Genomic DNA, 288,358 nt, shown 5'->3' with positions numbered 1-288,358 from the left:
TCGAAGGCGCATACAGTATAAGCCTGTACCAGATGTTCATTTTTCTCTTCCCCCAACTGTTTTTAATTCTTGGTGAGTGTTTGATGGAGGGGGCAGCTTGGAGATCGTTTAAACATTTGCCAGAGTGCCATTAACATCCCGTGACTGGAGGTGGAAAATGTCCTGCTTTGTTTTCTGAAAACTATACTGTGTTTTTTCCTGCTTATACCACAGAGTAGACCAGGGATAGATTACATCGGCATGGGCTTTGTAAAGTCATTTCATTTTTTCGGCAAACTCTCAGTATCATATTTAGAGTACAGTCAGATTTGAACTCTGCTGTGTCACATTCCATCCTGCAGCCTGGATTGGACAATTGTTTGTTCTGTACTTTTTTCCTTTACCAGAAACTGTTTTATACCTTTACTCTGGCTGTATTATAGAGGCTACTACTGTTCTTGAGCTGCCAAGGGTTCCAAGGTGAATTGAGTGTCCCATTATTGGTACCAGGGCAGGCTAAATTGTTCACAGGACAAGAGTATTAAAATCCCCCTCCCCGAGGCTCGGGAATGCTATTTGTTTTTTAGCCCCCAGTATGAGTTGGCCAGAGGTGCCCCCCTCCTGTATAAGTAGCCAGGTGTCCTTTTAGTATGAGCCCATCTTCATTTTTATTGGCCAGATATCCCCCCAGTATAGGTAGCTAGACATAGGTGCCCCCAGTATAGGTAGCCAGACATAAGTACCATGACTATTCTCCCCTCTAGCACAGCTTTGGTAGCAGCCAGCGCTCTGACAACTCACCTCCTCCGGGCTCCGGTCTTCATACAGTAGAGCTCTATGTACTGCCGTCTTCGCTTTGTGAAGTAGTTTCATTTTTTTGGCAAATTCTCAGCATCATATTTAGAGTACAGTCAGATTTGAACTCTGCTGTGTCACCTTCCATCCTGCAGCCTGCATTGGTCAATTGTTTGTGCTGTACTTTTTTGTAAGACAAAATAACCTCTACCGGTACATTTTTGGGAGGAAACTAGGGTGCCCAGAAGAAAAGCACACACACCTTGTGCAGGTAGTGTTTGGGCCAGGAAATCTGGGACTTGAGTTATATGGGGAGTTTGCTATCCACTAAGCCACTTCATACATACATAAGTGTGACATAAATTATACAGTCAATTATTTAATGAAACATGCAACAATAAAAAGAAACAACGGGGACCTGTACTTACAAGTTTACAATGTAGGAAGATAGGGGAGGAAACCATAAATAAAGCAATGAGTAAACCGTGGATTTACAATTTCATTTCATCTCTTTATCTTGGCAGAAATTGTTTTCTCCTTCCTTATTATTCATTGCTTACTTTTTTATTTCATTGCTTCCTGTCTTCTTTGTAGAGACTGGTTTTAGTTGCTTTACCTTCTCCCCAACTTCTGTTTTTTGTTGTCTTTATTTTCTTCTCATCTTCATTATTTTGTGAATTTTTCTGTCATGTTATCAGGAGAAATGACCATGTGTTTGTTTTTCTTCCACCCATAGCCTTTAATTTCTTCTCTTCTCTCTTTTAGTGTTACATATCCTCTTTTTCTCATCAGAGTTAAGGTGCCTATACATGTTAGATTGCCACCCAATGTGGCAAAAGGATCAATCCCTCTGTCATCTGAATCTGATTAGAGGGTGATTGCATCCCCCATACACTGCACACAGACTTTCAATAAATCTCACCATAAAATCTATAGAAAAAGTATTAGAGCGCAGCGTTTTTCAGTCAATTGTAATTGCAATCCATATTTGCAGCCAGCCGATCAAAATTACGTTCAACGCAGCTTGTTGCGTCATAGATTTCTGCCAGATTTGACCAGAGTAATCAAATCTGCCAGTGAAAGTCGTTGCATGTATGGCCTGCTTAAAGAACAAGCGACACCCATGCTAACCTAGAAATAAAAAACACATATATAAGTAGATAAATACTACCTCTACTTACATAACAGATGTATTGTGCTATCCACTTTATGATTCCTGTGAATTTTATAAAGGAAAAGTAGAAAATCCTATTCTAGGCAGTGGCCATCTTGCCAAGCTAATGCTGACATGATATCCTCCCTGACTCTTGTTTCCCCCCACCCTTCTCTTGCTCATTGTGTATTCATTAGCTGCCCTCCTCCCAGAGTCTTTTTTTTATTTACACATCCAATCACTGAGTCACCTCAGCCTTGCTTGTAAAAACAAGTGATCAGCTAGGCAGGGAAATAAATGGAAGAGGAGGAATATATTATAGATACAAAATAACTCCCAGCATTCAAAAGAACTCCCAGTATTCAAAAAAAAAAAAAAACAGCATTCAACTTTTTGGCACTGTTTGGCACTAGGGCCAGTGCTCCTAAAGTATGTAATAACTCCAAACCATAACAGCAGAAAAAAGTTTTGAATGCAGGATTAGCATCTTTATCACTTAATACACTCAGACCAGTTGCTGTTGAAATTTGATTTTTATGGTGACAATATTTCTATAATTACTTCAAACTTTGTACATTTTCTTTTCTCTTCTCATAATTCACTACTTACATTTTTTATTGAGTTATTTAGTATTAATATCGTGCTTCACAGAGTCACTACCAGTCCCTCAGCTCAGAGAGGCCCATAATCTAATCTCTATCATAGTCATATGTCCATCATTGTCTAATGGTGCCCACCCCATACACTGTTCGATTTCCTGTGACAGATGATCACTGGGATCGAATCTGCCAAAGATCAATTCCCCGATATGTCCATCTGGACAAAATTGATTGAAATCATAAATCGTACAGGGCATTAAATTTTGATCAAAAGGCGGCATGGATGCAGTGGTATGTATAGCCCGGGCCTAGAGTCGGTGACGCGTTCCCCAGTTCTCCCCTTAGCTAATGGTGATGTGGTCTCCTTCCTGTGTCCTCCCGTAATCTCCCTGATGCTGCCCATTCCCAGTGACAATCATCATTTTCTGTGTTTCATCTGATAACCTGGACAAGAAGCATCCATTAAAAGTTCATTTGAAGTCAATGAAGAGAAATGTTGTTTTCAGTCCTCCTCATTAATTTGATTTTAGTGTTCAGTCCATGTGTGGTCACCTTTACATTATGAACTCCTGGTCTCCATGGTACCCTTTGTCTAGCTGTGATGTCTCTTAGTACAACCCACTCTCTGACCTTTATGGGTATGATGTAGAAAATCTGGGGAATAGGTTAGTGAGTATATCGGTTACCGCAGACAACCAGAATGCAGCTATAATCTTAGAAAATTAAAACAGATGCTTTTTGTTTACAACGGGCAGCGTGGATATTTTCCTATCCTTAAGTAAATTTATATGGGACTTGAAATGTAATAGAGTAATGGAAAGCTTTGCTCAAAACCTGTTCTGATCCAGAGAGAAGTGACTGCCCTTACCGGCTTTTCATGACAAAGCCAGAGCTCCAGTCCCACCCTCAACGGAATGCTGCCTGTTCTGCCAAACAGTCTTGTATGGAAATTATGTCTTGCCATGTAATGGAGAAGATGAAAACCCCATTCATTAGACCTCACATCCTAATGAGATGCTGCCTGTATCCTTTTATTTGCATTCTTACATGATAAAAAGAGCTTATATTCTAATGACTACAACACAGCAACTCCTGGCATATATGGACTTTCACGGCCCGGTCACTTTGGCACAGGGGGAGACGAATGACGGCTGACCCTGCTGCTGCTCATATTCCCGGTGCGTTAATTACTATACCCCCTCCAAGTCGTAGAACCTTGGAGGGAGAAGTAATTTGGATCTGGCTAACACTTGAATTACACTGCTGCACGACCCTAGACCTAATAACATTATGTCTATGGCAGCACCCAGGTGAGGCGCAGCGTGGGTTAGAGTGTCCCCCAAAATGACCTGCCTCGCAACACCTGGTCTGTAGACTTATGGTTAATATAGGTGGAAAGATGAACGTTGATGAAATGATCCAGTAGGACTTATCTAGCAGGATAAATACATTTGTTTGCTTCTTGTGGTTTGAGCATTTACACAGGACTGGTTCTCTCATGAAACAAGGTGAAACATTTGCATCAGGCTCAGAAATTACAGGCTCAGAAATTACATGTTTGAACTGTGTTTACAGTAACAGCATGCAGTCAGAGTAGGAGGAAAAGCAAGAGGAGAGCGAGGTAAAAAGGTCATCATTGGGGAAAAGCAGCTTGTTGTGCTGTGTGAGGAGTCTGACAGTGAGTTAGGAGGGGGAGACAGGAGAGCAGCAGTGTTTCACTTGAATTGCACAGCAGAAGGGAGGAGATGGCACTGCTATTCTGAATGAGGAAGAATGGAGTGGCCGAGGGTGAGTAGTTTGTCACAGATTCACAGCCAGCCAGTGTGCTATTATGTTGAGCTGCAGCATGACATTAAATGAACTAGAGTAAATTGTCGGGTGCTGTGTGATCATTGCAAATGATTACACGTTTGCCTGAGCTTTTCTCAGGCAGCAAAAAGTCTAGAACCGGCCCTGCATTTACATTACCAATATTTTACAGTGTTCTCCCCTGAAATGTTTCCCAGCCGGGTGCCATGAAAAAGTAGCTGGGCGGGGAGTGACAGGGTAATACAGGGTCGGCACAACTGATTACAGCCGGGTACTCACCAAAATTAGTCAGGTGGAGCACTCGGCTAAAAGAGCCTGGGGAGAACTCTGTTTTAATTTACACTTACCCCACACCCATCCTTCTCGCCTTCCTTCAAGTGCCTTAGAATAACCTCCCCCTTAATTACCCATAGTTCTCAATACCTATTCTCATTCTTAAATATATGGACAATGCACAGCAATGGTGTTTTTCTTTTTGCAGAAATCTTAATGCTTTTACTACTAGTACTCATAGATGTATTGTAAGTGATAGTTGAGGGAGCTTTAACTTAGTTTTAAGAGAAACTTTAGCAAAAAGGGGAAAAAAAGAAATGAATACATTGCAAAGTGAGAAGTTAAAAATAGAAAAGAAATCAAGAAATGATTGCTATTCACCATGTAATTTGTTCATATTGTTTGATTCACAATCAGCCTGCACATAATCATCTTTACTACTGTCAGACATAAAAAAACCAGACAGCACCAACTGCCATTATCTATAACCACACCTCTTAATAATGGAATAGGCTAAAAAGTTGTTGTTTTTTATAGATATAAATACGGACAGAGGGAAATACTGGCTGACAGGCAGTGGGAAACGGTCGTTATTTCCCACAATGCAACAAGGCTCCCACATCACACTGTGGGAGGGGTTTCACCACAGTATCTGCCATACAGACATACCCCTTCCCACCATGATCTATTCGAGAAACGGTAAAGATTTTTCATGGGAAAAGGAGTATCAGCCACTGGTTGGGATGAAATTCAATCATTCTTGGTAGCAATTCCTCTTTAGGTTCAGGTTAGGGTTAATACAAGTGTGTGGAGCTAAAGAGCATCAAAACTTTTGTGGAGAATTAGACAATTCTTTCCAACTATATGAAAGGCAAGCATTTCTCTAAACTTCACTGCAGCTAGTTTGTTTCTGGCTGTTATTCTCTGTGATTGTGGTCAAATAATGACCTCACTTAACACAGGGTTGCTTAACAGTCTTTTCCCATCCAAAGATTCCATGAGATGTGTGAGCTGCCTAGCCATAGAAATGGAATGCTCTCTGCAAACAAACCAAAGGATTTTTTCCTATCACAAAGGAAAATGTGGAGTAAGATCACCATTTATCTGGAGGAATGCAATACAGTTTCAAGCGGCTGAAACAGCTCAGGTCTCTTCATCAGGCATGATGTCAGCATTTGTCACTAAGGGAAGCTAATTGATGGCATAAGATGTTTCCTAAATGTGCTTTTTCCTGTTTGTGCCTTTCACTAATGCGGTACAACACTCTAATCAAACAGTCAAAAAAAATGAAAACTTAGGAGTGCTCTATTCACCAAATGATGTAATGCTGCTACAGTGACAGAGAAGCATGATATCAATCATTCCTCATGTCTAGGAGATCATAGCCTGGCTGCAGACTATGTGGAAAGGTAGATTTCAGTCAAAATCAGTTATAAAATGGCTTGTCCCCTGATGATTCACATGGGACGAAACGCGTTGGAGGAGCCAGAGGCAGATGCAGCCAGCTTGAGGATGGACTGTCTGTTCTGTTTTACAAGCTCCTATTTTATCTAGTATTTATTTAACCACTTCACCTCCAAGGGTTTTTTTTACTTAAAAAAACAGAACAATTTTCACCTGTCAGGTGAATTTTTTTCAGTTTTGCGTCCATCACTTATTACAAGCCCATAATTTAAAAAGTAACAGGAATATACCTTCTTGACATACATATTAAAAAAGTTCAGTCCCCGAGGTAACTATTTTTTTTTTTTTTAAATGGATATTTTTTTTTTTTTACAAAATAATTAGTAATTTTACTATTGGGCCACAAGATCTCTTCAAGCATAACTTCCCTATGTGTAGTATTACTACGCAAACAGGATGTAATTCGTGGACATGTAAGTATCATTTTTTGTGAATGACGGCGCCATCTCATTGATTGCCGCGGTCATTCACTTGAGGATATAGATCAATGAATGGGAACTGTGTTTCCATTCATTGATCTCCCCATCTAGCGATCGACAACGGTAATGAGCGCAGGGTGTGTGGGTGGGGAGAGCAGGAAGGGACGTAGTAGCTACATCCCTGCAAGGAGATATGGGGACATGCAGGGATGTACTCGTCCCGGGGGAGGGGAAGTGGTTAATACAGTTTTTTAAAAAACATTTTAATAAAGATTTATGCAGTGATTATCAGTGCTTTTATTGAGCTATAATGCATTTGTGCAAAGGAAATCTTAGTGAATTTGGAAGAAAAAAAAGTGTAAAATACCAAATGCGATATTTTACCAACCTAAATTATTATACCAAATTTTACTAACTGGCCTTATTGAATTAAGGCCAAAGCATATAGCTGATTTTATTCTGCTGTTATTAGATGCATGACTAAAAGAAAACAGGAATTGAGGGAACACATCATCCAGTTATAAATGCCCTGAGGAAATGAATTGGAAATGAATTAGAAAAGGGGGTTAGTTATCATATCTGTGTGGTAACAGTTGCAGCATAGCATGCTTTCTATGTACTATATGCTTCATTGTATGCATCACATCACAGGCATACCTGATGCATCCCCACTGTGAATGTAGCCTAACAACTGTCAAAAAATCCAGCAGCACTGATTGCAGAAGACGCTGCTTAAGGCTCGTACACACGTCTGCCTGAAGCCAACGACGGGTCCGTCGGCACCTCCCGCTGGGTGGGTTTTCAGCAGACAGTACAGCGTGTGTACAGTCTGACGGTGGACTGATAAGGCTGTTATCAGTCTGCCTGAGGACTAGGGTTGCTGATGTGGTCTGTACAGATGTTAGACTGTCACCTGAAACAGTTGTGAAAGATTATTTTGAGAAACAATTTTTGTATGTCCCTATAAAGGATCTTTCTAAGTATTAATGGTATGCTGCAGCTAACATACCAATAGGGTGTCCAGCAGTCTCATCGCATGTGTAATGTATACCTCCCAACTTTTTATACCTCCCAACTTTTTGAGATTAGAAAGAGGGGCACTTAAAGGGAAACCTAAACTGAGAGGGGAATGGCTGTTTCCTTTTCAACAATACCAGTTGCCTGGCAGCCCTACTGATCTTTTTGGCTGAATCACACCTCTGAAACAAGCATGCAGCTAATCCAGTCGGACTTCAGTCAGAGCATGTGATCTGCATGCTTGTTGAGGGGCTGTGACTAAAAGTATTAGAGACACAGGATCAGCAGGAGAGCCAGGCAACTGGTATTATTTTGAAAAAGGAAAAATCCATATCCTTCTCAGTTTAGGTTCCCTTTAAGCCACACCGCTAATCACGCCCCGTCATACTCCTAGTCATGCGTACCATAAAGATTTAATAAGAAAAATATGTAGTTTGATCATTTAAACCACACTGGTCCTTTTTATTCTGGTTCATTTTCCTTCATACAGGCCAGGATTTACCTCACAGGAGCCTGTAGGCACACATGTCCAGGCACCTTAGATTTCGCCATCTTTGAACCTACAACCATCCACCAAACCACACCTCAAGTGTTTTGGCTGTAACAGCTGTCACTTTCCCCTTACTTCCCTTGCCTGTCACAGGTAGCTACAGGTGTCCCTTAGTATTAGGTAGCCAGAAGTAACCTTAATATTAAGTGCCCCCAAGCATTAGGTAGCTACCAGAAACTTAGTATTACTGTATTTTTCGGACCATAAGACACTCCTAGGTTTGGAGGACAAAAACTTGGTGCCTCCATGGTGCAGGGGCATCTTGTGGAGTGTCTCCCCCCAGTTACAGTAATCCCCTTTACAGTACTCCCCCCTGGCAAGTTACATTAATCCCCAAGCTTTAGACACTACGTGCTGCATAACTGCACAGTTCCTTATTCCATTCGCTTCCTGGCAGGACATGCGACTTCAGACACCACGTGCTGCATGACCGGCAGCTCCTCTCCGGACACCACATGAGGCAAGGACAGTCCAGAAAGGACCAGCACTACAGACCGGTCCGTCCTAATGATAATCAGCCAGGAAGTCACTGTGTCCTGGTAAGCTTGCGTGCAGAGCACTCCGCTGCCACACACTATTATGCGCCCAGCTCCTCTCTCCCTTTGCCCTTCTTTCAGCTGTTCTCCGGTCACCATACACGCTGTTCCGGACACCACACATGGCTCTGGACACCACCCGCTGCTTCACCTCCCAGCTCCTCTCGTCTCTCTGTCCGCCCAACTCTTGGCATTTCAAAAGTAGATAGCAGGCCGAAAGTGGACCTTGTAAAGTTGTCACGGAGTGCAGGAGAGACAGTGGCACTGGGCCGAATAAGTTGTATTCGGACCATAAGACGCACTGACTTTTTCCCTCCACTTTTTGGGGAGCAAAAGTGCGTCTTATGGTCCATAAAATACGGTAAGTAGCTAGAAGTGCTCTTGACTGAAGGGAGATCTAGTCAGTACAATGATGAGACCAGGGTGATTAACCTCTCATTTATGCTCTCATCAGAGCTCTGCATAGGGAAGGAGGGAGAGAGGCACTCAGAGAGGGAAGTGAGCCGCCTTTCCATCATCAGGCGCGTGTAGGCACGTGTCTACAGTGCCTTATGGCAATTTCGGCCCTGCCTTCATATTAACATTTGAAAATAAGAAAATCAATGTAAAGGATGGGAATAAAGTTTAGAGTGAATTAAACATACTTTTTAGTAGGAAAAATACCTATATGTACATGGATCTGTATATCAGTCCTGAAAGAGGGACACGAGGAAGAAAGAGAGACAGTGGGATTTGGTTCCCAAAGAGGGACTTTCCCTTCAAAAAAGGGACAGTTGGGAGCTATGTAAATACATTTGGCAACCCTCTGTGTAAAAAATAAAAATGTGTCTGACCATATAAAACCAAAAAGTTGTGAAAAAATAAACCCAACACAGTAATAAGTGAAGCTGGACATGCTGGGAGCTCTCTGTGCTTGCTGAGGGCTGTGCTGCATTACATGGTTCAGATTTCTTCTCAGAAAGCGTGATGCGTATGTTTGTGTCTCTGCTTTGCTGTGTGTCGCTCTCTCCAGCACAGTATAACCTGTCCATATGCGTGTTACAGCTTCTCAGCCTTTCCCCCGTTGCCTTTGATTAGAGCACAGTAGTAAAACAAGGCCCCCTCGGGTGCAGCTCCCCTTCCGACAGTTTGATTAATAAGCTTAAAACACAAATTGAAATGAAAAGAGAAATGAACTCCAGGTGCCTGGACACCTTGTGCTATGTGCAGGGAGCCAGCCAGGCCAGCCATACAATGCCATTCATTCCCACACCTGAGGGATTGAAGTGAGCAAGCGTAATTGCTGTAACTCTTATTAATGTTCTGACATAATTCCTATTAATTCCACAGGGCTAGTAAATGCATTAGGACTTGTCAACATATTATTTGACACGGTTTATGATCTGTAGAATTATGCTCCTCAGGATTGGGCAGCCCTGAAGAAAGGCCCTGCTCTTTACCTCAGAGAAAGGTCTTTTCAGGCTGGCCAAGGGCTTTTTCTCAAGGTGCTGATGTCTGACTTATATTCAATGGCTAACAGTGTCTTCTGTGTTAACAGCTGAGGCATAGCTATGTCAAGGGAAAATAATATATGGTGTTTCCAGAGAAAAGAGATTATTATAGTAAAGTGTACCTGAAATCAGAGTTTATCCTTCTATTCGTCATTTGTATGTCAGAGATCTCTGAAAGATTGCTGAGAGAAAATCAGCTGCGAGTTAAGTCTGCCCATACATCACTCGATTTCAGCATTGATATCTGGCTGATCATAATGATCGAATCTGGCAGAGATTGATGCCACAACATGTCCACGCACTCAATTATTTCAGTTGATTTCCATCCAAAATCAGTCAAAAGGATTGATTTGCAATGATGGAAAGTCTCGGTCGCAAGGGCACGTTCCAGTGCATGGCGGTAACAGCATTCGATTTCTCAACAACCGACGGACCTCAGGCCCATGGTGAGTGTTGCACACTCACCTGTCATGCCGGCACAACCCCTCACCTCCCCTAGTGTCTGGCACCTTTTTGAATTGCCACCACGAATGCCTGTACCACGTGACACCACAGCATGGGCTGATGTCACTGGTGGAAACGGTGGTGCAAGAAAATTTTCCAATAGATTTTTTTATTAAATCTATTGGAAATCATCCGAACACAGCCTGCTGTGCCCTCCTCCCAATGTAATGGGTCTCCCACGGCCCCTTCCCCCTCCCAGGTCTGTGGTGACAAAAATGGTAAATAACTGCAAAATATTTGTATAAAAAATTCTAAGGATTTTTAGTGTTTATTGCTTGAGTGTCCTATGTCAACAGAACAAATACAAGAACAGAAAGAATACTCCAAGTTACCATATTTGTACCTGCCTACTAGGAAAGTCCTACAATGGAACAATCTTTGTCTGATACTCTCATTCTAGATGCTACAAGACTTAGCCAAAGCAGTTCATCATAGCATTACATCATTTATCTACTGGGTGTCCCTAATACTGCGTTTATAAGAAGTCTCTAGGACAAAAGAAGAAAAAAATAGAAATGAAAAATGAAGAAGACTTGGGGTGAGGGTCTCAGGATCTCTTAGGAGTGGGTTAGGTTTGAAGTCAGGCAAAGACAGGATTGAGTACGGGTTAGACACTATTTAAAGGTTGACATTAAGGCTAGGTATAAGGAAGGGCATAGTTAAAGTTACACATCAATCTGGGAATGGTTTATGAAGGCTAGGCACCAGGTTAGGCTTTCGGTATATTTGGTATTAGTGGTAGGGAAGGGAGTTTGGTTAAACTTAGGCATGAAGAGGGGGGGGGGGGGGGGGTCTTGAGGGCCTTCTAAAGCCAGGAATAATCATTATTCTATACTGTCAGCATTCCAAGCTCAAATGACCAAGCACTACCTTGCCATACATGGACCATTTTCTGCCTAAACTCTTATCGTGCATATAATTTGGCCAATCCTTGTTTAGTTATTGTAAGCAATGCTTGAATTTGGACCACAGTTTGCTTGCTTAACTACCAAAATATATGGCTGTATTAGATGAAGAGGCCAAATACAGAGTTGACACAGTGGGCAAATAAAGAGGGATAAAGATAGTCTGTTCTTGAGTTTCTGTTAGTTGTCACTTTGCCAATAGCACTATTTTCACGTGTAATTGAAAATTTACGATAGAATATCTTGGTGTAAGCCAGCCTTTCTCAATCTTTCTACCCTGGAGGAACCCTGCAAACAATGTTTTGATCTCGAGGAATCCCTGCATTTATTTTGCAGGAGGCATGGTTTTTAAAAGTATGTGTGGCTGTTGATTTCACTACCCCCATTACACTGCCACTCATTATACTGTCTCCTGAGCCCTCAATTTAGTGCTTCTTATTACAGTACCACCTATTATAGTGTGCTTTATTATACTTCCCCTACGATGGGGGAAATGCCAAGGAGTCCTCAAGGAACCCTGGGGTTCCAGGGAACCCTGGTTGAGGAAGCCTGGTGTAAGCAATGTTTGTATGTAAGACTGGTGAATCTTGTATGCCACAAAAGGAATTCATCTCCATACTGTGTGTTCTCCCACCCTCTGCAGGTAGTGAATATGACGAAGAAGAGGTGGACTATGAAGACTCGGACAGCGATGAGTCCTGGACCACAGAGAGTGCCATTAGCTCTGAAGCAATCCTTAGCTCCATGTGTATGAATGGAGGGGATGAAAAGCCATTTGCCTGTCCAGTTCCTGGATGTAAAAAGAGATATAAGGTAATTTTTTTCTTAAAAACCAACTAGAACCAACATTGAAAAATAAAATTTTAAAGCAGTCTTGTTAATTAGTGTATATTATGAATATTACTGTTGGAAATTAACTCTTCAAATTTAAAAACTCAGAAAACTCACAAAAGAAAAGTACTGTTGTGGTATAAAGCAGTGACAATCCATGATCGCAATAGTTATTATCAGAAAGGGGGATATGGGAGTTATTGCAGTTATTGCCATGCAAATGCTCTGTAATGTTGTTCCAGTGTTAAGAGACACTGGTCCATATACCATTGACTTTTAAAATTGAGTTTCCTCCTAGGAAATAATTTTCATCTTCTCTTTAAAGGGGACCTAAACTGAGAGGGATATGGATGTTTCTTTTTTAAACAATACCAGTTGACTGGCAGTCCTGCTGATCTCTTTGGCTGCAGTAGTGACTGAATCAGACCTGAAATAAGCATGCAGCTAATCCAGTCTGACTTCAGTCAGAGCACCTGATCTGCATGCTTGTTCAGGGGCTGTGGCTGAAAGCATTAGAGACACAGGATCAGCAGGAGAATCAGGCAACTGGTATTATTTTAACCACTTAAGCCCTTAACCACTTAAAACAATATTTTATTTGGAAATAAAAGAGCATTTTTTCCGTTTTGCATCCATCACTATTTACAAGCTTATAAAAAAAAAATAGAAATATTTTCTGGTTGAACTCGATGGACGTATGTCTTTTTTCAACCAAAATAACTATGTAACTATGTAACTAATTTCATCTTTACATAGATATTTAAAAAGTTTAGACCCTTAGGTAAATATTTGTGTTTTTTTGCTTTTTTTATTGTATTTTTTTTTTAATTATTAAACATTTTATGTGGGTATTTTTGGGAGGGTGGGATGTAAATAGTATTTGATTTAAGTAAATATATGTGTATTTTAATTTTTTTCTTACTTTTAGATGTAGTTTTACTTTTTGGCCACAAGATGGCAACCTTGAGTTTGTTTCCATGACGTCACTCTAAGCGTACAATGTACGCTTAGAGGGACATAGAAGACAGAAAAGGCAAAGCTTCCGAGAGAAGCTGTCGCTTTTTCTGCGGGGAGAGGTATCAGTGATCGGGCACCATGGCCGATTCATTGATTCCTGGGCTAACGAATCCGCGGCCGGGAGCGCACGTACACGCGCGCGGCCGGCGGCGGGAGCGCACATGTCCTCCTTGACGTAGAACTACGTCAAGGAGGACAAAGTGGTTAAAATAAAATCCATATCCTTCTCAGTTTAGGTTCCCTTTAAACTAACTTTCCAACATTTAACAATTGAACTTGAAAAAGTACACAAAAGTTGGTGAAAAGTCAGGTAAAAAGGTAAATTGTATATCGTCACTGAGTTCTGCCTCATATCTGCCCCCCTTCCTCCCCCCCCCCCCCCCCCCAAAAAAAAATATATAGATTGCCTATGGAGACAAGGGTTGCCTGGTCATCCCGTTTGAAGGGGGTATGACATATCATACCATACACTATAACTGATAGTACTACCCTGAGAGCCACTATAATTGGGGTCACTGTAGATGTGGACACTATTATGGTAGGCACTGTGTGGGGATAAGAGAAGCAGTGTAAGATGGGGGTCATGGTAAGAGTGAGCAGTATAACTGGGGTGCACTGTAACAAGAGCACTATAACAAGGTTACTATAATCGGGGAACTATAATTGGAAAAAGCGCTAAAATGGAGTGCCCTATGACAGATTATTATTATTGATGACAGATGTATGGAGCATTAACAGGGCACACTATAGTTAAAGGGGGCCGGGCACTAATGAGGGCACTGTAATGACATGGCTTGTATTATAGTGTACATGTTTTACTATAGCAGGTTGTACAACACTGTATATTCATTTTTCCCCTCACACTGTTGCTGTACATATACTGTGTCTATCACATCTGCTGTTGCTATGCTTTTGTATCAGTGTTCTCACTAGGTTTTCCCCAATGAAAGCCTGCTTCATCTCCGCTTGGAACCTGGAAGGTGACTTTCCGCTTACCGCCACTCATACATTTCTACAGAGGAGAGGGAGAGAAGAGTCAGACCCCCTCACCGCAGCTGAATTCCAACATGCTGCTGCTCCCCCCTCCATCACTGCGCCCCGGGCGGTAATCTGGCCTGACCGCCCCTTCTACTGCCTTCCAAAAATTAGCAAACTGCACTTCCCTCAGCCACACATTTGACAGTACATTATACACAAATGCATGGCACCTCAAAATGCATGCAGCAGTACGTTGTGAGAAAGCCTTGCTGTACAATGAATCACGGTGCCAATAAGACACAAAGCAGGTCATTTCGGTGCTCAGCATGGAAGCTGGGCGCCGCCATAGCACTAGTGCTATGCTACGCTCCCCTTGCATGCTAAGACGCTCATTAAATCATACGGATGGCTGTATTGCACTTTTTTCACATCATTCAGCAGACAGTCTGCAAGGGAGTGGCAACCATTCAACTGTTGTACTGTGCCGCTGGAAAGTAGTTTTTAACCACGTGTGCCAAGCGCTTGACCTTTGGTGGGGCTACTGAGCAGCAGAAAACCGCCACATGTAACATCCTGTGGGAAGCTGCCCCTTGCTCAGATGTACATTTAGAGGACACGCCCAATCCTACTGCTTATGCTAGGGCTGTCACAAGTGCCTGGCATATCCACGGGAACACTTTGATAGTTGGTGGATTCTTTGCCATCAGCTGCTTAATGTGGAAGAGCCCTAAATCAGGGCTCTGCCTCTGACACAGGAGTCCAGGATTCAAATCTCAGCTCTTCCTGTTCAGTAAGCCAGCACCTATTCAGTGAGGAAACCTTGGGCAAGACTCCCTAACACTGCTACCGCCTATATAGCGCATCCTAGTGGTGGCAGCTCAGGTGCTTTGAGTTCGTCAGGAGAAAAGTGCAATATAAATGTTCTGTGTTTTGTCTTGTCTAAATCGGGTTACCAGTGGATCTAGGGCACATAGCAAGTTACAAGCTTCATCTGACAGCTGTCTTCAGTAGTGTCTAGATCATTTCTTACAGGGCCTTAGAATCTGTTACATTTATAAACGTCACTGTGTATGATGTGCAGTCAAGTATTTCATTAATTTGTAGAAACAAAATGGAGGAGCTGTTTGCTGTAATAATATTTTTCAGATATTTGGCAAAGTTAAATGGGTGGAAGCTACCAGACTTTAATAGGGGTGTGAGCAGGAACCAGTGTGTGGACATTTAGTTGGACAGTTCTTTCATCATAGGGAGATAATAATCTTCATCTGCACTACTGTGTTTCTGTGACTGACTGGTTCGCTGGTTAGGCAGACTGGTTCGCCAGAGTGGACGTGGAACAAAGCAGCCCTCTTAAAGGAAACCAGAGATGACCGCTTTGGCAAAAAAAAACCATATCCCCCAATAGATTTTACTAAATAAATACTATACCTGGTATTTTCGCCGCTCTTGTGTGCCGTTTTTTGTGTTTTGTTTTACTAAAACTCCACGCAAAACACACTTCATCAGAAAAGCATATTATTTAGTGGGCTGTGTGCAAAATAAAATCACCATTTTTAAAAACCTCTTATGACTAACAAATATAGAAAAAAATAACGTTTTTCAATATAACCTTACATTAGCAGCTCCTCCCATCTCATCACAGCTCTCTGTGATGCTGAAAATATACAGAACAGGAAAGCAGTGCTAGAAGGGGGCAGGCTTGGGCTTGAAAAGACATACTCAGCTATAATGGAGACAGACTCCGCTATAATGATTCCTGAGCAAAGCCAGACTGACTGCTCAGTCAGGGATTTTATCAGGGCTGATAACAAGCAGGCTGAGCAGTGAAGAATGAAACAGAGCAGGGTAGGTGTTTTCTCTAATGTTCCCACTCATATATATGGTAAATTGCATGAGGGTGCTTCATCTCTGGTTCACTTTAACTGTTTTTTTACCCTACGTTTTGTTAAAGGGAAGGTTCAGGGACAGTTGATAAAAAATAAAAATCCGAATCTACTTACCTGGGGCTTCCTCCAGCCCGTGGCAGGCAGGAGGTGCCCTCGGCGCTGCTCCGCAGGCTCCCGGTGGTCTCCGGTGGCCGACCCGACCTGGCCAGGCCGGCGGCCAGGTCGGGCCTCTTCTGCGCTCCATTGTGCGTTCCACGCCGGCGCGCTGACGTCATCAGACGTCCTCCGGGCTGTACTGCGCAGGCTCAGTAGTTCTGAGCCTGCGCAGTATAGCCCGGAGGACGTCCGATGACGTCAGCGCGCCGGCGTGGAACGCACAATGGAGCGCAGAAGAGGCCCGACCTGGCCGCCGGCCTGGCCAGGTATGGTCGGCCACCGGAGACCACCGGGAGCCTGCGGAGCGGCGCCGAGGGCACCTCCTGCCTGCCACGGGCTGGAGGAAGCCCCAGGTAAGTGGATTTGGATTTTTATTTTTTACCAACTGTCCCTGAACCTTCCCTTTAAAGGACCACTATCGTGAAACAATGCAAAATTTAAGTACATTGAAGTAGATTCCTTCCAGAGTAAAATGAGCCATAAATTACTTTACTCCTATGATGCTGTCACTTACAGTAGGTAGTAGAAATCTGACAGAATTGACAAATTTTGGGTTTGTCCATCTCCTCATGGGGGATTCTCAGCATAGCCTTTATTTTTTATTCAGACACTCCCTGAAAAAGATTTATACAAAGATGCTGGCCAGCCTCCCTGTTCGCTGCACAGTTTTTTGGCAGTTAGTGAATGCCAGTTGCTCCGTCCAAGTGCTTTTGAAAATAACGAAAACCCTGAGAATCCCTCAGGAGGAGATAGGCAAGTCCAAAACTTGTCGGTTTTGTCAGATTTCTATTACCTACTGTAGGTGACAACAACATAGGTGAAAAGTAATTTATGTCTCATTTTACTCTGGAAGAAATGTACTTCGTATTTGTATATGTTACATGCATTTAAAATGTTATGATTTTCGCGACAGTGGTCCTTTACGCTTGCAGCTGTTATCGGAGTACTCCAACCAGAAGATTATCAGACGCAAAGGGAGTGACACCTTCCTCTCAATATATGAGGGACATTTAGAAAGTAACACCTTTTCCATGCAAGGTATTCTTATTTAACTTGCATCTGTCAGGGTAACCTTCTTTACTTGTCACGTGACTGCAGAACGCTAGTAACTGTTTGTTCAGCAGCATGACCATGAACCCCAATGCCTCTGACTAAGAGGTGAGGAGTATGATACAACTACAACAAGGGGATTGTAAACCTTGTAAAAAGACATGACAAATGCTTAAATAAAGGAGGTGATGTGGAGAAATAATCAAGAGATAAAATTTAATTAATTAAATATTTCCTTAATTGATTAATTGAAAACATTCTCTACTTTTTGGATGGTCCTTATAAAAAGCCTTTCTTCCAGCTTATGCTACCATTACATGGTATATCTGTAGGCAACAGAGGTGGAAAAAACCCTGCTTTGCACCTTCAATAACATGGCTTTTAATTTTGTAGAACAAGGAGTGAGCTAATAAAAAGAAACAGAGCAATCAAATAGTTTATTTCACCCTTTATGCCATTTTATTATGGTCCACTTTTTAGAAAGCAAACTGCTTAAGAAAAGTTTAACAACTCTCATTTAACTCTGCACTATTTTATGTAGAATCTATTAGCAATGAATGGGAGGAATCACTTATTGAAGTACAGCAGGTAATTCTCTTCCTGTAATACGCCGCTTTCAAGTTGGCATAGATCAATGAAGTTCAGTTGGGAAAGACTTGGCGCTGTATGGAGTTACTTTGTTCTTTTTTTTTGGCAACTTTGTGATGGCTGTTTTGCCACTTTCTGCACTTATTCTTTTGTTCTAGTCAGCAACAGTATCATTATAATGAAGATTTTGATTCAAAAAAGACTATTACTAAAAACTGTACAATTTAAAAGACATATGTACATACAATTATACATTTGTCCCGACTCCCAACTGATTTTTCCCTAACCACTTCACCCCATAGCGGTTTTTACCCTAACGGACAAGAGCAATTTTCACCTGTCAGTGCTTTGCATCTTTATTCGCCAATAACTTTATTACTATTTATCGCAACAAAATGATCTATACGTTGTTTATTGCCACCAATTAGGCTTTCTGGGGGTAGCACATTTTGCTAAGAATTTTTTTTATTGTAAATGCATTTTAACCTCCTTGCCGGTTATCCCGAGTAACCTGCGCAGGAGGATTTTTCAGGCCCCGCTGGGCCGATTTGCATAATTTTTTTTATTGCAAGCAGCTAGCACTTTGCTAGCTGCGTGCATATTACGATCGCCGCCGATTTGCCGCTACCCGCCGCGCCGCAACCCCCCCACGCCCCTTGCGCAGCCTGTCCAATCAGTGCCAGGCAGCGCTGAGGGGTGGATCGGGATTCCCTCTGATGTCCCGACGTCGGTGACGTCATCCCGCCCCGTCGCCATGGCGACTGTGGAAGCCCAGCAGGAAATCCCGTTCTGAACGGGATTTCCTGCTTACTCTGATCGCCGAAGGCAATAGGAGTGGGTGGGGGGATGCCACTGCTCAGCGGCTATCATGTAGCGAGCCCTGTGCTCGCTACATGATTTAAAAAAAAAAAAGGAATTGGACCGGCAAGGGGGTTAATGGGAAAAATAAAAAAATGGAAAAAAAAAACATTATTTCTTATATAGTTTTGAAATAAAACATTCTCCTGCGGATAAAACACACGAATTGTATTTTTGGCTGAATGTGTAATGGTTAAGGGCTCTGCCTCTGACACAGGAGACCAGGGTTTGAATCTCGGCTCTGCCTGTTCAGTAAGCCAGCACTAATTCAGTAGGAGACCTTTGGCAAGTCTCCCTTACACTGCTACTGCCAATAGAGCGCGCCCTAGTGGCTGCTGCTCTGCTCTGGCACTTTGAGTCCGCAAGGAGAAAAGCGCAATATAAATGTTATTTGTCTTGTCTTGTCTTATTTGCCCATTTGTCTCAATTATTAGACCGTTTAACCACTTAAGCCCACAGGGTTGTTTATTTGTTGCATCTGAGCAGCTTTCACCTCCCATTCATTCGCCAATAACTTTATCACAATTAATTGATCTATATCTTGTTTTTTCCGCCACCAATTAGGCTTTCTTTGGGTGATACATTTTGCTAAGAATTAATTTATTCTAAATCCATTTTAACAGGAAAATTAAGAAAGAAATAGAAAAAAAAATCATTATTTCTCAGTTTTTGGCCATTATAGTTTGAAATTAATACATGCTACCGTAATTAAAACTCATGTATTTTATTTGCCCATTTGTCCCGCTTATTACACCATTTAAATTATGTCCCTATCACAATGGCGCCGATATTTTATTTGGAAATAAAGGTGTGTTTTTTTCAATTTGCGTCCATCACTATTTACAATCCCATAATTTAAAAAAAATTATATTAATATACTCCTTTGACATGCTGATTTAAAAAGATCAGACCCTTAGGTAACTATTTATATTGTTGTTTTTTTATTGTAATTTTTTTTTTTTATAAAAAAAATTATTTAGGTAATTTGTGGTGTGGGAGGTAAACAGCTAATTTTAAATGTAAAATAATGCATTTGTTTAATAAAAAATAGATGTGGGTGTAGTTTTACTATTTGGCCACAAGATGGCCACAGTCAAAAAGTCCTGGAAGCGTACGATCACGCTTCCAGGACACATTAGGAGGACGGGAAATTTTTTGTGACTCAGAAAAACAGCAGCCTCTGATAAGAGGCTGTCAGTTTTTCTGCAGGGTGCTTCAATCAATGAATGGGATCTATAATCCCATTCATTGATCCCTGGGCTAACAGCAGGTCGCGGGCGCGGCCCGCGGGAGTGCGCGCAGCCTATCTGGACGTGAATGGGTTTGTCCAGATAGGCTTAAGTGGTTAAATGATGTCCCTATGACAATGAATGGCGACAATATATTATTGGGAAATATACAGTAGGTGTAATTTTTCTGTCTTTTTTTTTTGTCCGATCCATAATTACAAGCCCCATATGTAGTAAAGTAATAGTAATATACCCTCATAAAATAAAAGCTAAGTCCCTAAGGCAACTATTTACGGTGGTGGGGGAGGTGCGCACACATGCACTGCGGCTGTGGGAGTGAGCGACGCATGAAAACGTCCTGGAGCCGTTAAAAGGTTTCAATAGGACGTTTTAATGCGTCAGCTTGTCCGTAAGTGGTTAATATGTGTCTCTTACTGACAGCTCTGAACATCTTAAAGAGAATCTGTATTGTTAAAATCGCTCAAAAGTAAACATACCAGTGCGTTAGGGGACATCTCCTATTACCCTCTGTCACAATCTCGCCGCATTAAAAGTGGTTAAGAACAGTTTTTAAAAGTTTGTTTGTAAACAAACAAAATGGCCACCAAAACAGGAAGTAGGTTGATGTACAGTATGTCCACACATAGAAAATACATCCATACACAAGCAGGCTGTATACAGCCTTCCTTTTGAATCTCAAGAGATCATTTGTGTGTTTCTTTCCCCCATGCACTAAAGTTTCAGGCTGCTCTTTTCTTCCTGCAAACAGCTTTGCCCTTGTTTGTAATTCCTCAGTATGTGAAAGCCCAGCCAGCTCAGAGGACGATTTATCCAGCTTGTAAAAGATAAGAGAGAGAAGAGAGAAGCTGCTCTTAATCTAAATAACACACAGGCAGTGTGCATAAAGGGGAGTTCATAGCAGAACCACAACACTGAAGAACTTGGCAGCCTTCCAGACACAGGCCGACAAGTCTGACAGGGGAAAGATACATTGATTTATTACAGAGACTGTGTTAGTAGAAAGTGCTGCAGTTAGCCAGAACACATTAGAATAGCTTTTGGAACTTGTAGGATGATAAAAAACAGGATGCAATTTTTGTTACGGAGTCTCTTTAAGCTGGCCATACACTATGCGATTTTACCCGTCAAAATACGGCAGATTCGATCACTGTGGTCGTATCTGCTTGAGGCCTCTTGCACACTACATGTGATTCCGATTTTTGATTCCAGTTAAAGTGGACCCAAATTAAAAATACAAGGTTTCAGAAATGAAATCTATTTTCTAAATTATAATAATAAATAGCAGCCTTTTTTCAGCTGCATGATGACAAATATAAAATATTTTACATTTATTGGAGTAACCCATACCTTCCTTTCAAATTGCCAGGATTTTTCCGGCAAACTGGTGGAGTAGATGGTGTCCAGCATAGGAGGCATTGCTAATGGCTGCCCCCAGTATAATCCTAGTTATCAAAAGAGAAGGGTGAAAAGCAGTCACTGAAATACTCATAGGCTTGAAGGAGAGTTTATTTATATTTGTATGTGTCAGAGCGGTGCAACTAAATATTTTGAATTAAAAAAATGTTTGGTTTGGGTCCGCTTTAAAAAACATAGCAGTGTGCAGTACTTTTTTTAACCGGATTTAAAAATCGGATCCATAATCAATTGTGCAGGACAGTAAATTTAGCTTGGATTGTGTTTTACCATATTTGCTGTATTTACTTATTTATGATTTACTTATTTATTGATTTTGGCACTAAAACACAATTTAAAAATAAAAAAATATATACTGTATGTTATTGTTTTTAATAAATAATAGAAACATGGATTATTACAACAAAAACATTTTTTAGGACCACCTGCTGTTGTATCTTGCCATGTTTTGTAAGCAGAAAAGAGTCTTGATTTTCTGTTCCATTAAAGAAGTACTGCATCCACTGTAGTATTACAAAAGATGACTTATTCACTATTGTTCTCTATGGTACTATTGTATCTTTACTACACTGCAGTAAAGCAAGACTTCCCAGTCAGGCCAAGTGGAGCTCTAAGCTAATCTCAAATTTAAATCGTTTTCTGGTGCTATACTTAAATGTTCAAGTAAAAAAATGAAATAGTCTTGAATAAAAGAGAAAGATGACTCTGGCACGCTCCACGCTTCCTTATTTTACCACGATACACAGGTACAAAGAAACAAAGTCTGTCTCCATCCTCTATAATAAAACACTAATGTCTCTGCATCCCATGTCCCTGTGTGTGTCCCATTTGAGCTCTGCGCATGTGCAGGGATGCAGAAACACTAGAGTGACGCGCGGCAAGGGATGACGAGCAAAGGGGTGGGCGGGCGCACGGCGGAAATGTGCGTGCGCAGCGGGCGCATGTGCAGTGACAGGGTCACTAGTTACCTATAATATAATTGCTGGTGAACACACCGGTTTTCCTCATCCTTACAGACTGTGTGCCTCCTCCATCTGTGCTATTGCTTTGTTTAGAGGCCCTCTCACAATACACAGTACAGTGTTGCTTTATGCACATTCTCATTCTGCTCTGCTCCCTTCCACGCACACCTTAATCTTTTACTTTGACAATATAATTGCTGGTGTTTTTAGCTGCTTTCCTAATTGCCTTTGTGCCGGCTTTATGCCTTGAGGTACATGCACGTTTAATATTGCACATTGAAAGGGAGGGAGACTGTAAATAAAGCGTATTAAAGCAGCAATTAAGTGCGGTGTCCCTGTCGCTGCGCCTGCAGAGGGGGTGCCTGGGGCTGTTGCTGCTGTGACTGGCCCTCTTTCTTCTGTAGCCTCTTGACTCTCTCAGTAACACTTGTGTCTCACATGATGTTTATTCCTGTCCGTTTAAACCTCTAATAGTGTGAACATATTTATGGCACAGCCAGATACAATAAATTAGTGTTAGCCTGGTCCTCCATGGCACACCCAGGTACTCTACTGTATACAGCGCTTGTTTTTAATTACAACACAATTAGTGTGTCCAGAGCTCCTGGCTGATGATCGCTGACAGGATTTATTTTTTCTTTTGCTCCTGGCCTGTGATTGGTCTTTACACGGCAGACACTGACAATGTCACTGAGGGCCATCAGACAGTCGCATCCTTTTTTCACAAGAATACAGTTTGTTTATGAGGAAAGTGCTGGCAATGGGAGGGAGTATTGTAAACCGGACAATGTCTTCAGTCCGGAAGCTAACAAGCCATTGTGACTGTGAGGAGGGTGCATTTTCCCAGGGGGCATCTCTCTAGTGCAGCAAGTGTTTCTTCAGAAGAGAAAAGCTGGAGGTAGAGGCCTGTAATTTGCTACATCCTGTCTGGTCTCTGTTTGACTGCCAGCCCTCTTTTTATTGCCCAAATAAGCGTACCATTCCTGCCTGCTTTTCCTATCACCGCACCTTCATCTCCAGTGCACAAGGACTGTCTCAAGGGTATCTTGCACACCATTAAATTAGAAGGGGGTGGAATTAATGAAGCACAAGAAAGCTGACAAACATGGAGAAGGCAGGAAATAAAAAGTAATGATACCGAGAGTTGAGTAAATACACGGTGTGCTTCTAATCCCTCTCCAAGGCTTACATGGTAGATATCTTGTCAAGCACCAGATAAAATATTTTATTTCAGAGCGTGGCACTCTTCCTTCCCCGGTATTACGCCTTCTCAGCATTTGTCCTTATTTACTTCCTGTATTGCGATAGTGCTGGCATACAGTCCGGGATGATTTACTAAAGGAGGTGTTCAGTGAACTGCAGTGAAGTTTCATTGTGTCTGCTTCACATCTATAACAACAAGTTTACAGAATTGCAGGGCTGCACAAATCCCTCAGGAAATCTTTATGTAGCATCTTCTGCAGCGCTTTTACGCTGGCCACATATGATGCAATAAAAATGTGCACTTTCCCCTTTTTTAGCGTTAAAAATGATCAGTTGTATAGAAAAAAATCTAATGTTTTTAATTTTTTTCAAAGAAATGTGATCACTTTTTTGTAATTCAGGAGGTTATAAGCAGAAATGTGGAACAAAAAAGTGCAGTCGTTTGGTGAGAACTGAACCCAAAACCACAGTCCTGCAAGTTTCCATCTCTAAAAGCTTTTTCTGTGGCTGTGTCAGATGAGTATACTGCAAGGCCCTGTTATCCAGAACTCAGGCAACTGGAAGTATCAACTAACTGATGGATAACGGGGACTGATTTTTTTGGGGGGGTTCGGGCGAGTTTGGAGGCATTCAAATACTTACCGAGCCTCCAGCGACATCTTGACTCCCCGCAGATCCTAGCAGCCTACCTTTTCTTTTACTTTGCAATATGTAGAGAAAGGCACTCAACAGGCTTCAAACTTGCGTTTGCTTATTTAATGAGCAACTGAACAAACTACATGTTACAAATGCGCTGACCCTTCCTAAGCTGCTCCCTTTTTTACTGCCTGAGAAGGCGGGCTATAGACCCATGAAATGTGGTGCAACATTGTCGGAGCGAACAACAAATTTTGTTTTTGGCTAATACTGACATTGTGAGTCTTCAATGGGGCGGTAAGTCCACCACTGCCTCCCTTTTTAAACTATTTTAAATACCATATATACTCAAATACAAGTCAACCTCGTGTATAAATCGACTCCAATATTCAGCCCTCTTAAGGTGGATTTTTTATTGACTCAAGTATAAGTCTACCCAGCAAAGTTAATAGCTGCACTTGGGGATCAGGATTGGGGAGTATGGGGACGAGGAGAGATTAATGACTGCACTGCATTCAGTATTGCAGCCATTAACCCCTCCTGACCCTTAAGTGTAGCCAATACCTCCTCCGGGCTCCCAAGTGCAGCAATTATCCACCCCCCTTCCTGCAGCCCAGTATTTCCCCCCTGCCCCTTTCCTTGTTAATTGTGGCCAGGACTTTAAGACCTGTGTTGTCTTGGCATATCCTTTATCAAGAAAGTGTCACTTAGCACTAGGTAAATTGCCACAAATGAGAATGTCACTATTAGTACACACATTACTCAGTGTTGCCCGTGACGCTTGTATAAGTCGACCCCTATACTTTTATGAAGTGAATCAGACCTAAATTTCTAGACTTATACTCAAGTATATACAGTATATTTTATCCTGCATTGGTGCCTCTGAATTGCTAGTACTCATCCACTGCTAAGTGTAGAGAGTCCAGCGGCACTTATGATCCTGTGCTGGGTTTGTAATGCTTCCTTTTTACAGATTCTTGTACATTGTCCAACCATCTCACTCTAGGCCTCCTACCTCAGGGTCTCACTCCAGCTTTTCTTCTCACAAACGCGTTCTTGGGACGTCCATCTGCTCCCACCCGTACATGATGGCCAAACCAGCTCAGGTGTGCCCACTACAGGGACCACCTTCAATTCACATTGTACATATGAGTTACTACCACTCTTTTCTTGATTTACTGACAGCACTTCTTCTATACAGCATCTTCATAAGTCTGGTCCTCCTACAGTGTTTTGTTTCTTAAAGCCCAAAACTTGGAGACACAAGTAAAAAAAAAGATACAAAGGTATCTTAGGGCTTGTGATCACTTTTTAACTTGAGTCACTAAAAATGATTGGTCATCTTTTTAGGTGCCTTTTTCAAGTGTGTACAGGAGTCCTTGACACCCACTGACTGCTTTGAAAACCATGCCCAATCACTGTTATTACCTGCCACTGTCACTGGCAGTAGACTCCCATTTGTCCTGCCCTCTCCGTAGACACTGTACTGAGCTTACATGCGAGCTGTGGGCTTGTACAGAAAAATGCCTTCTGAAACAATTATTATTTTAGTGACAGTTATTGAAAGTGTGTTCCTAGCTTACTGGCTGAAGACTTTTGCAGTAAGCACTGAGCAATCAACTGTATTTTTATGAAGCGTGACTGGTTGCTGCTGGATTCTTCCCACACATTATTTTTGCTTCTTAAACCTGTTCCTAGAACATAAATTATTACAAGTTGTTATTTGTAGTCATTTAGTTTCAGGTGTTTTGTATTGCAGTCTTTTTTTCCCCAGGGGGGATGGGGGGGATCTTGAGGGGGGGGGGGGTGTAAGAAGTTTTATACTGGGGTATCATGAGCCCCACATCCCAATCTGTCATGTTTGTACCTCTTATTAAGCAGACATGTCTGAATTCATAATTTGTCATCTGCAGCTCCGCTTGGCCAGGCTGTAAGCCCCTTTTACAAGATTGGCACCGTTTTTGGCCTCATACCTTCATACCATGGCTTGCTCCACCAAGACACACAACAAAATGTTGACATTAGCGGAGTGGAAAAAGAAGTAGCGAGTCTCCGTTAATTATAGCAACAGAATTTATTTCCATCTTACTCACACAAATCCGGCTCCAACTTTACTTTGCTTACCCCCTGCCTGCAGCTTGTATACCGAACACGTTTTATGAGGACTCAGCAAAGTCTTGTCCTCAGTCATAATTCATTTTCACTCCTTCTCTGCAGGCGTGGCATCTACTGGCAACTCAGCCACACAAAGACTCTCTCTTATATATGCACTCGCCGGCCTTAACAAATACAATCTGCTTATTAATTTAAAAACGAGTATTTATAGCAGGAAGGAACCCATTTAGTGATAAAACCCACACAAACATGTATCTATCATCTATCTACCTACCCAGAGCCAGAGAATGCAAGTCATGGGGCCTCCCAGCAAAACTTTGAAGGAATCCCCTATTATTGATATCTCATTATTATTTGTATTTAGTATTTATATAGCGCCAACATCTTCCACAGCGCTGCACAGAGTATATAGTCTTGTCACTTAACTATGCCTCAGAGGGGCTCACAATCTAATCCCTGCCACAGTCCTATATCTATGTATGTATGTATCAAAGTCTGGGTCCAATTTAGGGGGAAGCCAATTCACTTATTTATATGCTTTTTTTTAGCTTTAATGCCACTGGGAATTTGAGCGGCAGCAGGGTGAGCGTCATACGGCTCATCCTACGCCCAGCTCACCGGCGGCATAACTATACGTATGCTTCTGCCACAGCTACCACCCATGGCTTCACCCACTGCAACCATAAGATGAATGGATGAGTAGTCAAGAGGGTTTAGCTTTTTGTTTGATTTCAGCTGACCATACACATATTGATTTTTCTGCCCAATTCGGTCACCATGTTTGAATCTAGCAAACATCTTTTTCCACCAGCATAACCAACTGATTCACTTTTGATTGATTTTGAACCATTTATCAATGGAAAGTGTGATTTGTTGTTCACTGTATGAGGCACTGGACAGGGCAGTGGGGATCGATCACTATCAGATCAAATTGCAATAAAAAATAAATTAATCGCCTGCTTTTTTATCCTTAGCTTTAATGGTGTCATTAAACGTAATGTCAAATCTATTAAAAAATGTCTAAAGTAAAAAAACGAAACAAAAAAAATAAATAAATAATAATCTGAACATTTGTATAGCACTTTTCTCCTATCGAACGCAAAGCGCTCAAGAGCTGCAGCCACTGGGACGTGCTCAAGAGGCCACCCTGCAGTGCTAGGAAGTCTTGCCCTGAACTCCTTACTGAATAGGTACTGACCCTAGCCAGGATTTCGAACCCTGGTCTCCCATGTCAAAGGTGGTGCCCTTAACCAGTACACTATCCAGCCACTGCCATGTAGGATCATGGCCAGTATGCCAACTCAATGGACCCCCAACCCACCAAACCTGGCACCCATTCTCACCTTAACCCTCCGCTATAAGTGTCTAACATTCCCCCAGTAGGTGTCCAAAACTATCCTCAAGACCCTGGCACCCAAACAACTGATAGTTGTAGCTGATCGTTTAAAACCATTCATTACTATGTAATAATGCGCTCAAATCACCGCTTGGTCACCCGATTACCATAATAAGATTGTGGTACCCGATTGACCTGATCCCGTTCTACAGTAGTTTATATGTTTGTGACCATGCAGCAGACAACCATGTGGTCATAAACCCAGGTAAAATACTGTGTATGAGGAAGACTTGGCAGAAGCTGAAGCTAGGTGGACATCTTCAGGACAGTTAGGGCTGGGCCGAGGCAGAGTCAAGAGAGGCTCCAGCCTCAGGGTGCAGTGTAGGAGGGGATGCACAACTCACACAGATATCATTCCCCTATTGTGTTCGAAGCAAAGAGAAATAAGAAAAGGAGATACATGGCAGTGACTGCAAACCAGATAACTAGACTATAAGGTCTTGGGGGCCCTGGGGCACCTCTTAGACTAATAGCTATCAGTATGTGACAGCTGGGGTGGGAGGGATGGAGGGGCCCATTTGGTGCCTCAGCCTTGGTTGCTGGAGGTCCTTGTCCCGCCTCTGAGGACAGCGTGAATCTTTGATGTCCAGGGCAGGGCCGAGGCAGATGCGAGAGAGGCTCCAGCCTCAGGGCGCAAGTGTAGGAGGGGGCGCACAACTCACTCAGCTCTCATTCCCCTATTGTGTTTGAAGCAGAGAGAAATACTGTAAGAAGAGGGGATACACGGCAGTAACTATAAGCCAGATAACTAGAGATTAAGGTGTTGGGGGCCCTGGGGCACCGACTTAGACTAATAGTAAAAAGTATGTGACGGCTGGGGTGGGAGGGATGGAGGGGCGCATTTGGTGCCTCACCCTTGGGTGCTGGAGGACCTTGTCCCCACTCTGTTGATGTCACATGGATCTCTATGATGTCACGAACATCAGCAGGAAGCTGCTTTACAGACTCCTGTGTATTTCTGCAGCATAGCCATCTTCTGTGCAGAAGCCACCGGCGATAAGAGTGCCATATATTTGTCTTCAGTGATCGGTGCAGCTGCACAGGCTTAACGAGCGTGTGGTATTTATGATCTGCAGAGTTTACTGCTGATCGTGTCACATTAACAGAACATTTTGTTCTTTTTATATAAGTGGAAGATGATTTTTATTTGTTTGTTTCATGTTTGAAGAACGCCCTTTGTTCACACATGGTGTGTTATGCAGAGAATTCATAGAAGCGTTTCCTCAATGTGTGCTCGAAAGTCCAGGGAGAAGTGTCTCTATATTAACCCCGTGCTCAATACTTTAAATATGTAGATAGTGGCTGCAAAGATCTTGCGCTGCATGATGCTTCAGAGAAAAGATATGCGATGTACATGAATACATATTTGAAGTTATGCCTTCATTTTTATAACGCCCACACCGCAACCATAGCAACAGGACGCTGTCTAGTTCTGAAAGGACCCCTGCCCTCAAACTAGCGTTCACTTCATACTGAGCCACTGCAGCAAAGGAAAACTGCCTCATTCAACTGATTCTCCAACCTACTTGGCAATACACTCACTGAACTGGTGCTAATAAATTCCACTCCAAAGCAAAACCCCACTAGCGGAGATAGTCACATGATATTGGAGAGCATCAAAATCAGATCAACTTTGTCTGTGCTGGCAAATGCAAGCTATCCCCATCACTTCATTATAGTGACAGTAACGGCTGTTTCACATGAGCTGCTGGCTTGACGTTCACTAGGGATAGCCAATGAGATGCAAATAATTCGAGTTGATGCAGCATTATGCAAATTTTGCAGCTTTAAAATGAACCAATCAAATCCTGCTGAGGTAAAATTCCATTGGTCCATTGTCAAACTGCATATATTTTTGCATACAAAATGTGCATAATCCTGCATCATCTCAAAATTATTTGCATTTTATTGACCATCTCTATTCACTTCCACTTTGTCTCTTGCAACCACAAACTGCTCCTACTTAAAAACAATGGGAGACCATCAGTTAGAACTGCAATGTAAACACTGGGGCTAAACATTCAGATCAATTTGTATATGTGTTTCTTGGGGCTGTCTAAATAAAAAATGTTTTATATATATATATATATATATATATATATATATATATATATATATATATATATATATATATATATATATATATATATATATATATATATATATATATACACACAGTATATGCCCTAGTAGCTGCAGTTCAAGCGCTTTGAGTCCGCCAGGAGAGAAATGCAATATAAAATCTGCCACCTCCAGCCCCCTAGACCCTGTGCCATCCAAATGCCTCCGTCCTCACTTCCCTGTTCTGGCTCCTGTCCTCACCACTCTGTTTAACCTCTCCCTCTCTACGGGTACCTTCCCCTCTGACTTCAAACAGGCCACTGTACTTCCCCTACTTAAAAAACCCTCACTAGACCCCTCACTTCCATCCAGCTACCGTCCTATCTCCTTACTCCCTTTTGCATCTAAACTCCTAGAGCGTTTAGTCCACCAACGCATGACCCATTACCTTGACTCCTACTCCCTATTTGATCCCCTACAATCAGGATTTCGGCCAGGTCACTCCACCGAGACTGCCCTCACCAAGGTCGTCAATGACCTCACGCTTGCCAAGGCCGAAGGAAAATACACTATCCTTCTCCTCCTAGACCTCTCATCTGCATTCGACACTGTTGATCACTCCCTGCTACTCCAGTCACTGCAATCTGTGGGTATCCAAGACCGTGCCCTAGCATGGTTTTCCTCCTACCTCTCAAATCGCTCCTTCAAGACCTCCTTCAATGGTTCCTCCTCAACCTCCTTCCCACTTTCAGTTGGGGTCCCCCAAGGCTCTGTTCTTGGTCCCCTGCTGTTTTCCATTTACACCGCCTCCATAGGAAAACTCATCTCCTCTCTGGGTTTCAACTATCACCTATATGCAGATGACACCCAGATTTACCTCCATACCACTGACCTCTCCACCACCACCATGGAGAAGGTATCCTCTGGTCTCTCAGCTATTTCATCGTGGATGTCTGCCAGGTTCCTAAAATTAAACCTGGATAAGACTGAGCTCCTAATCTTCCCGCCCCGTGCTGCTTCACCCCCCACTGACCTCTATGTCACTGTCAATGGCACAATCATTCATCCAACCACACAAGCCCGCTGCCTGGGTGTCACCCTAGACTCGGCCCTCTCCTTCACCTCCCACATCCAAACCGTAGCTAGAGCCTGCTATTTCCACTTACGCAACATCTCCAAGATCCGGCCTTTCCTGACCCCAGACACTACCAAACTCCTTGTCCATGCCCTCATCATCTCCCGCCTGGACTACTGCAACTCCCTCTTGTCAGGCCTTCCTCAAAACCGCATCGCCCCCCTAAAATCCATCATGAACGCAGCAGCCAGACTCATCTACTCCTCCCACCGCTCTGTCTCCACAACTCCCCTACGCAAATCCCTTCATTGGCTTCCAATTCACTTCAGAATCAACTTCAAGATCCTATGTTTGGCATACAAATCCTTACACAAGTCCTGCCCAACCTACATCTCTGACCTGGTCAGCAGATATACACCTGGCCGCCCACTTCGCTCCTCCAACGACCTCCTCTTAACCACCCCACGCATCTCGCACTCCCATGCCAGACTGCAGGACTTCACTAGAGCTGCCCCTATCCTGTGGAACTCTCTCCCGCTGCCCATCAGGCTTGCTCCCACCTTCAACACCTTCAAAAAAGCACTCAAAACTCACTTCTTCAAGGAGGCCTACATCAACTCGACACTACCCTAATCCTTTCTGCCAATAACTTCTTGATGCACCCCCTCCTTTTGTGTCACCAGCCCCTCCCTCTAGATTGTAAGCCTTTGGCAGGGCCCTCTTCCCTTGTGTATCATACTTGACTGTGTGCACTTTACCCAGAATTTGGAACTGGTAATTTTTTACCACTACCATTCCAGTTTATGATCTGGCATTGTACTATTATCTGCATTGTGTTGTGTATCTTATTGCTATTACCTGTATTGTTGTATCTATGGTCCGTTACCTGTATTGTTCTGTCAACCCTGTTATCATTGTCTGTAAGCCTATTTATTGTACAGCGCTGCGTAATATGTTGGCGCTATATAAATCTAATAAATAATAATAATAATAATAATAATAAATACTCAGGTAAATAAAAGGTGCAGCTGTGGAGGATTTAATGATATAACTGATGAAGAAATACATAAGCTTCTATGGACAGCATTTCTTCCAGCCTCCTTTGATTGCTGTGTGCTCTCATGATATTCAGGCTATGCAGAACAACCAGAGTTTTCCTTATGAGCCTTGTGCACTTAATTCAGTAAAGCTGCTGTGACTAGCAAATACTGTAAATCACCATTGGTTGGTGTACTTACAAAACATGGGATTTATGTCACCTCCCAGCTCACATATTACACAGTATAATCTTTCCAAATATGAGTTCAACAAAATGCTTGTTTTACATAGCAAATGCATAGCCAATGGGCTGCTAATTTTCATACTGAGAAGAAACATTAAAGGCTGCTGGTAATCCATTCTTTTTTCCCTAAGATCGGGGTAAACACACAACAGCTAGTGATGGTAATGTCTAGGAGAACTCATGGAGAAGCATGTGATCAGTTTGGTCAGGTGATAGATATGTAAGTCTCTGATTTGCCAGTCATGATCATGTGTTAAAGCAGGATGCGATCACAGCAAATCAGAGCTTTGCAAATCTATCAGATGATCAAAATGATCACATGCTTCTCTATGAGTTCTCCTAGACTCGACCATCACAAATTACGAGCCGTCCACCAGCCGACAATAATCAACCTTCTCAATGGAAGACCCACACTAAAGAAGGCAGAGAAATCAAACACAACACACACAAACTTAATAAAAGAATAACTAGTGGGAATTGCATGTTTTTACAGATGACATCATGTTTATTTTCATTTTTTTTTACAATCTTCATTTTTGTTCCCGTTGTACTCTTCTGCATAAATTAACAGAATAGCATATTTTGCAAATGTCCAAGCATTATTTGTGTTTCTGCCGTGGAAAGCCCTTGTTTGTGTATGCCTAGTTATTCTTAGTTATAGAAGGTAATGGTCTGTTTATGAATGTATAATCCATACTGCTTTTCCTCGGAACTTGTTAATCAGTAACAAGAACAGCTTCTTTCATATAGGTGAAATGGCAGAGCGATGATGCTTTATCCGCAGCAGCGATGGTCTAACCAGCTACATTTTGTCTTCTTCTCTCCCGCAGAATGTAAATGGTATTAAGTACCATGCCAAGAACGGCCACCGAACACAAATACGAGTCCGGAAACCCTTCAAATGCCGTTGCGGCAAGAGTTACAAGACAGCTCAGGGCCTCCGTCATCACACAATCAATTTCCATCCTCCCGTCTCTGCGGACATCATCAGGAAAATGCAGCAATAAAAGCTGGAGACATCTGTGCCAAGAAACCCTCACCAGCAGATGAGAATTTAATAATAGCCAACTTCCCATTCCATTTCTCTATTTTGGGGGGTTATTTTCAGTTCTGTTGTCTTTGGGGAGAAGGGGAAGCTCAGAGGTTGTACGGAACCTCAGTGCATACTTTAATGGACGGATTCCAGTTGCTTGGAATGGTCTGATAAAGTGTGTGGACCCCAATGCACAGTGGATTTAGCATTCTGCTTCATGAGCAGTGTTGTGTCTGTACAGAGAAAGCCAGTGCCGTCACTATCATGCCATACTGACATGCCACTAGTGGTTGATGTTTGGACAGTCTAAATGGTTGTTGACCATTTTCTATGGAAGATAGGTACTTTATATAGAGAAAAGACACATGTTTTTTCATACCTTGCCAACATTAATGATCAGACCCTTTCTGTTCCTGTAATAAGGTGCTACAAGAGTAATAGGAGGACACATTGTACAGGGGAGACGCATGGTCCTCTCTCCCCTTGCTAAAATCATCATAGTCAATCATAAAGTGCTGATCAGTGTTATGTGAAGGGCAGGACGGATCCTGTCAGTGAAACATACAGGCAGTGATGGGCATGTCTAGGAGAACTCATGGAGAAGCATGTGATTTCTTTGATTAGCTGATAGATTTGCAAAGATTTGGTTTGCTGTGATCACATCCTGCTTTAGCACATGATCATGACTAGCAAATCAGAGACTTATATATCTATCATCTGACTAAACTGATCACATGCTGCTCCATGAGTGCTCCTAGACATGACCATAACTACATACAGGCCTTGTGTAGACAAGGGAGTCAGGAGAGCATAGGAACTGAAGGAATATTGGTCTAGTTTTACAAACAAGGGAGGGATTAGCGTTCTGTCATTTGTAATCAATGACTGTTTATCTTTGATACTAGGGCTTTATTAAATACATAATATTGTGCAGAGAGCAATAAGATGCTGTAATCAAGAGCAACCAAACAGCTGCTTTAAAAAGTTTAGGCTAGTAACCAATTCAGGGCCGGTCCTTCCATGAAGTCACGCTGCAGCTTTGTCACAGGGGGGTGACATCACACAAGGGTACAATATTGCCTCACCAACTTGCCGCCTGGAGGTGCAGACTCTGGCTCAGGAATACAGAATTTGCCTCTCTACTGATTCTCAAGTCCTTTTTAGGAAAGAAAAAAATGTCCACAATTGGTCATGGATTAGTCTAGCATTGCAAGCAAATTCTAGAACCAAGGACATGCATAACAGTACAGAGGATAGCAACATTCGTTCATAGTTACCAAACAGATCTGTCTGGATGTGCTGACGTTCATAAACCAAATACAGTGACAGAGTATCTGGTTATTGCCATAGAGTATTCACAGTGTGTGGTAATCTGTAACAGCCAATCAGAAATCTGTTCATTGTAATCAGAACAGTAATATATGAATTCTGATTGGTTGATATGAATCATTTCGTTTGTATACTGCTCCTTGCCTTCTTTAATGGCACATTCTTCCCTAATGTGTTGACATTTGCACTTTGAGAATTATCTTTGTACGTACATGAAGTATATTTTCTGCAGGTAACTGTAGAATTATCTAGGCATTAGTGTAATTAGACAAAGGAAATATAAGCTATCGCTGGACACTGTTTCTTTTTTAAAGTTATCAGCTTATGCTCAAAATGACATAACTATAGATCTAACCATGGTAAAGCATTATAGATGTTGCTGCTCTTCAGGTTTAGGGCCCTTTCACACAACTCAGTTGCATTGCGATAAAACCGCAATATGACCAAAAGTCGCACCACGAATTACCATTGCGGTGGGACTCTATAGTAAGGCATACAGTACAATTAAAGTATGCTTCACTGACACTGTAAACACATGGCATGCCGTGCGTTACTGCGTTCGGACCCCCACACCGCGCTAGATGTAGAACGCCCTATAGTAATATCATTGTAATGCGTTGCAACGCAGTGATGTTGGTTGTGACGCAACGCAATGGAGTTAGCGTGAAAGGGCCCTTATTTATGGCAATTCTGAGGCAGGAGGCTGGATAAGACCAGACTCCAGTCATGTGCTCCCCCCCCCCCCCCCCAACCGTCAAACACACACACACACACACACATACACTCGGCTAAAGAACAAGTATTGCACACAGAAAGATAGTGTATTTCCAAATACACGGTGGTGTTGTTGTGGATTGCACGCTCGCCGTGCAGCTGGCTCCCTGGTTCAAATTTTAGCCAGGCACTATGTGCAAGGAAGTGTGTATGTTTTCCCTGTGTCTGTGTGGGTTTCCTCTGGGCACTCTGATTTCCTCCTTCATCCCAAAACATACAGATACGTTTATTAGCTGCCCCCTAAAATTGGCCTTAGACTATGATGGATGCATGACTAAGGTATGGATGTTGGCCCTTTATAAATACTATGTAATAGTAATAATTATAAGAAAATACCCACTGTTCTGAGCAGAAAGGTGCCCAGCCTGTCTGATGGAGGTGGACATCCATACATCGTCTCTGGGGAGGCTACTGCTTCACTATGGAAGCAGAATCTGGTCAAAGCATGGCATACCCTGCCTGATGGGACATTTTACCCCAATTAATTCTCTACAATTTTCATAATTAGTACTAAAATGAGTAGAAGAAGAAAAGTGAACAAACAAAATTACAAAAGATGGCCCAGCCTATGTTGCCTTATCCCAACTCTGGACCTGTAGGTGGCTCTGGAAAACCTTTGCTCATATTTATTGATGTTGGGATGAGCATCCAGTATATTCAAACATCCGAGCAGGTCCAGGGTCCATTTTTCCTCTTTTTACCCTTAAAATAGCAGGGCAATCCAGAGTGACCTTATGCCAGATTTGACTTGGTGGCCGTGATAATGGTAGGGTTGCAGTGTATACAGGTTTCCCAATCTCTTTCCAGCACTGGTTTGGCAACACACCATATAAAGAACGCTGGGCCCAGTTTATAAAGATTCTGATCATCTCCTCACCAGACAAGTTGCACTATTTCTGCTGAAATAACGCTATCGTTAAGATCACCATATTTATTAAAATGTCAATCCGCAAAATTGATCGTCAATTCTATAAGACATCACCACGGATCTGTGATTAACACTTTTCTGTCACAATAACTGGATAACTGTGGCGAGCAAAAAAAAAGTGTAGAGCAAAAAAATGATTTGTATTTGTTCTATACTTCCTTAAAATTGGTTCTGGAGATGGAGTTCTGCTTTAAACCAGTAACAGAACCTATTTGAAGGAATGTAGCAGTGAATGGGACATAAAGGCTACCATCTTTATTCCCTTGAATTATTACTGAGCAGTGCAGATCAGACATTGTGATGGCTGAATATAGGAATGAGGCTTGGTTCCCACATAAATCTGTACATTTCTGGTCCAGTCCTGTCAGTTGTGCATGAGTTTTCTATCAGTTTTACCTGACAGGATTGGAACTGTACACCTTGTATGTGTGAACACAGCCACAGAAAACTGATACAAAACTGACAGGACTGGACTGGAAATGTACAGCTTTTATGTGTGAACCCAGCCATAGAAAACTCACACAAAATTGATGCCAACTGTCAAATACTGTCAGGACAGGCCTGGGCACCTTTCATGTGTGAACCCAGCCTGAGAGACTACTGAAGGTCCGCACCACAGCTAAACAACTGCAATTTAAAATGTAGAAGGGAATAAAGTGGCAGGCTCTGTCTATTCTTGTCACTTGGTTTCCTTTAAAGAACAGAGCAATTAGCCAACAAACCCTAATGTTCTAAAGCAGGGGTCTCAAACTCGTGGGCCATTTGCGGCCCTTGATACAATATTTTGTGGCCCTCGCTGGCAAAAGCTTCCTTATAGTTCGCTTCAGTGCTCCCAAGTAATCCGCTGCATCCCCGCCGCTAAACGAGGGCTGCAGAGCCCCCAAATCGCCCGGGGGGCAATCCGCCGGCATTTCCTGGAAGGGGCAGAGCTTTCAGCTTCAGCTCTGCCCCTCCTGACGTCAATCGCCGCACGGATCGCCGCCTCTCCCCGCCCCTCTCTGTGAAGGAAGAGTGAGAGGGGCGGGCAGAGGCAGCGATGCACCACGATTGTGAAATTCCTTATGCGGCCCAGCCTCATCCTGACTTGGCCTCCTGCGGCCCCCAGGTAAATTGAGTTTGAGACCCCTGTTCTAAAGCATAGAAACCAATCAAATTAGGGATTGTAGACTCCCACAGGAGCATTGATGTTTAATATAGGAAAGCACACAAATATCAGAAATCCACTATCCTGAAAGAATTGCCATGTTTCCTGACTAACGGCACTCATCTTGCTTTATTGAAGTAACTCATTATCAGAGGAACATGCAGGCTGCCATTGTTGTCCCCTGAAAATGTTTGTAGATCATGTAAATCTATTGGAAAAGGTACAGTGATCAATCGATATCTAATTAAAGGAATGGATTGCTGGGTTCAGCCAGCTCCACATCATGTTAAGATTGAATTAAATTTTATTCATCTTATTTAAGCAAACGTAGCCATTTACATAACTCTTACCTAAATATTGTTGATAAAACATATGATATTCTTTCCTTTCTGCTTGAGTCCTGGGGATTCTAGTGCTGGATATCTATGAAAATGCCTAGGCACTGGGAAAGCAAGGGAGGCTATTTCCCTGGTAGGGGCACAAACAATAATAAAAACAGGAAGTGAAGGTAAAAATAACCTATTGTACCACAGAAAGGAATACAATTCTGACATTCTAATAATGCCTAACTCTGATCAAAACTTAAAGGGACACTGGCGCGAAAATAAACTTATGAGATAATTAATTGTATGTGTAGTACGGATAATCAATAGAACATTAATAGCAAAGAAAACAGTCTCATATTTTTATTTCCAGTTATGAAACAGTTTTTTAATAACATTGCATCATTCTATCATTTGCGGTTTACAAACAACACTTTGTATTTAAACTATAAAACAGAGCAGAGCAAACGGCCCTTTGAACTTTCCTGCAGTAAAACCTTAAACAATCAAAAAACAGTGAGAGACAGGTTGAGATAAGTGCTTCAGAAAACAGGACTCTCTTGCAGAGCTCAGAGAAGCTCTTTTGCATAGATAACTAAACTTTCTTCACTCTTTCTGTACTGGAAAACAAGATGAGACTCTCCTTTGCTGCTGATGTTCTATTTCTGAGCTGTACTACTTATACAATTCATTATATCATACGTTTATTTTCGCTTCAGATTTGCTTGATAAAAAAAAAAAAATACAACGCATACAGTTCTTGATTACACTGAATCTAATGTAAGCCTACACATGTTAAGATCTATACCCATTCCTATCTAGACTTAATAGATAATGAAATGAGATTGCTACATGTGGCCAGATTTAGGGGCCACTGACAGTGTATGTTTTCTACACGTCTGGGTGGGAGCACAGGTGTATTAATGGAACATTATTTCACTAGTGACTCTGTAATGAGGAGTGGAAAATTTGCGGTCACCGGTTTCTGAAGGTTGGCTATGGGAACACTGTCCAGCAGTAACTGTGCTACCATTATTATAAGGACAGGCATACTAGAGATCACCGATAAGAGGAAGTATGTTAAATGTGACTTCCTGAACAGAAAAAGAAAAAATAGTTTTAACCCCTTGAGTTCTACTTGATTATGGACTTTGTTTTCTCTTTATGGCCACCTGTGGGTGACGTCTGGTATTGCAGCACTACCAAATAATTGTACTAGAGTCTCATTGTGTTGGCATTATCAAACTTCAGTTCTCATAATGTATAAAGCAGAGGGATAAGCATGCGTTTCTGGTGAGTTATCTGAATAAGAGAAGGGGGGTCCATTTCGTTATCCCCGTAACTGAATCACGGAAAGATCTTTTAGCCTGAAATCTCCAAATCAAGCATTCCAGATAGAACTCTGAACCTGAAAAGCTCAAGATAAATTGGGTCTTATTGTGGCTGATTCTTTGTTTTAGCACATTGGTCCTGCCACGTCTTCTTATGACAGGTGCCTAATGTGCATTAAATACCAAATTCTCACCACATGCAGACTCGTTAACCTGCCTTACTTGTTGGGGCCATGGCACAAAGGCAATATGGCGTTCAGCAATGCTCGTCACCAGTGGGCAATGGCCTGGATGCGTTTATATTACGGTGGTGGGCCACAACACGCCTTAGTAGCTGGAACAGACAATACCATCACGGCTATGGAAACAGCTATATTACTATAGCTATTAGCAGTTGACATCTCCCGCCATTGTAATAGGAATGCCTATAGGCGATTACTCACTGGTGATTGTGCCATAAGCCCGGAAATTCACCATGTGTCATGGCCCTTAGCTCAGTATATTTGGTATTAGTTGCATAGGTAATGGAAATATAAATAAGAATGTTTAACATATTATAAGAAAAAATATTTTCATACTTAGATAACATACATAGAAAGGTTGTGCTTGTTATTGTTTTCCTATTATCTTGCTTATCCTATTTTTGTTACCATTTAAAAGTGCTCAAAATTTTTGTATGCAACTTGCAAACAAAGGTCAAATATTGTGTTGAGATTGTGACACTGTGTCCCACGGGGGCCACAGGAAGAGGGAAATGTCATTTGTGGCCAACTCACTTTAGTGAACGAGGTTGCCAATACGATGTCCTAATTGTTTATGAAGTTGAGAGTGTTACTATTGGGTGTAAAGTTTACTCCACGCCAGGGAAGCTATCTTTACTTCTAACTGGGTGGACAAGACACACATAAAATAATATTATGGTATTTACAGCTCCATGTAATTGGATTTAGCATACGAAGCTGACAAACAGCTGCTGAAAAACGTGCTCCCTTTAGTAAAGGATTGCTTTATCACTGAAGAAGCATGAATTATGGTTATATTATTTCAAGCAGCATTGCAAGTTTGAACAACAATGGAATTAATGTAGATTTTTTGGGGGAATGTTGGTCCCTAATGGCCAGACTTGTATGGAAGCAAGAGTGTTGTCCAGTAGTAATAACCAAGATTTGAGGGTGTCTAGTCCATACATTTCATGATAGAATATTCTACGGAATATTCTTCCATCTCTGATAGAGAAGAATTTAGCAGCTGCATTCAGACGGCCTGCTTGGACACAAAATTCCTCTTGCTCATCTTACTTCCATAACGCCAAGAAAATTGCTCCACCGTCTCTCTGTTGTACGAAAGAGGGCTAGGATTGCCACCTAATAAATCCAAGTCATGTTCGTAGATTCGGCTATATTCCCTTAATACTGGATACACACCATGAGTTTCCGCGTCGAATGCGTCCGTCGATACGCGTCAATTATTTCCGAGCATTTCCTAACGAATTTCGATGATTTTTAGGTCGATTGCCATGTAAAGTATGGCAAATCAACCTAACGATCCATCGAAGCTTGAATCGGACATGTCGGAAATAATCGAATCGACGCGTATCGACGGCCGCATCGAACGCGGAAACGCATGGTGTGTATCCAGCATAACTCAGATAAGCCATGCTGATAAGACTCAATGCTCACTGGAAGTCCAAACCCTTTGTTATTGGTTTTGGATAGAGTAAAGAGGGACCTGTTGTGGCCTTCTTGGGTTGTGTGACTGATGCATACCTTACACTTCCTGCTCTAGTGACCATATGAGACAGGAGGTGCGAGGAAATAAATCACTGTCTCAGGCTCTTCCTCATTGTACAAAAGACATTATTCTGCACTATCCACAACTGAAAGTTATAGCCAGAGTTGGGCATCAATGTTTGCACTGTTCGTAATCCTAAGCTATTGGGAGTCATGTGCTGGTCACATGATTATATTATGTAAGAGAGAGGAAGCTTTATGTTAGAAAGCTACACACCTCCAGGCTGTAGGCAGCATGACATCTCATGTGCATTTATGTCACAAAGAAGCAGCTGGATCTGCATTCAGGCTTACAAAACATCATTGATGGTATTATTGGATGGTGAAAGCCATTAAGTAGTGCTGATACATGACCTGTACCAGTTTTTTACGGTGTGTCTTCAGTGCTGTATAAATGTTGTAGGAATAACATTTACTTAATATTGTAGACCCGTGGTAACTTGCTGCTGCTGAGTACATCTGTAGCGTGCTGTTGTTGCTCCATTTTCCAGGCTCTACCCAGAATTCCTGCACTGCCCTCCCCCAGTATGCTTTGTTTTTGAGTCGCATTTACTTTCGGTTTAGTTCAGCATCACGAATGCCGGATTTTCTATCCAGCATTTACTGCAAACCGGTAAATAAAATGAGGACTAGAGTTCCAGTCAACCACTGTACAATGTTTACAGCATAGTGTAGTAGATGTCCCTCACCCTCAGCTTGACAATCTCTCACACACACTCACCCAGTTTAAGCCCTTCCCAGAGCCTTCAGTTTCCATTCTTCTCAGGAACATTGAAGTATTGATCCAGACCTTAGGCCACACCCACAAGTATCCTTTGTTGTTACAAACATGCAGTGCTGCCTCTAGTATTAGTATTATTATTATTTTAGTAAATTTTGGAAGGTCTCCATTTTGACATGGAGGCATATAAAGCACTTTGTAGTTCTCAATTGCCAACAAAGCTCATGCTTTCTGCAATGCCAATAATTTGAGGTTATCTGACCCCTAAATTTGACACATTGAAAGGAGACTCTGACATTGGGTGGGATTTGAAGAGATTCTCCTTTTGATGTTTATACTGGACTATTTGTAAACATTTATTTTTACTTTTCTTTCCTTTTTGACTGCCTTGTACTGTTCATTTCATTCCAGACGGAGTTATTGGTTTAGCAGCCTTACAGGTCACCTCAGTGAGCCAGCCAAGATGCATATTGTGAGCCAAGTGTGTGTGCTGCATGTGCTGGAGGTAAACTCACTTCACCTGACTTCCATTAACGTGTCTGGATCATGCCTTGCTTGTGTAATGAGAGGCCTACAGTAATCTTTACAAATGACAGAGATTAACTGCTACAGATTCTGATAGGGTAATTCTGAATAGACACGCCTCTACAGACATTACTGAACAGCCACTTAAGGAAGATGGGGGGGGGGCGGAGTGTGTGTGAAGGTCCTCCACCTTATGTCTATGGTTTCTTGCTAAGGCCAGGGAGGTTTCATGCTATTCTCTATGCAATGCTCCTTGTGTGGCTATGCAATGCAGGTGAGTGTGCATCTTACAGACACGTGTTGTAACACTGGCCCCATTTCACTATAGTGGACAGCACTGCGCTGTGCATGGTAGCGCATGCAGCAGTGCAATGTCATAAAGCACTACTGCACAGTGCCTAAGTGCACCCGTCTGATGTCCCTGTGTGTCACACACAGATGCTTTGCTGCAATCAGCTCAGCAATGTGACAATGTATGCGCCTGAGGCAGACACAAGAAGCTTGTGTATACCCGTTATTTCCTATTCTGTGCAGGGATCAAATAAAGCATGTAACTTATACAAGCCACTAAAGATGAAGCAACAAAATAAACAGAGTTTAGGGTTTTGGGGTTTGTTTTTTTGTTTTTTTTGGGGAGGGGGTCCAAAACTGGCCATAGGCCACATTCACACTGGAGCTTTTTGTCAGCACTTTGCTGATTACCAGCGTTAGACAAAACGACATGCCAATGAATTTCAATGAAACTATTCACACTGCAGCACTGCGATTTATATAAACCGCAAACACGCTGCATGTAGCATTTTTAGAGCAATCGCAATGAGATTATCGTTTCTAGACCAAAAGCACAGTAGTCGTACAATCGCTAAAAAAAAATAGCATCACAAATGGCAAATGCTGGGCGATTGCGTTTTGCTATTGCAAGTGTGAACTGGCCCCGTAAACTTGCCATGTAATTGCAATATGCATTTGTTTTGATGAAGGAAATGTGATCCATTTGCAATGCAGAGGTTGGTACATGCCTATGCAAATTGTGTGGGCAGTGCTGTCACAAGCAGCAACATGCATATAGTGGACTCGCCCAAAGCTGAAACTGGATCATGCAACAGACCCACCTATCGCTGCTGTAAGTTACATTTTTTTAACATGTCATGACCTACAGCAACCAGTCATATGTGCGGAACTACTTAGCCTAATGCATTATTTATATGAGGCAGGGAACACACTTGTCTTTCAGTTTTCTGCGCGCGTTTTTCTGCACACCAAGTGTTTCTATGCAGGAAAACGCGCACGTTTTTTCACAGCAACTGATGTAATTGATAGAGAAAACTGACAAAATGTGCAGAATCATCATGCAGAATATCAGTCAGAGTTCTCAGTTTTTCTGTGCAGAAAACGCGCACGAAAACAGTCAAGTGCGTTCCCTGCCTGACACTTACTTCACCTAAGCCACTGATCTGAAAACTTGGCTTTCCAGCTGTTAAGGAACTACAAGTCCCACAATGCATTGCAGGAGTCTGACAGCCACAGTCATGATTCATAAAGGCAAGTGCATTTTGGGACTCGTAGTTTCTATCAGCTAGAGAGCCAAGTTTGCAGATCACTGATTAGCTAAGAACTATATGAGTTGTCTGTTCAGTTATGACTGACAGCAACTGATTCAGTGTGAAGACTTTGAAAAATATAACAAATTGTCCAGTGGTTCCCCTACCCAGTACTACTAACATCACTTGCCAGTGACTCTTTTTATGTAAAACGTAAGCCCAATATTTAACACATCACCTGCTGTAAACATCATTTCACAATAGGCAAAAATAACAGACCGTCGCTGGTATTTGCAAATACTATGTTGTGTCAGTAAAATAAAATAGAATACAAATTTCCTCTGGTGATGGTATAAATAAAAATCTCTAATTTAATGGGCTGGCATTTAATTCACTAGGAACCAAAGTTGTGAAAATGTACAGGCTTGTGTTAAATCCCTGCAAGTTTCAAAGACTAGGCAAGAAAAGCTTTCGGGGGGGGGGGGGTTTGGCTAATGTTAGTCAATGGGCTGATGCACACCAGAGCAGCTCGTTTTGCCCCCCAAACGCAAACTCGGGGGCTGCAGCATTTTTGAGATTTCTAAAGAGTTTCTGCCTCAATGTAAAGTATAGGAAAGTTGAAAAATGCTAGATCAAACCGGTTTTCCAAGCGTTTTTGTTACAGAAGCTGTTCAGTTACAGCTTTACTGTAACAAAATATAAAATCTGCTACACAAAAACGCTAGGCAGGTTTAGAAAATCTAAGCATGCCTAGAATCACTCTCAAAAACCGCTTCAAAAACCGCTAGCGTTTACAGATCCGCTGTTTTTTGGTGTGTTCTGGCCCTCACTCAGTTTAGGCCATTGTTCCTCAGGTCTCAAACCACTCTGTGCTCCATTTCACTGTGCTGGCTGATCCAGACATGGCGATGAAAGGACAAGCATTATACAGCAAACCCTTTTTGGCTATTTGTTATCTGCCTCATGGTTGGCAGCCCTGCAAGGAAACAAAAACTCATATATCTTTTCTGGCAATGTACTTTATATTCCGGGCAGGATGTTTGCTCCATAGCTAAACAGTTGTAAAATAATATCATTGTTGCATGTAAATTCTTTTCAGCTATAAAACTGAAATTCCAGTTTCTATTTACCTACTCAGTGTGACAGTATTATTAAACAGGTAAGGATGGGACTATTTTGTTACATTGTGTATAGTGAATGTATTGTACTGTGTCTGTGAAAAGTGTGTTTAAATTATATTTTCCTATGTTTTGTCGGGGAAAGAGTACGTGTGAAGGTGACAGGGGGCTTTACATTTTCAAACAGAAGGCAAATTAAGGAATCAAGAACTCCTGTCAAAGCTGCTTATAAATGTAAATCAAAGTAAAGAATAAACTGCCTCTGACTGAGAACAAGTACAAGAGCCTCATTATTTTTTCCTTGTAGTTTTAAAGGTGATAAGAGTGGCATACAGACTCATAAAAGCACGCTGAGAGGGAAACTGTACACACAATATGCACCTAATAATCACTCAGGAAATAAAATTCTGTCTCTGGGAACTTTCATTGGATTGGGTACTGAATAAGAATTTATTGTCCATTTAAATGTACCTGAGGTGATGTGACATGATCAGATAGATAAAAGTGTATGTACACTACAAAACATTAATAACCAGGCTGTTTTACTTGTTTATTTTCCTGCCTGAAAGAGTTCATTTCTAGGCATAGAAGTGACGGGAACATAGTAAGCATTGCTGATAAGAAAATTACAGCGATAAAAGTTTTCCTGGCAGAATACAACTTCTGAGGTCAGGGAGAGATAAAATACATGAACTATTGACCTTTTTCTAACTCTGGGACACTTAATAGGCTGCCACTAATTAGAGATAGTAAAACATTCAACCTACTTTGTAAATGTTTAAGGCTGGTTTCACACCAGGATGTTGCGTTAGAGGTGAAGTTAAGGTCGCATAACGTGCCCCTAACGCAACGCCTGGTGGTGTTGGAGCAGGACGCTACCAAGAGCCGCGTTACATGCAGCTCTTGGTGCGCCTGCTCTGTCGGAGGCACTGCGGAGACCACGTGAGCGGAGCTCTCTGCATCACGTGGTCCCGCCAGCCAATCAGCGGCCGCTCCAAGAAGAAAACACTGCAAGTGCAGTGAATATTAAAGTAGCCATGTGCCTGGCTACGTAGCGGCCTCTCCCCGCCTCCTCTCCGCCTCCAGAATAAAAAAACCCCACCCGTACTGAGCATGTGCAAGCAGTCTAACGCGGCTCTGCCGCTTAGAAAGTACTGCATGCAGTACGTTGTCTGGTGGCGCAGCGTTACTATGTAACGCAACGTGGGCACTGTGAACAGCCCATTGATTTTTCATTGCTGTGCACTGGGCTGCGTTACAGGCTGCTCTAACGTGCGCCTGTAACGTCCCACTGTGAAACCAGCCTAAATATAAAAGAAAACCATGGGATACTTAACCCTTTCTGGACCAGCACCCTCTGCCCCCTTAAGGACCAGAGGGTGCTGGTCCCGTAAATCGCCGCTTCCCGATGAATCGCCGCAATGATCCGCCGCTCTGTCCTCGCCGCAGGCTGCTCTCTCTGCCGTCGCTATGACGGCAGAGCGCTGTGCGCCGGTCTGGATCCGCTTTCATTGGCTCCTGACCCTGTCACTCCATGTAAGCCAATGAGAGCGGCTTACATGAATGACAGGGCCAGGAGCCAATGAAAACGGCTCCTGCCCGGCTCACAGTGCTCTGCTGTCATAGAGGCGGCAGGGCAGCAACGAGCGGCGGGGGCAGAGCGGGCCGAGCGGCGGAGACGGGCAGGGGCGCGTGGTCAATGGGACGTAGAGTTTACGTCCGGTCAGGACCGCAGCGCCCCCTGCCCGACGTAGATTCGCACTCGCTCAGTCCGCAGGTAGTTAAAGAGAGACTTAAGTGTTTTTTTTCTCTTTTTATTAATCAGTAATCTTCAGCATTAAGATACAAACTGATTCGCCGCATCCCCGCAGCAGAACGAGGTATTTATCACCTTGAAATACCGGGGCAAAATTCCACAACTTTTGAAGTTGCAGATTTTGCTGCCCAGTAGAGGCAGAGCTGTGCATAGTAGCTCTGCCTCTTATTCAGTCAATCTCCGCCTCTCCCCGCCCCTCTCAGTGAAAGAAGACAGAAGGACGGGGGGAGGCAGAGATCGGTGGAGATTGACTAGATAAGAGGCAGAGCTACTATGCACAGCTCTGCCTCTACCAGGAAGCAAAATTCTGCAATTGCAGAATTTTGCCCCGGCATTTCAGGGGGATAAATACCTCGTTCTGCCGTGGGGATGTGGTGAATCAGCTTGTATCTTAATGCTGAAGATGACTGACTAATAAAAGAGGGGGAAAAAAACACTTCAGACTCTCTTAAAGGATACCCGAGGTGACATGTGACAAGCACACAAATAACTATGCTGTGTTCTTTTTTTTTTTTTTTTCTCTGCTTGAAAGAGTTAATCAGGTATGTAAGTGGCAGTTCCTGTCTGAGTCAGGACTGGGTCAGACTACAGTGTGAGCCTCACTGATTAGAAATTAAAACTATAAAACACTTTCCTACCAGAAAATGGCTTCGGAGAGCAGGAAAGAGACATAAAGGGTCATGGATTTTAGCACTGGCATACGTTAATGAATGTGTCATTGAGAAATAACAATAAAACAGTAAAAAGTAGATTTAAATATAAAATAAAACTGTGGGATATCTTAAACAATTGTTCTATTCTCCTCCTAAAAATTACTTTTTATGTAGTTTATTTTCACCTCGGGTGTCCTTTAAAGTAATTTTTAGGAGGAGGATGATAAATATAATTGTTTATCTCATCAGTTTATTTTCACTTTGGGTTCACTTTATTTATAAAGTGCCAACATATTACGCAGCACTTTAAAATGTCTTGGCTGCAGAAGTTTTTGAATATTCACTGAAGTATTTCTGCGGTCAGTTTGCTGACAAGTCTCTGGTAGGCAATTTTATTTGCAGAAATGCATGGGAGGGCTTTTCTACTCCTTGCAGCTTCTCACTGTAATGAGTCGTTTTAAAGGATAAAAAAAATAATTTAAAATATTTGTAAATTAGATATTTTTAACCAATGAAAAAGTCCATGAATTTCCTCTGTAAGCTTCTGTCACACTCTGATGTTACACATCCTGTTAAAAGCAGGTTCACAATGGAGGGGAAAAACTGCATTTCACATTATGCGTGCGGTATGACACATACCGTTTATACAAAGTATGCTTCACTGCAACTGTTAATGTGCACAATATGTTGTAAAGCACTCTCATGTTATTCCAACTGATTCTGTTGCACCGCACTGCTAACACAGCATACATGATATTTTAAAGTTGTGCTCCATACCTGAACAAAAGAAAAAATTGTTGTCTTGAAAGATAGGGCACCAAGGTTTGGGTTCCGCAGCTTATTGGAAATGTATAGATTTGTTTAGCTGTATGTTCAGAACTTTTAAAGTTGCCGTACGTTTAGCAATGGCCACCCGATGAGAGAGGGATTCTATTACTGCCACAATCTGCAAAATACATTTTTTTCAATAGATTTCATGCTGAAATCTATAAAATATCTTCGGACCACCACTCCCCCTTTGTTCTTCCTGTGGCTTTACAGCCAGTGACAGGTCTCCCTTGCCAGTTAACCTCCTGGGCGATAATCCCGAGCTGAGCTCAGGGTAATCCGCCGCGATTCCCACACTTTTTTCTTTGTTACACGCAGCTAGCACTCTGCTAGCTGCGTGTACAAGCCGATTCACCGCCGCTCTGCGCGATTCGCCGCTACCCGCCACTCAGATGGTTGATAATTTCGATTGATTTCTGCCAGGAATCCATTAAAATTATGATCGAGTGGCCATGTTGGGGCATCGATCCCCAGCAGATTTGATCATGGTAATCAAATCTCTTGGGGAAAAATACATTTGTGTATGGGCACCTTTAAACGATTAGAAGATAATTTTTCGTAGGTATGAGTCACTTGCAGCCAGATGGAGTTGAAAATGTCAATTTTGTCAGATCAGGGAAATGACTAGAATCACCAACGTTTTTCACTTAACTGGAATCTTCTTCATCTAATTCAGGGTCACAAATATTGACATACCTGTGAAATATTTCCATATGTACAGCAACCAATCACTCTGAGTAATCTGCTAGTCACTTATTCCCTTCATGTCACTTAAAGAGAATCTGAACCGAGTGAAATATTTAAAGAGACACTTAAGCCAGAAAAAAAAATGAGTTTGACTCACCTGGGGCTTCTACCAGCCCCCTGCAGCAGTCCTGTGCCCTCGCAGCCACTCACTAATCCTCTGGTCCCCCCGCTGCCAGCTAGTTTCGTTTTTGCCGACAGGCCCGTCAGGACTGGCCACGCATAGCTTTTTCCGCATTCCCGGCTGTAATTGGCGCTATTGCGGGCCGCAATGCGTACAAAAATACGTGTTGCCGCATTACGCACGCATAGATATGCGGCAATGCGTATTTTTGTACGCGTTGCGGCCCGCAATAGCGCTAATTACAGTCGGGAATGCGGAAAAAGCTACGCGTGGCCAGTCCTGACGGGCCTGTCGGCAAAAATGAAACTAGCTGGCAGCAGGGGACCAGAGGATTAGTTAGTGGCTGCGAGGGCAAAGGACTGCTGCAGGGGGCTGGTAGAAGCCCCAGGTGAGTCAAACTCTTTTTTCTGGCTTAAGGTTCACTTTAACCACTTGAGGACCCACCCTTTACCCCCCCTTAAGGACCAGCGCTGTGCTGAGTGATCTGTGCTGGGTGGGCTCTGCAGCCCCCAGCACAGATCATGTAGCAGGCAGAGAGATCAGATCACCCCCCTTTTTTCCCCACTAGGGGGATGATGTGCTGGGGGGGTCCGATCTCTCATGCCTGCATGTGGCTGGCGGGGGGGGGGCAGCTCAAAGCCCCCCTCCGCGGCGAAATTCCCCCCTCCCTCTCCTACCTGCTCCCCCCCCCCCCCCGGAGATCAGGGCTGCACAGGACGCTATCCGTCCTGTGCAGCCAGTGACAGGACGTCCCCTGTCACATGGAGGCGATCCCCGGCCGCTGATTGGCCGGGGATCGCCGATCTGCCTTACGGCGTGCAGCAGCGCCGTACAATGTAAACAAAGCGGATTATTTCCGCTTGTGTTTACATTTAGCCTGCGAGCCGCCATCGGCGGCCCGCAGGCTATTCACGGAGCCCCCCGCCGTGAATTGACAGGAAGCAGCCGCTCGCCCGAGCGGCTGCTTCCTGATTAATCAGCCTGCAGCTGGCGACGCAATACTGCGTCGCTGGTCCTGCAGCTGCCACTTTGCCGACGCGCGGTATGAGTGCGCGGTCGGCAAGTGGTTAAAGTAAACATATGACATATCTGCAAATTACATACTAACTGTGATGCCTTCAATATGTCATAGGAGGAGTGCTATGTGAAAACTGCTCTGGTCTTGAAGGGGAAAAAGAAACCTGTGGATGGAAGTGGTTAATCCCAGTCTTTGATTACACTTACACTCCACCCAACCCACCTTTATTTTCTTTGGCATTCTGCCTCTTATCCCGATGCTTTACGACAGTAAAGTAGTGACCACTGCAGAAGCGTGCCAACTCCCTCAATAAGACATCTATTTCACTAACTAGTCAGCAGCCCTTGCTATTGTTCTCCTATGACCCATGGCCCACAGTTGTCCAGCTTGACTTTATTGCTGCCATTCTGCACTAGTCAACAGACCTGAACAACACATGAAATTCTGGTATGTATGCAAATCAACAAAAGTAAACTGTAAAGGATTGGACAATGCAACTGAAGAAGCTGTGATGTCATTTTTATAATTTATTTGTCAGAAATGAATAGGTTTTATACAATACCAAGGTAAATGTGTTATATGTATATAAATTACTATAATTACACAATGAGATTTTTGAAAAGTTTCTGAAAGCAGTATTTTATAAGGTAAGTTATTTCCTATGGTAAACCTGCCACCATGTCCTGACCTGGCATTTATTAGCCTCACATTTGAATCAGAGTGGAGTCACTGCTGGCATCCAGGACCAGCAATGCCTTCCAGCCGCAGCTTACCTGGACCCTATAGTCATTCTCTCGCATCACCACCTGTAAGTAAATCTCTCTTATCAAGCTGCTGTAGGATATTCAGAAATTACAGTAATAAGTGGAGGCTGAGAATTTAAAAGAGGGGACAGTGTCCAGGCCACACACCATACAATTTTTTAAATATCTGTTCAATTTAAGAATTGCAATCAATTTTTATGACTGATTTCAACATTTCAAAGAATATGACCAATGTACCACACACCTATGTTCAATTTTTCTCCTTAATTATGATAAAAATGATTGGAAACTCAGAGAAAATTGCTAGGGTGTGTATATTAATAAATTAACAATCCAACACACGCCATACAATATTTAGTAGAAACTGAAAAGAAATATCTGGCATTCCGAGTCGATTTAAAAATCGAAAAAAAAAAAAAAAACACAGGAAATCCGATCGGATTTTTCAGTCGAATGAAAACAAAAAAAAAAAAGCTTTCGATTTTTTTCGAGAGATACGATTGTTTTTCTCGAATTACTGTAAAATTGGATCATTTTATTGTATCGTGTGTGGCCACCTTCAGAGTATCAGAAGTCGAGGTTCTTCCGCACTCCCCTCAGTGGGCTTCTCACTGCTGCCCAGGTATCCTAGAACTGCATTGAATTGTGTGATAAACATCTGATCCTGGTGCCTCCAGAACACTCAGAAAAAAACAAGTACATGAACCTCTTGATGTCCGCTTTTAACTCTTTACGTCAGTTTAAGTAAATCTTTATATTCTTTTAGTTTTTACACCTACACAAATGAGTATTTGTGAGTTTTTTAGTGCATGGTGGTGTTAGGATGTGCTCCACCAATCAGATTTCAGCAAATGAGTAATGTAATAGCCACTGAAGTGAGACTGTAACAGTGGAGGCAGCCATTAATAGGATGTCACTCACAGTTTGCATTTCTCGGCACAGAACACAGTATGAGCTCTTTGCACAAAGAATGCTTCAGATTTATAACCTGATTTTTTTTGCTCATTGTTTACAATCCCAGAGTTGTTTAAACCGGCTTCCAGACCGACGTAGTTTGAATCTACGTCATGCTGGTGGCTGTGCAGCTCTGACAAGACAGTTTCCAACTATTCATTGCTGCGCACTCACTCTGTCCTCGCCATTGTTCCGTTGCTGCACCTGCTCGCTCTGCTGTCTCAGTGACAGCAGAGCTTTCTGCACCTTGGTTAGGGGCCAATTTCATTTGCTCCTGACACTGCGATTACAGTAAGCTTATAGGTAAGTACACACGAGATAAAAGTCTTTGGACAATAAAAGATCACAGACCAATTTTACCCCCCTTCCATTTAGTATGAGAGCATATCTACATAGTCTATTATATTATGCTGAACTCCCCATCAGCTAAAAGTCTTTGCAAGATGCTCTACACATGCAAAAGGTCTGTATCTGCAAAAGATCAGTTCCTGCAAAATGCATTTATAATCTATGATATATGCAGATCTCATACACACCTTGTTAACAGACATTAATCTGCAGATCAGACAAGCATCTGAAGATCCTTCCTGGTGGATCTCATCTGCAGATGAATGTCCATTAAACAAGGTGTGTATGAGATCTGCAGATATTAGACTATGAATGCATTTTGCAGGAACTGATCTTTTGAAGATACTGATCTGTTGCATGTGTACAGCATCTTTGTGTAGAGCATCTTGCAAAGATTTTTATCTGATGGGGAGTTCAGCTCAATAGAATAGACTGTGTAGGTATGGCTCTCATACTACATGGAAATGGGAAACATTGGTCTGTGATCTTTCATTTTCCAAAGACTTTTATCTTAAGTATGTACTTGGCCCATCATAATACTTACAGGGCAGAGTAGGGAAAGGATGGCTCTGTTGCTTATGGGGCAAGAGCCATCCGGTCCCAAAGAATGATCTAAAAGTGGATCTCAAACCAAACTTTTTTTTTTTTTTACTTTTGGATGTATGAGATTGGTATAAAAATGTACACATTTCTAATTTATGTTGTGGTTAATGTTCTAAGCACCAAAGTTGCATTACACCATGTTACACATTTCCCCCCTGATGGTGAATGTATAGTTTCCCTTTTTGAGCACCGTCCATAATGCCACCAAGGCTACGCATTGGGATCGCTGCACACCAAGGGCTTGATTCACAAAGCGGTGCTAACTGTTAGCACGCCTGTAAAAAAACCCTTAGCACGTCTAAACGAGCTTTTCGTGCGCAAAACTTTACGTGTGCAAAACTTTATGCGCGTAAAAATTTACGCGCGCACTGTACAGGGCGCTCCGCGCGAAGTGCTTTGCGCGCGGTACTTAGCGCACGATCTGAGTGAGAAAACAGGTGCTGACCTACTTAGCACCCTGGTTAGCGCGCCTAAAGACTTTAGACGTGCTAAGTAGGTTAGCACTGCATAGTGAATCAAGCCCCAATTCTGCTACAGTTGCTTATGAGGCATTATTGTCTGAAAATCTGGGAATCCAACTCATGAGAGGTGAGGCATATGATGTCACTGACACTGCTGGACAAACACTGCTTCACTATAGCCCTGCCAACTGAGTAGAAAAGAGTTGCACATCACCCACAACCACTGAATGCCTATGAACATTAGCAACATCAGCCTCCTCCCTACTCAGAAACATCAGTCTGAGGTAATGGCCTTCTGCCAGTTATAGGGCAGAGATGGGCACCTATACACTGCTTGACACTTTGATGCTGCTCTATGGGTAAACAGCCTTCATTAACCATCCTTTATTAACACAGTCCTTCTCCAACTCTTACAGGACTGAAATATCAGGTTTAGTCTAAACACTTCTGTTCAATCCTTATAGTAAGAAATGGGTTAAATTAATGACAGTCTGACTCTAACCCTGCTGGGAAACTTTCCTTTCGACTTGCAGACTAGGGGCTTGGTGTTATCTTGAGAAGAAGTTGAGGAATTTATTTCCAACATGGCCATTGTACAAAAATAACTTTTACTGGTGTCCAAGGTGGGGAACCTAAAAAGGTCTATAGCATTTTTTACTTCTCTCTCTATGCCTATGTTTAGGATACTTCCCCTTCCTTTCTGTCCAGATTATTGGCAGTGAGGAAATATCTTTCCACTGCAGAGACACATGCATCTGCCACCACCTCTAAAATATATATAAAAGAAAAAAGAAAAAAAAAAGGTTGGCTTAAGATCCACTCTATGGCTTCTTACATTTTATGCCTAGCCAGTAACCTTACTAAAGGCCTTTTTGTTGTTGGTTTTTTACCTCTGGTTGATGAATGTAACTTTTTAAAACTGCATTTTAAATGGCCGCCTTCATGTGTGCAATTTGAGGGTCCATACACTTGTTTAATGGTTAAAAGTAAAAACATGAAAGGAGATTTGGTAACGGGCCATTTCTCCAACTACTGAAACACAAAATAAGATTGTAAAAGACATGCAGTAATCTACCATGGCGGGAATAAAGGGAACCCCCCATCTAATCCCTTCCTACTGAATACGATGCTGAAAAGAAACAGCTAAAATGTCCAATGTTGGATTCTTCTAAACACACAATGTACAGAGCAATCTCAGCCGGACACATCAGAGATGAAACCCGTTACAAGAAATGAACAAGACTCCGGCACTTTTTACAGAGCTAATTACATTGCAGTGCAGTGCGTACAGTGCAATATGGAGTTGTTGCTTTAAGCGATTTCTTCTAGATTTTATTCTAGATTTTAGAGTGATTTCTCACCACACTACGCTTCACACACTCAGCAGGACAGACTCATTCCGTAAAATTCAGGACACTGCCATCAAAATGCGTCTGGACGTGGCGTTCAAACACTAGCTGGTCGCAGTCTGGCGCGAACTGCTCGTTGCACATTGGGCACACTCTCCAGTGACTCTCCACATGCTCCTCAAATTGTCTCTGCTGGTAGTTGGGCGGGAACACCATGGGGCACAGTGGACACTTCTTCTGCATAGTGTTTCTGAAAGAAAGGGAATCGGAGCACAACATAAACAAAAAATACACAACAATGGGATAAAGAACCTGTAAATCCTTCAATCCTGAGACCGAAAGTATACTTAGGCCATTATAATAGACCATTATAATAAGTTAGACGCAAGAAGCATTTGGGATTTCTCACTGATCATTTTTCCCTACAGAGTTACTTAAAGTGTTATGAAACCTAGCATTTCTTCTTTGCTCTAAAAGATTATTTACAGCATATTATATACTACCACCATTTTTTTACTAGAACAGCATTCAACTAGTTAAACACAGGACTTACAAGCTCCCTGCAGGGAAAGCTGGACGCATCCGAACTGGAGAAATCATTATCTTGTGTTTATGTAATTGTATCAAGTGAGGAATGTAAACATTCTCTGGCAATTCAGACACTCCAGAACACAGACAGGTACTCAGAAAGCATTTCTGGGAACATTACAATATGAATACACCAGTTATGAATAAAATGCAATGTCAGCTCTCAGAGCAAAACAAATGTACTTTGGGAACTTGTAATTTCTAAATAAATAATAATACTGATGCACAAAAGCAAATATGATAATTGTATGCGATATAAAACATAGGAAAACATGTTTTTATTGATTATTATGTCAGAATTTTATACAGCTTTAATTAAAATCAGGCATTGAAAATAGTACATCCCTCTTCCAAACATCTGTACACGTGATAAAAGGAGAGGAAGTAGAATTCAAGATACATAAACCTTTGTCTTCACCTAGTTGTGACATGACGACTGGCTCCGGCTTGTGCTACATAGGCCTCAATTCACGGAGCATTATCAAACGTTTATCAAACACTTTATCAAACGTTTGATTATTTACCTCATGGGTAAAATCTAATTTTAAATTCACTAAGGTGTTATATATTTGTTGAATGTTTTATTGGTAAAACATTCGATAAATATATAACACCTTAGTGAATTCAAAATGAGATTTTACCCATGAGGTAAATAATCAAACATTTGATAAAGTGTTTGATAAACGTTTGATAATGCTCTGTGAATTGAGGCCATAGTTATCTGGGTTGAAAAAAAGACACGTCCATCGAGCTCAACCAGAGAACAAGCACAACACCAGCCTGCTCCCTCACATATCCCTGTTGATCCAGAGGAAGGCAAAAAACCCTTACAAGGCATGGTCCAATTAGCCCCAAAAGGGAAAAAATTCCTTCCCGACTCCAGATGGCAATCAGATAAAATCCCTGGATCAACATCATTAGGCATTACCTAGTAATTGTAGCCATGGATGTCTTTCAACGCAAGGAAAGCATCTAAGCCCCCTTTAAATGCAGGTAAATTACCAGGTACATACCAGAAAAATTGTGTGGTACTTTGCATAGATAAATAACGGGGCCTGCCGAGTACTGACACAACGTCTCAGAGAGCTAAGTGAAAAGAGGTGTGGCTCATCGAGCACACTGAAAAAGGGGTGGGATCTGGAAGGCTAGACTACTGAGCAATGCCAATGGGAGCCCTACAGTCTGTTTGGAGGTGGCGTGGCCAGCACCTGACTGGCAGGTGAACACTAGTTTAGATCAGTATTAACTCTTAAGCACATACACCAGCATGAAATTTAAATACTATGAAGAAATGCACATAACCATATGCAAATTGCAGCCGGACCTTTGAAAAGGTGAAGCAAGCTGTTTATCAGTAGATAACTTGTATACCAGCAGTTAGTGGCTGGGGAACAAGACTGTATCCTGGAGCTGTGTGATCTGAATCTGTCCATGTGTACAGTTTGTGCGTGACACGAGTACCATCCAGGGATGCGTGACAGGATGGATGCATGAACATCAGAGAACATGTCGAAGAAGGAGTAGATTGAACAGGCGCACAACACAGCACACAGACCAGCAGATTTGCCAAACGGCTCATTGAGACCCGTTTGAAGCAGCAAGTGACAGCCTGCCATCAAAGGTTGCACCTGTGTGCCATCAACGGTTGCACCTTTGTGCAACCAAACCATTTGCAACACCTAAGTACAGCTGTTGAAAAATGGTCGCTGATAGCATTTACGGGACAAGCCATCTGCTGGTCTTTATCCTCTGAAATTGGGTGTTGCATGACCAGATATGTACGAAAACCGCAATCATTTGCATTTGACTCTCTTACCGATACTGTGATTTGCATATGGCTACATGCATTTCTCAGTATGGGTGTTGGTCGATCACAGTGATAGAAAGAACATCCCAGAATGCCAGCAGTGGCCTGTCAGAACAATGCCTTAAGCATATCTTCTCTCCAAATAAGGAAAAAAATATTACTCTAGCCAAAACTTTCTTTTTGCTTCTGGAAATTGCAGACAAAGATATGAATCGGTCAGGTTTTTACTACAGTTTGTGCCTTCACTGGAGAGATTTGCTTCACTCTGCATCCTAAATGAGCAAGAGAATGAAATAAAAACTTGACTAAAGAGTTAATACTCCACAGTACTACAAAAAATATTTTTTAAGGTATTGTATGGTTTGTTACCTTGGATCAAAGCAGAACCCAGACTGTGCTTCTGTATATAAGCTTGGAAGCTCCTGGTCTGGCTGGAAGGTCAGGTCATCATCATCATCATCCTGAGAAGAGATTGAGGAATAAAAAAAATATATTGTTCAGTATGGCAAACATCACTCTTGCCATAAACTTTTAATCCTCTTCCAAATCACTCCCCCCTGCAACAAGTCCACAAATTAAACCAATGGATCAAACCATTTCACAGCCTGAGGCAAATTTGTCTGGAAGGAGTCAATAATGTTGGTTGGATCGGCAGCAGTTACAATGGCACCAGGGTACGCCTGATCTCTGGTAAGTACAGACACACTATGTACACTTTTTCCACCCATCTGTACCTTGTGCACCAATCCTACGCTGACACAATTTAGATTTCATAAATAAAGACTACAGACAGTCTGCACTTTCTACACAGCAAGCTGCTTTCCTTAATGTACCTCATTCTATATGATGTACTATACATGTTCTGGATAATTCTATCAATGCACACGATAGTAAATCACCTCACTTCTTAATGGTATAAGTGGAATAAGAAACTGATGAGATGTTATGTTTGTTAAACTGAGTAGAAGATAACATTAAGGATTGTGCATTGATCTGAGTGTAGGCTCCCGTGATCAGTAAAAGGATGAGTGTGGGTTAGTTTGGTGGTATTACAGAACTGTATAAATGGAAAGAAATAAATGTTAGTATTAAGAGTCCTGCACACTTGCTATGTCATCAGCTCACTGGACCCTTGTGTACTTACAAGCATACCTACAAGTATAACAAATGCAAAACCCCTATTGATAATTATTGTCTCCTTGGAACAGGCTTCGCTTACAATGCATCCGATATGAGTAACCCCCGTCAGTAATTTGTCCTCAGTGCAAGTTTCGGTGACCTGCTTTGTCTCTGGAACCTTGTACACTGCACATACTGACACACATTCTAATCCATCCCTCGTATTCTCTCTGATCACATAAAGCACATGCACAATTTCACCTACTTCAGGGCCTGTCAGCCACATTGCAGTGAGTTGTTTAGTGAGCGGCTCATATCCAGCGATTCCACAAAGGACTATGGGAAAGGACTACATTAGATCTGAATCTCTGAAGATGGCTTAACATAGATCAAGCATTGACAGGACACACTGTAACCAAGAGCAGGGACCTGTGTGAATTTGTATGAAGAAGGCTAAATAATTTTCTATCGCCTCAGCTTGTAAATAAGGTGCATTTGTAAGGGGCCGTCACATCTCCACACCTCCCTGTAGCAGCTGATTGAGGTTCCCAGCAGTGAGTGATATGTACAAGAAGCTGTAAGCAGCCAAGCAGATCACTCATGCTTTCCAACATTCAGCTGCATCATTTAAATGGTCCTGTCAGGACAAGACTGGAGAACATTACCAGCCATCAGCCGTATCTGTATCAGCAGCACTACCTTCAAGGCACTGGTGAATATCATATGCCTGTGTCAGGGAACACATCCTGGAGAGTCCAGTGCCATGGCAAGGATATCAGGGCACAAGACTATGTAGATTCATTTCAAAGTCACTATACCTCCCCTTACACAATACAGCAAGTGTGTGTTGTCACTGCTACTATCATCTGTTTACTCAGAACACTGTACAAGGAAATAATAGTGCAAATTACAAAGTCACTTAAAGGAACACGTTCGATTAACATGTTTTGAGATTGAGGGATTGAGAGAGTTCCTGAAGTCCTGGTAAATAATGATGATATATTTAATTTGCATATCTCTTTTGCTTACTGTAACAAATTCCTTTCACTCTGAACTGAAGGCAATCTTGCTCTAATCTGACGGCTGAGTGAACCATGATGGGAGTGGGAATTCCCTTACAGTGCATCTGTTAACCCTGTGTGTATGAGAGAAAGTCCTGTGTCTCTGACTGAAGTGTCTGAAGAGAGCAGGGGAAATGTAACTTGTTATAAACTGTCTGACACGACAGCTTTTCATACTTTTTTTTTGCTTTCAGAGTAGTCTATGCAAAAAAAAAAAACACTTGCTATGCATTAAACCAGACACCCCTTTTGAGAGTGATTTGTCCCAAAAGAGCTAAATCCTACACAAAATGAATTATAGCTTTTGCCTCTGATATTCAACATGAAAAGTTGGAAAATGTTTACACAGCTACTTAGACATTATTTGTACATTGTATTTTTAGAACACTTGGTTTGCTTCCTTTAAGCTTTGACACATGAGGTGAAGGTGACACTGCACAAATAAGCAAACAATCTAATGCTAGGTACACACCATACAATTTTCTGTTAGATTCTTCTGTTAGATTTACCTACAACATGGAAAAAAGCTATCTGGCAGGTAAATCTAAGAGAAAATCTAACAGAAAATTGTATGGTGTGTACCTAGCATAAGAGTCAGTGCACATGTACAGTTACTTGTGATGATCAGAACGCTATCATTAGGGTGACACTGTGAGGAACAATGACTGTACAGGCATGTTGCTTGGCTATAACCGAGTAGTGTGTATTGCTCAATGGCGGAAGACGTAGGGGCAACGCTTGATACTGTGGTTTCTGGCGGTGGAGTAAAATGGGAAAACATTGTGCTTGTTTGTCAATTCCAGCACACTGGATCTCTAAACTGCCGTTCAGGAAGATGGCACCTTAATTGGCAGCCATGGCCACAGGATTCTGGATTTTTTTTTGTTTTTCTTCCCTTTTTCCTATCAATTCACCTTGTTTTCCCCTCTGAAGGTGTGCAGTGTGGTCCGGTGTAGCCTGGGACACTGGTTCGGGTCATGGGGAGTCCGGGACCTGGAGTTTTTTCTGCCTTGACGCTGCCTGGGTCTGTTGTCTGTGCAGATACAGGCCTTGTGGAGTCCACCACTGATACTCAGGAGATCAAGGCTCCACTGAGGAAGACATCGTGCTGATTGGGACACCTTTGGCTTCCTGGATGCCGGCACCATCCATCCATCCATTGGCTGTTGCTGCTCCACCGCAGCAGGGACACCTCTGGTTTAGCCCCTCTATGATGCCAGCCACTAAACCGGAAGTAAGGGCCACTGTAGCCAGATTGCTTCTGTGACAGCCAGTTTTTCTTGACCAGCCATGCTGAATGCTGCTCAAGAGTGGGGACCCACCACAGAAATGAACACTACTGCACCTTTTGAACTGGAACACCTTGGCCAGCACTGTCAGATGCCAGCAATTGGGATCCTCAGCAGTGTCAGCCATCACCACGGGTTTCTATGAAAAAATGGGCCACAACTGCTGAATCTTCGCCTCCCTTTGCTTCCCCCCCATCCCCCTCCCGATGTCTCCTTAGGGATAATAGATGATGCAACATGCAACTGTAGTATGGCAGCCTCCGCTCTTGGCTTTCAGACATTATTCCCCCCATCCTTCCAGAACTTGTATGAGCCAAAACCAATTCCAGGTACAACCCCATTTGTACTGGGCGAAATAAATGATTCTGATTCTAAGCATTGTCACAGGTAACATGTACACATACCAGATTTTCTGAGAAAGTAGACTAGCAGCAGCACATGGCTCTAAACCTCTCAACAGTGCCTCTGCCACAGAATATGGGCAGCTTCTTTTTATAATTTCTGTCTGTGATTGCAATGTGAAATAGAAGTCAGGCAAATAAAGTGATGTAAGAAGGTTAGACAAGTCTAAGTTTACAAGGCCGTTTTTAAGAGCATTGAATGACAGAGTTTTAACCTTCTTGCCGGTTATCCCGAGCTCAGCTCGGGGTAACCTGCGCAGAAGGATTTCTCCAGCCCTGTTGGGCCGATTTTCAAAAAAAAAAATTTCTGCACGCAGCTAGCACTTTGCTAGCTTCGTGCATTTTCCGATTGCCACCGATTCGCCGCTACCCGCCGCGCCGCCCCCCTCTAGACCCCTTGCGCAGCCTGGCCAATCAGTGCCAGGCAGCGCTGAGGGGTGGATCGGGATTCCCTCTGACGTCCATGACATCGGTGACGTCATCCCGCCCGGTCGCTCTGGGCTCGCTACATGATTTAACAAAACAAAAAAAACAAAAAAATTTTAAAAAGTGCTGCGCTGCCCCCTTGCCGCCAGAATTGGAACGGCAAGGGGGTTAATGTCATTTACAACCCAGACTGTACTGCAATCACGTGGTGAGAGGATGCTAAAGCAAGCCTTTACCTACTCTAACCACTACTTATGCAATAAAAAAAACTGCTGCAACTAAAACACATGTAGCCTCTACTCTGCTGCAGCCACTACTTTAGGTGCGTACACACGCACTACAGAAGATAACGACGGGTCTGTCGGACCCTCCCGCTGGGCGGACTTTCAGCAGGCAGTAGTGCGTGTGTACGCACTGTCGGCGGACTGATAAGGCTGATCCTGATCGATCCGCAAAGTAATTTGAGTACAATATTCTAGGAAGGGAGGAATGAACAAACAGACATTCACCACCTCATCCATTTAGAAGCAGGACCAAGCTGTCAATCAATTGACCCGACATTAAAGTTACGGGGGAGAGGTGCTGACAGCCCGGGAAGGAAATTGGTTACGCTGTATCTTGGAGAGCCTGACTGTCACTTGACTAATCCATGGAGTAGTGGTTTAGCTAGAAGAAAAAAAAATATTTAGAAGCAAACCTATATATGTGCTCCTTTGGGAGGGGAGAAAGGAATTGGATTAAAAACATTTTGATTGGACATGGGCTATTAAAAAAAAAAAAAAAAAGTTGTTGCAAGAGACAAATTTCCAGTTCTCTAGACTAGAGGGGTAAAACAGGATTCCTGGAAGTGGATTGGCTGCTGTGGGCCACGCCCCCATTTGTTTTCCTTCCAAAAGCCCACGTGGCTGACAGCAATCAATCTCAATCTTACTTTTATTCACACACTGTAAACATAACTGGAATACTAAGGATAATGTTGATTTCTTCAAATACTTTCATGTAGTGGGCCCAGTGCTGGCCAGCTGTTCTGACTCTTTGCCAGAGGAACTTACAGCTGTTCTGCACATTTGCCGCTATCAAGTCTACAGTGTTCTGCTAGCTGCAGGAATATACATTGTATATCTTCTTATAACCCCGATATCCTGAAAAATCTAATTATATAGATCATTTCAGCATTAGAAGTACATATAGTGGCTCCAGCTTACTACAAGTGTAGGTTTTATAAAAATAGCTTGAATAACTCTGAACCAACTATTTACATTCATTCTGTGTCATCTTCTATTGTTTGCAGGTGGCGTAGTTGATGTGCATCATTATAACCGGATCTTATTAAATACACCTTTTAAAATAAGTTGGGTCAAATCATAATCACAATACTAATGCAGATGCTCTAGCATTCATCCTGCTGGCCAGCAAAAAGAAGTTACATTTTTTTTAATAGAATATAAAACCAAAACAAAAAGTCTCAGGTGCATACATTCATAAAAATACAAAGAGTTCTCAAGTTACACTAGGATCATGTTCTAGAAATGTAGACTTCATTCAGTATTTCTATAGAACCAGTATTATGAAAAACTGAAAATACATATAGGATGTTCATTTGCCCCACAGTAAAATGCACAATAAATTAAATTTTTCCTATTTAGCTGTTACTTACAGAACTTAGACAGCTCTGACAGGTGCTGGACTTGTCCAACTGCTCATGGCGGGTTCTCAGAAATTGCACTATTTTCAAAAGAATCTCATGGATGAAAGTGGCACAGACCGACTGTCAGAATAACGTGCAGTGAGTAGGTATGCTGACTTGGATCTTCTGTATATATCCTGTCCCAGGGGTGCATTTGTAAAGAAAGGAAAGTTTAAGAACCCCTCTCTTTCCCAATTAAAGGGACCCCAAGGTGAAAAACATATGGAAGCTGACATATTTCCTTTTAAACAATGTAAATTTCCTGCCTGTCCTGCTGATCCTTTGCCTCTTATACTTTTAGCCATATACTCTGAATAAGCATGCAGACCAGATGTTTCTGACAAGATATGCTGTGTGCTTGTTCCAGGTGTGCGATTCATACACTACTGACTAGACAGATTAGCTGGACTGCCAGGCAACTGGTATTGTTTAAAAATACACCAATATGATTTGCTAATGACTTGGCCCTCACAGTCAGTGACTCACAAGTCGCATTACCAAAGCTTTTTGCATACATGGCAAGGTTTGAGGGAGTATCAGGACTAGAGATGGCCCGTACCTCCGATTTTCGGTTCGCGAATCGGGTTCGCGAACTTCCGCAAAAGTTCGGTTCGCGTGAACTTTCGCGAACCGCAATAGACTTCAATGGGGAGGCGAAGTTTGAAAACAAGAAACACTTATGCTGGCCACAAGGGTGATGGAAAAGATGTTTCAAGAGGTCTAACATCTGAGTTTTTGCATGGATGAGTGGGATAGACGCCAAAAGTCCCGGGGAAAAATCTGGATTGGACGCAAAGCAGCGGTTTAAGGGCAGAAATCACATTGAATGCTAAATTGCAGGCCTAAAGTGCTTTAAAACATCTTGCATGTGTATATGTTACGGCCAGAACCCAAAGTTTGGCCAGAACTAGAAGTGGCCGGCCACTTCGGGTTCTGGCCGGCCAATGTGCGAACTGGCCGCTGCGCTGCGGCCAATGTGAGAAATGCAACAATTCCTGTAAGGTTAATGTTAGGTTGTGGCCGCAGCGCAGCGGGCAAATGTATCACATCTTAGTTTATTCAATGAAATTAAGCCGGCGACAATGTGCGAACTGCCTTTTTTATCTGCCTCTCTCTCCTCCTCTGCCTCTCTCTCCTCCTCCCCCCCCCCCCCCCGCCTCTCTCGCTCTCCTATGGGCAGCCGGGCGGGGACACGCGTGTCCCTCCGGAGTCGTTTGTCGCGGCAGGGAATCCTGCCGTTCTTGCAGAGCGGGTGCTGGCAGAAGCAATGTCTGCAGCCTCCCCGCTCTGCTCTCCTGCCGCGACGAACGACTCTCCTGGACACGCGTGTCCCCCGCCCGCTGCCCATAAGAGAAGGAGAGAGAGGCGGGGGGAGGAGAGAGAGGCGGGGGGAGGAGAGAGGCAGAGAAAAAGCCGGCGGCTTCATTTCATTGAATAAACTAAGATGTGATACATTTGCCTGCTGCGCTGCAGCCACAACATAACATTAACCTTACAGGAATTGTTGCATTTCTCACATGTGCCGCAGCGCAGCGGCCAGTTTGCACATTGGCCGGCCAGAACCCGAAGTGGCCAGCCACTTCTAGTTCTGGCCAAACTTCGGGTTCTGGCCGTAACATATACATCAATCAGGGAGTGTAATTAGAGTACTGCTTCACACTGACACACCAAACTCACTGTGTAACGCACCGCAAACAGCTGTTTGTGTTGTGACGGCCGTGCTGGACTGATGCGCATCATGGCGAGATTGCTCTTCCTCACTCAGTGATATCAGGTAATGTCTGACTGCCTTATCAACTTTCGATGGTTCTTTCTCTACCATTGTTAAAGCTTACATCTATTTTTTTAAAATTACATTTTCTGCTGGCTGTTCAGTACCTGTAACTAGAATCTGTTATGGAGGGCAAGTCTGCCATTGTGAGTGACACTGACCATGGGTAATGGCCAGGGAATCCGGGTTCGATTCCGGTCCGGAGTGGGAGACTGAGAACTGGCTACCACCACCACAAATCCAAGTAAGGACCCATTTGCTGTATAAGTAATGTAACTGCCCTGACTGTGCTTTGAAGACCAGGCATCTGTGGTCAAATGGACCCTTGACCCAATGCTGTGTGCCAGAGATGACACCACTTGCCTTTAACGAGAATATGTTATGGAAGGCAAGTCTGCCATTCATTCAACTGTGTGAAACTTTCGATGGTACTTTCTCAGTAGCATGGTGACCACGGGTAATGGCCGTGGAATCCTGGTTCGATTCTGGTCCGGAGAGGGAGCCTAAGAAACGGCTACCACCACCACACATCCAAGGAAGGCAGCAGGCATGCTGTGGGCAAAGGAGCAAGAACGGCTACCACCACACATCCAAGGAAGGCAGCAGGCATGGCATGCACATCCCGAGGTAGTGACCAAAAATAACAATACAAGAGGACTTTCGAGGCCCTGCTGTATATGAGATGAATTCACCGCGGCAAGCTAATGATCATGAAGGGGAATTGGCATATGTACATGCCTTTTGTTTTGTTGTTGCAGCTGCAGTACAGCCAGAAAAATTAGGCAGGCATGTACACGCACCAGAAAAATTAGTATAGCGGCTAGCAGCGGCCTTAAAAATTCAGGAATCCACCTGGAGTCCTGGACCCTGTTGGTGGTGGCGGAGAAGGCAGTCAAGCGGCCTGCAGGCAGAGATTCTGGGTGGGGAGCGACTTAGTCTTGGGGCCGGCAGTCACACAGCGTGCAGGCAGAGTTGCTGTGTGTGGGGACTGACTTAGTCTTCGGGTAGGCCTGAGCGTGCTTTGCAGACCAGGCATCCTTGGTCAGATGGACCATTGACCCAACGCTGTGTGCCAGAGATGTCACCACTTGCCTTTCAACATCACAGTACAGTTTATGTATCGCCTTTTTTGAGAAAAAAATTGCCCGATGGTATCTTACACTACGGTGTGTGGCTTTGCTTTTGTGTGCTGCTTTTCCTCAGGTGGTCATCCCATTGCAGTTTGTGCTTTGTAATCATGTGCCTTCGTAAGGTAGTTGTCCCTATGCGGGTCTTGGTCTTTCCACTGCTCAATTTTCGGTGGCAGAGAGTACAGATGGCATTGGTCTCATCTGAGGCAGACACACACAAAAATGTCCACACCGCTGAGCTTTGAGGTGATGGCACTTTGGTGGTGGCGGCCGACTGAGTGTTAAGTGGGGTGCCAGAATCAGAGCAGGAGGAGGAAGATATGTCACGCTTCCGTGCGGAAGCTGAGAAAGATGAGGTGTTCTGTGTTAAATAGTCAACTACGTACTGACAATATTGGGGGTTGATGTCACGTTCCGCACGAAATCACGACAGCGCGACCTCGAACAGACCTGCCAGGTGGCCTGCCTCTGCCTTTTGTTTTGTCCATATTGGGGGGGATGAAGTGAAAGGTATGAACTGACTTGACTAATACAATGTGCAGTCACACAGATGCAGTTAACAGGTATGCACGGAGTGGTATATCACACTGCGTGCACTCACGTAGGTAGGTGGGTGCACTGAACACAACAGGTAGGTATATGCAGTGATGGGTATTACAAATGTGCACCTGTCTCACACACACGTGCTGTGAACAGGTAGAGTGACTGGTGGTATTAAATATCACACTGCGTGCGCTCACGTAGGTAGGTGGGTGCACTGTGAGCAACAGGTAGGTATATGCAGTGATGGGTATTATAATGTGCACCTGTCACACACACTCTGAAGAAAATCCGGAGTATGTGGTACCGGCACCAGTGTGGGTGAGAATGGGTGATGTGTGCTGGGTCATGTGTGAGGAGCGCTTCACAGGTTGTTTTTTAAGTGGTTTTATGGGTTTTTGTGGAAACTTTTTGCATTTGGAATTTGATACTGAATAAAGGTGAATTTGAATTGGTTAATCCCTGAGCGATTGCTTCAATTTTGTTGTACAAAAAAACCCGCACCTGTCACACACAAACAGGTACCGGACAGGCACAGTGACACTGCGTCCACTCACGTAGGTAGGTGGGTGCACTGAAGTGAACAACAGGTAGGTATATGCAGTGATGGGTATTACAATGTGCACCTGTCACACACACAGGTAGTCACTGAATGTGCTGGGCCTGGCAGTAGCACACACAGTAGGAATTACCAAGGCTGTCTATGCAACACAAGTGTCTGTGGGACACACACACAGACAAAAAAATAGATCACAAGAACTAGATTAGCTCTCAAAAGAGCTGTTGAGGGGTGCTTTTTTACAAATAAGAATCAGCAAGGAGCAAGCTAAGAATCTCTATCTCCACACCCCTGACATATCCACCACTACCATGGACAAGGTCTCCTCCTGCCTATCTGCCATCTCCTCCTGGATGTCCGCTAGGTTCCTAAAACTAAATCTAGACAAAACGGAATTTATGATCTTCCCACCCCGGTCATCCCTGGACCTCCCAGATGTGCAGGTCACTGTTAACCACACTACTATTCACCCTACCTCTCAAGCCCGCTGTCTGGGTGTCACCCTGGACTCCGCACTGTCCTTCACTCCCCACATCCAAAACCTCACAAAGTCCTGCAACTTCCACCTTCGTAACATCTGTAAGATTCGCCCTTTCCTGACCCCTGCCACCACCAAACTCCTCATCCATTCCCTCATAATTTCCCGCCTCGACTACTGCAATGCCCTTCTGTCTGGACTCCCTAAGACCCGAATAGCCCCACTGCAGTCCATCATGAATGCGGCTGCCAGAATGATCCACTCCTCCCATCGCTCCACCAGGGCGGCTCCCCTCCGTGAATCCCTCCACTGGCTTCCTATCCAGTCCAGAATCAGATTCAAGATATTGTGTCTGACCTACAAATCCATCCACAAAACCTGTCCAACCTACATTTCTGATCTTACTCAGAGATACACACCAAGCTGCTCACTCCGCTCCTCCAATGAACTTCGCCTGACAGTCCCCCGCATCACCCAGTCCCATGCACGCCTCCAAGACTTCTCAAGAGCCGCTCCGACACTATGGAACTCCCTACCTCCACCCATTAGGGCAGCCCCCTCCTTCAACACCTTCAAGAAGGCCCTCAAAACTCACCTTTTCACTCTTGCCTACCACCCCTCACAATTGCTCTAAACCCACAGCCGAACTCTGGTCCCCTACCTCTCGTGTCCCTACCTCTCCCTCTAGATTGTAAGCCTTTGGGCAGGGTCCTCACTCCTTTTGTGTCCTACCTGATCATGCACCTCTATTACTGTGCACCCATGCTATGCATTTGAGTGAACCTAACTTGCCTAACTCCATGCTCCCATCCAGTGACTGACTAAGCATTACCTGGTACTCATACTGTGCTGTGTGATCTGGTTTTCTTGTATTCCTGTATTGTCATATTGCTGTTTGTCACCCCTAAATATTGTCTGTAACCTAAATTAATGTCCAGCGCTGCGTAATATGTTGGCGCTTTATAAATACAACAAATAAATAAATAATACGAAGCCTACAAGAGCCTAACTAAGCTTTCCCTATAGGTCTCTGCACAGCAGTTCTCCCTTCTCTAATTAATGCAGGCACACGAGTGAGTGAAAAGCCTGACGATGCCTGCCTTTTATAGGGGGGGGGGGGGGGGGAGTGTCTCCAGGAGGGAGTGTAGCCTGATTGGCTACAATGTGCCTGCTGACTGTGATGTAGAGGGTCAAAGTTGACCCTCATGATGCACTATGGGGGCGAGCTGAATTTCCGGAAAAGTTTGCGGTTCTCCGCGATCGCGCCGGAGGTTCGCCAGCGAACCGTTCGGGCCATCTCTAATCAGGGCTAAATCTGAATTTGTCCAAATTAAAACTCCTCTGCTGTAATTACTCAGACTCCCAAGTCCACGCCCTGACCACGGCTTTTGGTTTTCAGTATCGTTTTCAATATTTCTGAAGTCTGTACCTCCAAGTGTTTCAAGCCCTACTCCATAGAGCCAAATTAATCCATGCCATGCACGGATGAGGATCAACCAATCCGAAAAAGTCTGTATGCATGTTGGATTATTATGGCTCTGTATAAATTAAGAAGCTGTCACATCATTGCATTCCAGCAGATCTGGAGGTGTGTTTAGCTTCTAAGGGCAACAATGGTTAATTTGTATATATTCAGCAGTGATGCACTGGAAGATATCTCAGAGCTCACTCCAACCTGAATGATCACAAATTCTGTTTTAAGAAATCAAACTTTTGTTCTCAAAATTTGAAACTATGGTCCCACTATTGCTAATCTACAGAATCTTCTAAAGGTATGGTATCAACACTCAATTTTCTGGCTGGAGAAAATAAATGCAATCCACATGTCCCTTCTTCCCAAGATTCTGTACCTTTTCCGAACCTTGCCAGTGAGAGTACAGAAGTCAGATCTACATGCGTTACTGATGGATATATTTAACTTTTCCTGGTATTAAAAGAGGTTGCGGACACTTCACTCTACAATATATCACTGGTCCCAGCCCCCTGTTTACCTGCTCACCGGAGTGACAGACTATCTATGGTCAGATGCTGCATGCTTGCATCCCTCTGCAGTAGTCTTGGCCGATATAAAATAATAATAATGAATAACTCTGTATTGCTTTTTCTCTTAATGTTATAAAAGGACAAAACACACAGGTCAGAAGGAACGCACAGCTAATTAAAGTGCCCCCGCTGACGGGAGGAGAGCATCTCCTGTCATGTGTAATGTCTCCGCCAGCAGCAGGAGCAGACAATATGCAAAATATGAGGTAAAGGTGGGTGACATCGGTGAGCAAACACTTTAGACCTTATAACTGGCAGAATTAAAAAAAGTTCTGACAGGCTTCCTAATTATCTTCAATCACGGACACAGGGGACATGAAGCAAGAAGGAGCAATGCTTGTTTTTCTCCATTATAGGGGCAGAGTGTCGTGGCTATTATCATAGCTGTCAAAGAACTTATTACTTTCTACAAAGGTTAATGGCAATTAAACGCAGCAAACTAGACTAAATGAGGAACAGGTCGCGTTACTGCTGTAATGCAAAGAGCACGCTATTCAACAGATAAGTACTTCTCATCAGATGCATTTTGCTGAGATCAAGAAGGCCTCAAGTCTAAATGTAGCAGTGCAGATTTAACAAAACACACTGACATTTCAATTTAATTTAGGAATTTAAAAGAGAACTTGATGTACCATGTACTGTGCGCAGCCAGAGTGCAATTACCCATTGCCTATATGTGCCACAAGAGAGACTGTCTGACAAATAGAATTGGCCGATGGGCTGAGAAGACGTGGCATTTGTTATTAGAGGTCAGCCTGTTTGAGGAATTACCCAAATCATTGCATTGTCCACATGTAGCGCTGGCCTGTCTACACTAGAGACATGATGGAAATCAGCTGAAGACTGCTCATCAATCTGACAATGTGCTCTACTGGCAGAAGTCAGCCAGAGCTATGACTTATGAGTATCTGGAATGGCAGCTAGAACAGTGGGAAGAGGCCAACATTGTCTAAGCCTTCAATTTTTCCCTATGGTTGTCAGCTGCAGTCTGTCTGCCAGGCTAGGTTCACAGTGGAGCTTTCCAGTGCGTCGTGTGACACAGAACGTCACTGCAATTCAAGGGCAGTGCAGCGTTCACAGCGCGACTGTTACGGTGGGGTCTGGCGGAGTATGCAATCCCAGTGCACTGCATGCAGTGTGTTTACTACAAGAAGCCTGCATTAAAAGTACAGTGAAGCATACTTTTCATTGGCTGTATTCTTTACTGAGCCGGATCTTTACAAGAGCCGGATCACCCGAGGGCAAACTTAGGCGGTTAAGGTTAGGCGTCAGGAAGAGGGAGGGGTGGTTAGGGTTAGGCACTGGAGGAGGGAGGGTCCTGTGTAGGTCTTGTGAGTGAGTTAGGTTTAGCTGTGGTAAAATATCAGTAACATTTACAGATATTGTATTACCACTGTTAAAAAGTAGAATATCTGTAAATGTTACTGGTATACTACTATTGACTATTCTCTGGTGCCCTTGTTTTGCTACATTCAGCTGAAAGCAAACAGAAGTAATGACCCTTTGAACTTTTCAGCCTAAACTGCTATCAGCAGTATTTTCTCAGCCAGATAAAAAAAGTGTTTCACCTTCTATTTACTTTTTAGGACATCAGGATGTTTTTGACTTGCTGTGTGACTGACTCATTTGCATTGTTTTAGAACTTGCAATTCAGGAAAATAAACAGAGACTACAGACAATTTCTTAGTAGGACTAGTACTTAAAGGATACCAGAGCCCAAATTTCTCTGCTTAAAAAACATTGTGCTGGTGGGAGGGGATCAGTGTTCACTTACTGCTCTGTCTGTTGGAATCTCCATTCCTCCGTTCTCCCCTCATTTGCCCCCGTTGTGTCTCCCAACCAGTCTGTCCAGTAAGGAAATTATCCCCTGTGAACACATTCCTCACTCCTTCCCTAGATGCGCCCCTCTTGAAAGCACCCTGGCGTGCACGTTCCACAGCCTTCAGAAGGACCTGCTGTGGAAATGTGCTGGCTGGCTGTGAGCTAAAGGGAGGTCCACGCATGCACCGAGGACCCAGACTGGACACAACTGAGCCTATTACCAGGGCTGATCGCGGCTAAATGGGCAGTGGGAGGACAGCATGGGAATCTTCTTTTTTTACAGCTCTGGTAAACTTTAAAGATGAAATTGCACCTCCAAAATATACTAAAGCAAAATTCACTGATGTATTTAACTAGGTCAAGGCCAGATGTTGAAAGTATAACAACCTCAGGTAGGAAAGTTCACAAGTTCAATGCTTTTCAGAGTTTGGCTTTAAATGCATCAAATGATCAAACATTGAATCATTACTTTTACACTATGTAACACACACACTACGTAAAGAACTTCCAGTGACATCAGAACGTTAGGGCCTTGAACCCTCACTCCAGCCTGGTGATTTATATGCAGCTGATGACACAGGGATAAGAAACATCTGTACAGAGAAGGCCAGTGTCTCCAAGCACTATACTGGGATGACTATTACCTACCCAGTTAAATTAGCTACCTCATGTTTCAACTCTGAAGCCAATTAATAAATAAAAGCCATTGTTTCTCCAGATCAAAAGGTGCAGAGTGCTCGTGCAGACAGTACAATTTATGCGGTGAACAAGTCATTACAAGTAAAGAAACACAAAGCTTCGCTGTTTTAAAAAGGTTACTCTAAAATAAGATTTGTGTGTCTTCTTTTTCAGTATCATTTTTAAAAAGTAGCAAAGGACAAAAAAACAAGACTTCTGCACTAGATGAACTAATGTATAAGTGTTTGGCTCACTTGGTTGTTATCATCAGGATCTTCCAGACCATCTGGCCGGCTGAGGTTGCGAGCAGGCTGACTGCAGACCACCTTGTCTTCAAATGCCCATGAAGGTGGTGGTCGGACTGGAGGCCCCTGGACTTCATCTGGGTTAAAAGCTCCATCTGCTCCATCTAATAAGAAAAAAAAGTGTTTGGTACATTACTGATGGATATACAACAAGAACCCAGGCGCCTGGTGCATCTTTGACCATATAATGTTACATACCCCTGTTAACTGCCTAATAAAGCCGGTTATACCTACAAAACGCATTGCAACACTATTTGGGGAGTATGTTAATACATTTATGTCATTTTGAAATTGACAGTTTTGTGTCTGCTTGAGGAGGTAAGTCCACCGCTACCTTCCAAGCAATTTTTAAGTATTTTTGTTTGTTTTATTCTTTTGGCGCCTCTGTTCACTATCTACAAAATTTGTGTCCACCCTTGGTGGCGGGGTGTTATATACCCCCTTCTTTTCTGATTTACAGAGAGCAACTTCTTAATCCTGAGTGAGGACAGATCTAATCTCTTCACCTGCATTTACAGTGGTTGCCTAGAAGGTAACCCTGGTTTGCGAGTATCTCTTTCTCACACTTTACTATACACCAATTACCAGTACATACTACACTACAGGTAGGCCCGGTTAACGAACGAGATAGGGACTGTAGGTTCGTTCTTAAAGGGATACTGTAGGGGGGTCAGGGGAAAATGAGTTGAACTTACCCAGGGCTTCTAACAGTCCCACGCAGACATCCTGTGTTGGCGCAGCCACTCACCGATGCTCCAGCCCCGCCTCAGGTTCACTTCTGGAATTTCAGACTATAAAGTCTGAAAACCACTGCGCCTGCGTTGCCGTGTCCTCGATCCCGCTGATGTCATCAAGAGCGCACGGCGCAGGCCCAGTATGGTCTGGGTCTGCGCAGTACACTCCTGGTGACATCAGCGGGAGCGAGGACACGGGCGTGCAGGCGCAGTGGTTTTCTGATTTTAAAGTCAGAAATTCCAGAAGTGAACTGGAGGCGGGGCCGGAGCATCGGTGAGTGGCTGCGCCAACACAGGATGTCTGCGGGGGACCATTAGAAGCCCCGGGTAAGTTCAGCTCATTTTCCCCCGACCCCCTACAGTATCCCTTTAACCTGAATCTGTTCTTAAGTCAGAACATTGTGTCATCTCTGTCCCCTGTACCTCCTCTGTGCCTCCAGTGCCCCCCTCTGTGTCACCTCTGCCCTTTGTACCTGTTTATACAAGAACCACTTAGGCGGCGGGTTTAAGTGGTTATTACATGGAAACGGTCGCTATTACAGTTCACGGAGACTGTCTCCGTGAACAGTGTGCAAGCCGCCGATCGCGGCTCGCACGCCTAATGTAAACACGCGGGGAAGAAATCCCTGCTGTTTACATCAATACGGCGCTGCCGTAAGGCAGATCGGCGATCCCCGGCCTCTGATTGGCCGGGGATCGCCGTCATTTGATAGGCTGAAGCCTATCCTACATTGCGCAGGATGGATATCCATCCTGCGCAGCCTAATGAGGGAGAGGGAGGTAAGGGGAAGGAGGGAGCGCGGAAAACGCTGCGAAGGGGGGCTTTGAAGAGCCACCCCCCCCCGCTCGGCCACACGGCGCGGCGGACATCAGACCCCCCAGCAGGTCATCCCCCTAGTGGGGAAAAAAAAGGGGGGGGGAGGAGTTTGATCGCCCTGCCTTGCTCACGATCTGCGCTGCGGGCTGGAGAGCCCACGCAGCGCAGATCTCAAAGAACAGCCCCGGTCCTTAAGTGGTATAAGCCATTTTTTCTTTGATATTTTTTAAAAATCGATTTTCTCAAAAACTACAAGTCTGATTTGAAAATAATTTTTTTTTTACTTGTTCCCATGGAAACATAGAATCCATGCCGTTCGTATCAGCTGGTTGTTCGTAAGTCGTTCCTACGCCTTTTAGTTTGATATTTTTGCGATCGCGGCGGCAAAAACTAAAGGCGTAGGGCGGCGGTTTATATATCGTTGGAAAGAGGAGAAAGAGAGCTTCAAAATGGTATGCATCTTTCCATAGTTTCTGCACTGCTCGGAGTCCCTTTAAAATGGATGTCAGAAATAGAGGTTATCTATTAAGATGTTAATTGCAGTAGATGTGAGTGTGAAGTAATTAAGAGGTAAGGGCATAATACCTGCTGGTGCCTCATGTCTTTTGTATTGACCATACTGCATTACTGACCAGTACGCCAAAATATGATCGGTTATTCTAGAATATGGATTGTTTGAGAAAAGCTTCCAGAGACAGTATGCAAGGTAAACTCCAGGTGCACTCACCTCTTGTTGCCTGGGATGCATATGGATTTCCAAACTGCAGTACAGGAGGTTGAATCGGGATGATGGGAACTCCTCTGTGTTCTTCACAATAAGGATTGAAGAACTGTAAACCTTGGGAGCTGCCATCTACTAGTGTCGGACCAGTAGACATCCTTTCTGACAATCTCTCCAAACGTGCTTCCAATTCCTAGGTGAGGAGGACAAACAAGGACAGCAATAGGATTCTACGTGTTAAAGCAGACCTGAACTCAGAATGTCCTCTCTACTCTAAAAGCTACACAACAGCATAATAACCTTTAAACAATAAATATTTCTTTGTTACACTTGATACAAATCCTAAAATAAACCTGCACGGTTTCTACTTCCTGATTCATGGAAGCAGACATATTGTTAACCTCCTGTGCTTTCAAATGGCCTTATCTGCCATCTCTTCCATGGCAGTCATGTGACACAGGGGGAGATCAAATTACAATTTGCGACACAACTGAAGGCAGTTCTTTATGCATTTCTTCAGTCCTGTGCACGAGTTCAGGTCCACTTTAAGAAGGAATTTTAGCCATGTTAGTCTATCTTGAAGGTAGATGGCACATAATCTATAGAAGTACAATTCCAAAACAAAACGCAATGATGTATAGAGATCAGAATTTTACAAATATCTTGGGCTCGGCCAAAAATATCTTCACAAAAGTATCAGTATCAGGTCTTCTGAAGCCTGTGATTGTTGGTGTCTCTTCCTGCTTGGAAAGCACAGGAGTCTTTTTACTCAGCTTTCTCTGTAGCTTCTGCATCTGTGAGGACCCACTTATTCCTCCATTTGCTACCCTGTGCACTCCCCATACTTACCTTCATGTCACATTACCTACCGGAAGTCAGAGAACCTAATCGGAAGTCAGAGCTCTCTGCGACTTTCAAAGTCACAGAGCTCAATGGCTATTTGCATAGATAACAACTGGAGTTGCTTAAAGAGAATCTGTACTCTAATATTCTTACACTAAAAAGCATACCATTCTATTCCTTATTTTCTCCTGTGCCCCTCTGTGCTGTTTCTGCCACTCTCTGCTGCAATCCTGGCTTGTAATTAACAGTTTTAGGCAATGTTTACAAACAAACTAACCAGCTTCTAATAGGCTCAGCTAAGCATAGTGTGTGAGTATGCAGGGGGCCTGCAGAGGGTGTGTATCGCTTCTACCAATCACAAGCAGCCCTGCACATTCCACACAATCAAAGCCTTAGCCCGACAAACAGGACAGAGGAAAGATACATTGATTTATTACAGAGACAGTGTAATTAGGAAGAGCTGCAGTAAGCCCCAGCACATTAGAACAGGCATAGGAACTCATAGGATAGAAGAACTAAGGCTGAAAAAATGGTTACAGAGTCTCTTTAACTCTTCCTGTACTGGAAACAAATATTAGACTTATGTCTCTGCTCCTAATGCTTTATTTCTTAGCTGTACTACACAACCAATTCATATCATAATTTTGTTTCCGCTTCAGTGTCTCTTTAAATACACTGTTGAAAAATCTGACTGCCTTTTTCTGGACAATGAATTCTAGAGCAATAAAGCCCATACCTGCAATAAAGATATGGTACCACTGGGGCATAGATGTATAGTAGTATACAGTCCCACAGCAGCAAAGCACTTACACCCTCTACTAGTGTGTCTCTGGCAGAAAGCAGATATGTGGTTTGCACTATTTACTTGACTTCCCACAATGGTGCCAGTGCCATTGAAGTGTTTTGACTTCCCAAATGCCTTGTTTCTATATCCATTTACTCAGTGTTGTTTAATAGCACATGCTTTCTCGGTTTCCCAACACTTCTGTCACCTTTTGTGGCAACCAATCCTCACATCTTGTAGATACTTCAAACACTTGGCCATTATCAATGGCGTTAACTATGCCAAATCACAATGATCAACTTAATGGCAGCATAGTCCCAGTATAATGCAACTACATACCCCACATACTTATCATGCACACATAGTAAATCACACAAAAGGATCCTCTTGCATAAAGAACTAGTATAATTCAACACTAATAGATTCATGATTATGTTTTACTTGTCACTGATTCTAGGGATTCAACTAGCTGTACAAAAAAAAGACAGCTCCACATAAAAGTGGCATAAAGCGCTTACCTTCACAGTATTCTCCAGTCTGCTCTTTTCATTCAGAAGCACTTCAACATGGCAGGAAAGCTCTGAGATCTCCCGATCCTTCTGCACTGACTGATTCTGCACAAAGAATGATTACATGTAAGTGACATTACCAATAGCTGCCGGTTAATAAGCCAGCTAACTGATCAGCAGCTGCTGGCTTTGATGGAATCAATTTCTTCCACTTCCCAAAATTTGCATATCAACGGGATTTTTTTTACAACATAAGAATATAAATTTAGAATTGATAACCAGTATTTCTTGTGACAAAACTAGCCTGTTTTATTCAGTGGTTCCACTACTGCTATCTGTATTATTACATGCTCTTCTACTATTAGCTCTGCGTGTCAATGTGATATACGACTAGTGAAGAGGTAAAAGCCTATATGAAGTCAGTCTGCTACATTTACTATGCAGTATCTCCAATTACACCTCCAACCTCTTCACCCGTATCTCACCGCCACCCCAGAGCTCTGTAGTCTTATCATTGTGTTCATTCCACTAGAGGTGTTCCTATAACTGCTCACACATGTGGATAATATACCGTAGTAGCATAATACATGATGGGGATTTGTAGGTCACTCCCTAGTCTGGTAAAATACCACACACTGACCAGCCTGAGGGCCTGAACAGAAAACTCAAATCCTTCAATAAGAACGACCCAATGAATAACAACTTTAATGCAACTGTTTATGCAATCTGAGAGGACATGACCTGTTTTTCAAGAGTTTTCAGGTTAATACATTATAATACAACATTGACATAAAGGTAAATTAAATACAACCTTGAAGTTGAGTGTTAAAACATATGCCAGCAGCCATATATCACGCGTAGTAAGATTTAGAACCTAGGGCTGCCTGTTCTGCAGAGAACTGTCCTATCAATGCTGTGCATGCAGAAGAAGCCCTAATATCCAACTACAGTATATCTAAGGATGAGGCATCAGTGAAGAATGAGAACATTTTCTTGTCAGCTGGATGGAAGATTTAAACCTCTTGAGGTTTGCTCTCGCACCACCAAGCCTGAAATAAAATATATGCTGCTTTTAACCAGAAAGCATGTTTGTGTGTCATGAGCAGAAAGATTTAAACCGTTCACACAGCAACCATGATTTACTACATTGCAAGCTCTCATAGTGACTGTGTGGCACTGCAAACATTCGCAACATTTAATAACTTTATTAATGCACAGCATTGATATTGCCATGTCCTCGTGTATTTAACTAACTAAACTGTTGCCTTTACAATCTACCCTGAACACTGCACCCATATTTATCTATCCTTCTCACCATTCCTTGTCTGCTGTTCCTCACTGCAAGTCTCCAAACTGGCTTCCACGTTACTTCAGAAATACATTGAAGCCGCTGTGCTTTGTCTTTGCGACAGTCCATTGCTCCTGTCCCACTTACATTTCTGATCTTATACATAAATATACCTCCAACCAACCCCTCTCCTCCAGGGACCGGCTTGGAAGGAAGAAGTATTAGTCACATGACACACAACTCAGTAAACAACTCCTGATCCTGTCCGCTTGTTTGGTGCGGAATAGCGGTCATCAGTAGTATGTAAGTGTTTTGAATTCGCTATGCTGAATTCTAACACCAAAACTACTAAAAACTTCCTTATTCAGCCTCTACCCACACACGGCTCAAGACTTCTTTAGGACTGCCCAACTCTTTGGAATTCCCCCAATAGGTTTGCTACTTTCTTTCAAACATTAAAAAAAGCAAACAACCCTCATTTACTGGCTAATGTTTCAAAGGGTAAGCTTTCAATATAGTAATATCTTCTTAAGACAGTCATCCTGTGTAAAAGCTTGTACACACGTGCAACTTTATTGAACGATCAATCCAACATGACCGACCGTACGACCACTCGATGGCACAACTTTCACCAACTGAACGACCAACTCATTTGCATACTGCGCACGCAAGCGGGACGACGGACTGCATGATATGGCAACAATCAAAACAAGTACAAGTCGTTCAAACGACTTGTACACACGCGACCAACCGCATATCAGCCCAACAGTTGTGAGGTAAACCGCATGTTATCACTCGCACATCTAGTCATTTGTCACAGCTCCACATGCCCAACCATCCAAACAGACCAAGTCTGGATGATAGTTGGGTGGAAAAGTTCATAGCAAATAAAGATTTTTTTTTTTAAGGAAATGGTGCAGAGCAAATCTACTTTTCTAACTTCATAAAGTAGCACACTGGGAACAGACCACAACACATACCTGTACTGTCCCCATGGGTGCTGTTCCCCTTAAATTATGTTCTTGTAACTTTTGAAAACTTCAGTTAGAGCCCCGAAACTGAATGCTACCCCAACACTTCAAGACACATAGATCTGCTATGGACAGCCTTACCTAACAAAGGCAAGGACTTGATTTTGAATAAATGTTTTTTTTTTTTTTTGTCAAATATAACATCTAATCTAATCAGACAGTGCATGGTGGCCTGTAGACCCCCAGGTGAATACTCTGCCCTCCCTGTGTTACCAGAATAAAAGGCTATTGTCCGCATTGTAATATGATCAGGAACATTGACTGAATACAGCATTACACTGGACAAAGCTATTATGTGCCTTTTGCGTAATTCTAAAGACTACATACTTTATCCATTTATGAGTACAGCAAACCAAACAGAACGCTGTCTCTATATCACAATTGTGAAAGAGATCCCACAGATAACAAGCAATCTCATGAACTCAGCCTGAGCTTCCAGCATGACAAGACAAAAATGCTAACACAAATAATGGCAATCATTCTTTGATCCTCATCCTTCAAGTGACAAAATGTGTACTAAGTGGTTTAATTCTGCATGAACAATTATTATCCACTCCTATGTTACAGCAGAGAAGTAAAGTGCTACCTACATTTGAACCTTCAGATTATACCATCATACCACTGATAACATGCAGGTCACCTTTTGTGCCATCCATGTGGCTGCTTGCTATCAAGTTATCTGCAAATGCTCTCCCATCAAGTCAACAAGGTCTGTTACAAATACAAATATTTTGATACAGATAGAAATGTGCAGCTTTTGTCAAAGGAACATGAACTTTGCAACACTGCATAATTTTATACTACACAGAGTTACAGAGCTAATGGCGGCAATGAGATGCAATTCTGAGATGATGCAGGATTATGCAAATTCTGTGTGTAAATTTATGAAGCATGAAAATGGACCAATTCTGCCAAGGTAGAATTCAATTGGTCCAATTTCAAGATGCATAAATGTGCATAATCCTGCATCTTAAAGGGAACCTTAACTGAACAGGGGGGGGGGATAAAGAGTTTCACTTACCTGGGGCTATTACCAGCCCCCTGCAGCAGTCCTGTGCCCTCGGAGCCGCTCTAGAATCCTCCGGTCCCCCGCTGTCACGCATGGCCGGCCACCATGCGTATTATTGGACGCATTCCCTACTGCAATTAGCGCTGATGCGGACCGCAACACATACAAAAATATGCTTTGCCGCATTCCGCACGCGTAGATATGTGGTAACGCGTATCTTTGTACACGTTGCGGTCCGCAACAGCGCTAATTGCAGTAGGGAATGCGTCCAATAAAGCATGGCGACCGGCCGACTTGCGAGTCGTCAAAAACAAAACTAAGTGACAGCGAGGATTCTAGAGCAGCTCCGAGGGCACAGGACTGCTGCAGGGGGCTGGTAATAGCCCCAGGTAATTGAAACTCTTTAACCCCCGTTCAGTTAAGGTTCCCTTTAATGACCATACCTATGTGGTGCAAGGTGCTACACCAGATAAATGATAAATGAGAGAGAGAGAGAGAGAGAGAGAGAGAGAGAGAGAGAGAGAGACACAGACTGTTCCTCTGAACAGAGCAGTGGTTTTAGAAGAAAAACAACAGGAAAAAAAGGTTTTCCATATAATATACAGTTAGTAAGCCTAGGCCTAAATGAACAGTTGTACAGTTACATTTCTTTGCGTCTAATGCTATACCTTAAATTGCTCTTCAATGACCATTAGCTGCAGCTTGATGCTTTCATTAACTTTCAGTTGCTCCTTCCACTTCAGCTCCATCTTGGCTGCATCATCAGCAAAAGCTCCACACTTCTCCTTTTCCTCCTACAAGAACAAGAAAACACACATTGTGTCAGGACTGGATCGCCGTTGCTGAGGTGAACCGGGAAGCATCTTTAGGATCCAGAGGCTTCCCCCTCCCAAAGTAAGTACCCCCCTTAGGTTACTTTAAAGAAAATCCCTGAGGGTACTTACCTCGGGATGGGGGAAGCCTCTGGATCCTAACGAGGCTTCACCCGTTGTCCTCTATTGCTTTGCCGGGACTGGGACCCTGAGGCTTCCCCCCCTCCTGAGGTAACTATCCCCCAGAGGGTTTATTTATGTTGCAGAGTCTCTTTAAAGAGGAACTTTACTGACTATAACGCAATTAATAAAATTGCTTATTTCGTACAGTAGTGAAGATCCACTGAATTTTCTCTCGTATTTTTATTTTCAATTTAAAAAGTTTTATTTTTAGTCTTGGGTGTACATGGCAGCCATATCAGTGTGACAAAATCTGGTTCATTCAGCTCCCACAAAAGAAAAATAACGACCTTTCAAAACTTACCAGCACTATCCCATGGTCATATACACTATAGTACTATAGCCATATTGTAGTCATATGCCCTTTAGCACTATAGTCATATGTCTAGGGACAATTTAAGGGGGAAGCCAATTAAGTTATCTCTATGTTTAAGGGATTAAATGGAAAACAAGAGTACCTGGAGAAGACCGCAGCAGAAAGAAAGGGAGAGAGCACGCAGTTGTGCTCATAAGTTTACATACCTTGGCAGAATTTATATTTTCTCAACCATTTTTCATACAATAGGAACAGAAAAAAATATTTTCCTCATTGTTCGTGGTTCGCTGAAGCCATGTATTGTCAAACAATTGTGTTTACTCTTTTTAAATCATACCCAAATGACACTGATGACTGCCCCGATAAGATGCACACAACTTGACACAAAGCGGTTTTAATGCTTAATAAAAGTAACTACATTCACCTGTGATCTGTTTGCTTGTAATTAGTGGTTGTGAATTACAGGTTAATGAGTTTCTGGACTCCTGACAGACCCTTGCATCTTTCATCCAGAATACTTGTACTGCCTGAAAGGAGCTCATTATCTACTGTCCCCTTTATAGTTTTGGTGTCATAGCCGTGTCAGTCTAAGTTCATTTTGGGTGAGAAGAATTAAAATACCATTATGTGTTTGGGATGTGGAAGGAAAGTTGGACATCTTCCATGCAGATAGTATCCTGGCTGGGGACTCAACGTAGGACTTAAAGGGATACTTAAGTAAAAAAAAAAAAGATTTTTACTCACCTGGGGCATCCCTCAGCCCCCTGAAGCTGTATGGTGCCCTCGCAGACTCGCTCCGATCCTCCTGTCCCCGCCGGCGGCTACTTCCGGGTTCGGTGACAGCCGCCGACAGGCTGGGAAAGCGAGTGATTCTCCGCGTTCCCAGCCGCTATATCACCCTCTATGCTGCTATAGTGTATAACATATACGCTATAGCAGCATAGAGGGTGATATAGCGGCTGGGAACGCAGTGAATCACTTGCGTTCCCAGCCTGTCGGCGGCTGTCACCGAACCCAGGAAGTAGCCGCCGGCGGGGACAGGAGGATCGGATGAGTCTGCGAGGGCACCATACAGCTTCAGGGGGCTGAGGAATGATCCAGGTGAGTAAAAAACATTTTTTTTTTTTACTTAAGTATCCCTTTAACCCTGGAGCCCCAAGGAATTGTTTATACATAAAGTTTCTCCATTCAGCAGCACGACAATACAGACACATGATCAAATGTAGGTAAGCCACAATATACATATGAAATATCACTTACTGCCAACATTTGCTTGTATTTCCGATATTTCTCGGTTTTCTCTGCAATTTCCTTGCTCATGTCTGCCACTTGTTCTTTTATCACAAATTCAGTTATGGAATCAGAGGAAACTGGGCTCACTGCAGTGAAATAAAGACACATCGTTCATGTGGGCGGCCTATGAAGACATATCTCTCTTGGTGCTACATGCCCTTTCAGAGTTCAAAACCAGCAGTGTGTATCAGCATTATTGTGTTACTTGACTATATTCGGCTGTATGGGATATAACCGTTTTGTTCCTTTTAAGAAAACCTGTATCCAAAGGAACATGAAGGACGCCACCTTTATACCGCTGTAATAGACGATGACAGTTTGGCTTCAGCAGTATCTGGAACAAAAACCTGCCAGCCAATGGAGTCGGAACGCTTGATGTGCATACTCACTTTAGATTAGCCACTTAATGTATTGGACGTAGAGGGCAGCACAAAAGCTAGGCTAGACGCAATTTTAAAAGGGAAATCTCCATGCATGTAATGTCATTAAAAATTATCTTTCCATTTAAATTTGCAGCTAACCAAGATTTTCCAAAACTGACTGGTCAAACTGCCCATCTTTGCAGTCATGGCAGCAGTACTTTTGTGCACTTTGCATGGGATTTTCCATAAACTCCCACCTAGCTGCAGGACTAATCAGCTGTGCAGGAGAGGAGCTACTGTTACTTATTTTCAACTAGTTGATTGGCATTTTTTTGATGTATTTTTTAATCGGATGCATGTGTATGTGCTGCCATCACTTAAAAAAACCTTCACCAATTTCAACAAAACTTGAGAGGATATGTTCTAGGGGTCTCAGCCCCCCCACCCCTTTCACACATGGGCATCAGTTGGACACATTGAAGTCAGAGTCCCCTGGCACAGATGATCACTTAGTGACAGTATAATGGCTGCAAACTTGGAACAGTTGATCACTGGGTGACTGGGATTAATATTCAGGAAAGTGAGTGGAGCTTACAACAGCCAACCAAAATTAACCGATTTATTTTCAAGGCAAATCGTTAAATTGCTGCCATTTTCACACTGTTAATGGCAAAGGCCTCAAACGTGCTACAGTCTGTCATTGGGTTGAGATTAAGGAGCAGTACTCAAGCATGGATCTATGTTGAAAATTAATTTCGGAGCTTAACAGTAGCTCTCCATTAGTATCAACTTACAGGGGGCCCCAAAACTTAAGCACTAGACTTAAACCGTGAAAAGAGCCTCCAATTGATCCAAAAAAATTACAAAAAAACTTTAGTGTAGACCAGTACACAGTAAACAACTCACATTTAAAATCAGTTAAAACTTGAGTGACCCCGGAGTACCCCACCCACCCTACATTCATCACCAGTCATACACCACACCAAGCACAAACTAATTAGCTGTTGCTGCAGCGTTGAAGACTTCTGGCTACATATCACTATACTATACTAGTAATAGCATAATAGATGCTAGCATGCAATAGGGATAAGTCCACCTCCGTCAGGAAGTTGGAGGGCAATATTGCCAAGAAAAAAAAATGGCATACAAAAAATTATTATTCCAGACCTGGGTGCGCCCAGATGGCAAAAGCTTTCTCACAGTGTCCGGATAATGAAAGTTCCACTACTGCTAATACATGAGTTTTGTACAGCAGGAGACATTGGCAGCGCTTCCAAACAGAGGGGCGCAGTCATTTGTTTGACTACTGCTAATACATACGATTAAATTGCATAGCTTGTGTAGGCATATCTTAGAAGCCAGCAAGCCACTTGATCAATCACATAAGTTTACTGTATGAGTTAGTGAGCCTATGGGCAAAATTTTATTGATTGATTTCAATGGGAAAATGTTAACTGCTTCCTTTCTCACATTATTGATGCCAACGGCTCCAAAGCTCACAAACTTGGTCATTGAGTGACTGTGTGTCTCAAGGTAAGAAAAAGTGGCCGGAGCCAACAACTACCAAATACGTGCCCAAGCAACACGGGTCTTCAACTAGTATGTACTATAAATGTAAACGGGAAGTAGAGATTTTTCACAATAGCAGAATTTCCCTTTATAAGAAAAGAAAAAGCCCCCATAGGTCTCATTGCAGGTTTTAAAGTGTGCCTGAAAAACGTGCCCTAAATGGTCACTCACCTCAGTAGAGGGAAGCCTCTAAATAATCCATCTTTTTAAAGCCACAGGTTTACTTTAATAAATGCATTTCTGGTTTGCTGGATCACTTATGTTCTTCAGCTCAGGAGGGACTCAGTAAATCCACATCTATTGGGAATATTCATAAATAAGCGGTGATCTTTGAACAGGCCACCACTTTCCTGTTCTCCACTTTGAGAAACCTGATCGGCACTTTTATGATGCCATATTCATAAAGGGTGATAAAGGTTTGTTCCCTGGCTATAAAAAAGGGTAACACAATAACCCTAAAGCGGTGATCACAAGCTCCAGTCACTTAAATAGAGTAACTGTCTGCTTCTCGCACTTGGTAGAAAAAGTAGCAGTATGCAAACCACTAACTTTTATATTGTGACCACATATTGCTACTTTCGGGAGTTAAAAAATAAAAATTCTCAGAGTTTATCAGGTATATGTCCAGATAACTAAATTCACAGGAAGTTTATGGGAGAGTGAGGTCACTTGTAATGCATGGAGCGCGAGACATCATAATATGTACATACAACCACACCGAAAACCTCAATACAAGACATAGTAGAAAACAATGATAATAAGGCTGCCGACTCCTCACCCCCAATCCCCCATGGCTCAATTAAAGGTAACCTTAACCGGCGGGGGAAAAAAATGCACTTACCTGGGGGCTTTCCCAAGCCTCCTGCAGCCGTCCTGTGCCCGCGCCGGTCCTTCGGTGCCCTCCGGTCTCCCTCCGCCGCTAAGTTTCGTTCTCGGGCAAAGCGTCCTCTTCTTCCGCATTCCCCGTCGTAAAGAGCCGTAAAGCGCGTCCGCATGACGCCAAACGCGTCATGCGGACGCGCTTTACGGCTCTTTACGACGGGAAAGAAGAAGAGGACGCTTTGCCCGAGGACGCTGGCAGTCGTCCGGAAACGAAACTTAGCGGCGAGAGCGAAGAGCACCCAATGACTGAGAGTTGGAAACCCTTTAAAATGTGTGATGGATTGAGTACATTTTTTAAATGTTACAATCAATCAGAAATTGCTTGCAATTCATGAATAGCATGATTGAAAAAAATAGTGGCACCCATAAAGGTCAACCTGGAGATTTTTGTGTGTGAACAGTTAAAAATGCCTGCTCAGGGTGTAACCGTAGGCTTAGTTCACATTCACAAAACAGACTTTTTTTTAGTTTGTTTTGATGGATCAGAGCCAGCATCAAACAGAAAATAGAATTAGTTCATATCTGTCCTTTACCACTGGATCCTCACTGGTAATTGGGATACGATCAGAATGCAAAGTCCCGACTTTCACAATAATCGCCTGGAGTGGATCCATTCTCCATAGACTAGTCTATAGAACGCATCCGCTCCAGACAAGCATGAATGCCACCAGTGTAGCTCTGTGCCTCTGATGCACGGTACCTGGCTGTCTTGCTTTTACACATTGTAGTGTGAGCAGAGCCCCCCCAGTACTGGTTATAAGCATGCTCAGATAGACGCTGCATTTATGGTTTGCATATTTAGCATCCGGGAGTCGTCTCAGACAGGATTTCTAATTGAAAGTGGCAGCCTTCACTGAGACTCTGGCATATTAACCTATTGCAATACTCATCCTGCTTTTCAACATACTACAAGTAAGGAGGAAGGATTGCAGAGGAAGGCTGATTATGCTCCCATGGCTTATCTATTATGTAAAAGTGATTTAGAAAGAGCCTTGCCTGGTGAAGTAACGTTTGCAGCTTCAGCACCTCCAGCCTCAGAAGTTAGAGGTAAATCTACAGTCTTCTGCTTCTCCTCTGCAGTCTTCTGTGGCAAGAAAAAAAATGTCACAAACCATTATTTTCTATAGTCTAAATAAAGGTATGCATGTATCTAAAAGGCATACATACTCCGGTTCAATTTCTCATTAATGCAATTATCTGATCAGCCAATCACATGGCAGTTGCTTCAATGCATTTAGGGGAGTGGTCCTGGTCAAGACAATCTCCTGACTCCAAACTGAATGTCAGAATGGGAAAGAAAGGAGATTTAAGCAATTTTGAGCGTGGCATGGTTGTTGGTGCCAGACGGGCCAGTCTGAGTATTTCACAATCTGCTCAGTTACTGGGATTTTCACGCACAACCATTTCTAGGTTTTACAAAGAATGGTGTGAAAAGAGAAAAACATCAAGCATGCAGCTGTCCTGTGGGCGAAAATGCCTTGTTGATGCTAGAGTCAGAGGAGAATGGGCCGACTGATTCAAGCTGATAGAAGAGCAACGTTGACTAAAATAACCACTCGTTACAACTGAGGTATGCAGCAAAGCATTTGTGAAGCCACAACACGCACAACCTTGAGGCGGATGGGCTACAACCACTAATCTCCACTAAAATAGGAAAAAGAGGCTATAATTTGCACGAGCTCACCAAAATTGGACAGTTGAAGATTGGAAAAATGTTGCTTGGTCTGATGAGTCTTGATAGAGTCAGAATTTGGCGTAAACAGAATGAGAACATGGATTCATTATGCCTTGTTACCACTGTGCAAGCTATTGGTGGTGGTGGTGTAATGGTGTGGGGGATGTTTTCTTGGCACACTTTAGGCCCCTTTGTGCCAATTGGGCATCGTTTAAATGCCACGGGATACCTGAGCATTGTTTCTGATCATGTCCATTCCTTCATGACCACCATGTACCCATCCTTTGATGGCTACTTCCAGCAGGATAATGTACCATGTTACAAAGCTCGAATCATTTCAAATTGGCTTCTTGAACATGACAATGAGTTCACTGTACAAAAATGGCCCCAACAGTCCCCAGATCTCAAGCCAATAGAACATCTTTGGGATGTGATGGAACGGGAGCTTCGTGCCCTGGATGTGCATCCCACAAATCTCCATCAACTGCAAAATACTATCCTATCAATATGGGCCAACATTTCTAAAGAATGCTTTCAGCACCTTGTTGAATCAATGCCATGTAGAATTAAGGCAGTTCTGAAGGCGAAAGGGGGTCAAACACCGTATTAGTATGGTGTTCCTAATTATCCTTTAGGTGAGTATGTAGTATATCACTCCACACCTCTTGTTACCTCCCTGTTCCCTTTAGAGCTCGCAAGTGCTTATGTGTCTTAGAATATGCCATACATTTCGACCTTCACATTCCATTTGTCACTGTAATTACTAAGTCTGCCAATTCTGTATTACGATCCAATGTCAATATTTTGTACATACCATTGACATGTACCCAATGTTAGTTTCTTACTCTGTACAGTGCCACAGAATATGTTGGCGCTTTATCAATCAATAGTAATAAATAATAGTCTAAATAGTGGAAGGCATGTCTCTACTGTTACGAATTGTCAGTCATACTGACACAGGAAAAGGTGTGACCAATTTAAAGGACAACTGAAGTGAAAAGAATATGGAGGCTGCCATATTTATTTCCTGTGAAACAATACCAGTTGCCTAGCAACCCTGCTGATCAATTTGGCTACAGTAGTGTCTGAATAACACCCGAAACAAGCATGCAGCTAATCTTTTCAGATCTGACAATGTCAGAAACATCCTATCTGCTGCATACTTGTTCAGGGTCTATGGCTAAAAGTATTAGAGGCAAAGGATCAGCAGGACAGCCAGGCAACTGGTATTGCTTAAAAGGAAATCAATATGGCTGCCTAAATATCTCTCTCGTTACAGTTGTCATTTAATTAAAAAAAAAGTGAAATTCACCAATGTTGAAGTGATCATTTTACACCAGTAGCAGAACTTGCTTTGAACTGTGTATAAGCTCATTAATCAGCTGAGAAGGTAGCTCCTGATGAGAAGCCCCTTCCTGCAGCCTACCCCTAGAAAAACTTCTGCTCTTTGTACAACATAAAGCTGCACAGCAAGGTCACCTACAGTGCCTGGTGACAAAGGTTGTGCGACAAATGTAAATATAGAGAATGCTTACAAGCTGCTCTGTGAGCTTCACTATTTGTTTCTGGAGTTTCTGGCAATCCTTAAACTTCTCTTTATAGTGATCAGCAGCCATTTGTAATCTCAGCTTTAGGTCTTCCACCTCTTTTCGAAGCTCATGCTCCACTCTGCCATTCTCTGTGTCCTAAAATCAACATACATATATAGTGTGTATTACGCAATGTTAAAATATGCCCACAGGATTATACACCTACTGTGTAAGAATAATACTAAGTACTGAAATTACAGTCACACAACAAAGATTCACAGCGCTGTGAAAGGGTGTGTGCTATAAAGTCACGGCACACACCGCTATCACTTAAAGAGACACTGAAGCAAAAAAAAAATTATGATATAATGAATTGGTTCTGTAGTACAGCTAAGAAATAAAGCATTAGGAGCAGAGACAGAAGTCTAATATTTGTTTCCAGTACAGGAAGAGTTAAGAAACTCCAGTTATCTATGCAAATAGCCATTGAGCTCTGCGACTTCTGCGACTTTGAAAGTCATGGAGAGCTCTGACTTCTAATTAGGTTATCTCAACTGTATTGTTTTTTTCTTCTGCAGAAAACAGTTCAGTACAGGTCAAAAGTTCACTGCCTGTTATGCAAAAACTTTTAGAATGCCGATTAATGTGTAAACTGTAAGTATTAGAGAATGATGCAATGTTATAAAAAAAAAAAAAAAAAAAAAATCTGTATAACTGAAAATAAAAATATGAGAATATTTTTTTTGCTACCAATGTTCTAGTAATTACCCCTACTACACAACCAATTCATGATATCATAATTATTTTTCGCTTCAGTGTCTCTTTAAATGTCAATTTAAATCACTTAAGTACCTAGTATGTGATTTTTCTCATTTCTGACAATTTTTCTGAGGACCAATAATTTTTTGAGCGACGAGCGAACGTTTCCACAATCTCGTAACGTGGGTACAGGCATGCGATTGCATAAACAAGGTTTGGTGACAAGCGGGGATAATGACCGCCATGGAAGATCCGTGACGACTCCTGCACAAAGTACCGCGATTGCTTAAACTCTTGTTCTCGCCAGTTGTGTGAAGTCACGTGTATCCGCCGGCAGTTAGGTGGAATGGAGAACGCTCGTCGCCAGGGATGTCGCTGTGACCCATCTTCCTGCGTTGTTAGGTGAGTATTTAGCTATAGACTGTCTTTAAAATCTATGGTTAGCTTGTAAGTTATATTATGGCCTCCTAACTTCCCAGTTGAGATAAATCTGAAAAGTTGAATGAACAAACAGTTCAGTTGAGGGCAGTAACTGAACACATGGGCAGGCAGTTAACCACTTCAATTAAACTCAATCAATACAGTTTCCTAGTGATTTTTGAAGCAATTATGAGATGGCTTTCCTTGTTGCAATACTTTGTGATGTTCTCCCTCATTATTAGAGAGAATAAATGCCTGGTTGAGCGCCTAATAACCACTGGAAAGTGCCTTGCGAACACCTGGCCGATCACTAGATGTGGACTTCCAGGCAATTTGTAAAACCACCTGGAAAAAACTTTCTGCACACCATGTTCATCTACACACGGAAAGCAGCACATTTTTCCACAGTAGTATAATGTAATCAATTTTAGAAAGCAGCAGCAGGCTTGTCCGTGTTATTCATGTATGTGCACAAAGCAAGAAAAAAAAATCCCAAAACATAATCTTAATGTAGTGGAAACTAACCCCTTGGTGAATGTGCCCTACAATGTGAGGTATGAGGGATAAACTCAATGATACGGATGCTCAGGGAAATGCATAGTGCTGTGTTGAATTAAAGAAAGCTGGAAAATAACTCCATGCAGTGTCCTGCTGTAGACAAAGCTAAAACTGTAGTGCTGCTTCTAACTCATTCTGAAGGCTTCATTCACAATTCACACTATCCAACCCAGATGGCTGTGCGTTTACGAAGCAACACACGGTATCTGCACTGCCCTCCATTCTTGTCCATTGCAGTGCGGATACCATTTACTGATAATTAATGTGTTAGCGTTGGATTCTGCAGCACACATGAAGTGAGAGGAATATGGAGGCTGACATATTTATATCCTTTTAAACAATACAAATTCCTGGATGTCCTGCTGATCATCTGCCTCTAATACTTTTAGCCATAGACCCTGAACAAGCTGGCAGATCAGACACTCTGACTTAAAGGGAATGTCCAAGCAAAATAAAAAAAATGAGTTTCACTTACCTGGGGCTTCTACCAGCCCCATGCAGCCATCCTGTGCCCTCGTAGTCACTCACTGCTGCTCCAGTCCCCTGCTGGCAGCTTGCCGACCTCGGAGGCCGGAGGGCCGCAATGCGTACATTTTTACGCATTCCCGCTAGTGCAGAAACATTAACACATACATTTTTGCGCATTGAACAACTAACGCGTAAAAATGTATGTGTTAATGTTCCTGCACTAGTGGGAATGCGTAAAAATGTACGCATTGCGGCCCTCCGACCTCCGAGGTCGGCATGCTGCCATCGGTGGACTGGAGCAGCAGTGAGTGACTACGAGGGCACAGGATGGCTGCATGGGGCTGGTAGAAGCCCCAGGTAAGTGAAACTCATTTTTTTATTTTGCTTGAACCTTCCCTTTAAGTCTGAGCAGATTATCCGCATGCATGTTTCAGGTGTGTGATTCAGACACTACTGCAGCCAAAGAGATCAGCAGGATGCCAGGCAACTGGTACTGTTTAAAGGTAAACAAATATGACATCCTCTTCATCCCTATCACTTCAGGTGTCACAACAAAAATGCACGGCCCTGGCTTACCCCACACAGCAATGAGAATAATGTAAAACGAGACCCTAGTCAAATAGTGCTGCATAAAACCAGTACAACTTTCCTCTACACATATGTGTAGTAATAAATGTAACATACAGTGTGTGGTGCACATAAACGCATTTTATACCTGTTCCTTCTTCATGCGGGTAGCAGCAGGTGTTGATTGTTGGGAGTCCCTTAAACTAAGCTGAGCCAGAGCATCCGCTAGCTGCTTTCTTACGCTCTCTGTCTCAAGGCGAGATGTGTGCAGGTCAGCCATGGTCTTATCACGTATATTCACTGCATCGCTGAGCTCCCTAGACATCAAGGAAACCTCCTGTCTGCTGGCCTGATGATCATCTACAACCTTACGGAGCTGCTGCCTTAACAAACCAATGTCCTCCTGTGGTGTAAAAAGTAACAATTAATCAAGTAAGTATGCAAGAAGCACTCAAAGTAACTGCTCTACCGAATTTAAACACAGCAATGGCCTTGAGTCAGAGCACAGTGCGGTAAATGTAAAATGCTTGGTAAAATCACTGCATTTGATATTTTAGACTTTTGTGTGCCAATTCATAAAAATGTTCACAGGTGCGGTAGAAGTTCGGTAATTTATCGGTTTCAATAGACAAAAACTCAGTGCGGTGAGGGCATTACAATAGTAAGAGGCATCCTGACATCTCTGTAGATGTACAGGTTTTGCTATACTGCCTCTCTAACATTTTATTTATTTGCCACAGCTTAGAATACCTTCCAGGAGACATTACACATGCCATGCTTAGGTGATTTCCCCACTAGTCCCTCTGCATCTTCAAACAGAAACCTAAGAGGTTAAACCGCAGAAGAGCTGAAGGTAAAATCTCTTTTCTTCCTTGATCTCTCTGCTCGTTGCCTGTGGGGTAGAAAAGCTGGACCTATCAAAAGCCATCATCCTGACTTGCAAGAGACAGTGGCTGTTTCAATTGGCTCTGCTCCCGTCAATCAAAAGGTTATCCCTCTCTGCTTGTGTGAGTCACGGGCTGGCTCTCATTTTGCCACACCAGAGGTGGCGGTAAAATTTCAGGCTTTTACCGCATGATCTAGTCTGTATGAATTGACATTTACGACATTTGTTGAGATGTATACCGCACAAGTCGGTAATTTACCTCACTGCTTGTTCATTTCAGCTTTTCATGTGGTAACAGCCTTTATAAATTGACATTTTCCTAAGTGCTTGGTAAAGTCAGCTGTTTTCTGCATTACCATATGCGGTAATGCTTTATGAACCTAGGCCAATGTCTGTTCCATCACATATCTCACACATCCCTAAAACAAGGTAGTCAAACCTCAGTGTAGGGTGCTGGGTGAATACAAATCGTTCCTCTGTAGCCTCATGCTCTAAATTTGCATTTGGAAGCACTGGTGAGCACAGATAGAGGAAGAAAATACTACAGAGCAAGCAACGGAAACCAACAAGCTCTCCCAGATTGTATGGCCATAATCAGTGCAAGGTCTGGATTTCCATGGTGCTATGGGTATAGGTGGGCCAAGTGTGAAAACCACAAGGTATATATAAATAGCCTCTTAGGGATGGTAAACAGGTTTGGTGAACAACTATTATTACCAGTTATTTTGGGATAGAAACCTGTTAATGTGGTTATCTGTGACCTCAAAGTTGCTCAATAAGTTTATGAAAGTATAGAACCTTTAATTTGACAAAAAAAAAACAATATATTGATGATCATAGCAGCTGTCACTGTCCACATAAAGCAACAACCCCAATATTTGTTAATTGCCACAGTAGGTTTACTTTAAGGAAATAAAGAAAAGTGTCTGATAAGTCACAACTACCATGCTAATGAATTTTATTGAGATTCTTAACCTCCCTGGCGGTATGATTATTTTCGGATTTTAGAGTCTAAAAGTGGTACAATTTTTTCACAAGACCTTAAAAGCAGGGGAAAAAAAAAAAATCACACCACAGTGAGATCCGTGGCAGCCCCAGGACTTACCTCACTGGTATCTAGCGTTCTCCAGGTGGCGCTGTAACCCTATAGTGAGATTGCCGTCTGTGGCCATGACAACAAACGGTGATCTCACCAGAGGGATCGAGAGCCTCCAAGAACCGGAAGAAGAATGGCTGCCAGTGTCTGGATCTCGGTGGAGGCAAGATGCTGCGCTGTCTCCCCATACCTCCCGGCGGCTAACCCGAGTCAGGCTTACCACTCCTGGCTTCTTTTTTCCACCCCAATTCTGATTCAGGGTTATTGCCAATGAGGTTAACATGCAATCATTTTGGACAGTACCCATTATTTTATAGTGGTCATAAAGCAAGCCAATATGTACTGGGTACTCATATGAAGTAAGAGGAGAACATCAGGAAATTGTGAATTCATGTGATTACATGGAGCTCGCACAACTTTCCATGTGGTGAAGATAAAGCATCTTGTTGCCATGTACCTTCTCAGAGCAGGTCTGGAGCAGATCCTTGCACATATTTTCCTTTTCAGACAGACAGAGCTTCACTGTGCCAAGCTCCTCTTTGTAGTGCGCAATCATGTTTTCTCTATTTGCATCTACATTTTTCAGCGTTTGTACCTCTGTCAGCAGTTTGGTGTTTTCTATTTCAGTGTTTTTCAGGTGGACCTGTGAAAACATCCACAAAGGCATCAGCTAAAATGAATTCAACCAAACAAACCTAAAGGGTAATACAACGGCCTGAAATGCATATGACATCTAGAGATGGTCAGTGAGAAGCTAATTAGAGCTTGGATGCAGCTCGAAAGTGTGTCAATAAAATAAACCTCCAGACAATTTCGACCGGTCCACTTACAAGCCACACACAATTTGTATTATATTTGTCTACAAGCCAGAAATATAAGCATCTCATAGACAGTCTCTAACAACAGTCAGCCAGCTGCATCTCCACAGGTCTATGCACTTGCCCTAGAATGTGGTTCATTACCTGGGAGACATACCACTATAATGCATTACAGGAAATTGCTGATGCTGCAGTCTATGGAGAGAGGGGAGTCACAGCAATGCCACAACCAGAATGAGCAGCTATAACATCAGATTACATGCAGCCTGTTCATCAAGAGTTTGCTCCCCCTTCCACACTCGGCAGCAAAGCAAGTCTAAAGCCTTGTACACACGGACCAACCTGCTGCCTGATTATCGTCTGACTTCAGCCTGTTGGACGATACTCAGGAATGTGTAAACACACAAACAACTAGAAAAGTGACTAATAACAGGCGGTTTGCCCGATCCAACCATCAGATCTACTCCCACGACTGTTGGGCTGATATCGTGCAGTTGGTTGCATGTGTACAAGCTGTTTGAACGAATTGTATTTGTTTTGAACGTGGCCATATTGTGCAGTCCGTCATACCGCTTGCGTGCGAAGTATGTAAGCGAGTTGGTTGATTAGACTCATGGAAGTAAAGATTGTGCGGTTTGTCAGGTCGTGCAGTTGGTCAAGCGCTTGTTGGATGTGTGTACGCGCCTCAACAGTGGAGATCTATTGTATCATTAGGACTTGTTTCTTAACAATGGAAACAGTGCTAAGGGGTACAGATTGAACGCTCCATCATGATGCATGAGCAAATGAGCTGCACAAGGCAGAAGTCATTGTTACACATTGTGAAGACCTGCACTAATCCATTGATTGGCAAAAAACATTGACAATCCCAATCACCGTCTGTTAGAAACATAGTGGACATCTTTGTATAGATCCTTTCCAGGGACAGCTTATGTAAAGAATAAAGGTAATACTAATAATCTCCCATGAAGAGATGAACCAGTTCAAAATCTGTCATATCTGTCAGCATTTTACTACCTACTGTAAGGGACAACAACACAGGATAAAAACGTAATTTCTAGTGCATTTTACTTAAGGAGAAATGTAGATTTTAACTGAATTTATATTCAATTGTACAAGTTTATGAGATAATGCTCCTTTAAATGTATACTTATTTCAACAGACTATTTTATAATATCAATGTAGAGGGCGGGGGAATGGCTAAGATGGGGGCACATCACATGGGGGTTGTGGGCATGGCTGATCATCAGAAGAGGCTCCAAAAACTGTGCTGATGCGCGAAAACAAAGGGGTGGAGTAAAGACAACTAACTCCTGGTTATGGAAACATTGCACCCACCAGCAGGGCCGGATTTGTACTTTCCAGTGCCCTAGGCCTGCTGTCACCAAGCGCAACCTCCCCCCCCCCCCCCCCCCCAAAAAAAATAAATGTGTCCAACACTCTGACTAGCGATCATTGGTTTGAATGGGCTCATTTCAGTTGTGCTGCTCTGCCCCCCATTCAACAAATAATTCCTGTAATTCGCGCTCCTGCCCGAATGTGCACAGCGGCCGATAGTGTTCTGGGCATGCATGCTTGAGAAATTACGCTGATGTATGACCGGTACTTCTCAAGAATGTGTAACACTGTACCGGCCATGGGCAGGAGCGAGAAATTACAGGGAGCGTTAGTGGCCAGAGCATGCGCTGCTTCTTTGCCCCTTGTAAGACTGGCTGCCGTCGGAGCCACAAACAGGTGGCAGGGCAGTGCAATGGAGAGAAGCCCATCCACAACAGAGAACAGGTAAGTAGCAAACATCCTGTCAAGACCCACTTTGGATGTTCTGTTGTAATTATAGTGGACCTGAACTCAGAACTTCCTCTCTGCTCTAAAAGATACACAACATAACCTTTAAATAAAAACATTTCTTTGTTACAGCTGATACAAATCCTGCAATAAATCTGCAGTGTGTCTACTTCCTGCTTTTATGGAAGCAGACATATTTTTAACATCCTGTGCTTTCAAATGAGCTTAGATGTTGTGTCAGTCAGGTGACACAGTGTAGAGATCAAATTACAACTTGTGACACAGAGGAGGGGGAATTAGACAGGCTCTCGAAATACATACATGGTACATATCTCTGTTTTCCTTCTGTCCTGTGCAAGAGTTCAGCTCCACTTTAAAGCATCTGAATGACATTTATTTACAGTATTTGCTGAAAAATGTATGCATCTCTTTTGAATGTTGAATGTACATATGGTGGTGTGCTCTAACATATTGACAGTATACGGGAACAAAGTCTGAAGAAGGCTTATTAGCAGAAAGATTACTCTTTTTCTTTTAAGCCAATAAATGGTATCATCCTGATTCAAAACTCTCTGCTTTCACTGATGGCTAAGAGGGTACAATGTTCTACTGCTACAGGAAAGTAGAAGAATACCAAACCAAACACACTAGCATAGAGGTAGTAACAGTTCAGGTGCAGTGCTGCTCGGATACACCTTTTCAAAATCCGGATTGAATTCGGATCCGGATACCTAGATATCTGCCCGGATTCGGATATCCGGGTAGAAAACCGGAAGTCGGTTTCAAATTGCCTATAAAACTTTTTTTTTGTTTTTTTTAGGGTAAATGAGGCATGTAGCAACATGGTTTTTTTTTTAATGATGTGGGGACTTAAAATCCCCCCTCAAAAAAAAAAAAATCTCTCTCTCTCTCTCAGATGGGAAATCCAAGTTTGCTCGGATAGTGCTAGTCGAATTAAAAAAAATATCCGAATTGCTATTCAAAGTTCGGATAGTGGAAAAAGTTTGGATTATCTGGGTAGCTTGGATACCCGAATATTGGATGAGCACCACTGCTCAGATGTTCTTTAAAATGACAGTTTAGCAATGAAAGGGAAGAAAACAGCATTTTTATTCCTGCAGTTCTCATAGATGGTAGGAGCTGGAGGACAGAAAATGAGTCAGGAAAGAGTTAACTAAGAAAGAGACGAGACCACTGCTAGCTAAGAAAAACAGTTAACCATTTCCGCCGCCCGGACGTGAAGCTCACGTCCGGGCGGCAGCTCTGCAGCGCTCCCGCGCTTGGGCGCGCTCCCGCCCGCGATCGCGGGCGCGCCCCCGCATCCCCGCATCCCCGCTGTGCCGCCCGGTAGCCCTGGGATCAGTGAAAGGGAACATGGTTCCCGATCACCGATCCCTTTCCCCCGCAGAAAAACCGAAGCGCTCACCTGTGAGGCTTCAGTTCTTCTGCCCGGAGAGAGTTTCGCATCGCCCTTGTACTTCCGCTTAGCAGGAAGTACAAGGACGGAAAACAAAAATTAAGGTGGCCATCTTGTGGCCAAATAGTAAAACTACAGCTACACATTTTAAACATTACAATTTACACAGATAACAACATTAAAAATTAACTGTTTATGCCCCACACCAAAATATTCCCCAAATAAAAATTTTAATGGAAAAAAAAAAAAATTACAATAAAAAAAAAAAAAAAGACATAGTTACCAAAGGGTCTGAACTTTTTAAACATGCATTTGAAGGGGGTATACTACAAACATTTTTTTAATTATAAGCTTGTAAATAGCGATGAATGCAAAACGGAAACAATGCACCTTTATTTCCAAATAAAATATTGTCGCCATACATTGTGATAGGGACAAAATTTAAATGGTATAATAACTGAGACATACGAGCAAATAAAATACATAGGCTTTAATTATGGTAGCGTGGATTATTTTAAAGCTATAAAGGCCGAAAACTGAGAAATAATGAATTTTTTCCATTTTTTTCTTATTAATCCTGTTAAAATGCATTTACGGTAAAGTGGCTCTTAGCAAAATTTACCACCCACAGAAAGCCTAATTAGTGGCGGAAAAAAAAAGATATAGATCAATAAATTGTGATAAGTAGTGATAAAGTTATTAGCGAATGAATGGGAGGTGAAAATTGCTCCGATGCATAAGGTGAAAAATCCCCGCGGGCTGAAATGGTTAAAATTAGGATTAGATAAATTAATTACCAACTGTTGTGGTCAGTGTCAAAGCTGTAAAAAAGGAAGAAACTAGCAGAGCTCACTGATGTTTGTGAATGTCTGCATTAAAAATCTGCTTTGTATCGTAAATCTCTGGTATTTCTCACATCGATCTGTATGTCCATCATACAGAGGAATGGATTATCAGCGACAGTTATGATTGATCCTGATTGTTTTAACACATCAGGAAGTGAGAGAGAGATGCAGGGATTGGGGAACTCTGGAATTCAGCTATTAGTGCAGAGCAGGGCGATGGCTGGCTGCTCTGCGGGACCAGAAGAAATTATTTACTTTGACAAATGACCTCTTCTCTTTCTCTATCCAAGTCATGCCGCCCTTCTTATCTTATTGCCCTAGGCCGTGGCCTTCCAAGCCTTCCCAGAAATCCGGCCCTGCCCACCAGCACCAATGCCATAATCCAAGATTTATTTCTGATAAAACTACATCTTAAGGTGGCCACTAACGGACAAATTTCTAGCAAAAAAATCATTTGAACTATCAGAAATTCTGATCGGATTGGTTGTAAATAATCTCCGTTGATGGGCACAATCGATTACATACGATTATAAAAAATAGTTGTCCAACTGGATTTTCGTCAAACCAAAAATTTGGATTTTCTTGTTGGTTGTGATCGATAAGAAGCAAAGATTGGTTCATTGATGGTGTAATGAACGATTTTCTTCCTATCAGAATTATCTGATCGCTTAAACGATTGTTTGCTAGAAATTGGACAGTTAGTGGCCACCTTTAGAATAATTATTAGTTCTACAGATATACACAGCTGAATTTATTAAATACAAATTGTTAGTTTAAGTTGGCTATATGTAGTAAATGACAAACGTGTAGATGCAGGTGGTGCGTGTCAAAGTCCGTCACATTTGCATGACGGGTGCAGTTGCTGTACATAGCACCTGATTACTTGGCTGACATTCTTAAGATAGTATTCCCAGAACTCCTGCTCACAATCCTAGAAACTCGCATGTTACATCATAGCCTTAATATACATGTCAGATGAGCTTCTAGTTGGTGCGTAAAGGCGTCCAGCAAATGTCAGCCATAGTCAACTGTCTTTACATAGAGAATGACAGGAGTCACATATCTGTTCTTTACCTTGTACAGCTCCTTCTCATCCTTCTCATTCTTCACTTGAAACTCCAATTGCTCTTTTTCCAATTTTAGTTTCTTCAGTTTATCTTTCAAGCTAAACATCAACAGAGACATTTAATGTTAATTCAAATCAAGCATAGGGATAATTTTATTCTTTTTACATTTAAAAATGTAATACGCTACATGCAAAACCCACAAATTATGAGGATGAATTAAGCCTTGTACACATTGGGGTAAAAAAAAAGAAAAAAAAAATCACCCGAAAAGTTATCAAACGATGGGTTAAACAAACGATCCCCGACGATCATCATGCCCTTCAGACGACTGTCATGATGGATCACTTCAGCAGGTAATTGTCCATTGTCAGCAGCGTGTACAGAGCGATGCACGATTATTAAACGATGTGACCGCAAAGTCTACAACACCTCCCCTTCATTTAACTTTTCGATTGCTGACTGTATCGTCCGTCAGTCTTTTACATGCTGTTCAAATCACATTTCGTGAATATCTTGAAAGATGAATTGTGGAATGATCATTCATTGGTCACTTCACACAATCTTTTAGTGTGTACATAGCTTTATCAAGGAAGAAGCAAAATAAAACAAAAACAACAAACTGGAACAAAAGGATGGAGCAACTAAAGTATTTGATTTATTTAAAGAGAGAGTCTGAAGCCTCCAAAAATACCTGTTTTTACTTGACTGTCCTCTTCAGCATTAATGCCATAGCTGAAATGCTGCATTCCTATGGCTAAATACTGAATTAATAACCCAGAACAAATTTTGGGGCTCCTTCCTGGAAGAGGCAGAGCTTTGCGCAGTAGCTCTGCCTCTACTCGCGTGAATCTGTGCGGATCTCTGCCTCCTCCCGCCCCTCTCAATCTTCTTTCACTAAAAGGGGCGGGGAGAGGCGGAGATCCGCAGATATTGATGCGAATGGATTCAGAGGCAACGGCGCAAAGCTCTGCCTCCCCTGGGCAGCAAAATCCACAGCCTGGAAAGTCGTGGAATTTTTACCCCAGGAATTCGGGGGTATTAATTGTGCTTTCAGCACTCTCAAATTCTCTTTAAAGGATACCCAAAGTGACATGTGACATTTTGAGATAGACATGTGCATGTACAGTGCCTAGCACACAAATAACTATGTTGTGTTGCTTTCTTTCTTTCTCTGCCTGAAAGAGTTAAATATCAGGTATGTAAGTGGCTGACTCAGTCCTGACTCAGACAGGAAGTGACTACAGTGTGACCCTCACTGATAAGATTTTACCCGTTTTATCTCTTTCTTGCTCTCAGAAGCCATTTTCTGCTAGGAAAGTGTTTTATTGTTGGAATTTCTTATCGGTGAGGGTCACACTGTAGTCACTTCCTGTCTAAATTAGAGATAAATTTGTCTCTTGGTCGGATCTGCCCATAATCGTTCTAATGTATGGCCACCTATAGTCTCACACCTCGGGTTCCTTTTAAAGGTGTAAAATAAACATTAAGGCAGGGATCACACTTGTATGATCTCCAGGCATTTTACTGCAACGCGACTTTGCATTAGAACTGACAGCCCATGTAAAACAATGGACTTGTTAATTTTCTACCTACATTTTCACATGTAGGAAAAAACACCTGACAGCCATTGCTTCTTTTCAGACCTCATGTCTGTTTTCTCTAGGCTTTTAAATTAGCTGCTGTAAAAAAACATGAATTTATTTCTGCATACAAAAGTGCATGATGTCCAAAACAAAGGTGCAAAAATACACGAGGCTGTACCTGTCTATTTCCGTTTCTTTCTCTATCGCTTTCTGGGTCAAAGTCATAAGGTCCTCCTCAAGCTGCAGAATTTTAGAAGACATTTCTTTGCATGCTTTCTTTACTTCTTCGCTCTCTGCCTTCAGGATTTCAGATGCCTGGCGAATTCCCTGTTATGGAAAGAGATCCAAACTTGTTATTTCATTTAATAAAATGTTCCTAAAGATAATCTAAGAATGTGACACTTTATGAAAGACTGTTTTCTAAGAACCCTTTATTTGTTAAGAGTACTCCATTATTGTGTATGAACTATTTCAAACATTCTTTTTATTACCTAAAATATAACATACTCATTCATGATTGTTTCCATATGATTTATTATATTTTTATCTTCAAAGAGGAACTGTAGTGAAAATAACAAAATGAATAAAACTTCTTGTATTTTTACAATATTCTTTTATAAATGATTTAGTCACTGTTTGTCCATTGAAAAAATGGAGATAAAGAGGCCTCTGAGACAAGCACCACTCACTGTATTAAAGCAAAATACTAAAACGTTATTTTATACAATCGCAACAACATGTAAATCTGACATTTATGATAATCCAATAGATTAAGATAAATTAAAATCGACATCAAAACATCCTTGCCATATACAGATATAACCCATGCACAATCTAATAATGAAGATTAGTTAGTAGACCACCAAAATAATCCGTATATCCGTATAATGTATAGATTTATAAACATATACACATCTCCACTGCGTGCTCTTAAACAGAGCCCACACATGGATGAACCCGGGTTCAGTATGTAAAGGTGCAAACAATTGTATGTATATAATATTAGTAAGTGCACCACCACCTGTATCAGAATGTCACATACATTTAGTGCAAAATCACATGACTACTATATCAAAAACTCCCATCAATAAACCATATATATGCAAACAAAATAAGTGCTAATAACTGACAACCAGTCTAGCGTCAAATAGTGATTAGGAGCAGCCCATAGTGTAAAGTGCAGATCGCATAAGAGTGTAAGGGCTCGTTCACATCTACATAACGCAGATGGCAGTGTGATCCGTACGCAGCGCATCCGATCGCACGCCGTCTGCGCTGCTGATCCCATCCATTGACAGTAATGGGATCAGCTCTGCGGTTCTGGGCAAAATGCAGGCAGCAGTACGCAAGCGCTTCCCAGCGCATCGTACTGCTGCACAGCTCAGTAATTGTGAACGGTAGAAGGGCAGTGCCCTTCTGCTGTTCCGGCGGTACGCATTGCGTCAGCGTTGCGCAGCAACGCTTAAAAGCGCCCTAGATGTGAACAAAGCGTAAGACAATACTTAGCCCAGGAGTGGTCACAGGCAGGGTGTTATGGCAAGGGGTGAATCCCACTAGTTCCGCGGGCGTCACCCCGCTTTTTCAAGGAGAGGAGGAAGACTGGTCCAATGTTAACAATATTATCAGTTGTTGAGTAGTCGTAGCAATTTTGCTTACCGTACCTCATAAACTGAGGAGTCTGAGGATTTTTGTACCAACTCCACAGCCCTGGTAAGTATTAGACTAAGGAGTCGGAGTCGAGGAGGCAAAGCAATTTTGGGTACCTGGAGTCAGAGATTTCATAAACTAAGGAGTTGGAGTCGGGTGATTTTTGTACCGACTCCACAGCCCTGGGTGAGGGTATAATAAAATGTTATCAAAGTAAAGTTAAGAATGTGTTTTTAATGCATGTTGTGTAAAATCAAGTTTTATGCATAGCGTTATAAACCATTTTTGCATTACTCCTCAGGCAGCACACTTCAACACGTCATGCCGCAAATGAGAAGAATTCTGTACACAACCGGGAAGTGGGGTGATTCAGCAGATCCCAGAACAGAGATACAGGAGTGGGGGAGGCCCAATATCTGCCACATGTGGATATAAGAGCACTTTGTAATTTTACACGTAAGATCACCGGGTTCTGGTTCAACACTTTTTTCAAGCTTAAGTCCAGTGGTGGGCCTGGGGTGAATTGTCTTTTCTTAGTTGAATAAAAGCTTTATAAATGGGTAGGACTAATGTTTTAAGCCACAATTTAACACAGAGAAGAGGTCCACCTGTTTACCAGTTAAATGCTGTATGGATAAACATAACCACATCTTTAAGGCACCACATTAACCATTTAGTGGCATCCTAACGCATTAATACGTCATGCTTTACCCTATTAACGGCAACATGACGTATTAATAAGTCGCGCGTTCCCGCCGCTGCTACCGCCGTGTGCGCGCCGCTACGGCCGCCGTTTCCGTCAGGATCCCGTGCTGAGGGATTGGGGAAGAGGACCAAACGGTCCTCTACCCAATCGCAGTGCCTGGAGTGAATGGACGTGACCGCGAACAGCGGCTACGTCCATTCACTAAAACAGGAAATGTAACAATTAAATAAAGTGTAAAAAAAAAAAAAAAGTGAACACTTACTATAACGAGTGTTCACTAGCGCCATCTTGTGGCCAAAAAGTATATGACACGTACAAAATACATACATTTACAAGTACATACACATGAGTAATAAAATTAATAAAATTCCACTTCCAACACTCCCCCTCCAAAAGAAAACACTTGTAAAAAAAAAAATCAGCTTAAAATAAATAAATAAATACTTGCCTTAGGGACTCAGCTTTTTTTAATCTATATTTTATGGGGGAAAATTAATTTTAATTTATTACATTGGGGCTTGTAGTAATGGCCAGAACAAAAAAAAAACAGAACAGAAAAATAACACCTATATTTCAAAATAATATACTGTCGCCATACATTGTGATAGGAACATAATTTAAATGGTTTAATAATCGGGACAACTGGGCAAATACAATGTGTTTGTTTTATACACAGGAGAATGTTTAATTTTAAAACTATAATGGCTGAAAACTGAGAAATAATGATTTTTTTTCTATTTTTTTGTTTTTTTCTCATTAAAATGCATTTAGAATAAAAAAATTCTTAGCAAAATGTACTACCCACAGAAAGCCTAATTGGTGGTGAAAAAAACAAGGTATAGATAATTTTCTTGTGATAAGTAGTAATAAAGTTATTAGGGAATAAAAGGGAGGAGCACTGACAAGTGAAAATTGCTCTGGTCCGTTAGAGTAAAAACCCTTGGGGGTGAACTGGTTAATGTCACATCCACTTATTTGATGTCAGTGACCTTACATCGTTAATTTAATGTTAATAATTTTACGATATGATAATAAAACTTAATGAAACCAGTCAGTACATTAAGCCCGTCTGCCTGCCCTGACATATAACATTACACCTAACTTGAAATGATTACCTTGGCTGAGCAAGTATTGAACAAAACTCTGGAAAAACTATATGGGAGGCAATGACCTCTATCAGTGTCTGCTGCTATGGCAACAACATCGGGGAGAAGAATAGAACTTTAGGCTGTGCTTTTTCCTGCCAGTCTACGCTGAAGGTGGCCACTAATGGCCCAATTTCTAGCGAAAAATCGTTAGAACGATCAGAAATTCTGATCGGATTGGTTGTTAACAATCTCAGTTGATGGGCACAATTGATTATGAACGATTATAAAATTAGTCGTCCAATTGGAAAAAACGCCATTGTGTCGTGGGTACTGGCCTTTAGAGTCCTTGCTCATAATCTACACCCTGGTGGGAAAAATTGACCCCTTCGCAAATTTGCGAATGGAAGCAGGTCTTATTACTTATACTGCGGCTACCTGTCAGAATGGCAGGGCGGCTGCACAACAGCCCTTCACATTTAGCTTGGAGTGGATCTGCTCCCATTCAGAGGCTGCACAAGCTCTGACACATAGTAATGCAGAAAGTGCAGCAGAGGATGCAGATTTTGATTTTTTTTTTTTTTTTTAAGGCCCCCACATTATTCTCAGGCGAATCTTGCAATATTTAGCATATCTTGGGGAAAAACCGTGGCAGTTACATAGGTCTTAGCTCAATGGAAAAGTGGCAGGTTACTTTACTTACTTCTTGATGTTCCAAACTTTTCGGACAAAGATTGTACACTTTTTCTGTATTCATGGAGGAAAAAATGGTCATGTACTCTCTTAGGTTATGCACATTTTAATGATATGCATGAATATTTAATTTATTTTAAATATTCAAACTCCATGAGCTCCACTGAGACACTGATTTTTTTTCTTGTGTCTCTATTTTATTCTGCTGCCATGGAATTTTTTGGGCCATCACACAATTCTTGCTTAATCAGATCATTTATGGGCAAAGCGGAAATTGCCTTGGTGCGTATGGCTAGAAACAGTCCAACAACAAGGCAATAAGTAGCAGGTAAACTTTGAAACTACACAGGAAATGTCAAAAAGAAAAAGCTATAGGACTCTCTAGAACACTGCATAATCAGCAAAGGCAGGTTCTATATTTCTACGGTGCTGGGTTCACTTACAAAGTAATGCCTATTTCCCGCATTTGAGTTCTGTAATCAATATAAATCAAAAATTACAACAATCTATCTAAAGTCAACTTAGATACTAAACTGTAGACCAGAAAGTACTACAAATGATATTCTAAAGCAGCAGAAGTGAAACTCAGGAGATAACGCACTTGGAATGAATATATTTGTTCACGGATTGCTTACTGAAAGCCATAAAAAAAACCTGCTGAATCTAGTTTCTAGTATTACACGGAGCTGGTTATACACGTTCATTGACCCTTTGCAAATTAAGGGGAGCGCTGTCAAATCTCCCTCTCATTTTGATTGTACACAAGGCTTTCATCTAGCACATCTTTCTATCAAGCACTGCTTGATAACTAAGCCTATAGACAACAAGAAGTTATATAGAAGGATGCACCACAAACTATCAAACATCTACTGTTAAAGGGACCCAAACCAAACATTTTTTTAATTAAAAATATTTAGTTGCACCACTCTGACACATACAAAGCTAAATAAACACTCCTTCAAACCTGTGATCATTTCAGTGCATGCTTTTCACCCTTCCCTTTTCATAACTTGGGTTATACTGGGGGCAGCCATTAGCAATTCCTCCATTGCCAGACACCATCTACTCCACCAGTTTGCTAGAAAAATCCCGGCAATTTGAAAGGAAGGCAGGGGTTCCTCCAATAAATGTCAAATATTTTATATTTGTCATCATGCAGCTGAAAAAAGGCTGCTATTATTACAATTTAGAAAATAGATTTTATTTCTGAAATCTTGTATTTTTAATTTGGGTCCACTTTAACTCTATAAAAAAAAAAAAAACATGAGTTTTACTTACTTAGGCATCTACCAGCCCCCTGCAGCCATCCTGTGCCCTCGCAGTCACTCAGGGCTACTCTGGTCCCCCGCCACCAGCTAGTTTTGTTTTTGCCCATTAGAAGTCGGCCGGCCGCCATGCGTACCTTTTTACGCATTCCTGCTGGTGCAGGAAGCTATTGCGGACATCAACAAGTTCATTTTACAAGTTACGAGTGTAATGCGTAAAATTTTACGCATTACCCCCGTAATGCATAAAAATGTACTTCTTGATGTCTGCAATAGCTTCCTGCACCAGCGGGAATGCGTAAAAAGGTACGCATGGCGGCCGGCCGACTCCCAGTCAGCAAAAACGAAACTAGCTGGCAGCGGGGGACCAGAGGAGCCATGAGTGACTGCGAGAGCACAGGATGGCTGCAGGGGGCTGGTAGATGCCCCAGGTAAGTAAAACTCATGTTTTTTTTAGAGTGAAGGTTCCCTTTAAATTTTAATATATTGAATTGTGAATTCTTTTTATTGAGAAGTGAACAAACGTAGAAGGTTTGAGCTTTAGAAAGAGCAATGTATTTCCTTAGCAATGTATCAATAAAGGATACAAAGTACACAGGACAACTAAAGATCTGAGGCAGTTCACTAAAGGACATTTGTAGTGAAGAGTATTTAAGTAAATATATATTCAGTCCTAATATCCTATAATGTGTAAGAGATTTAAACAACTTGAGGAACATCTTTGCATGCGACTGGATTGAGTAAACACAGCTCTTTTTATTGGACTGCACTGTACACATCCTTCGGTAAATCACCGGCACTTTCTTGCTATTTGCATTTCAACTCCCAAGAAAATGCAAACATAAAGTTGGATTGTGGAATACAATGCGAAGAAAATGCTCATAGCAGTTAAAGAAAAAAGAACCCCAAATACTATATATTAACCACTTCGCATCCAGACCTTGTTTTCAACTTATTGACCAGAGCAGTTTTGACAGTTTAGCTATGTCCCTATTTAATCAGAAATAACTTTATCCCTACTTATGACACAGAAATGAAATATTTATTGTTTTTTTCAAGACAAACTAGGCTTTCATTGTATGTCATTTTTTCCCTCAAACAATTTTGTTTTCTATGAATTTTAATGGGAAAACAAAGAAAAAAATAGAAAAAACATGTATTTCTCAGTTTTACCAATTCCAGTTTAAAAATAAAAAGCGCTACTGCAGATAAAAACCACACATTTTGTTTGGCTATTCTTACTGCTTATCACAAAACTTAGATTATGTTCCTGTCACAATTTATGGTGAAGATATTTGGTTCTGAAATAATGCTACAGAGTGTGTTTTTCACTATGAAATGAGAAAATACAAGTATTTTTAATAGTAAAAATCAATCTCATTAGCTCAGGAAACTTATTTTCCCATTCACCAATTAGTCCTGCATCAGATAGTGCCAGAAATGTGCACAGGAGCAAGCCCAATCCTGCACAGCACTGCTTCTGCTGCAAGACGTATATCTACTGACCTGTGGCTTAGATGAAGTCCCAGAGGACGTATATCTACTGACCTGTGGACGAAGTGGTTAAGCTTTTGGTTACACAAGTATGAAACATAAATCCTCATACTTGCTATTTACAGATACACTGTTAAGAAGTACCCCTTATTTGATCCTTTCCAATTAACAGTTGCACAAACAGGGTAAATCAGTAGTGGGTTTGCAGTCATTACATGATAGCTGTGCAATGAATGGCTATTAGTGTTTGCCCATCAATGCTTCTGAATATCAACACACTTGCCTAGGCTGAGCAGCATGTGTTATACTGTGGAGAGGGAAGAGAGGTGGGAGAGGCCTGCGGATGCAGTGGTATGCAATAGTGATTAGCTGACTAAAGTTCTCCCAAGAAAGGTCAATAGCATAGGACTGGGGACATAGACGTGGACCTCAGTCTGTCAGCTAAACGTAATCAACCATTAGTCCAAGTAAAAGTAACCAAATGGTGTAATACTTAAAGTGGATCCGAGATGAAAAACTAACTAGAATAAGTAACTTGTCTATATATATCTTATCTAAAATGTAGACAAGCAAATCTAGCTGCAAACAGCTTCAAGAGTATATGATTATTTCTTCCTGTGATACAATGACAGCAGCCATGTTCTGCTTGCCATATTACACAGGCAAGCTGATAGCATCTCAGTCCACTCCTCTCTGCTCTGCCTCTGAAATCTCTGACTAGTAACCTCCTCCTCCTGCCCAGACTGAGCTCCCATAAGCTCTTGCTACATTGCTCCAAGAGTGCCAAGGCACAAAATGAGCTGTGGGCGAGGCTTGTTTAGTTTATAGGGAATTAGGGTATTAAAACAAAAAAAACAAAAAAAGTATTTGGCTTGAGGAATGCCCTATAAACTATATGAAAGGAACACAACTATGCAATGAGTAAAAGTTTATCTCGGATCCACTTTAACAGAGAATATCAATATTTCTGAAATGTAGCTTACAAAAATCAATACATCAACACACACTCACACTGAGGAAGAAAGCATGCTAAATGCCACATTTCTTTAAAGCAGCAGTCATGTGACAGACTGTCAGGCAGTCTCTGGCACAGTATACCCATCCCATAAGCCATAACAGGCAATGAGAATTGAGACTTCCGTAACTCATCTCTATGGCCACCAGCCTGTATTTTTCAGAGAAGGCTAGCTTCAGAGGACAGTAGTGATCATTATTATTATTTTTATTTATAGAGCGCCAACACATTACATAGCGCTGTACAATGTGTATGACATACAACAAGGGGGAGCAATAATACATGAGCAGTCCAAGACAAGACACAGAAGATTTATATTGCGCTTTTCTCCTATAGTGATCGATTCCTTCCACAGGTTGCAGCAGAAATCTATCAAGCAACAAATGAAGCACTAATGCTGTACTGCTTGATACAGTGCAGGGTATGCCGCCATTGTTCCCTCGCTGCTCCTGTCATGCAGATTTTCCAAATCCAATCACACCTTAACCTTCCTGGAGGTAACCCTGAACGCAGCTAGCACTTTGCGTCCATGACGTCGGTGACGTCATCCCGCCCCGTCGCCATGGCGACGGGGGAAGCCCTCCAGGAAATCCCGTTCTTTGAACGGGATTTCCTGATCGCCTATCGCCAGAGGCAATCAGAGGGTCTGGAGGGATGCCGCTGAGCGGCTATCATGTAGCGAGCCCTAGGCTCGCTACATGATTTAAAAAAGAAAAAGCAAAAAAATGGCAGCGCTGCCCCCTGGCGGTTTTTAATAGACCGCCAGGAGGGTTAAATCTATGAACTGCCCAAAATCAAATGAAATTGGATATGCTGAGGACAACGGAAATCCAGAAACGTCAATCAAATCAATCATCAATCCTTCCCGTTTTGCTCAGGGTGTTCAACAATCTCAGGTACATCTCTTATTTGTGCTATAGAAAGAAAAAAAAACAAACAAAAAAAAAAAACAGCCAGCACCAGTGAAATCACAAGAAAAGTAAAACTAATATAAAAGTAATACTAATAACCTCAATTATTGCTAAACTGCCTCTGAAGAAAAGAGGGTTATCCTTGTGAAACGCATCAAGCCACTGCATACATTTTATTTTTATCCTATAAATGCTTTTATTTGCCTATTGCGCAAATAGCCTATGATTTACTAATATCCCGATCCGGCCGAGGACTCATCTGGAAAGCTTCAACAGCTTCCATACTGGATCCCCGGGTGGTGCTTCCACACAGATGGGGCGACCGAGAACAGATCAACAGTGGTGTATCCGCTAACACGCTTGTATGCTGAACTGTCAATATTGGCATTTTCAGCCATCTAATAAGGTGAGCGGCTCTCTGCATAGAGGTGAGGGTCTAGTTTATACTTCTAAACTCAAGAAGCACTTCATTATCTTTTTTGCAGTTTCCCAGCCATATTGCGGTACTCTATGGATGAACAGCTGCATACTTGTGGTTTTAACCTATTGGAACTATTTACAGTGTGCTCCAAGTAAGCTCCCCCGTGGACTAGAGGTTTGATTTTACCTCAATTAGAGGTGGTTTAGGTAAGGGTGAACCTCAGCATGCTGTGTTCCTTACAAATTGTAACTTATTAGGCGTAAGCTGATACATTATTAAAATGGGTTATGCATTTTAAATCATACAAAGCCATTTGTCGTACCTTAATAGGACAATACGATTTATATTATCTAAAGCCGTAACCTATTTTACGGATAGGTCTTCGGTCCAGGGAAAAAAAAACAAACAAACAAAAAAAGACTTTCTGGGATCCTCCTTGCCACAACTTCCATGAAGCAATAGTCCATGTCTGATAAGTGCCAGCCAATGCCTGCTGAAAGTTCCAGCCAATGCCTGCTGAAAGTGCAAGTTAATCTCTGCTAAAAGTGTCAGCCAGTGCTTGCTGAAAGGGCTTGTTAATACTAGCATTTTTTTTCAGTACATCCACATTGACTGCTCCCTAAACTATGAATAGGATTAGTGAACAGACAAGCAATGGGAGAGTTACATAGTAGTATTTCAGCAAGTCCGGGACACTCCGAAACTGATGCAGACTAAGTTTAGCAAAATTCTGCTCTGATCATTTCTATTGCAATTTTAAGAGACAAAAAAAATCGTATTCAAGATTTGTTTTCTGGTACGGTCTATTTTCCATATGCAGGACGGGAGGGGAGCAGAGGCAGAAACGGTCAATGCACTTTAAAGGGAATCTGAAGTGAAAATTAACTTATGATATATAACGAGTTGTATGTGTAATACAGCTAAAAAAAGAGAATATTAGTAGCACAGAACAGAGTCTATTATTGTTCCTAGTACAGGAAGAGTTAAGAAACTTCAGTTATCTATGCAAAAAAAGCTGCTCTGAGCTCTCAAACCCAACTGGGGTCAGAGATAGTCCGATTTTCTGAAGCACTTATACATCAAAGAAACAGTGAGACACAGCTACAGATAAGGTTTTACTGCAAGGGAGTTCAAAGGGTCATTAGCTCTGCGGTTTTGTAGTTTAAGATAGAATGATGCAATATTATATATAAAAACGCTATATAGCTGAAAATAAAAAGATGAGACTCTTTACTTTGGTACTATTGTTCTATTAGTTATCTGTACTACACATACAATTCATTACATCATAAGTTTTTTTTTTTTTTTTTTGCTTAAGTGTCACTTTAACAGACAAACACTGACAGAGATTCTGTAGTCCTCTTAGAAATAGAAACCAAAGGAAAGAATCAACAACCAACAAAAGATTCCTGCATAATTCTTTAGAACATGAAGCTTGTCCCTGGAACGAGGATAGTTGGAAATCTTGACTAATTGGTACTACATTGCTTGCAGAACCCAGACACATGATGCCCATCACACTTGGCCACATAAGGGTTAAAATAAGCAATTTCCAAGGGTTTGCCAAATGGCACTGGAAAGCATCCAATTTTTACTCCAAACTATTCAGGTACAATAAAATATAATGAGAGTCCGTGTTTACTCATTAATTGAGAAAATCATGCTCTGAGCTACAGTAATTAAGAAAAAGACTTTTACAAGTGCCTAGGGATTGGATGGAGACGCAGCAAGTCTTCATTCCAAAGTTACACTTTTTTTTTTAAACTCCTGAGTATGAAACAAGCCATCCAGCTAATTAAACAAAAAAAAATATGAAAATACTAGGTCATCTGTTGTGTGATTCTTGTTTCTAGCATGCTGGCTCTTGTAGTTCCATAAACAAGGAACGGTAAAAAAATGAATAAATCAGGTATGACAAAGTATAGGGCAGTCCATTGCTCTGGTGTCTAGTTCACTTAGCTTGGCTAAGTTTGTTTAAACCATCTAAAAGTACTTTAATAAGGCAAAGCTAAACTCTCGAGCGCAGCAAAAGTGGTAAAGCCACATGCTATCTAGCTGTAAGTGCTGTGGGCAAAATCTGATTTATTTTATGTGGCAAATGCTGTTGCATCTTTGATAGGGTCTCGTGGAACAGAGCAAAAATATAAACTATTGTGAATGTGGACACATATTAACACCAATGTATCCTTGATAAACAATGCTGTAAATGTGTTTAAAAGAATACGTATCAGGCAAAAAATTAATATTAGCTAATTATTTGAGGATTTTTTTTAGTTATTAGTATCGATATATAAAGCACCAACATATTCCGTGGTGCTGCAATTACATTTTTTAATGACTGTTACAGTTGGCATGTAAATCAATTATCCTTGCTAATCTCTGGGAATGTTCATTTCAATGTATGGACACACATTTTCAGTAACAAATCTTTATATGAACAAAAAAAAAAAAATGTTCAAATAATGTTAATAACAGTCTCTCAGTCATTGTGCTGTCAGCTGTGTACATACATACACAGCGGGGCAGAGAGAGGGTAATGAATGTATGATGCAATCACGTTTTACCTCAATCAAGACTTTTACTACGATCAGGTCTGGGCAGTACTAAGTTTAGGGGCAAAGAGGGCACCTTAGAAGGAAAGGAGTCCACTTTCTATTCTTTATAAAATAACTATTAATTTAGGACTTTTAAAATAAACTATTTATATAGGAAAAAAGAAACATGTACTTGTCTTGTAGATGCAACATGATAAAGCAGTCATTTTCTAAAAAACTAAAATCACTCTTACTGTGCTTCATACACAACATGCTGACCATGGTTACGATATAAAGAGCAGATGGGAAAAATATTGAGTCATAGCCTGTAACATTTACCGTACTCCTTTTAAAAACATCCCAAGTTCTGCCAAATAAAATTAACACATATAGGTATGGCAAACACTGCCTGGAATCCTTGACAATATTTTCGAAACAAAGAGATTAGATTTTTGAGAATATATATATATATATATATATATATATATATATATATATATATATATATTCATTCATTCATTCATTCATTCATGTTCTGCTTGACTTCACACAATGGCATCGCCAAATTAAAGGATACCACAACTGACATGTGGCATAATGAGATAGACATGAGTATGTACAGTGCCTAGCACACAAATAACTATGCTGTGTTCCTTTTTTTCTTTCTCTGCCTGAAAGAGGTAAATATCAGGTATGTAAGTGGCTGACTCAGTCCTGACTCAGACAGGAAGTGACTACAGTGTGACCTTCACTGATAAGAAATTCCAACTATAAAACACTTTCCTAGAAGAAAATGGCTTCTGAGAGCAAGAAAGAGATAAAAAAGGGGGAAATTCTTATCAGTGAGGGTCAAACTGTAGTCACTTCCTGTCTGAATCAGGACTGAGTCAGCCACTTACATACCTGATATTTACCTCTTTCAGGCAGAGAAAGAAATAAAGGAACACAGCATAGTTATTTGTGTGCTAGGCACTGTACATACTCATGTCTATCTCATTATGCCACATGTCAGTTGTGGTATCCTTTAAGCTATTTAACCAAGTTCACCAAGCTGCCAATACCCTGTATATACTATTCTCAGTCATCAAGTCTCCGTGGCATAGAATCATGAGACTTTTGGGTAGGCAGTGTGTGTGCTGGGGGGGGGGGAGAAAAGAGAACCCGGTGTAAATTTTACATGGGTCACATTTAATTTTATCTGCTAAAACCCCTCCTGTAAATTCTGTTAAATCAACAACATGCCATATCTACATAACAGCATTAAGTTGTGCGGTTTAGTTTATTGAAAGTGTAAGTAAAAATACACAAAAAACAACAACTAAATAAAAACTGCTGCTGCACTTGTAACAGAAATCATGCCTCAATGTTCGTATCAAGGATAATTAAAAAAATAAATAAAGTGGAGTAAGATACACAGTGTTTTTGGATTTTTCAATAAACCAAAAACATCACATAGCTCAAATTTTGCTTTAAAATGTACCTATATACGATATGTCAAAGAAAATGTGCAATAAAAAAGTACCAAAAAGTAGGTGGAAAAAGTACTGTCACAATTATTCTGAGTATCACCAGAGTTCATTTTATCAAGAGATGTGAAAATATCATCTAGGAGAAAACTTAGGAGAAAAAGTGAATTGGATCGGGCCCAATTTGTCCTTGCTTTTCCCCTTGGATATTTTTACAAGATACCAGGTTTAAGACTAAAGTCCAAATATTTCATGACATAATTATACAATAATTAGGCGATTAATTCTATAATTAAGAACCAACATTAAGCATGGATCATACAGAGAGTGTCAGTATGTCACATGATGCATGTCTGTATGCCTTTCAACAGTAATAGAGCACAATTCTTTGCACAACTTAGGCAATGCAGGGAGAAGGTTCATGAATTTCCATAAATGTATTCAGAACATCTATGACTCGGACAAGGATATGAAAACCGATACAGAAACCTAATATACACAACTACACGAATATACACACTTTATTTGATCTGCTAGCACAAGCACATTGTGACAATCAAAACAAGTAGTGTAATGCTGGGCATACACGGAGTCTCCTTCTCCTTATCAATCGAGCCGCTGATGGCTCGATTGATAATATCCGACAGGTCCGATGACCTGCCGGATAGATTCCCCGCTCGATCCCCGCCGGCAGACAATAGCAGGGAATCGAGCGGCTGATAAGGAGCGCCGGCAAGACGAGTGGTAATCGATCCGAGCACACGAGCGGGGACGCGGCAGGAGCTAAACGCCCGCCGATCGACCCGTGTATGCCCAGCATAAGAGGTGAGGAGTTACAGTCAAGTGCATGTAAACACAGGTATAAATATGTACTATGTTCAGTGCTAGCGTAAATTGTCTTCTATTTGTTCACATATCTAAGAGCACATTTAAAACTTTTTTTTTTTTTTTTTTTTTTTTTAAATACAGGTATTTGGGCGGCAGACATGAACACATTTTACTACTTTATAATACTTTGACAAGATGAAATGAGAACTCAATAGCAAACATGGTAGCCGAGGATAGGCAAGTAAATTGTAACAGGAAGAGGAAAAAATAAAACATACCATTGGAGCACATGTGTCGAACTCCAGGCCTGGAGGGCCAGATCCATGCCAGTGTTTAGGATGGACTGAGAAAGAGAGGAATGTGTTCTAACTGATGGACCACACCTATCCTGAATCAGACCCATCAATTCATTTGAGCTGTGTCAAAAATGTGAGGACTTCGGCCCTCGAAGGACCGGTTTGACATCCCTGCATTAGAGGAAGAGACTACAACGCCCTTATAAAGCACCACACTCGTATTTCAATATATCAAAAAAGTAGTAAATTCTAATCAGTCAGCACACAAAAAAAGAGTAAATCATTTAAAACTAACAGTTCACCGGCTAATAATATATATCAGTAATATATCAATATGGCATACATCAGTAGTATTTGCAAATTACATCAGGCGATTATCGCATCAGGTGATATATTAACTATAGGTCAAGGATCTTCGAATACTACTGGTGTATGCTATATTGATGCAGTGCTGATTTAATCCATTGATAGCCGATGAGCTGTTACAGCCAGGGCTGTGGAGTCTGTACAAAAATAATCCGACTCCTTAGTTAATGAAACCACAGACTGACTCCAGGTACCCGAAATTGCTCTGACTCTGACTCATTAGTCTAATACTTACAAAGTGTGATGATCCGCTCAGCTGGCTGCACAGGCAGACAGCTGTTTGTCCATTCCTCTAGTCTGTGGGCTGCAGGTCTCTGGAACAGAGACCTGTTTTTCCATTGCAAGTTTCTGTTCTGTTCTCTTGCTGGGGAATTTGCATACATTCAGTATGCAAATCCCCTACCTGCCTTCTTTGATGACTGGCACTATAAGAGCTTTATGTTTCCCAGAATGCTTCGCTGGTCATTTCCCTTCCATGCTCAGGTCCTGATGGACACTGCTGGAGTGTCAGCCATTGCTATCTAGTATAGTTAATTCCTGGGGGTTGCTTTAGGCTCCCCTTCTAGCCCAGTCAGGTTGTATTATCTGTATTGCCTGTTCTGTCTTGTCTTGCCTGTTTGCCATTGTCCTGTCCCTATGGTGGTTGACAGGAAATGGTTCTGATCTATGTTCTTGGAGTATAGCTGGTGCAGCGGTTGCTACCAGCTATCTCTTCTGTTCTGTCTTCTGGGATCGCGCTAGCTACTTTGTGCTAGCGCTGGGGATCCTTCTGTTCTGTCTCCTGGGATCGCGCTAGCTACTTTGTGCGAGCGCTGGGGATCCTTCTGTTCTGTCTTGTCGGTCGCGATTGCGCTGTCACCAGCGGCGGTTGATAGCGAATCGTTCTGTCTTGCTGAGATCGCACTAGCCGCTAGCGTTAGCGGCTGTGGATCTTTCTGATCTGTGTTCCTGCTTGGATCACACTTGCTCTGGCGGAAGAGCGGTGGATCCTTCCTGCCTAGTTCTTGTTTTTCGTGTGTCTGTCTTGTCCACTGCGCTTGCTACAGGCTCGGTGAGGTAACCGTTAAGCAAGCGCTCGCGTCCCCTGTCTCATGTTTGTCTGTTTATGGTTAGTTAGGCGTGCTTGTCTCTATTGTGCTTATCACGTGGAGATCGCGCATAACCGCGTGCACTGTTGCGAATGAGTGCGGTGTTCGCGGTTAGCTAGCGTTGTTATTTTCCATATCTCCTTATTGTATTTGCTGTGCCTTTGCTACCCTCGTATTCTATTCTGTTCTGCCTTGTGTCACGTCTCGCGATCGCACCTCTCGCGATCGCGTTCCTATTTCGTATCTGCTGTTGTGTGTGCGCGGTCGCGGAGTGGCGACTGGATTGGCGCACACACATACAACCTATCCCTTTTGCTCAATCTCATTCGCAATCGCCTCTCTTGCGATTGCGTTCTGCGCTTCGTACAATTCCTGTCTGGCACTTGTGGAGGTACAGAGGATTGGTTCCTCTGCACTCCCCAGCGCCATCTGCCGACAGGAATTTCCCTCTACAGGTGCGTAGCACCTTTTGCTGGGTTCCTGCAAATTATACGCTTGTGGAGGATCTCCGCCGTGTCAGCGCACGCGTTGTGCGCTGATCACGGGGAAAGTTCCACAATCGTGACAGAATGACCAGCCCAACCCAAAACCCCAGTGTAGACGGAATTTCCGATTTGTACGATTTTGTCGAATATGGCTCTTGTACCTTTAAGAGATTTAAAAAACTTGAACCTGAATCAGCAGACGAATTTTTGTCTGAGTGTACGAAACTGTTAGCGAACCCTGAATTCCAATGCACCCCAATGTCTACCTGGGCCCCCCAAATGGTCTACATTCTGTTGGGGGGCGAAATGTCAATGTGGGGTTATGATGTGTTAAATCATACCACCCTGAGTCAAAGACCCCTGGAATTCTTGGCCTTTTTAATTCACAATTGGCTGAGATTACCTCAATTACCATACCCCCTTAATGAGTTGTTGTCAGCAGCTCAATTAGCTGTTCCATCTACTCTTTCATCCACAAAGCAGCCATCCAAAGCCTCTAAGTCTAAACGTAAAAGATCTAGGAAGGCTTCCCAGCGGAAAGATCCGTTGCCCCTAGCAACCACAAATAAAGAGGTTATTTCTGTCAAGTCTGAAATGGGCAAAACCATGCAGTATGATAATGATGTTTATAATGCATCTGCTGATCAGTTTCCAGGTTTTTTGCCCCAATCCAAAGCTTATGTGGATCCTGCTATAGGTAGGATCGCACACTACATTAAAGCAGTTAAAAAATCTGTTCTTGTTCCTGAACTCCACCCCTATGGAGATTATTTGGATACTGGCCTGTTTGAACCCCCATTTGCTTCCTGGGATATTGGGGCCTTGCTGGAAGAATTCGATTTTGATTGGAAAGCCTTTTGCGATTTTTACATCGCAAAAAGCGAAGATGTCTTGAATGCTTGTCTCGATTCTATGTACCTTCTGATTGATTCCGATGAATGTGACAAGGATGATGTGGATCTGGTGATCTATGTATGGCAAACGATTTTGGATGAGTTGCACACACACCAACCAATTGATTCCAATAAAGAGACATCGTTGTCGGATGATTGTTCCTGCCTTTCTGGGGTAAAGCATGAGAGTCTTGACTTTGTGCAATCTGAAATGAATGACAGTGTGCAGTTTGAATCTGTGCGATCTGATGCCTGTTTCTCGGATGTTCCTGCAGATTGTGATCGGCATGAGTCTGCCGGTTTCCTCAAGGATGTGTGGGATCCTTTGTCATTTAGAAACAGATCTTTGAGATCTTCCGTCTGTGACCCTGCTATGGGGAAAATTTCTCGACTATGCAGCGTCAAAAGTAAAATTATTATGCCTAATAAAGTTTATCCTGTTGATGTCGCCATTTCTTCTGCAAATGAGTTTCTGTCTCACCCTGTTCACACCTGTGCAGGCCTGTTGCCTGATGACAGTTGCTCCAGTGTTTCTGTCCTAGATGCCTTGCAGTCTGCTCCGCAGATCGCGGAAGTTTGCGATATGGAAGCGTCAGTTTCGCAACCTAAAGCGATCTTGGATCCGCAAATTTTGCGCTCTGACTCCTCGGATTCGACATTGTTAGCCGAATCTAAGAATGAGACAGCGCTTCGGTTTTGCGAATCTGATGCTGAAGCTTCTTTGCCTTGTCCAGAGAAGCTTTCTCTGAACCTGCCCTGTACCATGAATGAAGGCATGATGTCCACTTGCATTGACATTTGCGAGTCTGATTCTGAAGAAAGTATTGACTCTCCACCCAGTACTCTGGATGAGTCAATATTGCCTTGTACAATATCTCCTGCCCTGCCCCTAGAGGCTCGCCTAGGTATTGCTGCTATTTTTACCTGTCTTTCTGCAGTTTTGGAATTGCAAGCTAGTTTGACTACTACGCAGAGTTCTGGGTGCAGTGAGATTAAAGTTAGGGAGTCAGTGTGTGGTCCAGTGAATATTCCTGTACGTTCCACTCATGATGATGAAATTCAGTCTCAGTTTATGGTGGAACCTTCCCTGGGACATCTGCCCTGTTCTCAAAATAAAGTTCCAGTTTTGCCCTGTAACATGGATAGTACAGAATCCTTCTTAGACAACTTGAAAAATGATGTTCCTGAGGTCTTGTTCGATGATCTAAAGGTCTCCGAGTTCCTCCCAAGGGGTGCAGAACTTGTGGGAGATGTCTCCTGCCCCCCAGGTCCGTCTGAGGTGTTGCCCACTTCAATAGGCATTGCTGCCTTGCTGACTACTTTTGCAGCTCTTGTGGAGCTTCATTCATGTGTAGTCAATGATGATATTACAGTTACAGAAAATTCTGAATTTGAATCTGAGTCTTCTTTTGAAAGACTAGTACCTGTGATCTTTACTCGTGATGATTTTCTGCCCGGTACTGGTTTTGGTCTTGTCGTGCCGGACTCTGAGGTTGGCAGTTCCCCGACATGTCCTGAGGTTTCTCCTGTACTAGTGTACCCCGATGTGCTCTGTGACCCAGAAAGCCCAAGTGTGCCTCGGTTACCAGCGTACTCAGATGCTTCCTCTGTGGAGACATGTTCTGATATAGCCTGCCTGCTTGCATGCCCAGAAGTGGTCCCTGAAAGTCCTGATCTTGATGGGTGTCCTGCTAATTTTGAGTCTGGAATGATCATAGGTTCCATAGGGGTTCTTGGTGTTTCTCCATGTGAGCCTGGTGAGCGTTCTGGCTTCTTGGGATCTCTGCGGAGCTTCAAGGCGTTCTGGGAGATTCCGGGAAAAGTTTTGCTTGGTGCCCTGAATGCGATCAGCAATGGCTTTGGTGTTGTAAGGGACACTTCGAACAGGTATTGCGGCAGGTTTGGTATTCTTGGACGCTCCTTGGAAGGTGGTGGGTATTGTCTGGAGGGTGTCGATGGCTTCTTCTCTGGTGTCCACAGTCCTGATGGGTGTTGCGCTGAGACTTGCAGTGCTGATGGGCATGTTTCGGTGGCTTCTGCTTCTGATGAGGTCGGTTTCGGATGGACTGACTCTGGAATTGGGCCTTGTCGGGCTGTCCTGACCTTTATGAGTCTTCAGTTAGAGTTTTGTGATGTTACCAGTCTTGAGGGATGTCTGGAATCCATCCCTAGAAGGGGGGGTACTGTGATGATCCGCTCAGCTGGCTGCACAGGCAGACAGCTGTTTGTCCATTCCTCTAGTCTGTGGGCTGCAGGTCTCTGGAACAGAGACCTGTTTTTCCATTGCAAGTTTCTGTTCTGTTCTCTTGCTGGGGAATTTGCATACATTCAGTATGCAAATCCCCTACCTGCCTTCTTTGATGACTGGCACTATAAGAGCTTTATGTTTCCCAGAATGCTTCGCTGGTCATTTCCCTTCCATGCTCAGGTCCTGATGGACACTGCTGGAGTGTCAGCCATTGCTATCTAGTATAGTTAATTCCTGGGGGTTGCTTTAGGCTCCCCTTCTAGCCCAGTCAGGTTGTATTATCTGTATTGCCTGTTCTGTCTTGTCTTGCCTGTTTGCCATTGTCCTGTCCCTATGGTGGTTGACAGGAAATGGTTCTGATCTATGTTCTTGGAGTATAGCTGGTGCAGCGGTTGCTACCAGCTATCTCTTCTGTTCTGTCTTCTGGGATCGCGCTAGCTACTTTGTGCTAGCGCTGGGGATCCTTCTGTTCTGTCTCCTGGGATCGCGCTAGCTACTTTGTGCGAGCGCTGGGGATCCTTCTGTTCTGTCTTGTCGGTCGCGATTGCGCTGTCACCAGCGGCGGTTGATAGCGAATCGTTCTGTCTTGCTGAGATCGCACTAGCCGCTAGCGTTAGCGGCTGTGGATCTTTCTGATCTGTGTTCCTGCTTGGATCACACTTGCTCTGGCGGAAGAGCGGTGGATCCTTCCTGCCTAGTTCTTGTTTTTCGTGTGTCTGTCTTGTCCACTGCGCTTGCTACAGGCTCGGTGAGGTAACCGTTAAGCAAGCGCTCGCGTCCCCTGTCTCATGTTTGTCTGTTTATGGTTAGTTAGGCGTGCTTGTCTCTATTGTGCTTATCACGTGGAGATCGCGCATAACCGCGTGCACTGTTGCGAATGAGTGCGGTGTTCGCGGTTAGCTAGCGTTGTTATTTTCCATATCTCCTTATTGTATTTGCTGTGCCTTTGCTACCCTCGTATTCTATTCTGTTCTGCCTTGTGTCACGTCTCGCGATCGCACCTCTCGCGATCGCGTTCCTATTTCGTATCTGCTGTTGTGTGTGCGCGGTCGCGGAGTGGCGACTGGATTGGCGCACACACATACAACCTATCCCTTTTGCTCAATCTCATTCGCAATCGCCTCTCTTGCGATTGCGTTCTGCGCTTCGTACAATTCCTGTCTGGCACTTGTGGAGGTACAGAGGATTGGTTCCTCTGCACTCCCCAGCGCCATCTGCCGACAGGAATTTCCCTCTACAGGTGCGTAGCACCTTTTGCTGGGTTCCTGCAAATTATACGCTTGTGGAGGATCTCCGCCGTGTCAGCGCACGCGTTGTGCGCTGATCACGGGGAAAGTTCCACAATCGTGACACAAAGGCTATGGATTTCATCCAATCACCCGATTCAGACTCCAGTTTGTTGGAACCACCGACGCCGGGTACCCAAAATTGCTCCTCAACCCTGGTTACAGTTTTAAATGTTTTAACCCTTGTTGTCTGCTGACTGATTATAATAAAGGACTTATTTTTTTTATATATTGATATACCAGTGCGGTGCATAAGTACACTATAAACCGCACTTGCCTTTGTAGTCCTCATTAAAACTATGTTCAGTGGAAAAGCAGAATTTTTAGCAACTTTAACAACCTGAGACGCTTAAAAATTGCTGGTCCACAGCAGGCGTTTAAAGAAACCGGGCTGCAAAGAACACGGTGGGGGATTTTGCCAAATAGCAACACCGTGCAATCTATTTAATTCTGTTAAGAGCAATTGATTAATAATGAGCAAAAAAAACTGTCCTGGTATACAAATCTCCACAGGCCCAAGAAGGCGAACAAGATGAATCGACGCCGGGAGACTTGGGCGCAGGATACAGCCGGTATATGGCTGACCCTGCTGCCACACAAGTCCCGGCCGTGTGAATTACTATTCCCCCTCCAGGCCGCCATGGATAGTGGGGAATGATGTAAATCGGCTTCCAGCTATTGCTGGAAGCCGAATTAGTGTTTTAAATGTAACTTCTGACGGTGCCGAAGTTGCACTCTGTGCGCTGCTATAGCCATAATTCCTATTATAGCCTATGGTGGCGCCGGCTGCGCCTAAATCTCCTGCGCTGGATTCTTAGTGTTCGCCAAGAAGGGAATTAAATTAAAATCTATCTACACAACTTTTATACCCTCTTTTCATTACAGCCTCAACACTAAGAAGTCCCCTTCCCACCCAAAAAAACCTTCTCCCCATATACCCATCCGGGGAACTAAAGCTTCATGTGATTCACATGGGGGCTTCTTTCGAGGCCTCTGCGTCTTGTATCTCTGCCATGGCCAGGGCTACCACATTCTCTTCTGGGAGAGGCATGATGCTCACAATTTGCATGCTCTTCTTTCACTGCAGAATGAATCTGTGGCTACTGCAACCACTGATCCCTTCCTTACAGGACATGGATTAGTAGGTAGAATGGCTGTGGCAAATGACAAAGGTAAGGCAATAAAGCATTGCAACTGTGATTCCGAGATGCAGTGCAGCGAGTTGAGGGAGAAGGCGTGGTTGATACAGCACAGTCTGAGCCTATGAGGCTCAGAGGATCAAGGTAAAAATGCTTAGTCGGTATGGCCAATACTGAGGACCCCCCATTGGTTGGAAGAATTCATAAGAAAAAGAACAAACCTCAGACTTGGGCTTTACGCTAATCAAAACATGCAGCTGCTTGGTTAATTAACCAGCTGCCAGATAAATGATCAACAGCTATTTCTAATTTAGTGGAAATGTGCATGTTGGGGAATTTGTTGCTCATCAGTACAATTCGCAATACTGACCTCAACTCCAAAAATAACAAATTTCAAGTACCGGTCTAAGAATTTAAAGTGAATGAAGACCCAATAGACCAGATTTACTAGGGCTCTCCCAGGCAAGCAGTAAGCAGTCCTTAGGCATGACTCCTTAACACTGCAGGGTGGCCTCTTGAGCGCTCCCTTGTGGCTGCCGCTCAAGTGCTTTGAGTCAGACAGGAGAAAAGCGCTATACAAATGTTCAGATTTAAAACACCGGTGGTCATATCTCATCCTGCACCACTGGCCTTGTTTTATTAAACACAGTCTTCTATTATATATGTCAATTTCAATCATAACATAGGTAACTAGGATCTAATCACCTACAGTCATGTGCACACGACAACAGTGAACATTTTTATTCCTAAGGCAGGGAACACACTTGTCTGTTTTCGTGCGCGTTTTCTGCACAGAAAAACTGAGAACTCATGTTAATCAATGGGCTAGTACACACTTAATATGTTGTTCGCGCGCAGAAAAAAAACTGACATTCTGCATCCTGATTCTGCATATTTTGTCAGTTTTCTCTCTCAACTACATCAGCTGCTGTGAAAAAACGCGCGCGTTTTCCTGAATAGAAACACACTTGGTGTGCAGAAACAGTATGCAGGAAAACACGCGCAGAAAACTGAAAGACAAGTGTGTTCCCTGCCTTAATGCTAGGATGTCCTGTATTTGAAAAAGGAAAAAAAAAGTTCTCATTACAAGATTAATCCCAGAATTACTGCTTCACCAATGTTAGCAGTCCTCAATACACAACCCAGGCAAATACGACAAAAAGTATTCAAAAAGTTGACCAAGTTAATAAATATTTTGTTTTATTTCTCTCAGTTTTCTTTGCATTTATACGCGATTAACAGTTGGTATGTCAAATATCGAAATCCTTTAGGCTACATTCACGGTAATGCGATGTGATGCTGCCTAACGACTGCTTTGTAATGCAACTTGCTGCACTGCAATGCACCACCTATGGGACATTCACAGTGTGGCAGGAGTGTTGCGGTATATCGGCATGCGGCATAACACTGCATGTAGTGTGTTACTGCAAAATGCGTTAAAAATTACAGTAAAGCCTACTTTTCATTGACTGCATACAACACAATGCGCAGATAACACACAGCCCCGCTTTCCTGTTGCATTCCTGCTGTTACAGGGAATGCAACGCCCACTGTGGACCTAGCCTAAGTACTATAGCATTTTTTGGAATTAGATAAATTCTTAGCTAGAATCCTGCTGGCCTGCACACATGTTCCTACTTAATGCAGCATTCTAGGTCTTACAAGTTGGATGTGCCTGAGGAACAGCAAAGCATGGGCGAGAGTCTGTATTATTTTATTTATGTTTATTTTTACTGTGTACTTCTTCTTGGCGTTTTTATATTGCCCCTATAAAATGCTGAAAGCACACTGAGAAATAAGTCTCTGAATACCGACGATAAAAAATATATACATTTATTTACATTTGTAGCATTTTCTCTAAATATACACTGTCCTCAATACAGCCAAATTTACATCCTGCACAGAAGATTACAATCTTTTCATTTTTCACAGATCTAAAATACATTTAGTTTGTCTGAAGTTAGGCAAAAATAAAACAAAAAAATAAAATAAAACTTAAACCTTGTTAGGGGTGAAAATATGAAGAAAATCTATCTAGGTTTGTAAAATACACTTTTACATTCAGATGCTCATAACACTGTACCACTAGAGGGCAGCGTAACATTAAAAAACTAACGTTCTCCCTTCCCCCTCCCAATAAAATATGATCTCCACTTCCAAGCACAGCTTACTGGAAATCCAAAGATCTAAATAACACTAGGAGGATTTCATGAACACAATTCATTTACTGAACAGTGGAGGGAACAGAAACAAATACTGAAGAATATCCCGACTTGAAAAACTGAATTTTTTCTTTTATTTTCAACACATAGAAGAGTCTAAATATTGCTTCAAAATAATAACTGCTTGGTAAAAAATTGTTTGAAAGCTTGACTTGTGTTAGGCCAAAAAACAAGGAGAAATATAAATCACAGGGAATTCTTTGGTCTAGATTATTTTCTTAAAGCGGTATGGTCACCATAAAAATCAAATTTCAACAGCAACTGGTCTGAGTGTATTAAGTGATAAAGATGCTAATCCTGCATTCAAAACTTGCAAAACTTTTTCTGCTGTTATGGTTTGTAGTTATCACATACTTTAGGAGCACTGGCCCTAGTGCCAAACAGTGCCAACAAGTTGAAAGGTGGGAGTTCTTTTATCTAGAATATATTCCTCCTCTTCCATTTATTTCCCTATCTAGCTGCTTATCAGAAACACCCTCTGATACTTCTTTTTACAAGCAAGGCTGAGGTGACTCAGTGATTGGATGTGTAAATAAAAAAATAGACTGCAGTTGTTAGTATACACCTCAGTGGGAGTGTCTGAAGACTCGTGGAGGAGGGCAGCTAATAAATACACAATGAGCAAGAGAAGGGAGTGGGGAAAACCAGAGTCAGAGAGGATTTGATGTCAGCATTAGCTTGGCAAGATGGTTGATCCAGATGATTTTCTGCTTTTCCTTTATAAAATTCACAGGAATCATTACGTGGATAGCACAATATATCTGTTATGTAAGTAGAAGTAGTATTTATCTACTTATATATGTTTTTTATTTCTAGGTTAGCATGGGTGTCGCTTGTTCTTTAACGCACCAAAGTCTCGAATTAGGGCGCAGGAGCCCTTACAGAAAAAGGGGCACACCATAGACGCCTATGACAAATGCTGCGATTGCCAGCATAAAGGGGAAAGTTGGGAGCTATCAGTTGCCTCCAAGTGCTGACATTTACAATTTTTGTCGCAAATCGCGGCTTCAACAAAGCCTCAATAGGCGGCTATGTAGGTAAAATTGGACGCCCGATTAGCAGCAAGAGGGAAGCATTTAGCGCAGAAAGGCTTGTGGAAAAGAAAATGTCTTGCGGATAACTGAATTGTGCATTCCATAGCGGGCGCAGAGCAATTTCTGCACTAAATGCCCCCCTCTTGCCGCTAATTCGCTGAGCGGATTGTTCAGAAACAGCCTTATCAGTACGCCGACAGTGCATACACACGCACTACTGTTGGCTGAACGTCCACCCAGCGGGAGGGTCCGGCTGACCAGTCATTGCCGCCGGTAGTGCGTGTGTACACACCTTTAGGGTTAGGCACCACCAGGGTAGGGTACTGTGTGAGGGTAGAGTTAGGTTAAGGCCACAGTAAAATATTGGTAAATATTATGGATATTCTGCTGTGGAAATTCAGTAGTAGAATATCTCTATTATCAGCAACATTCTACTACCGGCAAAACCTTTTTTCCAGGCGCCTTTTCTCCATGAATGCCCGAAGTCTACCTTTTGCTCTGTAGGTTTGTTTTAATAAGTTAACAAGATTCACCCATTTAGGATTGTGAAACACCTTTTACTCCAATAAAAGGAGGAGGCAATAAGAGTTCCTTATTCTGCCAGTGCAAATTTACCTTTGTATGCCGTTAGCTATATTCCGTGCAATAGAAAAGGAAACGCCATTATGTGAATTCCCTGTCTTATCACTGCTGACGTCAGCCTTGCCATCAATTAAATTTAAGAGAGTTAACCACTGACAGATTACCTTGTTTATGGCACGCTAACCCATCGTAAAACATAGTTAAAATTAGAATAGTGTGGAATGCTGCCAAGTCCAGGTGAGCTGGAGCATGCTCTAACCAATGGGAACGATAGATTCATAGAATTATGGATTAGCCAGGGAGCTTTTCTGTAAAAACAGCAGATTAGGTTTGTGTTAAATTGCTTCCTCTGAGCAATATAAGGTCTCTGGCACTAGAAATCATAATTAGCAGGTCTATATCCTGTAGAAAGTATGTATGAATCATTAACATCTTACCTACAGTAGCATTGTTATGCCATTAACTTTATTACTCAGCTACTGTTCTGAACACTAGTGCATAGTAATATTGAGATAAAACCTCACTGTCATTTCCATCTAAATTTATATTTGCCTATAAAAAAAACTTGTGGATATATAAATCACTTACATGGTTAAGTCCATATACTTTTTTCATTGCTTAGGCTTGATTTGATAAACAAGTACGACTGTCCATATGTATTTTAGTGATATGACAATAAATTGAAATCAGACCTGTTCTGAGGTCAGATGTTTAACGAGATGCTAATTTTCCAAAGTGATGGAAATTTTGTAGTCAATATGGGTGCAACTTGGAGTTGAGCCAATCAAATGCCACTGCTGCTGATTTGGACAAGCCCAATACCAAGCTGCCCATTAAGGGCTGTGGAGTCGGAGTCGAGGAGTTGGAGCAGTTTTTGGTACATGGAGTCGGTGATTTCATAAAACTGAGGAGTCAGAGTTGGATGATTTGTGCAGGGCTGTGGAGTCGGAGTTGAGGAGTCGGGGCAATTTTGGGCACTCTGAGTCGGTCGTGGTTTCAGAAACTGAGGAGTCGAAAGTCGGAGTCGCATGATTTTTTTACAAAATCCACAGCCCTGTTAACCACTTCACAACTGAGGGGTTTTACCCCTTCAGCATCCAAGCAATTTTCACATTTCAGCTCCTTCCATTCATTTGCCAATAACTTTATCTCTACTTATCAGAATGAAATGTGTTAAATGTGTTTTTTTTTATCACTAATTAGGCTTACTTTGGGTGGTAAATTATGCCAAGAATTATTTTATTCTAAATGTTTTTTAATGGAAAAATAAGAAAAAAATTGGAAAAAAATCCCTATTTTTCAGTTTTCGGCCATTATAATTTTTTAATAATGCATGCTACCATAATTAAAATCCACGTAATTTATGTGCCCATTTGTACCGGTTATTACACCATTGAAATGATGTCCCTATCACAATGTCTGGCGCCAATATTTTATTACGAAATAAAGATGCATTTTTTTTCAGTTTTGCATCCATCATTAATAAAAAGCCCATAATTTATAAAGTAACAGTATTATACCATCTTGACATACATATTAAAAAAGTTCAGTCCCTAAGAAAACTATTTATGCATTTTTTATAATTGTAAATTTATTTCATTGTATTTTTTTACAAAAAAAATCAATGTTGGTAATTATTGGGAAGTGTGGGAGGTAAGGGGTTAATTTAAAATGTAAAAACAGGTCTTTGCATTTAAAAAAAATACTTTTAGTTGTAGTTTTACTATTTGGCCACAAGATGGCCTCAGTCTTTTTTTTTTTTATACGTCCTGTAAGCAAAATATGTATGCTTACAGGAAGTGTACTGAAGATGGGAAACTTTTATTTATTAGAATGATTGCGCAGCTTCTCATAAAAGGCGCCGATAATTGCTACGGGGACTTAGATCAATGATTAGGAATTGCTTTCCGATTCATTGACCTCCTGGTGGGCAGATGGCAACATGAACGAGCGCACAAGTAAGCGGGAGCACGTACAGCAGTGGTAGCAACGGGAGTACGTATATTTACTCCCCTGGGCGGTTAGATGAAGTCTGCAGGGGAGTAGATATACTGTACTGGAGCTGTGAAGTGGTTAAGTATTAGACTAAGGAGTCAGAGTCGAGGAGTCGGAGTCTGAGCAATTTTGGGTACCCGGAGTCGGAGTCGTGGTTTCGGAAACTGAGGAGTCGGAGTTGGAAGATTTTTGTACCGACTCCACAGCCCTGTATTTTTGAACCAACTCCACAGCCCTGTTAAGTATTAGACTAAGGAGTCGGAATTGAGCCGTCGGAGCAATTTTGGGCACCTGGAGTTGGTGGTTTCATAAACTGATGAGCTGGATTCAGTAGATCTTGTACCAACTCCAAAGCCCAGCTCCAATTTCCGTCTTTCCAGCATTATTTTATTTTTATATAATTAGTATCTCACTGATCATCTGTAGTCTGAGCTAGGGCGATCTGCATTATCATTTAAGGAACTATGAAGGCTCACCATTTACGTACTTAATAATGTATCGATACTTAAGTATTGATACAGGAGGGGCACATTTTCCTTCTCTCTTTACAGAGTACCTTTGTGCTACCTCACATAATGAGCAGTACCGATTTATAGAGGGAGACATTTGGGGTCATATAGTAGGCTAATGTCTTACAAGCATCCTTACAGAGGTGGATGTAGTCACTAAGATTTCTGCTGGTCTCTGTAAGGCAGAAAGTCCGTACAAAAATCATCTGATTCCAAGTCCGACTCCTCCGTTTTTGAAACCACTGACTTCAACTCCAGGTACCCAGAATTGCTCCAACTCCTCGACTCCGACTCTTTAGTCTAATTCCTACCAGGGCTGTGAGGTTTGTACAAAAATCATCGGACGCCTCAGTTTATTGAAACCACCAACTCTAGGTACCCCTTAGTTTATTGAAACCACCAACTCCAGGTACCTAAAACTGCTCCGACTCCTCGATTCCACAGTCCTGAGGCAGATGTTCAATGAGATGCATAACTCTGTATCGGCTCATAATTATTTGTATCTCATTTACCATCCCTAGCAGGATGTTGCCAATTTGTACTGGAATTTACCGAAATGACTTGAAAAGTTTCCAACAACTAACCATAAGAAAAGTTGGAATTACTTAAATAAAATGCGTAAAGTATCTACTAAACTACTATGTGAGATCAGAAAGAATTTGTTTTCTTTCTATGGTAGAATGTGTCAGAATTTGCCACCACATTTGTTTCATCACCCTCTGGAGCAAAATGACTTGAGTGTTGTGAAATTCAATTTGCAGGACAGAAGTCTTCTATTAGCCCATGTGACCATGTATGTAATAGTTGCCTTATTTGTCCTGCACGACTCTTCCAATGTCATGCAATCTATAACGTTCATTGCAATGGACACCAGCAGAGAGTGGAAAGAAATGGGATGGTTACAGCAGATCCTACATCAGATCCACTGTGACTGGCCATGGCATGACTGTCATCTAGTGTGAACTCAGCCTTGGGCCTTATTCCAACTGCAAATCACACAGGAAAAACAAACTTTGTTTTGTTTCTGTGCATTTACCATGTAATTTCTACTCAAGAGGGCTTTTTATATGGTTGCGATAAATATAAAAGTAATGAGGAACAAACAGCCATAATGCTTATCATTACAACGCTAATATTGCTTTGATAACTAGCAGTGACAGCATTGCACCGATACCGTAAAGGTGTGTACCGTCAAATAACTGTCACAGTATATGGATCGGAAACTGATGCCTAAAGTGACAGTTCTGGACACAAGCCCAAACTGATGCAACCCTTAGCTACAGCTGAGCAACATGTACTGTTGCTATGGGAAGAAGTGGAGGGACAACAGCACAGTGGATGCTGGAGCGGCAACCAGCAATTGGGTTAAGGTGGGGAATACTACACTTGATCATTCCAGCCATTTAACTTTGCTACACAGTCAAAAAAGAGATAGGGCAGCTGAGCACATCCAATAAAAATACATATATTTATTAAAAAGGGGAAAAGAAGCAATTTGTTTTTTTTTTGTTTTTTTAATCTGTGCGGGATCTTTAGCAAAACAGTAACCTGAGGATTTAATTAGTAAAACTGTATACCTATAATAGTTATTACAGAGCATAAATAAAAGATACCAAGAAATTTAACAGAGATACTTGTGATAGAAGTATAAAATCATATGAGCATGGATGAAGTCACTCGGCTGGTTTAGTAGAAAGTCTGGAACCCTCTACAATCTGGCTTTAAGAAACACCACAGCTGTGAAACAGCCCTCATCCAAGTCTGCAACGATCTGCTCATGGCAAGGGACAGAGGGGAATGCTCCATCCTAATCCTGTTGGATCTCTCAGCTGCTTTTGATACAGTTGACCACGAAATCCTGCTTAACAGACTGCAGGAGTACTGTGGCATCAGTGGATCAGTCCTCCAGTGGTTCAGATCATTCCTGACTGACAGAACACAGAGAGTATCCCTAGGACCTATAATGTCTAAACCTGCACCTCTACAATTCGGAGTGCCACAAGGATCAATCCTATCCCCTCTGCTGTTTGCAATCTACATGTTGCCACTCGGTACACTTATCCAACGACATGGCCTGACGTACCACTGCTACGCCGATGACACACAGCTATACCTGTCCTTCAAACCTGGTGGAACAGACTCTACCCCAAAAATAAACTCTTGCTTAGCTGAGCTTCAGGCATGGATGAATGATAACTGGTTGAAACTGAATGCTGACAAAACTGAGGTCCTGTTTGTCCAAAGCCAGTGCTCGCCATCAAAACAGCTCTATCCTAAAGCAACACCAATCAGGATTGGGAATTCAGACATAAACAGCTCCAACCTTGTGCGCAGCCTTGGCGTACTAATCGATGGGGAATTGAGTTTCAGAAACCAAATTTCATCTGTAGTTAAATCTTCCTTCTTTCATCTGAAGAACATTGCAAAGATTAAACATCTGATTCCCCCAGAGGATCTTCAAACCCTAGTCCACGCCTTCATCACATCACGGCTGGACTACTGCAATGCCCTTTATGCTGGCCTCCCCAAAAAAGACCTGCGTCGCCTGCAATTAGTGCAGAATGCTGCTGCCAGATTGCTAACAAACCAGCCTCGCCACTGTCACATTACACCGATCCTTCGCTCACTGCACTGGCTACCAGTAGAATGGAGAATACTCTTCAAGATTGGACTGCTGACATTCAAATCCCTGCACAATCTGGGCCCTGGATACATGAAGGACTTGCTGAAGCTGCACCACACCTCTCACAACCTCAGATCAGCAAGTTCTATAAACTTGGTCACTCCCAGAGTGCACCTCAAAAAATCTGGAGACAGAGCCTTCTGTCATGCTGCCCCTACTCTTTGGAACTCCCTACCACACCCAGTAAAGACAGCACCATCCCTGGAGCTATTCAAATCCAGACTGAAAAGCCACATGTTTAGCCTTCCAGATTTATAAAATTCTTCCTCTGTACCACGATGGTCGGAGCCATGCTTATGCGCTTTGAGTCCCACGGGAGAAAAGCGCTTTACAAATGTTATTTGTTGTTGTTGTTGTTGTTGGAAGCATCTTAGGCCTAGTGCACACCAGAGTGGTTCGGTCGCCTTTTCAAATCTGATTGCGGGTGTGGAAACGCTAGGGTAATGTATTTCAATGTGGTGGTGCACACCAGAGCGGGAGGCGTTTTGCAGAAACGCATACTCCCGGGCTGCTGCAGATTTTGGATTGCGGAGGCGTTTCTGCCTCATTGTAAAGTATAGGAAAAACGCAAACCGTTCTGAAAAATGCTACATCAGAGCGGTTTGCCAGGCGTTTTTGTTACAGAAGCGGTTCAGTAACAGCTTTACTGCAACAATATATGAAATATACTACACCAACGCTTCCCAAAACCGCAAAATGCTAGGTGAAACGCTACAGAAAAATAAGAAAAAGCATTTCAAAATCTGCTAGCATTTTGCGGATCTGCTAGCGGGTTTTGGTGTGCACCAGGCCTCAGTGCTTATCTGACCACCAAATCATCATCGAATTAGTTACAGCTACTTACTGTGAGCAACAGCACTAGAACTTTTTCATCTCTGGAATCCCATGTCTAGCTAGTGTCTAAGTTGTTTTCCTTAGCCATATGTCTGCCCAAGGACAAATACACACACAATGGAATAGTAATGGGACTAAGCGTGTATAATAAGATAGAAGGATTATTTTACTGTTTGCAGCATACAGTTGCGTCTTGAAGCTGCAAAAGGCACTGTAAGTCCTTCTAAGGTCTGAGGTCCACTACAGAGCTTCCAGCAGCATTTGACACTTGGGGGCGATTGGCAAACCGCTACAGCAGTAGATCCCGCCAGCACTTGCGCTTAAAAAAAAAAAACGAGCGGTTTTTGAGCCAGTTTGCGATTTCTAGTGGACCCCAGCCCTAAGGGCCCCTTTACAGTTAAAGACGCATTGCCGGGGAAGGGAAGATTCCATACCCTTTTTCAATGCTATTGGATCTGCTATGTTTTGAAAAGGCATGCAGCTGTGAGCTGCAATGGATGTACTCCCATTACCTTGTATTGGCAACGCCTCTGGGTGGCAACTGACACGATGATGCAGTGTATTCACTTTAAACCAGCCATAACACTGTTAAGACACCAAGATAAAACCATTTCCCTTACAACTTTCCAAAGCAGACCTCTATTGGTCCCAGCTTTTATGGAAGGGCCCTTTGAAAATAACCTCCTAAGCGTTTAATTCCTTCTGGATTTCTGTGCAAAAAGTGGCTCCGTTAATTTTATGAAATCTCTGCCTGTAACTTACCAAAATGTGCCAAGCAAGGGTCTGGTATACATTGCAAATATAATAAAAGTTTCAAACACAAAATCATGTAAAAAAATGAAATTTAATTTTCCCTTTCTGCCAGGCCACAATTTTCCCACTCTTCAGTTTTTGGCAGGAAACATTTACTTTTTGCATGCTTTTTTCACATTAAAACTTGCTTTTGTGTGCAACTTTTCGCGTGTAGGTTACGAATGCAAATTTTAATGCGAAAAAAGGTATGCGCAATAAACGATAACCCTACCTTAGAACTACTGGACAAGCCTGATTCCTCCATACTGTTCTCAGCTATTTTTCCCTGGACGAGTCAGGCTCCTCCATACTGCCAGGGAGGTTAACAAAACTGGAAGCTTAGAGTCTATAACTTGGAAGTTTGGGAAATTTGGGATGCTTAGGACACCTCTGAGGTCCGTAAACTATAAAATTTCAATGTGAGGTTACTCTCCGGATGGTATTACACAGCGTGGTAAATACTCAAAGCAAGAGCGGCTTTTCCAAGACTTCTGCTATAATTTAAATTCTGCCAACAATAATTTGTCTCGATTACAAAGAAATGTGCATCGCTACATTATATCATTCTAAGGAAAATGTATTTTTCACACTAAACTACTCTGGATAGAGCAAGTCATAACAGAGCTTTCATCTACCTCAAAGGTTTATAAAAGTACAGAATATGTCCTGACCTCAAACATATGTTTGTTTAATTCATTGTATGGTTTACATTATCCCATATGCAACTTTACTGGTTATTTTGTCTATGTTTAACAAGGAAACACCTCGCTTTGCTGCTAGGCTATCACACAAACTGTTGTTTCTATTTACTTTTACAAATGTTATTCAGGTCAGCTCCACTTTAATTTATGACCTGCCGTTGAACCGCACTCATTTCACAAACCAGAATTTTCATTTTATAAGTTTCTGTTTAATTTAGAAACGTCAGTGTCAAATCTGACTGGTTCCAGCGCTGCATTCATATTTTTATTATTTGGCTTTCTACAAAGCCAGGCATGTCAGTCAGGGTTACAATGCTGATGTGTTAATTCCTGCTGGCCGTGGGACTTGCAATCCATGCTTGAAAACAAATCCCTCAGCTCAGCTTCTAAAATGCTAAAAGCCAAAACATTCAGTGTCAAAATATTCATAAAAAGGTAATATTAAAAAATTACATACATACAGTGTTATTTCACTTCTACACTATGTTCTACTTTTTATACTAACTGGTGTGAATTGTTTTACCAGCCTTTTTTTTTTTCTTGGAAAATACGGCAAGCTGAGATCAGGGAGACGGTCTGCTAAGCAGACAAGATTTGGTGTTTACCCACAGGTTTCAATGGAAAATGTACAGAAAGAGACAGTCAAAAAGTGTTATTTTTAGTTAGGGCTTTTTCACTTGGGCGGCTGAACTGCACTCTTACAGCCCTGTTTGGCCACTCCGCTGCTGGGAGCGAACATTTTCTGGTTGTTCTATAAATGCAACCAAATGACAGTATTTGGAACCACACGTCTGTCTACAGTTGATACGCTTGGTAGAACATTGCCCCATGACATGACTAGTGGGAGGCTGCCATCACTCAGGTGTATGTGTATGGGATAGATACACCACCCATGCTGGATGTTTGCAGCTGTGTCCAATAGCCTGGCAGATAAACAGGAGCTAACAGTGGGTGAATGTGCCACTATTAGATGTCCCCATGAATAAAGCTTTAAAGAGATTCTTCAATGTAAAATAAAACATTCTACCAATCTGCCTTATAGATAAAAAACTTATAATCACTCGCTGGGTCTTCTGACCATTTTGGCTGAGCTTTGAATAAGCACCTCTGGTGGCAACACCAAGCAAAGAATGAAAAACTACCATAACATCTACTGAAAGGGTTTTACCATTGGGCTTGTTCTCAGTCAGACTTCTCCAAACCTCTGCTCTACAAGACACTTGCCATTAAGTCATAAGTAAAGGAAAAATGTGCTGCCTTGGGTTATATTACATTCATTCTGACAAAGCAAAGAAAATGACTTAAAGTTAGCATGAACTGAAAATAATAGCGGACAAGAATAGCACAAAACTGACATAATGAATGTTCACTGATTGCAACCTATGGAGTACTAGTGGCTTGAACAGTGGCTTCACCTTCTACATTATTATAGCATTATTATAGCAGACCGCCAAAAGATTACCAGTTTCTTCGATGTAGCTTTATACAGGGAGTGGTAAGACCTAGTCATGTCTCTCCCCCCATGCATCCATTAACAATCACACATGTCAATCCCAGTTTACAAAATACCTGGAAAGATAAGACAGGGGGCGGGACTTGTGCTGTAACACTCTTATTTGCCAATGACCATAATGGTAAAAGATTACTTCCATAGACGGACAATGCCTCTTATGATTATGCGGTCAGGCTGACTAGGTCACATGACACCACACTAGGCAACACCTTCCTGTCATGCTTATAAGAGGAACAAGGTGAGCATCAGCATTCTGGACACAAGAACAACTGTACTAAGATTTGTAACCCTTTAAAAAAAAATTATCATAAAAAATGCCACAAACTTATCCGGACTGCAGAAATAGTTTTATAAGTCATTTCTATCATAACTATGTTTTAATTATGTTTTAATTATGTTGCAAGCACGGGATCCCTGGATTATGGACTGCCTATTACTTCCCATTTTTTGGAATACGTGTACTTTTACAGTGATTGGCAGCAGGTTTTGACATTTGCAATTGAAAATCGTTGTTATATACACAGTGGAATGAATGGCTGTAATTTAGTATTTAAGAACATGATTAGCAATCTGAAATAAGGATTGCTACAGATTCTTACAATGCATCAAACAGAAGGAATCCTTATTTCCTTACAATACAGTAGATTTACTGTAATTTTTTATCAAATGTTTAATAGGTCAGTCGGAATACAATGCTTGAAAATCTTTCTGCTGGCTGCATTCCCCCGGGGGAGGCACATCTGGAAATGGTTGTGTTGCAAGCCTGGTACCAAAATCCTGAAGCTTTCTAATCTTTTTACAACATAAAAGCCAAAGTGGCAGGAGGTTAATAGAATTAACCTGTACTCTGTAAACACACAGCTCATGCACCTTATACTATATTGCTTGTCATCATCGCATTCAAAGGGAGGCTTGGCTTCAAAGGGGACCAACACACCCTGAGAGTGAGCACAAGAAAATAGTTCAGATTTAGGGACAGGCTGCCAACTAGGAATTTAGCATTGGTTGTATGACTCAGTCACACACAACTGCTTTATCTGTCTTATAAACTCAAAAGTGCTCAAAAGACTGTACACTGTCCCAGCAAAATAACCAGCTAGTGAACCGTTTCCAGCCACACAAGGTATAACGCATGCTGCAATTCACATTCTGCAATGCATCAAAGTTCTACAAATATACAATATACACAATATAAATATATTAGCAGCAAGCTTTACCAGGAATTCCTTCAACAACACTGATAGAATGACAGTTCTCAAACGTCAGTTCTAGTAAGAATTCCTATATTTGTATAGCGCTTTTCTCCAGTTAGACTGAAAGCGCCTGTGAGGCAGCCACTAGAGCGCACTCAGTAGCAGTGTTAGGGAGACTTGCCCAAGGAACTCCTTACTGAATAGATGCTGGCTTACTGAGCAGGCAGAGCCGAGATTCGAACCCTGGTCTCCTGTGTCAGAGGCAGAGCCCTTAACCAGTACACTGTTCAGCTGGAGTAACCAGTTTTTGCTTATACAGATAACGGTCATAAGCAAACTCATAAAGAAAAGAAAAAAAAAAAACACTTCACTAACGTATACTTTAACTAGTCACTTCTCAGAATTGTAACAGAAAATACGTAGACTGGGGAAATATTACTCAGATATTTGGTCTTTAACAAGGTCCAAGGACTTTCAGTACCAATCTGATCTATTTCCAGGATACTCCAGAATAGAGCTGATCAAAGAGATGCAAATAATTCCAAGCTGATGCAGGGTTGTGCAAATTTTGTATGCAGACTAATGCAGCTTGAAAATGGACCTTGGCAGAATTCGATTGGTCAATATTTTCAAGTGAGAGAAATTAGCATCATTTTGCATCAACTTGGAACAATTTGCATCTCAATGACCATTCCTACTCCAGAGTTTCTCCAACAGTCTTTGCTACACCCTAGGTTCTCAACAAATGCTACAGGTACTTTAGGCCTCTTCTTCACAAGCAGTTGATAGGTGGTGAAAAAGCCTCTCAAACTCTCACAACTGCTTGCTGCTGCCTGGCAACTGGTTGCGCTGCCTGGTAACTGTTCACTGCTGCCTGGTAACTGCTTGCTGAGCCTTAGTGATGTCAGGTGGTATTTGAACTTGGCATAGTCAATCCTTTATACCAGGAGTGCCCATTAGGTAGATCGCAAAGGCCTTCATGGTAGATCCCGACCCCACTACATTTTCCATTCTGTATATACAAATGTGCTCCTAAAATTGTGCATAGGTAGATCATTTTGACTTGCTAATTTTTCAAAGTAGCTCACAAGTTGAAAAAGTGTGGGCACCTCTGCTTTATACTAAATTTTGAAATAAAATAAATGATAAATAAACCTGAACAAGTATTTATGTTCAATGAAAGCAGCAAGGAGTGTTTAAAAAGCATGTATACTGAATTATGGAGCATTCCTAACAAATACACCAGTTGTGCTCATATGTTTACATACCTTGGCAGACTTTGTAAAATGTGCAAGATGTGTGAGAATTGTAAAAAGTGCTCTGGTTCTTAAGGGGGCAGAACAATCTGGTACTAAGGATGTTAAACCTGTCATACACTGGCAAACTTTCTCCCGACAACATCTGATCACAGAGCAATCTCTACCGCTGCCACACACTGCACATCAATTTTTAATAATTTCAGCAGGAAACTATTAAAAATAAATTACCGCCACTGCTTTCCCCTGCAGAGTATTAGCTCAGCGGAGCAAAGGCACACTCACCTTTCCTGTAGTCACTCCTTCCTTCGTGCTTATGTCATTTCCTGGAGCCCATACCCTGTGGACCAGCTGGGTCATGGAGTATGGGCATGGAGAGATGACAGCAGAACACAGGAGGGAGCACAGCGGCTAGATAGAGTATGATTTCTCTCCGCTGCACTAATACTCTGCACTGGCACCGGGGACAGCAATATTAGCAGGAGGGAAACCTGGGGAGTCAGTCACTGGCTCTAGCGCTCCTGCTTGAATAACATCACACCCCCTGCCACGGTCCTGCCCCCTTTCGATCACCACAAATACCATCCTGTCCGATCCATTATGTTTGTCAATTTCGGCCACAAATCAATAGAAATGATGATTAGGTGGTATGCTAGGGCATCGATCCTCAGATCCTCAGAGGAATATTGCACAGTGTATGGGCACCTCAAAAGAAGCTGTAATGGCCACTGGCATACTGTAGGTGAATGGCATTGTGATAGAGATGGAACCCTTATGAATACCGTTTACCTTTTCTTTTTTTTTTTTAATCTCTGTCTGATCCTTCACTTGTGCAGAAACAATTCAAGTTTTAGGACTTCAATCATGATTATTAAAACATAAATGTCATGCAAAACAGATTGTCCTTCAGTAGGGTGACATAATAAATATGTATTATTAAACAAACACATAAAACAAATATCAAACTATAATGATGTCATTTGAAGGCTATTTACACTACGCTAATTGATAACAATCCAGGTTGCTGGACACATTCTCAAATTCACTTGTAATTAAGTAATTACTTAGGAAATTAACCACTTAAGTACCAGCGGTCTCTGCCCCCTTAAGGACCAGAGACCGCTGGTACAAGAAACGGAGGAATATCGACTAATAGCCTCACTTACCCGCCACAATCGCCACCACCGTCACATGTCGGGAAGCTGGGCCACCCACTCTGCCGTCTCTATGACGGCAGAGTTCCTGTGAGGCGGTCAGGAGCCGCTTTCATTGGCTCCTGACCCTGCCTATCAACATAAGCCAATGGGAGTGGCTTACGTTGATAGACAGGGGCAGGAGTCAATGAAATTGGCTCCTGACCTGCTCACAGGGCTCTGCTGTTAGAGCGAGTGAGCTGCAGCAGGGAGACAGCGGCGAGATCGTCGGGAGCGACGAAAGCGGCAAGAACGTGTGGCGTCGCTTGATTGAAATCTACACCCTGCCAGCCAGGTAGCCATCAAAACAGGGCGTAGATTTCAATCAAGGTCCTAAAGTAGTTAAGGAGAGAAGGTTCTCTGCTTTACTTCTAGATACAGCAGAAACTTTTCTGCATTGTTTACATAGCTTAGTATACTTTAACACTATCTGATCATTTTGGAAGGCAACAGCAATCTTATCAATTAGTAGCTACCTAAATTAACCCTAAGCAATTTGTAAAAAAGTCATATGTTTTAGCTATTATTTTTATGTTGTATTTAATGCATTAAAGTGACCCTGAGATGGTGCCACATGAATAAAATATACATAACTGGGGCTTCCTCCTTCTCCCCCCCTCCCCCCAGCCTGATCACCGTCCTCTTTTGTTGTCCCGCTCTTCCGCAATTGGCCCCGAAAAGTTCTCCAGTCCAGGGCCACCTGCGCATGCGCGGCTCGTCCGTGCGCATACTCGTCGTCGGAACGCAGGACACTCCCTGAGATGGGAGCGAGACAAGGGAGCACGCCTGGCTGGACTGCGCCGACTGTCCCTGGTGGATTTTCCAGGGCCAGTTGCGGGCAAACGGGGAGTCAGAAGAGGACAGCATGGGAGTGATCAGGCCTGAGGGCGGGGGGTGGGGGGGGGGGGGGGGGGTAGGGGTTGGGGCTGGAGGAAGCCTCAGGCATGTATATGTTATTCCTGTGGCCCTGCCTCTTGTACACTTTAAACCATAGATGAAATAGGAGTCTCATCTCACTTTAGGTTATAGTGGCAGTTCATAAAACATCAAACTGTGACTGGGGAAACAAAAATGCAATGAAAACTTTAAAAAAGAAAAAAAAACACATACACAGTTCCCCTATTAGGCAGGTGATTAAAAACCTGAGCAGAAAGTGGTAAAAGTGTGTATCTGCAGATAAACTGCTGACACGGTGAAAACTGAATTTTGGATATGCTTTTCACCATCCTACTGCTGCGTATTAGCATATTCTAAAACAACTTCCATGTTTTAAAAAAATACCAGCTAGCAGCAGACTGAAATGTAAAGGTAATTTTTAATAATGCTAAATTGTAAAATAGCTTTTGTAGCACTGAAATATACTATATCCGTTTTTCATGGCCAATTTAGCTTTCCATTCATTTGGTGACACAGCTAATGTACACTCACATCTCGATCTGAAGTCACTAGGTCAGCTCGCTCGCGCTCACGTAACAGCTCAGCCTCCAGGACCGCCACTTGTTGTCTAAGCTGGATGGTTTCTCTCTCTAGAACTGAAGTTATCTTCTGCAACTCCTCCTTCTCCTTCATTGCTTTCTCTATTTTCAGCTAAAAATAAAATAGATATTGCACAATGAATAACAATCAAAGAAAATGAGTTTCCACATTATGCATGGCAGTTCCTCAAATGCAGTAAAAAGGAAACATAGCCGTAAGTTTCTGGTTTCAGATGAACAGACTTTAGGTAGCCTTCTGGTGCTGGGATAACATTTTACATACATTTGGCATAGCAGCACATGCTCTGGAATGTGTGTACAGTTCTAGCAAACATACTTTCACTGGTCACAACTGCCTTAAGGCCCATACACACGTCGGATTTCCGCGAACGACGGGCCGTTTGAACGTCCCGTCGTTCGCCCGCTAAATCGGGCGTGTGTACAGGCTGTCGTTCGCTTGATAAGGGTGAGTTTGAGCGCTCCGCCCGGCGTTCACGGAAATCCGACGTGTGTATGGGCCTGTATTCTCTAAGCATCCATAAAGCAAATAAGTAATTTTTGCTTATAGAACATAGGCAATTGTTGCTTCATCCAACCATTGGTGATTAGATCACAGATTCTGATGCCTGTAACCAGTTTTATCCAGACCCTGCTACTAACCCTGATAAGGAGTTTAGAGTTTCCCTGTAGTTGGGTCACCACCTCCTTATCTGGCAGTAAAGCTGTATACTATATAGCCTTACCACCTCTGCAACACCAACTGCTTTCAGTAACAAGGCTCTATTGAGCCTTAGTGAGTCCCGGTGTTTGCAAGTACTGTACCTCCTGGTTCAGAAAGCTAGTCATGACCACTGCTGCCTGTATGCCATTATACTTGATGTCCAGGAATCTCATTCTTTTCTGAACATCTTACAGTTCCAAATAATATTCTGACTGCTATAGTAAGTGGAAAAAATGTTCTAGTGGCTATAAGCAGCAGATAAAAGTATAATAACGGAAAGTAAATAATTACACAGGGTCCACACTTCTTAAAATTAATTTGCCTTTGGTGAATGTGTGAAAATACGTTTGCCAAACCTCAAATGAAAATCCATTGAGAATAGCATTTCTTTTAAAATTCGTGTTTGTGCGTTCACATTTTCACATGTGTGAAAAATAAACATACTTTTTGCAGCATACATTTGTACATTGCATGGGGATTTTCATCGACTTTCATTAGCTGCTCTGAAAAAAAACGTATGCAAATATTCACCTATGAACGCAAATTTAAATGTGAAAAAAACTTTCACAATGACAAGTGTGAACCCTTCCTTAAAAGGATACCTTAGCACTAAATTAAATGCAAAAAGGACGCCTACTGTGTGTATGGGGAGCTATGCTGATCCTTACCACAACTCCGCAGTATGTCTAGGTCGGAGGTCACCGACCACGCCAACCAGGAATTTGATTGTGTTTCAAAATTTTTATTAAGTTTTACATTTTAAAAGGTACAACAACGCCGAATGCAGGTGCTTAAAGTTCACAAAAAGGACAACCGTTACCTGATGTCATTGGAAGATGACAAAGAGGTAAGCTACATTAAATAAAATACTTAAAACAATTAGGGAGAGTACATCCACAGTTTGCTGAAGGTGTGCCCCAGAGGACTATACCCAACTATCTGGGGCATGATATAGACATATCAGGGGGGGGGGGTTCCTGACTGAAAGTCAGAAGGAAAATGTGACCCAACCAGGAATTTTATTATTATCGGAGAATGGAGGGTGTCCTTTTTTTTTCAATATAAATTTAGTGCTTAGGTATCCATTAATGGACACAAGAAAAGAATAGTCAGAAATAAAATTGTGGGTTGTTTCAAGTGAATGTAGTAAAGACTAAAAAGGGTCAAGCAAGAAAAATGGAACCATAAACAGGAGTCTAGACTCTAGAGTAAATATTTGGAAATATTGACATAATCCCAATAATTGTAATTTTTTAGCATTGGTTTATTCTATTTAGTGATGGCTACTCTTGCAGATCCTTACGACTTTCCTTGTTCTAATTCTAACCAAGCATTCAGAAATCCAATTTACAATCTGGACCACTGTGCAGTGTTTGGGTCAACCATACTGAATATAATTTGAATAGTTTAGCTAGGTCTTTGTACTGAATGTAGGACTGTAAGATTTCTGCATGTGTGGCATGTCTTGTAGACAAGACATATGGATTACTTACCTCAAGTAGGCCAGCTTTGGTTGTCACTACCAACATGTCAGAATGGCCTTCATCTTCCATGGTTAACAATTCATCTACAGGAGATGATGTGCGGAATTGAAAAGGTGTGCTTGCACCTCGAATTTCTCCCTTGTGTGTCACATAGCAGAACTGGTAAAATTCACCATCATCATTTGGTAGGTAGTATCCTAAGAAAAGAGAAAAGCATGTCGGTTCCAGATCTCTAGGAAATGTGTGCTTCTCAAATGAGAAAAAAATAAAACAAAAACAAAATAAGTAAAATACAATCTGCTTTTCTGCTGCCATATTTAATCCCCTTTACAGAATGCGAGTTGCTTAACTGTCAAGCTGATCTTTTGGCTAAAACAGTACCTAAAACAAGAAAGCAGCCAATGAAATCACAGCAGAGTGAGAAACCTGACAAATCATAAATGACTAGCAGTACAGCCATGCACAAGACCAGCAGAAGAAAATCAAGAATATTACTCTTCAGGTTTTCTTCACTGTCTTTTAAATAAAAGTCGAGTTTAAAATATTAGACTACTCATAAGTAAACAATGCTCCCACCCCTAAGCTTATTTTGATGTTTTTGTAGGTGTCTAAATGGAAATCAGCCAATTCTGGCACAGCGCTCAAAAAGAAGAAAAAGAAAAAAAAAAAAAGGAGGAGGTAATAGCCGGTACCCGGATTATGCATTAAACGCCACCCAGGGTTTTGCTTGCAGCAAGGGGAGACCTCTTCCTTTCGGCTTCACCCTGGACCAAAATATGGCTGTGGCCATTTCATAAGAGCCCATGTGTGCCAAGAAAGAAGACGCTGCTAATGAGGAGTAGTTTCAGCATTTTTCACAGTAGAGAGCGACCTGCTTCAGTCCAGCTCTATGGCAGTGAAAGCCTAAGACCCCATCCCCAGCACAAATTTCCAACGGATGTGTGATGGACGTTAGCATGGGCTTAAAGTACAACCCCAAAACTGCCCACAAATTTGGGTGTGGTTTTGTGTAATAAACTACAACTGAAGTCCCACTGGATCCTCAAGAAGGTTGGATCAGTAAAGCCTTATGTAAATACATTTGTAACTACATCACAACATTTTTAATATGTTGGTGGTTCATATTTTGTATGCCTATTTGCAAAACTGATAGCATAATAATATGATGTCCAGTTCAGCCAGTAAACTATGCAGTCAGGAAAATGGCAGTGTGTTGCTTAAAATCAGTGTAGCTTGAACACAGAAGCTCCCACCAAGCCTTGAAGCCTGTACTCCAAGATCCAAGAACAATGTTCCAGTACCCTGGAGTGTGGTACAGCTCAGTGACTGAGAAGGCTCACACGGAGGAAAAAAATAAATAAACCTATTCACTCTGTGCAGAACTTATTCATTAAAACATGCTGGGAACATATGATGCAATTTCCTGTCTGATGGGTAATCTGACGGGAAGTTGTATTGCGTGTACATGTCAAAATGGCTCCCAATCGATAAAGGGATCAATTTTCCAATTATAACTTTGCAAAATCGTTCTCTTTATCGATCAGAAAAAAACCGACAGGTCTGAAATAATCGTCCAGTTCCCTTCGATTGGACCGGAAGTTGCACCAGGTTTTCCCAGTATTAAATGTTATATTGTTAAGGCTAATCTACTGTAGCAACTGTGAATTCTGATTGTTATTATGCTTGAACTTCAATTTAACTTTTAAGATCTTAAAGAAAAGCTTTAAAAAAAAACATAAAAAACTGCTGATGCGTTAACCGTACAAGATCCAAACTGATTTATTTGGCAGAGGCTGAAATTGTTCTCAATAGTAGGGTTATTACCCTTTGGCAAAAGGTTAAACTATTCCAAGAACATAGTGCTGGAGAAGGGTTCTGTGTACAGCAGCTATGCTTTGGTTTTAGGAACACAGAAGGAATTTGATGGAGCAGGGGCCTATGAAATGGCATTGGCATTTCAGAAGCAGGCTACTTTAGTTTGTATTAACACAAATATTTATCCTGGAAGTCAGTAAAGCGCCTTAGCACATTTTTTTTCCAGGGTACTTTTCAACATGTTCACATTACAAGCATTCTGCATAGTAGCTAGAAGTGGGACACTTTAGCAGGAGCTATTTAAAAAGAAAAACTGCAGTTTTTCTATCAACAGCATATCAGGTTTGGCAAAGTACGGTAATTGGGAGTCTGTGAGATTTCAGAAAACACAGATTTGAGCAATCCCTGTACACTATACAATTGTGGGCTACATGCTCTTGGCCTAGCTAGATAGAATTAGTATGTAAAATTGAGAAGAACATGTTTCATTCAGAATATTCAACTGAACTTCTCTTCACTGCTCCAGATCTATAAAGAAAACACAGTCTGGAATATGAATATAGCAGACATAGTAAAACATATAAAAGCAACAGATACTGTATGTATAGCTAAAGACGAGTTAGAGTTAAAATTTATGGTACATTGCAATCAGACAAGCATAATAAGCATATGGCTGTAACTTCAACTTTGATATTCATGTTCCACACCTGGTTGCCTAGCTATTTAATCTGTTATGGCAGAAAGGGTCCCACTAACTACTGGGTATAGTTGCCAATGTCCCACAGGCAACTATAAACAGTTATGAGTTCCCAACGCCCCACTAGCTACTGTAAATAGCTATATGGCTGCCAGGCTGAAAAACTAAATACTGTAAGTGGACGTACCTGCCAACGTCCAACTGGTTAATGTAAATAGCTATGTACTGCCAATGTCTCCTAGGCTACTATAAACAGTTATGAGCTGCCAACGTCCTGCTAGCTGCTGTAAATATGCTATATGGTTGCAAGTGCCCCATTACCTGCTACAAATATAAATAATTGCCAACATCCTATAAGTTTATTAAGTTAGTTCTGTGTTGCCAAGGTTCCACAGGTTACTATTAACAGTTACGAGTTGCCAGTGTTCCACTAGTCACTGCAGATGGCTATTGTTGCCAATGTTCCTCTGGGTACTGTAAATAACCAAGTTGCCAGGACTCCAATGTCCAAAGTCTGCTATAAACATCTATATGTGCCGATGTTCCATAGGCTAATGCTTACCATTATCCCACAGACTACTGTAAATAGCTATAAAGATGCGATTGTCCCCAGAAGTTACTGTAAAAGGCATTAGTTGACAATGGCTTTAATTCACTAAGCTTATCTCCTGTCTTTAATAACGTTTCTGAGCCGTTTCTAGTGTTGTCACCATGGTGGTTCGATAGTGTACTGGTTAAGGGCTCAGCCTCTGACACAGGAGACCAAGGTTCAAATCTTGGCTCTGCCTGTTCAGTAAGGGCTCTTTCACATTAGACAACGCATGCAGGAGCCTTTCTCCTGCACGCGTTGTCTGCCTGCGGCGTGTCGTCGGGTATCTGCGGTGCGACGCAATCAGCGGCGGTAGCTGGTGATTACACCCGACGAAAAAATTTCTGTATACATGCAGCATGAAAAATGTGGACAAACATGTTTTTGATTTAAAAAAAAACATTCAGCCTATATTTATTGGTTTGGGTAAAAGTTATAGCGTTTACAAACTATGGTGCAAAAAGTGAATTTTCCCATTTTCCAGCATCTCTGACTTTTCTGACCACCTGACATGTTTCATGAGGGGCTAGAATTTCAGGATAGTATAAATACCCCCCAAATGACCCCATTTTGGAAAGAAGACATCCCAAAGTATTCACTGAGAGGCATAGTGAGTTCATATAAGATATTATTTTTTGTCACAAGTAAGCGGAAAATTACACTTTGTGACACAAAAAAAAAAAGTTTCCATTTCTTCTAACTTGCGACAAAAAAAAATGAAATCTGCCACGGACTCACCATGCCCCTCTCTGAATACCTTGAAGTGTCTACTTTCCAAAATGGGGTCATTTGTGGGGTGTGTTTACTGTCCTGACATTTTGGGGGGTGCTAAATTGTAAGCACCCCTGTAAAGCCTAAAGGTGCTCATTGGACTTTTGGGCCCCTTAGCGCAGTTAGGCTGCAAAAAAGTGCCACACATGTGGTATTGCCGTACTCAGGAGAAGTAGTATAATGTGTTTTGGGGTGCATTTTTACACATACCCATGCTGGGTGGGAGAAATATCTCTGTAAATGACAATTGTTTGATTTTTTTTTTACACACAATTGTCCATTTACAGAGATATTTCTCCCACTCAGCATGGGTATGTGTAAAAATACACCCCAAAACACATTATACTACTTCACCTGAGTACGGCGGTACACTTTTTTGCAGCCTAGGTGCACTAAGGGGCCCAACGTCCTATTCACAGGTCCTATTCACAGGTCATTTTGAGGCATTTGTTTTCTAGACTACTCCTCACGGTTTAGGGCCCCTAAAATGCCAGGGCAGTATAGGAACCCCACAAGTGACCCCATTTTAGAAAGAAGACACACAGAGTACGGCGATACCACATGTGTGGCACTTTTTTGTACCCTAACTGCGCTAAGGGGCCCAAAGTCCAATGAGTACCTTTAGGATTTCACAGGTCATTTTTGTTTCAAGACTACTCCTCACGGTTTAGGGCCCCTAAAATGCCAGGGCAGTACAGGAACCCCACTAATGACCCCATTTTAAAAAGAAGACACCCCAAGGTATTCCGTTAGGAGTATGGTGAGTTCATAGAAGTTTTTATTTTTTTTGTCACAAGTTAGCGGAAATTGATTTTAATTGTTTTTTTTCACAAAGTGTCATTTTCCGCTAACTTGTGACAAAATAAAATCTTCTATGAACCCACCATACTCCTAACGGAATACCTTTGGGTGTCTTCTTTCTAGAATGGGGTCATTTGTGGGGTTCTTATACTGCCCTGGCATTTTAGGGGCCCTAAACCGTGAGGAGTAGTCTTGAAACCAAATGTCGCAAAATGACCTGTGAAATCCTAAAGGTACTCATTGGACTTTGGGCCCCTTAGTGCACTTGGGGTGTAAAAAAGTGCCACACATGTGGTACCGCCGTACTCAAGAGAAGTAGTATAATGTGTTTTGGGGTGTATTTTTACACATACCCATGCTGGGTGGGAGAAATAGCTCTGTAAATGACAATTGTTTGATTTTTTTACACACAATTCTCCATTTACAGAGAGATTTCTCCCACCCAACATGGGTATGTGTAAAAATACACTCCAAAACACATTATACTACTTTTCCTGAGTACGGCGGTACCACATGTGACACTTTTTTGCAGCCTAGGTGCACTAAGGGGCCCAACATCCTATTCACAGGTCATTTTGAGGCAATTGTTTTCTAGACTACTCCTCACGTTTTAGGGCCCCTAAAATGCCAGGGCAGTATAGGAACCCCACAAGTGACCCCATTTTAGAAAGAAGACACCCCAAGGTATTCCGTTAGGTGTATGGCGAGTTCATAGAAGATTTTATTTTTTGTCACAAGTTAGTGAAAAATGACACTTTGTGAAAAAAAAAAACAATAAAAATCAATTTCCGCTAACTTTTGTCTTCTTTCTAAAATGGGGTCACTTGTGGGGTTCCTATACCGCCCTGGCATTTTACAGGCCCAAAACCGTGAGTAGTCTGGAATCCAAATGTCTCAAAATGACTGTTCAGGGGTGTAAGCATCTGCAAATTTTGATGACAGGTGGTCTATGAGGGGGCGAATTTTGTGGAACCGGTCATAAGCAGGGTGGCCTTTTAGATGACAGGTTGTATTGGGCCTGATCTGATGGATAGGAGTGCTAGGGGGGGTGACAGGAGGTGATTGATGGGTGTCTCAGGGGGTGGTTAGAGGGGAAAATAGATGCAATCAATGCACTGTGGAGGTGATCGGAAGGGGGTCTGAGGGGGATCTGAGGGTTTGGCCGAGTGATCAGGAGCCCACACGGGGCAAATTAGGGCCTGATCTGATGGGTAGGTGTGCTAGGGAGTGACAGGAGGTGATTGATGGGTGTCTCAAGGTGTGATTAGAGGGGGGAATAGATGCAAGCAATGCACTGGCGAGGTGATCAGGGCTGAGGTCTGAGGGCGTTCTGAGGGTGTGGGCGGGTGATTGAGTGCCCCAGGGGCAGATAGGGGTCTAATCTGATGGGTAGCAGTGACAGGGGGTGATTGATGGGTAATTAGTGGGTGTTTAGGGTAGAGAACAGATGTAAACAATGCACTTGGGAGGTGATCGGACGTCGGATCTGCGGGCAATCTATTGGTGTGGGTGGGTGATTAGATTGCCCGTAAGGGGCAGGTTAGGGGTTGATTGATGGGTGGCAGTGATAGGGGGTGATTGATGGGTGGCAGTGACAGGGGGTGATTGATGGGTGATTGACAGGTGATCAGTGGGTTATTACAGGGAAGAACAGATGTAAATATTGCACTGGCGAATTGATAAGGGGGGGGGTCTGAGTGCAATCTGAGCGTGTAGGCAGGTGATTGGGTGCCCGCAAGGGGCAGATTAGGGTCTGATCTGATGGGTAACAGTGACAGGTGGTGATAGGGGGTGATTGATGGGTAATTAGTGGGTGTTTAGGGTAGAGAACAGATGTAAACACTGCACTTGGGAGATGATCTGACGTCGGATCTGCGGGCGATCTATTGGTGTGGGTGGGTGATCAGATTGCCCGCAAGGGGCAGGTTAGGGGGTGATTGATGGGTGGCAGTGACAGGGGGTGATTGATGGGTGATTGACAGGTGATCAGGGGGATAGATGCCTACAGTACACAGGGGGGGGGGGGGTCTGGGGAGAATCTGAGGGGTGGGGGTGATCAGGAGGGAGCAGGGGGCAGTTTAGGGCATAAAAAAAAATAGCGTTGACAGATAGTGACAGGGAGTGATTGATGGGTGATTAGGGGGGGGGGGGTGATTGGGTGCAAACAGGGGTCTGGGGGGTGGGCAGGGGGGGGGGGGGTCTGAGGGGTGCTGTGGGCGATCAGGGGGCAGGGGGCGGGGATCAGTGTGCTTGGGTGCAGACTAGGGTGGCTGCAGCCTGCCCTGGTGGTCCCTCGGACACTGGGACCACCAGGGCAGGAGGCAGCCAGTATAATACACTTTGTATACATTACAAAGTGTATTATACACTTTGTATGCGGCGATCCGGGTGCTAGTAACCCGCCGGCGCTTCCGAACGGCCGGCGGGTTACAGCGCGAGGGGGATCGGAGCCAGTCGCCGGCAGCCGATCGCGTCACGAATGACACGATCGCGCCGCCCATGCCCGTACAAGGACCACCGCCATTTGTACATGCGGCGGTCCTTGCGGGGTCCACTTCCCGGCCGCCAATTGTATATACGGCGGTCGGGAAGTGGTTAATTCACTAAAGGCTCATACACACGTCAGATTTGAAGCCGGGTCGTTTGTGAAAATCCGACGTGTGTACGAGCCTTTAGTGAATTAAAGACCACCTCCAGCCAAAAAAAGAGGTCTGTATGGCAATACATATATGTAGTCTATGCACTGTGTAGAGTTAGATGAACATATAAAGATTACATGACATTATGGTGGATAGAACAGACACACATTTATATGTGTAGCAGCACTTCCTTATTACTCCTAATGCTGAAGCTTTGTGTCCGTCCGTCCCTCCCCCAGCCTGGTTAACTCCACTGCCCCTCCCTCTCCTGCTCTCTGCCTGCCTGGATCAAATTACTTCTCTTTTCATAAACTGTAGTACAGAGAAGAGACAAGAAAACTGCAGCAGCCTGTCTTATATCTGTTTGCTATAATTCTTATTTCAGATGTCTGTCTGTCTGCCTAGATTAGATCACATGGATATGAGGGGTGGAGTTATGACATAAATCCCCCAGCATCCTTTGCACCTATGGTTTGGAAAGAAAAGGATTTCATACTGGGGGCGGGGATTTCAAGACCATATGTGGAATACGGACCCTGGGGGTGAGAAAATCACACTTTATCATGTGTGATTTTATATATCTTGGCAACTTACTTGGTTTAAAGCAAATTGTAATTTATAATTTAGGTACTCTAACACTGAAAATACCGATCGATGTGTGGTGGCGAGTTTTCTCTTGCCTTATACAGTATCAGAATAATCTTAGTAAATTGAGGCCAATGTCCCACAGGCTACTGCAAATAGCTATATGGCTGCCAATATTCCACAGGCTACAGGAAATAGCAGATAGCCATGAGTGCCAATGTCCCACAGGCTTAAGTAAATACCCATGAATGCCAATGTCCCACAGGCTACTGTAGAGTGGCAATCATGGCTATGTCCTATAGGCTACTGTAGAGTGGCAATCATGGCCATGTCCCATAGGCTGCTGTAGAGTGGCAAGCATGGCCATGTCCCATAGGTTACTGTAAAGTGGCAATCATGGCTATGCCCCACAGGCTACTGTAGAGTGGCAATCATGGCTATGTCCCACAGGCTACTGCAGAGTGGCAATCATGGCTATGTCCCACAGGCTACTGTATAGTGGCAATCATGGCTATGTCCCACAGGCTACTGTAGAGTGGCAATCATGGCTATGTCCCATAGGTTACTGTAAAGTGGCAATCATGGCCATGTCCCATAGGCTGCTGTAGAGTGGCAAGCATGGCCATGTCCCATAGGTTACTGTAAAGTGGCAATCATGGCTATGTCCCACAGGCTACTGTAGAGTGGCAATCATGGCTATGTCCCACAGGCTACTGCAGAGTGGCAATCATGGCTATGTCCCACAGGCTACTGCAGAGTGGCAATCATGGCTATGTCCCACAGGCTACTGTAGAGTGGCAATCATGGCTATGTCCCACAGGCTACTGCAGAGTGGCAATCATGGCTATTTCCCACAGGCTACTGTAGAGTGGCAATCATGGCTATTTTCCACAGGCTACTGTATAGTGGCAATCATGGCTATGTCCCACAGGCTACTGTAGAGTGGCAATCATGGCTATGTCCCACAGGCTACTGTAGAGTGCAAACTAGTCTGCAGTGTTAAAAAGAGTGCTTGCAGACCTTAAAGAGCTGTTGCAACCAGCTGATGGACAGAAAATATGACACCAACAAGAGAGCTGCCATTTGAAACAATGGACAGGATTATAAAACTCCTTCAAGCAGGTAAATCAACAAGGGCTGTGGTAAAAGATGTTGGTTGTTCCCAGCCAGCTTTGTCTAATATCTGGAGCAAGTACAAACAAAGGCATGGCTATAAAAGGGAAACACAAAGGAAGACCAAGACATCAAAGCCTCACAACAGAAAACTCAAAACAATATGCCTTGAAAACAGAACCTGCACAACAAAGATATGAAAACAAGTGGGCAGAAGCAGAACTCCATGTTTGTGACCTCACTGTAAGACATCGGCTAAAAGAAATGGGATTTAGGTACAAAAAATCCAAGCATAAACCACCATTAACATTTAAACTGGAGAAGTCAAGGTTACATAATCAAGAGAATCAAGTCATTGGCTGAAGAAGTATGGATGAAATATCTCAGAATCTGCATTGGCCAATGAGGAGATTCTAGCACCTATTTTTGGTGCCATCTGAATAAAACATAAAAAGAAGACTGCCTGAAGAAAACAAGCACATTTTTCACAGTCATTGGTGATGAAGCCGCATATCTGGTAAAGAAAGAAGTCAGCCATCCCTTTACTGTAAGTGCACACGTGTATACTAAAATTGTAGAAACTTTCCTCATTCCATTAATCCAAAGTAGGTTTGGGGATGATGGGTCATTTTTTAGGATAATGCATCTTGCTACTGAACAAACAGCGTTAAAACTTTTGTTCAGGAAAGGCATATCAACTTAATGACATGATCAGGAAACAGTCCGGATCTCAATCCAATTGAAAGTTTATGGAGGAAACAAATGATTAATGACAAGCTCCATCCTGTAAAGCTGATCTGTCAACTGATATATGAGAATTTTGGATCGGATTGATAAACAATATTGGTTTTATTCAGTGAAGTCCATGCCTCAAAGAGCTCAAGCGATAATAAAAGCCAGAGTAGGTGCAACAAAGTACTAATTGGAATTTATTTTTATTTATTTTTTTCAGCTCTTTATTCTATAATTTTACCTCTGCTTGATCTGAACAAAGATGTGCCATCAATTAAAACAATGTCATTCAATTATTTGAGGCATGTTTTACAAAGCTTTAATGCTGAGCGGTTAGATAAAATAGTTTTGTGTCAAGTGTTTTGCATTTTTTTTAACTACAAAATAAAACTGACTATACATCCTCCAAGAGAAGGGATTCCATATTTTTTTTGCCAGAGGTTTATAATCAAGTATTTGGTGAAGCTTCTCTACATGTCTGACTTTGCCCTGTCATTCGGCAATTATTCAGCATTCTGGTCTGGCAGTCATAAGAAGTCTCTAGAGAACAAGTAGGAGGTGACAAAAAAGCTGAATTCTTTGGCATTTGTGTCCAATAAAGACAGTATAAGTAACAGTGAGTGATTTGGTATATATTGAGGGCCCAAGGTGGTTGCTGCATGCCCAAGATGCTCCACACGTTGGCCATGATTCAAACGTGTTTTCACCTGAAAGTTGGTGTCTTTACACCTTAAAATGGTATTATATTCCCAAAACTAAAACCTCAGTAACTACTTTTAGTTACATAGAAGGACATTTGAAAGCAATCCCATGCATTCTCCACATATAAAAATGTATACTTTCACTGTAGAGAAGAGTACAAGATAGCTTATTTTGGTCTTATTGGCAAAGGCAGAAGACTCTGTGTTTTGTTTCTGCTCCTTCCCTCTGCTGAACGGACTCATAGCTCTGGCAAGAGCTGAGCCACTTAAAGCGGACCCAAACCAAACATTTTTTTAATTCAAAATATTTAGTTGCACTACTTGGACACATACAAAGATAAATAAACACTCCTTCAAGCCTATGAGCATTTCAGTGCATGCTTTTCACCTTTCTCTTTTCATAACTAGGGTTATACAGGTGGCAGCCATTATCAATTCCTCCTTTGCTGGACACCATCTACTCCACCAGTTTGCCGGATTCTGTCCCGGCAATATGAAAGGAAGGAAGGGGTTCCTCCAATAAATGTAAAATATTTTAGAATTTGTCATCATGCAGCTGAAAAAAGGCTGCTATTTATTATTATAATTTAGAAAATAGATTTTAATTCTGAAATCTTGTATTTTTAATTTGGGTCCACTTTAAGCAGAAAAGGCGGGGCAGAGTGAAGGCACATGTCTCGGAGAACTTCAGCCAGCAATGATTACATTTGCCGTTAGCCAGAGGTAAGCTATCTTGAATTGCTCTCTGCAGTGAAAGTATATGTTTTTATACATAGAGAATGTGTGGTTTTGCTTTCAAATGTCATTGCACTAAGAATAGTTACGTAAATCTTAGCTTTGGGAGTATAATCCCACTTTAATAAAACACCTTTTCAGCCCCTGGCAAGCCTCCATGTTTGTCATTGTGACAAAAAAAAAAAAAAAAAAAGAACCAGCACTTACACAAATGAGAGGTCTCTGAGTAGGGATGATCAATGATATGCAAATACTTCAGATTTGATGCCAATTTATATACAAATATATGCAGCTTCAAAATGAACCAATTACATTGATTGGTCCATTTTCAAATTGCGTACATTTGCATAAACTCTGAAGTATCTGCATCTCTTTGATCATCCATAGCTCTGGGACCCACACATGCTACATTGACAGTAGAGGAAGAAGAAAAAGAAAAAGCTGATGGATGTTACTCTACCCTCTCCATAAAACCAGTCCTACCAGACCTTGATTACCCCAGAAGCCCTTTGCACCCAATCTTGCAGAGGGTAATTTGAAAAGGGTGAATGCCCGGTCTTAAAGAGGAACTCCAGTGAAAATAATGTAATAAAAAAAAGTGCTTCATTTTTACAACAATTATGTATAAAGGATTTAGTCAGTGTTTGACCTTTGTAAAATCTTTTAAATCCCTGATTCACATTCTGACATTTATCACATGGTGACATTTTTACTGATGGCAGGTGATGTAGCTGCTGCATGCTTTTTTGGCAGTTGGAAACAGCTGTAAACAGCTACGTCCCACAATGCAACAAGGTTCACAGACAGGAAAGTACCATGGTCCTCAGAGTTTCCTGTGGGAGGGGTTTCACCACAATATCAGTCATACAGCGCCCCCTGATGTTCTGTTTGTGAAAAGTAATAGATTTCTTATGTAAAAGGGGTATCAGCTACTGATTGGGATAAAGTTCTATTCTTGGTCGGAGGTTCTCTTTAAGGTGCAGTAAGGTGGTGGTGTTTACCTACAAAGCATACCTGGTGGCACGGACTTGTCTTACAAGTTCTGGGGATTGGAAATCCTGAATAAAGGCGTCCTTTTAAGCCAAGGTACTTTTATGCATATGCGCATTCATACGAACTTTTACTTTGAGCTTAATGTTGCGTGGTGCACCACCTGATTGCACCTATTATATTGTCAGTGCAGTGTTGATTTAAAGGAGTACTGTACCCCCTACAAAAAAAAAAAAAAAACCTTACCTGGGGCTACTAATGGTCCCCCTCAGACATCCTGTGCCCGCGCAGCCAGTCACTGATGCTTCGGCCCCGCCTCCGGTTCACTTCTGGAATTTGCGGCTTTAAAGTCGGAAAACCATTGCGTCTGCGCGGTCGCGCCCTCCCTCCTGCTGATGCCACCAGGAGTGTATTGCGCGGGCCCAGTATGGTCTGCGTTTGTGCAGTACACTCCTGGTGACATCAGCAAGAACGAGGACACAGCCGCGCAGGCACAGCAGTTTTCCGACTTTAAAGTCGCAAATTCCGGAAGTGAACAGTAGGCAGGGACCGGAGCATCGGTGAGTGGCTGCGCGGGCACAGGACGTCTGCGGGGGACCATCAGAAGCCGTGGGTATGTTCAACTCTTTTTCCCCCGACCCCCTACAGTACTCCTTTAAGAAGTGCAATTCATTGACCCAAATGTATGCAATAAAACCAGGAAAAAAAAAATAGAATGTCATTAGCATCTCTACTTTTTAATGATTGGAAAAGCTGAAAAATCATACCCACTCACTTTTGTTATTTCAAACCATAGATGCCAGCACTTCCCTACCATCTTCTCACAACCTTTCCTTAGCAAAACTTAAGGTCTAAAGAGTGTGTGGCTCTATGCAGGCCACATACACTAAAATATAAGAAACTGCCTGGTTCTAGAACATTAGAGCTACTGTAGATGCATCATGATAGGAAAAAAAGAGAGTCTGCAAATGTTTCCAAATTACAGGTCAGCAGCATGCTGCACTTGGGAAGATCAAGGAAATACTACTGTTTTAGTGCTTGATTATGGCAGTCTGCTTTTGTAACTTGGCTCGTTCATGTCTCATATGGACATTTTATAAAGAACTTCATAAAATTCGGCTTTTTATGCATGTGAAAAAAATGGAGTGCTCAGTGTATCAGTCCAAGCTCAGTTTATGGCCTAACCGCTAGTTTACACAGGTGGAAGCACCCAGCTGTTATTGGACAACAGCTCACGACTTTGCTGGGGCGCTCAATGAACAGGTGAATTATCCAGGGAATCACAACCACTAGCTCTGGCCAAAAATACAGAAGACATGTCAAACACACATAGAAGCCATAAAAACGTCTTGAAGAGGGAAATACATGTAACTATTTGAACACAGAAGACTCTACAGTGTTTTTAGAGTCTTTTGTGCCATATGAATTCTTTATTATGGTGATGTCCTTGTGTACCAGATATGATGCTGATGAGAAAGAAGAGACTATGAAGGGCAAGCCCAGAGCTTGTTTTTTTCAGTGAAAGTATTCGCACATTTTTAATAGGAGATGATCAAAGCTTGTGCTCAAGTTGTTTAACGTGATCCTGCAGTGAGGATATGGAGGATGCCATATTTATTTCCTTTTAAACAACGCCAGTTGCCCGGCTGTGCTGCTGGCCCTCTGCTAAAAAACCTCAAACCACTGACCCAGAGCAAATATGCTGATCAGGTGCTCTGACTGAAGTTTAACCACATTAATTACATTCCTTGTTGTAGGCGTTTAGCTCAGACACTACTGAAGCCAAACATTTCAGCAGGACAACCAAGTAGTTGACTTTTGTTTAAATGAAAATAAATATGGCAGCCTCTATATCCCTCTCACCCCACAGTCACTTTAAAGTGTACCTGAGATGGCGTGTGTGGGCCAAATTATACTTACCTTCCTCCAGCCCCATGAGAAGCAGAGTTCCTCGACGTCCTCCCAGGCTGATCTGCTCTCTCAGAAATACTCCCAGTTATCGGGTATGTCATGGTCTTCAGCGCATGCGTGGTTTGGCAGTGCGGGCACCCCCATTGCACGCCCGCACCCAGGCCCGTTTTGCTTCTGCGCAGGCACAGAGTGCTCCAGGCTGTGGGAGCATGATGGGGGTGCGCGTGGCCGTGCATATGGAAAGTGCGGCTGCCTGATTACCAAGAGGTTTTCTGAGAGAACGGATAGGCCGGGGAGGACGTTGAGGGACTCCAGGCACTTCCCATTCACCACCTTCAGCTTCTCGAGGAAAGGGCACCTTAGAGTACAGAGGAGGCCCTCGGACAGTAGAGCTCATCCTATCTTACAGCTTTTTTTTATGGGCTGCCCCCTCATCACTAGTTGTCTTAAAGGACACAGTCTTCGGGGCTGGAAGTAATTTTTTTAAAGTGATCTGCAAAGGTACCAACAAATACGTCCATGTTTATACCTAGCAATTGGACTCTTGAGTAAGACTAATTGACCTGAAAAATGACAAAGGTCGAGAGGAAGCGGCTGAATGCGTAAGGCAATTTTATTTTCTTCATGATTTAAGATTGGACAAACTTGATTTAAAGCCAATGGGTACCGGATTAAAAATAAAAAAGTCAGATACTCACCTAAGGAGAGGGAAGGCTCGGTCCTAATGAGCCTTCCCTCTCCTCTCCCGGTGCCCTCGGTGCTGCGCTGGCTCCCCCGTTCGCGTCCGCCGCCGCAGGGACTTCGGAGGTCTTCGGGAGCACTCGGGCTTCCGAAGACGGGCAGCTCCATACTACGTACGCGCGAGTGCGTCATAGAGGGCGCTCACGCATGCGTAGTATGGAGCGGCCGCGTCATCGGGAGCCCGAGTGCTCCCGAAGGCTTCCGAAAGCTCCCGAAGGCATGCGGAAGTGGCAGTATTTGACCGAACTGGTCGAATACTGCCACGGGGTATCCTGCGCGGGACCGGGCACCGGGAGAGGAGGGGGAAGGCTCATTAGGACCGAGCCTTCCCTCTCCTTAGGTGAGTATCTGACTTTTTCTTTTTTAATTCGGTAAACATTCACTTTGAGGACACACATTTCTTGTTATTCTAACCTTGAAATGTCAGCACACAATCATGGGGGGAGTCTGGTGCGTAATTTTCAGGCATTGGTGACCACAAAAAGGTATAATAGTCTCGGGCAGTGCTCCAACCAACCTGAAAAACAGATATAAGATAATATTAAAGGAGGCACCACAACAACTTATAGACAAACGTAGTAACTTATTCAGGATACCCAATGTTATGTTATTTATCCTGGTTTCAGCATCAGAAACATTTTTTATATCTATATATTGCTGTATATTGGTATGTAACACTGCCTTCTCGGTGATGTTTACCATAAGCTATAATGGCACAAATCCTTCTCCCAGTGCACTTTGAGACACTAGGCCATATGCAATTCCCTTTCTCTCCTGAGTTTTCTTCTAGGAGATAATTTTTAATCTTCAATTTAAATTAACTTTTTAGCACTTTGCAATGGAAAAAGTACCAAAACGTAGGTGAAAAGGTACTATAAAAATATTTTGAGTATTTGTTTGCGTGCTGGTGGTGGGTAAAGAGTATTTTATTTACAGGTTGTAAAAATATCACCTAGGAGAAAACGCAGGAGAAAACGCAGGAGAAAAAGTTTGTGGCATATGGCCCTAGGGCCAATTTGCAATTCACTTTTTCTGTGTTTTCTCCTAGGAGAGAATTTTTCACCTTCGATTTAAAATACCTTTTTAGCACTTTGCAGTGGAAAAAAAAGTACCAAAAAAGTAGGTGAAAAAGTACTGTCAAAATAATTTTGAGTATTTGTTTGCTTACTGTTGGCTCAAAAGACATGTTATTGACAAGTTGTGAAAATATCACCTATGAGAAAACTCCAGAGTTTTCTCCTAGAAGAAATTTTCACACCTTGCCATAAAATGTATTTTAAATCACCAGCAAGGAAGAAAATACTCAAAATAATTTTGATACTTTTTCACCAACTTTTGGGTACTTTTTCAATTGTAAATGCTTAAAAGTTATGTTAAAGAGAACATAAAAATTATCTCCTAGTAGAAAACACAGGAGAAAAAGTTAAATGCATATGGGCCAAGAACCCATAAGCAATTCACTTTTTTTTTTTACTGAGTTTTCTCCTAGAAGAACATTTTTTCATCTTCTGTTTTAAGGGAAGATCCGCTCTGGAAATATAAAACAAACTGTACTTACCTGGGGCTTCTTCCAGCTCCTGGCAGTTGATCTGTGCCCCCGTAGCAGCTCCTGCGTCTCCCAGTGTACAGCGGTGAAAAAGCCGACCTCGCCGGGTCAGCTTCCAGTGCGCTCCACAGGTCATGTGGTGTATGTCACGTCATCGGGTCTTTACTGCGCAGTAGAGACCTGATGACGTCACGTACACCACGTGACCTGTGGAGCGCACTGAAAGCCGACCCGACGAGGTCGGCTTTTTAACCGCTGTACACCGGGAGATGCAGGAGCTGCTACGAGGGCACAGATCAACTGCCAGGAGCTGGAAGAAGCCCCAGGTAAGTGCAGTTTGTTTTATATTTTTAGCGCGGATCTTCCCTTTAAAATAAGTACCAAAAGTAGGTGAAAAAGTACTAGCAAAATGGTTTTGAGTATTTTCTTGCTTATTGCTGGTTCAACGACTTCAGCCCCACAGTGTCGAAAACCTTATGCATCCGAGCAACGTTAACCTCCCAGTCATTCGTCAATAACTTTATCACTACTTATCACAATGAATTGATCTATATCTTGGTTTTTTTTGCCACTAATAAGGGCTTGTTTCCACTGTTGCGACGCGATTTCGGCCGCATTCCGACGCTTGTAAAAACGCATGCGGATGCGTTTCCACATGCGTTTTTACCCGCGATTTCGCCTGCGATTTCGCATGGCAGGGTGCCATGCGAAATTAACCATGACACTGCCAGGGCTAAATAAAATTGAAAAAGGTGCGAAATCGCACGCGAAATCGCGGGTAAAAACGCATGTAACAAACGCATGCGTTTTTACTATTAAATACATTAGCGGCGATTCGCACGGATTCCCGACGCAGGCGAAATCGTTGGCTCTTTTGTGCGTTTTTTTCACGCTGAAAAAAACGCACCTCAACAACGCTACAGTGGAAACAGGCCCATCCACTTGCATTACATGTGCGGATCTGCATGCGTTGGACGCATGCAGATTCGCGATAGTGGAAACGAGCCCTTAGGCTTTCTTTGGGTGGTACATTTTGCTAAGAATTATTTTTTTCTAAATCCATTTTAGGAAGATTAAAAAAGCAATGGAAAAAAAATCATTATTTCTCAGTTTTTGCCCATTATAGTTTGAAATTAATATATGCTACCGTAATTAAAACTCATGTATTTTATTTGCCCATTTGTCTAGGTTATTACACCGTTTAAATGATGTCCCTATCACAAAGACATTTTCTCCCAGGTTTTCTCCTCAGATAATTTTTCATCATCTTTTAAAATAACTTTTTAGCATGTCGCAACTGAAAAAGTACCAAAAAGTAGGTGAAATGGTAGTGTCAAAATTATTCTGAGTTTTTGTTGGCTTGCAGATGGCTTAAAATAAATTTTATTGATGACTTATTGATAAAGGTGTGTACATTTAGGAGAAAAAGTGAATTGCATATGGGCCAAGGCTTTGCATCAGCTCACTGTTGGGAACAGGGATGGTCAAGGAGTTGATTTCGAGTTTCAAAATTTTGTATGCAAATTTGTGCAGCTTGAAAATGGACCAATCAAATTTTAACTCAGAAGGATTGATTGGTTTATTTTCAAGCTGCATAGATTTGCATAGAAAATTTGCATAATGCAGCATCAACTTAAAATTATTTGCATCTCATTGTCCATCCCTAGTTGGGAGCAATATTATTCACTTCTTGTGCAGACAGCGGCTGACTGAGGCCCAGTGCACACCAAAACCGCTAGCAGATCCGCAAAATGCTAGCGGTTTTGGGAGCTGATTTCAGAGCGATTCTAGGTATGTTTAGAGAGGTTTTGTGTAGCAGATTACACATATTGTTACAGTAAAAGCTGTTACTGAACAGCTTCTGTAACAAAAACGCCTGGCAAACCGCTCTGAAGTAGCGTTTTTCAGAGCGGTTTGCGTTTTTCCTATACTTTACATTGAGGACGAAACGCTTCCGAAAAACGCAAACGCGCAGCAGGAGGCGCGTTTGCGGCTTGGCAAAAACTTCAAACCGCCGGTGTGCACCATCCCATTGCAATACATTAGCCAAGCGTTTTTACAGGCGGATGCGGCCGGCGGATCGCTCCAAAAACCGCTCGGTGTGCACTAGGCCTGAGGGTCCTTTCACACTAGGAGTTGATAGGCAGCCTGCGGAACTCTCACAACTGCTTGCTGCTGCCTGGTAAATGCTCACTACTGCTTGGTAACTGCTCACTGCTGCCTGATAACTGCTTGGTGAGCACACAGTTCAACTGCCTATGTAAAAGGGCCCTTAATTATATTTTCAACTTGCCTTACAAGGAAGCTAATCAAATCAGATCTATGAATTACAAGTACTGAAAACTAGAAGCATACATCAAGGTGTCAAACTCGAAGCCCATAGCCATGCCAGTGTTTAGGACAAAGAAATGGAGAAACACTTTATGAATAACCCCTTTCCTGATTCTGTCCCATCAATTAATTTGAGTTGTATCAAAATGCATGAGGATCTCAGCCCCTGAGGTCTGGAGTTCGACATCCCTGCATTACACTGATACGCTTGTGATTTCAGGTTCACTCCTTCAGAGGTCTCACTGTCCTCTGCTGCTAGCTAGTATCTCAGCTGTTGCCAATTATAAGAGTCTTTACTACATATACATCCTCAGCATCCCTAGGACGTGATTCATCACTTCTGACGATGGAATAGATGTGCCATAGCAGCAAAAAGAGTGTGAAGAGATGTAGGATTGTTTACTCCTTACTACCTTCAGATTCTTAAAGAGGAACTGAAGTATCAAAACAAACCTTTTCACTTACCTGGGGCTTCTGCAAGTGCCCAGCAGCCGTCCTGTCTCGCGCCGGTCCTCCACGATCCTCTGTTCTCCCACCACCAGCTACTTTCGGTTTCGCTGCCAGGCCATTGTGCCATGCATATCCTTCTTTGCGTTCCAGTCTGCAATAGCGCTATTGCAGACAGGAATGCGTAAAAAGGATATACTTGGCAGGGCTGTGCCGGCCTCTACTTACAAGTCAAGGAACGAAACGGAGCGGTGGCAGGAGAATGGAGGATCGTGGAGGACGGCGTAGGACAGGACAGCTGCTGGGGGCTTGCTGAGGCCCCAGGTAAGTGAAAGTTTGTTTTAATGCTTACGTAAGTTCCGCTTTAACTAATGGCGCAAGCACATAAGACTTCTTCATTTTACAGGGATGGGTGCAGCAAGGAAAACGGCTTTTTCCCCTAGCACAGGGAGGAAGCAAAAGCTCTAACAAGTTATTTTTTCACCTTTCAACTGTTGCACGTGTCTCTGCCAAGTAACACACTGGGCTCAAGTTCAAGTCATTGGTAGTTGCAGAGACAGGAAGTAACAGGATTCCTTCATTGCACACTAACTGCAACAACGATAGATATTCTCTATCCAAAACTAAAGCTTTCAACCATATCTGAACTCCGGGGCCATATGCAATTAACTTTTTCTCTTAAGTTTTCTCCTAAGTGACATTTTCAAACTGGTCAATAAAATGCCTTTTAAGCCACCAGCAAGCAAGAAAACACTTAACAGTTTTGATAGCACTTTTTAACCAACTTTTTGGGTACCTTTTCAATTGCACACTGCTGAAAAGTTATTCTAAAGAAGAAGAAAAATGATCTCCTGGGAGAAAAGTCAGGAGAAAAAGTTAATGGCATACGGGCCCAGGTCCCTTACTAAATTCACTATTTCTCCTAGGAGATCATTTTTAATCCTCTGTTTAAAAATAAACTTTTTAGCACTGTGCAGTTGAAAATGTATCAATAAGTAGGTGAAGAAGTGCGGTCAAAATTATTCTCAGTATTTTGTTACTTGCTGGTGGTACAAAAGGCATATTATTGATAAGATGTGAAAATATCTTCAAGGAGAAATCTTAGGAGAAAAAGTAAAATTGAATAAGGCCCTGGATGATTTTTTTCTAACTACACATGTATTTTCATGTTCTCCTCTGACGGCTTAGCCATGTACCTTTACCTTGCCTCTGAAATCCCAGTTCTCAGGTGCTCTTGTTTCCTGTCTGTATATTTGCTGTTAGTCTACAGGTAGAAGGTGGGAAGATCTAAGGAATTTGACTTTGTAGAAAGAAAGTCAACCTATTTTTACGTTCTTCTCCTAAGCATATTTAGCTACATATATTAACCTTGTCTTTGTGAAGTACTATTCCTCAAATGTTCCCACATCTGTCTGTAGACTGGTAGGAAGCCTACTGGAAGTGGGAATATCTGAGGATTGTCATAGAGACAGTAAATGTAGTGGCTAAAGAGAAGAATTGTGGGACTTTTAAGCAAGGCTGTGGAGTTGGAGTCGAGGAGTCTAAGCAATTTTTGGGTACCTGGAGTCATAAGTTGGCGGTTTCATAAACTGAGAAGTCTGATGATTTTTGTACCGACTAAACAGCCCTGCTTTTAAGTGGACACTTGTGAATGAGTATTCGTAACCATGCATTTTTAATTCAAATAAAATGTAACATTACAGATTGATAAAATCAGACATAAAAAATATAAAAACATAGGTATCTTTTACAGCACAGCATCATACACCATCATTGTATTAGAAATATACAATTAAGCACAGATCTCTTCTCCGCACACAAAAAAAAACAAAAAACTAACAGGTAGCCAACTAGTATTGTACGTATTACGCTATAACGTAGTAGACAGTGCAGACCTTAAAGATACATATACATTTTATTTCACGAATCAATGTTCACTTTGTCTGGAAAGGGAATTGTACCATAAAGAAAAAAAGTAAAAAAAAAAAAAAAAAAAAAAAAAAAGATCCTAAACACTTGCTTGGCACAAGGATCTCATAACCCTCACCAGGAAAACTGAAGAAAAGAATACCGATGGCATCCAGCTGTACATGCAGGCAACCATAGTCTACAATGTGTACCATAGTTTATGAAACAGAATGACCATATTTAATGCTGAAAGGTGCAATTGCATGGCAGTGCTAAACAAAGGAAGTAAACCATTTAGAGGACTACCGATAATTGTGAGGAAAAAAAGTGCTTCCAGGGAGTATCTGTCATGGACCATCACCAAATTTGTCCTCCTGGCAGGAGTTGTGGATATTTGTGAGTTACGACATTATTTCAGCCATGTGCATCAGGTTAATCTATGTAAACATGTCACAAAACCAGTAAAGTTCATTACATATTAAGTAAGAAAGGGTTTTGGCAACTAAGCACTAGAAGATGTCATAACAGTCTTCTGTTTTCTGTTATAACAAATGGAAGACACAAGGAGAATGATCGCGTGATAATCCATGACAGGAAGAAAGAATCACGTTTTGTGATGATTGTTGTGGTGTAAAGGAAGAATCATGAACCAGATCAAATAAGAAACAAATGTTTTACAGCTTAAAATCATTTTCTGCAAAGCAATTGTGCTATGTTGTCAGAGGGGGAAGAAAGCATTTTATTTATTGCCCTAAACAGAGAAGAGATAAAAATGACATGGACAAGTTTTTCTCATCTTTGTAATGCCCTATGTTTATAAAATTAGCTCATCCTATGATAATTTGTAACAACTTCCAGCGTTTATAGTACTGTACAAGAAATGCCTGCTACCAGTTACTCTATTTAACTCATATACATATTGTTAAAGTGTTAGTGGACTTTTATTTAAAGTATTCCTGTGACCTGTGTAAAGGAAGAAATCTGATACTTACCTTGAGAGAGGGAAGCCTCTGGGTCCTAAATAGGCTTCCCTAATAGGCCAGAAGCAGCTAGACCATGGAACTGGCTTGGTTGATTAACATGTCAGAATATCCAAATAGAAGGAAAGAATCAAGAAAAAGCTTTATCTTCAGGGACAGTATTATGTGTTGGAAGATTTTCAGAAAAAAATACAAACTTCCATGTGTTGTGTCTAGAGATCTTCCAATATGGGGTAACACAGGATATCAATTTAGCATGAGCCCAAAAAAAGTTTTGGAATGGTAAGAAAAAGGAATAAAAAAAAAATAGGTGACCTCTTTGATATAAAGTAAGGCAAGTGGTTAAAATGTACAAAGTAAGAGCAAAGTGTGGGATACAAGAAGGCGACTTTTTGGTTTATGCACAGATAAAATTATGGGTGTCCTCAAGGATATTGGATATAAAAGTAATCACGGAATCAACGGTATTCAATCGACCGATTCATATAAATAAATAACTTTAAAGGGGCACTACAGCGAAAAACTGTAAAATTTAAAATATGTGCCAACATATTCAAATAAGAAGTACATTTTTTCCAGAGTAAAATGAGCCATAAATGACTTTTCTCCTATGTTGCTGTCACTTACAGTAGGTAGTAGAAATCTGACAGAAGTGACAGGTTTTGGACTAATTCATCTCTACATAGGGGATTCTCAGGGATATATTTATTTTCAAAAGCACTTAGTGAATGTCAGTTGCTCTGTCCAACTGCCAAAAAACTGTGTAGGGAGCAGGGAGGCTGGCCAGCATCATGGTTTAAAACGAAACTTGGTATACAGATCCTTTACTAGCTGGGATGATATGTTCTGGGGGTCTCACGGCCCCCCTGCACACGTGGGCGGAGCTACAAACAGCCAATCAGATTTCACCCATTCAAGTCAATGGAAAAAAATGTAAAAGGTTGCCATTCTCATAGTAATCAGGCCAGAGTACCCACACTTGGCACAGTTGGTCACTTGGTGACCGAGGTTACAAATCCAGGAAAAGAGGGTGGAGCATAAAACAGCCAATCAAATTTCAGCCATTCATTTTAAATGGGAAAATGTAAACTGCAGCCATTCTTAGACTGTTCATCGCAGGGTTCTCAAACTTGCCACACTTGGTCACTGGGTGAATGCGATTAAGATTCAAGAAAGTGGGTGGAGCCTACAACAGTTAATCAAAATTCACCTATTGATTTTCAAGGGGAATATTTAAACTGCTGCCATTCGTACACGATTAATGGCAGAGGCTTCAAACTTGCTACAGTCTGTCTTTGGGTGACTGGGGTCCAAATTCACTAAAGGGGCAGGGCCACAAACAGCCAATCAGATTTCCTTGGTGGATAAACTGCTTTCATTCACACATTTTGATGCCAGGAACCTTAAAGCTCACAAACTTGATCATTGAGTGACTGTGTCCAGGTTACAAAAATTAGGCGGAGCCAAAATCAAATTTGACTAGGGAAATATAAACTGTAGCCATTCTTACACCGTTAATGGCAGGGTTCTCAAACCTGGTACAGTTGGTCACTGGGTGATTAGGGTTCAAAATCAGAAAGGGGCGGAGCCACAAGCAGCCAATCAGATGTGTTTATTTTTCGATGGGAATATACAAAGTATTGATACCAAGGACCCCAAAGCTGATAAACTTGATAGAGTGACTGTATGTCAAGGTTAGAAAAAGTGTGCAGCGCCAACAACTTAACTTTTTACATGGCAGGGTTTCCAAACCTGATACAATTGGCCACTGAGTGACTGGGATTAATATTCAGAAATGTGGGTGGAGCCTAAAAACAGCCAATCCAAATTCACCTGTTGATTTTCAAGGGGGAACATTTACATTGCTACCATTCTTACACTGTTAATGGCAGAGGTCTCAAACCTGATACAGTCAGTTATTGGGTGACTGGGGTCCAAATTCACTAAAGTGGGTGGAGCCAAAAACAGCCAATCAGATTTTTTAGATTGATTTCAGCCATTCGGTTATTGGCAGGGTTCTCAAACTTGACACAGTTGGCCACTGGGTGACTGGGACTAATATTCAGTAAAGTGGTTGGAGCCTACAGCAGCCAATCAAAATTCACCTTTTGATTTTCAAGGGGAATATTTACATTGCTGCCATTCATACACTCTTAATGGCAGAGGCCTCAAATCTGGTACAGCCAGTCACTGGGAGACTAAGGTTTAAAGTCTGAAAAGGGAGTGGGCCAAAAACAGCCAATCAGATTTGTTTAATTTCAATGGTAAAATGCAACTTATTGATGCCAAAGACCCCACAGCTCATAAACTTGGTCATTGAGTGACTGTATGTCAAGGTTAGAAATAATGGGCAGAGCCAAAAACAACTAACTTTTTACATGGGAATATATACATTGCAGATATTCTTACACTGTTAATGGCAGGGTTCTCAAACTTGACACAGTTGGTCACTGGGGGACTAGGATTAATATTCGGAAAAGTAGGTGGAGCCTAAAAGAGCCAATCAAAATTCACCTATTGATTTTCAAGGGGAATATTGAAACTGCTGTCATTCTTACACTGTAAATGGCAGAGGCCTCAAACCTGCTACAGTCGGTCATCGAGTGACTGGGGTTCAAATTCACTAAAGGGGTGGAGCCACAAACAGCCAAACAGATTTGCTTTTTTTGGATAAACTGCTTCCATTCACACAATTTTTATCCCAGGAACCCAAAAGCTCACAAACTTGGTCATTGAGTAGTGACTGTGTGTCAAGGATACAAAAAGTGGGTGTAGTCAAAAACAGATTTTTCAGGGAAATTGTAAACTGCAGCCCTTCTTCACTGTTGATTGCAGGGTTCTCAAACTTTGCACAGTTGGTTACTGGGTGACTGGGATTAATATTCAGAAAAGTGGGTGGAGCCTAAAAAAGCCAATCAAAATCACCTGTTGATTTTCAAGGGGGATATTAAAATTGCTGCCATTCTTGCACTGTTAATGGCACAAGCCTCAAACCTGGTACAGTTAGTCATTGGGGTTCAAATTCAGAAAAAGGGGACCGAGCCACAAACCGTTTCATTACTTGGGAAAATACACATTGGCAGCCCTGTACAATCGCATATTGAAAGACAAAACATTTATCCGCACGGCAAATGACGCACAAATAAAATTGATCCCCAAATCTGGGAAGGACCTCCTTGATCCTTCATCCTTTAGACCCATTTCTCTGTTAAATCTAGACTTTAAATTAATGTCTAAAATCATGGCTGACAGATTGGCTTATGTTCTCCCGGATCTTATTTTAGAAAACCAGGTGGGATTTGTTAAACAACGAAGTGCAGTTACTAATGTCAGGAAAACACTGGCTGCACTTGAATATTATAGTCAGTGATAAAGGATAGCGCTCTGTAGTAAAGTCTATATTGTTGATACACGAAGAAACATCAATGGTATAGGTGGAGCATGGGACACACACTCCCCCCTATGTGGATAGACTCACCAAATGGTGCGGCCTAGAGGGCCCGACAACGCCTCAGGGGTATTGGCCACCCCTCAGCCACACTGGCAACAGCTGCTGGGCACTTGAGAACCACTCCCGATAGTAGGCCTTCAACTGTCAGTAGTCACGCCACATAAATTATCCTCCAGAGAAAGAAGAGAACACGCCTCACATAGCGTAAAAATATCGGGGTCAGCACCCACGTTTATTAAAAAATGATCAAAGGGTCAGTAAAAACAATAAGAGGGTAGCGGATGCGGCTAAAGTGTATGGAGCATAAAGCTAAGGCCCATTAGTTAGTATAATAGCGCTCAATCGCGCTGCCTACAACCAAACACCGCCGCTCAGTCCTCGGATACCGTGCGTCACCGCGTCCGGTGACGTCACACGTTGCGCCGCTCCGTAGCTCCGCCCTACGCGTTTCGTTGCTATGCAACTCATCAGGGGCTACGGAGCGCCGGTAGTCGGCGTCTTAAATAACAGTCAGTGCTGCAATGAACGCTGCGTTACAAGCAATTACTAGCCATATGTCCATACACAGTGTCACACCACCAGGTAACATATGTCATAATCAGCACATAACTTTGGACAATATACGATAAATGAAGTACAAAGATAGTAAAAATTAATAAGAATTAAAACCAAGAAGAAAATACCTTAGTATTAAACAATGATGCAATTACAGCAGTGTGTAAGGAAATTCACATGCACTGCAATGCATAAGTCTCCACTAGATGTCTCTGTTTATCCCCTTATGTTAAATACACATTCAATCAAGGGTATATCCCAACAGATACCTCAGGCAAGGATTAAAAACTGCAAGGACAGTAAACATTTTGTCGTATCCAAGTATATCGCACAAAAAGATTAAAAACCAGTGTGATCAATAAGCATGTCCACAGCAAATTCAGATACACTAAAATCAATCACGCGCCCTACCTTCATATATAGACGGGCTAGGAACCTCAAGGATTACCTAGCGCCCAGTTGTGTTGACCCGCCCAGGGTACCTACTAACCCTTGGCAGAAGGCAGGTTTTTATCCATGCAGGGATTGTAGGGCTTGTAATGAGGGGCTCACATATAGAACCACTGAGATAGTTTCAACTAATTATGGTACCACCTTTAAAATAAGGGATTTTATTACGTGTAAAACTACCTATGCAGTATATTTGCTGACATGTGAATGTGGCCTGCAGTACCTTGGTAGGACCACAAGGGCCCTCCACAAAAGATGGGGTGAACATATTTATAAAATTAACAAAAGTCATCAGAACCATAGTGTCCCCAGGCACTTCTCTGACCATCATGGCTCCTGTATACGAGGTCTCAGGGTGTGTGGGGTTCAGAAGGTCAGGACGAACTGGAGGGGCTGCAATAAGACACGTGCTGTTTCTCAACTTGAAACACAGTGGATCCATAAGACAGGTACATTGCAGCCAGCTGGTTTGAACATAGATATTGACCTTAACTGTTTTATCAATAATAGCTGAACTCTGGGGATTGATTTTAGTGTATCTGAATTTGCTGTGGACATGCTTATTGATCACACTGGTTTTTAATCTTTTTGTGCGATATACTTGGATACGACAAAATGTTTACTGTCCTTGCAGTTTTTAATCCTTGCCTGAGGTATCTGTTGGGATATACCCTTGATTGAATGTGTATTTAACATAAGGGGATAAACAGAGACATCTAGTGGAGACTTATGCATTGCAGTGCATGTGAATTTCCTTACACACTGCTGTAATTGCATCATTGTTTAATACTAAGGTATTTTCTTCTTGGTTTTAATTCTTATTAATTTTTACTATCTTTGTACTTCATTTATCGTATATTGTCCAAAGTTATGTGCTGATTATGACATATGTTACCTGGTGGTGTGACACTGTGTATGGACATATGGCTAGTAATTGCTTGTAACGCAGCGTTCATTGCAGCACTGACTGTTATTTAAGACGCCGACTACCGGCGCTCCGTAGCCCCTGATGAGTTGCATAGCAACGAAACGCGTAGGGCGGAGCTACGGAGCGGCGCAACGTGTGACGTCACCGGACGCGGTGACGCACGGTATCCGAGGACTGAGCGGCGGTGTTTGGTTGTAGGCAGCGCGATTGAGCGCTATTATACTAACTAATGGGCCTTAGCTTTATGCTCCATACACTTTAGCCGCATCCGCTACCCTCTTATTGTTTTTACTGACCCTTTGATCATTTTTTAATAAACGTGGGTGCTGACCCCGATATTTTTACGCTATGTGAGGCGTGTTCTCTTCTTTCTCTGGAGGATAATTTATGTGGCGTGACTACTGACAGTTGAAGGCCTACTATCGGGAGTGGTTCTCAAGTGCCCAGCAGCTGTTGCCAGTGTGGCTGAGGGGTGGCCAATACCCCTGAGGCGTTGTCGGGCCCTCTAGGCCGCACCATTTGGTGAGTCTATCCACATAGGGGGGAGTGTGTGTCCCATGCTCCACCTATACCATTGATGTTTCTTCGTGTATCAACAATATAGACTTTACTACAGAGCGCTATCCTTTATCACTGACTTTTTTGCTTTCTATTTCTACACAAATAGCAGGAAGCGCCCCGCTGTGATACAGTGTTTGGTTTAGTCTGTCCTTTCCTTTTGCTAACTGTTAATTCATCTACTGTGAGCGCTTGTGTATTTTCTGACTTGAATATTATAGACTGCGGGGGAAAGGTACTGGAACGGAGGCCTTCTTGGCGCTAGACGCTGAGAAGGCCTTCGATAGCATTGAATGGCCCTGGTTGTTCTCGGTCCTTCAGGCCTATGGGTTCTCCGGAAATGTTATGACCTATATTCAACTTGTGTATTCTCATCCTGTAGCTCGAATCTCTATTCCGGGGGGCCTGGTTTCCTCCTTTTCTTTGGGAAGGGGCACGAGGCAGGGGTGCCCTTTATCACCATTATTATTCAATTTAGTCTTGGAACCCCTGTTTCTGTGCCCTATCAGATATAATTGAGGGACTGCGGTTTGGGACCCAGGTCCTTCGATCTTCTTTGTTTGCAGATGATTTCCTTTCGTATATATGGCTAATCCAATTAGAGACTTACCAGTGGTCATCCAACATATTAATGAGTTTGATAAAGTCTCAGGCCTGGTTATTAATTACCATAAGAGTGAACTTTTGTTTTTGGATCAAAAGGGAGCCAAGCAAATGGGGTCTGGTTGTCCTATTAGAATAGCCCCTTCTTTCATAACCTACTTGGGGAGCAAGATTCCAAGAGAGGTCAGCCAACTCTATAATTTGAATTTCTCTCCAGTTATTGCTCATATATTTAAAGAATTGCTTGATTGGACATCTTTGCCAATCTCATTGGTAGGAAGAATTCATTTGTTCAAAATGATGAGCTTTGCACGATTATTACACCCAATACAAACCTTACCCCTCTTAATAAAACATATTGATATTAAAAGTGTAGAGACCGCATGTATTCAATTCCTATGGAGTTCCAAAAAGCCGTGCATTGCCCTGGCCAAATTAAAACATCCCCTGACGCATTTGGGTCTCAACTTCCCTGATATTCGTCTATACAATTTGGCTGCTATTTTCAGGCATATTAGAGATTGGCTTGGTAGCACCTCTTATGTAACTAATACTACACTAGATGAAAAACATATAGCACCCTTTTCTTTCCTGGGGGTTTTACACACTAGAGAAAGAGATTTACCATTTTATATCAAGCAAAATATGCTGATAAGAGATAGTCATTTGCTGGAGGGAAGTAAGGAAAAAACTGGAATTACTGGGTCATCTTTCTCCTAGAATGCCTTTTCTGGCTAATCCAGGTTTTTGCCCAGGCCTTCTTCACGGGGTGTACAGTAAATGGGCGGACCAAGGTTTAAAGCATTAACAAGATTTTCTCAATTCGACTCACACAAACACTTCTTTCTTTCAATTAGGTGAAAGATAGGTTTAAATGGCCAGATACATATCACTTTTTTTTTTTATAACCAAGTAAAGTTGTATGTCACTCATATTATAGGCAGAGAAGGGAGATTATCCTCTAATAACATATTTGAGGACCTATTAAACAACCTCCCCAAGAACAGCGCTCCTTATCATGGATCTATGCGATTATTAGGGAGTCAGCCAAGATTTTTAGAAAACATACAATCCATATGAGGAAATGGGCTGAGAAATTGTCAATCCCTATGGAAAAATTTGATGAAGTGACTCAAAATAGTTGGATGGCAGTCAGGAAAGCTATTCAGAGTGAAATCTGGAGAGAATTTTTTTTAAAACTATACATAGGGCCTATATTCCGATTAAAGGTGATGGAGATGTAAGTGGGAAAACATTGTTATGCCCCAAGTGCAAAAGTGATCTTCCGGATTTAAATCATCACCCGTGGGACTGTAGTGAGATAAAATCAGTATGGGAGAATTCATTAAGGGAAATTAACAGGGTTACTGGCTATAAACGAGACTTAGATCTTTTGTTTTGTATATTCCATTCTCCAGATCTCCAAGACAAACAAGATGCCCCTCCTATTACAAAATTTGAACATTTATTTCTCCTTGCTACTCAGAAAACAATAATGACGCACTGGATACGGCCAGATCCCCCTCCAAAATCTTTGACATTTGATCTAGTGAATCAGATAATGCAAATGGAGCAGCTAAACCTAGAAAAAGAAAAAAGAAACTAAGGCTAAAAATGCCAAATTTTTTAAAACATGGCATACCTATGTAGAAAAAACCTTTACGGATGGCCAGATTCTTCACTTGATGGGGCCTTTGAGAATACAACCTGGTATTTGATGGGTAAAGGTGTGGGCACTTTGGGAAGATTGGAGATCTGAGTATGATAAATTGGGCTGGGTTGGGGGGGGATCCTTGCTAGTTAGGGTGGGATGTGCAGAAGGTTGTTTGTTGTGTTCTTTTTCTAGGTTTTGTTTTTCTTTTCTTTTCCTTCATTTATTTCTTTTCAGTCAGCAAGAGAACCCTTGATTGTCTATTCATAAGGGATTTAACTCATTGTCAATGACTTTGTTGAGCATTTTTTTATATTTTTGGGGAAACTAAGGAATTGTGATGTGGGTTTGGGGTGGAATAAGAACCTTGATGGATTCTGCCTTTTATGCATGTGACCGTTGCTCATTGGTATTATTTCTGAAATGACAAAGAATCAATAACAAGGGTTGCTCTGCTAATCTATATGTCTATAGTTACTCTAGATATATATCTGTAAAGAGACTTGTATGCACGTGGATCATCTCTTCAATTCTTAATATGTCTGTTAAATTATTTTTGCGTGCATCAATAAAAATTATTTAAAAAAAAAAAAAAAAAAAAAAAAAAAAAGGTTCTAAAATATGGACCCACTGGTTATCCATGTTTAAAATTGACATGTAGCTGTGCTAAAATGCTCTGAGTTTTTTTTTCTGATTTCTGATGTGCAAGTACCGCATTGCTAGATTCTAATGGCTAACAGACAGATCTGACCACACGTTTTCCAGGTGGGGACACAAGCTGTAAGGATCCAAAAATAGATATCCTAACCGCTTTCCCCACTAACAAACTATAATATTGTTCAGCTTTACTGAAGCTTCACTGAGTACGATTGTGAAATGGCTATGCTGGGTTACCAGAGTAGTTATGTAGTTATCTGGTATGGCATACTTTTCTGCTGAGAAAGATCATATAGGATAAGTTTAGTTAAATAATCATTAAGAAACTTCAGAATTATTTGTAAGAAAAATCTATAGGTACAGAACTGAGGGCCTGCAGACCTGGGTTTGATTTATTCCAGGCCTGAACCCGCTTAATTAATATTGAGTACAAAAAAGACATGGGGAGCTGTGTAGTACTAATTACATGATATTTCCAGCCATGCAACTCATTTGCCTTACAGTAAAAGCTAACAGTAGCCTTTCTTCCTGTAATTTATTGTTCCCCTTGGGCCATCTCCCAGCTAAACGAACACATACCTCCTTTCTTTGGCAGCCGCTGCTAAATAACTCCATCAGTACCAGTGAAGAAAGAATCACAAACTAAGTCGCTGCTCTGGCATGGGAAATCCTGTGCAGAGAACTGCGGCTATGGCTCTCCAAACCTCTTAATGTTTAATATGGTAAATGTATTACAAACAACAAAAAATTACAAGATATCCTACACTGCACCAGGAACAATGTGTATGCTGTAGACATTTCCAATGCTGTTACATTGCCATCGTAAAAAAATAACACAAGTACCGCTGCATTCTTGTTGGTTTAGGGTTATTTTAGTTACTGCCTTCATAGACTAACAATATTCCTGAGACAAGCCTCAATGTAAACCATCCTTTGTACTCATAAGATTTAACCGAGAATAAAATCTAAGGATTGGAAGTGGTGCATTAAAACCAGTTTACAGACTGAAATGAAAGAGGTGGATAGAAAAGAAAAACAACAAAGTTAGAAAAGCAACAGTAAAAAGAAATTACTGCAGGAAAGAAAAAAAAACCATGACATTCCTGTTAAAAGAAGCTTGCAAAATTTAAATGGAATTTAATGATAACGCTTAGAAGAAGAATACCAGGATATGGCAAATAATAGAAAGCAGCTCGTTACATATTATTACTTTCAATGTAATCTGCTTTGAAGAATTGTAGAAAAACAAAAATAAACAAAAAATAAAAAAGCGCTTTCTGCAACTGTAAAGTAAGCACATTATAGATTTAGAAAAAGACTGTTCAATGTTATTCCTATTTGATTCCCGATCCGATGAAACTTTGAGGATATCCTTTAACCAATACTGTGTACATGTTTTACAAACGGCTGAATTCTATCCTAAAATTTGTTTTTTCTTAGCTTTAGATACGTTAAAAAAGAATTGTTGCAAAAAAAAAAAATAAAATAACTTTTTAATACTTTGTAAAATCTAAGAAATTGCGAGGCATTTGCAACTATTTTCTGCAGGATATAACAGTCCTTACCAGTTTAAAACAGTGTCTGGGTACTCTAAAGTGTACCTGAAGGAGAAAGCCTTGTCCCTACAGCAGGTACGTCAAACCGGTCCTACAAGGGCCGAGATCCTCACACATTTTTGATGCAGCTCAAATTAATTGATGGGTCTGAATCAGGAAAGGTGTGGTCCATCAGGTAGAACATATTCCTGTCTTCCTCTGTCCATCTTAAACACTGGCATGGATCTGGCCCTCCAGGCCTGGAGTTTGACACATATGCCCTACAGAGTACTAACCTCAGGAGGGGAAAGCCTCGGGTTCCTAAAGAGGCTTTACCTGTTGTCCTCCGCAGCGCTGGGACCCCTGAAATAGAGCTCGACAGCTCACATGCAGAGCAGGGAACCACTGACCTTTCTTGGGAAAAAGCCGGGCCCGTGCTACTGCGCAAAGCCGACTGTGCAGTACTACGTACTTCGCTTTTTCTGCTGGAGCCCAAGCAGGATGGTGCTACTGCGCAGGGATGCCACTCTTTGGGGATCCCAGCACTGGAGCAGCTTGACCTAGGAGACGGGGAAAGCCTCTTTATAATTCAGAGGCTTCCCCCGACTGAGGTAATTAAGTATCAATAACGCAGCATTGCAAACCTCGCAGGTCTGCTTTAAGTTGAAACATAACTTAATCTATACAACCTTGGGCATATATAAACACAGTTTATACAGTATACACCACCTCTATGTGCCTGCTAACTATTCCCCACCCGTTAGCCTAGAGACTGGCATCCAGGATAAGCAGTAAGTCAGGAAGGAGGGATGGCTGGCTAATGATAAGAAGGAACATGCCTTCCCAGTTGCCTATCCAAAGATACTGTAAACACAGGAGGGGGCGTGTCACAGACTGACTGGGAGTGACAAAGAAGTGGTAGGTCACTCTGGTAATGAGAATTGATAAATTATTACAGGTATTTTTTATTTTTAGTCTGAACTGTGCAAAAACTACAAGATTTTTACAAAAGTATATACATAATCTAAAATAATGTTCTATTAAATGAATACTAAAAAAAAAAAAAAAAAAAAAAACTACATGAACTGAGGATTTACGTTAGGAGTAATGGCAGATAAAGACCCTTTTTGCTGTATATCATACTTGGAATTAAGAATTAGATTTTAATCAGTGGTGCAGATTAGGGATGGACGATAAGATGGAAAGAATTCCTGAGGTGATGCAATTTTTTATGCTAATTTCTATGGAAAATGTATGCAGCTTGAAAAACGAACGAATGTGGGATTTGATTGGTCTATTTTCAAGCTGGATAAAAAAAATAGCACACAACCTCCATCACATTAGAATTGTTTCCATCTAAGCATCCCTAGTGCAGGCGTGTCAGGTCCTGCTCAGCTGACAGTTGAGAATCCTGATATCGCTTTCCTGAGTATATTCTCTGTATACCCTTATTTATAACAAATATTTAACTATTCATCACCACATTATAGATTAAAGACACAAAATAGTTTACAAATTCATTCTAACAAAATATTAGGTCCAGCCTTACCTTAAAGATGCCAACCCAGTCTTTGGGGTTTGGATGGATATTCTGGGTCAGGGTGTAGTGGCATTCCAGAGGAGCACTCGGAAGGTAGCTCTTAGCCACATTTTGAAAGATCACATGTGCAAAGTTGGATGTCTGCAGAGTGCTGTTTGGAGATGGAAGATCTTGCAAGGCGGACATTTCTAACCTGCAATTAAAGGAACTCTATCAAACCATGCGTTCTAAAATGACAAAATACAAATAATGTCTAAGTAGCTGTGTAAACATTTTCCTACTTTTCAAGTTAAATATCAGAGGCAAAAGCTTTAATTTATTGTGTGTAGATTTTAGTTACGTTTGGAATGTCTCATTTGCAGAGGTATGAATCTGTATGAATCTCTGCAGTCTGACATGCTAAGAACAGTGTAATATTGAAGCAGATTACCCGACAGGCTCACACACACACACACACACACACACACACACACACACACACACTTATGTTGCATATAAGATACATTTCCACTGCTCTCTGTGAGAGAAAAAACTTTGCCCGTCTCTGCCTGAGCTCTCTGCACACAGAGCTAATGATGCATTGTGAAAGGAATCCCCCCTCCTAGCAGACCACCGTCAGAAAACTGTGAAATGGATTAGATAACAGTAAACAGAGAGATAGGGATTCAGATATATAGAGATATATATATATATATATATATATATATATATATATATATATATATATATATATATATATATATATATATATATATATATATATATATATATATATATATATATATATATATATATACACATACATACATACATACATACATACATACATACATACATACATACATACATACATACATACATACATACATACATACATATATATATATATATATATATATATATATATATATATATATACACCAATACTTAGCAGCACTTCCCAAACATTTCCTATCTCAATTGAAAAAAAAAAAAAAAAAAAACCTCAATCAAAAGTGTCCCTTTAAAGGGATACTGTAGGGGGGTCAGGGGAAAATGAGTTGAACTTACCTGGGGTTTCTAACGGTCCCCCGCAGACATCCTGTGTTGGCGCAGCCACTCACCGATGCTCCGGCCCCGCCTCCGGTTCACTTCTGGAATTTCAGACTTTAAAGTCTGAAAACCACTGCGCCTGCGTTGCCGTGTCCTCGATCCCGCTGATGTCATCAAGAGCGCACAGCGCAGGCCCAGTATGGTCTGTGTCTGCACAGTACACTCCTGGTGACATCAGCGGGAGTGAGGACATGGCAACGCAGGCGCAGTGGTTTTCTGACTTTAAAGTCAGAAATTCCAGAAGTGAACTGGAGGCGGGGCCGGAGCATCGGTGAGTGGCTGCGCCAACACAGGATGTCTGCAGGGGACCATTAGAAGCCCCGGGTAAGTTCAGCTCATTTTCCCCCGACCCCCCTACAGTATCCCTTTAAAGGCGGGTACACACGCCTGATTCCTGCAAACGACAGGTCGTCAGACCCGCCCACGGGGTGGCTATTCTGCCGACAGTTGGACAGTGTTTACAGTTTGTTGGCAGGCTGATAAGGCTGGTTTTGACTGATCCGCGCGACGGATGGGTCAAAACCAGCCTCATCAGCCTGCCGACAGACTGTACACACTGGCAAACGGTCGGCAGAACGGCCGCCCCGCGGGCAGGTCTTACAACCCGTCGTTTGCAGGAATCAGGCGTGTGTACGCACCTTTATGCATATTGTTAAAACAGACACACAGTTCACCCAAAAAAAAAAAAAAATCAATATTGTCGGCACAAAACTTATACCATATACCAGAATACCATGCCACAACAGGTACACCTAAGTACACAGGCCCATGTGCAATTCATTTTTTTCTCCTGTGTTTTCTCCTGGGTGATATTTTCAAACTTGTCAATAAAATGTCTTTTCAACCACCAGCAAGCAAAAAAAATACTCAAAATAATTTTGATAGTACTTTATCAATTGTAAAATACTTAAAACTTCACTTAGGAGATAACTCAGGAGAAAAAAAAGTGAATGGAATATGGGCCAAAATCTTAGGAAGAATAAAAAAAGGGAGAAACCAACCACCAGGAAGGTCATACATGGAAAACGCAACTGATTTAACCCTCCTGGCGGTTCATTAATTCTGCCAAATAGGCAGAAATACATTTTTTTTAAAAATTTTCTTTTGTTTGTTTTATGTAAAGCTACCAGAGTGGTAGCTACATGAAACAACACTAGAGGGCGCATGTGTCCCTCTAGTGCGATCGCTGCCAGCATCAATAGCAAACAGGGGAAAGCGTGTATAACGCGATCCTGTTTGGCTTTTTCTGTCGCCATGGCGACGATCGGAATGACGTCAGACGCCTCCGATCCAGCCCTTAGCGCTGCCTGGAAGTCATTGGTTCAGGCAGCGCAGGGCTCTGGCGGGGGGGGCCCTCTTCCGGCGCTGCGTGCGGACGATCAAGCTGTACGCGCGGCTAGCAGAGTGCTAGCTGCACGTACAGCACTTTAAATAAGGCAAATCGCCCCACCAGGGGATGAGATATCCTCTGCAGCGGCTTACCCCGAGCTCAGCTCGGGGTTACCTCTAAGAGGGTTAAACCAACATTTTAAAATCCAAAATTAGGCCAACTTTTAGGCCCCTTTTCCACAGACAGATAAACTGTGCACTTGTCAGGCAGTTCAGCCATCCAGCTTCTGGCCACTACTGATAGTCATGTCTAGGAAAACTCATGGAGAAGCATGTTATTAGTTTGGTCAGGTGATAGTCATGCAAGTCTCTGATTTGCTAGTCATGATCCTGTGCTAAAACAGGATTTAATCACAACAAATCAGAGATTTGCAAATCTATCAGCTGATCAAACAAATCACATGCTTCTCCATGATTTCTCCTTAACAGGACCATCACTATTGGCAATAAGCACCTTCCGACTGCAACTTTATGCAGCTTAATGGCAGTCTTTGCAACAACAACGTGTGTCACATGTTAATGCGCAGTGGTGTTACCTGGTGGAAAAGAACTTGGCTTTTCATGTCTGAGCAGGGTTAGGCTTAGATGTGACTGCCCATGCAAAACGCTAGCAAGAACCCCACCACAGCAGCTGACAGGCGATTAATTCAGCCTCAGAAATGTGTTCAAAAAACAACATTTTCATTTAACTACTGTGTTTAGTACACAAATAGGAAAAGCCCAGGGTTCCTTATAAATGACAGCTCCCACCTAACCTGTAACTGTTATCAGCAGAGCTGGCTCTAAAATACAACATGTTGGCAACTGCACTGGAGACACTAAAATTCGGCATTCCATATTAATATATACACATTGTATTTGGTTTATAGCTTAAACATGTTTTTAACCCATGTTGGTAACCGATAAAATATTACTCAAAGCTTTCTATTTGGTAGTCCACCTGCACCTCTATCATGTTTTACAAAGGTGTCCCTTTGCTGTTGCAGTAAACAAATCTCTAAGGTGTTGCCTGTTAGGACCCCTTCCGATCCCCTTGGGCACCATCACTGGGACAGGCTGCACAGACGCGATTTAGAGGTGTAGCTGACAACACGTACTGTTGCTGTGTGAAAGGGTGGAGGGACATCATGCGGCGGGTAGGGGAGCGGCGTGCAGAAAGGAATGACTTACGCTTCACAGGTCGTTCATCAGGCGCCTCTCTATACACACCCGGTTATCCGCTGAGTCGGTTGTTATCGGCCACCCCAGCCAACTTAAGTCAAGTGTGTGTATGAGTCCTTGATTCTACAGACCTAATTAATAACTAGACCCTATTGTTTTTTTGTGTAGCAAATACCTAAAAACTAGAGCCTGTGGTTTTCCTAAGGCTGTGTTCCCACTTGAGCTGAGAATGGACATTTTTAGTCCGCTCTCCCCTCATTGCAAAACTGACAGTGAACGGCTCCTATTTTATGTATAGGAGCTGTGCACACTTGTCAGCCTGCAAGGGATCCATAGGATCAGTCACGTAAGCGGGCTGTACTTCTGTGTCATCTGTGATAATCCTGGGGATATAGCCAATATAGGTAATGCATCTGCCCCAGGCCAGCTCCAGACCACAGCAGACTATAGGAGAAGACAATACCCTGTCTGCTCCCGCTGGGCACACGTCATCCGGGGAAGATGGTCCTGCATTACTCGATGGCTACCTGAGTTAGCCAAAAGACAGAACCCTCTCTGATCGAAACCTGATCAAAGAGGGATCTATTACTGCCACACACTGCAAAAAGATTTTAATAGATTTCAGCATGAAATCTATTAAAAATCTGTTGGCCCGCTGCTATCCCTTTGTTCCCCAGGTCTCCCACAAGCTATAGTACTACCACAGGGCCCATGCTGAAAGCAAGCAGCAGAGTGCACTCACCACTCACCTGTCCTTCCGCCTTTATCTTCTCTGTGACCTGGCAGCATGTATGTAATGATGAGCCAAGGCATCACAGAGAAGAGGCATCAGAAAGGTGAAGACAGATTGGCACAGACTTTGAGAAAGCGCACTGGCTGGACAGGTGAATGGTGGCGAGTGTGCTCCACTGCCACTACTCTGCAGGAGCACCTTCAATTGGGGGGAGGGGTTGAAGTCTTGGGGGGCCCGTCACCAGTCAATAACATAACTCTGTGCCCCCTTTTCAAGCAAGATCGTTCTTTGTACACAATCATTTTGATCATTTTGGACCACCACACATTTCAATGCCCACAAAGCACTCCCTACATACCAGGATCTGAAGCATTTAGGCAGGGAACACACTTGACTGTTTTCGTGCACGTTTTCTGCACAGAGAACTCATGTTAATCAATGGGCTAGTTCACACCTAATATGTTGTTCACACGCAGAAAAAAAAAAATGACATTCTGCATGATTACGCTGCACATTGTGGGTACCCGGAGTCGAAGTTGGCGATTTCATAAAATCAGAGTGGAGTCGTCGGGGCCATTTTGGGTACCCGGAGTTGGAGTCAGAGTCGGTGGTTTCATCATAAACTGAGGAGTTGGAGATGGAGTTGGAGTCGGAAGATTTTTGTACCGACTCCACAGCCCTGGGAGCTACATGCCAGAACCCATATCAAATGGGGCTCCAATAACTTCTATTATTTACACAATTAGCTGAGGCATTATAACTTCTCTTCATTAGGGAAGTTAGCAGGTTTTATTTTATTTCCCCAAAGGTGCACTTTGTGTCCTGTACTGTACCTCATAATGCCTCATCAATTATATCCGGCTTTAGATTAAATATTAACAGTGTAAGGGAGGAGGCGGAGGAGAGGAAGTAGATTCAGAAGTCAAAATTCTGCCAGTTTATTACTGTCTGTATCTAGCCTAGACACAAATATAATGCAGTGTTCTCCCCAGGCTCTTTTACCCGGGTGCTTCACCTGGCTAGTTTTGGTGAGCAACCGGCTGTCATCTGCTCACCTCCTGCTATGCTATAAGCACAGTTGCTCACAGAAGCACCGGTCCTGCATTCTATTATCTCGCCCCACTGGGCTACTTTTTCATGCCACCCGACTACTATTTCAAGCCACCCAGCTGGGAAAAATTTCTGTGGAGGATACTGTAATGGATTTTAAAATTAAAGGAGAGAGCATTTCAGATACCTGCATAGTATTGAGTTCTGCATAGGTTTATTTATTTGACCGTATTAAATGAATGGCTAGAATTATTATCTATATAACTCGGACAACTTCCAAAGCACTTTACAGAGTTCATAGTCATGTTACTAACTGTCCCTCAGAAAGGCTCACAATCTAATCCATATCATATATCAACAGGTCTATTGGAGTCTGAGTGAAGCCAATTAATGTATGATTTGGGGAGATGGAAGGAAACTGGAGTGCCCAGCGGAAACCCACAGAGACACGTGGAAAACATACAAACTCCTTGCAGATAGAGTGCCCTGGCTGGTATTCGAACCCAGGAGCCAGCACTGCAAAAGCCAGAGTGCTATGCACTACACCACCATGCTGATCGGTATAAGGACACAAACAGCAATGACATGCTGACAGAGATTTTAACCCTTCCCATTTTGTCATATATTTTGTTTTTGCTGCCTGTGTCACAGGGGGTTTCATTCACTGTCTGTGAGGGAATTTTTTACCAACGGAAATCGATGAAACTGAAAGCATTGTTCATGGGGGGAAAATATAGCATTCCATTTTAAGTGCTCAGCATACATTTCTATGTAGTGTTGATGCTCTGGCAGGCAGGGTCATACAGATAAGCTTTCTTTTTCTTATCTTGCTCCAAAAGGTCTGGTAATTCCTACCTCAGTCATTCTGCTACGAGCACAATTTCATTTTCTGTCCACTGTTCTACTAATACTAGGTACAGACAACAATACTTATCCATTGTGCACAGTTCAGAATTATAGAAGAGTATAGCGCTAGATCAAAAAAAGAAAAAAAAACACCACAACTTCGTGACACCATAAAAATAAATGCAAGCAAATGCAAAATGAAAATCTATAAAGTAGTGGTGATGATTAAACTAGGCAGGGGGAACACTTCTTTAAATTGTGCGCATTGATACATGATACACAAAAGCACAATTTCATATTTTATTGAAGGTTTATCAATGTTTTTTTCTCATGCTAACCAATTAGGCTTGCAAATGTTCACATTATCCCATATGTGATATAATTTTGCACTCACACTGTACCTGTCTGTCATTTTTACACCACCAGGGAAATTTTAGCATTTTTGTGTGAACAAGTCAACAACACAAACAAATTTAATATGCTTCGAATTAAAGCAATGGGAACTAGGCATCCATTAAAGGAAACCTAAACTGAGAAGGATATGGATTTTTCCTTTTAAAATAATACCAGTTGCCTGACTCTCCTGCTGATTCTGTGTATTTAGTACTTTCAGACACAGCCCCTCAACAAGCATACAGATCAGGTGCTCTGACTGAAGTCAGACTGGATTAGCTGTATGCTTGTTTCAGGTGTGTGATTCAGCCATTACTGCAGCCAAAGAGATCAGCAGGACTGACAAGCAACTGGTATTGTTTAAAAGGAAACATCCATATTCCTCTAAGTTAAGGTTCCCTTTGACCCCCTTGGCAGTATGATTCTTTCTGGATTTTAGGGTCTAAAAGCAGTACATTTTTTTTGCACCCTTTCAGACCTGAAAAACCTGGAAAAAAATTGTGCTGCTAGGGAGATCTGTAGCAGTTCAAACCTCACTCACCTTCCAGGGATCCAGCGCTGCAGTTTTCCCTCCGTCCTCCGGGTGGCGCTGTAACTCTGTAGTGAGATTGCCGGCTGTTGTCATGACGACAGACGGCGACCTCACCAGGGGGAAGCAGAGCCTCAAAGGAAAGGAATAAGTATGGCGGCCGACGTCGGGATCCCCCGGGAGGTGAGTGATAAACGCCCGCTGCACCCATTGCTCTGCATAGACCTCCGGTGGCTACCACAAGTTCAGCTCGGGGTTACCAATCCTGGCATGTTTTTTTACACCTTGAGCTGTACTCGTGATTACTGCTAAGGAAGTGAATAATTTTTCTGTAGTTATCGGTGTGCAATACAAGATGTTGGAGGCATAATCCTCATTTGCTGTTTGCTCAGAAACCCAATATGACCCCTTACCTATGATGCCTTATGTTCACAGTGGTGCATGGCGATATCTTAAAGGACTTCCGAGGTTAATAAATAAAACGCAGCTTTACTTACCTGAGGCTTCTTCCAACCCCGAGAAATCATTTGTGTCCCTCGCCACAGCTCCAATCTTCTCCTGGGTCGTGCTGGCAGCCTCTGAGGGATCACAGACATCCGGCGAGTCGGCATCTTTAGGTGCAGTACGCTTACGTTGACTTGGGCACACTCATGCGCAGAAGATGCCGACTCATCGGGGGTGAACGATCCTTCAGAGGCTGCCAGCGGGACCAAGGAAAATATCGGAGCTGCGGTGATGGACAATTGATTTCTAGGGGTTGAAAGACGTCTCAGGTAAGTAAAGCTAAATTTATGTATTCACCTCAGAAGTCCTTTAACGCAGAAAGGTGCACTGCAATAGGAAGTTTATGCAATGCAGTCCTTTGGGATCACAAGCACTACAGTATTCCAACACATAATGCCTGTGTTAACAGAGGCAATGAAAACATACTTCATTGACTGTGTGCTTCACTCTATGCAACCTTTAGGTTGCATAACATATAGTTTAGACTTTCTCATTGCATTGCATTTCTGTTTGTACAGGGAATGCACCACAGCTTACACTGTAAACATAGCCTTAACCACTTCAGGACCACAGGCTTACACCCCCTAGTGACCAGGCTATTTTTCACACCACAGGCTATGCAGCTTTGTCAGGTTGCTGCAAAGCCGTACAACTAAGCACACAAATGAGTCTTGCCTCCTTTTCTTGTCCTTAACAGGACATTCTTGTGGAGGTCTCTGATCGTTGCTGCGATACTTTGTTTTTGTTTTGTTTTTCAGGCTTACAGTGCCCGATTTTCCCTGCCCCCTCCTTCTCACCCCCCTGCCCGGTCCTAAATTGAATAGGACGGTGATCCGTTCTCTTCTCAGCCTCTCATAGGCATCAGCCTATGAGAGGGCTTCGATCCCTAGCCTTTCTGAGGGACAGCCGAGTGTCCCTTGTATAGCGCTGCACTAGATAGCAGTGCTGTACGGATGTAAACAAAGGGGATTTCTTTCACCTTTCGTTTATTAATGGCCTGCTAGCCGCAGCTAGCAGTCTGATCATGGAGAGGAGCTCCGTGAATTGGCAGGGAACGATTGCACATGCACACACGCATTCCCTGCTAAACTGCAGCTCCAGGACTTGACGCCAATCTGCGTTAGGCGATCCTGGGGCTGCCACCTTCCAATATGGGGCCCCATCACCTACCCAGATCAATCAAAATGGGAATCTAGCCCCTCAGAAATATTCCAGATAGAATTCTGCAAACACCTCCTCCAGATCCATTGAAGTACCTCAAACAATGCCTGCCGAGCTGAGCTGGGTAGATCTCCACTATTGCTTGAGATACAGAAGAGATTGTTGTCCTACTGGGCCCACTTACAGAGCAGCAGGCCTGACTCACCCCAATACAAAGCCATTCTGCACAATGAAGACCAAGAAAAGCCATGTGCCTTAAAGAAGTGGTGAACTCTCTGCTCCCTGCAAACTCAGATCCACAAGTCCTATCAAGAACCCAGATAAAGCACACCACAGCCAAGAGGATTATGTAGATAAATGGAGGACTGAAACAAAAGTTAACTATATACCAGTGCCTACAGAGAGAATACAAAATAGCCCCATAGCTGGAAAATCTCCAAAACTCTCAAGAGAGGAAATTCCTGAGTGTCTACAGAGTGCTCACAACCTCGAAATTAAGTCTGGGAGACACAGACAGACGAACAAACCCAGGGAGGAGAGACTAAGCCAACACTGTGAACAGAAGACCCTCGAGGATGAGAATCACTTCCTGCTGCACTGCCCCAAATATACCGCAACCAGGGAAACCTTCTTCAAGAAACTGATGGAACCATTTCCAGATTTTCACACAGAGGATGAGAGAAAACACCACAGTCTAAGAAATCCATAGTGACAATCGCTGCACACTACGTCACAGCATGCCACAGACTGAGAGGAGCATAAATGAACTGTATACAACCCCCCCCCCCCCAAGAAAAAAAAATCTGCTGAACTGCTAACACACTGTACCCCTTCCTCACGTCCCCCATTCCCCCTGCTTTGGCAATGCCTGTATTGAAGCTTGGTCATGCCAATAAAGCTATCTTTGATTTAATTTGATGTTCATAAGTACAGTTATGCTTGGAGGCTAGTTCACTTGGAGGGCTGACAGTGGTGGATTCACTGCCTGCCAACCTCTCCCATGTGTAAGCTGGTATTTGCGGGAAACACAATGCCTACACAGCACTGTGGTCAATTATGTAATGTTCAGTCACCCAGCAGCGGTGCAGTTCAGCCAAGTTTCAAATCATTCCATAGACATATTGTATTTGTTGTGCGGTTACTGCGTTCAATAAAACACCAAGTTACTGCTCTAAAGCAAAGCATACACTCTAGTTTATGGACGATCAGGTAAACAATCAATTTAGTTTTGATACAATTCATTTACCTGATCTCCAACATTGCACCAGTAAATAGAAGAAAAAGTGCAAGCATAAATATTGTTTAACATCAAAATATTGATTACAATAACACAGCTCCTAGTCTTCTAATGTCCAATGCAGTACAAAGATGTAAAAATCAATCAATTGGCACTCCCACCCACAGACCCCAACCGGCATCAACTGCATTAAGTCCCATCATTATTTTGATCACAGATGTTCGGTTTGTTAAACTTTACTTAAATGTATCGTTATAAAATCTAATATATGATAATAATAAGGCCTGGTCCACACTTATTTTAAAGCCAAACAGATCCGGTAAAGAGGATCTGGTCTCCACTTCACCGGATCCATAGGCTTGGTCTACACTGGCAAACGGATCTTATCTGATCACCGGTTGATCGGATCCGGTTTCACTTTGTTGCCACTTTGGTCTGCTGAGCGGGTGGGTGGAGGGAGGGTTTCTAACCCAGGCTTCCATCTGTACCACTTGTGTCTCAGTCGCGTCAAGTGACTACCAGGAAGCATGGCAGTCACATGATGCAACATGAGACGCAAGGGGAAGAGATGGAATGCAGGGCTTTAGCTTCAGTTTCCGGTCCACTGAGCTCAGCAGTCCGGAGAATTTGGTACTGTTAGAAAGTCGTGGTCTGTTCAGCGGGACATACGCAATGGATCCATCCGGACGCATGTGAACGGTTCCACAGGTTAACATTGGATCCGTTCGCACCCGTTCCGTTTGTTCATTATCCGTTCCGTTAAGTTACGCTTACGGCCGTTTAACGCTAATGTGAACCAGCACTAAATGTCTAACAGTAGATGCCTTTTAGCAGGTAGTCTCTTCTTTACCCTTTATTGAATGAAACCATAACCATCTCTTACCATCCAATCTGGCACACCAGATGTTTACCGACAGCGCCACCTGACTGCATGGTTCCCCTGCCCTTCCTCCACACAAGTGCCACTTGTCTTTGGCTATGGGACTCCTCTGTACACTGCTAGTACACCACAGTGTCAAAGTATCGATCTCGATCCTGACAGGTGACACCGGGTGTGTACACTCTAATGTAATGAAATATATTAGTATCACATGCTGGGTGTTTCTGCACCTTATAAACTGCTGACTGCGATAGGCTAGAGCCGGATTGCAAATGACCTGACAGTGCAAGACCCACTCTAGAGATCAATTGAGGTCTTTTTAGACTTTGGAGCAGATAGGTTTCCACTATAGGCGTCTATGGGATGGGAAATGCATCCTCTTAATATTGTGCAGCTCAGGACTTTGCGTTTTGGCATGCAATTGATCCAATGGATCTGTTGCATAGTGACATGTGTGATGCATGGGGTCACACTTAGGGGAAATCACAGGGTGTTTTCGCACATGCAGAATAACTCCAGATGTAACAGCCCATGTTAATCAATAAGCTTTGCTGCCTGCACTACTTTTTCGCGTACCGTGTGCAATTCCCACTGTCAACAGTCAGCTGCTCAGGTTTTTTTTACTCCAGTGTGAAACGAACCTTACTGAAAACGCTGGAAAATGTTTCCATGGAAATGTTATGATGGAATACTAATGTCGTATGCTGTAAAGGCGTTTCCAGTCTTTCCATATCGCAAACATTAGCTATGTTGTGCATTATACTCTAGCCATGAGAAGCACATACTTCTCCTCCCAGGTCATAAAAACACAGCTGATATTTTCCAGAACAGGGTCAGGAGCAGATATCAGGGAACTTCTGCACAGACTGTCAACCAATGTGGTTTAAAAAAACTGCTTTGAGTATCAGTTATCTAATATTGGCATGAGGCTTGAAGCAGAATAGCTAACATTCCTCTGGTAAGGGTGTGACTAATGTTCTGATTCTGTCATAATCCAGGACAAGTGAACTTGCTGCTGATTGGATCAAAATATCTTATGTAAGGCTTTGCTTCACAATAATACACTGAAAAGCAAAGTACCTGCAATGCCCATAAACAAGAACAGGTCGGTTTTAATTTTGTAAAATAATAGCTGGATTGTGGTTGCCTGCTGTGATCATCATATACACATTCCTTTCCCCCAGCTTTTCTGAGGCTTGGTTCACACCACAACTCAAAATGAACTTATTTTTGTCAGTTTTGCCAGATTGGGAACGCAGGTCAACAGTTATTAATAGGATCTGTTCTCACATGAACAGTTCCAACAGATCCGCTGCAACTAGGGAAAAGACAAACACATGCATTTCCCATAGAAGCCCAAGTAGAACACAGCCCGACACCGGACTCCAAACAGATCACCAGCGCGGATACTGCACTGTCCAATCCGTCTCACATGTGAGCTGAGTGTAAAACATCTCCCACAGATTGCAGAGTAATACGCATTAATCCTGCACCATGGGCTGTGCTTAGGGTTGCAAAGGTATGAAATTCCACGGTATGATAACCGTAAAAAAAAACACCACGGTATGACGGTATTACGGTATACGGTTTTATACAATTATTTGGACCCGGGGCCCCCCTCTGTAGCCAGTAGTAGGTGGCTGCAGCATAGGTAGCTAGGGCTAGGTGTAGCCAGTAATAGGTGGCCACAGTATTCATAGCCAGGGATAGGTGTAGCCAGTAATAGGTGGCCACAGTATAGGTAGGCAGGGATAGGTGTAGACAGTAGTAGGTGCTCGCAGCATAGGTAGCTAGGGATAGGTGTAGCCGGTAGTAGGTGCTCACAGCAAAGGTAGCTAGGGACAGGTGTAGCCAGTAATAGGTGGCCGCAGTATTCATAGCCAGGGATAGGTGTAGCCAGTAATAGGTGGCCACAGTATAGGTAGGCAGGGATAGGTGTAGACAGTAGTAGGTGCTCGCAGCATAGGTAGCTAGGGATAGGTGTAGCGGTAGTAGGTGCTCACAGCAAAGGTAGCTAGGGACAGGTGTAGCCAGTAATAGGTGGCCGCAGTATTCATAGCCAGAGATAGGTGTAGCCAGTAATAAGTGGCCACAGTATAGGTAGGCAGGGATAGGTGTAGACAGTAATAGGTGCTCGCAGCATAGGTAGCCAGGGATAGGTGTAGCCAGTAATAGGTGGCCGCAGGATTCATAGCCAGGGATAGGTGTAGGCAGTAATAGGTGGCCACAGTATAGGTAGGCAGGGATAGGTGTAGCCAGTAGTAGGTGCTCGCAGCATAGGTAGCTAGGGATAGGTGTAGCCGGTAGTAGGTGCTCGCAGCAAAGCCAAGGATAGGTGTAGCCAGTAGTAGGTGCTCGCAGCAAAGGTAGCCAGGGATAGGTGTAGCCAGTAGTAGGTGCTCGCAGCATAGGTAGCCAGGGATAGGTGTAGCCAGTAGTAGGTGCTCGCAGCATAGGTATCCAGTGATAGGTGTAGCCAGTAGTAGGTGCTCGCAGCATAGGTAGCCAGGGATAGGTGTAGCCAGTAGTAGGTGCTCGCAGCATAGGTAGCCAGTGATAGGTGTAGCCAGTAGTAGGTGCTTGCAGCAAAGGTAGCCAGGGACAAGTGTAGTCAGTAGTAGGTGCACGCAGGATAGGTGTAGCCAGTAGTAGGTGCTTGCAGCAAAGGTAGCCAGGGACAAGTGTAGCCAGTAGTAGGTGCTCGCAGCATATGTAGCCAGGGACAAGAGTAGCCAGTAGTAGGTGCTCGCAGGATAGGTGTAGCCAGTAGTAGGTGCTCGCAGCATCGGTAGCCAGGGACAGGTGTAGCCAGTAGTAGGTGCTCGCAGGATAGGTGTAGCCAGTAGTAGGTGCTCGCAGCATAGGTAGCCAGGGACAGGTGTAGCCAGAAGTAGGTGCTTACAGGATAGGTGTAGCCAGTAGTAGGTGCTCGCAGCATAGGTAGCCAGTGATAGGTGTAGTCAGTTGTAGGTGCTCGCAGCAAAGGTAGTCAGGGACAGGTGTAGCCAGTTGTAGGTGCTCGCATCATAAGTAGCCAGGGATAGGTGTAGCCAGTAGTAGGTGCTCGCAGGAAAGGTAGCAAGGGATAGGTGTAGCCAGTAGTAGGAGGCCGCAGCATAGGTAGCCAGGGATAGGTGTAGCCTGTAGTAGGTGCTCGCAGCATAGGTAGCTAGGGATAGGTGTAGTCAGTGGTAGGTGCTCGCAGCATAAATAGCTAGGGATAGGTGTAGCCAGTAGTAGGTGGCCGCAGCATAGGTAGCCAGTAGGGCTGCACGATTTTAGGGAAAAGTTGAAATTGCTGTTTTTCTCTCAGAAATTGCAATTTCGATTTTCCCCGATTTTTTTAAACTCCTGCTTTTCGCACTTTGGCCGGGGGGGGGGGGGGGGCAGGGGTTGGCTCACGGTCTGCACTGCCTGGTCCGCTGTCTGTAATATCTTGCTTCTGGCCCCGCTGTGCGCGGATTGGCCAGAAGCAGTGAATATGTATAAGTGTTAATGAGCGGTGGGCGGATCCACTAGAGCGAGCGGCCGGGCACATCATACAGCATTACCTATCACTGGCTAGCGATGGAATGACGGCAGCGGTAGGCGGAGCTGTATGCTCTGTACATCTCCGCCTACCACTGCCGTCATTCCATCGCTAGCCAGTGATCGGTAATGCTGTATGATGTGCCCGGCCGCTCGCTCTAGTGGATCCGCCTCCCACTCATTAACACTTATACATATTCACTGCTCACGGTCCGCACTGCCTGTTCCGCTGTCTGTAACATCTTGCTTCTGGCCCCGCTGTGCGCAGATTGGCCAGAAGCAGTGAATATGTATAAGTGTTAATGAGCGGGGGGCGGATCCACTAGAGCGAGCGGCCGGGCACATCATACAGCATTACCTATCAGGCCTCGTTCAGACAATACGCGCTGCCGTGTGCATTTTGGCAGCGCGTATAGTGTGCGACACGCAAGAACAGTAGAAGGGCATAGACAGCCCTTCTACCGTTCCCATCATATGCGCTGCGTGGCAGCGCGATTGTGCTATCGCGTACTGCACGCATTTTTGGGAATCGCAGCGCAGATCCCATTCATTGTAATGAATGGGATCAGCAGCGCAGCGCATAGGAGCGCAGATGGCGTGCGATTGGACGCGTTGCGTTCCGATCGCACAGCCATCTGCGATAAATGATGTGAACGAGGCCTCACTGGCTAGCGATGGAATGATGGAAGCGGTAGGCGGAGATGTACAGAGCATACAGCTCCGCCTACCGCCGACGTCATTCCAGTAGTAGGTGCTCGCAGCATAAGTAGCTAGGGATAGGTGTAGCCAGTAGTAGGTGGCCGCAGCATAGGTAGCCAGGGATAGGTGTAGCCAGTAGTAGGTGCTCGCAGCATAGGTAGCTAAGGATAGGTGTAGCCAGTAGTAGGTGCTCGCAGCATAAATAGCTAGGGATAGGTGTAGCCAGTAGTAGGTGGCCGCAGCATAGGTAACCAGGGATAGGTGTAGCCAGTAGTAGGTGCTCGCAGCATAGGTAGCCAGGGATAGGTGTAGCCAGTAGTAGGTGCTCACAGCATAGGTAGCCAGGGATAGGTGTAGCCAGTAGTAGGTGCTCACAGCATAGGTAGCCAGGGATAGGTGTAGCCAGTAGTAGGTGCTCGCAGCATAGGTAGCCGGGGACAGGTGTAGCCAGTAATAGGTGCTCGCAGGATAGGTGTAGCCAGTAGTAGGTGCTTGCAGCAAAGGTAACCAGGGACAAGTGTAGCCAGTAGTAGGTGCTCGTAGGATAGGTAGCTGGGGACAGGTGTAGCCAGTAGTAGGTGCTTGCAGGATAGGTGTAGCCAGTAGTAGGTGCTTGCAGCAAAGGTAGCCAGGGACAAGTGTAGCCAGTAGTAGGTGCTCGCAGGATAGGTGTAGTCAGTAGTAGGTGCTTGCAGCAAAGGTAGCCAGGGACAAGTGTAGCCAGTAGTAGTTGCTCGCAGGATAGGTGTAGCCAGTAGTAGGTGCTCGCAGCATAGGTAGCCAGGGACAAGTGTAGCCAGTAGTAGGTGCTCGCAAGATAGGTGTAGCCAGTAGTAGGTGCTCGCAGCATAGGTAGCCAGGGACAGGTGTAGCCAGTAGTAGGTGCTCAAAGCATAGGTAGCCAGGGAAAGGTGTAGCCAGTAGTAGGTGCTCGCAGCAATGGTAGCCAGGGATAAGTGTAGCCAGTAGTAGGTGGCCGCAGCATACGTAGCTAGGGATAGGTGTAGCCAGTAGTAGTTGCTCGCAGTATAGGTAGCTAGGGATGGGTGTAGCCAGTAGTAGGTGCTCGCAGCAGAGGTAGCCAGGGATAGGTGTAGCCAGTAGTAGGTGCTCGCAGCACAGGTAGCCAGGGATAGGTGTAGCCAGTAGTAGGTACTCGCCGCATAGGTGTAGCCAGTAGTAGGTGCTCGCAGCATAGGTAGCCAGGGACAGCTGTAGCCAGTAGTAGGTGCTCGCAGGATAGGTGTAGGCAGAAGTAGGTGCTCGCAGGATAGGTGTAGCTAGTAGTAGGTGCTTGCAACAAAAGTAGCCAGGGATAGGTGTAGCCAGTAGTAGGTGATCGCAGCATAGGTAGCCAGGGATAGGTGTAGCCAGTAGTGGGTGCTCGCAGCAAAGGTAGCCAGGGATAGGTGTAGCCAGTAGTAGGTGCTCGCAACAAAGGTAGCCAGGGATAGGTGTAGCCAGTAGTAGGTGCTCGCAGCATAGGTAGCCAGGGATAGGTGTAGCCAGTAGTGGGTGCTCGCAGCAAAGGTAGCCAGGGATAGGTGTAGCCAGTAGTAGGTGCTCGCAGCAAAGGTAGCCAGGGATAGGTGTAGCCAGTAGTAGATGCTCGCAGCATTGGTAGCCAGGGATAGGTGTAGCCAGTAGTAGGTGCTCGCAGCATAGGTAGCCGGGGACAGGTGTAGCCAGTAATAGGTGCTCGCAGGATAGGTGTAGCCAGTAGTAGGTGCTCGCAGCAAAGGTAGCCAGGGATAGGTGTAGCCAGTAGTAGGTGCTCGCAGCATTGGTAGCCAGGGATAGGTGTAGCCAGTAGTAGGTGCTCGCAGCATAGGTAGCCAGGGACAGGTGTAGCCAGTAGTAGGTGCTCGCAGGATAGGTGTAGCCAGTAGTAGGTGCTCGCAGCATAGGTAGCCAGGGACAGGTGTAGCCAGTAGTAGGTGCTCGCAGGATAGGTGTAGCCAGTAGTAGGTGCTCGCAGCAAAGGTAGCCAGAGATAGGTGTATCCAGTAGTAGGTGCTCGCAGCATAGGTAGCTAGGGATAGGTGTAGCCAGTAGTAGGTGCTCGCAGCATAGGTAGCTAGGGATAGGTGTAGCCAGTAGTAGGTGCTCGCAGCATAGGTAGCTAGGGATAGGTGTAGCCAGTAGTAGGTGCTCGCAGCAAAGGTAGCCAGGGGAGTACATTAGAAATCGGCGCCGATAGACTTGGGCGCAGGATACAGCCGGTATATGGCTGATCCTGCTTCTGCACAAGTCCGGCCCGTTTTAATTACTATTCCCCCTCCAGGCCGCCATGGATAGTGGGGGAATGAAATAATTCGGCTTCCAGCGATTGCTGGAGGCTGAATTATTGTGTTTTTTAAGCGACCTCGACTCCGTCTTCAGACGGAGCCAACGTTACTCACTGAGCGCTGCAATAGGAATGATTCCTATTGCAGTTTATGGAGGTGCCGACTGCGCCCAAATCTAGCAGCACTGAAAAGCACTGCTCCGTAGCCAGGGATAGGTGTAGCCAGTAGTAGGTGCTCACAGCAAAAGGTAGCCAGGGATAGGTGTAGCCAGTAGTAGGTGCTCGCAGTATAGGTAGCTAGTGATAGGTGTAGCCAGTAGTAGGTGCTCGCAGCATAGGTAGCCAGAGATAGGTGTAGCCAGTAGTAGGTGCTCGCAGCATAGGTGTAGCTAGTAGTAGGTGCTTGCAGCAAAGGTAGCCAGAGATAGGTGTAGCCAGTAGTAGGTGCTCGCAGAATAGGTAGCCAAGGAGAGGTGTAGCCAGTAGTAGGTGCTCGAAGCATAGGTAGCCAGGGATAGGTGTAGCCAGTGGTAGGTGCTTGCAGCATAGGTAGCCAGGGATAGGTGTAGCCAGTAGTAGGTGCTTGCAGCAAAGGTAGACAGGGATAGGTGTAGCCAGTTGTAGGTGCTCGCATCATAGGTAGCCAGGGATAGGTGTAGCCAGTAGTAGGTGCTCGCCGCAAAGGTAGCAAGGGATAGGTGTAGCCAGTGGTAGGTGCTCGCAGCATAGGTAGCCAGGGATAGGTGTAGCCAGTAGTAGGTGCTCGCAGCATCAGTAGCCAGGGATAGGTGTAGCCAGTAGTAGGTGCTCGCAGCAAAGGTAGCCAGGGATAGGTGTAGCCAGTAGTAGGTGCTCGCAGCATAGGTAGCCAGGGATAGGTGTAGCCAGTTGTAGGTGCTCGCAGCATAGGTAGCCAGGGATAGGTGTAGCCAGTAGTAGGTGCTCGCAGCATAGGCAGCCAGGGATAGGTGTAGCCAGTAGTAGGTGCTCGCAACATAGGTAGCCAGGGATAGGTGTAGCCAGTTGTAGGTGCTCGCATCATAGGTAGCCAGGGATAAGTGTAGCCAGTAGTAGGTGCTCGCAGCAAAGGTAGCCAGGGATAGGTGTAGCCAGTAGTAGGTGCTCACAGTATAGGTAGCCAGGGATGGGTGCAGCCAGTAGTAGGTGCTCGCAGCATAGGTAGCCAGGGATAGAAGTAGCCAGGGATAGGTGTAGCCAGGGATAGGTGTAGCCAGGGATAGGTGGCCGCAGCACAGAGAGTCGGGGGGAGGAAGAGAGGAAGCAGCAGCAGGGATACTCACTTGCCAGCAGCAAGGTCCTTCAACGATGTACGGGCTTCATTCTACTTCCTGTTCTTGCATCATCTTGTAATAGCACCCAGGGAAATGTGATGAAAGAACAGGAAGTACAATGAAGCTAGTATATCGTTCAGGACGGAGCTGGCTGCCTGCAAGTGAGTATTTGTATCCCTGCCGCTGTTCGTGCGCTCACCGCATCCCCGCCGCTACGTCACACCGCTACCCCCTATGTACCACCTATGTATTAACCACTTCCCAACTGAGGTGTTTTACCCCTTGACCACCAGAGCAATTTTCACCTTTCAGCGCTCCTTCCATTCATTCGGCTATAAACTTTATCATTACTTATCACAATGAAATGAACTATATCTTGTTTTTTTCGCCACCAATTAGGCTTTCTTTAGGTGGGACACTATGCCAAGATTTATTTTATTCTAAATGTGTTTAATGGGAAAATAGGAAAAAATGTGGGAAATTTTTTTATTATTTTTCAGTTTTCGGCCTTTATAGTTTTTAAATAATGCATGCTACTGTAATTAAAACCCATGAAATGTATTTGCCCATTTGTCCCGGTTATAAAACCGTTTAAATTATGTCCCTATCACAATGTTTGGCGCCAATATTTTAATTAGAAATAAAGATGCATTTTTTTCAGTTTTGCGTCCATCCCTAATTACAAGCCCATAGTTTATAAAGTAACAGTGTTATACCCTCTTGACAAATATTTAAAAAGTTCAGTCCCCAAGGTAACTATGTTTTTTTTTTAATTGTAATTTTTTTTTTTTTAATTAAAAAAAAAAAATTGGGGAGTGTGGGAGGTAAGGAGTTTTTTGTGTAAAACTAATTTATTTGTATGTGAAAAATGCTTTAGGGTGTAGTTTTACTATTTGGCCACAAGATAGCAACAGTAACTTTTTGTTTAATGCGACCTGCAAACGTCCTTCCGGACTCTTGCAGGAAGTACTGGGAGGCTGGGAAAGTTGGGTTTTTTTTTCACAATGATCGCGCTGCTTATCGGAGAAGCAGTGGATCATTGCGGGGCTTAGATCAATGAACGGGAACGGATTTTCCCGTTCATTGATCTCCGGGCGAGCGGCCGGCGGCGTGTTTACAAGCGGGAGTGCGCGCTACAGCGAGCGGGAGCACGGGCAGTGGCGGGAGCGCGGAAAGTACAGATTTCTCCGTCCCTGGTGGTGAAAAGATGGAAAAAGGGACACAGAAATCCGTACGCGTGGGGGGTGGTTAAAATGTTAGTTGACTCCTGAGTGAGAAAAGAGGTTGGATGCGAGATATGTTTTTGAGTCGGAGATGACAGGAGCTGGTTAGGGAGTGAATGTGAGGAATACAAGAGAGAGAAGTCAAATATTACCCCTAAGCACTATGCTTTGGGAACTGAAGTTAAGAGGGTGATATTAACATTTATTGTTATATCAGGCAGAGATGGTAAAAAAATATGAATAGTTCTGTTTTACTCATGTTACGTTTAAAGAAGCATGAGGTCATGAGAGAGGATATAGCAGACAAGCAGGAACACATGCGAGGAGGGAGTTAAGGTCAGGGGCCGAGAGGTACAGTTGTGTATCATCTGCATATAAGTGGTATTGAAACCCAAATGAGCTGATTAAGTTGCCAAGGCTGTGCATGTAGATGGAAAAGAGAAGGTGGGAGGGTGGCCAAGGACAAAGCCTTGAGGCACCCCCACAGACAACTGATGTGGACAAGAGATCTAATCTGAGTAAGACACTATGAAAAACCTTCCAGAGAGATAGGAAGATATCCAGGAGAAAGCGAGGCATTTATGCCTACAAAAAATGAAAGTATCTGTAGGCTTAAGTTGTGGTCGACAGTATTAAATGCTGATGACGGATCAAGCATGATAAGTATAGAATAAGGACCTCTGGATTTAGCTGTAAGAAGATCATTGGCCATTTTAGTAAGAGCGGTTTCTGTGGAGTGGTTACAGTGAAAGCCAGACTGGAACTGATCAAGCAGGGATTCGGCAGATAAACAATAACTTAGTTCAGCAGGTACTTGGATGTGAATGGGAGATGTAACACATGGCAGTAGTTGGCAAGTGTGGTGGGATCTAGAGATTTTTTTTTGTAAGTAGTGGTGTCACAATAGCCTTTTTGAGTGATTAGCTACATGCTTGTTTCTTGTGTTATTTAGACACTGCTGCAGCCAAATAGGTCAGCAGGGCTGCTAGGCAACTGGTATCGTTTAAAATGAAATAATTATGGCAGTCTCCATATTCTTCTCACTTCAGTTGTCCTTTAAATAGGGCGGAAAACTAAGCTGGCCGCACACTATTCAATTATCACTCGATTTTTTGTTTTTAGATATTAGGATCAGGGATATACGAACAACCAGCAAGAACCTCAAGTTGCACAAATGGAGAGAGAGAAGATGAAGGCTCCTGTTTTGTCAAAGGGGCTACAGAGCAGCCCCCCCTAGGTAAGTGAAGGACTGCTTTATCTCTCCTCCCTCCCCACAAACACACCCCCACACCACGCACCTCCCTTAGGGGGAAGTTAGTTTGTCAATATTTTTTCAAATGCTGCTCAGGTCACTTTGACCCGAAAAGATAAGGAAATTTCAGGAGGAGAAAACCTTGCACTTACCAGAGAGGGAGATGTTGGGGAAATAAAAAAAAGAAGAAGAAAACTTTATTATATTCTATTTCTACTACAATGATAAAATGCATGAAACATCTAACTAATCACCATTCTACTGACAAGGGTAACCAGATAGCTCATGGTGACCCAGAACTACTAGTAAAGTATAAGACTTAAAGAGACAGCCACAAAAATCAAATTCCGATTACCCACTGCACTGTCTTCATTATTCAGCCTGGAACCTCATCCTGCTTTGCAAGCACTCCAATCTATTCAGAAATGTTTCTGCTGTAATAAATCCTATCTCAGTCAGCCTGGCTTTATTTTTTTCATCGCCAACGAGAGGGAAGCTTGTCATCACCCCTCCCACAGTCCTGCTCCATACTGATTGGCTAAGCGCAGTTCAGTGTGAAGCTGCTGAAATCCGATCTTGCTATGCTGAAATGTTTACAAAGCAAGCTAGCTATGACAGTGCAGATCCTAAGAGGGAAAAAAGGAAGGGAGGAAATGACATCAGGATTGGCTTCAGAGAAGGAATCAAGATGGCAAATGCCAGGAACAGAATTCTCTTTATTTACTATATAAAATTCACTGAAATCAAAATGTCAACAGTACAATGCATCGGTTATGTAAGTAGTTATCTACTTTTATATGTGTTTTTTTTTTCCTGGCTGACACTGCTGCTTTAAAACAGAGGGTACGGTATTTGCATTCATTCAGCTTTAAAGGATATCCAAGTCGTAATTAAAGAGTATGCTTTTATAAAGAGTGTGCTTTTACACACCTAGGGGGTTCTTCTAGCCTTGCAGTCTTATAGGTCCCTCACTGTCCTCCCGGTCCACTTTGTTGATTAGCCATGCAGCTGGACAAGTCGCACACAACTGCAAATGCGCTGACCTGGAGGCACACTTCCATGATCACGCCTCCGTGGCTGGGAGAATTCTGCACAAGCCCAGTTACGAGTCTTAACGAACTACGCAGAACACGCCCTCTCACAGGAGCGTGATCAAGGAGGCGCGCTGTTGAGTCAGCACAAGGGCAGTAGTGCCTGACAGTGACGTGTCATGGACTTTAGTGCGCAACATAGCATATCAACCAAGCAGCCCAGGAAGACAGCGAAGAAGCAAACACTATGGGGGCTGGAAGAAGTTCCAAGTAAAAATATACACTCTTTAATTAGGGTATCTTTTAAGTGAGGAACTGTGGTTTCCCATGATGCATCACTTTCAAAAACATCATGGGAAACCACAGTTGCTCAATTAAAGAGTCTGAAGGCATAAAAACTACCACTTTTTATGGCCCGTTTTCTTAAGCATTAAGATCAAAGCTGATTCACATATTTATCCTCCCAAAAAACCCTGGAGCACAATTCTGCGATCACTTCTTGGTAGAGGCAGAGCTCTGCGCAGTAGCTCTGCCTCTGCTCCAGTCAATCTCCACCGCCCTCCGCCTCTCCCCGCCCATCTCAGTCTTCTTTCACTGAGAGGGGCGGGGAGAGGCGGAGATTGACTGGACTGGAGGCAGAGCTACAGTGCAAAGCTCTGCCTCCCCAGGCAGCAAAATCTACGACCTGGAAAATCGTGGAATTTTGCCCCAGGATTGTGGCGGGATAAAAATCTTGTTCTGCCATGAGGATGCAGCGGATCAGCTTTAATCTTAGCTAATAAAAAGAGGTAATTTAAATGGCTTCAGACTCTCTGAGTTCATATTACCAAACGCAGATAACCACGCAATCGGAACGCAACACGTACGAACGCACGCCATCTGCGTTTGCGTGCATTTCGGGAAAAATGTGTGCAGCATGCGTTCACGGACTGCACTGGTCTGGAACGCATGCAGTGTGAACATCAGACAGTGCAGTCTACGCACTTTCTAATGTTGTGCATGTCTGCCTCCTGCATGCGTTGCCGAAATCTGGACGGCAACACGTGCTATGTGAACGGGGCCTAAAGCTGAATTATCACAAATACCTTCCATTTAAAAAAAAATGCTTAAATTATATTCAGTATCCCACCAAGAGTACTACTTCCACCTTCTGGTCTTTCCAGTCAGAATATGAGGATTCCCACTGGTGACGTCACTAGAGCAGCACATAAACTATTCCCTGACACACAGAAGGACGTCCACAGATCACAGGTGCGTCTACCAGACACCTGCAATGCCAGCCCCGCCCTCCACACAGCGTGGAAAGCTTCTGGGTGTAGCTAGCCGTGACGCAGTGAAAGGCACGCCCCCTCCAGACTAAACTACGCCAGAGAGGCCTGTAGTGACCTTCCTGACCTGGTCACAGCAAGCGGATAGCCTTCCCCATTCCCAATAACAGTCAGCAGCACACAGGCCAGGACACTCGCCACACTCCGCTCACTACACGTACGCTGGCCGCAGCGAGCTCTCGTTACCGTCTGCCTATCACACGTTACCTGGTGAGGACGGCGGGGGAAGCCTGGAGCGAGACACCGTACTGAGCGGAGCTCCGGTAACCTGCTGTCTTCTCGTCTGTTCCCACAGCTCAGTGCTTCCGCGTGTCACGCAGGACCGATTGTTTTCTTTCCACTACACGTCAGTGTTCGTCACTTCCGCAACCTGCAGGGGTTGGGGGAGTCTGATGATTCTGTGATCAGCTGACTGAGGAATTTCTGTATGATGACGCGGATCTCAGGCAGTGCGCATACCAGAGTCTCTCTGCAGCACTGCTTTCCTACAAAAAAAAAAGGAATTACACATACACACAGGCCTACTGTTTCACTCATGCTTCCTCCCTCTAGTTCAGCTTGTATAGCAGTCAGACACTGTAGTGACCTGTTCCACACACAAGCTGATTGGTTGCAAGAAAGTTGATTGCAAGGAAGAATTGTAGATAATATTTAGCTGGAATAAAAAAAAAAAAGTTAAATACCTGGGTAGAGGGAAGCCTCAGGATAGTCCACAGATTTCCCTGATACTCTTACGCTACCCTGTTCCTGTGCTGAGACCTTTGGAAAATCTTTAACATTAATATAAAGTATTGCTCATGGCTGTGCTCCCCTCAATTTACGAACATGGCCCCACTGTGCAGGTGTAAAGTATGGTCTGCGCAATAGCAAGAAGCTGCTCATGCACAGCTTTTTCCTTTGTGAACGAGTGGCTACTGCGCAGGCGACAGCTGTTAAAACAGCGCATTACGGCTATAGCTGCGCTCACTGAGTAATGGGCACCGTCAAAAGACGGAGCTCAAATTACTTTTAAAACACTGTAAGCAATATCTGGAAGCAGAATTACATAAATCCCCACCATCCATGGTGACCTGGAGGGGGAATATTAATTAACGCCACCGGGACTTGTGCAGGAGCTGGGAAAGCTATATATCGGCTGTATCCTGCACCCAAATCTCCCGGCAGCATATTCATAGGTATGCCAGCGTAGGTGCAAACCCTAATGGTGCTTACAGTGTGGCCGTGCTTGTCCATGGAGGGAAGCCCAGTCAAGAAAAAGAGGAGGGTGAGGAGTTGTTGATGAGGGTCAGAAAAGCCTCTTGAGCATCTAAGGGCTTACCTCTACAGAGATGAACATCTAACTGTAAGGGCCCTTTCCCACTAGCTAACGCAGGCATGAACACGATTTTGTAAACACATTACAACGCACAGCATGACGGCTGCACTTCGATGCGTATCAGAGGCTCTAGTTCTAATTCACCCAAGGGGAAATCTCTTACGTTGTTACACCATAACGCTTTGGAACGCTTTAACTAATGTGAACAATAACATGAAAGGCAATAGACTTTTTTTTTTTTTTTAATAATCGCTATAGATTGGCTTTAAAACAAACTTCTCAGCCACGCTATAGTGACCAATCAGAGCCCACGGTGCCCAATCACAACTCTCATTTCAAAACACCAGGGACATCCAGCAGCCTATCCTGGGCCTGGTCTTAAAGAGGAACTATAGGGAAAATAACAATTAATTTTCATTTTTTTTACGATGTTTATAGATCATTTACTCAGTTTCCCCATTGTAAAATCTTTCTCCCTGATTTACATTCTGAAATTTATCACAGGTGGTCACATCTTTACTGCTGGCAGGTGATGTCTGTACATAGAACTCTCAGTAATGAACATTCCGCAAAGGGAAACTTTGCAAACTGTATGCTTGGCAGTTGGAAATAGCCCTTATTTCTTACAATGCACCAGGGTTCACATAAATGAAACTGTACCTGTTTTTCTCTTTTTTCACCTTATCTATGTTACATTTTTAAGCTCCCAAAGAGCAAAAATATAATTAAGGTAAGAAAAGTAATATTGAAATGAAGTTATCGTAATCAGGAACAACTTACTTTCAGTGATTATTTTGCTTGTAAATGTGCTGAAAGGTTATTTTTTAGTCATTTATGAGAAGTTTTGTGAATAGAGCCCATTATCAGCCATACAGATGTCCTTGATGATCTATTGGAGAAAAGTAAAGATTTCTCATGAGAAAGAAGGTATCGGTTATTGATTGAGGTTAAGTTCAATCCAAGGTTAAAGTTCCACTTTAAAAATTCTGTACAATAATTCTAAAGGCATACTACTGGGATACTGCTTATTATCAATGTTGCATATCTGTACAATAAAACATAAAAAGCAGGTGTATATAAGACCAATTAGGGGCCACGGAGTCATCCTCAAGATTCACAAACCCAGAAGGGAGGACATCCAGCCACCAATCAGTGGCCCAGTGCACTCTGGCTGTAGCTACTGGATTATCTGTATAGCAGTCTGTCGGATGGTGTATGTGCACCCGGTTGGTGGGATGCCTGCTTTTCCTTGTACTTATCTGGCTCTGGACCAATAGATAATTATGTACAGTGAGGCCTGATGAAGGGTTGTGTATACCCGAAACGAACATGTGTCGTCGCCAATAGAAATGTATTTTTGCTAAACACCATCAGAAAATTAAGCATTCTTAACTTCGTCGAGCCAGATGATTATTTTCTGTAGTCTTATGGAAATATTTGATGAGCTTTTGAGTGGAAAAGGAAGTTCTTTGGATAAGTGTTTTTTATGACAAGTTGATCTTTTGTCCTTTTTTGAATAAAGTTGTATAGTATATGTTTTTTGCAAGACTCTTGTGTGCCATGATACTTTTTGTGATAATTGCAGTGGTTTGCAAAAGTATTCGGCCCCCTTGAAGTTTTCCACATTTTGTCATAGTACTGCCACAAACACGAATCAATTTTATTGGAATTCCTTGTGAAAGACCAGTACAAAGTGGTGTACATGTGAGAAGTGGAACGAAAATCATACATGATTCCAAACATTTTTTACAAATAAATAACTGCAAAGTGGGATGTGCGTAATTATTCAGCCCCCTTTGGTCTGAGTGCAGTCAGTTGCCCATAGACATTGCCTGATGAGTGCTAATGACTAAATAGAGTGCACCTGTGTGTAATCTAATGTCAGTACAAATACAGCTGCTCTGTGACGGAATATTGAATATTGGGAGCAACAACACCATGAAGTCCAAAGAACACACCAGACAGGTCAGGGATAAAGTTATTGAGAAATTTAAAGCAGGCTTAGGCTACAAAAAGATTTCCAAAGCCTTGAACATCCCATGAAGCACTGTTCAAGCGATCATTCAGAAATTGAAGGAGTATGGTAAACTTACCAAGACAAGGCCGTCCACCTAAACTCACAGGCCGAACAAGGATAGCGCTGATCAGAAATGAAGTCAAGAGGCCCATGGTGACTCTGGATGAGCTGCAGAGATCTACAGCTCAGGTGGGAGACTCTGTCCATAGGACAACTATTAAGGTGCGTACACACATGCGACTATAGTCGTTTGTAACGATCGTTCCCCGATCTTTACCAACGACGATCGTTACAAAAAACGAACCACCGACTATTAAGGCAAACGACGAACGAGCCAAATCGCTACAAAAGAAAGTTCTGTCTCGGCGGATTTTAACCAACGACGATCGTTTGCAAAAGTAGTACATCGTTGGAAACGATCGTTCGTACTAGGCTTGACATGCGCATTTCACTATTTCTCCGTGGAACTTCTCATTTTTATGCGCAGGCGCAATAGTTGCTTTCTGTGATGTAACGTTCGTTCTAACGATCAGATCGTTACACACATTTTAAAACTATCTTTACTTAGGTCGTTCTTTCATCAATTAAAAGTTCGTTCGTCGTTCTTAACGAACGATCGTTGTCGCATGTGTGTACGTAGCATTAGTCATGCACTGTACAAAGTTGGCCTTTATGGAAGAGTGGCAAGAAGAAAGCCATTGTTAACAGAAAGCATAAGAGGTCCCGTTTGCAGTTTGCCACAAGCCATGTGGGGGACACAGCAAACATGTGGAAGAAGGTGCTCTGGTCAGATGAGACCAAAATGGAACTTTTTAGCCAAAATGCAAAACTCTATGTGTGGTGGAAAACTAACACTGCACATCACTCTGAACATACCATCCCCACTGTCAAATATGGTGGTGGCAGCATCATGCTCTGGGGGTGCATCTCTTCAGCAGGGACAGGGAAGCTGGTCAGAGTTGATGGGAAGATGGATGGAGCCAAATACAGGGCAAACCTGGAAGAAAACCTCTTGGAGACTGCAAAAGACTTGAGACTGTGGCGGAGGTTCACTTTCCAGCAGGACAATGACCCTAAACATAAAGCCAGGGCAACAATGGAATGGTTTAAAATAAAACATATCCATGTGTTAGAATGGCCCAGTCAAAGTCCAGATCTAAATCCAATCGAGAATTTGTGGCAAGATCTGAAAACTGCTGTTCACAAATGCTGTCCATCTAATCTGACTGAGCTGGAGCTGTTTTGCAAAGAAGAATGGGCAAGGATTTCAGTCTCTAGATGTGCAATGCTGGTAGAAACATACCCTAAAAGACTGGCAGCTGTAATTGTAGCAAAAGTATTGACTCAGGGGGCTGAATAATTACGCACACCCCACCGTCCAGTTATTTATTTATTTTTTTTAAATGTTTGGAATCATGTATGATTTTCGTTCCACTTTTCATGTGTACTCCACTTTGTATTGGTCTTTCACGTGGAATTCCAATAAATTCGATTCATGTTTGTGGCAGTAACATATATAAAAAAATGTGGAAAACTTTAAGGGGGTCGAATACTCTTGCAAACCACTGTATGTCCTTCCAATAATTAAGCATTAGATGACATGAGTAGTGGATTACCCAACTAAGGACATTACGGTTTGTATCTCTTTTTCCTGAAAAAGTGCAATCCCAATTACATGCTAACCAGTTTCATGCAGGACAGACTAAATAGTTAATTGGGCTGCAGTAAAGAGGAGATTCCAGTTACCTTGCCAACAAAAACAGAACAGAGTTAATACAACCAGTAAAAGTATGATGCCTCATTCAGTCACTACTCCTGCTACAACAGAGTAACCAAACAGCTCAGGGTGACCCAAACTACTTGGAATGTATACTGTAGGGGGGATAAAAGAGACCAAAAAGCCCTCCTACTAAAAAAAAAAGTAAAGCTTGGTGTATTTGCCTTCTTAAAATAGAAGGAAATCTGCAATAATTCAGCTATAAGTGAACATTTGTGGTTATCCACAATGCACTACTACTGAATACGCAAATTATCCCTTTTCGCCCTTGGTAAGCCAAGCAAGCATCCAGAGCCGCTGGTGTATAGCAAGCCTATAGCTTTAAATTTTACACAGCCATATCAAACCCACATGTAGACAGCCTGTTTCAGACTTTTGGTCCTCATCAGTACATGGCAGGGATTGATAAGGCTGTATGATATAGAGTTGGACCAGTACAACAGAGTAACCAAGCAGCTCAGGACCTGCTACAAGACCTTCTTCATGCACAAGTGTGGCTGTGCTGCACTCGTATGAGCACAATAGCTTAGCGATCTGACAAGCTTTTGTCTGATTTCTTTCATGGGGGTCCAACAGTGGGGGCCAGGAGAATGTGGAAATTTTCTGCAGGATTCAGAGGCTTCCTTCTTCTTAGGTAGGTATCTGTTTTTTTTTTTTACATTATGTTCACCTTGAGTACACTTTATTATTATTGAAAATCTGTGGATGGATGTATTTATTGCAATCCACCAATGGTTACTATCCTGTTTTACTGAGCTTCAGGGCCCTTTCACACTGGCAAGGTGCAGTGTGGCATTTTACCGCAGCCTACCGCTAGACCAATGAAAGTCTATGGGGTAGTTCACATTGGATGCAGAGGGATGTGCTGCCCCGGAAGTACCTTCACTATTGTGTTTGCCTACCTATGTTATTGTGCGGTGATGCACGGTGGAGCGGAAGTCATGTAAGTCTATGGCGATGCACAAAATGACCGCCACAAGTTTTCTGCATCGCGCATGCTTGCTGATAAGGGGTAAATGTCTGCTGTGAGTTTAGGTTCGCTTTAAACAATACCAGTTGCCTGGCAGGACTGCTGATCATTCTGGCACCAGTAGTGTCGGTGTCACATACCTGAAACAAGCATACTGCTAATCTTATCACGTTTTTGTCAGAAACCTCTGATCTGCATGTGTGTTCAGGGTTTATGAATTTTCCCGCTTCACTCTGACACAAAAAAAAAAAAACGGTCCGTTTAGTGTAACTAAATGGACTGGATCCTAATGGAGGTGAGTGGATCCTATGTTAATTAATAGGATCCATTCACATTGCTCTGTTAAAACGGATCCATTGTTTACGTTCTGACGAACACTGAAGTTAAGGGAAGTTTGAGGTTGGAGCGATTTTTCTGGATTTGCGAACGTGTCGATGCAGAAAAACAGAACAGAGGGTCACAGGTGTAAAACTGATCTGTTTGAATGGAGGAAGGGCTCCGCCCAAAACATGTAGTGTGTGTCCACTGAAGTTCCAATACAGTTTGTTGCTGCATACAGCTTTCTGAGTGCCTTGTCCTTTCTTTTGATTTTGTTGCCTGGATTCACAGGGGTGGTGTACCTGTGTTACTGTGTATCTGTGTTTTTTGAAAGGAAATAAATATGTCTGCTTCCATAAGTCTCTCATCTCAGGGTTCTATTTATCTCCAGTGTTCTTTGCTTTTGCCTTGATATAGTGTATCTGAGCTGCAAATTGCGCAGGGGCAGAAAAGGCTGTTTTTAACATATTTTTAAACCTGATTATAAGATGGGGAAAAGCAAATAGTAATTGACAATACTGTAGAGAGTGTCTTTAGGCCACCATGATTTTTATATGTTCAGTAGTCATAAGATTCGATCATGTAGTCATCAGATTTGATCCATCTGCTGGGAATCGATTCCTCAAAATGTCAGATCGATCAATTTTGACTAGAAATCGTTCAAAAGTATCAATCGGAAAGGATACTGTCAGAACGGAAATATATCAGTTGCTGTCAGTTATAACTGAAAGGACAACTGAGGTGCAAAGTAATGTCCATGTTTCCCTATGGCTCAAGTAGACGATATTACAGTTTAACAGTGTGCTGACCAGGAAGCTTTTAGGGGGTAATGGCCATTTTCAAAATGGCGGACGGAAAATTCCATTGATCACAGTGGACAAACAGGATGCAGGAGAGGAGAAAGAGATTGAGGAGTAGACAACACGGGAGGTGAGTATGACTTGTGTATGTTTATTTTGACTTTTAATTTTCAGTTCAGGATTGCTTTAAGCATTGTACACATGCTAGACAGAATTCAGCCGAAGCAGCTGTTCGGGGCCATCTTGATAAGACTCTACCGTGGATAAAGGTGACCCACAAGTTCACATAAAGATCGAAGGCTTTGCTCAGCTGCACACACCTACCACTGGAAGCCAAGCCATCATGCACTGCATCAGCATTCCTCCTCACCTCCCCATAGCTACAATACGCGTCACTTGCATGCATGGGGCAGCACGGTGGCATAGTGGTTAGCGCTCTTGCCTTGCATCGCTGGGTCCCCGGTTCAAATCCCAGCCAGGTCAACATCTGCAAGGAGTTTGTATGTTCTCCCTGTGTCTGTGTGGGTTTCCTCCGTGCACTCCGTTTCCTCCCACATCCCCAAAACATACAGATAAGTTAATTGGCTTCCCCCGAAATTGGCCCTAGACTACAGTACATACACTATAATAATAATCCGAACATTTGTATAGCGCTTTTCTCCTGATGGACTCAAAGCACTCAAGAGCTGCAGCCACTGGGACGCGCTCAAGAGGCCCCCTGCAGTGTTACACAATATATACATATGACTATGGTAGGGACTAGATTGTGAGCTCCTTTGAGGGACAGTTAGTGACAAGACTATATATACTGTACTCTGTACAGCGCTGCGGAAGATGTAGGCGCTGTATAAATACTAAATAATAATAATACAGATGGGGTAATTAGTGTCTCAGCTACATGGAAATCACCTAAATGAGACCCGAATTACCCCACCTGTGCATAGGTGAGGTTGCGTACAAAACATGCACCACTGGGGAGTCACAAGGACAGGTTTGAGAAACACTGGATTAGAGCATGCGACAAAAAACTACACATAGGTGACCAATAGTGATGGTCATGTCTAGGAGAACTCATGGAGAAGCATGTGATCAGTTTGGTCAGGTTATAGATATGTACCTCTAATATGTCTCTGATTTGCTAGTCACAATGTGATGATCATAAGCAGCATGTTATCTCAGCAAGAGAGTGGGGCTGAGCAGATCAGGTAGCTGAAAACAAAAATGCTGCTCCCTGCTGCTCCTGGCCCACTTTCACTTTCGTGACCTATAGATCACATTCACAACCCTGCACGGAGAGACTGTGTGTCTCGCAGCATGCAGGGAGGTGGGGGAGCGACAGGTGGCATGGCTAAGAGAGAGCTGCCCAATACAGCTCAGGAAACACTGCAGGAATGTACCTGGTGGGCATTTTGAGCAGGGAATCCCTCTCCCTGTGGTTACCTCTGAGATAGAGACAAATATTGTTGTTAATCTCGGGGGTTTATAGCGCGGCGGTGGGGGGGGGGGTAGACAGTGGCGGAATGGGGGCACAGAGGCATGTCATGAGGCAGAAAACATGTGTCCCATCTGTCCACCTCGGGTTTTCTTTAACATTGAACAAAAAGAAAAAGTGAACACTGGCAAGTTCTATGTAGTGTGGGTGTTATGTATGCACATGTTTATCTCATCATGTCAGGTGCACCTATTTTATCAATAAAATAAAGTCCACTGCAAGCAAGGAAGTACTCAAATAAGTATAATATTACTTGCTTACCTACTTTTACTGTAAGTACTTTTTACATTTTAGGTGCTTTTCTGCTCCTGGGACAAAACTCAGTGGAAAAGCTAATTGAATAGGGGCCAAGGAACTAAAGGCTCATCTTGCACTGACAAATCAGTGTTCATGACTCCATCATGAAGAGAATTCCGAACAGTCACGCTGTGTGCATGGCATAGCTGAAAGGGGGAAATCCACTACTAACCAAAATAGAACATTGCTGCCCATCTGTTGTTTTATATAGACCAAGTGCATAGGCCAGAAGAACATTGGCAGAGTGTTTATTGATAGGTCATATTAGAAAATAATTGTAACGAAAGCTCAGTAAAGAATATGTCAGTCCACAGGGAGGACAAAGGGAGGGAGTTAGAGGGATCGGGGGGAGGGGAGGGGGTAGTTGCAATAATGTTCATGTATGTATTGGAAAATCAATAAACAGAATCTGATTTTAAAGAAGAAGAATATGTCAGTGTATATGTACATAAATGGCAAGTAAAGTTGTGCAGAGACTGTCTCTGCTGGCAAGTCTAATGCTGGGCATACATGGTAGGTTTCCTCCTTGTCAATTGAGCCGCTGATGGCTTGATTGATAATATCTGACAGGTCCGATGACCCGCCGGATAGATTCCCTGCTCGATCCGCGCGGGCGGACAATAGCGGGATAAGGAGCGCCCGCGGGGATCGATCCGGCCGCCCGCAGGGACGAGCGGGGACGCGGCGGGAGTTGATCTGGCGGCTAATCGAGCCACCGGGTCGACTCATCTATGCCCAGCATAAGATCCTGTGTGGGAAACAGAATGTGGAGCCTTTCACCGGAATGTCTCAAGTTGTGGGTGAGATGACTATGTGGGACACAGGCAAGGAATACTCCTAAAGTGTTAGATTTGGCAGCCATGCTGTACAATGGCATGTGGAAAAGCATGTAACTTTTAAAAGAAGTGTGTACTACCTAAACTAATTTAACATATAAACAGTATTCATTCGTGTTAAAAATGTTACATTATTGAATTACCTTTCTATTTAAGTGGCACCTAGAGGGAGTTAACTGTATAACTGGTTCTCAAACTTGTGATGGTAATCAAACCATTATGTATTTATATGCTAGAAATGTATCTTTCAGTGTAAGTTTAATTGTTTAGGCGTCTACTGATTCTATGAATGCAAAAACACTGCCAGATTATGCTTTTTGGTTCCCTAGTTCAACTTTATTTAGCTCCCTCCCTATTGTATATAGAGATCTTCCCTTGCATTTGGCAGCCTCCCGATTGTATATAGAGACCTTCCCTTGCATTTGGCAGCCTCCTTATTGTATATAGAAACCATCCCTTGCATGTGGCAGCCTCTCTATTGTAAATAGAACCAGCATTTGCATGTCCAGCCTCCCTATCATATATAGAAACCATCTCTTGCATGTGGCAGCCTCCATATTACGTATAGAAAGCATCCCTTGCACATGCCTCCCAAACATCCCAGTTTCGCCAGGACTGTCCCGGGTTGGGAGATATGGTTCCGTGTCCCTGAGCACCCCTGAGATGTCCTAATGCAGAGTGGCAATGGAAGGATCAAGATAGATAGAGTCATTTGAGGGATCACAGCCACATGCCAAGCCTGCTGTAATAAAGGCATGCTGCTCAAGTTCACCAGATCAGAATTAGTTTTATTCACCAAGCATGACTGGGTCGTATCCGGAATTGGTTTTGGCACAAACAAGAAGCATATGGGGTACAAGAAAGAAGTAAGACAAAAACAGATTGTCAGAATAGAAACAGATTGACAGCGTTAACACTAGGGTACAGCAACATCCAATTTTCATAAAACAGTAACCAGAGCACAGCAACAGTGACCTCAGCCTATGGGGGAAAAGGAGTGGGGGGGTGAGTGACAACCGAAGATGGCAGGGACATGGAGAAACTTCAGTAGTTTGACCGTGGAGGGGAAAAAGGTGTTCCTATGCCTTGTGGTCCTGCTGGTGGAGATGGCCCGAAACCTGTGACCTGGTGGGATCTGTGGCGAACATTACAGAAGTCGTGTGCGTAATCGCCAACGATTTTCGTATGGTCCTGCACGATGACTGTCAGTCCTGGGTAGACTAAAACACAAATATCTTTCCTTTGCTCTCCTCCACTGACAGCACAGCCCCTCACCCCCACATCCTGTGTCAGGTCAGCAAAGAATTTCAACCCCCTGGTCAACCCCCCTGGGTAGAGCCATTTGGCACACAGCTCATGTCCCCCAAGCCAGCTCAAACCAGTAAGATAAGAAGATTCCCTCCAAACTCATAAGCTTCAGACAAAGAGAACTTTAATTTATTAATAATTCAAAATAGGTTTGGCACAGCAAGAAAATAATTACATTTCCTGATACCTAGAAATCAGTTCTATCATTCACTTGAATTGCAATTTTCTAGCTATCAGGAATCTGTAGAGAAACCACTTTATCCGGCCTGCGTAGAGCGAATGCAATAGTCTCGGATTTGCGATGCGCCAATCTGGGGCGGAGTTACACAGATTATTAATAATTGGTACATTTCCCTGCTCTGAGTCTGGGGGCGGCAACCTGGCTTCCAGGAGATAACCCTGCCTTAAACACACCTACTTTCCAGGTAGTGACAGCCCCAGAACTCAGGTCCTATAAAAGTGGGGCGGGACCAAACCTGCCCAGTTCTCCAAATTTCATCAACCAGGAAAGTCCAAGCATGTGCTCAAGGAGAATCGGCGCATGCTGTGTTCAAAGGACTCTTAAAGTGGACCCAAATTAAAAATACAAGATTTCAGAAATAACATCTATTTTCTAAATTATAATAATAAATAGCAGCCTTTTTTCAGCTGCATGATGACAAATATAAAATATTTTACCTTTATTGGAGGAACCCCTCCCTTCCTTTCAAATTGCCGAGATTTTTCCGGCAAACTGGTGGAGTAGATGGTGTCCAGCCAGGGGCGTGTCTGGGTAATATAGAGCGTATGGCAAACACTGAAATTGCGCCCCCACCCCTGGTCGGAGCCCCTTTTCCCACTAAAAACTGCATCCTCTCTCGTGTCCATGTGTTATAGTTGCCTGTGTTTTTTCGGCTCAGGATATTGCTGAAGTTATTTTTTTAGAAATATCTCTTATTTCCTCTCTGTCCTCTTTTCTAACACTAAGACAAGTGAGCCCTATGTACATAAATGAAGTAGTCATGTTTACAGATAACAGAATTGATCTGAGTTCTGAATGACAGGGAGGCATGGGGCTTAGCACAGGGGCAGACATGGTGCCTATGGTGCTGTGGCGCCCATGGCATGAGCCATGCCTGCACCCCTCTAGATACGCCTCTGTGTCCAGCAATGGATGAATTGCTAATGGCTGCCCCCAGTATAACCCTAGCTATGGAAAGAGAAGGGTGAAAAGCATGCACTGAAATGATCATAGGTTTGAAGGAGTGTTTACTTATCTTTGTATGTGTCAAAGTGGTGCAACTAAATATTTTTAATTAAAAAAAATGTTTGGTTTGGGTCCGCTTTAACCTGAATGCCTACTTTTAAACTGGACTATGTTTCATTCTTCAAATGGACTGCTCAGCTAACTAAGTAAGAATTTTCTGATGTTATTCCTTTTTATTTTTAATCTCTGTGTATATATGTTAATTGGTGTATATAACTGTATGTAATGCATTTTCGTTATTAAACGTTTAAAAATCGTTTCGCGGTTATGACCTGTTGCTGAACATACACAATCGTACCTATTCTCCTGAAATCGCTACCCTGTGTTTAATAGAAGTGTGCCTTTATAACCCGTATGCGAGAACCCGGCCCAGATATAACCATCTGACCCAGGTTCCTGCATACTGCTAGGGGTTAATAGAGCGTTCTCCAAGTCCTAGTATAATTACAGTAGCGGGCTGTGTAACTCGCTTGGTGGCAGATCTTTGAATTGTATGTGTGAGGTGAATCCGTTGGCATCCGAACGCTCCCTCTGCGAGTCAGTTCATCAAATTGCGAACTGGGGTTACCCTTCGTGATGAACAAAATGACCGTGTGAGAGGATTTCTGACGCTGATCGATTTACCCCATCCGCAGACCGGCCTTGCGGTCTGTGACAGGATCGGACTGAAGAAACAGTAGCCTGGGTGTGAGGGGTAGTTGGCAATCCTAGTTGCTCTGGAGGGCAGTCAGGAGTTGTGAAGAAAGTCTAATGGGGTAAGGGGTTTTCCAATTGCCCTTATCTGATGACCCTCTGAAGTTTGTCTCTGTCACTAGAGGAGGTGGTGCAATGCGGCACTTACAGATAAAAGCCAGGCTGCCTTTATGTATAATGCATTAGGCTGTTTTCCCATGCGAGCTGACAATGGACATTTTTGTCCTTTCTCCGCTCATCGCAAAACCAACAGTGAATTTTATATATAGGAGCCCTTATACTTGTCAGCCTACAACAGATCCATTGGATCCAGTTTTCAAAATGCATTGAAATATGAATTGACTTAATAATAACAAACAAATTAACAGAAGTTAGTTTTGTGATCATAACATTTCAAAAGCAACACTGATTAGCAGCTAGTCTGTTATAACAGTGTCACAATCAGCATTAGTCATAGACTAAAACCAAAACTATCTCAGTGACGAGAAGAATATGTAGATCATTACCAGCCTTATTCCTCTGTGGCTATTCTGGGAAGTGCTTCTAAACCAAGCTTAGAAAATACAGTCCATACTGAACAGTAATTGTGGGCATTCTGGGATTGCACCAATACTGTTACCAGAAAGAGCAAAAAGCACTAAAGTATAGGGGCAAGCTGTTACACAGCAGGATGGATAACCCAATACCACAGCGAGTGAGATACATGAGCTTTTTATTTACTTATGTTTTGTCAACCGGATGTTTTGATTTTTTAAAAAATAAAGGTCACCGTCAGACCCATTATAATGTCCTTAGGGCTCGTTTCCACTATAGTGAATCCGCATGCGGATTCGCATAGGCAATACAAGTGGATGGGATTGTTTCCACTTGTGCATCGTGCGGGTGCGTTTTGGCGTGCGGGGGAAATCTGCACGGCAGAGCCGTCAGATTTTGTGTGCGGCAGGAATGCGGGCGAATCGCCCGCAATGCTTTTAATAGGGAAATCATGTGGATTTCCCCGCGATTTCGCATGTAATGCTATGGAGCTTTACACAGGCAGTGACATGGTTAAATTTGCCTGGCTCCTTGCCATGCGAAATCGCATGCGAAATCGCGGGGAAAACCGCATGCGGAAACGCATCCGCATGCTATTTCGTCCGCGGTGGAATCCAGGCGATTCCGCACCGCAACAGTGGAAACGAGCTCTAACAATGGGTCTGACGGTGGCCTTTATTTTTTAAAAATAAAACCAGATGCTACCAGAATAAGATCAGAATGCTACAGAAAGTGACTAAAATTCCTAGTGCTTAATGCAGTAAACTCCAATAAAGTTACTATGCGCAGGAAACACACAGAAATGTTACCGTTACTAATGCAGGGGGAGCACTGCCCATTAACCCTTAGCACCATGTGCATTACCACAGTAACTTGTGTTCCAACAGGCGTTACCATAGCAATGCATGTGGCAAAAAGTGCTCCCCCTATACTAGTAATGACAACATTGTGGTGCACTCCCTGCTAGTGATGCTTGTATGGGGCTTTCGACTTCGTCTGGTTTCAATTACGACTTCATGTGCTTTCGTTACAGAAAGTGAATCACAGTTTCAATTTGAATTTGATAATGAGTCAGAATTACGTGTTGTAACTGTAAGTATGAGTCGAAATAACGACTATATATATAATTAGCGGTAAATAGCAAAGCCCCCGTACATGCTAAAAACACAAATTTGCATGGTATCTTAACCACTTCAGCCTTTAGTCGTTTTTCACCTTATACATCCAAGCAATTTTCACCTCCCATTTGTTCGCCAATAACTTTATCACTACTTATCACAATGAATTGGTTTATATCTTGTTTTTTTTTCCACCACTAATTAGTCTTTTTTTGGGTGGTACATTTTGCTAACAATTATTTTTTTCTGGAATATTAAGAAAAAAATGAAAAAAAAAATTATTTCTCAGTTTTCGGCCATTATAGCTTTAAAATAATACATGCTACCATAATTAAAATCCACATATTTTTTTAACCCATTTGTCCCGGTTATTACACAATTTAAATTATGTCCCTTCACAATGTATGGCACCAATATTTTATTTGGAAATATAGGTACATTTTTTTCAGTTTTGCGTCCACCACTATTTACAAGCTTATAATTTTAAAAATAATAGTAATAAACCCTCTTCTCATGCATATAAAAAAAAGTTCAAACCCTTAGGTAACTATTTATGTTTTTTTTTTATTGTAATTTTTTTTTTAATTAAATGTATTTGGGTATTTTTTGGAGTGTGGGGGTAAACAGTTCATTTTAAATGTAATACATTGTATTTATTGAAAAAAAAAATGTAGATGTAGTTTTACTATTTGGCCACAAGATGGAAACAGTCAAAACATTTTGTTTTAGTCCTGTAAGCGGGATTGTGGCTTCTGAAAGAAGCCGTCGCTATTTAAATGCAGTAAAATAACAGATAATGTATCAACATGTATATAAATGTATTTGTTTTTTTATATACTGGTATATATGTTTCCTGAGCCTCTAACCCCTTGTCCCCTATGTAGACTGGGATAGCCAGAATGCGGAGCCACAGCCGTGGCCAAGCCTCCCCCTTTCCCCCAGAGCACTTGTCCAATCCATGTGCCCCAGGAGGAGGTGGGGGTTGACGACACCCTGGGGGGGTTCATGGTGGCATCTGGAAGTCCCCTTTAAGAAGATGACCCCCAGACACCAGCCCCCTCCCCAGGAGAAATGAGTATAGGGGTACATAGTACTCCTTACCCACTTCCACAAAGAGTTTAAAAGAAATAAAAACACAACAACAAAATAGTCCTTTAATGTTCTTAATTAACAATAAATACTTTAAAAAGTTCTGACGCCAATATCATCTAATCTTGTGACCTTGATTGAAGATCTCTGCCAGCCGTCGCCACATGCCACTCCGCCGCACAACATAGCTGAGAGGTCCGTCTGGATGCTCCAGCGTTGGCTCCTGCTGTCCCTATCTAAAAAACTACAAGGTCTTTTTGAATATATAGTAACTAAAATTCCGAAGGAATTGCATTCCTTTAACCACTTTACCCCCCAGTGCTAAATTTCTCCGTCCCTCTGCGCACTGCTTCACCCCCAGGGACGGAGAAAGGCGCACTTGTTTGTTTACTGGCTGGGAGTGGGCGGGGACCTCGCGCGCACACTCCAGCCAGCCAGCACAGCAGGTGACTAATTGGATGTTAGGAACAAGCGTTCCTAAATCCAATTAGACGCGCCGATTGCGGACACAATGGGAGACTGCTTCAAACAGAAGCAGTCTCCATTGATAACAATTAAATGTAAACAAATGTGCAGCGCGCAATCGCGCGCCCCCACCCCCGCTCTGCAGTGCAATGATTGGTTATGGGGACCCCAGTCCCCAATAACCAATCATATCACTGAAAACAATCAATGGAAGCAGCGCTGCAAGGCACAAATAGCGCTGGTGCTTCAGGGGTAAAACCCCTCCGTTGTGAAGTGGTTAAGTATCCAGACTATACATAACTCCAATAGGTGAGCCATTAGACAGCTGCACTCAATGGTTGATTATTAAGTAAAAGAATTGAACAAAGTATGCAGAAGGTTTGATGAATGGAGTTAGCAGACCTGAGCATGGCTCACTTGATCGGGTGTCATAATCCACACGTCATATTATTCCAGTTTAATTTATTACTTTAGTGCTGTTACTGCCACTTAATCTGCACACCGATTAGTTCTGTTTTCCAGGTGAAAAGTAGGTGAAATGTCTGGAAATTCACACAAAAGCATAACTTGTCAACCAGAGGCATATTTTCTTATCAAGTGTTATTTGCATTTCAAATGTTTGCATTTCTGCAAGAAATGTTTTATAGACTCACAGTGAAATTGTGATTTACACAAGTTAAGGTTATTCTGTTTATTTTTCTTACTAATAAGCATTTTGATTTTGAAGAGTGGTTGGGTTCAAACTAGGTCTGTTGTTCTGCATTTTTATAGAATGGATGGCCAACTTAAAAAGGACAGGATGATTTTTATGAGTCAAATCATGTATCTGTTTTAGCGTTTTGTTTTCTTTTTCTTTTGCGTTTCCATTTCCCATCCAGTATGATTTTTTTTGGACAATGGACTGCATTCATACTTATCCAGGCCCAGATTTACATCACAGAAGCCTATAGGCACAGATGTCCTGGCACCCTATACTTCGCCCTCAATGAACCTGCAAACAACCGCTGAACTGCAGCTCAAGTGTGCTGGCTGTCCCAGCGGTCACTTCTCCAATACTGTCATAGGTAACTACAAGTGCCCCTCAGTATTAGGTAGCCAGAGCTATCCTCAGTATAAGTAGCTAGAGGTGCCCCCAAATATTAGGTAACTAGAGTTTAGGAAGAGTAAATGCTTTAGGATACACTGAGCAGACAGTATCCAGAAAATAATTGATGGTAGTACTGTCCACAAAGAGTCGTAGGTCAGGTGATCCACTCTATGTTCACAGTTAAAGGGACACTTAAGCCAAAATAAAAATGAGTTTTACTCACCTGGGGCTTCTACCAGCCCCCTGCAGCAGGCCTGTGCCCTCGCAGCTACTCGCTAATCCTCTGGTCCCCACTGCCAGCTAGTTTCGTTTTTGCCGACTACTACCCATATTCTGGTTCCTGCTTTTCACCAGGAGGCTGCCAGCTCATTAGTTGAAAAACTACCTCCCCTAGGACAATCATGTACTTACTGAGCAGGGGTGCAGCTAAGGTTTTGTTGGCTCCAAGCAGCCTATAACTTGCGACCCTCCCCCGAAGGAAGCAGCGCACGACACGCATTGTCATGATATGGGTGGAGCCAAATACTAGCGAAATACAGGTAGTCCCCTGTTAACAAATGAGATAGGGGCTGTATGTCCATTCTCAACATGAATCCGTTCACTTTTGTCCCACTCCGTCCTCCCCTGTGCCTCTTCCCCCCCCCCCCCCCCGTGTCGCCTCAGTTTGTGTTTCTTTTGTTCCCCTCTGTGTCATATTATGTTTCCCGTCTCATGCCTGTTCTCCCTGTGCCTCTTTTGTCCCCCTCTGTGTCACTTCTGTTTCCTCTGTGCCTCTTTTGACCCCCTCTATGTCGCCCTGTGTCACCTCTTGTCCCCCTCTTTGTCAGCTCTTCTCCCCCTGTCCTAGCGAGCTATAGGTGCCCCAGTATTGGTAGTCAGGTACAGGTGTTGCCCCAGTATAGGTTAGCCAGGTGCCAAAGTATAGGTAGCCAGGTACTGCAGCTACAGCCTGCGGGCTGCATAGAATTATCAAGGGTAGAGAGCCTTGGGGGCCACTACAAAAGGCTCAGCGGGCCACATTTGGCCCCCAGCCAACACTTTGGACATGCCTGTTCTAGGAGAACAGATAATCAGCATTCAGTATAGGTTATCCAGGTGCTAAAGTATAGGTAGCGAGCTATAGGTGCCCCAGTATAGGTAGCCAGGTACAGGTCGTTCTCCAGTATAGGTTAGCCAGGTGCCTCAGTATAGGTAGTGAGCTATAGGTGGTGCCCCAGTATAGGTTAGCTAGGTACCACACTATAAGTAGCAAGCTATAGGTGCCACAGTATAGATAGCCAGGTACAGGTGGGGCCCTCAGTATAGGTTTACATACATAACCCTGTTCCAATGTGGAATCCTCTCGCCGCAGCCACTCTCTCTCCTCTTCTCCCCACACTCTCCTCTCGCTACCTCCACGCGTCCTACTGCCATGGTTACTTCCGGGGTCACCTCTGACGTCATGAGAGGCACTGCCGAGGTAACCATGGTGACAGAACGCGAACCTGGTGGCAACAACAGGAGGAGAGAGCGGCTGCAGCTAGAGGAATCCGTGCTGGAACAGGGTTGTGTAAATTGCTGGGGTCCTCTGGGTCACACAGGGCAGGTTGGTAGCTGCCAGCAAGCGGGCCCCCTCTAAAGGGAAGCCCAAAGCAGGGGAGTGCCTCGCTTGCACGCTACCGGCGCCCCTGCCTGTGAGGTGGACTTAAAGCACAACTAAACTTGTAAAAAAATATGGGATTCTAACTAACCTGGGGCTTCTTCCAGACCCCTGTAGTGTATCAGGTGTCCTAAGGTTTCACTCCATTGCGATGATGCTCTAAAATATCTGCAACTTAATCTCCAGCTGTGCCTACTGCATAGGGTTTCACTCCATTGCGATGATGCTCTAAAATATCTGCAACTTAATCTCCAGCTGTGCCTACTGCATATGTGCAGACCTGTCCATGCACCTTCTTGATCACGTTCCCATTGCCAAGAGCATTCTGCACATGCGGGGTTTTTAAAAGAATACATTTTGCATGCACAGAACGCTTCTGGTGACAGGAGCGTGATCATGGAGGTGCGTAGGAGACCGTGCATCCACAGTAGCCACGACTGGAGTTGGAGCTGGCAGCAGTTCAATGGAGGTTACCCAGAGGACACTGAGGAATTGGACACACTACGGGGAGCTGGAAGAAACCCCAGGTATGTAACGATCCCTCCCCTCCCCCCCCCCCCCCCTTTTTTTTTTTTTTTTTTTTTTTTTTTTTTTTTTAACAGGTAAACTTTTTTTTAGGCCAAGGGTCATATCGTCATTCTTGAGAGTGTTAGGGGGCTGAACTAACAGAATTATATACAATGTTTGCTGATTGCTGTTAGATACACTAGGCCTGTACCATGGGAAATAATCCATATACCATGTACAGTTAGCACAGTGGAAGCTGCTAATCAGTGGCTGCAGTGGTGGCTGATAACCTAGAGGTGAGCAAAGAGGGAGGCAGAGCAGCAACACTATGAGGCCCCTGCATGTGGCACTACAGCTACAGCCTGCGGGCTGCATAGAATTATCAACTGTAGAGAGCTTTGGGGGCCACTAGAAAAGGCTCAACGGGCCACACTTTGGACATGCCTGTTCTAGGAGAACAGATAATCAGCATTCATTAGTTGTCATTGTCAAGAACCAGCTCGCGGCACGCCTGCGTATACGGTTCCCGACTGCGGGTTTGACCAGATCAAGCGGGGAGCCGCCTTATTCAAGCTAAAAACAAGGCTGGGACCCGTCAAACACTTCTCAATGCCACCACTAGCTGTTGCTAGACACGTCCACTCTGCTGTCGAGTGCTCAGCACGCAATCCGTGTTTTTGTACTCGGGTCAGCTTTGCGCTTTAGGCCGAATACGGGAACGCCACGCACACACACAGTACAGTTGTACAGTAACACGGCACAATCAGGCACTGACTTGTAATGCAAGTTACACTGTAGTGCAGCAAAACCACTAACCGTCGTTCCGAACGATACTGTTAGCCACTCTGCTGTCGAGCGCAAAAGTGCCCCATACACCCAATGCTAATACAATCTGATACGGTAGGGTTGCTCAAACGTACAATTAGGCATGGACTTATACACAGTTAGGGCCTTTTTCCACTAGCCTGCGATTTGCGATTTGCTTCTGATCGCAAATCGCAAGGTACATTAAACTAATGGAAACTGCAGCAGCAATTTCCATTAGTGCGATCCGATTGCGATGTGATTTTGGTCAAAGCCGTCGTCCTGCCGCGTTTTGTATGCGATTGAGCTGGACTATAATGAGTATAGTAGCTCAATCGCAATCGCATGGTGGAAATTGAAACGCGATTGCATTTCATAGTGGAAAAGAGCCCTTACACTTCAGTCTCTTCTAGGCTATGAGTGTTAGCTTAGTACAGCAGAAGTCAAACTTATTAAATAATGATTTAATATTCCAAGAAAAAAGTGGAACAATGCAGAAAATAATATGTACAAAAGATTTACAAAAGCAAAGTAAAAATTACAATGATACACACAAGATAAGTTTGCAAAAAATAAAAGGAAAATAAACGTAAAGTGAACTTTTACCAAATGCAAATGTCCAGCCGTGGAGGGACACGTATTTACCGATTTCGATCGGGATCAGCTCTGGCGATGTGCTACCCTCAAGAGAAGATAATTTTTAGGCATCTGGCCCTGCTTTTTATACTGTGAGATACGCCTGGAGGCTGCAACTTCCTTGGAGAGGGGAGGAACTAGTTTTAATTAACTTTTCAGACATAATTCAATTTCCAGAGATCTAACTTCCACATGTAAGAGTGCATTTTCGCACACACACAACAAAAGACTTCCCTACTACAGGTTACAGGTGACAACACATTGGTGACAGTATTTCCTAGCATAGAACCGAAAAGAAAAGATCATCTGTATGGGCCATACTATAAACTCCATGAAATGCAAAAGCTTCATAAGCATGATCTTTATTGAAAACACTACAACACAAGGAATAAAGTGTAGTGTTTTCAATAAAGATCATGCTTATGAAGCTTTTACATTTCATGGAGTTTATAGTATGGCCCATACAGATGATCTTTTCTTTTCGGTTCTATACAGTTTATTTGTATCTGATGGGACACTTATTATGGTGTTGCACATTTAATTTAGACTCATTTTTTGTTGTTGTTAGCGTTTGTTCAGAAATCTCTTTGATTTCTTTCAGAGTCTTTGTTTACAAGATGGATTTTGACATTCTCAAATCATTGGAGCAAGCTTGGGAGTTGCAGGTTAAATCGATCTACGACAAGAGCACATTGGAGACAGGTGGAACTGGAGCAACAGGAGAGGTTAGGGAACTATGCAGGGAACTTAGAGTCACTCACACCATGTATATCAAAACCTGGTGGCACATCAGAAACCTTGAGAACTATGACTTGGAGGGTATTTATCCTAGAGGTCTACGGGTGCAAATATTCCCGGCCTGGCAACTAAATGATGAAAAGAAAAAATTATGGGAATCAGGTCTGGGATGCTGCTCCAAGATTGTCAATATGTTGTTGGATTACGATCGTGAACTATTATTGGAACTTAAAACTAAAATTGAAAACATTAAGGGCAGACTAAAAGAGATTCAACCTGAAAATACTGTTGAAACATTTCTACTCGAGGTCAAAATAGACCTAATCAAGATTGAACAAGAAATTACTGCCAATAAAAAGAAAAAATTAGAGAGAGACAGGTTGGACTACGGTCTCCAACGTGCTTATTCTTGGAGACACTATGGTAACACCAAAGGGCAGGGAGCCAGAAGACGTTACCCTAGGAAACGTAATCCTATTAAACCTCAAGAGAAGGGAGCTGCAGTTGGAGTACAAAACGGTAGTCAGGTTGGTTACACTTCAGATTCGAGTGAATTGAATGACTCAGAATTGGACAGCATTAGTAAATCTATAGATCGCAGACTGGCGGAACTAAGAACCACACATTCACAAGATAGGAGAAACAGAGGCTCCAGAGACCCCCAGGATGATGATGAGACCTCATTGAAGGTGATTAATTTATCCAAAATAGAATTAACGAGTGATGAGATTGGTGTTCTGGGGAAAGGTTTTTCCTTTTCCCCTACTAACTCTATCGATGTTTTTGAAACTATCAAGGATGTATTTCTCTTTTGCAGGAGGCTTACACTCAAAAAAATGTACGACCGCAAACGCGTGCAACAACAGGAGCTGGTAGAAATGGGCCTAGAGGTCCAAGATTTACAAACTTTTGAAGATCTGTTGAGCCTTCTACAGGATAATGAGGATGGGAGTTCCGAAGGTGAGAATACCCAATTCAGACCCGCATCCAAGTTCATACCCACTTTTAGTCCTGAGATTAGAATATTCTTTAACCTCGTTTGTAAGGATTTACAAAAAAATTAACAACAGAAGTATGATCAAAACACACAATTTAAACACCAAGGAAAGAGCAGCTTTGAAACAGCTCAAGCTAAGAACAGATATCATCATTCGTGAGGCCGATAAAGGGGGTAATATAGTGGTATGGCCCATAGAGATGTATTTGGAAGAAGCCCACAGACAATTGGATAACAAAGATTTTTACCATGTTTTGTCACAGGACCCCACTAAGGTATTTCAATCAGAACTTAGGGAAATTATAAGATATGCTAGGATGAATGCAATCATTACAGAAAAGGAAGAAAAGTTTTTATGGGTGGAGAAACCAACAGTTGCCACTTTCTATCTACTCCCCAAAGTTCATAAACATCGGGAAAAACCCCCTGGTAGACCGATCATTTCAGGGATAGGGAGCCTTTCAGAGAAATGTGGTAAATTTATTGATTATTACTTACAGCCATTTGTGGAAACCTTGGAATCTTACATTAAAGATACAGGTGACATACTTAATCAAATTGATGGACTGACATTAGCTGATGACATGCTCCTTGTCACATGTGATGTGGAAAGCCTATATACTAACATCAATCATGAAGAGGGTATCCATGCTGCCGGTTATTTCTTGGGGATGGGGAACATCAACCCTGAGAAACGTGAGTTCTTATTGAAACTTTTGAGATTTGTATTGACACATAATTTTTTTACTTTCGACTCGCGCTTCTACCTACAGGTGAGGGGGGTGGCGATGGGGGCTCGTTGTGCCCCCTCGGTCGCCAACCTCTTCCTGGGGTGGTGGGAGCGTGAGTTTGTTTGGGCACCAGACATGGAATCTTTTCATTCACACATTATAGGTTGGTTCCGTTTTATTGACGACCTTCTGATTATCTGGCAGGGGTGGCGCAGTCAGTGTACTGAATTTTTGGAAAAACTTAATCAGAATAAATCCAATATTTTTCTGACCTATAAAATATCAGATTCAGCAGTCGATTTTTTGGATTTAAGAATCTCTAGAGGTGTTGATGGCAGGTTGGTGACCTCCACCTACAGGAAATCCACAGCAGTTAACAGCATTTTACAATACGGTTCACACCACACTAATAAGACTAAGAATAACATACCGTTTGGTCAGCTGATTAGACTTAAGCGTAATTGCTCAACAGACACTGCATTCGAGCTAGAAGCAGCACAATTAAAGACGAGATTGCAGATGAGGGGTTATCCACGCAAAATTATTGAGAAAGCAATTAGGAGAGCAAGGGCTATTCCAAGAACACAGTTATTGGTCCCAAAGAAAAGGCTCAAACAGGACATTATTCGTCTGATTACTCCTTATAATAACAATTGGAGTGAACTGTACAATATTGTACAGAAACACTGGGGGATCATCAAAAGTGACCATGATTTATGTCCTTTTCTAACAGATCGGGCCAGCATCACCGCTAAAAGAGCACCCACATTACGAACGATGCTCTCGAAGAGCCACTTCCAAAGACCAGGGAGAACACTAAGCGTCAAAGGAAGTTACCCGTGTGGTAGCTGCTCAGTCTGCAGTTTTATGATTCCTACAAAGGAAGTGGTAAGTTCTGTCAATCAGAGAAGATACACAATTTATGACTTTATTAATTGCAAAACCGCATCGGTCATCTATATGCTACAGTGTCCTTGTTCTAAGCAGTATATTGGTCAGACGAAAAATCCATTAAAACTGCGGCTACAAAAACATATATCAACAATAAAACTTGCTAAAAGAGATTATGACGATGGAAAACGTCTTACGCCGGTTGCTCTACATGCCCTTCTTAGCCACAACTCTTCCCTTAAAGGTTGGAAATTTTCAGGCCTACAGCATGTTAAACAGGGAATAAGGGGTGGTGATTCTGTCACCAGACTACTTAGATGTGAATTGAGATGGATTCACGATATGGGTACCCTTAGTCCTCATGGACTTAATGAAGAGTTCTCTTTTGGCTGTTTTTTACCACAATGAGATGATGTTTCATTTATTTGGAGAAGAGTTTCTCCTTATTGTGATTTGATTCCAAGTTGATGGTTTGTTATTGTGATTATATGATATGGTGTGGGTGCATTCCCTGTACTGGCCTTTTCCCTCTCTTGTTATTCAATTCATGTGGTTCATGACACTATAGTACGTGTCTGAGATCCTGGGAGGTTTTATTTATGTACTGTTGTATGTTTATTATATATATTTTTTTTTATTTAGATTTTTGAGAGAAAAAATAATTCTCTGGACTCCACCTGTAATACCCCTACACACCATCTGATGGTCTCTAGCATATGGTAAGTAGCACCAGTTTTATAATTGATTGTTATGCATTGTTTGCACCATTGCACTTTACTTCACTATTGGTGTGACATATGTCTGGTCTTTGGTGAGTGGACCAGTATTGTCTTTCTAGCACTTCTCCAGAGGGGGACTGAGTAGGTACAGTTCTTCTTCAGGATATGTTTAATGTGATATCTTCACGTATGATGGGATTCACTGTTTTATGGTGTTCCTTTCCCTTTTTCACTAGAAGGTCGTATACAAATAAAAAATTTTGTACACTAATATATTTATTTTATATTTACTTGTAGTTTCTTTATTAAGCATCAGCATTGCTACACTAACACATGAAGGAATCTGCGATATGGATGGATTTGGAACACATGGGAAGATCCCTCAGCAGCACTTTATTATGCATACTTGTACTTTATAATGTCTTTCACCTGTCACCAAATTGTATATTCGTGCTTTTTATCCTTGGATATATTTTTTCACATGTTTAATTAACACTATAAATCATGACCACTAGATGGAGCACTTTTGTATATTGATGTATTTATTATCATTATTTTTTCTATATTTATATGTATATTTGCTCTTGTGGATATTGTCAGGCTTGCTCTGAAGTTACTAACGTATTATTATACTTGTACTTTGATATTTTTGTATTCTATTGGCGTATTAGCGCTTCTACATGATATAACCAATAGTCTCCGACTACTCTTTATTATGCGCAAGCGCGCCGCCCGCTCTGCATTGAGACGAGCGGCGTCATTGCGTACATGCGTGGCCACGCATGCGTAACTCGGAAGTGACCTTTACCCCGGAGACTAAATATGTGCACACTATATCAATGCGCACTACAGACGGCATCGGTACCTCTTGATAAAGCGGCGTGTCCGCGATACGCGTGGAGGGGTGCACTTGGGGACACTTATCTGATACTAGCACTGGTAGGTTATTCTTCATATCATTCTATCTGCGCACGTATTTGACTTACAGCTTCTCGGTGGCAGTATTCATCTGTGACTGATTGACTTATTTTTAGTTTATCCTGCGAGAGGTCTATGTATTCTTAAATGATTATTGCTGTATAGTTCATTGTTATCTTTATTGTGGTGTTCCAATCGCCATTTCTATTTAGGAACACTAGTGTCAGTATTGATTATGCATTGGTTATTCCTGTCCAGTGTTTCCTAGATTTTTTTGTCATGTACCAAATCATTTGACTATTGTATCAGAGTCCCCCAGTGTCTGTTACCCAATTTTTAAATGTTTTTATTCCTTGTGTTGTAGTGTTTTCAATAAAGATCATGCTTATGAAGCTTTTGCATTTCATGGAGTTTATAGTATGGCCCATACAGATGATCTTTTCTTTTCGGTTCTATACAGTTTATTTGTATCTGATGGGACACTTATTATGGTGTTGTACATTTAATTTAGACTCATTTTTTGTTGTTGTTAGTATTTCCTAGCATATCAAAGGTAAGGATTTGACTGGCTATTGACTAGAGGCTAGCAAATCCATTTAGCATTCCCTGCTCTTAAGTGTTTCCTAATTAGAAGCAGACAATGATAGAGTTAATTTTTATGTACATACAGAACTCCAGGAAGCCAGCTGCTAGCCGGGCATACCTACATCTCTGACCTAATACACAGCAGAAAGAAAAATGAAAATATACTCCTGTATTATCCCTAACATCATCAGCACCATAACTAGCTGCTATATTCCTGACAGTCATCAGTGGGGTGAATCTCCATTGCTGTAAACCAAACCAAATCCCAGCCCTTACATCAAGAAGCAAGGGTGATGACATAGCTGCCCATCAAGTCTTCAGCTAGGTTCACTGTGGGCATTGCGTTCCCTGTAATAGAATGAACACAATGTACACGGGAAAGTCATGCCACAAGTTATCTGCACGTTGCCTCGCATACTGTAAAGCATACAGTCAGGGGCTTAACAATAGACCCTGCAAGGGAGGGATGCAGTCGCAGGGGGCCCAGAAGCCACAGGGGGCCCCGTAATGAGAGACTGACAACTAAGGGCAAGGAGAGAAAAAAATTCTGCTCTCTGCACAATTGCTCTAATGACTGCATCTGCTCAGCCACTGATAAGGAATCACACAAAGTTTTGCAGACAAAGATTTGTAGACAAGTCCTTATTCAGTGTGCAGCAGGCTCTTCTGTACAGTGCCCAGCCCCTAAACTCTCTACCCCTCCCCAAGTGCTGTTTACTGCAGTGATGCTGGAGAAGGCTGCAGAGCAGTTCTGCTCCATCAGAGATGGAAAGAGTGAGTGTAATAAGCTGAGGCTTGGAGCAAGTTCGTCTGTTGGTTTTCTGTGTGTGTGCGGGCCCACCGCCCACCCACAGTTTCGCAGGGGGGCTCTGTGATTCCTAGTTAAGCCCCTGCATACAGTCAATGCAAAGTATACTTCACTGTCCCTGTTAACGTGGTTTTGCGCTAATGCCATTATACCACAATGCACTGGCTGCATTGTGGACTTTGGATAGGTGGTGCATTGCAGTGCAGAAGGCCGCATTATAAATCGGTTGATATACCTCACCGCAATGTACCACTATAGACATAGTCTTGACCTGTATCTGCTGCTGGTGGTCTGCAAGATGCCAAAGTCAGTATAGCATCATTTATACATCATACACTTAGTATTTCCTTTTTCGCATAGGGAATGTCTGTAACAGCACAGTCTTCAGATAAAGAATGGAGTGTCTGAATTGTGGCTCTATTAGGATTTTTTTATGTAACTGAGAAAAATCCTGTAGAGGTCCAGCACACTGAGCAGTACTTAATAGTTTACTGTGCTTGGCTGCAGAATCTCTTAAGAGGGAGTTGTAAATGAAATCTGTTAGTAATCGTGGAACATAGCTCCCAGTACAACACTGACACCTGCTTCACTCCAAGAAAATAAATGTTTTCTGTGCTGCTTTCTGTCCAGTTAAACAGGAGAAATAAACTGCTCATAAGTCTGTCACATGTTATTGCCGTCTTCAGACTGATGAGAATGCGTGGATTTAACTATTCCAGCGGAAGCCAGGACAGGCATAATGTGCATGAAGACCATAAAATGTCCTGCTAATCAGCCCTCTGGAACAAGATGTAAGCTGTGGTCTGACCAGGCAGCTAGTTTAGCAGATCACTGCACAATGGGGATTATTAATACCTTAAAGGGAATAGGTTCTTTAAACTTCACCAGCCTCCAAAGGGAAAAACAGCTGGGCCTTCATCCCAGTGTTATTTATGTAAATTGGCGGACTGGAGTCCACCCAGTGAAATACTGTTTTCAACACACCATTGTATTTATGGATGTGTTTTAGTACAAACCAAATTTCTCTCAATAAGGTCATGCAGAACTAGTGCCCAGAAGTTAGGTGCTAAGACACATCCACCACTGTATACTGATATGTATATAGGCTGCTTTGTCTCCACTGTATACCAGGACTCCTCAGACCACACAGTGAACCAATGCAGATGTCGCTTTAGGGATTCCACTCCTAAGGTTGCAACAAGCTATTATCGCCTTCGGGGGTTTATGCCCCCTCATTGCCTCTCTGGCAGTATTTGTCTCCACTTATGCCCCCCTTTGTGTGTCTGTCTCTCTGTCTCTAGGTTGCTCCACCTCCTTAACACTCCGAGTTGTGTATATAGTATAAAAAACACAGAAGACCAGCTCCCAATAGTGTAAAACTCCTTTATTGGAAACTAAAACTGCGTCATTGAGCTAGGTGGGCATACAATAATACATGTCTAGGTGGGCTCAGCGCATCGGTGGCTACTAGCACTTTGTGTATGTTTCCTCACCACTCACCGCATCACCACTCACCGCAATGTTAAAAAATTCTTGCCTGACGCCAGTCCTTTCAACTATGTTCCAGAACACAGTGTGTACACCTGGCGTCTTTGCGTCACTCTGTAGCTCCAGCCTATGCGTTTCGTTGCATAGCAACTCAAAAGCGACTTTATATTGTAAGGAAGAAAATAGTGTCCACCAGTGTTGATCGGATACCTCATTATCCTATTCGAGTTTGGTCGAATTCGGATAGTAAACTATCTGAATTCACTCGAAGTTCGATATTCGAGTTAATCGAATATCCGATTCGAACTCGGATATCCGACATCACTATTCGAGTCTGTATTCGAGTAAAATATTCGAGCTGGTCTTAAATAGCTTTTAAAACTTGTATTGGAGGTCAATGATGCATGAAACCACCTTTATTATGAAGAAAAACATCAAGTGATTATGTGGTGATGTAGTTATAAAAAAAGGTCTCAAAAATAGTAAATTAACTTCATTAAAAGTGTTTGCATGAGAAGGTGTGTCCAAAATGGTTGTAAGTTGGAAGTCTTCATTTACGTCGTCTTCATCTTCTTCTTCTATATCTTCTTCTTCTTCTTCTTCTATATCTTCTTCTTCTTCTTCTATATCTTCTTCTTTTTCTTCTTCTTCTATATCGCCTTCTACTCAAATCTTCTTCATCTTCTACTTCTTGTATCTTCTTCAATTATCTTTTTCTTCTTCTATTTCTTCTTCTTCTATATCTTCTTCTTCTTCTATATCTTCTTCTTCGTCGTCTTCTTCTTCTATATCTTCTTCTTCTTCTTCGTCTTCTTCTATATCTTCTTCTTCTATATCTTCTTCTTCTTCTATATCTTCTTCTTCTATATCTTCTTCTTCTCCTCCTCCTCCTCCTCCTTTTTCTTCATCTTCTTCATCTTCTTCTTCTATATCTTCTTCTTCTTCCTCTTCTTCTCTATCATTATATTATGTGTCTTGGTTTTTCTTTCTTTTGTAATATTTTTTTTTAACTTCATTTGTGGAAATATTTTATTTTAATAACACCATAGTTATATTTGTGTTGATGGCACAATAGGTAGTGGCACATTGCAAGCCACAGCGCCTTTTTCTGTGTACCCTGGCGGTGGTAAAACACAGACATCAGCAGGAGGAGGAAGTAGTTGCAGCTATTGTAGTGTGGTAATAGCTGGTAGGAGTGTGGGTGGCAGCAGAAAATAGTTCTTCTTCTGTTCTCCCTGGCAGTGGTAGCAGCACACAGACAGCAGAAGCTCAATGCAGCTACAGGAGGAGGAGTAGTGTGTGTCAGGCAGTGTGATGTGACTGACATAATAGGCCCTGGGTCCTAGCGGTGGTACCAGGGCTGTAAATAAACATCATGAGGTTCCAGACAGCGGTCGTGAAGCCCACATTGTGTCCAATACACAGTTGGGACAGCACAGTTTTCAACTCGGACACCTCTAAAATAATTAATTTTTTTTTTCAAAATAATGCAGCTATTTTTGAGCGTAAATAGCTGGTGGCGCATGGGCAGCAGCACCTTGTAATGTGTTCCCTGGCAGTGGAGACACAGACAGCAGGAGGAAATACAACAGCAGGCAGCGTGAGGAGGATGAGTGTGTGGCAGTGGTAGCAGGCAGGTGGGCAGCGAGACAGAGCTGGTGGCGCATGGGCAGCAGCACCTTGTAATGTGTTCCCGGGCAGTGGAAACATACAGACAGCAGGAGGAAATACAGCAGCAGGCAGCGTGAGGAGGATGAGTGTGTGGCAGGCTGGCAGCAGGCAGCAGGCAGGAGGGCAGGCAGCGAGACATAATAGGCCCTGGTTCCTAGCGGTGGTACCAGGGCCGTAAATAAACATCATGAGGTTCCAGACAGCGGTTGTGAAGCCCACATTGTGTCCAATACACAATTGGGACAGCACAGTTTTCAACCCGGACACCTATAAAATAATAATAAAAAAAAATTCAAAATAATGCAGCTATTTTTGAGCGTAAATAGCTGGTGGCGCATGGGCAGCAGCACCTTGTAATGTGTTCCCTGGCAGTGGAGACACAGACAGCAGGAGGAAATACAACAGCAGGCAGCGTGAGGAGGATAAGTGTGTGGCAGCAGGCAGGCGGGCAGCGAGACATAGCTGGTGGCGCATGGGCAGCAGCACCTTGTAATGTGTTCCCTGGCAGTGGAAACATACAGACAGCAGGAGGAAATACAGCAGCAGGCAGCGTGAGGAGGATGAATGTGTGGCAGACTGGCAGCAGGCAGGAGGGCAGGCAGCGAGACATAATAGGCCCTGGTTCCTAGCGGTGGTACCAGGGCCGTAAATAAACATCATGAGGTTCCAGACAGCGGTTGTGAAGCCCACATTGTGTCAAATACACAATTGGGACAGCACAGTTTTCAACCCGGACACCTATAAAATAATTTAAAAAAAATTTTTTCAAAATAATGCAGCTATTTTTGAGCGTAAATAGCTGGTGGCGCATGGGCAGCAGCACCTTGTAATGTGTTCCCTGGCAGTGGAGACACAGACAGCAGGAGGAAATACAACAGCAGGCAGCATGAGGAGGATAAGTGTGTGGTAGTGGCAGCAGGCAGGCGGGCAGCGAGACATAGCTGGTGGCGCATAGGCAGCACCACCTTGTAATGTGTTCCCTGGCAGTGGAAACATACAGACAGCAGGAGGAAATACAGCAGCAGGCAGCATGAGGAGGATGAGTGTGTGGCAGACTGGCAGCAGGCAGGAGGGCAGGCAGCGAGACATAATAGGCCCTGGTTCCTAGCGGTGGTACCAGGGCCGTAAATAAACATCATGAGGTTCCAGACAGCGGTTTTGAAGCCCACATTGTGTCCAATACACAGTTGGGACAGCACAGTTTTCAACCCGGGCACCTCTAAAATAATTTTAAATTTTTTTTTCAAAATAATGCAGCTATTTTTGAGCGTAAATAGCTGGTGGCGCATGGGCAGCAGCACCTTGTAATGTGTTCCCTGGCAGTGGAGACACAGACAGCAGGAGGTAATACAACAGCAGGCAACGTGAGGAGGATGAGTGTGTGGCAGTGGCAGCAGGCAGGCGGGCAGCGAGACATAGCTGGTGGCGCATGGGCAGCAGCACCTTGTAATGTGTTCCCTCTCGCCGACAACAGGGGCCAGGAATTCGCCTTCCACCCAAGCCTGGTTCATTTTGAGAAACGTCAGTCTGTCCACAGACTTGTGAGACAGACGAGATCGCTTCTCAGTGATGACTCCACTGGCTGCACTGAAGCAACGCTCTGACAGTGCGCTGGAAGGGGGGCAGGAGAGAACTTCCAGGGCGTACTGCGCAAGCTCGCTCCAGATCGGCAGGTGCTTGACCCAATACTCCATGGGATCAACAGGGGCAACGCTGTCAAGCCCGCTGAAGGACCCCATGTAGTCAGCCACCATGCGGGTCAAGCGCTGTCTGTGACTGGAGAAGGATGCTGCTGCAGGCACCTCCTCTCTAGTTCCTGGCAGCTCTACACTCATGTAGAGCTCGTTGGTCAGAGACAGCAGGTCTGTGGTGTGCGTGCGCTTGCTGCTGGTGGATGCAGGCACCTGCTGCTGCCTCTGTGCTGGCTGGACAGTGGGGGTGGATGGCTGAGGGAAGGCTTCCTCCAAGCGCTCAACAAGGGACAGCTGCAAATCCCTCATTTGTTGCGCACGGTCTCCTCCTGCAGGCAGGAACTGGCTGAGCTTCCCCTTAAGACGTGGGTCCAGCATCATGCAGATCCAGATGTCCTCCCTCTGCTTCATCTGGATGACCCTTGGTCCCTGCGCAGGCCCCTGAGCATGTGCGCTGCCATTGGGAATAGTCTGGCCACGTCTGCTGGCACATCATCGGCAGCCCCAGAGCCGACAGTGCTGTCCTCCTCATCCTCTGCCTCCTCCACCTCATCCTCTCTCCACCCCTGCACCAGTCCAGCTGCGCTCTGCTGCTCCCCCTCATCAGCAGCAAGGTCAGGGACCTCCACCAACTCCGAGCCCTCCTCCTCAGAGGCGGCCTGTGAAGCTGCCTGCAGCTCCTGCTGGTCCAAGGTTGCCGCTCCCTCTTCCAGCAGTGCATACAGGGCCCTGTCCAGCACACACACCATGGGGACCCACTCGCACACCATTGCATGGTCCCTGCTTACCATGTTGGTGGCCTGCAGGAAGGGTGCCAGCACTGAGCACACTTGCTGCATGTGCCCCCAGTCCTCTGTGGAGATGATGGACGGGAGGTTGGTGGCGGCACGCCCAGTTGCAGTGATGGCGGCAACTGTTGCTCATGCAATGTACTGGCTGACAGCCTGCCTCTGTTCAACCAGATGCTCCAACATCGCCAGGGTGGAGTTCCAGCGAGTTGGAACATCGATCATGAGCCGGTGCTGTGGCAGGTGCAGCTCCTTCTGCACCTCTTCCAGGCTCGCTACGGCTGCAGCCGAGTGTCGGAAATGACGCACAACCTTCCTTGCCGCTTCAAGGAGTCGGTCCTTCCCCTGGTCTGCCCGCAGGAACTTTTGGACTACCAGGTTCAGGACGTGCGCCAGGCAGGGGATGTGGGTCAGGTCTCCCCTGCTGATTGCAGCAACCAGGATTGCCCCATTGTCGGACACCACCTCTCCGACTCTGAGGCCTCTGGGGGTCAGCCAATTTCTCTCCTGCTCTCGGAGTTTGGCCAGGACATGGTTCGCCGTCAGTGTGGTCTTCCCCAGGCTGACCAATTCCAGCAGCGCTTGGCAGTGGCGAGGCTTCACGCTGCTGCTGAGGCGGGGGGTTTGGGCTGGTGTGCCGGAGGATGGAAGCGGATCAGAGGAACTTGCTGCAATTCCGCTGACCCTGCATGGTGGCACCACCCACTGCGTTGTTGCTGCTGCTGCTGCTCTGACAGTGCTCTTCCTCCCTCCTCACCCCCTTCCACCAAGCTGATCCAATGCGCGGTGAAGGACAGATAGCGGCCTGCCTCAAACCGGCTGCTCCACGAGTCCATGGTGACGTGGACCCAGTTGACCCACCGCGTGATCCAGCCCTCTCTCGACATTGGCCATCACAGAGCGGTGAAGTGCAGGGATGGCCGTGCGTGCAAAAAAATGTCGGCTGGGGATTGGCCAATCGGGGGCTGCACACATCAGGAGCGCACGCATGTCACTCCCCTCCTGCACAAGGGAATAAGGCTGGAGTTGGGAGCACATGGCCCGTGCCAGCAAGCCGTTCAGCTGACGCACGCGACGGCTGCTGGGAGGAAGAACCCTGACCACCCCCTGGAAGGTGTCGCTGAGAAGGGTCTGGCGACGCCTTTTGCTGGCACGGGAATCACTGGATGGAGCAGAGGAGGCCACTGAGGACTGGCTGCCAGAACAGGCCTCAGTGTCGGCGGCAGGAGTTGCAGAGGGAGGAGAAGCAGTGCGTTTCTGACGCACTCCTGCTGGTGCTGCTGGAGGAGGTGGAGGAGGGCGGGTGACTGCTGCCGACGTCTTTGCAGTGGTGGCGGGTCTGCCACTGCCACTGCCAGCTTCCTTCAACTTCATGAACTCCTCATGCTCATGAAAGTGTTTCCCTGTCTGATGGTTCACCAGAGAGGTGGTGCCATACGCAGAGGGCTCCTTCCCTCTGCTGAGCTGCTGGCGGCACTGGTTGCAGGTGGCATACTTGCAATCCACATATGGCAGGGTGAAAAAATTCCAAATTGGGGAGGTGAAGTTTCCCCTTCGGCTCGAAGGTGCTGCTGCCGCTGGTCTCCCTGGGGTGGTTGGGGGGGGGGGGGGGGGTCTTGGTGCGGCTGGTGGCACTGGCAGAACTCTCTGGATCAGCATGCTGTGTGGCCTGCATACCACACCCACTTCTGATCCTGCCCATGTCTGCGATGCTGATCCTTCTAGAAAGGACCGCAGCCGCATCCTCCTCCTCCTCCTCAGAGCTGATGACATCCCCAGGATCTGCCACCCAGTCTCTGTCCTTCACCCTGTCATCATCATCATCATCCTCCCCCTCCACAAACATGTCCTGCTGGGATGACCCCAGAAACTCTCCTTCTGCATGCATGGGCTGATGGACACTCACCACTGTCTGACTGTCCAAAGCATCATCCCCCAAAGTGCCCATCAGCATTTCTTCCTCCTCAAATTCTGCCGCAACAGCACTCAATACCCTCGCTGTGTTTGGGGTAAAGAAGGTGCTAAGTGACAGGGTGCTGGTGTTGCCTGCTGGGGCTGGAGAACTGCACTCCTCCTCCTCCCCAGGCAGTGCTAGGCGGCTGCTGCTGCTCTTGCGAACAGGAGTGGTGGCGGGGGTGGAGGACTCGGTTCCAGAGCTAATGGTGGCCTGCTCATCCACCATCAGTTCCACCACAGAGTCTGCGTCCTTCTCCTCAATAGGACGGCTACGACCTGGCGGTGGGAGGAACATCTGCGCCACACGCTGCTGCTGTGTCTCTGCAGCGTGACTCCCAGCTGTTGGGCGGCCAAGGCGTCCACGGCCAGTGGCTAATGGTGGAATAGCCACTGGTGCAGACGCAGAACTGCGCATGATGGTGGTGGCGCGGCTGCCGCGACCTCCTCTCTTGCCGATGCCCTTGCTGCCCCTGCCCAAACCGCGGCTGCCAGTGCCAGACATTGTATATTTTTAAGATTATACAAAGGAAAAAAAAAGTTATGTATGTAAAGGCGGGTGGGACAAGTGGGGTACTTTAATGGGGTGGGACTGGTGGTGGTGGGTGTGTGAGGTGACGGACAGGTGTACTCTACAGCAGAGATCGGTGTAGCGCTAACGAGAGAGTGCGCAGTGCGCACACAAAGGCCCTAGCTGACGCTGACTGACGGTGTCCCTATACACAGACTAGAGTACAATTCAGCGAATACACAATAGAAGAACAATAGGACGGGTGTAGCACTAACGAGAGGGTGCGGACAGCGCAGACGTGCACTGTGCACACAAAGACCCTAGGTAACGCGGTGACGGACGGTCCCTATACACAGACTAGAGTACACTACAGTACTAACTAAACAATAGAAGAATCTAGCTAAACAATAGAACAGGTGTGACTAGATTACAGAGAGCAGATACAGGACAGGTATAGCAGTAAAGCTGGGCCTTGCTAACTACAAAATAGTACAATAATCTATCTAACACAGAAGTAGTACAGTAGAGTAGGACAGGTGAGAGCACAGGTAACTAGAGACTAGAGCACAGAACAGGGCAGGCTGCCTTGCCTAGGCACAGGGCCTAGCTGCTGCAGCTGCAGCAGCACCAGTGACAGTCTCCCTCCCTAGTCCCTAATCACACAAACTAAACTGCCTAAAATACAATCTATCTACAATACAAAGCAATACAGGTGAATATCAAATGTTTGAGTGTAAAACCGCTTGGTGTTTTGAACAATAAATGCACTTGCACTGGAGCAGTCTCTCAGTACAGTAAGTCACAAGCAAGGACGAATGAGGCAAGATGGCGCCCGCTATTTATAGAGGGGGGCTTGGCCAGGCTCCCCCTCTGTGATTGGCTGCAGTCAGAGGGCTGGGAGCCCTCTGATTCGCTTGTGAGGACTCGAGGTGACGTCACCTGCTGATGACGCTATCCGAGCTCCGTATTCGAGCTCGGATAGCTCGGATATCTCCGGATAGCTGATTGCTATCCGAGTGCGCTTGGATAGCACAGCCCGGATAGCTAATACTATTCGAGCTCGGTATTCGAGCTCGAATAGTGAAAAAAAACTAGGATATCCGAGTATCTCCGATATTCGAGCTTGGATGAGCATCACTAGTGTCCACCGTACACAAGAAAGCATCATTAGTTCTTATAGCATCTTAGTTGATTATATGGTTGTGCAAAGTTATGTTTGAACAACCCTCTACTCCGATGCTCACATGCTCAAAAGACCAACTGTAATGAAAGTGACCGAAGTAGGTATAGAAGTTTAAAGAACCACTAAAAAAATTATACAATTTAAAATACATGTGTACACACACTTATAAGAGGTACATTACTTTGAATAAAATACATTATAAATTACTTTTCTATCATGTTTCTGTTACCAAAAGTGCCCATTAAAGTTGCCAGGTCTGATCCCACATCTCCAGCAGTTGTACTTCAACAAGTCAAATTACAAAATATATTCAAAAATAACAATTATTACCGATTTTCTATATGGGGAGAACCATTACATGACTGAATAACAGCCAGAGCTGCAAGATGACACAGAACTTGTCATAAAGGAAAAAAAGAAAGAATAGCGTACATACACATGAAGTAGCAGTAGAGTATTATACCATGTTAGCCGTCAGTAAAACCGGTTTTAACCACTTCGGGACCACAGTCTTTTCGCCCCTTAAAGAGACTCTGTAACAATAAAAAGATCCCCTGGGGGGTACTCACCTCGGGTGGGGGAAGCCTCCGGATCCTAATGAGGCTTCCCACGCCGTCCTCTGTCCCACGGGGGTCTCTCCGCAGCCCTCCGAACAGCCGGCGACTGTGCCGACTGTCATTTCAATATTTACCTTTGCTGGCTCCAGCGGGGGCGCTGTGGCGGCTTTCCATTCCGAACTACACGGAAATACCCGATCTCATTCGGGTCCGCTCTACTGCGCAGGCGCAGGAAACTTGCGCCTGCGCAGTAGAGCGGACCCGACGGCGATCGGGTATTTCCGTGTAGTTCGGAGCCGACAGCCGTCAGAGCGCCTGCGCAGGAGCCAGGAAGGTAAATAATGACGTCACCGCTGCCCGGACTCCACGGAGGGCTGCAGCGAGACCCCTGACGGATGGAGGACGGCGTGGGAAGCCTAATTAGGATCCGGAGGCTTCCCCCACCCGAGGTGAGTACCCCCCAGGGGATCTTTTTATGTTACAGTTCCTCTTTAAGGACCAGAGCCTTTTTCTCCATTCAGACCACTGCAGCTTTCACGGTTTATTGCTCGGTCATACAACCTACCACCTAAATGAATTTTACCTCCTTTTCTTGTCACTAATACAGCTTTCTTTTGATGCTATTTGATTGCTGCTGCGAGTTTTACTTTTTATTATATTCATCAAAAAAGACATGAATTTTGTCAAAAAAATGACTTTTTTAACTTTCTGTGCTGACATTTTTCAAATAAAGTAAAATTTCCTATACATTTGAGCGCGAAAGTTATTCTGCTACATGTCTTTGATAAAAAAAAAAACATTCAGTGTATATTTATTGGATTGGGTAAAAGTTATAGCGTTTACAAACTATGGTGCCAAAAGTGAATTTTCCCATTTTCAAGCATCTCTGACTTTTCTGCGCACCTGTCATGTTTCATGAGGGGCTAAAATTCCAGGATAGTACAAATACCCCCCAAATGACCCCATTTTGGAAAGAAGACATCCCAAAGTATTCAGTGAGAGGCATGGTGAGTTCATAGAAGATTTTATTTTTTGTCACAAGTTAGCGGAAAATGACAGTTTGTGACAAAAAAAAAAAAAAAAAAAAAGTTTCCATTTCTTCTAACTTGCGACAAAAAAAAATGAAATCTGCCACGGACTCACTATGCTCCTCTCTGAATACCTTGAAGTGTCTACTTTCCAGAATGGGGTCATTTGTGGGGTGTGTTTACTGTCCTGGCATTTGGGGGGTGCCTAATTGTAAGCACCCCTGTAAAGCCTAAAGATGCTCATTGGACTTTGGGCCCCTTAGCGCAGTTAGGCCGCAAAAAAGTGCCACACATGTGGTATTGCCGTACTCAGGAAAAGTAGTATAATGTGTTTTGGGGTGTATTTTTACACATACACATGCTGGGTGGGAGAAATATCTCCGTAAATGACAATTTTTTTATTTTTTTTACACACAATTGTCTATTTATAGAGATATTTCTCCCACTCAGCATGGGTATGTGGAAAAATACACCCCAAAACACATTATACTACTTCTCCTGAGTACGGCGATACCACATGTGTGGCACTTTTTTGCACCCTAACTGCGCTAAGGGGCCCAAAGTCCAATGAGTACCTTTAGGATTTCACAGGTCATTTTGAGAAATTTCGTTTCAAGACTACTCCTCACGGTTTAGGGCCCCTAAAATGCCAGGACAGTATAGGAACCCCACAAATTACCCCATTTTAGAAAGAAGACACCCCAAGGTATTCCGTTAGATGTATGGTGAGTTCATAGAAGATTTTTTTTTTTTGTCACAAGTTAGCGGAAATTGATTTTAATTGTTTTTTTTCACAAAGTGTCATTTTCCGCTAACTTGTGACAAAAAATAAAATCTTCTATGAACTCGCCATTCTCCTAACGGAATACCTTGGGGTGTCTTCTTTCTAAAATGGAGTCATTTGTGGGGTTCCTATACTGCCCTGGCATTTTAGGGGCCCTAAACCGTGAGGAGTAGTCTTGAAACCAAATGTGGCAAAATGACCTGTGAAATCCTAAAGGTACTCATTGGACTTTGGGCCCCTTAGCGCACTTAGGGTGCAAAAAAGTGCCACACATGTGGTACCGCCGTACTCAGGAGAAGTAGTATAATGTGTTTTGGGGTGTATTTTTACACATACCCATGCTGGGTGGGAGAAATATCTCTGTAAATGACAATTATTTGATTTTTTTTACACACAATTGTCCATTTACAGAGAGATTTCTCCCACCCAGCATGGGTATGTATAAAAATACACCCCAAAACACATTATACTACTTCTTCTGAGTACGGCGATACCACATGTGTGACACTTTTTTGCAACCTAGGTGCGCTAAGGGGCCTAACGTCCTATTCACAGGTCATTTTGAGGCATTTGGATTCTAGACTACTCCTCACGGTTTAGGGCCCCTAAAATGCCAGGGCAGTATAGGAACCCCACAAGTGACCCCATTTTAGAAAGAAGACACCCCAAGGTATTCTGTTAGGAGTATGGTGAGTTCATAGAAGATTTTTTTTTTGTCACAAGTTAGCGGAAAATGACACTTTGTGAAAAAAAAAACAATACATATCAATTTCCGCTAACTTGTGACAAAAAATAAAATCTTCTATGAACTCATCATACACCTAAAAGAATACCTTGGGGTGTCTTCTTTCTAAAATGGGGTCACTTGTGGGGTTCCTATACTGCCCTGGCATTTTAGGGGCCCTAAACCGTGAGGAGTAGTCTTGAACCCAAATGTCTCAAAATGACCTGTGAAATCCTAAAGGTACTCATTGGACTTTGGGCCCCTTAGCACAGTTAGGCTGCAAAAAAGTGTCACACATGTGGTATCGCCGTACTCAGAAGAAGTAGTATAATGTGTTTTGTGGTGTATTTTTACATATAACCATGCTGGGTGGGAGAAATATCTCTGTAAATGACACATTTTTTTATTTGTTTTACACACAATTGTCCATTTACAGAGAGATTTCTCCCACCCAGCATGGGTATGTGTAAAAATACACCACAAAACACATTATACTACTTCTCCTGAGTATGGCGATACCACATGTGTGACACTTTTTTGCAGCCTAGGTGCGCTAAGGGGCCCAACGTCCTATTCACAGGTCATTTTGAGGCATTTGTTTTCTAGACTACTCCTCACGGTTTAGGGCCCCTAAAATGCCAGGGCAGTATAGGAACCCCACAAGTGACCCCATTTTAGAAAGAAGACACCCCAAGGTATTCCGTTAGGGGTATGGTGAGTTCATAGAAGATTTTATTTTTTCTCACAAGTTAGTGAAAAATGACACTTTGTGAAAAAAACAATAACAATCCAATTTCCGCTAACTTTTGACAAAAAATAAAATATTCTATGAACTCATCATACACCTAACAGAATACCTTGGGGTGTCTTCTTTCTAAAATGGGGTCACTTGTGGGGTTCCTATACTGCCCTGGCATTTTACGGGCCCAAAACTGTGAGTAGTCTGGAAACCAAATTTCTCAAAATGACTGTTCAGGGGTATAAGCATCTGCAAATTTTGATGACAGGTGGTCTATGAGGGGGCAAATTTTGTGGAATCGGTCATAAGCAGGGTGGCCTCTTAGATGACAGGATGTATTGGGCCTGATCTGATGGATAGGAGTGCTAGGGGGGTGACAGGAGGTGATTGATGGGTGTCTCAGGGGGCGGTTAGAGGGGAAAATAGATGCAATCAATGCACTGGGGAGGTGATCGGAAGGGGGTCTGAGGGGGATCTGAGGGTTTGGCCGAGTGATCAGGAGCCCACACGGGGCAAATTAGGGCCTGATCTGATGGGTAGGTGTGCTAGGGGGTGACAGGAGGTGATTGATGGGTGTCTCAAGGTGTGATTAGAGGGGGGAAATAGATGCAAGCAATGCACTGGCGAGGTGATCAGGGCTGGGGTCTGAGGGCGTTCTGAGGTGTGGGCGGGTGATTGGGTGCCCGCAAGGGGCAGATTAGGGTCTAATCTGATGGGTAACAGTGACAGGTGGTGATGGGGGTGATTGATGGGTAATTAGTGGGTGTTTAGAGGAGAGAATAGATGTAAACAATGGATTTGGGAGGTGATCTGATGTCGGATCTGCGGGCGATCTATTGGTGTGGGTGGGTGATCAGATTGCCCGCAAGGGGCAGGTTAGGGGCTGATTGATGGGTGGCAGTGACAGGGGGTGATTGATGGGTGGCAGTGACAGGGGGTGATTGATGGGTGATTGACAGGTAATCAGTGGGTTATTACAGGGGAGAACAGATGTAAATATTGCACGGGCGAATTGATAAGGGGGGGGGGGGTCTGAGGGCAATCTGAGCGTGTGGGCAGGTGATTGGGTGCCCGCAAGGGGCAGATTAGGGTCTAATCTGATGGGTAACAGTGACAGGTGGTGATAGGGGGTGATTGATGGGTAATTAGTGGGTGTTTAGAGGAGAGAATAGATGTAAACAATGGATTTGGGAGGTGATCTGATGTCGGATCTGCGGGCGATCTATTGGTGTGGGTGGGTGATCAGATTGCCCGCAAGGGGCAGGTTAGGGGCTGATTGATGGGTGGCAGTGACAGGGGGTGATTGATGGGTGGCAGTGACAGGGGGTGATTGATGGGTGATTGACAGGTAATCAGTGGGTTATTACAGGGGAGAACAGATGTAAATATTGCACGGGCGAATTGATAAGGGGGGGGGGTCTGAGGGCAATCTGAGCGTGTGGGCAGGTGATTGGGTGCCCGCAAGGGGCAGATTAGGGTCTAATCTGATGGGTAACAGTGACAGGTGGTGATGGGGGTTATTGATGGGTAATTAGTGGGTGTTTAGAGGAGAGAATAGATGTAAACAATGGATTTGGGAGGTGATCTGATGTCGGATCTGCGGGCGATCTATTGGTGTGGGGGGGTGATCAGATTGCCCGCAAGGGGCAGATCAGGGGCTGATTGATGGGTGGCAGTGACAGGGGGTGATTGACGGGTGATTGACAGGTGATTGACAGGTGATTGACAGGTGATTGACAGGTGATCAGGGGGGATAGATGCATACAGTACACGGGGGGGGGGGGGGTCTGGGGGGGGTCTGGGGAGAATCTGAGGGGTGGGGGGGTGATCAGGAGGGAGTAGGGGGCAGATTAGGGACTTAAAAAAAAAATAGCGTTGACAGATAGTGACAGGGAGTGATTGATGGGTGATTAGGGGGGTGACTGGGTGCAAACAGTGGTCTGGGGGGTGGGCAGGGGGGGGTCTGAGGGGTGCTGTGGGCGATCAGGGGGCAGGGGGGGGGAAATCAGTGTGCTTGGGTGCAGACTAGGGTGGCTGCAGCCTGCCCTGGTGGTCCCTCGGACACTGGGACCACCAGGGCAGGAGGCAGCCAGTATAATAGGCTTTGTATACATTACAAAGCCTATTATACACTGTTGCAGCGGCGATCCGGATGCCAGTAACCCGCCGGCGCTTCCGAACGGCCGGCGGGTTACGGCGAACGGGGGGCGGAGCCAGTCCCCGGCGGCTGATCGCGTCACGAATGACGCGATCGCCGCATAGCCACTCCCGCAGCCGCCCCCGCCGATGGGCGTATTGCGGTCGTTTGGGACCGGTCTTTGCCGCCGCCCATCGGCTGGGGGCGGTCGTTAAGTGGTTAAATCATGATTCAGGATCGTACCCTTTGTTGGCTAACGTAAAGTTGGCCTGAAGGGGAAAAAAGTGGCACAGGGGGCATTTACCTCTGAAGGGGGACGCCTCTGGATCCTAAAGAGGCTTCCCATCCCCCTCAGCAGAGGGGATCTGCACTAGCTCCCCCAAAAGTCAGCTTGTGAGCTCGTTGCTCCTGCGCGCAGGCGCCCTAGCAGCTCTCCACTCAGACTCAGACAGAAGCCGAGACCAATCAGGTCTGCTCTACTGCACAAGCGTGAGCTGTTTATGCCAGTGCAGTAGAGCAGACCCGATTGGCCTTGGCTATTTGTGCTGGAGCTCAAGTGGAAAGCCGCTAGTGTGCCTGCGCAATGTATATATGTTGTTGCTGCTGGATTGGACTGGCTGAAGAAGTTGGGGGAAGCCTCATTAGTGTACAGTCTTTTCCCTCCCAAGGTAAGTATCTGTTTTTTTAATTTCAAGGGTATACTTACCTGTAGAGAGGGAAGGCTCTGGATCCTACAGACCAGTGTTCCCCAACCCTGTCTTCAAGCCCCCACCCCAACACTGCATGTTTTGTATGAAGCCACAGAGGTAGTTAATCAAGCGTTCGCTGTTGCGATTGAGTGCGGTGTTTGCCTTTAGTTAGCGTTTGTTATTTTCGTTATTTTCTCATTGTCGTTTGCTGTGCCTTTGCTACTCTTGAGTTCTGTTCTGATCAGTCTTGTGTCACTTCTGGCGATTGCCTTTCTCGCGATCGCGTTCTTGCTTTTGTTTCTGCTGATGTGTGTTCACCGTCGCAGGGTCGCGACTAGATTGGTGAACACACATTCATCCTGTACCTGTGCTCTTCCTCTTTAAGGGCTATTCAGCCCCGCATTGTCTTGATCTGTACAATTCTCATCTGGCATTTGTGGCTGTGCAGAGGATGTGCTCGTCTGCACTCCACAGCGCCATCTGCCGGTGGGAATTGCCCTCTGCTGGTGCATTGCACCTAGCCTGGGTTCACCCAATTATACGCTTGTGGAAGGTTTTCGTTGTGTCAGTGCGCATCTTGTGCGCTGACCACGAAAACGATTCCGTAAACGTTACATCATCCCCCTTAAAGTCAGGACTTTGTAGAGCCACATTTTGCAGCAATTGTGGCTGCAATTCTCTTTGGATACGTCTCTATGAGCTTGCCACATCTTGCCATTGGGATTTTTGTCAATTCCAAGGCAAAACTACCACAGTTCCTTTATGTGGGAAGTTTTTTGCTTATGAACAGCAATCTTTAAGTCTGATGACAGATTCTCTATTGGATTGGGGTTTGGACTTTAACTAGGTAATTCCAAAACATTTCAATGTTCCCCGTAAACTACTAGTGTGTTACTTTAGCAGTGTTGTTTGGGCCACTGCCTTGCTGGAAGGTGAACTTCCACCCCAGTCTCAAATCACTGGCAGACTGACACAGGTTTTGCTCAAGAACATCCCTAAATTTAGCACCATCCACCGTTCCCAGTTTCCATGTCCCTACAGCTGAAAAACATTCCCACAGCATAATGCTGCCACCACGTTTCACTGTGGCGATGGTGTCCTCTGGGTGATGGATGTGTTGGGTTTGCGCAAAACAAAGCATTTTCCTTGGTGGTCAAAATGTTTAATTTTTGTCTCGTCATCTGAGACTCCAGAGCAACTTCCTCCATACATTTGGAGAGTTGTACATGCTTTTTGGCAAACTCGAAACGTGCCTTCTTATTTTTAACACTAAGTGATGTTTTTTCCTGTGCTGCCTCTCTTATTAATTCCTTTCTTGCCCGGTCTGTGAGTTGGTGGACAGCCTTCTCTTGCCAAGTTTGTTGTGATATCATGTTCTACCCATTTCCATTTAAAGATGATGAATTTGATGGTGCTCCGGGGGATATTCAAAGCTTTGGATATTTTTTTATAACCCAACCCTGACTTGTAATTCTCAACAACTTTTGTCCCTGACTTGTCTGTGGAGCTCCTTGGTCTTCATGGTGTGATGCTTTGAGTTTCAAAGTATTCTCTTTAGTCTTTAGAAAAACACTCCATGGAAAGACGCTGGCCAGCCACCCTACTCAATTGCGCACTATGAGGTTGATTCACTATAACAAATAGCGTGCCTTATCTGAGTTAACATGCCTTATCAGAGTTAACATGCCTTATCAGAGTAGCATAGCGAGTGCTATGAACTAATGCCTACTAATTGGCAATGACCAGAGCTCCACTCGTCCTGCCCTGAGCCCCTGCAGGTCCAATCACCTTAACCACCCTGGCATTCTAGTGATTTCGCCAGGGTGGCTGCTGCGCACTATTTTTTGCATTTTTTTTAAATCATGTAGCTAGCCTAGCACTAGCTACATGATTCCCCCCTCCCTGCAGATTCCCTACCACCCCTCCGATCGCCGCTGGCGCAAAGACCCGTCCGGAAATCCCGTTCTGAACGGGATTTCCTTTAGGGCTTCCCCCGTCACCATGGCGACAAACGGAGTGACGTCCTCGACGCCGTGACGTCACTGGGACTCCCGATCCACCCCTCAGCGCTGCCTGGCACTGATTGGCCAGGCTGCGCAGGGGTCCCGGGGGGGGGGGGATCTGCGGCAAGCGGCGGCGATCTTAAGTCACACACAGCTAGCAAAGTGCTAGCTGCGTGTTTTAAAAAGAATTATTAAAATTGGCCCAGCAGGGCCTGAGCGGCGCCCTCCGTCTGTTATGGATGAGCTGAGCTTGTCCATACCGCCAAGGAGGTTAAAGGACATTATCCCCGCACTTTGATTGGCCCAATAGACTGCCTTTCACTTGACAGGAAACTTGACAGGCAGCCTATTGGGCCACCAAAAATATCCCCTTCTCTGAAAGGGATATTTTGAACCCTTACCAATAGAGATGTGTTCCAAAGCAAAACACTGCTCCGAATTCATTGGAGTAGAACACAAATTTCAAGCACAGCAGACCCCGGGAGGGGAGGAGGGCAGATGTTAATTTTGCCCTCCATTGTGCGTCCTAGCTCTCCAGCTACTTTCTCCTTCAGGCTGTGAAGGAGGGAATATTGAGTATTTAGGCGGCCTCAAAGGTGAATTTATCCTAACCCCCCCAGGGGCGCTGTAATTCTTGCTCTCTTCTGGTTCAATTAGAACAGCGTTCTGCTTTGGAACGCTCATTAACAATAAAATACCGTTAAAACTCCCAGCATGCAAGAGAATACTCAAAATGCATTTGACATTACATTTTTACCTACTTTTTAGTACTTGTAATTGCCAAGTGCTAAAAAGTTGTTTTTAGATGAGATAAAAAATTGTCTCCTGAGTGAAAAACCTCAGGAGAAAAAGTTAAAACAAACAGCCACAGACCTGAAAGAAATTGTAAACCTTCTGAGTAGGAACACACTAGGCAGAATCGCGTATGCGTTTTCCACTATGTGCTATGGAAAACGCATATGCGATTCTGCCTAGTGTGTTCCTACCCTCTGAGGCTGGGTGCACACTAGCGTTTTGCTGCATATGCGTTGGTGCATTTTTAGTGCGTTTTACACGCATTTTCTGTGCATTTGCGTTTTTTTCCCGCACATGCGTTTTTCCTCAATTTTTTTTCATGCATTTTTGTGTGCGTTTTAAGGCGTTTGCGGTTTGCATATACAAAATGCATATGCGTTTTGTGTGCGTTTTTTAATGCGTTTATGCAAATCACAGGAAGCGGAAATACATAATCAAACTATTTTTTTTAAAAATGCATATAAAACCGCTTGCAAAATGCATACAAAACTCTCTAAAACGCAATACCTCTGCGTCACCATTGACTTTCATTATGTGCATTTTTGAAAAATACGCAACAAAACCAGCGCTTTTAAAAATGCATATTGCAGAACTGAAGTATATGCGTTTTTTCATGCAGCCTATTGACTTGCATTATGTGCATTTTTCACAACGCTAGCGTTTTTGTCTAGTGCAGGGGTCTCAAACTTGCGGCCCGCGGGCCATTTGCGGCCCTCGATACAATATTTTGTGGCCCTCGCCGGCAAAAGCTTCCTTATAGTTCGCTTCAGTGCTCCCAAGTAATCCGCCGCATCCCCGCCGCTAAACGAGGGCTGCAGAGCCCCCAAATCGCCCGGGGGGCAATCCGCCGACATTTCCTGGAAGGGGCAGAGCTGAAGCTGAAAGTCAATCGCCGCACGGATCGCCGCCTCTCCCCGCCCCTCTCTGTGAAGGAAGAGTGAGGGGGGCGAGCAGAGGCGGCGATGTGCCGTGATTGTGAAATTCCTTAAGCGGCCCAGCCTTGCCTCCTGCGGCCCCCCAGGTAAATTGAGTTTGAGACCCCTGGTCTAGTGTGTTTCCTGCCTGAAAGTAGAATTATCTGTTAAGACACATAATACTGGGCATACACGGTAAGATTTTCTCTTATCAATCAAGCCGCTGATAGCTCAATTGATAATTACCGACATGTCCGATCACCGCGCAGATCGATTCCCCGCTCGATACCCGCAGGCGGACAATAGCGGAAATCGATCGGAAGATAAGGAAGCGCCCACGGGGACGAGCAGGAATCGATCTGGGCGGCCGCGGGGACGCAGCGGGAGTCGATCCGGCGGCTAATTGAGCCGCCGGATCTAACCATGTATGCCCAGCATAAGACTTGCTACTTGACTCATTACTTTTGATCTTATTCTTACTCAGTTCCTTTTTCTTTCTTTTGTATTTAGTGCTTTTTATTGGTTCACTATGGTTAATTCTCCTGTTTCAATAAAGCTTGAAATGTTAAAAAAAAAGTAATAAATTGTAAACCTTCCACACATTGCTACAACAGTGATTTTACTGGTGTCTCAATTCAAGTTAAAAAAGTTTGCCCTTGTTAAAAACAAACAAGCAAACAAACACCCTCCATTCTATTCAGAACGGCACAATACAAAAAAAGAATGGGGACATTCATAGTGGACTATTGCAGTGTTTCCTGTGTAACAGGAACGCAAAATAACAAAACATTCATACGTACCGCATGTTACGGCCATGTTGCGTCGGGTACAGTGAAGCATACAGTCAATGAAAATGATGCTTTACTGCTACTGTTAACGTGCATGTTTGCAGGGCCGGCGCTGCCATAGAGGCAAAAGGAGGCAATTGCTCCAGAGCCTGTAGGGGCCTCCAGTGGCTACAAGAGGAATTTTTTTTTCAAAAAGACTTTATAGTTTTTGAGAAAATTGATTTTAAAGTTTCAAAGGAAAAAAAATACACATTTAAAAACCCGCCGACTGGGTGGGAGAAATACCTCTGTAAATGGACAATTGTGTGTAAAAAAATCAAAAGATTGTCATTTACAGAGGTATTTCTCCCACCCAGCATGGGTATGTGTAAAAATACACCCCAAAACACATTGTACTACTTCTCCCGAGTACGGCGATACCACATGTGTGGCACTTTTTTGCACCCTAACTGCACTAAGGAGCCCAAAGTCCAATGAGTACCTTTAGGATTTCACAGGTCATTTTTGTTTCAAGACTACTCCTCACGGTTTAGGGCCCCTAAAATGCCAGGGCAGTATAGGAACCCCACTAATGACCCCATTTTAGAAAGAAGACACCCCAAGGTATTCCGTTAGGAGTATGGTGAGTTCATAGAAGTTTTTATTTATTTTTTGTCACAAGTTAGCGGAAATTGATTTTAATAGTTTTTTTTCACAAAGTGTCATTTTCCGCTAACTTGTGACAAAAAATAAAATCTTTTATGAACTCACCATACTCCGTACGGAATACCTTTGGGTGTCTTCTTTCTAGAATGGGGTCATTTGTGGGGTTCCTATACTGCCCTGGCATTTTAGGGGCCCTAAACCGTGAGGAGTAGTCTTGAAACCAAATGTCGCAAAATGACCTGTGAAATCCTAAAGGTACTCATTGGACTTTGGGCCCCTTAGCGTACTTAGGGTGTAAAAAAGTGCCACACATGTGGTACCGCCGTACTCAGGAGAAGTAGTATAATGCGTTTTGGGGTGTATTTTTACACATACCCATGCTAAGTGGGAGAAATATCTCTGTAAATGACAATTGTTTGATTTTTTTACACACAATTGTCCATTTACATAGAAATTTCTCCCACCCAGCATGGGTATGTGTAAAAATACACCCCAAAACACATTATACTACTTTTCCTGAGTACGGCGGTACCACATGTGTGACACTTTTTTGCAGCCTAGGTGCGCTAAGGGGCCCAACGTCCTATTCACAGGTCATTTTGAAGCATTTGTTTTCTAGACTACTCCTCGCGGTTTAGGGCCCCTAAAATGCCAGGGCAGTATAGGAACCCCACAAGTGACCCCATTTTAGAAAGAAGACACCCCAAGGTATTCCGTTAGGTGTATGGCGAGTTCATAGAAGATTTTATTTTTTGTCACAAGTTAGTGAAAAATGACACTTTGTGAAAAAAAACCAATAAAAATTAATTTCCGCTAACTTTGACAAAAAATAAAATCTTCTATGAACTAGTCATACACCTAACAGAATACCTTGGGGTGTCTTTTTTTCTAAAATGGGGTCACTTGTGGGGTTCCTATACCGCCCTGGCATTTTACAGGCCCAAAACCGTGAGTAGTCTGGAAACCAAATGTCTCAAAATGACTGTTCAGGGGTATAAGCATCTGCAAATTTTGATGACAGGTGGTCTATGAGGGGCCGAATTTTGTGGAACCGGTCATAAGCAGGGTGGCCTTTTAGATGACAGGTTGTATTGGGCCTGATCTGATGGATAGGAGTGCTAGGGGGGTGACAGGAGGTGATTAATGGGTGTCTCAGGGGGTGGTTAGAGGGGAAAATAGATGCAATCAATGCACTGGGGAGGTGATCGGAAGGGGGTCTGAGGGGGATCTGAGGGTTTGGCCGAGTGATCAGGAGCCCACACGGGGCAAATTAGGGCCTGATCTGATGGGTAGGTGTGCTAGGGGGTGACAGGAGGTGATTGATGGGTGTCTCAAGGTGTGATTAGAGGCAAGAATAGATGCAAGCAATGCACTGGCGAGGTGATCAGGGCTGGGGTCTGAGGGCATTCTGAGGGTGTGGGCGGGTGATTGAGTGCCCTAGGGGCAGATAGGGGTCTAATCTGATAGGTAGCAGTGACAGGGGGTAATTGATGGGTAATTAGTGGGTGTTTAGGGTAGAGAATAGATGGAAACACTGCACTTGGGTGGTGATCTGATGTCGGATCTGCGGGCGATCTATTGGTGTGGGTGGGTGATCAGTTTGCCCGCAAGGGGCAGGTTAGGGGCTGATTGATGGGTGGCAGTGACAGCGGGTGATTGATGGGTGGCAGTGACAGGGGGTGATTGATGGGTGATTGATAGGTGATTGACAGGTAATCAGTGGGTTATTACAGGGGAGAACAGATGTAAATATTGCACTGGCGAATTGATAAGGGGGGGTCTGAGAGCAATCTGAGCGTGTAGGCGGGCGATTGGGTGCCCGCAAGGGGCAGATTAGGGTCTGATCTGATGGGTAACAGTGACAGGTGGTGATAGGGGGTGATTGATGGGTGATTGATGGGTAATTAGTGGGTGTTTAGAGGAGAGAATAGATGGAAACACTGCGCTTGGGTGGTGATCTGATGTCGGATCTGCGGGCGATCTATTGGTGTGGGTGGGTGATCAGTTTGCCCGCAAGGGGCAGGTTAGGGGCTGATTGTTGGGTGGCAGTGACAGGGGGTGATTGATGGGTGATAGGTGATTGGCAGGTGATTGACAGGTGATCAGTGGGTTATTACAGGGAAGGACAGATGTAATTAATGCACTGGCGAATTGATAAGGGGGGGTCTGAGGGCAATCTGAGCGTGTGGGCGGGTGATTGGGTGCCCGCAAGGGGCAGATTAGGGTCTGATCTGATAGGTAACAGTGACAGGTGGTGATAGGGGGTGATTGATGGGTGATTGATGGGTAATTAGTGGGTGTTTAGAGAAGATAACAGATGTAAACGATACATTTGGGAGGTAATCTGACGGCGGGTTTGCGGGCGATCTAATGGTGTGGGTGGGTGATCAGATTGCCTGCAAGGGGCAGGTTAGGGGCTGATTGATGGGTGGCAGTGACAGGGGGTGACAGGGGGTGATTGATGGGTGATAGGTGATTGGCAGGTGATTGACAGGTGATCAGTGGGTTATTACAGGGAAGAACAGATGTAATTAATGCACTGGTGAATTGATAAGGGGGGGTCAGAGGGCAATCTGAGCGTGTGGGCGGGTGATTGGGTGCCCGCAAGGGGCAGATTAGGGTCTGATCTGATAGGTAAAAGTGACAGGTGGTGATAGGGGGTGATTGATGGGTGATTGATGGGTAATTAGTGGGTGTTTAGAGGAGAGAATAGATGTAAACAATGGATTTGGGAGGTGATCTGATGTCGGATCTGCGGGCGATCTATTGGTGTGGGGGGGGTGATCAGATTGCCCGCAAGGGGCAGGTTAGGGGCTGATTGATGGGTGGCAGTGACAGGGGGTGATTGACGGGTGATTGACAGGTGATGGACAGGTGATTGACAGGTGATCAGGGGGGATAGATGCATACAGTACATGGGGGGGGGGTCTGGGGGGGGGGGGGGTCTGGGGAGAATCTGAGGGGTGGGGGGGTGATCAGGAGGGAGCGAGGGGCAGGGGGGGGATAAAAAAAAAATAGCGTTGACAGATAGTGACAGGGAGTGATTGATGGGTAATTAGAGGGGTGATTGGGTGCAAACAGGGGTCTGGGGGGTGGGCAGGGGGGGGGTCTGATGGGTGCTGTGGGCGATCTGGGACAGGGGGGGGGGGGGAAATCAGTGTGCTTGGTGCAGACTAGGGTGGCTGCAGCCTGCCCTGGTGGTCCCTCGGACATTGGGACCACCAGGGCAGGAGGCAGCCTGTATAATACACTTTGTAAACATTACAAAGTGTATTATACACTTTGTATGCGGCGATCGTCGGGTTAACATCCCGCCGGCGCTTCCGTATGGCCGGCGGGATGTTGCGGCGGGTGAGCGGCGCCAGGCGGAGGCGGAGGATCGCGTCACGGATGACGCGATCGCTCCGCCCATGCCCATACAAGGACCGCCGCCAATTGTCAATACGGCGGTCCTTGCGGCGTCCACTTCCCGGCCGCCAATGGTATATACGGCGGTCGGGAAGTGGTTAAATGCTAGAACCCCTAAATTTGCAGGATATGTTAAGGAGATCATTGGGAATATGAGGAAAAAAACTATTTTTCAAAAAGACCTTATAGTTTTTGAGAAAATCTATTTTAAAGTTTTGAAAGAAAAAAGTATACTTTTAAATGTGGAAAATGTCACTTTTAGTAGCAAACCTAACGGTAGTGTAATTTTACATGTATCAAAAGAAAGAGCAATACATTTCCTGACGGGGTTTCCAGGGGGTCCATATGCAGCCGCAGCGCTTTGGCCAGGGATCGATATAGAGCCGCAATATGGCTGTATGAAGATCCCTGGCATTTTATCCTATTTTCCCAATTTTTTTTTTTTTTATATGTTTAGAGTGTGGAAATTTTTTTTCTTTAAATTATGTGGGGACCCCCTCCGGAAACTTTTTAACCCCTTGTCCTCCATACAGGCTGGGATAGCCAGAATGTGGAGCTCCAACCGATTGGGGCTTCACACCCTGACTATATCAACTGCAAAAAAGGTCCCTTAATGCCGATTTTTGTTCCGGGGTATCTGTTGGGGGGGGGGGGGGGGGGGAGGTTTATTTTGTCCAGGGGCCCCATTGTTGCTTAAACCGGCCCTGCATGTTTACTGGTAACGCACTACCTGCTGTGCATTACCATACCGCAACACACCTGTGTATGTCAAATAGGTGGTACATTGCAGTGTGGTAAGCTGCGTCAAAAAGCAGCTGTTACACCACACCACAATGCACCACTGTGTATGTGGCCTAAAGGATATCTCCAGAAACCTGAATATTCAAACTCTTCTGTGTTGTAGCTGGATAGCATACTGGGTAAAGGTGCTGCCTTTTACCAGAGTTTTACCAGAGTTCCAATCTCAGGGTATGGGCTCAAGCCAGTATGTAAAACAGGCTAGGTTCCCACTTGAGCCAGACCTCAAACAGCAAGTGACAGCGGACAGTGTAGTGCAGGGGAGGACTGGGACCTTTTGGCCAGGGGGGAAACACAGACTAGAGGCCCGTTATCATGGCAGCATCAGCCCAAATTATGTCACACATTCACCCCATGTGTATATGCCAGTAATCACGTGGAGTGCCAATGCGGAAATACAGCAAGGACACTCTGTGAACAGTATGACAGGTAAGGTACAGGCATCAGGGGGGCACAATACATTTTGAGGGACAACAGCTGGGGTTTCCGTCTTGTCTATAATTCGTGGTTATCGCACGCAGGCGCGGACTGGCCTGGGGGGATGAAATTGAAAGTGTCAATCAGACAGGATGGAAAATCTAGGTTGATTGGGGGCAGGGCAAAAGCGGCGGTAGGTCTACAGCCTAAAGTGCTGCACTATATAAAATACGGTAGTATAATGCTGCAGTTTATTGAAAATGTATGTGCTTTGTGTGGTAGGTTGATACCTACCACACAAAGCACATACATTTTCAATAAACTGCAGCATTATACTACCGTATTTTATATAGTGCAGCACTTTAGGCTGTAGACTTACCGCCGCTTCTGCCCTGAACCACCCCTCTTCACTTCACTTTATACTTGCTTTACATTGCAACCAGGCAGCATGGTGGTGTAGTGGTCAGCTCTCTAACCTGTGCCCCGGTTTGAATCCTAGCCAGGGCACTATCTGCATGGAGTTTGTATATTCTCCTCATGTCTGTGTGGGTTTCCTCTGGGCACTCCAGTTTCCCCCCTCATCCCAAAAATATACAGATAAGTTAATTAGCTTCCTCCTAAATTGACCCTAGACTACGATACATACACTACACGATATACACAGACATACACTATGACTATGGTAGGATTAGATTGTGAGCTCCTCTGAGGAACAGTTAAGTGAAAAGACAATATACTCTGTACAGCGCTGCAGAAGATATTAGCACTATATAAATAATAACTGACTGCTGCATCAGTACTTCATCTATATGTGTAAAAGGAATCATCAGGCTACAAAAAAAAAAAAGCTTTACTAATCCGGGGCTTCCTCCAGCCCCTGGCAGCCATCCTGTGCCCTCGCTGCAGCTCCAGGTCCCATCCGGTGCAGATGCTGACCTTGCTAGGTCGGCATCCACTGCGCCTGCGTGAGCACCGCTGTCAATCACTCACACGTGGTTTCTAGTGTTCTGCGCAGGCATAGCAGCTCTGTGCCTGCACAGAACACTAGAGACCACGTGTGAGTAGACCTGGACCTGTGAGTAGACCTGTAGCTGCAGCTAGAACACAGGACGGCTGCCAGGGGCTGGAGGAAGCTTATGTTTTATTTTTTTTTCTTTAGCCTGATTCAGCCATAAGAGTTTGCGTCTGTCTGTCACTTGGCCCTGGCAGCTCCCCTCACACTTAAAAAAAACCCCTCCCTTAGTTTTCATTATTACTTCAGGGCTAGCTGCTCCTGGCTTCTATAGATTTTTCTCTGCTGGCTATTACTGGTGTCCTCCTGGAAATCAGATGGAGAGGTGGGGTGATCGTTTCTATTGTGGTCAGCACATCACCTCCAGCCCTCTTGTCTCCTCACATGCAGCCTTGCCAGGTGCCAGTGACCAGACGTTTGTCTATTCCTTATCTATAGGGGAGGGAGCCCAGCAGGAGTGGAAGCATGGTGCAGGCAGGGTCAGCAGTTCATGCAGAGACACGTGTCCGCTGAAAAGTCTATTTGTCTTCTGATGTGCAAGACGGACATTGCTCTGCATCTTGCCTGTCACATCCATATCAGCTTCCTGCAGCAGCCCAGGCACCCTGTGATACACAAACACACACTTCTTCCATGACTTTGAGAGGGCTGACCTGGGCTCATCGCACACATTCAGGCAGCTGCTCCTCATGGTCCGCAGTCTCTCTGATTCGGCTGATCCTCGGCTCTGGAAAGTTGCAGGGTGGAGTTTAACAAGTGCATCATCAGCACTGCAGCCAATGGAGGAGAAGGACAAGAGAAAAGGGAGCCAATACAAAGCCCTGCAGTCTCTGGCCTGAGGTGCACCAACAGGAGGACAGCCTGGGCTGGTAAGAGTGAGCTGTGGGCGTGGCTGAGTTCCCGAGCTGAGTTCACTTAGTTACTACAGTAACCCGACTTCGGCCCTAATTGATCAATGAAGAGGCGGCCCGGGGGGAAATTGCCACCCGTCCCCCCAGGCCAGTCCGCCTATGGTGTAGTGTCCGCTCCGATGGTCCGTTTTGTACCCAGGGCAGATGCGTTTCAAAGATAGTCTATATAAGAAACACATCCACACTCCAGGAAAAATCACAGTTTATTGCAACTGATCCAACACAGACAAGTGTAAACAAATACTATTTTAACTATTTTTAATTTTTTGTTGCGGCAACGGCTGGTTCACACAGGCTTCTGCACGGTGGTAAAAACTGTTTTTGGCGGGCAACAAAAGCGGCATTAAGAGTAATCAAGTGCTGCTCCATTCAAATGGTGTAACTGTTTTTTAACAACAGGTACAGCTTTTCACGTAAATGAGATTCCGTTTTCTCTTACACTATATGTAGCGTATTCAAATAGTTCTATGCCTCTCCATGGGGCTCAAAACGTGACAAAACAGCGAAAAGCCATAAACCATTGCCAAACGCTTTTCTGCTTGGTAGTAGAAATGCATGTCCATTGGGTAAACAAGCCACTGCAAGCTGTCCCATCTGTGTGATCCAAACCTAAAAGGGGCAAAAAAAAGGTCCATTTTCTGCTATAGTGGGAACACAGCCTTCTTTGGCAAAGCTCCCTAATGGTCCTGGTACCCAAACAGAGTGCCTAATGTGGCTGCAACTCAGAAAGGTTAGCTGTAGACACACTATGAACGCTTTCTGAGTGCTCCCATTGACTTGCATTAAAATCACAGTTTGCTGCAATTTTAATGCAAGCCACTGGGAGCATTTTTTTTTTAAACGCTGAGAAAGCTCTGATGGTCAGAAAAGCAACCAGAAAGTGCTTATAGTGTGTCTACAGCCTTAGGACCCATTCACACTGGGGATCGCAAAACACTAGCGATTATCGCAAGCCTTTTTCCTTGATTTGTGTATTGTTTATTGTATATTTTTGCGATTCTTGAGCAATTCGCTATTTTAGCATTGCACCTGCTCTAAAATCGCAAAAAAATGCTGCATGCGCCGCATTTACTGTGATTTGCCAGCGATCGTAGCAGTAAGATCACGGCCATATACTTTGTTACAATAAAACGCTAGGAATCACTCTGGATTCACTGTAAATGCCCACAAATTGCCCCAATGCCTGAGTCTGCTAGGAGGAAAGCGCAATATAAATGTTATATGTTTTGTTGTATTTGTTTTTGCCTCAGTCTGTAATGGTGCCCATACATGGTACAATAAAAATGTTTAATTTTCCCGTTTATTCGACCAAAAAGATCGAATCGAATGAAAGTTGAAAATAATCTTTTTTTTTTAATCAAGAAAAACAAAGATTGGACATGTTCGTAAAATCGTTATATTCCCTCTAACAGAATAATCAAATGTAATTATCAAATTGAAAAAAATTGTACCATGTATGGGCACCATCATAGATACTTGGAAAAGAACAGGACTCGAGAAACATGTCTCAATAGCAATACAAATCGTATTAGCTTCTAAAATCTTCTCAAAACTCTTTTTCCGGAGTTTGGTTGAAACCTTTTTGTAGGTAGAGTACAAATAGCAACGTAAGGAATGAATCGCTTATTGCTCTTCTATATACATGTAACACTAGAGCTGTAGTAAATCTTATGAGAGCACCGTTTGAGCTGCATCCTGGTTCTAACCAATCACAGCATTCTCTCCTCCCATGCCTCAGCCAATCAGGCCCTGCACACAGAGCTATGTCAGATCCTCAGTCATTCTGCTGCCAGAGGCGTGTTATAGGTGTGGCGTTTCACCTTCTTTTCATTGGCTGCGTAATATCCATCTTCTCCGCTACTCGCTGGAAGAGCTGTCCGTCTTGCGGTCTCGTGACGTCATTGAGGGCGTCTAAACAAGGCTGCTAGAAGTGGAGGTCAGCAGGGAGGAAGAAGCATGGCAGCCCTGTTAAGGAAGTCTTGCAGTGCTCTACACAGCTCTGTCAGCAGGCATGCACGCTATGCAGTGGGTAAGCCTCAGTCAGTGTAAGAATCATGGTGGGATAATGGTTGCCCTCTGCTGCCCCTTACATCATTGCCTGTGCCTTGAGACCTAGTAAACCTTTACTAGAATACAATTCTTGTTTTATGAGCTGGTCTGCAATTGTATGTGTACTGTGTATAACCTATGTGCATATCATTCTATTGGTGTTCCTCTGTATTTGCCTGTGTAGTGAACATTCTTGCAACTTTAGCAGATTTTGCAACCAGCTGCATTTATTTATAGCGCCTACTATCATAAATTGCTGCCAAAAGGACATATGAGGGAATGCAATAAATCTACCTGGTGCTTCTTCCAGCCCCTAGAAGTCACTTGTGTCCCTTGCTGCAGCTCCAGTCTTCTGGTCACACTGGCAGCCTCTGCAGTATCGCCGACCCTTTTGCGTGTGTGCCCGTGTCGTGTATCAATGTATCCACGTCATCGGGAGCATACTGCACCTCCCCCTGATGACATTTGTGCTTTACACGGGTGCACTCCCATGCAGAAGTCATCGACCCATTGGTGGTCGCTAATACTGCGAAGGCTGCCAGCGGGACCTGGAGGAGACTGGAGCTGCGGCGAGGGACACGTAACTTCTGGGTGCTGGAAGAAGCCCCAGGTAAGTAAAGAGAGATTTATTACGTCGCCTCGAATGTCCTTTAAAACTATCATAAAATGCAACCTAATCTTGTTCTCACACAGAACCCTCCCTTTACTGATGCCTAAACCTCACTACCCCCCGCCAATGCCTTACCCTAACAATTCCCACCATGATGTGTAATCTCTTCCCTCCCCCACTGATGCCTAACCATAAAGCAAACCTAAGAGGAAGTGTCTCAGGTTCTATACTTACCTGGGGCTTCCTTATGCCCCCTTAGTGCCGCTCGTCACTCGCCATCTCCCCCCATGGATCTGGTCCCCCACAATTCAACCCAAAAGCTTGGCTGAGTCACAGGTTCCTGTCCAGGCACGCTCCCCCCGTCGTGCTCCCATCCCTGGAATAGTTTTGTGCCAGCGTAGATCGATCCTAGCCATGGGAGCGTGACGGGGAGTACCCCTGGCCGTGCAAGTGCGAAGAAGCATGACTTGGCCTGGCTTTCAGACTGAATTTCAGGGGGCCGGAGCCACCCGGGGAGACAGTAAGGGACGAGCGGCACTACAGAGGCATAAAGAAGCCGCAGGTAAGTATGGAACCTGAGAAGCTTCTCATTTCAGATTCACTTAAAAACTCCTCCGACCAACACCTAACCTTTATTGTCCCCCCTCCTCCCAACTGGGTTTGGGCGCTCGATTGCAAATCATTTCAGCTGGGATTAGGAAAAGGAGCTGCGCATGTGCAATACGTACAGTGTGCATGCGCTGAATGGAAAGTTGCAAAATCAGCTGGGTCATTAAACCTTTCACTACACCGGACAAGTTTTTATTTCTCTGCAGTTGCTATAGCAAATCGGTTATTACTCATACCTTACATCTATTCAAACTGGAAAAGACCGCTTAGTAAAGGTGACTAAAGGGTAACTCTACTTTCATTAAAAATTGATCATACTGATTCTTCTACACAAATAATTTACGGTGGAACACTTATAAACTATGTTTCCATTAAAAGTAGTCTTTATTTCCTGTTGCATCTGAACATTATAACTGGCCCCTAATTGTTCCACCTCCAGTCTTGCTTATGATATTACTGCTTCACGACTTCTCCGGGCCCGTCTTCTGTGTACAGTGCTGTGCTAAGCTGTTTTGGCACTTCCACCCTGCGCTCTGCACCAAAGGGAGGGCATTTGATATCATGTGTGTGTGTGTGTCAGGTAGGACTGCACAATATATCGTTTTAAAATTGATATCGTGATTTGACAATTTCCTAATCGTCAAAGTTGCGACTTTTTTTTTTTTTTGCCATGCGTACAATTTTAAGCATGCAGGCTTTTTACATGTACAATTTTAAGCGTTCCATGCGTGAAATTGTTTGTGTTGGACGCCCGGCACGCTTCCTCCTCCTTCCGATCCGCACATGCTGCACTCCTGTTCTGCACTTACACCCTATCTCCCGTGGTCACATTGTGTACTATACATTTGCTCATTGCCCAGGATGTGTTATCTCTCTCCACTATCCTGTCACCCGTGGTCACACTGTGTACTGTACATTTGCTCATTGCCCAGGATCTGTTATCTCTCTCCACTATCCTGTCACCCGTGGTCACATTGTGTACTGTACATTTGCTCATTGCCCAGGATGTGTTATCTCTCTCCACTATCCTGTCACCCGTGGTCACATTGTGTACTGTACATTTGCTCATTGCCCAGGATGTGTTATCTCTCTCCACTATCCTGTCACCCGTGGTCACATTGTGTACTGTACATTTGCTCATTGCCCAGGATGTGTTATCTCTCTCCACTATCCTGTCACCCGTGGTCACATTGTGTACTGTATATTTGCTCATTGCCCAGGATCTGTTATCTCTCTCCACTATCCTGTCGAGCAAACAACCTAGATCACCACCACTGCCCAGTAAGTGGCCACTGCCCAGGATCTGCTTTGGTACTCAGCTTTGCATTTATTGATAGCAGCTATTTGTTTTGATAAATTCACAATGCGGTAAAATGTATTAACACGACAGAAAATTACATACTATCAATTTGATAGTATGTCATTTTCTGTCAATGCATGTTTATAAATGTTACTGTACATTATGAAGCTTGATTTGAAGAAAATATACGGTAATAGCAACATAATTACGTGCCCAGCGCCCTCTTGAACAACGCTTTGTGATGTAGAGGGTGCTGTGGCTTGCTAGTTAGTTGAGACTGCCAAAGGCCTGAATGTTTTTTCTCTTTCTTTTTTTTCTCTTTCTCTCTCATGATTATGGTGGCCTTAAAAAGAAACCTTCATCCCAATCAGTATCTGACACCCCCTTTTCCATGAGAAATCTTTTTTCCTTTTCACAAACTGTATGGCTGGTATAGTGGTGAAACCCCTCCCAAAGTGGGATGTCAGGATCATGGTCCTGACAGTTTCCTGTATGGGAACCTCATTGCATTGTGGGAAATAACAGCTGGGTCCAACTGCCAAAAAATCAAGCAGCATCTCTTTCCTCTTGACATCACCTGCCAGCTGTACAAATGTCACCATGTGGTAATTGTCAGTATGTAAATCAGGGAGAGGAAAGAATTTACAATGGGAAAACAGACTAAATCATTTATACATAATTATTGTAAAAAAGAAGCACTTTTTATTACATTATTTTCACTGGAGTTCCTCTTTCATTGGGAGGTGTCCTTTCTCTCTAGTGGTCATCCACTATAATAAAACCCTAATGTCCCTGCGTCCGTCCCTGTGTCAGTGCTTTTTTGCGCTGCGCATGTGCAGGGACAGACGCAGAGACACTGCGGAGAGCTGGAGGAGGACGGGGCCAGAAGGGGCAGTCGGGCGTGTGCGTCGTGCGTGCGTGCGACGGTATTAGTGACAGACACTAGTCTACATATATAAAGTACAAGTGTCCCTGCATCTGTCCCTGTGTCAGTACTTTTGTGCTACTGCGCATGTCAAGCACTGACAGCCATTGGCAGGGCGGGCAGGTGTGGCGGCAGGCAGAGCGAGTGTGCGCGCGGCGGGTGTGTGCACGCACACGCGGTGTTGACAGACCTAGAGCCTGTTTTCAAACGGGCTTAGGTCAGCTAGTCCTAGAATATTCCTGGAAACGGAGTAACCAAGTCATTAAACCTTATTCATTTTCCATGCTAACAGTTTTACAACTGCCACACCCTATATGCTTATTGTAGATGACATTCCAAGGATGTGGTTTAGATGTGTTTGCAAACTCACCTGCACCTAATTTATCTGGACAGCATGGACACTTGTTCATTATTACGTATAAATAAGTTAATTTGCCCAACGAATATTATCCTCTCAGCAATATCATCCAACCATATGGATTCTGTTGCAGAATTGCTTTCTTTCAGTACTTTAAAGAGAAACTCCGACCAAGAATTGAACTTTATCCCAATCAGTAGCTGATACCCCCTTTTACATGAAAAATCTATTCATTTTCACAAACAGACCATCAGGGGGCGCTGTATGACTGATATTGTGGTGAAACCCCTCCCACAAGAAGCTCTGAGTACCGAGGTACTTCTGGCAGTTTCCTGTCTGTGAACCTTGTTGCATTGTGGGGAAATAGTTGTTTACAGCTGTTTATAACTGCCCAAAAAAAAAGTATAGGGCAGCTACATCAACTGCCAACAGTAAAAATGTCACCATGTGATAAATGTCAGAATGTGAATCAGGGATTTAAAAGATTTTACAATGGGCAAACGCTGACTAAATAATTTATACATAATTTTTGTAAAAATGAAACACTTTTTTTATTACATTATTTTCACTGGAGTTCCTCTTTAACTCAGAAGCTTGCAAACCTCACTGGAGTAGTCCACTACCTGCAGGTACACAACAGCAAGGTTGAGACCCAGGCCAATCGAGCTCTGGTCCCATCCAACTTCTCTCTGGTCAGTTCCGCCCCCATCACCCCAGCACTGCTACTTTTTTATACCTAAATGGAGACTGCATCAAATTTTGGTAATATTGCCTATTCTTCAAGTAAGTGTCTCACCTGTAAAATTTCATTTAAGATATGGTGCGCCTCTTGTTCTTAAAGTTAACCCTTAGGCATGGGGTCATTTAATGGTTGGATACCTTCGTTATAACCATGGCCACCATTTCTTACATCTGAGTTTTCATGCTCAGTAGCCTACCCCAGCTGGAAAGACTCTGAACAGTAGTTTAGACTAGCCCTTTTTGATTCCCTCAAGGAGAAAATGGCTAGGGCAAACCATCATTGTTGGGAATGGTATGTTGACAAAATGTCTATACCAAGCAAACAGTTTGTATGTTCTTACCATGTAGATGTCCTCTTGGTGCTTTTGTTTCTTCCCACATAACAATACTGATTCCCAGAATGTTGTAGAGACAATAGATTGTAAGCCCTACTGAGGGACAGTTACTGATGTGAATTGTTTGGTGTTCCATTTGAAGCACTGTGGAAAATAGAAACACTATAATAAACCATGCAGTGGAAAATGGGGCAGTTTCAAATGAATTTTGTCATAGAAAACATTTCACCACTAACCAAGTGAGTTCATCAGTTCAAAAGAGATGAAAGACAATGCTGAACTGTAGGCATATCTAGTATTCATTTCATACAATTTGCTTCAGTATTTTCTGTTGGCCTTTTATGAATCTCAGATTCTCTTATCTGTGATTTGTGTCCTTGCAGTAAAAGGCACGGTAACAGAACCAGTCAGGAAATTACACGCTACAGAACATATTCATATTGACATGAAAGCAGTTTGTCTAGTTTTGTGGCAAGCTCATTTACTTGGTTGTCAGTCATTCGTGAGTTGTATTTTTGTAAAAAAAATTTTTTGAATGTGTTTACCACAAGAGTTACTTTTTTTTTTTTTACCGCTGGCAGGATTTTCGCAGAGCAGAGCTCTATCACTTAAACGGGGATGCGCGCGCGATCCCTGCTAATCTCCGCCCACCACTCCTTGACGTTGATCAGCGTTAGGCGGTCCTGGGGCTGCCACCTTCCCGACGCCTATCGGCGTTAGGCGGTCGGGAAGGGGTTAAACATCAAGGCTGTGGAGTTGGAGTCGGAGTGGTTTTGGGTACCCGGAGTTGGAGTAGATGATTTCATAAACTGAGGAGTCAGATGACTTTTGTACAAAATCCATAGCCCTGGTAAATATTAGACTAAGGAGTCTGAGTCGGAGCCATTTTTGGTACCTGGAGTCGGTGGTTTCATAAACTCTGAAGATTTTTGTACCGACTCCACAGCCCTGTTAAACATTAAGGTATTTGCCTCCTTGAAGTTATGCCCCTTCTTCTTTGCATCATAATATACAGAGAGCATTTGTTAGGAAGGTGCAATAGCTAACAATGTTTAATGTAGCCCATTTCAAAGCGTAATAAAATGCCCCGCAAGCTCCATGTTTGTGGAGTCTGACAGCAGGATTCTGGTTGTGTTATTGAATATCTATCTATCTATCTATCTATTTATTTATTTATTTTTAATTCTGTAACTTGGAATAACAATATACATTTTCCCCTCTGCTCCAGCTGGTAAACGCAGGACCTAGTGTTATAATTGTTAAAATCATTTAGCTTTTTATCACATGATTCAGACAAGAACTGTGACATGCTTAAGATTTTTTTTTTTTTCTTTTGTGTTGAGTGGAAAAGGTAAGCTGCTAGCACTGAGGGCTCATCCATTCTGTATTCAATGCTGTAAACCCTCGTACAAGCGTATGAGGACTTTATCCGTTGGGATTGGGTCTCAATTCTTCTATTGAGGTGAGGGTCTTATTGGGTCGATACAGTTTCTCTTTAAGTATTAACAGGCCTTACATGGTGTGTGAACTGCATGAACACATACCGGTAGTTGATAGATTTCCATATTAGGGTTAGGGTTTGCGCACTAACTGTGATGCGCTATTGTGCAATGGTACACATTTTCAAATGCAATTGACAGAATCTAAGTCTTATTTGTTGTGCATGGTTTTCAGTCAACAGAATTTTTATATTTTCCTCTTTAAAAATCGGATGCTTAAGCTCGTAGGAAATCTAATTATGATTCAAAAGAAATATGTACAGTAACGCATTGCATCACAGAAATCCAAGTGAAACGCAAGCAAACTTGAACACTTTACACCCACTTACAGTGGCTTGCAAAAGTATTCGGCCTCCTTGAAGTTTTCCACATTTTGTCATATTACTGCCACAAACATGAATCAATTTTATTGGAATTCCACGTGAAAGACCAATACAAAGTGCTGTACACGTGAGCAGTGGAATGAAAATCATACATCATTCCAAACATTTTTTACAAATCAATAACTGCAAAGTGGGGTGTGCGTAATTATTCAGCCCCCTGAGTCAATACATTGTAGAACCACCTTTTGCTGCAATTACAGCTGCCAGTCTTTTAGGTTATGTCTCTAACAACTTTTCACATCTAGAGACTGAAATCCTTGCCCATTCTTCTTTGCAAAACAGTTCCAGCTCAGTCAGATTAGATGGACAGTGTTTGTGAACAGCAGTTTTCAGATCTTGCCACAGATTCTCGATTGGATTTAGATCTGGACTTTGACTGGGCCATTCTAACACATGGATATGTTTTTTTTTTTTTTTTTTTTTTTTTTTTTTTTTTTTTTTTAACCATTCTATTGTTGCCCTGGCTTTATGTTTAGGGTCGTTGTCCTGCTGGAAGGTGAACCTCTGCCCCAGTCTCAAGTCTTTTGCAGACTCCAAAAGGTTTTTTTTTTCCAAGATTGCACTGTATTTGGCTCTATCCATCTTCCAATCAACTCTGACCAGCTTCCCTGTCCCTGCTGAAGAGAAGAACCCCAAGAGCACGATGCTGCCACCACCATATTTGACAGTGGGGATAGTGTGTTCAGAGTGATGTGCAGTGTTAGTTTTCTGCCACACATAGCGTTTTGCATTTTGGCCAAAAAGTTCCATTTTGGTCTCATCTGACCAGAGCACCTTCTTCCACGTGTTTGCTGTGTCCCCACATGGCTTGTGGCAAACTGCAAACGGGACTTCTTATGCTTTTCAATGACTTTCTTCTTGCCACTCTTCCATAAAGGCCAACTTTGTGCAGTGCATGACTAATAGTTGTCTTATGGACAGATTCTCCCATCTGAGCTGTAGATCTCTGCAGCTCATCCAGAGTCACCATGGGCCTCTTGACTGCATTTCTGATCAGCGCTCTCCTTGTTCGGCCTGTCAGTTTAGGCGGACGGCCTTGTCTTGGTAAGTTTACAGTTGTGTGCCATACTCCTTTCATTTCTGAATGATCGCTTGAACAGTGCTCCGTGGGACGTTCAAGGCTTTGGAAATCTTTTTGTAGCCCAAGCCTGCTTTAAATTTCTCAATAACTTGATCCCTGACCTGTCTGGTGTGTTCCTTGGACTTCATGGTGTTGTTGCTCCCAATATTGACTTAGACAACCTCTGAGGCCGTCATAGAGCAGCTGTATTTGTACTGACATTAGATTACACATAGGTGCACTCTATTTAGTCATTAGCACTCATCAGGCAATGTCTATGGGCAACTGACTGCACTCAGACCAAAAGGGGCTGAATAATTATCCACACATCCACAGCAGATGCACTGAGGAAGCCCACGTGACGACTAGTGGGCGTAACGCGTATGCGAGGCGTGGTACATGCCGCTGGAAGAGAGCGTGTGACGCTACCCCTCCACCAGCACATAGATTTAGCAAGTCTGGCCGGTCAGAGAAGACTACCCCTCAACTCGTGGAGTATCATTCAGTGATGGCAGAGGAAGCCGCGGGACGCCGCGGACACAAGCGCTGAGATGATCTTATAAGAGACGAGACGTGACATGAGGTGGTGAGTGCTGCTGAGCAGCATTGGAATAAGCATCATATAAGGACTATGCATGATTAAGAAAGCTCAAGGGAGCCCTAACCATGCTGCGAGAGTACAGCCCATTGTAGAGGAAGGTGTAGTCCATGGACATTAGTATTTCCTTGGAAGATTAAAACAATATATGGAACTGTGATGCGGAAATTATACTGACTAGATCTCAAACAGAATTCCATTGATAAATGTGATGTTGCAAAGAAAACTAGATAGATCTTGAACTGCTATTCAAACTGAGCATTGTTTGTGCTGACCAGGCCTTAATTTTGCATGTGAATGGGGAGCGCTCCAATCCAATATAGGCATTGTTTTTAGGGGGGTAGGGGTTGTTTATTGCGGGGTTTGTATACTGAATCAATAAATTATGAAGCATTGTGAGAAATTGGTTCCCTTGTTTGGTTAATAATTATGCACACCCCACTTTGCAGTTATTTATTTTTTAAAAATGTTTGTAATCATGTATGATTTTCGTTTCACTTCTCACGTGTACACCACTTTGTATTGGTCTTTCATGTGGAATTCCAATAAAATTGATTCAGGTTTGTGGCAGTAATGTGACAAACTTTTGCAAGCCACTGTAATTGTAGTACAGTATATATAAAACCTAAGGCACATTTATGCAGTGTTCAGAGTGCATGTGGTGTGTTGAGCTCAGTATCCCAATGCAGTGCATTACTTAACAGAGGCAATGAAACCGAAATTAGCTTTCTAAAAGCGGACCCAAACCAACATTTTTTTTTTTTTTTTTTTTTTTTTTATTCAAAATATTTAGTTGCCCCACTCTGACACATACAGAGTAAAACATACACTCCTTTAAAGGGATACTGTAGGGGGGTCGGGGGAAAATGAGCTGAACTTACCCGGGGCTTCTAATGGTCCCACGCAGACATCCTGTGTTGGCGCAGCCACTCACCGATGCTCTGGCCCCACCTCCAGTTCACTTCTGGAATTTCTGACTTTAAAGTCAGAAAACCACTGCGCCTGCACGCCCGTGTCCTTGTTCCCGCTGATGTCACCAGGAGTGTACTGCGCAGACACAGACCATACTGGGCCTGCGCTGTGCGCTCTTGATGACATCAGCGGGATCGAGGACACGGCAACGCAGGCGCAGTGGTTTTCAGACTTTAAAGTCTGAAATTCCAGAAGTGAACCAGAGGCGGGGCCGGAGCATCGGTGAGTGGCTGCGCCAACACAGGATGTCTGCGGGGGACCATTAGAAGCCCCGGGTAAGTTCAACTCATTTTCCCCAGACCCCCCTACAGTGTCCCTTTAAGCCTATGAGCTTTTCAGTGCATGCTTTTCACCCTTCTCTTCTCATAACTATAGTTATATAGGTGGCAGCCATTACTTCTGAGCTTAGTTGGAGGTTTTAGATCATGGGTGTGTTTGTCATCTATGTGAAATCTCACACAAGCTGAGATCCCTTCCGCTGTGACATCATCAGTAGCAGCCTGTATTTTTTTTTATTTTATTTTTTATCTCCTCCACCAGTCTGCCAGATTCTGTCCCAGCAATATGAAAAGAAGGAAGGGGTTCCTCCCAATAAATGTAAAATATTTTATATTTGTCATCATGCAGCTGAAAAAAGGCTATTTATTATAATTTAGAAAATAGATTTTATTTCTGAAATCTTGTATTTTTCGTTTGGGTCCACTTTAAAACAAGCAGATATTTGCCATTATTCAGGTTGGAGTGAGCATATGATATCTCCCACAATGCATCACTGCTGAATATGCAAATCGTCCTTTTAGGCTGCTTTCACAGTGAGACGTTACAGGCGCACGTTAGAGCAGCCTGTAACGCAGCCCAACTCGCAGTAATAAAAAATCAATGGGCTGTTCACAGTGCCCACGTTGCGTTACAGTGTAACGCTGCACATTCAAAGAAAGTGCAGCATGCTGTGCGTTATGCGCGGTTTTAGCCGCGTTAGACTGTTTGCACATGCACAATACAGGAGAGGAGAGTCCGCTATTGTCCCTAGCCACCAGGGCTGTGGAGTCGGAGTCGTGGAGTCGGGCAATTTTGGGTGCCTGGAGTCGGAGTCGGGAAAAAATGCTCCGACTCCGACTCCTAATGAATTTGTAACTGTAATTAAAATAGAAAATATGATAAAATGTTCTATTTCTCAGATAATAGTCATTAAAAATAATGTATATATACAGTAATAGCTGTGCTTAGTCCACAAAAATAAAATAAACCAATCAAAATTAGTTACTTGTGCTGCTTCAATAAAGCAGTCCCCGTATTTTTAAGGTCAGATATACATATCTGATTGTGACTGTATATATGATGTGTACACAGGAATCTCTTATATATACTAAATAACATCTATGCTGTAAGAATAAAGCCTGATGTGTAGCCGTGTCACTAATAGAGATGGCCAATGAGATGGAAATAATTCTGCACTGATGCTGATTTATGCAAATGTATGCACTCCCTTTGCTGATGAAATCAAATAATTTGATATGTTAAAATTTGGTTTGGTGACTACAAATTAAAGGGTACCTGAGACGGATGAAAAGTAAAGTTTTATATACATACCTGGGGCTTCCTTCAGCCCCCTTCAGGCTAATCAGTCCCTCGCTGTCCTCCACAACCCGGATCTTCTGCTATGAGTCCTGGTAATTCAGCCAGTCAGCGCTGTCCGGCCGCCTGCCGCTCCCACAGCCAGGAACATTTTGCACCTATGCAATAGTGCTGCACAGGTGTAGTATGCTCCTGGCGGCGGAGTGTGTACATGCGCACTACGCCCGACTGGCTCAAGTACCTGGACTCATAGCAGAAGATCTAGGTGGTGGAGGAGGACAACAAAGGACTGATTATCCTGAAGGCGGCTGGAGGAAGCCCCAGGTATGTATAAAACTTTAATTTCATCTGTCTCAGGTTTACTTTGTTACACAGTAGTACTATACTCTACATATGCACTCCCCACAGAGCTGCAGGGAATCCACTGAGCATGCTGTGCACATTGAACACAGAGGTGTTGTCTGTCACCCATAAACCTTGTTCATATTGTGCATGAAGAATGTGTAATAGAGGAAGAATCTCCTTATTCCCCTGCAGAGTACCTGCACATCATTCTTACATGTACCCACACTTACATTGCCTAGGGCCTGATAGATGTTCTTTGTTCCGGTTTGTACCTTTTTACAAGTACTCTTACCAAGGACTAGTTTTAGTCTAAAGGGAATAAATATAGTAATCTACATATCCTTCTCACTTCAGTTGTCTTGTAAAATTCCTAAGCGTTGGCAGTTAAGAGACGAATTTCATGTTACATACTTTTAATCAACAAAATTGTAATATGCAAATTAGAGGAGTCGGAGTCGAGGAGTCGGAGTCGGTGGAATCCTAAACTGAGGAGTCGGAGTCGGTGGATTTTTGGACCGACTCCACAGCCCTGCTAGCCACATGGCTAATATTCACTGCACTGTGTGACGTGCAGTGTTTACTTCCTAGAGCGGCCGCTTTGTGCGACGATTGGCTGGCGGGACTACGTGATGCGGAGTGTTCTGATCACGTGGTCTCCACAGTCTTTGGAGGCATGCGCCGTTTTCATTCTACCAGTATCAAACGAAGACGGCGCACCAAGAGACGCATAACGCATCTCTATGTAGCGTCCGAGTTTAGCACCACCATGCGTTGCGTTAGGGGAACGTTATGCGACCTTAACGTCCCCTCTAACGCATCGTCTCTGTGTGAAAGAGGCCTTAAGCTAAACACACCTCCAGGACTCCTGGGCAATCTGTAACAGGCATTGAAGCATACTTTTCATTGATTGTAAGTATTTCACTGTAGGCCTGAAAGATAAATCGAATTTAAACCGAAATCGTGATCACCAAGATCACAATTTTGGAATCGTCAAAGCGGTAATTATCGCAATCACGTCATTTCCACATGGGGGAAGTTTGAAGAAGTGGCTTCAAACTTTTCCAAAGTCCTGGTGAGTGCGGCTCGCAGCGTTGGACATACCTTCTGCACGAGTCAAATCGTTGTCCGTCCTCTATCGCTGACTGCCAGCTCTTGTGCTTGGCAAAACTCCGGGTTCCTGTATGACACATGACATACAGGAAGTATTCAGTGCATTAGAGCCTGCAGGAGGCGACGTGGATAGACAGGCATCGCTGGACTCTTGCTTGAAGCTATGTCCAGAACTAATGCAGCTTGGGGGACAGAGGAAGCACAGAGAGACACAGAGCGGGCACAGAGACAGAGTGGGCACAGAAAGAGACACAGAGGGGACAGAGAGAGAGAGAGAGAGAGAGAGAGACAGAAAAACAGAGCGGGCACAGAGACACAAAAGGGGCAAGAGAGAGACCCAGTGGAGACATAAAGAGGCAGAAGGGGAACAAACCTGCAAAGAGGGGGAACAAAGCTTGATTTGAAGGAAATCGTGAATCGAATCGAAATCGTAATCTCAGACAGAAATCTCTCAAATCAATTTCTTCCTAAAATCGTTCAGGCCTATATCACTGTTATGGTTGCATAATGTGTGGTTCGACTGTTTTTAAAGAGACTCTGAAGCGAAAAAAAAAATTATGATGAATTGGTTGTGTAGTATGGTTTTGTGTATTGTGTGGTATTGTGTCTCCTCTCCTAATGCTTTATTTCTTAGCTGTTCTACACATACAAATCATTATGTCATTATTTATTTATTTATTTTTTGCTTCATTGTCTCTAAGTCCATTGCATTGTGCCTCTATTTTTACAGGGTACACAACTTCTACTGTGAACTTAGCCATTTTTAAATGGAGAAGTTTGTGTGTTTGTTTTGTTCTTTTTTCTCCCCTAATACACAGATGACCCTTGACGTTAGGACAATAGCAAGTAGGTTAAGGATATGCAGTGAGTTTGGAGACTGTTTTTGTTGCATGCTATGCAAGATTGTAATTCTACTTCTTACTGTCCTGTGAGAAGCTACAGATCTGCCCCAGTTAAGCCCGGAGGTGGATTCGTCCTTGGGTCTACATTTGTTTACAGCCTCACAGAAACTTGAGTTTGTTTTTCCACGTTTGCCTCTCACCTTTGTGCACAGATCCTATGAGAAGGCTGTAGCTCTCAAGATGTTTGTGCTTTACGGTACCACGTGCTTTCCTTGTTTGAAATGTGATTTATTGCAGCAGCTGTTCATACTTTGTTTTTGGGGGGCTCATTTTCTAATTTAGGCATCTTATGTTTTGACGACCTCAGTTATACAAGAGAATTAGGTACTCTACCTACCACTTTTGCCCCATCTCTGCACACAACTAAATATACTGTCTGATGGCTTACTAATCAGAGTGCCCAAATGTTACCTTTTTATCTGATACCAGCTTTTGCTGATAAAAGTTCTGTTTAATAATTTCGTCATGTGACCTGCAGCAGTTAATCAGCCTCTTTGGGAGGGCTGCTGCATTGCTTTCATCATGATGCTATATGGGACTACAGCAGTGGAGGTCTGTCTGTGCTGCTGGTGTAGGATATTCTATTGAATTATGTTACAGGGATCTTGTAGCAGATCCATGCATGTGAATCATAAGGCCCTGTTCACATTACAAACGCGGACAGCCGTGCGTTCGGAACGCAACACATACGAACGCAAGCCATCCGCGTTTGTATGCGTTGCGTGGCTGATCCCATTTAATGAAGTGAATGGGTCAGCCGTGCGTTTCTGTAAAAAAATGTGCGCAGCATGCGTTCCCGGAACGCATGCAGTGTCAACATCAGACAGTGCACTCTGTCTGATGTCGTGCGTGTCGGCCTCCTGCATGTGTTCTGGAAACACGTGGAGTGTAAACGGGGCCTTAGTCTGCAAGTTTCTGACACCATTGGCAGTGCAGTCTGTGTGCACTTTCATTCGCACTTGTGAACGCAGCCTATTAACACAGGATGCATTCACCATCCAATTTTGCGTTTTTTTTTTTGTTCTGTTTTGCTTTTCCCCTGGATTACGCTGTTTTTTTTTTTTTTGTTTTTGTTTTTTTTTTACTGCAGTGTGAACGGAGCCTACATCTGTAGATATACACTTGACGACCAGCACTGGAATTTTCAACATTTCCTTTATTCACATCCAAGCAGTGAATAAACAGCAGTTTGGTCTACTACAGACCTGTGTGTGTGTGTGTGTGTGTGTGTGTGTGTGTGTGTGTGTATAGATATATATAGCTTAAATACTAGTAAGCATAGCTCACGCTGCAGCAAATGGGGGCATTTTCAACCATGGCATCAGGGTAAGGACAAGGGACATTTGCTGTTTTGGACAAACGTATTGTTCTTTCTTAAGCCCCATACTCACGGGCTACAATTGTCGCCGCAACCACATGACACACGCGTGTTGCGGCGACAGGTCGCCCGTGAGTGTGACGCGCGCACCCCGAACCGTTGCTCGTCGCTGCAACTTCGCTACAACTGTCGCTAGTCCGCGTGTGTATGCGGACTAGCGACAGCAACCAATAGGCAGTGCACATAGTTTCCGGCGGGGGGGGGGGGGAGGAACGTCGGCGATGGGTTCCGTCGCACCACTAATCCCTTTTCCGCAGTGTGTATGCGGAGGGACCCGGCGACGAGCTGTCGCCGATCTGTCGCGCACACGCTCCCATGTGCTAGCGACTAGCTACATTTGTAGCTTATGAGTATGGGCCATTAAGTGGTAGGTGAAATGAGACCATGTTCACAAAACCCTTTTACACCCAGATAACAGACATGAAGCAGCTAATCATATTGCTCCTCCGACCTGATGGAGAACTGTGGCAGCCCTGTCAGACCCACGATTGGTTCTCTGGGCCAGCTGACTTGTCATATGGGGGAAGAGACCCTTCCCAACTAATATCTGAGTCATCTCCGCCGATTAATAGTAACACCACCGACTTCCACTTTTATATAATACAGAAATCAGCATAAACTTCAGAAATACGTAAATGCAGAAATTCGTTCGGACAAACTTCTACATTGCAGAAAAATGCAACCCAGAAGTGACATGGAGAATAAACTTTCAATATGTAAAAGTGTATCCCATAGAACCCTCTAAAATATATAGGCCAAACACGCGGCACTTGATGACAGCAATAACCTAGTGCAGGGACAGGTGGGGGATATGGTGGTGCGGGGCAAGGCTGACCTCACTTGTTCTATAAGCAATCTAACCAAATGGTATGATTAATCCACCCCGAATACCATGTCATGGAGCCCCTTACCTGCTAATTGGACCTTGCCACCACTCTTATAACTCTAAAAAAGAAAAAGGGGGGAAAAATTGTCCTAAAATGGAACATGGCAGCACACATCACTCAGTTGTGGACATCACACCATAACGCAGGATAACATTATCACATCCACCACATCTCACCTCACCAAAAGTCTTTAGCACAAAAACATGCCTATTCAGTGATCTTCAGCTGTTCTCGAATAGGTCTAAAACAGGGGTCGGGAACCTATGGCTCGCGAGCCATATATGGCTCTTTTCATGCTCGCATATGGCTCTCTGGCGCGCTAAAAGACGTGTGACAGAGTGGCCAGAGAGCCTGTGTTTACTTTTGAAATCTGCGCCGCCGCCCCCTCCTCCATGCCGGGCCTTTATATTTACGTGTGCCTCCTTCATCGGCACCGCCTCCCGCGCCAGAATTCCGCCTTTTCTGCCCGATGGATGCGCTGATGCTGGCGCTGCCTGTAAAATAGTGATGTCACACGTTGTGTGACACGCAGCCAGCGGGAACAGAGGCAGCTTGGCGGGGGGAGGAGCCGACCCGACGACGTGTGACCCAGAGGCAGCCGCACCCATAGCTACGCAGCCAGTCACGACTACTGCCTCCGGAGCGCACTAGTGCCAGCAGCAGCGAGTGAGAGCCTGCCGGACTGCCGCCGTCGTGGTCACTTCAGTCGGTCACTCTAGGTCCAGGAGGGCACTCCAGTCCACTCGTCTGTTTAGTTCATTTGTGGGGAAATCTGCCGTTGAGATTGCATTTGTACACATTACCTTGTATTTAGTTTTAAACATATTGTATGGCTCTCACAGAATTTCATTTTAAAATATGTCGTGTTTATGGCTCTCTCGGCCAAAAAGGTTCCCTATCCCTGGTCTAAAACAAAAATAGCAATTAGAAAAATACTATAGTGCCTGCTGCCATGTAAACAAACACAACCATACATGGCATCATACAGTAAAACATGAAATCACTTTCTTTGCAACCACAATAGGGGATATGTCCTATTCCCTATTCAGACCATTAGGGTGAATTGTCTGATCCACTGCAGTGTTCTCCTCTAAAAAATGTTTTGCCAGCTGGGGGGTATGAAAAAGAAGCCAGGTGGGGCGTGATGGGGGAATGGAGTGCCGCCACAACTCTTCTTACAGCATAAGAGGAGGATGAGGAGTTGATCGATGACAGCCAGGTGCTCACCGCAATTAGCCGGGTGGAGCACCCAGCTAAAAGAGCCTGAGGAAAACCCTGCAGGTGCATCGGCTTTGAGTAAAACTCTTTGTTCCTTCCCCTTCTTGGTTTTAGGATTTGTTGCAAAATTTTAAATCTTGAGACACATTACGTCCCCTTTCCAAGAAATGTGATAGAACTGCTTGATCTTTAAAGCCATTACAGATCGCTGATCTATGGGAAGAGATTCTGTCCTTAGCCCTTTGGGTGGTCATGCAGATGTACATCAAGCCACAAGGTTGTTTTATTGCATATAGGACAAAACGGCTATCCGTTGTCCTTACCCCATGTAAACAGACATTGCTGGTTGCATATGCCCGTTTGCTGCATCCTGAGCTGTACTTACTGCAATTTGTGCTTTATTTACAATGGTCTGTAGTGGATTGTACTGCTTTTTATCCACTGCTTGATGTGAATAAAAGAACATTGAAATTCCAGTGCTGGTCGTCAAGTTTATTTCTACTTCATCTACAGAAAGATGCCCAACTGTTCTATGTCACCAGGACTCACATTAGTCCAAACTATTCAGGTTGGGCCTAGAGGGAATAAAACTGGTTTATATGCAGATGACACCATACTCTTTTTGAAAGCTGCAACAAAGTATCTTCTTAAAGTGTACCTAAGATGGGGCCACAACAAAAAAATATACATACCTGGGGCTTACTACAGCCCCCTCCGGCCTGATCGATCCCACGCCGCCCTCTTCTGACTCCCTGTTCGTGGCCAGTTGACGCAGTCCGTCCAGGTCAGACCGCATATGAACAATTGGCCCCAGACAGGAGGATTTTCCGGGGCCAGTTTCGAGCAAATGGAGGATGGCATGGGGACAATCAGGCCAGAGGAGGCTGGAGGAAAGTATGTATATTATTTTTGTAGTGGCCCTTGGCCCAGTGTCTTCTAGAATGTGTACGAGGCTTTACTTAGACACTACTGAAGCTAGGCAATCAAGTAAAACAGGCAGCTTGCCATTTTAAAAAGTAAGTACAGATGGCAGCCTGTTGTATCTTACTTTTGATTTCCTTTAAGCTATGCACAGCTGCTAGATTTTCCTCAAAAAAGATACTTGTTCAATTTACTGAGCTGCTAAATGATGAACAAATGCTATTGCTCCCCTTTAGCTGCACAGCGTGTCTGTATATCGGTCATTCATAAACTGAGCCTCAAGACTAATCACCAAGCCTTCAAGTCTTTGCTTCACTGGGGGAAAAAAAACCCTTATAGAAAAAACAAATTTTAATGTAGCATTTACAATTCAGCAATCTATCTGTTGGACTTTACTTTTGAAAAGCAATTCTATAATTAACTCTCTTTTTCCAAGTCTGTAGATCGATGGCCTCAAAAACGCCTGTTGGCTTTGTAGGACTTGGAAATATGGGAAATCCAATGGCAAAAAATCTTGTGAAACATGGGTATCCTGTCATTGCCTACGATGTGTTTCCAGAGGCCTGTAAAGAATTTCAAGAAACTGGAGCCCAGGTATGTCTCTGACGTGCACTCCTTAGTTTTTCACAGTGTCTAAAGTGTCTGGATTTCTTTTTTGTGTTGGTATTTTACCTAAACCTAGAGCTGTAAAAACAAAAACAAAAAAAAACCTTCTTACTAAGTGTGCCTGTATGTAACTGTGGCAGGGGAAGGGGACCGTTCACCAGAACACTGATGTTAGTGACAGCAATGCAGCTAATATTTTCAGAAGGAGCCTACCTATAATAGTATCTATGTACACAACAAGGAGAGAACCAGCGGTCCCTTAGTAAGTGAGAAGTGACCAGCCTGTATTGGCAGGCATTGGTGGCAGAGTAACAAGAGTAACAAGTCCAGAGAGGCTAATGTGCTCTAGACCGTATGTGCAGCAATGCAAACAGTCCTAAGAGAAGAAAAGGTCTGGCACTACAAGCAGTGAAGTACTAGTGCATGAACACATATTGACATAGGGAGTAGCAATATACTTATCATTACTGATGCTCTGGATTCAGGGTGTTGGCAGTTGGCGCCAGGGGGGTGTTTGGCCATGCCCTCCCAAAATGCATTGCTCCTTTACCAGACACATGAAGACAACAAGGCACAGCGGCAGCCACATGTGCTGAGTTATCAAAGTATACTGTAAGGAGTTAAATTCCAAACTAAAGTGTGCTTTGTGAAGGAGAAATTAAACTTCAAAGATTATTTAACAGACATAAAACCTTACATTTAACCGCAGAAATAAAGCTATGTACACATGCTACATTTACCTTGGCTGACAATCTGAAGTGTGTTCAGGTGTCCTACAACATTGATTAACCCCAACCCAATATTTCCCAGAACGTCATTTCGGACAGCACCCCTGGATGAGACTTGTCTCCCTCCCCACTGTGGACAGGAAACTGTTAAAAGAAGAATTTGCATAAGCAATAGGCAGCCACATATAAGATACTACACCTGCCACAGTACCTCAGTTTAGTTTCCTGTCCCGGACGGGATGCATGGGAGAGGTCTCCAGGAGTGCCATCCATGTCAGGCGGCAGGGGCAGCGTTTTCCAGGGCTCCAAGCAGCACTGTTCAGTGAACAGTCGGAGCCCTGCAGCGTGGAGGAGGCTTCTCCATTGGAGGCAGCAACTTTATGCGCGCAGGTGCGTGCATTGGAGTTCACTTCCGGTTGAACCGGAGGTAGTCACGCGCTGGCGTCCCGCGTGATCTGAAGTCTGAGCCGGGCGGCAGGGGCCGCGGCGGTGATTAGGAATCGGCATACAGCTGATTCCTTAAGGTAAGAAGCTGATTAAGCATATGTTTAGACGGCGGGGGCCGCATGCATAATTGGATCAGCTGCATCAAATCAGCAGCACAGGTATAAGTTTGTAGAGTCCATGATGCACTCTGGTTTGTGGCTGGGATCATGGAGGACGCCTCTGGGTCAGCTCCTGCACAATCTGCTGAATCTGCCCAGGATCCCTCTCTGGCAAGTAGATGTGATTATGTTTCTTCTGCTTGGCTGGATGTATGTTATGTATAGAGGGATTTGTCTAATGGCTGGCTATCGTTTATTATGTTTTATACCCCAAAAGACATAAGACTGAGAAGGTTGAAAAGTCTGAAAAATCTTCTACTCAGTCCAGTCAGCATGGATTGGCAACTCTGAATGGAAATTGTGCCAGTATTGTACAGAGAAGGTCCACAGCAATAGGAAATTAAAGATTCTGCTATTGCTTCTACCGCCTCAGCTGCTTCAGATGGGCCTGGGACTAGTACTGCTATGGCTTATCTACCTGTTATAGCTAATCCATCATCTCCTATGTTGTCTGCACCTCTAACTATGCCTCCTGCTTCCAAGAGACATAGGCCTCTATTTATTGAGCATTCCTGCATGCGGTAATGCTCAAAACAGCTGACTTTACCCACCATTTAGTAAAGTGTGCATTCATAAAACCTGTGTCCGCATGAAAATTTATAATTCCTGAGCAGGTGCGGGAAATTAACACCTTGTGCGGAGATTATCACAACACAGGTCACTGAAGGTTAATTCATAAAAATTAAAGCAGGCAAATGTGAGCAGAGAAACCCTGGCTGTTTAGAGAAGGCGATAAGCCAGCCATAACAGGCAAGCTAATGGAGAGACAGACCTCCCAGGCAGCTGCAGTGAGAGCAGAACAAACTGCATCCCAGAATACCCAGGCTGTGTTTTTAACCCCTTGGGTACCTGTTTTCAGATAAATTTCACATCAGAAAGCCTGCATGTGTAACATTCTTGAAGTTCTTCTAAGCTGCAGCAATTAAATAGATTGTTTAAAAGAACTAGACAGATTCAGGGCAAGGAGAGGCAATTTAAACAAAAATGCACATGTAAAGGAATGCTGGGGCTGCCTCCTTTATAGTAACTCTCTCTGCACAGAGAAAATGTATCAAACTAGGAGGAAGATTTGAGTAAAACTGACTAAGGGCCTTTTTTTCATTACTCTGCGAGTTACGATTTGATTCTGATCACGAGGTACGTTAAACTAATGGAAACTGCAGCAGCAATTTCCATTAGTGCAATCTGATTGCGATGCGATTTGGACAAAGCACAATCGTCATCCTCCTGCATTGTATGCAATTGAGCTGTACTATAAGTATAGTAGCGCAATCGCATAGTGGAAATTGAAGTGCGATTGGGATCGCAAATGCGGTTGCGATCGCATTTCATAGTAGAAAAGAGCCCTAACCGCAATGTTTTTTCCTGAATTAATGAAAGACTTACTAATAGGTATTAAGTCTGAGCAGAAATCTTTGACACCTTTGGATCAAATGTATGAGAGTTTGGCGGATCCTCATTCTCGGCTTATTCCAGTCCATTCTACTCTTAAGATTAGGATTAAGGAGTGGGATAATCTAGGAAAAGTTTTTTTTTTTTTTGTTTTTTTTGGCCCAGATCATTATCTAAATGTTGTTTTTCTCCTGAAGATCAGGGTTTTTGGGGAACCCCACCTAAATTAGATCCATATTTTTCAAGGGTATCAAACAAAACTGACCTACTTTTTTGAGGATTTCTGGGAAATTTTGAATGATTTCCCTAAAGTTTGGAATGCTTCCAATTATCTAGTGGACGCTTCAGATGATACGGTTAAACTTATGGCCAGAACTACGGCATTAGTTAATTCAGCCAGAAGAGGTGTATGGGTAAAAACTTGGAATGATGACAATTCTTCAAAATCAAGTTATGTGGTGTACCTTGTGAAGGGGGTCTGCTGTTTGAGTCAGTTAGACAACCCTCTAGACAGAACGGCAGACACACATAAAAAAAAAAAAAAAAAGTATTCCTGTTAAAGGAATTCTATCGATTCACATATTTTCAATTGACACAGGAATTGTTTGGGAAGTGTTGCTAAGTACTGGTGTATACATTTTAGTAGCAACCTCTTTGTTTACTGTTATCAAAATGCTTTCAAACTTTACTGACAAAACTGACTCTGAGCCATGAGGAGAGGGGAAATTCCCCTCACACTTGATCAGATAACTCTGTGTAACTGTGTGTGACAGAGAGAACAGCTGCAGCTTCTGTGTCCTGTTTCGGACTGAAGTGTCTGTAGAGAGCAGAGGAAATGTAACTAATTGTTACAGCTTTTCATACTGTTTTTTGCTTTCAGAGTTTGTTTGATATTTGCTTTCTGTAGTCCGATATGCAACTCTGGCTGTGCATTGAAGTAGACACCCCTTCTGCAATTGATTTGTCCCAATATAGCTAATCCTACCCTCAGTAAATTACAGCTTTTGCCTCTGATATTTAACATGAAAGGTAGGAAAATGTTTACACAGCAACTTAGACATTATTTGTACATTGTCATTTTAGAACACTTGGGTATCGATAGTATTCCTTTAAGAAAGGACCTTTTCAAAGTAAACGGTCCTTTCGTCCCTCCTTCTAAGAATAAGTCAGATCCCTAGTCCTCTAAGGGCAGGAGATGGGCTCTCTACAATTCACAGAAGCCTAAGGGACTGTTCAGATTGCACACGTTTCCAGCTGCGTTTTGGAAACGCGTGCAGAAGGCCAACACGCACGGCATCGGGCGGTGCATGGAGTGCGCTGTCTGGTGTTCACACTGCATGCGTTCCGGACCTGTGCGGTCCGGGAGCGCATGCTGCACGCGGATTTAGCAGGGGCGCGTGGCTGTCCCGTTCGCTTTTCGGTGGTGGGGTCGGCCGCGCGGCGCATGCAGGCGCGGATGGCGTGCATTCGTACGCGTTGCGTTCCGCATGCGTGGCCGTCCGCGTTTGTGATGTGAACCGGCCCTAAGTCCAACTTCACTTTTACCAAGAAGTCGGATAAGCAATGACGCTAGTATTCCAGTGAGATGGAGAATTGCAAATTTCAAAACATGGCAACTACAGTGCACAAAATATTGGTTATTTAGGCTTCTTTCACAGTGGGACGTTACAGGCGCAGGTTAGAGCAGCTTGTAACGCAGCCCAGCTCACAGTAATGAAAAATCAATGGGCTGTTCACAGTGCCCACGTTGTGTTACACTCTAACGCTGGACGTTTAAGAAAGTGCATCATGCTGTGCGTTATACACGGTTTTAGCCGCATTAGACTGTTTGCATATGCTCAATAACGTGTGTTTTTTGTTTTTTCTTGCAGGAGAGGAGGGGGAGAGTCCGCTGTTGTGGCCAGCCACATGACTAATTAATATGCACTGCAGTGTTAACTTCCTGGAGCGGCCGCTTATTGGCTGGCAGGACCACGTGATGCGGAGTTTTCCGATCACGTGCTCTCCACAGTCTTTTGCCGCATGCGCCGTTTTCGTCCGATAGTAAGCGTCAAAAAGTACGCATCACAGACCCATCAGGAGACGCATAACGTGGCTCTAAATAGCATCCAACTTCAAAGCTCACATGCGTTGCGTTGGGGGCACGTTATGTGACCTTAGCGTCGCATCTAACGCAACATCTTAGTGGGAAAGAGCCTTTAAGGTGTTTTTTGTTGGAGGGATACAGAATAGAGTTCAGCCAGCCTCCTTTTAAGAGCTTTTGCATTACTCCCCGTTTGCAGGACCAAATAAAGTTTTCAGCCCTACAATCGAAAGTCCTTTCCTTGTTTAGAAAAAAAAAAAAAAAGGGTAATTCGAGAAGTACCGAAATGTCAGAGGACAGGGATTCTATTGCCCTGTGTTTTGTCTAGTAAAGGCGCTACAGGGAAATTATCAGTTCATACTAAATTTAAAGAGTCTAAACCAGAAGGTAAAATACAGAAAATTCAGGATGGATTTGATCTATTATTCATCTCTTACAGAAGGACGATTTCCTAGCCTTTCTAGACTGAAAAGATGCGTATCTTCAATTACCGATACATCTGACTTCTCAATAATGCTTAAGGTTTGCCATCCAGATGGAGGAAGAGGTAAGAATGTATCAGTTTAATGCTTTGCCCTTCGGATTATCCTCAGCTCCATGGTTGTTTATGAAGGTAATGTCTGGGGTTCTAGCTACACTTAGACAGAGAAAGGTTAACATTTTGGGTTACCTTGATTTTCTGTTTTGGGGGACATCTCCCAATTCGGTAAGAGATCAGATTGTTACGACAATAGTCTTACTACAAGATCTAGGTTGGATCATTAATTGGGAGAAATCTTCCTTAATTAAATCCTACACAGATTATACATTTGTTTGGGCTATTTCATTAGCATATCAGACACAGGGGGAGCAATTCAATGCTATCATGGCTTATTCCACAAGAGGAATTTCGACTTCTTGGGCAGAGAGGGCAGGGGCCTCTATAGATCAGATTTGCAGAGCTGCGACCTGGTCAAGTCACAATAAGTTTGTAAAGCACTATCGCCTTAATGTATCTGCCTCTGCAGGTTTATCCTTCAGAAGGAAAGTTTTGCAAGCTGTGGTCCCACCCTAAGGTTTTAACTCTTGTATATCGTCTCATCCAGGGGTGCTGTCCGAAATGACGTTCTGGGAAAGACCACTTTACTTACGGTAAAGTCTTTTCCAGTAGTCATGAGGACAGCACCCCTGCAACCCGCCCTTATTTGGGTAGGAAAGAGAAATAAGTTTGTGTAAGCATCATTAAATGTCCGTGTCATCTTTTTATTAACTGAGGTACTGTGGCAGGTGTAGTATCTTATATGTGGCTGCCTATTGCTTATGCAAATTCTTCTTTTAACAGTTTCCTGTCCACAGTGGGGAGGGAGACAAGTCTCATCCAGGGGTGCTGTCCTCATGACTACTGGAAAAGACTTTACCGTAAGTAAAGTGGTCTTTTTGCTAGATGTCTATTGATTGGCATTCCCATAGCACCATTTACTTACCCTCTCCTTGGTTTAGCATGAATTGAGGAAAAATACGTTGCTTTGAAGGGCAACCAAGATGGGGGCTTGGAGAGTATGTGGTGTCCACATAGGTAAACTGTACTTTGGACACACACACACACACACACACACACACACACACACACACACACACACACACACACACACACACACACACACACACACACACACACACACACACACACACACACACACACTACTCTGAAAATTTAGGGAGTAGACAGACTTGAAGGGGTAATGCCACCCCCCCCCCTCCACTTATCAGTCACAGGGGTTTCAAGGGGTTGTTTTTAATCTTTAAAACTGCAGCATCCCAATTTGTAACACAACTTAACCAAAGTTAATGGTTCCTGGACGTAGTTTCTACGTCCAGGAACCAAAATAGGTTAAAGTACCTCTGAACTGGAAAATGTTTAACTGACTTTTAATTCTGATTTATGTGCGGTGCGTTGACATATGTCACAGTACCATCCGCACCGTCCAACGCTCGCTGTGGCACCCGCTCTGCTCAGCCTTAAAATATGGGCGGGGAGGAAGTGACAGTTTATCTCCTCTAGTCCACTTCACTACCGGGTGATGGTTCCTGACATCCGTGTTTGTAATGGCACACTGTGCAGGAGAGCTGTGACTTGTTGGCTTAAGTAGATTGATCTTGGATTGATAGTACACTGATATCAATGTACTATCGTTCTGAGATCAATCCCTTCCCATATTCCGCGTTCTGCTCAGTCTGAGATTATGGCTGAGCAGAGCGGGGGCCACTGGAAGGTGAGGATGGTGCTATGACAGATGTCACAGCACCACACCTAAATCAGAATTTAAAGTACGGTAGGTTAAACATTTTCAGTTTCAGGGGAACTTTAAAGCAGGCTTCAAATCTTGTATGTATTATGGCTATGTGACCTATGTGTCTGCTTCAAGCTATGTATGATTGTCCATGGTGAGATTAGGTAGCAATCGTATCTTTATATTGGCGTCTTTGATGTCTGGAACTGGCCTTGCTTGTTGAATAGTGATGGGCTTTAGAGTGATGGCCTATCACTGTTGTATTCCCCAGAGACTCTCCCTGCATCTTAGGAAGGAGAATGAACGACTAGTTGAGCATAAAATGTATGTTCACTCTCATAGTTTTTGTTTTGGTTGACAGTCATTAAGCATTTGGACATAAACAATTGGTGTTTTGATGTCACATAGAGGTTGACAGCAGTATTTCAGTATTTTTTTTTTTAATAGTAGAAATGCAGCTACTGCAAATATTTCTAAAATGAATACTCTGTACTCCTCTAGCAAGAAAAAAAGTGTAATGTATATGTGTATATGCTAATCTAACCACTTGTTCTTTGGATCCTATTCCCTGCCATTTCATTCCACAGCTATCCTCCTCTCTCATGCCTGCACTAACATCGCTATTTAACCTGTCCCTTTCCACTGGCACCTTTCCGTCGCCACTCAAAAAGGCTGTTGTGACACCACTACTTAAAAAACCATCTCTAGATCCAACCACACTCGCCAACTACCGCCCAGTCTCACTTCTCTCATTTGCATCCAAACTAATTGAACGCCACATACATGCAGAATTAAGCCATTATTTATCAGCTAACTCCCTACTTGATAAGTTCCAGTCTGGCTTTCGCTCCAACCACTCTTAACTCCATAACCAGCTCCTGCCATCTACAACTCAAAAATATTTCGCATCCGTCCTTTTCTCACTCAAGACACAACCAAAATGTTAATACATGCTCTTATAATTTCTCGTCTGGACTACTGCAACGTACTACTTTGTGGACTACCTTCTAACAAACTGGCCCCGCACCAGTCGGTACTGAACTCAGCTGCTCGTCTCATTCATCTTTCTTCTCGATCTTCCTCTGCTGACCCTCTCTGTCAAGCTTTTTACTGGCTGCCAATTAACCAGAGGATGCAGTTCAAACTCCTAACCCTAATCTACAAAGCTCTCCACAATCTCTCTCCCTGGTACATATCCTCACTAATTTCCAGATACAAACCCAATCGCAATCTCAGATCTGCACACGATCTTCTGTTCTCCTCTAGAATCACCTCCTCACATTCACGCTTACAAGATTTTGCACGCGCTTCACCCCTTTTCTGGAATCCCCTCCCACAACACATCCGTCACTCGCCAACCTTTGTTACTTTTAAATGCTCTCTAAAAACTCATTTGTTCCGACAAGCATATGCGCTACCTTAAGCCACTTCCCTTTGTCCTAAGACCAAATTGCACTCCTACTAGGTATCCTAAAACACATTGCCTTTATATATTTTATCGTATACTACCCCTCCTCTTGTTTCCCCCATTCCCTTTAGATTGTAAGCTCGCAAGGGCAGGGCTCTCTCCCCCTTTTGTGTCTTGGAAATCATTATACATTTTATTCATCATGTTATTTTTATCACTGTCATTACCACTTTTGTATTTTGTATGCTGTATCATTTTTTTTGTATTTTGTCACTAATTATGTATCTTGTATATTAGTGTACACCATTGTCTGTATTATGTACCCCATGTTTGTTTTCTTACTTTGTACAGCGCCACGGAATATGTTGGCGCTTTATAAATCAATAATAAAATGTATGTATCTATCTATCTCTATATCTCTATATCCCAGAACGTCATTTCGGACAGCACCCCTGGATGAGACCCATCTCCCTCCGCACTGTGGACAGGAAACTGTTAAAACAAACATTTGCATATGCAATAGGCAGCAGTACATAAGATACATTCAGGCTACAGTACCTTAGTTTAACTTCCTGTCCCGGACGGGATGCGTGGGAGATGTCTCCAGGAGTGCATATCCCAGTCCATAATACGCTTAAAAATGTGATTAAAAAGGAATGGGATAATCCGGAAAAGAGGGCTTTTTGGCCCAAATCCCTATCCAAACGTTAACCTTTCAGTCCTGAGGATCAGGTTTTTTGGGGTACTCCGCCTAAATTAGATCCATCTTTTTCAAGGTTATCAAAGAAGACTGACTTGCTCTTTGAAGACTTTGGAAATCTTACAGAGGCACTATTAGCAATAACATGCCCCCCAAAGAAAATACATATGTAAGTAGATAAATACTTCCTCTACTTACATAACAGATGTATTGCACTGTCCTCGGTTTCCATACATATAATTTTAGATTATAAATAAAGGGACATTCTCTACATGGCAGGGGCCATCTTGCTTCCTCCGGGTATATTCTTCCCCCTCCCCCGCACTCCCCTCCTCCCCGCACTTATTCTCAGCACAGCGGGGAGGAAAAGCTGCAGACAGCAAAGACTCACCTAACAATAGATCCAAGCTCTGCAGTTCCCCCCTATACTCTCTGCACTACCACCGGCGGCAGTGCAGAGAGTATGGGGGGAACTGCAGCGCCTGGGAACATTATTCCTGGAGTCTGTGCGCTGCCTTTATCCTTCCCCAAAGTTCTGTGCGGGGAAGAAGGATAATGCGTCGGGCGGCAGAAGGGCAGTGGGGGGGCGCGGACATCACACGGGAGGAGGGGGGCAGAGGACAGTGACAGGAGATAGCCTCTGGCCCCCCTCCGTGCGCTCTTACAGCGGCTACAACCGCCGCAGACAAGGGGAGAGCAGGCGGCCAATCACAGAGCAGAGAGGTGATTGACAGAGGCTTTAGCCAATCAGCCTGCCTGTCATTTCTGTTCTGCGGCTTTCTGTTCTGCGGCTTTGCAGACATGGGGAGAGAAAAACCTCTTAGGGAAAAAAGTAAGAATGATTTTAACTAGTTGCATTGCCTTTTTAGCATCCTTTTTGTCTATGTAATTGACTAAAATAGAAAATTGATTTCACATATAATGCCTAACAGTTACTCTTTAAGGATCCATTTGATAAAAAGATGGACAATGTCTTAAGAAGAGCATGGGAATCTTCTTCTTTTAAGCCTGCCATAGCCTCCACAGCTGTAAGCAGATCTTTGAAGACCTGGCTTTTAGATGTACAGAATAAGATTGCTTCTGGAGTACCTAGAGAGGAAATGTTAAATGACTTTCCTAAGGTTTCGAATGCTTCTAATTATTTGATTGATGCCTCAGATGATACTGTTAAGTTAACTGCTAGAACTACAGCTTTGGTTAATTCGGCAAGAAGAGGAGTATGGGTGAAAACCTGGAATGATGACACTGCTTCAAAATCAAAGTTGTGTGGTATCCCCTGTGAAGGGGGTTTGCTGTTTGGTTCAAAGCTGGATGATACTCTGGACAGAACAGCAGATACTAAGAAAATTTTCCAGTTAAAAAGAGGCCTTTTCAGAATAAGCGTCCCTTTCGTCCTTCATCCAAGAACGAGCCAGATTCCAGGTCCTCTAAGGGTAAAAGATGGACCCCTTACAGATCGCAAAAACCCAGATCCAATTTTGTTCTCTCTAAAAAGCCAGATAAACAATGACGCCAGGATCCCAGTGTGGGGGAGAGTTGCAAACTTCGAGTTGTGGCAACCTCTGTTCCCAAACCAGTGGTTGCTAAAAGTAATATTGGAAGGTTACAGTATAGAATTCAGCCAACTGCCTCCAACTCACTTTTGTGTTACTCCCCGTCCAAGAGATCCAGAAAGGTTTGTAGCTCTTCAAGCAGAAGTTCTCTCCCTACTACAGAAAAGGGTGATTCGAGAGGTTCCAAGATGCCAAAGGGAACAGGGGTTCTATTCCCCGGTTTTTCTAGTAAAAAAGCCACAGGGCAGTTTTCGTTTTATTCTGAACCTGAAAGATCTGAACCAGACAGTAAGGTACAGAAGATTCAAGATGGACAACATCCAGTCAGTAATTCGTATGTTACAAAGGGACGATTATCTAGCATTCCTAGACCTAAAGGATGCCTATGTTCACCTCCCAATTCATCTATCCTCACAACCGTATCTAAGGTTTGCAATACAGATGGAGACAGAGGTAAGACATTATCAGTTCAATGCTTTGCCTTTTGGATTATCTTCAGCCCCATGGTTATTCACCAAGGTGATGTCTGAAGTCCTGGCAGTTCTTAGACAGAAAGGAGTTAACATTATTGGATATCTTGATGATTTCCTGTTTTGGGGTAGTTCACCTGAAAAGGTTAGGGAGCAAATTGATACTACAATAGACTTCCTACAGCATCTAGGCTGGATCATTAACTGGGAAAAATCTTCATTAATCCCTACTCAGCTTATAGAATTTTTGGGGTTTAATGTGTCTACTAGGGAGGAAAGACTGTTTTTACTTCCAGAAAGAAATGCACTATTCTTAACCACCCTGGCGTTCTATTAAGATCGCCAGGGCAGCTGCATGAGGGTTTTTTTTAAATTAAAAAAAAACTATTTCATGCAGCCAACTGAAAGTTGGCTGCATGAAAGCCCACTAGATGGCGCTCCGGAGGCGTTCTTCTGATCGCCTCCGGCGGCCAAAAGTAACACGGAAGGCCGCAATGAGCGGCCTTCCGTGTTTTGTTTACTACGTCGCCATGGCGACGAGCGGAGTGACGTCATGGACGTCAGCCGACGTCCTGACGTCTGCCGCCTCCGATCCAGCCCTTAGCGCTGGCCGGAACTATTTGTTCCGGCTGCGCAGGGCTCAGGCGGCTGGGGGGACCCTCTTTCGCCGCTGCTCGCGGCGGATCGCCGCAGAGCGGCGGCGATCGGGCAGCACACGCGGCTGGCAAAGTGCCGGCTGCGTGTGCTGCTCTTTATTTGATCAAAATCGGCCCAGCAGGGCCTGAGCGGCACCCTCTGGCGGTAATGGACGAGCTGAGCTCGTCCATACCGCTAAGGTGGTTAATACTGTTTTCTCATTTCAGAAATCAAGAAGCATATCATTAAGAAAGACTATGGCTCTGCTAGGTCTTCTCACTGCTTCCTTTCCTGCGGTTCAGTGGGGACAATTCCACTCCAGGTTCCTTCAATTGTGGATCCTCAGATCCTGGAACAGGTCACTCACAGCTCTGGACAAGAAAGTACTGGTGCCTCACAGCATAAAAGTGTCTCTGATGTGGTGGCAGAATTAAACACATCTATCCCAGGGACGTCTTTGGAGTTGCCCGGTTCAGACAACGATAACAACAGATGCCAGTTTATGGGGCTGGGGAGCTCACCTGAATTTTCTCCCAGCACAGGGTCAGTGGTCTACGAAAGTAAGTTCACAATCCTCAAACAGGGAACTGGAGGCTGTGTGGCGGGCCTTACAACATTTCAGTACACAGATCAGAGGTTCTCATGTCTTGATAAAAACAGACAACAGGAGTGTTGTAGCCTTTCTGAACAAGCAGGGAGGTACGAAAAGCAAAAGCTTATGGAAACAGACTGCAAAGATC

At 43.4% G+C, this 288,358-nt stretch overlaps 3 protein-coding genes across 9 annotated transcripts in view; 2 read left to right on the top strand and 1 right to left on the bottom strand.

The window, feature by feature from the left end:
• Positions 1 to 45,083, top strand: part of JAZF1 (JAZF zinc finger 1) — a 417,486-nt gene extending 372,403 nt beyond the window's left edge. For all 4 annotated transcript variants that reach the window (XM_068236061.1, XM_068236062.1, XM_068236063.1 and 1 more), the window contains 2 exons: positions 12,137 to 12,306; positions 33,081 to 45,083. In XM_068236061.1, coding sequence (XP_068092162.1) covers positions 12,137 to 12,306; positions 33,081 to 33,257 — 347 coding nt within the window. In that variant the 3' untranslated portion in view covers positions 33,258 to 45,083. The remainder of the gene's footprint in view (positions 1 to 12,136; positions 12,307 to 33,080) is intronic.
• Positions 45,084 to 50,497: 5,414 nt separating this feature from the next.
• TAX1BP1 (Tax1 binding protein 1) lies at positions 50,498 to 200,800 on the bottom strand. 3 transcript variants are annotated; one of them, XM_068236056.1, is made up of 18 exons: positions 200,631 to 200,800; positions 176,818 to 177,001; positions 158,083 to 158,185; positions 142,858 to 143,045; positions 140,597 to 140,755; positions 100,974 to 101,122; positions 99,220 to 99,310; positions 93,738 to 93,923; positions 91,447 to 91,701; positions 88,533 to 88,682; positions 86,319 to 86,406; positions 82,477 to 82,595; positions 80,577 to 80,702; positions 76,590 to 76,685; positions 74,451 to 74,637; positions 72,122 to 72,276; positions 57,234 to 57,325; positions 50,498 to 54,719 (listed from the first exon to the last, which is right to left on the bottom strand). In XM_068236056.1, the coding sequence occupies exons 2-18, from the start codon at positions 176,992 to 176,994 to the stop codon at positions 54,515 to 54,517; spliced, it is 2,526 nt and encodes an 841-aa protein (XP_068092157.1). In that variant the 5' UTR covers positions 176,995 to 177,001; positions 200,631 to 200,800; the 3' UTR covers positions 50,498 to 54,514. The 3 variants fall into 3 exon arrangements, with proteins under 3 accessions (XP_068092157.1, XP_068092158.1, XP_068092159.1); XM_068236057.1 differs by having other exon boundaries at positions 57,234 to 57,322; XM_068236058.1 differs by having other exon boundaries at positions 86,319 to 86,403.
• A 54,858-nt stretch (positions 200,801 to 255,658) lies between these two features.
• HIBADH (3-hydroxyisobutyrate dehydrogenase) overlaps positions 255,659 to 288,358 on the top strand; it is a 235,397-nt gene continuing 202,697 nt past the window's right edge. Inside the window, exons 1-2 of one of the 2 annotated variants that reach the window (XM_068236060.1) lie at positions 255,659 to 255,791; positions 275,604 to 275,761. In XM_068236060.1, the coding sequence (XP_068092161.1) occupies positions 275,615 to 275,761 (147 nt within the window). In that variant the 5' untranslated portion in view covers positions 255,659 to 255,791; positions 275,604 to 275,614. Of the gene's footprint in view, positions 255,792 to 257,288; positions 257,422 to 275,603; positions 275,762 to 288,358 lie in introns of those variants that run through there. The other variant, XM_068236059.1, reaches the window with a different exon arrangement.

The sequence above is a fragment of the Hyperolius riggenbachi genome, chromosome 5 (genome assembly GCF_040937935.1).
Source record: "Hyperolius riggenbachi isolate aHypRig1 chromosome 5, aHypRig1.pri, whole genome shotgun sequence".
Classification (NCBI taxonomy): Eukaryota; Metazoa; Chordata; class Amphibia; order Anura; family Hyperoliidae; genus Hyperolius; species Hyperolius riggenbachi.
Note: the sequence above shows the minus strand (reverse complement) of the source record. Positions and strands in the feature narration are given on the sequence as shown.

Coding starts and splice junctions, on each gene's coding strand:
- TAX1BP1 (XM_068236056.1), bottom strand. CDS start 176,994: ATGTCCGCCTTGCAAGATCTTCCATCTCCAAACAGCACTCTGCAGACA. Junction 93,924..99,219: donor ATGAGAAGGAGCTGTACAAG/GTAAAGAACAGA, acceptor ATGTTTTCACAG/GTCCACCTGAAAAACACTGA. Junction 72,277..74,450: donor TGCATCCCAGGCAACAAGAG/GTGAGTGCACCT, acceptor TTTTCTTATTAG/ATGGAGCAGATGGAGCTTTT.